The sequence below is a fragment of the Coregonus lavaretus genome (genome assembly GCF_964263955.1).
Source record: "Coregonus lavaretus genome assembly, chromosome: 15".
NCBI classification, from domain to species: domain Eukaryota; kingdom Metazoa; phylum Chordata; class Actinopteri; order Salmoniformes; family Salmonidae; genus Coregonus; species Coregonus lavaretus.
In genome coordinates, this window is record NC_140002.1 from 9,244,797 (window position 1) to 9,533,154 (window position 288,358).

A 288,358-nucleotide genomic window follows, 5' to 3' on the forward strand; every position below is an offset into this window, starting at 1 on the left:
CACATAATCATCACTTTTCAAGCTAAATAGTACCATTTGAGACAGAACAATGTGTCACTTAAAACGGTGGGCACTGAGTCATTGTAACCACAGAGGCCACAGACAGAAAAAAGTAATTTTATCTTTATCCCTGTCATTCAGTGGTCAAATCACAGTACACAAAATTGCTGGATTTACAGAGCTCCAGTGTAAACAACACAATATCAGCTAAGTATGGCAAGCCACGAAAATGAGAACAGCTCCGGCAGCAATAACACTGTACTTGGCTCCACAGCTATTTGCTCACACACACACGATCAAGCTGCAAGTGTCACACATTGAATGGGAAAGTACAGATGTTAAGGTCCTTGACCCTTTCACTGACATGTAAACATGACGCTGTCCTTTCAGAAGAAAACAAACGGTTTTTGAGTGAACAAAGCATTTGAAACTCCAGCTCAAGTGAAGTAGTACAACAGTATTCTACAGTACACTTCTCCATGCATTTATCTGGGATCTGTGACTCAGTAATAAACTTTCACAAGGCATACATCAAAAAGCCAAAACATCTCCGTTAGTTCAAAGTAAAGGAGCAAAATATAGAATATACTTAGATAACCTTTAGTATTAAAGTAGTCCAGGTGTAGAGATATTAGACCTGCAGGTCAGTCCTTCGGTCAGTTGGCAAGGTGTTCCTTTTTATTTCATAGCCTGCCGCTCCCTCCATCTTTCCTCAGAGGTTTTATTATCCAGCTAAGGTTTTTTTTCTCCCGCAGATACAAGAAATGCCTCTGGCAGTTTTTAACAATACCCATTTGTGCTTCAAACTCCAACCGGGCAGCTGAACATAGTCCCAACAGTTTGTATTTTTAGATGATAAACAGCAACTTTTTTACAATTCTGGAATTATTCCACACAGATGTGTGAATAATGCCTACATCTGCATGTTTGGAGGCAGTCCACTAGTCAAAACAGAATAGGGGTCAACAGCAGAACATTGTTCATTGAGAAAGTGGACTTTTCATTGTTATCTTTTTTCCACCAATTGTGGCTCTCAAGGTTATGATGTTATTTTGATGTTGTTTGTTTGATGACCTTGTTTCAAGGGGAATACAGTGTATACCATGTAATCCAAAGAACATGTACTGTGTGTCTGTAAAAAGTGTGGTACGTACAGTGTCCGTATTAGGACAGGACCAGGGTACAAACCAAAAAATATAGCACTGTACACCAGTCAGGCAGTGTTCCTCAGAGTGTCCAAAGGTGCTATCCTCGACCCATCCTGTCAGATCCATCCATACCTCCTTCTGCCATTACACATGGGTCTGCATGCGTTTCTGCAGTGGCCGCGTCAGGTCCGAGTTCTGCGAGGACGACTGCGAGTAGTGGGAGGAGGAGGAGGCGGCCGAGGCCTTGCTGTCCTTGTCGAACTGCACGTAGCCGTCCTGCTTGCTGTAGCTGCTCACGCTGCTGTCACACTGCGTGTCGATGAAGGAGCTGGAGTCGCTGAGCGAGCCCCGCTGGAACTCACGCTCGCACAGCTCGATGGAGCTACTGCCCATGCCCAGCACGAAGCGCTGGCTGTAGTCGTACAGGCGGTTGGGCCCGGCACCTAGCGTGCTGTAGATGTTGGTGAAGGACATGCCCGTGGGCACACGTTGCTTGCCCATGGTGGCTGAAGAAGAAGCCGAAGGGTTCCGGACCTCCGCGCCGCCGGTCTGGTTGGCTGCCATTGACATAGTCGGGGTGCCATGGTGGTCCTTGAAGGTATTGACACTGTAATAGCCGTTTGTTGGATCCTTGTGGAGGAGACGGGTCAAAGACACAAACAGAGGTGTTAATGTTAGGACAGGAGACATAAAATGGAAGGCATGTCAGTGCAGTGCAGTTACTATTTTGGTAGTTGTTATTGTGATCAAATCGATAACTCACTGAAAGATTGATGATTACAGTTTGAAAGAGCCACATCTCTTTCCTTATCTGAGTCATACAGGGGAAATGTCAAACAGCACCATCTAATTTCTTCCTTTTCTCTTTTGATGATCCAGTCATCTGCTCTCATTTGAACAGGAGAGAGTTATGTTTCTATTATAAATAGCCTACATGTACTTAATGATGAAATATAAATACTTTGAGGCACCATCTACAGTGCCTTCAGAAAGTATTCACACCCCTTGACTTTTTACACATTTTGTTATGTTACAAATTGTGTTTAAAATGTTTTTGTCATTTTTTTAATGATCTACACAAAATACTGTCAAAGTGGAAGATATTTTTATTTATTTATTTGATGATTTATGGAAAATTAAACAAATGTATCTTGATTAGATAAGTATTCAAACCCCTGAGTCAATACATGTTAGAATCCCTTTTGGCGGCGATTACAGCTGTGAGTCTTTTTGGGTAAGTCTCTAAGAGCTTTGCACACCTGGATTGTACAATACTTTCCCATTTAATACTTTTTTAAGGCACTGTACATTATTGGTGCCCCGTGTGCAGATGATTCCTGAACTGTTTCTTCAATGGAAAGCTAAATAAACAGGGAGTAGGGTCAAGTTGCCCTTAGACACTGATCTTGGGTCAGTTTTATGTTTCCCAGACTAATGGTAATGGTTCAAATTGGGGGAGGGGAAAGTGATCCTAGATCTGTACCTAGGGGAAACGTCACCCGGACTGCATAAACAGAGTATAAACTTGATTTCTATGCCAGGCATAATCAACAGATATGTATGCCCTAATCCTAGGTGGTCTCAAGCTATACACAAACCTATGGTTTCTCATGTATTCAAATACTTGCGTTATTGTGACCAAGGTCACATCTAAATCAACTGCTATTTATTAGAATGATGGGAAATCGAAGAAACAGGCTGATGTGTGTGAACATGTGAAAAATAGATGACAACACAAAGAAATCCTCTTATCAGCTAATTAAATGGCCTTAATGATTTCACATGTGGGAGCAGCATATGTCGAATAATTGCAAAGCCAGTTCATTTTCAGTCACAACCTACGTGTGTAAAGCGTTTTTTCACTCCCCTCTCTTTTTCCCTCTATGTTACTCCATTTCCTTTCTTGAAATGAACTGATTGTTAGATTCCAGGAGGAGGGAGAAAGACTTTGCCCGCCGACATTCAAAGGGATAAAATACTTAATTTGCTGTCAGAGCAAGCAGATATCTTTGTCCGCACTTCTGGCTGGGGGTATCGCAAAGAACTCTATTAGGGATGGCAAGATAGAAAGGGTAGGTCCTTCAAGCGGCGGAATCTCAAGGGTGGGAATTGAATTCGCAGAGGATGACATCAGGAAGAGGAAGCTCTATTAGAATATACTGTATATTAGCGGTTTACACATCTGACCTGAGAGATGGAGAAGATAACACATCTGACCTGAGAGATGGAGAAGGGGTCGCCTCACAGATAAGAGTCAGAGTCAAATATCAAAGGTGTCATGGAGTGGGCTGAAATTAAGCCTTTGAAAGTGAAAGTGTAAGTCTGGCTTCCTAGAAGTTCCAATATCCCAAATTATATTTGCATATAAGTGCTTAAAGGGATAGTTAATCTAAAATAAGGGATTGAGCGTGGCGCAGACAGACATGGAAGCTCTGGTTCTAGCTCCTAAGCAACTTTGCAGTATTTGTTTTATATATATTTTTTATTTCGTACAATATTAGCCCAGAACGTTTTTTGTGAACTTTTGGATATCAGATCGACGGTAACTAAGGTCTATTCAACGTTGGTCTGACCAATCAGAATCCATGCTTCAAGATTGTTTTGATCACACGGACTGGGATATGTTCCGGGTTGCCGCTGAGAATGACATTGACGTATACACGGACACGGTGACTGAGTTCATCAGGAAGTGTATAGGGGATGTTGTTCCCACTGTGACTATTAAAACCCACCCAAATCAAAAACCGTGGAAAGATAGCAGCATTCGTGCAAAACTAAAAGCGTGAACCACTGCATTTAACCACGGCAAGGTGACTGGGAATTGGTCGAATACAAACAGTGCAGTTATGCCCTCTGTAAGGCAATCAAACAGGCAAAATGTTAGTACAGAGAATTGCAATTCAACGGCTCAGACACGAGACGTATGTGGCAGGGACTCCAGACAATCACGGATTACAAAGGTACAACCAGCCACGTTGCGGACACTTACGTTTTGCCCCCGGACAAGTTAAACACCTTCTTCGCCCGCTTTGAGGATAATACAGTGCCACCGAAGCAGGCCGCTCCCGAGAACTGTGGTCTCTCGTTCTCCGTTGCCAACGTGAGTAAGACATTTAAGCGTGTTAACACTCGCAAGGCTGCCGGCCCAGATGGCATCCCTAGCTGCGTCCTCAGAGCATGCGCAGACCAGCTGGCTGGAGTGTTTACGGACATATTCAATCTCTCCCTATCCTAGTCTGCTGTACCCACTTGCTTCAAGATGTCCACCATTGGTCCTGTACCCAGGAAAGCAAAGGTAACTGAACTAAATGACTATCACCCTGTAGCACTCACTTTTTTCATCATGAAGTGCTTTGAGAGGCTAGTTAAGGACAATATCACCTCCACCTTACCTGATACCCTAGACCCACTTAAATTTGCATACCGCCCCAATAGATCCACAGATGATGTAATCGTCATCGCACTGCACACTGCCCTATCCCATCTGGAATGCAGGAATACCTATGTAAGAATGCTGGTCATTGACTACACCTCAGCCTTCAACACCATAGTCCCCTCCAAGCTCATCATTAAGCTCGGTGCCCTGGGACTGAACTCCGCCCAATGCAACTGGGTCCTGGACTTCCTGACGGGCCACCCCCAGGTGGTGAAGGTAGGAAACAACACCTCCACTACGCTGATCCTCAACACAGGGTCACACAAGGGTGCGTGCTCAGCCCCCTCCTGTACTCCCTGTTCACCCATGACTGCGTGGCCACACATGCCTCCAACTCAATCATCACGTTTGCAGACGACACAACAGAAGTAGGCCTGATTAACAGCAATGACGAGACAGCCTACAGGGAGGAGGTGAGGGCGCTGGCGGAGTGGTGCCAGGAAAACAACCTCTCCCTCAACATCAACAAAATGAAGGAAATGATCGTGGACTTCAGGAAACAGCAGAGGGAACATGCCTCCATCCACATCGACAGGGCCGCAGTGGAGAAGGTAAAAAACTTCAAGTTCCTCGGCGTACACATCACTGATAATCTGAAATGGTCCACCCACACAGACAGTGTGGTGAAGAAGGCACAACAGCGCCTCTTCAACCTCAGGAGGCTGAAGAAATTTGGCTTGGTCCCTAAGACCCTCACAAACTTTTACATATGCACCATTGAGAGCATCCTGTCGGGCTGTATCACCACCGGTAGGGCAACTGCCTACCCCGCAACCGCAGGGCTCTCCAGAGGGTGGTGCGGTCTGCCCAATGCATCACCGGGGGCACACTGCCTGCCCTCCAGGACACCTACACCACCCGATGTCACAGGAAGGCCAAAAAGATCATCAAGGAGATCAACCACCCGAGCTACGGCCTGTTAACCCCGCTATCATCCAGAAGGCGAGGTCAATACAGGTGCATCAAAGCTGGGACAGAGACACTGAAAAACAGCTTCTATCTCAAGGCCATCAGACTGTTAAATAGACATCACTAGCCGGCCTCCACCCAGTACACTGCCCTGAACTTAGTCACTGTCACTAGCCGGCTACCACCCGGTTACTCAACCCTGCACCTTAGAGGCTGCTGCCCTATGTATATAGACATGGCATCGATGGTCACTTTAAAAATGGAACACTGGTCACTTTAATAATGTTTAAATACTGTTTTACTTGTTTCATATGTATATACTGTATTCTAGTCAATGCCATCCTATTAAACTATTGCTGTATATATACTATTCTATCCTACGTGTTCTACAGATATACTAAATACTCTATCCACATAGTGTCCATAATGTCTACAATGTCTATACATCCCATCACATATACAGTACGAGTCAAAAGTTTGGTCACACCTACTCATTCAAAGGCTTTTCTTTCTTTCTTTTTAATTTTTTTCTACATTGTAGAATAATAGTGAAGACATCAAAACTATGAAATAACACATATGGAATCATGTAGTAACCAAAAAAGTGTTAAACAAATCAAAATATATTTTAGATTCTTCAAAGTAGCCACCCTTTGCCTTGATGACAGCTTTGCACAGGCTTCGCACTCTCTCAACCAGCTTCATGAGATAGTGACCTGGAATGCTTTTCCAACAGTCTTGAAGGAGTTCCCACATATGTTGAGCACTTATTGGCTCCTTTTCCTTCACTCTGCGGTCCAACTCATCCCGAACCATCTCAATTGGGTTGAGGTCGGGTGATTGTGGAGGCCAGGTCATCTGATGCAGCACTCCATCACTCCTTCTTGGTCAAATAGCCCTTACACAGCCTGATGCAGCACTCCATCACTCTCTTCCCAACTATTTTGCAATCTATATGGGACGGCTGTCAATCCTTTGATCCTTAAATGAAACTGATATACTTTTATATTTATCACAGTTTTCCTTAACCAATTATGTTCTTTAATGCAAGGCCGACAGACAAGTTCCTTACTTTCTCCCCCTTCCACTATCCTCTTCCATTTATGTGGTAAGGCTGCAATTATTTGGTTGTAATTTTGGGTAGAGCAGACATTTCCATATGTTTTTGTTAGCTGCATGTGCGACATAACTCCACCAGTCCTACCGATGATATCATTTACGAAGATTATACCTTTTTTAAACATTTTGTCAAAAAATAAAGGTTTTTTGTCAATTAGTATATTTGAATTTAACCACAATATTTGTTGCATTATTTGTTCTGTCATTTCTGGAGGATTAAATTGAAATTGCAACCAACTTTCTATGGCTTGTTTTAGAAATAGTGATATTTCTGAGATTATTTCCTTTTCAAATAACTGAAAATGAGTGGTTGTAATCTGAATAAAGGGAAAAAGGCCATTCTTGAACATTGGGTGAGACAATCTTACTAATTTGCTTGAGAACCAGTTTGGATTTAAGTATAACTTTTGTATGACTGAAGCTTTTAGTGATAGGTCTAATGCTTTAATATTTAATAATTTCTGTCCTCCGAATTCATATTCATTATATAAATAGGCCCGTTTAATTTTGTCTGGCTTGCCGTTCCAAATAAAATTGAATATTTTTTTCTCATATAAATAAAAAAACTGTTCGCTAGGCGTAAGCAAGATCATAAGCAAATAGGTAAACTGGGATAATACTAAAGAGTTAATCAGGGTGATTTTTCCACAAATTGACAGGTATTTACCTTTCCATGGTAGCAAGATCTTATCTATTTTTGCTAACTTTCTATTAAAATCTATTGAAGTGAGATCATTTATTTCCTTTGGGATATGTATTCCGAGTATATCCACATCACTATCAGACCATTTTATTGGTAAACTACATGGTAATGTAAAAATTGTATTTTTTAGTGATCCAATACTTAATATAGTACATTTGTCATAATTTGGTTGTAATCCAGAGAGGTTAGAAAATGTATCTAGATCCTCTATGAGGCTGTGGAGGGATTCTAGATGTGGATTTAAAAGAAAACATGAATCATCAGCGTACAATGACACATTTGTTTTTAAGCCCTGGCTTTCTAATCCTCTAATATTATTATTGGATCTGATTTTAATAGCTAACATCTCGATGGCCACAATAAATAGATATGCCGATAGTGGACAATCTTGTTTCACTCCTCTTGACAGTTTAAAACTTTCTGAGAAATAGCCATTATTTACTATTTTACACCTAGGGTTACTATACATGATTTTGACCGATTTTATAAGAGATTCTCCAAAATTGAGATGCTCCAGGCATTTATATATAAACCCCAGTCATACTTTATGAAATGCCTTTTCGAAGTCTGCTATGAATAGCAGGCCTGGTTTCCCAGATTTTCCATAGTGTTCTATTGTTTCCAATACTTGCCTTATATTATCTCCAATGTATCTTCCATGTAAAAAACCTGTCTGATTAGAATGAATAATATCAGACAATACCTTTTTAATTCTATGCGCTATACATTTTGCTAGAATTTTTGCTTCACAACACTGAAGTGTAAGGGGCCTCCAATTTTTTAAAAGGACTGGATCTTTATATTTTCCACTTGTATCCTGTTTCAGTAATAATGAGATCAGACCTTCTTCTTGATTGTCAGATAATCTACCATTTACATAGGAGTGGTTAAAACATGCTAATAACGGTCCTCTTAGTATATCAAAAAAGGTTTGGTATACCTCGACTGGTATGCCATCCAACCCTGGAGTTTTCCCGGACTTAAAGTCTTTAATTGCATCCAGAAGTTCCTCCTCTGTAATTTCACCTTCACATGAGTCTTTCTGTATGGCTGTTAATTTTACATTATCAATAGAAAAAAAATATCTACAATTAGCTTCAGTTAGAGGAGATGGAGGCGACTGAAAAGAAAACATATGCTTAAAGTACTTTGTTTCCTCCTTCAAAATATCATTTGGTGAATCATGGGGGACTCCGTCAATTGTAACCAGTTTCATTAAATTCTTTTTGGTAGCATTCCTATGTTGAAGATTAAAAAATAATTTTGTGCATTTTTCCCCATATTCCATCCAGTTTGCTTTATTTTTATAATATATTACACTTGATCTTTCTTGAATAAGTTTCTCCATTTCTTTTTGTTTTTCCTCTAATTTATTCTGAGCCTCTATGTTACAGTTTTTATTGCCATCTACAGTGGGGAAAAAAAGTATTTAGTCAGCCACCAATTGTGCAAGTTCTCCCACTTAAAAAGATGAGAGAGGCCTGTAATTTTCATCATAGGTACACGTCAACTATGACAGACAAATTGAGAGAAAAAAAATCCAGAAAATAACATTGTAGGATTTTTAATGAATTTATTTGCAAATTATGGTGGAAAATAAGTATTTGGTCACCTACAAACAAGCAAGATTTCTGGCTCTCACAGACCTGTAACTTCTTCTTTAAGAGGCTCCTCTGTCCTCCACTCGTTACCTGTATTAATGGCACCTGTTTGAACTTGTTATCAGTATAAAAGACACCTGTCCACAACCTCAAACAGTCACACTCCAAACTCCACTATGGCCAAGACCAAAGAGCTGTCAAAGGACACCAGAAACAAAATTGTAGACCTGCACCAGGCTGGGAAGACTGAATCTGCAAAAGGTAAGCAGCTTGGTTTGAAGAAATCAACTGTGGGAGCAATTATTAGGAAATGGAAGACCTACAAGACCACTGATAATCTCCCTCAATCTGGGGGCTCCACGCAAGATCTCACCCCGTGGGGTCAAAATGATCACAAGAACGGTGAGCAAAAATCCCAGAATCATATGGGGGGACCTAGTGAATGACCTGCAGAGAGCTGGGACCAAAGTAACAAAGCCTACCATCAGTAACACACTACGCCGCCAGGGACTCAAATCCTGCAGTGCCAGACGTGTCCCCCTGCTTAAGCCAGTACATGTCCAGGCCCGTCTGAAGTTTGCTAGAGTGCATTTGGATGATCCAGAAGAGGATTGGGAGAATGTCATATGGTCAGATGAAACCAAAATAGAACTTTTTGGTAAAAACTCAACTTGTCGTGTTTGGAGGACAAAGAATGCTGAGTTGCATCCAAAGAACACCATACCTACTGTGAAGCATGGGGGTGGAAACATCATGCTTTGGGGCTGTTTTTCTGCAAAGGGACCAGGACAACTGATCCGTGTAAAGGAAAGAATGAATGGGGCCATGTATCGTGAGATTTTGAGTGAAAACCTCCTTCCATCAGCAAGGGCATTGAAGATGAAATGTGGCTGGGTCTTTCAGCATGACAATGATCCCAAACACACCGCCCGGGCAACGAAGGAGTGGCTTCGTAAGAAGCATTTCAAGGTCCTGGAGTGGCCTAGCCAGTCTCCAGATCTCAACCCCATAGAAAATCTTTGGAGGGAGTTGAAAGTCTGTGTTGCCCAGCGACAGCCCCAAAACATCACTGCTCTAGAAGAGATCTGCATGGAGGAATGGGCCAAAATACCAGCAACAGTGTATGAAAACCTTGTGAGGACTTACAGAAAACGTTTGACCTGTGTCATTGCCAACAAAGGGTATATAACAAAGTATTGAGAAACTTTTGTTATTGACCAAATACTTATTTTCCACCATAATTTGCAAATAAATTCATTAAAAATCCTACAATGTGATTTTCTGGAAAAACATTTCTTATTTTGTCTGTCATAGTTGACGTGTACCTATGATGAAAATTTCAGGCCTCTCTCATCTTTTTAAGTGGGAGAACTTGCACAATTGGTGGCTGACTAAATACTTTTTTTCCCCACTGTATCTGTTCTGTTAGACTTTCTATTTCCTTTGTTAGTATAAACTCTTTTGACCTAAATTGCTTTTGTTTTCGAGATGAGTACTTTAAAGGCACATTTAAAGGTGTCCCATACAATAAGGGGATTTGCTGTACCTATGTTATGTTGGGAAAAAGTCAGTTATAAATTCCTTTGTCCTAATTAAAAATAAATTATCATCCAATAGGCTTTGATTAAATTTCCAATATCCTCGCCCACGTGGAAATTCAGTAAGAGTAATGTATATGCTAATTATATGATGGTCCGACCGCATTCTGTCCCCTATCAACACTTTTTTAAACTTTTGGTGCCAACGAGAATGAGATAAGAAATAAATAATCCATCTACCTTGCGTATCTATTTGGACAATTTTCACATTCGGATCGAAATTACTATTAATTAATATCATCACCCCTTTTGAATTTCTTTGCCCATGGGAGAAGTATATCCCCCCCCCCCCCCCCCATTCCTTTTTCCACGCAACTTCATCTGTCTGTTCAACCCAATTGAGATGGTTTGGGATGAGTCGGACTGCAGAGTGAAGGAAAAGCAGCAAACAAGTGCTCAGCATATGTTGGAACTCCTTCAAGACTGTTGGAAAAGCATTCCAGGTGAAGCTGGTTGAGAGAATGCCAAGAGTGTGCAAAGCTTTCATCAAGGCAAAGGGTGGCTACTTTGAAGAATCTCAAATATAAAACATATTTTGATTTGTTTAACACTTTTTTGGTTACTACATGATTCCATATGTGTTATTTCATCGTTTTGATGTCTTCAGTTATTCTACAATGTAGAAAATAGTAAAAATTAAGAAAAACCCTTGAATGAGTAGGTGTGTCCAAACTTTTGACTGGTACTGTATATTTAATGTAAATCTTCCCTCCAGGTGTCCAGAACTTGTGCATACCAATCAAATTAGATGGGTGCATCCCAATAATATGTAATTTCTCCTGAAGTGTGCACTTATTCACTACTTCCCACAAATCTGAAAGCATTGGATTGCTGGAGACATGGGCTAGTGAAAGTTTCCACCATGGTTTCTTTCAAATCAGTGAAAGAAAGTGAAGAAGTGCACACTTTGGGAGGAAGGAGAGATAATTGGGGGGACATAGCAAATAATTCCTCATGTTTGGATTGAAGAGAATGCCTCCACTTTAGACATGAACTCTTCCATAAATTCCATCAGGGAGTTTTAACTTCAATATAGCTGTACAACAGAAACTCTAACGTGGTTGCGGATGCATAATGGAATTTAGAGTGAGTTAAGAACCACTCTACCTGCTTTTGAAGAAAAAAAAACAACCTTGTCATTCCCTTTGAAATTCAATCACACGTCCATTCTTTAATCTGCATATTTCTACTTTCAGTCATATATAATGAAAATGAAGTGTTTTAGGCGGGAGAGTGGTCTATCTATAATAGGGAAAACAAAATATACACGACGACGGATTCGCAGGTACTCCCTTCTACTCTACCTTGACTGGTTCATGGGTATCTTAATAGTCAGCCTTGTTTCATGCAACTCCTACTGGTTATTTTCACAACACTCCAGTACTGTAGATCTAAAATAGATTCTTCTTACAATAGATGTGGATTGCGAAAATCCCTATTTATTGTTACTGAAATAAGATTCCTTACATATGAGCAGAAAAACAAAGAGCCATTATGTGTGGAAAAAAAGAAGAAGAAACAGAATAGTAGTCCTAACTGAATAGAATACATGTTCCTCCTAGAACTATAATACAGTGTACAGTTGAAGTCGGAAGTTTACATACACTTAGGTTGGAGTCATTAAAACTCATTTTTCAACCACTCCACACATTTCTTGTTAACAAACTATAGTTTTGGCAAGTCGGTTAGGACATCTACTTTGTGCATGACACAAGTAATTTTTCCAACAATTGTTTACAGACAGATTATTTCACTTATAATTCACTGTATCACAATTCCAGTGGGTCAGAAGTTGACTGTGCCTTTAAACAGCTTGGGAAATTCCAGAAAATGATGTCATGGCTTTAGAAGCTTCTGGTAGGCTAATTGACATCATTTGAGTCAATTGGAGGTGTACCTGTGGATGTATTTCAAGGCCTACCTTCAAACTCAGTGCCTCTTTGCTTGACATCATGGGAAAATCAAAAGAAATCAGCCAAGACCTCAGAAAAAAAATTGTAGACCTCCACAAGTCTGGTTCATCCTTGGGAGCAATTTCCAAACGCCTGAAGGTACCACATTCATCTGTACAAACAATAGTACGCAAGTATAAACACCATGGGACCACGCAGCTGTCTTACCGCTCAGGAAGGAGACGCATTCTGTCTCCTAGAGATGAACGTACATTGGTGCGAAAAGTGCAAATCAATCCCAGAACAACAGCAAAGGACCTTGTGAAGATGCTGGAGGAAACAGGTACAAAAGTATCTATATCCACAGTAAAACGAGTCCTATATCGACATAACCTGAAAGGCCGCTCAGCAAGGAAGAAGCCACTGCTCCAAAACCGCCATAAAATAGTCAGACTACGGTTTGCGACTGGACATGGGGACAAAGATCATACTTTTTGGAGAAATGTCCTCTGGTCTGATGAAACAAAAATAGAACTGTTTGGCCATAATGACCATTGTTATGTTTGGAGGAAAAGGGTGGTCGCTTGCAAGCCGAATAACACCATCCCAACCGTGAAGCACAGAGTTGGCAGCATCATGCTGTGGGGGTGCTTTGCTGCAGGAGGGACTGGTGCACTTCACAAAATAGATTGCATCATGAGGAAAGAAAATTATGTGGATATATGGAAGCAACATCTCAAGACATCAGTCAGGAAGTTAAAGCTTGTTCGCAAATGGGTCTTCCAAATGGACAATGACCCCAAGCATACTTCCAAAGATGTGGCAAAATGGCTTAAGGACAACAAAGTCAAGGTGTTGGAGTGGCCATCACAAAGCCCTGACCTCAATCCTATAGAAAATTTGTGGGCAGAACTGAAAAAGCATGTGCGAGCAAGGAGGCCTACAAAGCTGACTCAGTTACACCAGCTCTGTCAGGAGGAATGGGCCAAAATTCACCCAACTTATTGTGGGAAGCTTGTGGAAGGCTTCCCGAAACGTTTGACCCAAGTGAAACAATTTAAAGGAAATGCTACCAAATACTAATTGAGTGTATGTAAACTTCTGACCCACTGGGAATGTGATGAAAGAAATAAAAGCTAAAATAAATAATTCTCTCTACTATTATTCTGATATTTCACATTCTTAAAATAAAGTGGTGATCCTAACTGACCTAAGACAAATAATTTTTACTAGGATTAAATGTCAGGAATTGTGAAAAACTGAGTTTAAATGTATTTGGCTAAGGTGTATGTAAACATCCGACTTCAACTGTACATTTTAGGACATTCCTAATGCTGTATCACTGCCCCCTGTATGCCTGGCTCTGTGTCCACCTTAATGTGCTGGAAATCCTTCTCTTCCTCTTGTAGGACCTCCAGCTGCTTCAGCACAGACTCCTGCGCCTGGAACTCCCCGCGCTCAATCTGAGACACCAAGGGGGCAGACATGTCACTCAAAGGCTGTTTGATATTCACCTACTATCAGGGGTGTAGTGGAGGGTAAATGCATGCAAACACTGTTTTTATTTGGTTAATAGCATTTACGCGCCTATTTACACTAAATAAGCATGGTTGTCTGTTTTCAGGGTTAACCCACTTTTCTTTTTTAACGCTACATCCCTGAGTAAAATGTCATGTCTAAATTAGATCTGTGGGTTACTGTGTTTGCAGTACGTCTGTTAGATAGATAGATGTACTGTATAATGGAAAATGTTCTTCAATGAACTGTCGATTAGAACATTTTCAATTGATTCAGATGTACTATCGATGGACTCGAAAATGACATGCAGAGAGGAGAGATGAGTAGCGTTCAACTCACCATCATCTGCTTGATGGCTGTGTGCTCCTCTGTTTCCCGCACTGTGTTGTGATCTTTGTGAACAATCTCCACCCGGATGTCGTTTTTTGCCAAAACCACTCCTTTGAGATCTGTAGAGAGACAGGGAAACTGATTGGCGCCACTGACAGAAGTCCTCTGGCACCACATCATACCACATCCGAGCGGCGTTAAAAGTTATGGCCCCTTAGATCTCTTGATGGGAGCTTGGAGAGTCCCTTAGCTCCACAGCCAGCATCAGCATCATAACATGTTCTTTGGTGGACTGGAACTATTCTACACTCCCACAGCAGTCACAGCTCATTACAAAACTGGGTCCTGATTTATTTGAAGGGCATCTTATGAAGGCTTCATAAAGCATTCATATAGGCTTCATAAGCATTACATAAATGGGTCACAAATAATCTATAACCATATTTCATGCTCTATAAAATATTAATAAATATGAACAAATACATTGATGGGTATGTCACCCAGTTATGCCACATTATGAATCTTTATAGAGCATGATCTACAGTTAAAAATGAGCAACTCTTCAGTGCTAGGGCTATGTGTGCCACAGAATACACTTAACTCCTAACCATAGATGCTCATGTGTGTAAATATTAACTGCCTGCAGTTGACACGGGGTATGCCAGAAGCATTTATGAATGATTAGATTATAAAGGTGTCATGTGCTGCTTATTTATGTGTCATGGACATTATATAGGGCACTGTATACTTGAGTGTCACTGAAATTATTGATAACAATCATATATAATCATATCCTTATGTTGGCAGGCTCCTTATTCCTTAAACAGACAGCAGTGACTGCTGTCATTCATTGATATTATACACATGGATATTTCTGTAGCACTTATGCATGGCGCTAGTGAAATAAACTTTATCGACAGCCTCTGACATTGTAAGATCATATACAATCATATTCAAGGGTTACTTACTCTCTGTTTTAATTTTGCCTGCCAGGTCTCTCTGGCGAGAGGAGATGGAGACGGGTAAGGAGGACATGACGAGGTGAACTTCTTCTGTGGTAAACAACAACACCAACAACACCACCACCAACAACAACAACAACAACAACGACATGGTTAACAGCAGTCTACATCGACCGGATATATGGGCACTGTATCACTACACTCCACCAGTGGCGGTCAGTGCCGTTTAAGATGAGGGAGGACGATTTTTTTGTTTTTTATGAGCATTGCCTTATTTCTATTACAGCACATTGGATGACTGTCATTCACATTCCATTCACCCAGTTCAATGTAACAGCGATAGGTTTAGGCTACTATATGATACTCAAATGTTCCCTATACTCATCATGAGGTTGCTACAACATAAAATTTGAGGTGACAGTGACACATGGACAGACAGTGACACATTCAATACCGCCTTGCACACTCTTGCCTACATCTAGCTGATATAGTGTGTAATCATTAGTCCAACAGTTGCAAACGAGAGTTTCTATTGGACAAATTCAGGTATGTTCCAAGATGGCGTAGTAGTGCAGTTGTGTTTTTATCGTCTGTCTGTAAATAGCCTGTAAATACCCTATTTTTCGTACATATTTCCCTATCAGACTTTTCATCCTTCTACAAGATATACTTTCCTGCAACCCGCCTCACTCAATGTGGAACGGATTCTATTATTGACTTACCTTGACTTACCTTTATCTAGAATCTAGAATCTCCAGTTGAAACTAGCTAGCCAGCTAACTAGCTACTTGCTATTTGCTATTAGCCACAGCTAGCGGTGTTTCACCCAGGACATTGGATTTTTTTCTGCGGGATTAATTTTAATCACTGGACATTGATCACCGGATATTCGGCCAGTCTGCACAGCGCGTTATCGACCCAGAACATATCAGTTTTTCCGCCTGAATCACTGGATCTTTAACTCCGGATTTCATCGCTACCAGCTAGCTACCACCAGCCAGCTTCAACAAAACGGACGCTGTGGTCTGGCTAATCAAATCATCCTGAGCTAGGCCCATCGCCCATCTCCCGGCTATCTACCTCTCTGTCAACCGGACGGGACCACCTAGTGTTGACACGGAGCCCCGCCGATCCTACAGGACTGGTCTGCGGACGAAATCGTCTGATGTGGTTACGACGTTAACCACGACGATTCCATCCATCTGCTAGCCCTGGCCCGCTAACCGTGGCCTCTTACTAGTGCTTCACCACCGGACCTTATGATAACTCAGCTATACAGCTGATATCTGCTGGACTGTTCCTTTTTACGGTACTACATCCTGTTTATGTTTAGCCTCAGCCCAAACATGGTTAGTTTATTGTTGTTTCGGTTATTTCTAATTGTACTATATCACTGTAGACCCCCCAGCCTAGCTAAACCTGCATTAGATAGCTCCTTTGCACCTCCCCCTATACACGCGGAGACCGACTCAATTGATGACTCTAGCGATGCTATCTCTTTCATTGTTACCCAACGCTTAGGGTTACCTCCACTTTACTCATATCCTTCCATATCCTTGTCTGTACATAATGCCCTGAATCTTTTCTATAACACCCGGAAATCTGCCCCCTTTATTCTATGTACCCAACGCACTAGAAGACCAGTTCTTAAAGCCTTTAGCCGTATCCTTATTCTAGTCCTCCTCTGTTCCTCTGGTGATGTAGAGGCTAACCCAGGCCCTGCAGTCCTCAGTATCACTCCTACTCCCCAGGCGCTATCATTTGATGACTTCTGTAATCGCAAAAGTCTTGGTTTCTTGCACATAAATATCAGAAGTCTACTTCCTAAGTTTGAGTTATTCACTGCGTTAGCACACTCTGCCAACCCTGATGTTCTAGCAGTGTCTGAATCCTGGCTCAGGAAGGCCACCAAAAATTCTGAAATGTCCATCCCCAACTATAACATTTTCCGTCTAGATAGAACTGCCAAAGGTGGTGGAGTTGCAATCTACTGTAGAGATAGCCTGCAGAGCTCTATCATACTATCCAGGTCTGTGCCCAAACAGTTTGAGCTTCTACTTCTAAAAATCCACCTTTCCAGAAATAAGTCTCTCACTGTTGCCGCTTGCTACAGACCCCCCTCAGCCCCCAGCTGTGCCCTGGACACCATATGTGAATTGATTGCCCCCCATTTATCCTCAGAGTTTGTAATGCTTGGTGACCTAAATTGGGATATGCTTAATACCCCAGCCATCCTACAATCCAAGCTAGATGCCCTCAACCTCACGCAAATTATCAACGAACCTACCAGGTACAACCCTAAATCCGTAAACATGGGTACCCTCATAGATATCATCCTGACTAACATACCCTCTAAATACACCTCAGCTGTCTTCAACCAGGATCTCAGCGATCACTGCCTTATTGCCTGCGTCCGTAACGGGTCCGCGGTCAAACGACCACCCCTCATCACTGTCAAACGCTCCCTAAAACACTTTAGCGAGGAGGCCTTCCTAATTGACCTGGCCCAGGTATCCTGGATGGATATAGATCTCATTCCGTCAGTAGAGGATGCCTGGTTGTTCCTTAAAAGTAATTTCCTCTCAATCTTAAATAAACATGCCCCATTCAAAAAATACAGAACTAAGAACCGATATAGCCCCTGGTTCTCCTCAGACTTGACTGCCCTTGACCAGCACAAAAACATCCTGTGGCGTACAGCATTAGCATCAAATAGCCCCCGCGATATGCAACTTTTCAGGGAAGTTAGGAACCAATATACACAAGCAGTCAGGAAAGCAAAGGCTAACTTTTTCAAACAGAAATTTGCATCCTGTAGCACTAACTCCAAAAAGTTTTGGGACACTGTAAAGTCCATGGAGAATAAGAGCACTTCCTCCCAGCTGCCCACTGCACTGAGGCTAGGAAACACTATCACCACCGATAAATCTACAATAATCGAGAATTTCAACAAGCATTTTGCTACAGCTGGCCATGCTTTCCATCTGGCTACCACTAACCCGGCCACCAACTCTGCACCCTCTGCTGCAACTTGCCCATGCCCCCCCCGCTTCTCCTTCACACAAATTCAGACAGCTGATGTTTTGAAAGCGCTGCAAAATCTGGACCCCTACAAATCAGCTGGGCTAGACAATCTGGACCCTTTCTTTCTAAAACTAGCCGCCGAAATTGTCGCTACCCCTATTACTAGTCTGTTCAACCTCTCTTTCATAACGTCTGAGATCCCCAGAGATTGGAAAGCTGCCGCGGTCATCCCCCTCTTCAAAGGGGGTGACACTCTAGATCCAAATTGCTACAGACCTATATCCATCCTGCCCTGCCTTTCGAAAGTATTCGAAAGCCAAGTTAACAAACAGATAATTGACCATTTCGAATACCACCGTACCTTCTCCGCTATGCAATCCGGTTTCCGAGCTGGTCACGGGTGCACTTCAGCCACGCTCAAGGTCCTAAACGATATTATAACCGCAATTGATAATAGACAGTACTGTGCAGCCGTCTTCATCGACCTGGCCAAGGCTTTCGACTCTGTCAACCACCGCATTCTTATTGGCAGACTAAATAGCCTTGGTTTCTCAAATGACTGCCTCGCCTGGTTCACCAACTACTTCTCAGATAGAGTTCAGTGTGTCAAATCGGAGGGCCTGTTGTCTGGACCTATGGCAGTCTCTATGGGGGTGCCACAGGGTTCAATTCTTGGGCCGACACTTTTCTCCGTGTATATCAATGATGTCGCTCTTGCTGCTGGTGACTCTCAGATCCACCTCTACGCAGACGACACCATTTTGTATACATCTGGCCCTTCATTGGACACTGTGTTAACAAACCTCCAAACGAGCTTCAATGCCATACAACAATCCTTCAGTAGCCTCCAACTGCTCTTAAACACTAGTAAAACTAAATGCATGCTTTTCAATCGAACGCTGCTGGCACCCGCCCACCCGACTAGAATCACCACTCTCGACGGGTCTGACCTAGAGTATGTGGACAACTACAAATACCTAGGTGTCTGGTTAGACTGTAAACTCAACTTCCAGACTCACATAAAGAATCTCCAATCCAAAGTTAAATCTAGAATCGGCTTCCTATTTCGCAACAAAGCCTCCTTCACTCATGCTGCCAAACATGCCCTCGTAAAACTGACTATCCTACCGATCCTTGACTTCGGCGATGTCATTTACAAAATAGCCTCCAACACTCTACTCAGCAAATTGGATGTAGTCTATCACAGTGCCATCCGTTTTGTCTCCAAAGCCCCATACACTACCCACCACTGTGACCTGTACGCTCTTGTTGGCTGGTCCTCACTACATGTTCGTCGTCAAACCCACTGGCTCCAGGCCATCTATAAATCACTGCTAGGCAAATCCCCGCCTTATCTTAGCTCATTGGTCACCATAGCAGCACCCACCCGTAGTCTGCGCTCCAGCAGGTATATCTCACTGGTCATTCCCAAAGCCAACACCTCCTTTGGCCGCCATTCCTTCCAGTTCTCTGCTGCCAATGACTGGAACGAATTGCAAAAATCTCTGAAGCTGGAGACTCTTATCTCCCTCAATAACTTTAAGCATCAGTTGTCAGAGCACCTTACCGATCACTGCACCTGTACACAGCCCATCTGAAATTAGCCCACCCAACTACCTCATCCCTATATTGTTATTTATTTTGCTCATTTGCACCCCAGTATCTCTATTTGCACATAATCTCTTGCACATCTAGCATTCCAGTGTTAATACTATTGTAATTATTCTGCACTATAGCCTATTTATTGCCTTACCTCCATAACTTGCTACATTTGCACACACTGTATATATATTTTCTGTTGTATTTCTGACTTTATGTTTTTTACCCCATATGTAACTCTGTGTTGTTGTTTTATTGCACTACTATGCTTTATCTTGGCCAGGTCGCAGTTGTAAATGAGAACCTGTTCTCAACTGGCTTACCTGGTTAAATAAAGGTGAAATAAAAAATAAAAAAATATGTTTATCCCCGTTTTGTTCCGTTTAAGAAATGTTTTTCAACAGAATTGGCGGAATGAATACACCCATGATCATGCGTAAACACAGTTAACTTTCATAACAGACATGTTGTATTCCTTCTCGCATCTATGCGCTCTCCTCCTCTCACCTTTGCCCTTTGTCGCTTGTGGATTTCAAATACCTTTCCAAGCCAAACCATATCATAACTGTTACACACAGCCTACATCGTTGTCACCATATTAGATAAAGTAATGTAATAGTCAACATAGATAATAGAACTAACACGTTAGTAAACATGCTACAATCATGCAGTAAGCAGTTTAGCACTTACAATGGTGGGCCCCGGTGGCAATAAATTAGTGAAACCAAAAGCTTACCTTGACTTGGAAGAGTTCCAGTGTTGTGTTGGATAGTCATAGCCAGCTAGGTAACATAGCATCCCTCTGTTTGAGCAGGGTGTTTGAGTAGGCTAAACAAGCTAGCTGCATTTGCGGCAGGGAGCTTAGTGTTGTGCCAGTAACCGAAAGGTCGCTGGTTCTAATCCCCGAGCCGACTAGGTGAAAAATCTGTCGATGTGCCCTTGATCAATTGCTCCTGTAAGTCGCTCTGGATAAGAGCGTCTGCTAAATGACCTATTTATTATTTGCTAGCTAAGTAAGGGAAACTGAAAGTGAAAAGAAATGAAGAAATCTCTCTATTTCTCTCTTGATTCACCTTCATTTTGGAAGAAATTCATTTGTTTAAAACTGTTCACCTATTGTCTTTCTCTTTGAGTCAACTACTCACCACATTTGATGCACTGCAGTGATAGTTAGCTGTATCTTATGTTTTCAGTACTAGATTCATTCTCTGATCCTTTGATTGGGTGGACAACATGCCAGTTCATGCTGCAAGAGCTCTGATAGGTTGGAGGACGTCCTCTGGAAGTCATAATTACTATGGAAGTCTATAGAAGGGGGTGAGAACCATGAACCTCCTAGGTTTTGTATTGAAGTCAATGTACCCAGAGGATGAAGGAAGCTAGCTGTCCTCCGGCTACACCATTGTGCTACCCTACAGAGTGCTGTTGAGGCTACTAAAACCTTCATTGCAAAATAGTATGTTTTAATCAATTATTTGGTGACGTGATTATATTTAGTATAGTTCTTTCTAAAAAGGATAACTTTTTTAATGTTTTACAATTTATATGTTTCTGAAAATCACTGAGGAGGTTGGTCCTCCCCTTCCTCCTCTGAGGAGCCTCCACTGCACTCCACTGTGTAGGCTGTGTTTTATATCAGATAAGGATATTGCTTAAAAGGAGAAGTTTGCCTTTTTAAAACCACATCTCTATTTTTGATGTAAATGGCATGTAAATGGCATGTGGCCCCATGTAGCTCAGTTGGTAGAGCATGGTGTTTGCAATGCCACGGTTGTGGGTTCGATTCCCACGGGGGGCCAGTATGAAAATGTATGCACTCACTAACTGTAAGTTGCTCTGGTCCACACACTGTTTTTGTGATTTCACATGTTTTTTAGAAACTTACTCTAAACAGCAAATAACTTTCTCATCTCATTGTGTAGTATGGGGGCCATGAAAAAACATGAACAAAGGCTCCGAAAACACCCAAATACGTTTTTTTAGAAATGGCAAAGCTCTCAGTATAGTGATGCAGGTCTTTAGATGTTGTACACATGAATTGTGTTATTACGAACTTTATCCGCAATGTTATATTCCCTTTTGCATGACTCGAGCCATTTCCCCTATTCAGCTGTTCCATTCTCAGTGTAGCCTGCTGCTACATGCAAGTGCCAAAATAAAGAAAACACCAACATAAAGCATCTTAATAGGGTGTTGTGCCACCACGAGCCGCCAGAACAGCTTCAATGCACCTTGGCATAGATTCTACAAGTGTCTGGAACTTCCTGTGTGGAAGAACCCCATGCTTTCAATTCACTTTATATCCCTCATTTACTCAAGTGTTTCCTTTATTTTGGCAGTTATATGTAGAATGGACGGAGAGGTATCGCCCGAGCCGCTACAAAATGGAATATAATGTTGCGGATAAAGTTTGGAATGACACAATTTCATGTGTACAACATCTAAAGACCTGCATCTAAAGACTGAGAGCTTCCTTAAATGACGTATTTGGGTGTTTTAGGATCCATGTTTTTTCGGGGCCTGCATACTACTCATGAAGATGAGGAAGTGATTTTCTGTTTGGGGTAAGTTTCTCAAAAACGTGAAATCACAAAAAAGGTGTCTGGACCCTTCTATAACATGCCATTTACATCAAAAATAGAGATTTGGTTGTAAAAAAAATAATAAAAATCCTTTAAGGCACTAGCTTCCATCTAATGGGACATTTATACAATTGGGCGGCAGACAGTGTCAAACAAGAAGTATTATGTTAGAGTCTGGCTGCAGATAACTCTCAGCCTTTTCAGTCCTAAAATTGGCATTTTAGGCGATATACAGTATATATGATTTAAAGAGAGGAATATACAAGTACCATATTTTCAGGTTTAGATTTTTGTCCCGTCATCTCAAAGGATTTCACATAAGTTCTTACAGTGCTGAGTTGATATCCTAAAACCATTATGCTTAACATTCCAATGCGAAACCTTCTAAGCACTACAGAGCATTTTGATTTGCACAGATTGTACATGAAAAAACAACAACATTTGACTGTGAAACCAAGAGTGTCTATTGAACGCTTTGGCTGTCCCAGAAAGGATAGGTTTTAAAAAATGCACTTACTCCTCTGGAAGCGGGCACAGCAGAAGGCACCCAATGTGCCCATGAGGACAATGAGGGCGAGGAATGCCCCCACAGCCACTCCTATGATGACAGCCAATCGGAGGGACTCTGAGAAGACATGGAGGATAGACATTGGTACGGTGGCCATATTAGGAGTCCTGATGAGATTGAGGTTGTCCTAATATGGACATCGTACATAGGTGGTTCCATCATGCCATTGGATTACCAGTGTCACACAGCTGATGCAAGGAAAATAAATCAAGGGACATATTTCTCTTGAACCACAGTAGACCTACATCATGTGATATACACCAAGGCTAACACTTACTGTATGTTGAACTGTGAAAAGTCCTTGCTAATGCAAAAAGTGAACACGACTGGTGAATGGCAAATAGTGAAAACCTTTTACAGTACCATTTACAGCACTGACAATCTTGACACCCATTATCTACATTTATTTCAAATGACTGAGAGGTTAACAGCTGTATAAAAAATGGTGTTCTAAATGTTGTGAATAGGTTCGTAGGCTATAGGGGTTGATTCGTTAAACTGAGATGTCTCAAAGATGAGTGTATAACCCTGTGGCTAGTCGAGGTCTAGCTAATTAATTCAAAAGCATGGTTGACTTTAGTAAGATCTTCCACTGAAATTCATTGTTACAGAATTGTCATTTCAACGATCCCTTTGAAAACAGATAGTTTAACGCTTTGGAAGGGAGAGACCTAATTGATAAAAGGGGGAAATAAATGAAAAACATCATCTCATTTCAAATAAATATTTCAAAGAAATCATATGTTAAGCTGTAACCAATTGAGGCGTTGTAAATTAGATTACATATTGGAGTTCTGAATACATCTAAATGTCATTACAGGATTTCACAGATTGAAATTGTTGACATTTACCCAAGTAAAAGGCTTATCACGGAGCCATTGCCCTCATGCATGAAGTAATCACGGCAATATCCTTAATCTCTCCCAGGCATAGTTGCACTTCCACAAAACACAAACACTCTGCAACTCTCTTTCTATTACTTTCAATTACTCACTTTCTCTCAGACTCCAAATCTCTGTCTCATACACAGACTCTCTCACACCAACCCACCTACATGTACACACACAGACCTGTTGTATAAAAAACACAGCTGTCCACTGCATAAACATTCTGAGAGAACATACATCGGCCTTTATCTGCAATAGCGAATGTGCACAAAGATGGCCAAAAAAGTTATGACATAAAACATTTTTAACACTACCACAACAGCTGTTAAGATTTTTTTACCACATGTTACAATATAACCATAAAGCTGCACTATATACAGTACATGTCAAAAGTTTGGACACACCTACTCATTCAAGGGGTTATCTTTATTTATTTTTTACTATTTTCTACATTGTAGAAATATTGTGAAGACATCAAAACTATGAAATAACACATATGGAATCATGTAGTAACCAAAAAATAATAATACATTTTATATTTCAGATTCTTCAAAGTAGCTACCCTTTGCCTTGATGACAGCTTTGCACACTCTTAGCATTCTCTCAACCAGCTTCACCTGGAATGCTTTTCCAACAGTCTTGAAGGAGTTCCCACATTTGCTGAGCACTTGTTGGCTGCTTTTCATTCACTCTGCTGTCCAACTCATCCCAAACCATCTCAATTGGGTTGAGGTCGGGTGATTGTGGTGGCCAGGTCATCTGATGCAGCACTCCATCACTCTCCTTCAAGGTCAAATAGCCCTTACACAGCCTGGAGGTGTGTTGGGTCATTGTCCTGTTGAAAAACAAATGATAGTCCCACTGAGCGCAAACCAGATGGGATGGCGGGTATCTGCAGAATGATGTGGGAACCATGCTGGTTAAGTGTGCCTTGAATTCTAAATAAATCACAGACAGTGTCACCAGCAAAGCACCCCCACACCATCATACCTCCTCCTCCATGCTTCATGGTGGGAACCAAACATGCAGAGATCATCCGTTCACCTACTCTGCGTCTCACAAAGACACGGCGGTTGGAACCAAAAATCTCCAATTTGGACTCATCAGACCAAAGGACAGATTTCCACCGGTCTAATGTCCATTGCTTGTGTTTCTTGCCCCAAGCAAGTCTCTTCTTATTATTGGTGTCCTTTAGTAGTGGTTTCTTTGCAGCAATTTGACCATGAATTCGACCATTCCACCCATGAGTAAGGCCCTCAAAATTGTCAAAGACTCCAGCCACCCTAGTCATAGACTGTTCTCTCTGCTACCGCACGGCAAGCGGTACCGGAGTGCCAAGTCTAGGTCCAAAAGACTTCTCAACAGCTTCTACCCCCAAGCCATAAGACTCCTGAACAGCTAATCATGGCTACCCGGACTATTTGCACTGCCCCCCCACCCCATCCTTTTTACGCTGCTGCTACTCTGTTAATTATTTATGCATGGTCACTTTAACTCTACCCACATGTACATATTACCTCAACTACCTCAACTAGCCGGTGCCCCCGCACATTGACTCTGCAACGGTACCCCCCTGTATATATAGCCTCCCTACTGTTACTTTATTTTACTTCTGCTCTTTTTTTTCTCAACACTTTTTTTGTTGTTGTTTTATTTTTACTTTTTTTGTTAAAAATAAATGCACTGTTGGTTAAGGGCTATAAGTAAGCATTTCACTGTAATGTCTGCACCTGTTGTATTCGACGCATGTGACCAATAAAATTTGATTTGATTTGATTTGATGAAGGCCTGATTCACGTAGTCTCCTCTGAACAGTTGATTACTTGAACTCTGTGAAGCACTTATTTGGGCTGCAATTTCTGAGGCTGGTAACTCTAATGAACTTATCCTCTGCAGCAGAGGTAATTCTGGTCTTCCTTTCCTGTGTCGGTCCTCATGAGAGCCAGTTTCATCATAGCGCTTGATGGTTTTTACGACTGCACTTGAAGAAACTTTCAAAGTTCTTGAAATGTTCCGTATTGACTAACCTTCATGTCTTAAAGTAATGATGGACTGTTGTTTCTCTTTGCTTATTTGTGCTGTTCTTGCCATAATATGGACTTGTTCGGCCATGGTAACCCATTTCATGAAGGTCCCGGCGAATAGTTCTAGTGCTGACGTTGCTTCCATAGACCGTTTGGAAGTTGGTAGTGAGTGTTGCAACCGAGGACAGACTTTTTTTACGCGCTGACCGAGGCAGTTCTAGCAGGGGAGAAAATTGACGAACTGACTTGTTGGAAGGTGGCATCCTATGACGGTGCCACATTGAAAGTCACTGAGCTCTTCAGTACGGGCCATTCTACTGCCAATGTTTGTCTATGGAGATTGCATGGTTGTGTGCTCAATTTTCTTAGCATAATAAAATAATCCCCATAAAAATCTGAAGTTTCAGGTAGAGATATCTGTTTTGCATTGGATCCACAGCATCCGCCGATGTCGCACATCCGCATCTGAGTGAAAGGTACAGAGCTAGATCGGTGTTTGTCAGACCATGAGACATCCCGAAAATCGGTCTTCTCACAAAATCATCTGTAGCACCCGAATGGTTTGGCCTACAAACTATTATGGAAAGATGAGTCTCTCACGGACCGGATGGTGTTCTCGGTTTTGTTCTACGGCCCCCACAAGCGTCTTGGGACTTGGCTGAAGTTGGTACAGTCGATCTACCAACTGTCTGTAGCATCCGAATAGTTTGGGCTACACACTAATATGACCCCACTGTGGAAAGGTTGACTCTCACGAATACGTACATGTTAGTTGTTTTGCTCTAGGAGACCCACAGGCCTCACAAGACTTTTCTGTTGGTCCCCGGTACCAGTTGAAAAAAATGAATGGAAGTATATATGGAGACTGCCAAAAATAAGGGGTTAAAGACATACACCCCCCCCCCCCCCCCCCCTCCACTGTAATGGGTAAAAACAAAACAAAAAAATAGTTTCTTAACTATTACATTATGAAAAAGATTAATAACATTCCACCCATGAGGCCACTAGTGGGCGATTTGGTCATTTGACTGCAGGAAAGGGGTGAGGAATTGATTGAAGTGGTACAAAGGGAGTTGGTGTACCTTGTTCCTTCAGTCGAATTATCTCTGTGTCGGACCCAAAGCTGTTCCAGGCGGTGCAGTTATAGATGGTCTGGAAGTCAGCAGGGACGATGTTACTCATGGAGAGGGTGGAGATTACCCCCTCATCAGTGCTCACTGTCTCCACCGTGTATCGGCCAGACGTCCCCGACTCCAAGACTGTCTCCTTCCACGACCAGGCCTGTGGCAGACAAAACAGTGAGAATTATATGTTACAGTATGGACGGGGACACAAGCACACAGTAACACAGCCACATATGCTCGCCACATACACACACACCATACACACACACACACACACCAACACACCCACACCTGACAGAAACCAACCAACCTGCCAACACAACCTATTGGGGCATTAAAGATAAAAGGTATAATCCACCTTTGGCTTGGTTAAATGGCTGTCAATGTTCTATCTTCATACAAAGTCAGGCATTATGTCCTAAATGGCACCCTATTTCCTATATAGTGCTCTAAATTTGACCATAGGCCCTGGTCTAAAGTAGTGTAGTGCATAGGGAATAGGGTGCCATTAGGAACGCATCAAGGATCACACCAATCACTCATCTGATTGCTTCAATTTGGGCCACTAAGCCTTTGCTAGTTTGACAGGGTGACATCTGTAAGCCCTCCGTGTCCTGGAGAGACCCATGTAGAGAGCATATTTAGATTGAACTTCTTTCACTCACAACAGGAAACTGATTAGCAGAGTTGTGGAACTCTAGTCACATGACTTGGACTCGAGTCACACATTTTAAGACTTGAGACTCGACTTGATAAAAAATAAAATAACTTGAGACTTTACTTGGACTTGAAGCCTCAAGACTCGGGACTCAACATTAACTTGACACTGATGACTTGAAATGATCTGTCCAGGTTTTGTAACGTTGTTACTCCGCGGATTAGCCTACTCTCCACGCAGCCAGAGACAGTAGCCGCAGCATCGGCCTGCAACAGATTGGCTAGTGAAATGCACATTCGGCCCCTCTGATTGGACTACCAAACTGTCAATCAACACAGGTCGTGTGAGCTAGCGAACATATTACTGATTTGCTGTACAGCTAGGGGAGACCGGGGATGGGTGTATCACTTTTCACCTTTCCATCAGTTTCTCAGAGATCGTTTATGGAAGTGTATTCAAAACTTGATACAAACAACCTACAGTGAGGGAAAAAAGTATTTGATCCCCTGCTGATTTTGTACGTTTGCCCACTGACAAAGAAATGATCAGTCTATAATTTTAATGGTAGGTTTATTTGAACAGTGAGAGACAGAATAACAACAAAAAAATCCAGAAAAACGCATGTAAAAAATGTTATAAATTGATTTGCATTTTATTGAGGGAAATAAGTATTTGACCCCCTCTCAATCAGAAAGATTTCTGGCTCCCAGGTGTCTTTTATACAGGTAACGAGCTGAGATTAGGAGCACACTCTTAAAGGGAGTGCTCCTAATCTCAGTTTGTTACCTGTATAAAATAAACCTGTCCACAGAAGCAATAAATCAATCAGATTCCAAACTCTCCACCATGGCCAAGACCAAAGAGCTCTCCAAGGATGTCAGGGACAAGATTGTAGACCTACACAAGGCTGGAATGGGCTACAAGACCATCGCCAAGCAGCTTGGTGAGAAGGTGACAACAGTTGGTGCGATTATTCGCAAATGGAAGAAACACAAAATAACTGTCAATCTCCCTCGGCCTGGGGCTCAATGCAAGATCTCACCTTGTGGAGTTGTAATGATCATGAGAATAGTGAGGAATCAGCCCAGAACTACACGGGAGGATCTTGTCAATGATCTCAAGGCAGCTGGGACCATAGTCACCAAGAAAACAATTGGTAACACACTACGCCGTGAAGGACTGAAATCCTGCAGCGCCCGCAAGGTCCCCCTGCTCAAGAAAGCACATATACAGGCCTGTCTGAAGTTTGCCAATGAACATCTGAATGATTCAGAGGAGAACTGTGTGAAAGTGTTGTGGTCAGATGAGACCAAAATCGAGCTCTTTGGCATCAACTCAACTCGTCGTGTTTGGAGGAGGAGGAATGCTGCCTATGACCCCAAGAACACCATCCCCACCGTCAAACATGGAGGTGGAAACATTATGCTTTGGGGGTGTTTTTCTGCTAAGGGGACAGGACAACTTCACCGCATCAAAGGGACGATGGACGGGGCCATGTACTGTCAAATGTTGGGTGAGAACCTCCTTCCCTCAGCCAGGGCATTGACAATAGGTCGTGGATTGGTATTCCAGCATGACAATGACCCAAAACGCACGGCCAAGGCAACAAAGGAGTGGCTCAAGATGAAGCACATTAAGGTCCTGGAGTGGCCTAGCCAGTCTCCAGACCTTAATCCCATAGAAAATCTGTGGAGGGAGCTGAAGGTTTGAGTTCCCAAACGTCAGCCTCGAAACCTTAATGACTTGGAGAAGATCTGCAAAGAGGAGTGGGACAAAATCCCTCCTGAGATGTGTGCAAACCTGGTGGCCAACTACAAGAAACGTCTGACCTCTGTGATTGCCAACAAGGGTTTTGCCACCAAGTACTAAGTCATGTTTTGCAGAGGGGTCAAATACTTATTTCCCTCATTAAAATGCAAATCAATTTATAACATTTTTGACATGCGTTTTTCTGGATTTTTTTGTTGTTATTCTGTCTCTCACTGTTCAAATAAACCTACCATTAAAATTATAGACTGATCATGTCTTTGTCAGTGGGTAAACATACAAATCAGCAGGGGATCAAATACTTTTTTCCCTCACTGTACATCTGTCCTTTACAAATTGGTGTTGTTATTATATGTGTAAATCAAACTGCAAATACATGGTATTGTCTTAAATACAAGGAGTAAAGTGTTACAATTTACCCCATGGTCTGGGTTAGTTGTAACAGTGCTTAGGGTGAATTGTAACAGAATGAAAAAGTGCATAAATCATGACATGCAACTAATTATTGAACGCCTTTATTGAGACCATGAGAGCAACATTACCATGCAAAAATAATAATCAATATAAATAATAAAATGTTTTTTTTGACAGACTCATATTTTACCCTCCACTAAATGGTATTTCTCAACCAAACAACAACTAGGCTAAACTAAACACCTGAACGTTTGTGGTGTGTGTGTGAGTGTGTCTCTGTGTGTGACTGAATGTGGGACATGTTCACTTAATCAGAGTCACAGTTGTGACAGTGGTATGCTGTCCTGGGGTACAGGCTTGGTGGGCCCATAATTTGCATTCCCAGCACTGATCCCAGACCTCCTTGGACTTGATCTTCCTCGTTGGAGGAATCTGAATCTTCTGGTTCAATGTGCTTTGTTTTGGCTTTTTTCTTAGGCAGGACAGTTGTTTGTTGTTGTTCAATGTGGTTTGTCTTGGCTTGCTTCTTTCCAGCAGTATTTTTAGGCAGGGCAAAAACTAATTGCCTTCCAGTGTCTGCTTGATGGGTGTATTCATCAAAATCACAGTTTTTCTCCTCTTCCTACCCTTTGTTGTAATTTTCCTGGGCCCTGCTTTTGGGAAGGGGCGTACATCAACTGGGTTGAAATCAGAAGAGTAATCAGGTGTTTCCCAGCCACAGCCTGATACATGTGGGGAGGTGCCCTGTGAATTGGCTGGAGAGGTGGCCTGGAAGGCATTTGGAGAGGTGGCTTGGAAGGCAGTTGGAGAGGTGGCCTGGGAGACAGTTGGAGAGGTGGCCTGGAAGGCAGATGGAAAGTTGGCCTGGGAGGCAGCTGGAGAGGTGGCCTGGGAGGCATATGGAGAGTTGGCCTGGAAGGCAGCTGGAGGGATGGCTTGAGAGGCAGCTGGAGAGGTGGCCTGACAGGCAGCTGGAGAGGTGGTTTGGAAGGCAGCTGAAGAGGTGGCCTGGGCACAGTGGGCACAGTGGCCTGAGAGGTGACTGAAGAGGTGACCTGGGAGGTAGTTGGCAAGGCCAGTGTGTTAGCTGGAGCAGGACGATCATTGACAGGTGAGGGTGCAAAGTCACATTCCTGAAATATATCAGCATTGTATGGCCAAATGCCGGTGCACCTGAACCCAGCCTGTACATTGGTGGGTGTTGTGGCACCTGGAAATGCTGTTTTGACAAGGCCTGGAATGTCATATATGGTCATGGTCTTTCCGGGGTTCATCCTCATCCAGGAATCACTTGCAGAGTTCACAATTTTCTTCAGTGGACGGTACACACTCCTGTCCAGGGGCTGGAGCTTGTGTGAACAGTGTAGGGGGAAAGAAAGTGCCAGAGCGCCTACATAAATCAATGGTCCTGATAGACAGGTGTGAGCTGTGGTTGTCAAGGAGAAGGACCACCTTCCTTCCAGGCTGACCTTGGTATGTTTAGCCAAGTGTTCAAGGAAAATGAGGAAGTCATTCTCCTGCATCCCCGGATCCATTTCCACTTCCAACACATCCAATTGGTCCATCCCATTCAACGTGGTCGTGGTATCTTTTGTGTGGGAAAAGTTCCTATTGCATTTATAGCACAAGCCATTGACACTAGTGTACCCCTTTCTGCTGAGGTGATTGCTCCAACCTGTTTTGTGCCACGTTTCGCGACCACTCTATCAGGTGTTTGTACTGTGGTTATTCCTGTCTCGTCAACATTCCATATAGCATTGCCATCAAAGCTGTATTTAAAAATGTCACACCCTGATCTGTTTCACCTGTCTTGTGCTTGTCTCCACCCCCCACCAGGTGTCTCCCATTTTCCCAATTATCCTCTGTGTATTGATACCTGCGTTTTCTGTTTGTCTGTTGCCAGTTCGTCTTGTCTTACCAAGTCTTACCAGCATGTTTTCCAGTTTTCCAGTCGCTCTAGTTTCTGTTTTCTAGTCCTCCCGGTACTGACCTTTTTGACTGCCCTGACCCTACCTGCCGTTCTGTACATGCCTGATTCTGACCTGGTTTATGAACTTCTGCCTGCCCTGACCCTGAGCCTGTCTGCCGTCCTGTACCTGTCGGACTCTGAACCTCTGCCTGTCCTTGACCTGCCCTTTGCCTGGCCCCCGTGTTATAATAAATTATCTGAGAACTGAACCATTCGCCTCCTGTGCCTGCATCTGGGTCTTATCCTGAGTCGTGCTAAAAAAACTCTGCCACATTTGTTCTGTTGAAACTTGTGGCCCGTGACAGACTAGTTGCTTCAGCACTCCTAATGGAGAAAGTAGGGTACCGCTTTAGGTAAGATGAGAACCAGTCTGCTCCCGCCATAGAGGTCTCATCCCATGACTGAGGATGCTTGCAACCATATTGTACAGCAAGTTGGTAGGCACATTTCCTGACCTGTAACAATATAAAATACGTTCAATACTTTCCCCAATTAATACTTTACATTAATCATTTACATTAGTACTCACTCCCTTGACCTTAATTGACACCAACATTAACTGCTAACTTTGCCCTTACTTACTCCTCACTAATTCCTATCAAGTGCTTACCTCACGGGGAGACAATCCATAATATAAATCAGCTGCCCTCAAGAGATACTCTGACAACTTCTGCTCCTGCTCATCCATGAAGACCCTGTTTCCACTACGGTAGCCTACATGAGGAAGCTCTCTCGACCCCTTCTCCAGTAGCTTCTTTCTCTCTTTGCAGAATCTGTACAGCGTCACATGACATATGCCTTACAACTTTGCAACCGATCTGATTGACTTCCCCTGCTCTGCTACATCATTTGATGCTATTTTCAAAGTGTGGAGAGGTACTCCCCTGTCTGTCTTTCTTTCCCATGATCTAGGCATGCTGAAAGTAAAATAAAACATGTACCAAAAACATTCAGTTTTACTCTGGGTTAGTTGTAACATTTTCTCACAAGTTGTTTCAACTAACCCTGACCCTTGCAGACTCTAGCTAGCTTCCATTTTAGCTAAATGTTAAAACTTTAGTATTGCTAACTTGCATCAAATATCTCTACACAGACTGGTTATAAGCCTGATATAAGTATGGTGAACGTAACTACAAAGCAGATGATGCCATCACAAAAACACATTTGGTGAAAATAATTACTTTCTTACCTCAAAATCAGATTTCTGTCAATAGAATCTGCAGAGTATATCACAGAGACTTGCTTTTTCACATGAGGGTTCAGGATTAAACTGAGCATGTGCACAGTGAATTACATGATTCTACCTCGCTCCTGATTGGAGGAGTTGCAAGTGTTACAACTATCCCGTGTTACAATTATCCCCGGTCTCCCATTTAGGATCACGTGCAGCGCAAACATCAAATTGTATGGAGAGAGGATTGGCATAATACATGCAGATCCAAAAATGTGTTGGTGATCAAGAATATTAACTTTACTTTGCAAGCTCAACAGCAATGTGGCATCAAGCAACAATTACTAGCTTAGGCCTATTGGTCTTTTGGCATGTTAAAATGGCTTGAAATTGATAATTTACTTATGAAGCTTGCATTTGGAATTTGTTGATAAAATGAATTATTACTGTGCGCCATAGGTGCGTCTCTTCACTTGCGCTCTCCAAACTCCAGTGGAGAGTGCTTCGTTCTATTGTTGAAATGTTTGCTGTTTCTTTCACATGTTTAAATGCATATATGGTCAATCTATATACATCTAATCCTACAATAATTGCTAGCGTTTCATCATTCCATCCCCATACCATTTATTGCAACACTTAAGACATTTCTGTTTCATGTTTGATATACATTTTCATTTACCATTTCTTACCCTCTGAGTGGGCCCGATGTTTATTGTGAACATGGATGTTCGCAAGACTCATGAGGTAGAAGTTCTGTTTATTTACTTCAATGTATGGTTTATTTTGTTAATATTTCCAGGGTTATGTCGGAGTTCTGTGTGTCTGTGTCCTATGTCTCTGTCATTCTGGTTGTGCATAATAGGAGCGCACGCCTCAGTGCGCATAGAAATAGGCTACTTAGCCTGCACTCCACGCTTTGGAGTCAGTAGCCTACATTGAATAAGATACAATTATTATTCCATTTATGAATCGTGATGAAATATCATTAATAATCATTAACTCTGATTAAGACAAATTGCCTTTTACATTGTAGAACCAGTTTATTGGTTGTAATTGCCAATTGGGTGATTGTATGGTCCTGGGAGGGGTCAAGTGCTTATATGTAGCTGTTTGAGCTCCTGTTAGACAGATTCGATTTTGTTTTCTCAAGGGGAGGCTGTGCAGTCTTGCCCTCTACCTGTGTTCGTTCAGGACAGGCTAAGCCTAATACAGAAGCTATTTCTTTTGAGATATTGCCCGTGTATATTTGATAAATCTACTTGTATATTTTGATATGATATGGTGCTTTCACCATTGGATCACTAAGACCTGTAAATAAATCTACACTCTGAGCACGTCAACCTGCCTTGCCTTCTGCTGATTTCATGCCCTTCCCACTGCTACAAGTCCCTATTTTATAATTACGTAATCAAAATGTGTTGTAGACACAATAATGAAAAGGGCTGTCTGGTAGCCTCAATAAATTGATTTGAGGTTGAACAAGTCATTGCATGTATAGATTTTGTTTTACTTGATTTGAGACATGACTTGAAAAACTTGACTCGACATGACTTGTCTTTGAATGCACGACTTGGACTTGACTCGAGACTCGACCCATTCTACTTGGGACTCGACTTGAGACTCGGACCTTGTGACTGGAGACTTGCTTGTGACTCGAATAATAGTGACTTGGTCCCACCTCTGCTGATTAGTATAGGTCAGGAATGGGATGAATCCCTCCATTTCCACTGTGAAGTAAATATTAGTCTGTTTCAGGAAAAGGCTTGATATTCTGTTCTCTAAATGAGGATAATGACTTCTAATTTTCAATTCATTTGCCTTCACTTCCTTAATGTATTTCATTACTAGCCTACATGTCTATGAGCTCTTTCTCTACGGACTACGCCCTCTTTTTTACATTAGGATAGGATATTCATTAGGATATCATTTGCCCTTGATTGTTCTATGTTAAGTCCTTAGGGTTGTCCTCACCTGACCTACTTTCTTATTTCTTTAGGTCAAGCTCATTCATTTGGTTTGCACTGCATTATAGGGATATTTCACCCATTATTGTTTCCTTACCCTATACAGTCTACAAGGTAAGACAGAAATCCAAACTGTTAAATGGTAAGGAAGCCAATTTGTCATTTGGTACATCTACAGGTAGACTATCCGGACTATCCAAATAAAGTGTAACCAATCATTTAATATGCAAGGATTCCCTCATATAATTTTTTGATCTACTTTTGCCCCATTGGGATCCTTTGTTGCCACCCCACCTATCCTTGGCCATATTTAGGCATACCTCCACATTCTATTCATAACAAATGTCCACTGTCATTCACTGGTCAATGATTGACTTGAGGCGTGAACACGTCTTCATCATGTTAAAACCAATAAGGTCCCTCGTTGGTTGGAACATAGATGGCCCAAACTCAGTTTTAAAATACTTGTTTTTCAGAAGGAAGGAGGGATGTGTGACTCACAATGCGGTCGGGAGGAGGAGTGCTGCGGATGAAACACTTGATCTGCCCCTTCTCCCCGTAGAGGGCTTGCTGCGTCTGGGTGCTGGAGATAGTGGGAGGACCTACAGCACGGCCAAGGGAAAAGCAGTCAATCACTCCAATAAAACACCCACATACATCAACGGCCTATCAACGGGGGAAGGCGAAGGGCACAGGCATTATAATACTTTCTAGTTTACAGTATAATGGAGACTAGTAATTGTTCATGATGAGATTTTAATTCGTTTTTCTTAAGGTGAGATTCACGGCGCGGTGAAAATAAGGTTGTTTTTATTGCTTAAAGGCTAAGAAATAGAAGAAGAAAGGTAGAAGGTTTGGGTGTACAGCGGAGGACAGTGGAAGGGTTCGATAAAGGTCTAGAGAAAACAAAGTCATTCCAGTTCGCCGTCCTGTGCGTTAGTTCCATTTCAACTCCTCCGCCTGTGAAAGAAAACCTTTGAAATGTGTGACCTTTGACTGACACAGTGTGACGATGACAGCCTCCCAAGTCAAGGAGCTCTTACAAATTCCAGGACTGCTGACCATAAGAATAACAAACATTATCTTATTTCTTTCCATTCAACTGCAGCCACATTTCACTCAGAGAAACCCAGGGGCCTGAATTCTGTGTCACTGTTTACAGAAGCAAAACAGACATCAATGGAAAGGAAGAAGCGAGGAAAAAGAATACCCGACTTCAGTAGGCTACCGGTTAAGAGTGTTGGGCCACTAGCCGAAAGGTCGCTAGTTCGAATGCCAGAGTCGACTAGGTGAAAAATCTGTCTGTGCCCTTGAGCAAGGGACTTAACCCTAATCGCTCCTATAATTCGCTCCGAATAAGAGCGTCTGCTCAAACCTCTCCTCGGGGACACCCAGACGACTTATTTTGAGGTACCGCTAGTTTGTAATGCTTTTTGGCAGCTTAGTCCACATACTGTTTTGTTTGCTCACCAGGACATAAATTACAGCTACCATTCATTTTGTTAGACGTCTGCTGTGTTCTTGCAACTGCATTCCTGCATAATGTTGGACACTTTCAGACAACGGAACTGTCTCTTTCCCCTTAATTATGTACAGGAATAAAAAGCTGGGGGGGGGAGGGGGCTTTCCAGTGCAAAATGGGCTTCTCAATACAGCCAAACGTATTCACACAGGGCTCCTGTGGGGGAGCCCGAGAGATCTGACGAAGGACCGGGAAGCTCAAAGGAGTGCTATAATTAGATTCATTTATTTCCCATGACTTTATCTTGGAGCTGCTCTCCTGAGTCACCAGAGGAGGAAAACAGGGTGGATGTATTTATTGGCGGAGAGGAGATGTCACTTGTTTGTGCTTGGAGTGGGGAGTGAAACCAAGATTCACTAGCCTGGAATCCAAACACTTTCACTGTAAAATATGATTCTTAACCATAACCTGTCCAAATCAGCCTCTGCATAGAAACAATGGTGATGGGTGGGTTTAGCGTAAAAACCCTTGTGGCCAAATGCTTCACCTTTTCAGTTCTTCAAATAATGGACTTCCTGACACAAGCTTCAAGGAGAGAATAAGCCTCCTTCACAAGGAAGGATAAATTAATAAAAGCCAAACCTCACTCTCTCTTATTGGTTCACTACAGCAGAACTGTATTACACTGTATGGGCTCAAGGGTGAAAGCTTTCATCAAAACAGTCAGTCTATATGCCTCCAGAACCCTTTTTCATTGACTGGTTAAACCTGCAATGAGAGCAGACAATAAGAGAGCCCCTTTGGCAAGCGAGAGGGGGAAAAAAGTACAATTTCGAGTCAGCCATTTTGTGCTATGAATTTTATGATGATATCCCGGCTTCAGAAATTCTTCTACGGAGGAGTTATTCGATAGAGCTCGCCATCGATTGCCTGACCTTGTCTTCAGGCATATCAAACAACTGTCTTTGTTGACTATTTATTGATTAGTTAAAAAAGGTTGCAATAACTTCTCATTTAGCCTTGGCCAGCTGTTGCTGCACTGAGATAAGGCTGGGAGATCAGTCCATTTGCAATCGATGTAAAGACGTGTTTAATCACCTTTTTCATCTTTAATTACATTTATCCTGTGTTGTTTATTTCTGGTGCAACATGCTCATTCCTAGGTGAAGTCATTGTCAATGATATTGATTATATTAACGAACGCTAACAGACAATGACAGTTTTTTTCCTTTCAGATAACACACATATTTCCAATATGTCAAATATATGTATGTATGTATGTTTATGTTTCAAATATTTCCTCTGAAAGACAAGGAACAATTGAAAGTACACTAGTCTCAAGCCAACATGAAGGCTAAGCTTTGATGTCAGAAAGCCTGGAGACATCAAAACATATCTGTAATAGGAGTAGGGTTAGGTAATATTATGATAGTATCGGGTATCAACGATGATTGACAGCCATTGTGATATGACAGAAATCCTTTAATTGAAATAGTTAACAGTTCATTTTTACACACTAAGTTACAGTCCTAGCTGTAAATCCATGATTTTTTTCATCCTGTCAAAAGCAAACTATGTTATTATGACCCACTGATCTTGACACCACTAGCATAAATATGTCTCTGCTTTTACCATGTTATCCCTGAGTCCAGCTAGCCTGAAACATGCCCCTGAGCTTGGAACAACTTCCACATTCAACTTGGAAATGAATTTAGCATTCATCCACATGTGAAGTGTACTTACCATTCACAGTAAGCGACACTTCCTTCTCTCCAGCTCCAACTCGGGGGACCACCGCCCGGCATACATACTTCCCAGCATCCTCCTGCCTCACCGCCTTGAGCGTCAGGATGTTCTCGTTGCTAAGCACCTGTGGAGGGTCAAGGTCAAAGGTCAGGCTGGTGGTAAAACGCTCGCCTCTGAATTCAAGGCTGCAGCCGAGTCCTTCCGTCCAACCCTCGTATCAGCCAATCGAAAACCCAATAAGCACTCACCAAAAGGAGAGTGATGGCACACACTTAGTCGTCTGCAAGGCCACCTGAGCCACTGCTTTAATAAACGGTATGAAAGAGTACGTTAATCTCAGAATATCAACATGAACTGCATGGGTGGAATTGCCTATACCACAGACTGAAACCAGTGGACCATGTAAAATAGATTATTTTTAACCGATACCATTATGAAGGTAAAGTATGATGTGTTGAGTGTCTGGGCCCATTTCTAGTTTTTCTATAGTCTCTTGAAATGTCTGAATTTGATGACAAGTGCTTTTCAAGGTTAACTACAGAGAATAGCTGCTGCATTGGCACAGTATAAAAATGAACACCTGTAGAATAGAATACACCTTAGAATATAAGAGAATAGAAAATAAAATAAGACAATAGAATAGACTAGAACAGGATAGGCTAGAACATAATTGAATAGAATAAAAATGTATTAGAACTGAATATAATATAATAGAACAGAATATAATACGTTATTGCCCTGAAGAGGGAATGGGTCTTGTACAATAAGCACAATAGAAAAGGATGATGGTGATTACAATGCCTACCACTCCAGAGCCGCGTTTCATCCATACGATGGTGAGGGAGGGGTTTCCTGTCCAGGCACAGTTGAAGATAGCGTCTGATCCCTGGTCCACCTGTAGGGACTGTGGCTCAGCAGCCATTCTGGGCCCAACTGGAATCACAGGAACAGAAATGGTTAGACTTTATTTGGATAGTCATCTATAGATGATCTACAGATACTCAAGCTACGGCATCAACAAGCTAACAACTTCAACTCTGTTGATACGTTACAACTTGTGGGGTTAGGGTTACGGTTACGGTTAGGGTAAGGATTAAGGTTAGGGCAAGGGTTAGTGGATAGTTAGTTGAAATCTTGTTGACAGTTAGCTGAACAGCTACAAACCATCTATTTGGGACTATACATGTACTGGATGTGATTCCTACTGCCTGTAGCTAGCTAGTTATAGTTCCTGAGTGTGTTTTCTTGGGGATTACTCACAGTAGTATGTGTGTGTGTGTGTGTGTGTTACTTGCGGACTACTACTCACAGTAGACGTCCACGTTCCTGCTGATGTTGGTGCTGCCCAGGGCATTGGTGACCTCACAGGAGACAGGCTCAGTGAAGAAGGAATGGTCCACAATGACCTCATAGGTGTCACCTGACACCTCTCTGATGATGCTGCCCCCTTTGGCCCACCTGAATATAGGTCATGACAGAGTAGGTTAAAGTTAGACCTAGACCCTGATCTTGGGTCAGTTTTGCATTTCCCCCACTAATGGTTAATGTTAATAATGGGAGAAGGGAAGCTGATCCTATATCTGTACCTATATCTGTACCACTCTGGGGGAAACATCCACAGTCACAACAGGGAAGAGGGAAGACAATGTGGGCAATGTAATCCAACCAGTAGCGGCTTTGGAGGTGGATTTCAAAGACACAAGCTTAACCAGACTCCAAAGTATTGCAAAACATAGGAACATATTGCAATACATAGGAAATATGGTGCAATTTGGGACACAACCAGTGAAAATGTGTTGCATTCAAGCGCAATTTACTGCTGTGGTCTGCACTTCGCCGAGCATAGCGAAACAACAAAAGAAAAGGTGGCTTTTTTGTTGTTTCGGTGCATTGCTTTTTTCTTCTTCATTTGAGCATATTCACGTGCTGCTTGGGAGTCTGGTTGAGGAGGAGGCAGAGGGGAGGAGGAGGGGAGGCGGAGGAGGAGGAGGGGAGGCGGAGGGGAGGAGGGGAGGAGGAGGGGAGGAGGGAGGGAGGGGAGGAGGAGGGGAGAAGGGAGGGGAGGAGGGAGGGGAGGAGGGAAGGGAGGAGGAGGGGCGTTATGATATAAGTGCTCTCACTTCGTCTCTGTCTTTCGCCCGCTTTGATGCTGAAGTCATTATATTGAAGAAGAAATAAATTGCCTGGTTGAAGAACCTTGCCCGGCACAAGTATATCCCACTGCCAGTAACAGGCAGATCAAGCCCCTGAACAAACAAACTATTGTTTACATTGACAGAAGGGCAACAAGTTGAAGAGATAAATACAAAGGACCCAGTTTGGAATAAATGTGATTAATTATTATGTAGGCTAGGCTATACATTGGAACAAAACATAACTTGAGGATTCTGAGTGAAAAGAGCGATGAATCATGCATAATTAACTTGGACGAACATCTTTGAATATCAAATGTGTTGTTGTTTGTTGTGTGTAATGCTATGGTAGAAAAGATGGCCTGGTTATAGATGTCACAATTTAGAGAATAAGATTATGAACATGCAAAACTTCCTCAGTGAATACAGACAACACAGACATATCCTAGATTTCTTGTCAAAACCAAAGAAAAGCAATCACAAAAAGTACTGTTTTCATGTGTTGTGTTCATTGTTGTAACTCTATGATTGCGTCCCAAATGGCACCCTTTTCCATATATAGTGCACTCGTTTTGACCAGAGCCTTATGGTCCCTGGTCAAATGTTGTGAAGATGCTGGAGGAAACAGGTACAAAAGTATCTATATCCACAGTAAAATTAGTCCTATATCGACATAACCTGAATGGCCGCTCAGCAAGGAAGTAGCCACTGCTCCAAAACCGCCATAAAAAAGCCAGACTACGGTTTGTAACTGCACATGGGGACAAAGATCGTACTTTTTGGAGAAATGTCCTCAGGTCAGATTAAACAAAAATAGAACTGTTTGGCCATAATGACCATCGTTATGTTTGGAAGAAAAAGGGTGTTGCTTGCATGCCGAAGAACACCATCCCAACCGTGAAGCACGGGGGTGGCAGCATCAGGCTGTGGGGGTGCTTTGCTGCAGGAGGGACTGGTGCACTTCACAAAATAAATGGCATCATGAGGAAGGAAAATTATGTGGATATGTTGAAGCAACATCTCAAGACATCAGTCAGGAAGTCAAAGCTTGGTCGCAAATGGGTCTTCCAAATGAACAATGACCCCAAGCATACTTCCAAAGTTGTGGCAAAATGGCTTGAGGACAACAAAGTAAAAGTATTGGAGTGGCCATCACAAAGCTCTGACCTCACTCATAGAAAATGTGTGGGCAGAACTGAAAAAGCGTGTGCGAGCAAGGAGGCCTACAAACCTGACTCAGTTATACCAGCTCTGTCAGGAGGAATGGGCCAAAATTCACCCAACTTATTGTGGGAAGCTTGTGGAAGGCTACCCGAAACGTTTGACCCAAGTTAAACAATTGAAAGGCAATGCTACCAAATACTAATTGAGTGTATGTAAACTTCTGACCCACTGGGAATTAAATGAAAGAAATAAAAGCTGAAATAAATCATTCTCTCTACTATTATTCTGACATTTCACATTCTTAAAATAAAGTGATGATCCTAACTGACCTAAAACAGGGAATTTTTACTAGGATTAAATGTCAGGAATTGTGAAAAACTGAGTATAAATTTATTTGGCGAAGGTGTATGTAAACTTCCGACTTCAAATATATATATATATATATATATATATATATATATATATATATATATATATATATATATATATATATATATATATAGTGCTTAACTTTTGACCAGAGTTTCCCTATGGGCCCTGGTCAAAAGTAGTGCACTATACAGGGGATAGGGTGCCATTTGGGACAAGCCAGACCCCAGATGCCCTACGACAGTCTTCCATTTTGCCAAAGACATTTCATCACAAGGACACAGTGGACAGTGACAGCATTGAAGGAGATCAAGTAAACCAAATCTCCTGCAAATCAGAAAATATTTCACTCCCTTACTAAAACACAGCTTGATGATGGCGAGGACGAATTTTAAAAGGTTGATGCTGTCTGCTGTTAACGTCTCTTCAACATCCCTTCTCAATTCTGCTGTTAACGTCTCTTCAACATCCCTTCTCAATTCTGCTCTTAACGTCTCTTCAACATCCCTTCTCAATTCTGCTGTTAACGTCTCTTCAACATCCCTTCTCAATTCTGCTGTTAACGTCTCTTCAACATCCCTTCTCAATTCTGCTGTTAACGTCTCTTCAACATCCCTTCTCAATTCTGCTGTTAACGTCTCTTCAACATTCCTTCTCAATTCTGCTGTTAACGTCTCTTCAACATCCCTTCTCAAATCTACTGTTAATGTCTCTTCAACATCCCTTCTCAATTCTGCTCTTAACGTCTCTTCAACATTCCTTCTCAATTCTGCTGTTAACGTCTCTTCAACATCCCTTCTCAAATCTGCTGTTAACGTCTCCTCAACATCCCTTCTCAATTCAAATGTAACCTTTCTTTCTGCTCTCTTTCAAGCCTGTGAATGTCAGAACAGAACAGTGCTACATGTCTGATGCTTATCCTTTTCCCAGTCACTTCTGAATTATTCAAGAACAATAGTATATAAGCACAGCTTTTGAACATGTGACCCCACATAACTGTATGCACGAAGGAATCCATTTAGCTTTTTACAGTTATTGAAGCGCTGTTCATGTTGTCTATGATCTTCCGCTGTCAAATTCGAATGCAGGGTGGCAAGCACGCACATGCACAGACACACACAGAAACTAACTTCCCAGAGGACCAAAAAATGGAACAATCAAACAAGTTCATGTCCATACACACGGACAGAGTTTGTGTTCACAACACCCACATGTTCACAACAAATAGCCGTCAAGCCAAGCTAAATCTGTGCAATTGATTCTTTCTCATCAGACACCTCAGTAGTGACAACAGAGAAGAAAAAAAAAACAGCAGCAGCGACACCAACACCAGAACCCCCCGTGTGGATAAGAAGCGTACTTTATTTGCAAGCGAAACTCATTCGCCTCTCTCCCCATCGCTGCCCCTCTAGGCAGCTTTATGAGAAACAAACAGTTGCTAATAGAGTTAGTTGCCAGATCCTCCATCCCTCCCTCATTCACACACTCACTCATTCACTCACAAACAATGTCTCGGCAGCTTTATGAGAAACAAACAGTTGCTAATGGAGTTAGCTGCCAGACCTCCCTCTCTCTCAATCTCTCTCCCCTTCAGCTTGCTGTCTGCCTGGCAGAGGTAGGACTAGGATGCACAACAAGGCAGTTGAAATGAATTGTTTCACGGCAGCTACCTGTCCCCCTTCTGTCTGACAGATTGGCTCTGAAAGCATACCCCTGTGCTGTCACCACTCTATCGTTCAATCGGATGGTCTGTATTACATTTTCTCTTCCACCTCTAACAATTGAGCTTGAATGAAAGACCACCTGGGATGCGTCTCAAATGGCACCCTATTCCCTAGATAGAGCACTACTTTTGACTAGGGCCCATATGGCTCTAGTCAAACATAGTGCACTATGTAGGGGATAGGGTGCCATTTTGGACACAACCCTGATTACCATATATTATTACCATGACAACAGATTAGATAGTAATCTCCAAACCATTAGGTCTGGAGTCCAACCCATCTCTCCAAGCGTCCTCTCCATACCTAGTCTGAGTAAAAGGAAGAAGAGAAGGAGGTCTGGAGCTTCTGAGATAAGAGACACCTCCCTCTTCCTATCCCTCACTATTCCTTACATCCAGATTCCAGGCCCAACCTCACAGCATCGACAGCATCCTGCTCTGAGCTCTCAGGCCTCTGAGAAACTCTCCTCGTTTTACACGGAAAAGGGCAGCTCTCAGGTGATCAATAGCCACGCTTCGGCTAAGAGAGCATTAAGAAGGCAGTGAGAAACGAGCCTGTCCTTATGCAGCATTAAAGAAAGAGGAGGACTAGAGAGGGGTTGCGTCCCAAATGGCACCCTATTCCATTTGTAGCGCACTACTTTTGGTTTTTGACTTAAGGGGCTAGGATTTTCTTGACTCTGGTCACAATGTTTTCTGTATAAAGGGCTTGTTGAGTCACATGGATAGATTGCTCTTACTACATCCTATCTTCAAGGGGAAGTTCAGCATTGCAGTACATTTGCTCCTATCATTGAATTTTAACTAGCGGTGGCTAAAGTTAGCTGCCGTTTGTAGTGGCTGTTTAAAACAAACAGAACCATGGATTACAGTTTCTCCTGGTCTATAGACTACATTCAGTGTGAGGAACCATCTAACATTAAGTTGCAAAATACTGTGCAATTATCAACAATCATGTTATGGTATTCGGATTTGATCATTTTCAACTTAAAAAGGTGCCACAAAGAACCTAAGTGTGTGACACGCTGAAAAAAACACAACAATGGCAAATGTTCAATGACAAGCAGTATGGTACCAGGGTCGGGTCAATTCCATTTAAATTCAAATTTCAGTCAATTCAGCAATTAAACCAAATTCTAATTCCAATTACAAGTTGTACTAATTTACAGTGCCTTGCAAAAGCATTCAGAGACCTTGGATTTCTTCACATTCTATTGTGTCATTTTTTTGTCAATAATCTAGAAAAATTATAAAATGTTTTAAAGATGAATAAACATGTAATAACTAAAATAAAGTCATTGCATAAGTCTTCAGCTCCCTGAGTCAATGACATGCTAAAAAAAGCCTTTGCATCGATTATAGCTGAGTCTTCTTGGGTAAGTCTCTTAAAGAGACTTACCCAATATTTGCCCATTATTCTTTTCAAAATTCTTCAAGCTCTGTCAAGATTTTGAGGATCATGGCTAAACAGACATTTTCAAGTCTTGCCATAGATTTTCAAGAAGATTTAAGTAAAAATGGTAACTTGGCTACTGAGGAACATTCAATGTCTTCTTGGTAAGCAACTCCAGTGTAGATTTGGCCTTGTGTTGTAGGTTATTGTCCTGCTGAAAGGTGAATTCCTCTCCCAGTCTCTGGTGTAAAGCAGACTGAAGCAAGTTTTCCTCTAGGATTTTGCCTTTGCTTAGATCCATCCCATTTCTTTTTATCCTGAAAAACTCCCCAGTATTTGCCAATGTCAAGCATACCCAAACAATGATGCAGCCACCAACATGCTTGAAAATAAGGAGGCAGTTACTCAGTGCTGTGTTGTGTTGTGTGGGATTTGCCCCAAACATAAGGCTTTGTATTTGTGTCAAAAAGTGTATTCCTTTACTGTGTTTTTTGCAGTATTACTTTAGTGCCTTGTTGCATACAAGATGGATGTTTTCAGTATATTTGTATTCTTGTGGAGTCACTACAATATTGTTGATCCATCCTCAGTTTTCTCCTATCACAACCATTGAACTCTGTAGCTGTTTTAGAATCACCAATGACCTCAATGTCAGTTTCATTCCTGTCCTGCAGCTCAGTTAAGAAGGATGAATGTATCTTTGATGTGTCTGGGTGGTTTAATACATAATCCACAACATAATTATCAACTTGACCATGCTTAAAGCGATATTCAATGTCTGATTTGTTATTGTTACCCATTTACCAATCACTCCCCCTCTTTATGAGGCTTTCGAAAAGCTCTCTGGTCTTTGTAGTTGAATCTGTGCTTGAAATTCAATACTTGACTGAGGGACCTTATAGATGCTGTATGTATGGGGGACAGAGGAAGGGCTAGTCATTAAAAAATCATGTCAACCCCTGTTATTGTCACGACTTCTGCTGAGGCTGCCTCCCCTCCTTGTTCGGCAGACTTCGGCGTTCGTCGTCACCGGCTTACTAGCCACTGCCGCTCCATATATCATCATTCCATTTGTCTTGTCTTGTCAATTACACACACCTGGTTCATATCCCCTCATTAGTCTGTGTATAAGTGTTCCCTCTGCTCCCTTGTCCATGTGGGTGATTGTTTTATTTGAGTTGAGTGTAGCTCAGTGAAGCTACTCGTACCTTGTATTGCCGGGGTAGATTATTCCCCTGTGCCTGTATTTTGTTGGAGCTACCCGTACCTTGTATTGCCGGTGTAGATTGTTCCCTTGTGCCTGTATTTTGTTGTCGCTATCCAGCGCAACTGTGTACGACGGAATAAACTCTGTAAACCCTCCTGCGCCTGACTCCTTCTAATCACACTCATCACAGTTATTTCACACAGAGTGAGTCCATGTAACTTATTATGTGATTTGTTTAGCCAGATTTTACTCCTGAAATAATTTAAGACTTGCCTAAACAAAGGGGCTGAATACTTATGCAATGACTATATTTTATGTTTTTATTAATACAAATCTTTCACTTTGACTTTGCAGAGTATTTTGTGTAGATTGTTGACTGGAATTGAAATGGAATTGACCCCTACCCTGTACGGTAAACAACAAAGTGCACATATTCACAACCCCCACTAATGAGCCAGATCATCCCCGTCAACCTGTATTATTAGCCACAAAGCATTGTTGTCGAGGTGGCAAAATCGCTCCAGCCAGGTCTATTTCACATCAAAGGGATGTACCACTGTTGTTTTGCGTAAACACTTTTGTTCCATTTAATGTGCAACCGCCGCTAATGCCAAAGCATATGCAGGCCTTTGATATTTACAGAGGCTCGTAGCCCTCCTCTTGTTTCCAAGCTAAAATAGAGATGCTTCTTTAATCAAATTCAAACACCAGTTTGCAATTCACAGGAGGGGCGCCACACAGAATAATAAACAACTACTTTTTCTATTACTGTCAATTATATGGGGGATTGTCCCTTTCGCAATATCGGAACCAATAAGGGGTGGATGGTGGTTACTGGAATATTACTGTAGTTGCTAACTTGCTTATTGCAGTGCAATATGCTGGATGATGGCATGTCAAAGCTCTCTGTTGTTCATGACAGCTGGTAGTTATTGTATGCACTATAACAGTATACTGTCATGACAATTAATGTTCCAGGAGCAGGGATATCCCAAACCACTTAGAGATATAAGGCAAATAAATGGTAGCAATCATACAGTGATATTATCCCTAAACCTATAAGAAACATTGTGTGGACTCAAACACTTTCCCAGCAGCTAGATTTTTGCCTATAGTGTATTTTCTGGGCAGAGGCTAACCATCCTCAAATAGACTACTGAACCCAGTCTCCTCTCTCTCTCTCTCTCTCTCTCTCTCTCTCTCTCTCTCTCTCTCTCTCTCTCTCTCTGTCTCTCTCTCTCTCTCTCTCTCTCTCTCTCTTCTCTCTCTCTCTCTCTCTCTCTGCACCAGACATCTTCTCTGGCAGTGTTCCCTCACCTGGCTGACCTGCACCAGCATGTGCTCCTGGACCTCCTCACCCCCTGGCTAGAGGATGTGGGTACAAACCACAGGAAACCCTTGTGTGTTGTGGTTCACTTTGTGCCCCCTCTGTGCCAACCTAATGCAGTCAGTGCCTGCCCCTGCACTGGCAGAGGCAGATGGTAGTGATGTATGCCACGGTCTCAGGGACCCCTGCCCATCTATTATCAATGTGATGCCAGCTGCTGGCAGGGAGTTACGGTCTAAGGTGACCTCTGGGTACATTTGACACACTTTTTTACGCCGACTAACCACCTGCCCCACACCGGACTGCCTACGACAATGTGAAACATATGGCGATGTTTCCTGTGTCATACCCCAGTAGAGATGCAGAACTTGGAAAGAGAGACTACGGCACTCCTTATGCAGCCTGAGAGGAAAGTATACAGACTATTAATGTGGATATAGACCTACTGAACACATCATAAGCACATCAAATAGTAGAGATTTTGGGTCACCCAAATTAAAGACTTCAATCGGAGAAGAAAATAGGTGCAGATGTAATGCGTTTGCATGTGTGTGTGTGTGTGTGTGTTTGTGTGTTTGTGTGTGTGCAGGTGTACTATCTCACCTGTAGTGGATGACGGGTGGGTTAGCCTTGGCAGAGCAGTGGAACTTCACCAGGTTGCCCTCCAGTATGGGTTGGGGCTCCACAGATAGGTTGACAAGAGGCAGGTCTACATGGGTGAGAACAGAGAGTCAGTCTATAAACCAACACCAGAGTACCTGCATGTGGTTAGTTGAAATGGTCAAATGGTTTAGTGTCTGTAAAACCAGATTGTAGCGTAAGTGGAGCCAGACGTGTGTGTGTGTGTGTTTGTTGTTTGTGTGTGTGCATGTGACCGCAATCAAAGGGAGATGTGTGTGAGTGGAGCGTGTGAGTGCAAGCAGCAGGCTGTAAACAACTGTATAAACATTGTTGCTGTGGTTGGGGTTTGATGCTATCCTGACCCCCGTAAGACATTTTCACACGGCAGTGCTTAAACCGGTTAATTAAGGATTCACTCAGTAAAATTCCATTGGAGATAAAATAACAAAACAAAGCAAAGAACAAACATAGCGGAAAGAGCTTGTTAATTACTCTCCTCTGTAATGGCTGATATTTCCCATTAAGATAAATTCGAGCCTCGGTTCGCTTGCTAATTGCTACATTAGCAATTTAATCAACTTTTTATAGAATATCCGTGATTAAGGACAGCTCCGGATAAAAGTAACAAACACAGAAATTAAACAAATTAAACAAACAACAGTGTTGAGACGAATGCGCTGAATGTGCCTTCAGTGGGAGCGTTGTGAGCTACTGTATGTCTTTGCTTTTGTCGGGCTATTTTTAAAGCAAATCACAATTAGTGAAATAGTCAGCCGCTGAAACGTATGAAACGGAGTGGGACTCTGCGCAAATACGACTGTATCCCAATTACCCCTGACACTAGTCAAGGCCACGCCACAGATGGATAGCTGAGCCAGGAACCATCAAACGCTCTCTCAACCTGTAACTCTCAAAGTGCTTTAGACGTGTACAATGATGGGTCCCTTCTGTGCTGCTACTTCCAAAAACCCTCTCTGTGATTTTCTTCAAAAGCGCTGCAGATCTCTGATAGAAGCTACAGTAATGGAACTCCCCTCCACTTTGCCTTGTGTCGTCTTGATTGTGACTTATCAGGAAAAGGTTTTAAAAGTGCATCCTTGAGTATAAAAATGTACCTCCTGACCCTTTGGCCAAGGGGAGATTATGAAAATCTATTTGTGTAGCTTAATGTGTTTTTCATTAAACAAATGTATTATTGATAATAAATTTAATCAACTTTCATTTACAATAGTGATGGATTAAAGGGGATGTTCATTACTTCTCCGTAAGATTAAAGGGGGTGTTCGTTCCTCCCCTATAAAGGCCTTGTGGGAAGCTTTGCTCTAATATTACAGGTCAAAGATTAACAATTTACTCCCAGCTCTGTGGAAAAATAAATAATCCAGATAACCTTACGAAATATAAAGCAGCCACTGAAAAATGAACATCCTCAGGTTAAGTCTTAAACTCCTTGCTATATGTTGAAGAAACACTTTTATATTAGGAATATAAATCAGGCAGAGTTTTTTAAAAATCCAAACACCCTTTTATGAGCACATTGTGATAGCTACAGAAGTTCACTACCTTACAAAAAAAGATTGCAGTTTTGAAACTGCAGTAAAAGTGCAGTAACTGCAGTCGACTTTGGTATTTTGGACGCAGTAATTGCAAAATAAAATCAAATGTAACTACATTTATACTGCACTGTAACTGCAGTTACACTGCAAAATTACTGTAGTAAAAAAAAACAGTGTTATTTTGGATGCAATATTTGCAGTATACTGCCGTTATACTGCAATCTAACTGCAATCTTTTTTCGTATGGGTAGCATCAAAGGCATTTCCTTGTTCACCCATATATATTTCTGTCCGAGCGCAGTTGCGTCGATTGCATTTCCCATGACCACCGTGGGCAGGTCAGGCATGTTATTGGAGTGAGAGCTGTAGCCAAGCTGATAGAAGTACAGTGTAGGCTAACTAGGGGATCACAGGATGCCACTCTTTGATGAGGTTTACTTTAGACCTTCTTAAGGCACTTGGTGGTACTCTGGACTTTATTTCCCAGAGTACCACCACCGCCTGAGGGGGCAGGAGACACAGGAGGAGCCCTCAAGGTGTTCCCTGAGGGCCTAGGCTCTCAGCTGGGGCCAGTTCAGTTCAGCTGCCACAGTTTAATCGTGTGAGAGAAGATGGGGCATTCAGCTGCTGATCACTCCAGTCATATTACTACTCCTGACCTCCGCCAAGCTCTCACAGAAGCTTTATACAAGCATGTATCAAAATAGATCAAAATACAGTGGGGAGAACAAGTATTTGATACACTGCCGATTTTGCAGGTTTTCCTACTTACAAAGCATGTAGAGGTCTCTAATTTTTATCATAGGTACACTTCACCTGTGAGAGACGGAATCTAAAACAAAAATCCAGAAAATCACATTGTTTGATTTTTAAGTAATTAATTTGCATTTTATTGCATGACATAAGTATTTGATCACCTACCAACCAGTAAGAATTCCGGCTCTCACAGACCTGTTAGTTTTTCTTCAAGAAGCCCTCCTGTTCTCCACTCATTACCTGTACTAACTGCACCTGTTTGAACTCGTTACCTGTATAAAAGACACCTGTCCACACACTCAATCAAACAGACTCCAACCTCTCCACAATGGCCAAGACCAGAGAGCTGTGTAAGGACATCAGGGATAAAATTGTAGACCTGCACAAGGCTGGGATGGGCTACAGGACAATAGGCAAGCAGCTTGGTGAGAAGGCAACAACTGTTGGCGCAATTATTATAAAATGGAAGAAGTTCAAGATGACGGTCAATCACCCTCGGTCTGGGGCTCCATGCAAGATCTCACCTCATGGGGCATCAATGATCATGAGGAAGGTGAGGGATCAGCCCAGAACTACACGGCAGGACCTGGTCAATGACCTGAAGAGAGCTGGGACCACAGTCTCAAAGAAAACCATTAGTAACACACTACGCCGTCATGGATTAAAATCCTGCAGCTCACGCAAGGTTCCCCTACTCAAGCCAGCGCATGTCCAGGCCCATCTGAAGTTTGCCAATGACCATCTGGATGATCCAGAGGAGGAATGGGAGAAAGTCATGTGGTCTGATGAGACAAAAATATAGCTTTTTGGTCTAAACTCCACTCGTCATGTTTGGAGGAAGAAGAAGGATGAGTACAACCCCAAGAACACCATCCCAACCGTGAAGCATAGAGGTGGAAACATCATTCTTTGGGGATGCTTTTCTGCAAAGGGGACAGGACGACTGCACGTATTGAGGGGAGGATGGATGGGGCCATGTATCGCGAGATCTTGGCCAACAACCTCCTTCCCTCAATAAGAGCATTGAAGATGGGTCATGGCTGGGTCTTCAAGCATGACAACGACCCGAAACACACAGCCATGGCAACTAAGGAGTGGCTCCGTAAGAAGCATCTCAAGGTCCTGGAGTGGCCTAGCCAGTCTCCAGACTTTTTTTATTTTTTATTTTTTTTATTTCACCTTTATTTAACCAGGTAAGCCAGTTGGGAACAGGTTCTCATTTACAACTGCGACCTGGCCAAGATAAAGCAAAGCAGTGCAATAAAAACAACACAGAGTTACATATGGGGTAAAAAACATAAAGTCAAAAATACAACAGAAAATATATATACAGTGTGTGCAAATGTAGCAAGTTATGGAGGTAAGGCAATAAATAGGCTATAGTGCAAAATAATTACAATAGTATGAACACTGGAATGCTAGATGTGCAAGAGATTATGTGCAAATAGAGATACTGGGGTGCAAAAGAGCAAAATAAATAACAATATAGGGATGAGGTAGTTGGGTGGGCTAATTTCAGATGGGCTGTGATCGGTAAGGTGCTCTGACAACTGATGCTTAAAGTTATTGAGGGAGATAAGAGTCTCCAGCTTCAGAGATTTTTGCAATTCGTTCCAGTCATTGGCAGCAGAGAACTGGAAGGAATGGCGGCCAAAGGAGGTGTTGGCTTTGGGAATGACCAGTGAGATATACCTGCTGGAGCGCAGACTACGGGTGGGACCTGCTATGGTGACCAATGAGCTAAGATAAGGCGGGGATTTGCCTAGCAGTGATTTATAGATGGCCTGGAGACAGTGGGTTTGACGACGAACATGTAGTGAGGACCAGCCAACAAGAGTGTACAGGTCACAGTGGTGGGTAGTGTATGGGGCTTTGGAGACAAAACGGATGGCACTGTGATAGACTCCATCCAATTTGCTGAGTAGAGTGTTGGAGGCTATTTTGTAAATGACATCGCCGAAGTCAAGGATCGGTAGGATAGTCCGTTTTACGAGGGCATGTTTGGCAGCATGAGTGAAGGAGGCTTTGTTGCGAAATAGGAAGCCGATTCTAGATTTAACTTTGGATTGGAGATTCTTTATGTGAGTCTGGAAGTTGAGTTTACAGTCTAACCAGACACCTAGGTATTTGTAGTTGTCCACATACTCTAGGTCAGACCCGTCGAGAGTAGTGATTCTAGTCGGGTGGGCGGGTGCCAGCAGCGTTCGATTGAAAAGCATGCATTTAGTTTTACTAGTGTTTAAGAGCAGTTGGAGGCTACTGAAGGAGTGTTGTATGGCATTGAAGCTCGTTTGGAGGTTTGTTAACACAGTGTCCAATGAAGGGCCAGATGTATACAGAATGGTGTCGTCTGCGTAGAGGTGGATCTGAGAGTCACCAGCAGCAAGAGCGACATCATTGATATACACAGAGAAAAGTGTCGGCCCAAGAATTGAACCCTGTGGCACCCCCATAGAGACTGCCATAGGTCCAGACAACAGGCCCTCCGATTTGACACACTGAACTCTATCTGAGAAGTAGTTGGTGAACCAGGCGAGGCAGTCATTCGAGAAACCAAGGCTATTTAGTCTGCCAATAAGAATGCAGTGGTTGACAGAGTCGAAAGCCTTGGCCAGGTCGATGAAGACGGCTGCACAGTACTGTCTATTATCAATCGCGGTTATAATATCGTTTAGGACCTTGAGCGTGGCTGAAGTGCACCCATGACCAGCTCGGAAACCGGATTGCATAGCGGAGAAGGTACGGTGGTATTCGAAATGGTCGGTGATCTGTTTGTTAACCTGGCTTTCAAATACTTTCGAAAGGCAGGGCAGGATGGATATAGGTATGTAGCAGTTTGGATCTAGAGTGTCACCCCCTTTGAAGAGGGGGATGACCGCGGCAGCTTTCCAATCTCTGGGGATCTCAGACGTTATGAAAGAGAGGTTGAACAAACTAGTAATAGGGGTTGCGACAATTCGGCGGCTAGTTTTAGAAAGAAAGGGTCCAGATTGTCTAGCCCAGCTGATTTGTAGGGGTCCAGATTTTGCAGCGCTTTCAAAACATCAGCTGTCTGAATTTGTGTGAAGGAGAAGCGGGGGGGGCATGGGCAAGTTGCAGCAGAGGGTGCAGAGTTGGTGGCCGGGGTAGTGGTAGCCAGATGGAAAGCATGGCCAGCTATAGCAAAATGCTTGTTGAAATTCTCGATTATTGTAGATTTATCGGTGGTGATAGTGTTTCCTCAGTGCAGTGGGCAACTGGGAGGAAGTGCTCTTATTCTCCATGGACTTTACAGTGTCCCAAAACTTTTTGGAGTTAGTGCTACAGGATGCAAATTTCTGTTTGAAAAAGTTAGCCTTTGCTTTCCTGACTGCTTGTGTATATTGGTTCCTAACTTCCCTGAAAAGTTGCATATCGCGGGGGCTATTTGATGCTAATGCTGTACGCCACAGGATGTTTTTGTGCTGGCCAAGGGCAGTCAAGTCTGAGGAGAACCAGGGGCTATATCGGTTCTTAGTTCTGTATTTTTTGAATGGGGCATGTTTATTTAAGATTGAGAGGAAATTACTTTTAAGGAACAACCAGGCATCCTCTACTGACGGAATGAGATCTATATCCATCCAGGATACCTGGGCCAGGTCAATTAGGAAGGCCTGCTCGCTAAAGTGTTTTAGGGAGCGTTTGACAGTGATAAGGGGTGGTCGTTCGACCGCGGACCCGTTACGGACGCAGGCAATAAGGCAGTGATCGCTGAGATCCTGGTTGAAGACAGCTGAGGTGTATTTAGAGGGTATGTTAGTCAGGATGATATCTATGAGGGTACCCATGTTTACGGATTTAGGGTTGTACCTGGTAGGTTCGTTGATAATTTGCGTGAGGTTGAGGGCATCTAGTTTGGATTGTAGGATGGCTGGGGGATTAAGCATATCCCAATTTAGGTCACCAAGCAGTACGAACTCTGAGGATAAATGGGGGGCAATCAATTCACATATGGTGTCCAGGGCACAGCTGGGTGCTGAGGGGGGTCTGTAGCAAGCGGCAACAGTGAGAGACTTATTTCTGGAAAGGTGGATTTTTTGAAGTAGAAGCTCAAACTGTTTGGGCACAGACCTGGATAGTATGATAGAGCTCTGCAGGCTATCTCTACAGTAGATTGCAACTCCACCCCCTTTGGCAGTTCTATCTAGACGGAAAATGTTATAGTTGGGGATGGAAATTTCAGAATTTTTGGTGGCCTTCCTGAGCCAGGATTCAGACACTGCTAGAACATCAGGGTTGGCGGAGTGTGCTAACGCAGTGAATAACTCAAACTTAGGAAGTAGACTTCTGATATTTATGTGCAAGAAACCAAGACTTTTGCGATTACAGAAGTCAGCAAATGATAGCGCCTGGGGAGTAGGAGTGATACTGAGGGCTGCAGGGCCTGGGTTAGCCTCTACATCACCAGAGGAACAGAGGAGGACTAGAATAAGGATACGGCTAAAGGCTTTAAGAACTGGTCTTCTAGTGCGTTGGGTACATAGAATAAAGGGGGAAGATTTCCGGGTGTTATAGAAAAGATTCAGGGCATTATGTACAGACAAGGATATGGAAGGATATGAGTAAAGTGGAGGTAAACCTAAGCGTTGGGTAACAATGAAAGAGATAGCATCGCTGGAGGCATCAATTGAGTCGGTCTCCGCGTGTATAGGGGGTGGGACAAAGGAGCTATCTAAGGCAGGTTTAGCTGGGCTGGGGGGTCTACAGTGAAATAGTACAATTAGAAATAACCGAAACAACAATAAGCTAACCATGTTTGGGCTGAGGCTAAACATAAACAGGATGTAGTACCGTAAAAAGGAACAGTCCAGCAGACATCAGCTGTATAGCTGAGTTATCATAAGGTCCGGTGAACAGCAATAGGATAGTTCGGAGGCTGCTAAAGCACTAGCGAGTAAGAGGCCACGGCTAGCGTGTGCTAGCGGGCCGGGGCTAGCAGATGGAATCTTCGTGGTTAACGCGTAACCACATCAGACGATTTCGTCGGCAGACCAGTCGTGTAGGATCGGCGGGGCTCCGTGTCAACACTAGGTGGTCCCGTCCGGTTGACAGAGAGGTAGATAGCCGGGAGATGGGCCTAGCTCAGGATGATTAGCCAGACCACAGCGTCCATTCCGTTGTAGCTAGCTGGTAGCGATGAATCCGGAGTTAAAGGTCCAGTGATTCAGTGATTCCTGCGGAAAAACCGATATGTTCTGGGTCGACAACGCGCTGTGCAGACTGGCCGAATATCCTGTGATTAATGTCCAGTGACCAAATCAATCCCGCAGAAAAAAAATCCAATGCTCTGGGTGAAATACCGCCAGCTGTGGCTAATAGCAAGTAGCCAGAGCTGGCTAGCTAGTTTCAACTGGAGACTCCAGATAAAGGTAAGTCAATAATAGAATCCGTTCCACATTGAGTGAGGCGGGTTGCAGGAAAGTATATTTTGTAGAAGGATGAAAAGTCTGATAGGGAAATATGTACGAAAAATACAAAAAAACAGGGTATTTACAGGCTATTTACAGACACACGACAAAAACAGAACTGCACTACTACGCCATCTTGGATTGTTTACTACTTGAACCCAATAGAACATCTTTTGAGGGAGCTGAAAGTCCGTATTGCCCAGTGACAGCCCCGAAACCTGAAGGATCTGGAGAAGGTCTGTATGGAGGAGTGGGCCAAAATCCCTGCTGCAGTGTGTGCAAACCTGGTCAAGACCTACAGGAAACGTATGATCTCTGTAATTGCAAACAAAGGTTTTTGTACCAAATATTAAGTTCTGCTTTTCTGATGTATCAAATACTTATGTCATGCAATAAAATGCAAATTAATTACTTAAAAATCATACAATGTGATTTTCTGGATTTTTGTTTTAGATTCCGTCTCTCACAGTTGAAGTGTACCTATGATAAAAAGTACAGACCTCTACATGCTTTGTAAGTTGGAAAACCTGCAAAATCGGAGGTGTATCAAATAGTTGTTCTCCCCACTGTATGTGTTGCTGCCGAGTGGCATGGATAGAATCATTTGTGGAGATTAGAAAGAGTACTCCAGAGTTGACTTCGACCATGTATGAGCAGTGAGCAACCATCTTACAAATGGGTGGGAGTTGAAGTTGTAGACACAACACTGACTCATTAGCCGAGAAACGGCAGCAAATGGAGGTTCGCCAAAGAAACAGGCTGACAAGACATTAGAAATACGCTTCCACGACCGGGCTGATGGAAACATGAAATGCCAGTACAATTTTATAAATGCCGACAGACAATTAATTATGCGAGAAATCGAGGTGAAAATTCCTTTATGCGCAAATATTGATATTCTAACCATCATATCGAAGTAAACTTAGAGTCACGCGATGATATGTTGTGTGGTCCTCCCACTACGACTCAGGAAAGCATGCAGTTTATTAGGCTACAGATTAAATAAGTTTTGACAAACTTCACAGGCAGGTGAATGTGCAAGGTGATGAGCTTGATGCTCTTTTCCAATAAATATCGAGGGCCTTCTACTGGTGACATGATGATTGATGCTTGGGTGCCGTTTGACAAATACAAATAATATCGGTCTTATCCATAATAATCTCATAATGTAGGTAGCCTACCCGTACTGTATCTGCGAGCTGTTGGCTAGAGCGCATGTGCCAAGACCACATTTGCTATATTATGCAACAGTTTTTGTGACAAAACCATTAGTAGAGTTGAAAATGCGATGGAAACCCATTTAACTTGTATTTTTCATTCGGTACATGGGAATTTTACGGTGAAATAAATGTTTATGTGCACTACGTCATCTCACACAGCCTTTTATCTGCAAAAAATCTGTTTGACGGAAACACATCTCTGGTGGAAATATTTGCATATTGTTTATGCAGATTTTAGAATATTCACATGAAAATCTGTCTCAAATTGGATGGAAACCTAGCTATTGACAATGAAATGATGAATGTAATGCCAAAAATGGGCTCACAGTCACAGTCATACACCTTATCCCCATTAAGCTCACCTATCATGTTCCATGGGAGCCTTCGGTCAAAACAACCTGTGAAGTTGCTAATGGGGTCATTGTAATAGAGAGATAGATACCTCTTGGTGAACGTAAATGTATGGGGCTATTTTAGTGAATGCTAGCTGACTCCTGGGGGAGACCGAGTAGCTTCTTTCAGCTTGATGAAGCACTCTTCTTACTTTAGCTGGCAGAGTGAGTATGTCTTTGCTGTGAAGAGATAGCGCGTGTGCCTGTGTGTGTGTGTGTGTGTGTGTGTGGCTGTTTGAGAGATCGAGAGTGTGTGTGTGTGCCCTGTGTGTGTGACCCTCTGTGTTTGTGTGTGACCCTGTGTATGTGTATGTGCATGCCCATGTGCGCCCGTGTGTGTGTGTGTGTGTGTGTATGTGTGTGTGTGTGTGTGTGTGTCTTTGTCTGTGTCTTTGTGAGGTGCCCAGGGGCCTGGTGGACATAGCACATCTGCATCTGGCTATTAATTCCCTCTCCCCACCATTATTCCTGTACTGCTATTATCCACTATATGTAATTACTCCTGGAGGCCTGCGGCCTCGCGGCCCTCTTGTGCATTGATCCTTGCAGCTCAATGTGTTTCCACTGATGAGGAAGCAGAGCCAAGAAAATATTAAAGGACCTAAAACATTTTTTGGGGGGATACTTATTTATTTATTTATTTTTTCATTTTTGTGATGCACAGTATCACCCTTGGGTACAGAGTGCTTACTGTACTGTAGAAATGTACATGAAAGTACTTACATACATAAAGTATGTATTACATACAGTGAGGGAAAAAAGTATTTGATCCACTGCTGATTTTGTATGTTTGCCCACTGACAAAGAAATGATCAGTCTATAAATTTAATGGTAGGTTTATTTGAACAGTGAGAGACAGAATAACAACAAAAAAATCCAGAAAAACGCATGTTAAAAATGTTATAAATTGATTTGCATTTTAATGAGGGAAATACATATTTGACCACCTCTCAATCAGAAAGATTTCTGGCTCCCAGGTGTCTTTTATACAGGTAACGAGCTGAGATTAGGAGCACACTCTTTAAGGGAGCGCTCCTAATCTCAGCTTGTTACCTGTATAAAAGACACCTGTCCACAGAAGCAATCAATCAATCAGATTCCAAACTCTCCACCATGGCCAAGACCAAAGAGCTCTCCAAGGATGTCAGGGACAAGATTGTAGACCTACACAAGTCTGGAAGTTTGCCAATGAACATCTAAATGATTCTGAGGAGAACTGGGTGAAAGTGTTGTGGTCAGATAAGACCAAAATCGAGCTCTATGGCATCAACTCAACTCGCCGTGTTTGGAGGAGGAGGAATGCTGCCTATGACCCCAAGAACACCATCCCCACCGTCAAACATGGAGGTGGAAACATTATGCTTTGGGGGTGTTTTTCTGCTAAGGGGACAGGACAACTTCACCGCATCAAAGGGACGATGGACGGGCCATGTACCGTCAAATCTTGGGTGAGACCTCCTTCCCTCAGCCAAGGCATTGAAAAGGGGTCGTGGATGGGTATTCCAGCATGACAATGACCCAAAACACATGGCCAAGGCAACAAAGGAGTGGCTCAAGAAGAAGCACATTAAGGTTCTGGAGTGGCCTAGCCAGTCTCCAGAACTTAATCCCATAGAAAATCTGTGGAGGGAGCTGAAGGTTTGAGTTGCCAAACGTCAGCCTCGAAACCTTAATGACTTGCGGAAGATCTGCAAAGAGGAGTGGGACAAAATGCCTCCTGAGATGTGTGTAAACCTGGTGGCCAACTACAAGAAACGTCTGACCTCTGTGATTGCCAACAAGGGTTTTGCCACCAAGTAATAAGTCATGTTTTGCAGAGGGGTCAAATACTTATTTCCCTAATTAAAATGCAAATCAATTTATAACATCTTTGACATGCGTTTTTTCTGGATTTCTTTGCTGTTATTCTGTCTCTCACTGTTCAAATAAACCTACCATTAAAATTAGAGACTGATCATGTCTTTGTCAGTGGGCAAACGTACAAAATCAGCAGGGGATCAAATACTTTTTTCCCTCACTTTATGGGGAGTGTACCTGTGGTTTACAGTATCGTCTTGTGTGGGTAAAATGCACTTTACCGATACAGCAAAGTAACGCTACCGTGTCCATATTAGGACAGCCTTAGTCTCAGCAGGACTTGTTGTCCTAATATGGACACTGTATAGTACTGATAGCATTGTGCATGCAGGTATCAATAAGACTGTATTTGTAGTAGACAAATTATGTGATTAAAGGCCATGTTAAAGACCACTTTGATTGTGAAGGTTGTTGCTACAAGGATTTTCATTTCATGTTTGAATTCATTGTTATATTTGGGTGGGTGCCAGAACAAATAATGATGTTGGAATGATGAAAGCTCAAGGATATCTATGGTACAGCACATTAGCTGCCTGCCAATTAGACACATCACTCTGCTAATAAACAAAGCAAGGACATGATGTAATGTAATGAACCTATCTGTTTGTATCCCCACAGAGGATTTACGCCTCTACCACACCTACAGCGTCATTGTGTTTTGGTACACCAGAAGTACATTCATTTCAATGGAACACTGTATTTGCCTTGCAGCATTGCATTTCAGAGGCAGTTGCAGTGTGTTCTGTGTGGAGCATATGCAGGGGTGCAACTTTGGTTTTAGAAGTGGGGGGGGGGACATAACATTGCACAGGTCCTCCCTCAGAATGTATTGGGGCATCTAAAGCGCATTTTCTGCATTTCTACTAGGGCTGTCCCCAACTAAAAATAATCTTGGTCCAACAACAGTAGTCTTTTCTTTCGACCAATCGATTGGTCTACATTTTAAAACGTCTGTCACGACTTCTGCCGAGGCTGCCTCCCCTCCTTGTTCGGCAGGCTTCGGCGTTCATCGTCACCGCCTTACTAGCCACTGCCGCTCCATATATCATCATTCCATTTGTCTTGTCTTGTTAATTACACACACCTGGTTCATATCCCCTCATTTGTCTGTGTATAAGTGTTCCCTCTGCCCCCTTGTCCTTGTGGGTGATTGTTTTATGTGAAGATGAGTGTAGCTCGGTTGAGCTACCCGTACTTTGTATTGCCGGGGTTATTTCTCCCTGTGTGCCTGTATTGTGTTCCAGTGCGCCTGTATTACGCCCTGTGCTGTTGACGCTATCCAGCGTAACTGTGTACTACGTAATAAACTCTGTATTCAGTGATTTACCCTCCTGCGCCTGACTCCTTCAAATCACATTCTCACAACGTCTATTTTTCCATAGGCCTCTATAGACACACCCTATGTGTTTTAATACAATCAACTAGGCTATATGTACATAATGAAGACACACAAATGACTCAAGAAAAAAACCTGTTCCCCGACCCTCCTTCTCCCACTGCTGCTGGCCTTCACAGATTCTGCCATTACGCTCCTGAAGTTGCCGGTAATAGGCTACACCAGCGGTCGGTAACCTTTTCCATTTGGAGTGCCAATTTATCTTACCATTTCTCCCAATCTGTGTGCCAGATATGATTATCATATGCACATTTTCATGGAACAGTTTAATTTAATTTATAATAGTCTTTGTATCTCAAAATCATTGTCTGTGGTTAATCTATATTCTATCTAAATCTAAATGAAAAGTATACAAATCTAAAAGTAACTTTTGTTGCCATTGCCAACTATGTAATAATAAGCTACAGAAAGCCAACACAAAAACATTGCAGCCGGCATTTAGAAAATATCCTGATAAAAATAAATATCCAATAAATCACATTGGCTACACATGGCCTGTCTGCAACGATCTTGAAACATTTTATCAACTATCAACTGGGTCGCCCCAAAACTTGCGCTAGCAAGCTTTAAACATTGTATAAATATTCGGGGCCCTCAGAGTTTTCCAAGCCACTGAGCTCGGGACAGACACAGCTGTGCAAGGGATAAGAAGCAATCAGGTATTTTATGATTTTTCCACTAGATCAGAGCATTACATTTTTCCCTTTCATGCTGAGTGGTTATCGAAAGGGAGAGAGCTGGAAATATTGTTCAAATACTTTGAGGAACTATTGTCATTCTCAATTTATTCTAAAAACAGACTTTGTTTACTTGCTGTTTGAGGTGAATAAAAATGACTTTGAGAAGCTCACATGTCATTAGTGGTGGTGAGTTAAGACAATCAGAAATACTATCAGACATCCCCAAATGGGCACATTTATAGGCCTACATTTGCGCGCAGGCCAGGTAGACTAGTCCTACTTCTATATGCGTAATCAGGTGCGCATCCTTACTCAACATTGACAGGAGCGTTTCAAACCAAAGACGATTAATAAATTGACAAATCTCGTAAATGGAATGAAATATACAAAAACTTGTTTCTCACAATCAGAAAGGTAAATGATAGTAATAATAATATATTGAATGCAATAACTGAAATGACCATAACCAAACAAATGTTGCTGATTAGAAATGTGGGAATTAACGGTAAATGTAGGCTACTACTGGTGATGTAGGGTGGTCATGTCCCCCGCGTCCCCAGTGAAAGTTGCACCCCTGTGCATACGTTGGATTTATCGAGCGTATGCATCAAATTGTAGACGGCTTGACAGAAATGGTAGCAGAAGGTGAATGTTGAACTTTTGTTGCACACATATCTAGATAATGCTGTGTAACATTTTGCGCAATGACGCTGTAAGTGTGTTCGAGGCGTTAGCTGCTACTTACTGTTAGTTCCATGGTATTAACTACATAAACTATTTGGTAACAATGGATACTTTTCGGTACATAACTCAAATACTTCAACACAAGTGGTAACTTATTGGGTACCAAATTATACATAGTGACGCTTGTGTCAATAATTCTCAAAGAAGCAGAAGCGTAATTACAACGCAATTAGAATTGCTAACTAACTACCTGGTGAACAGTGAGCTGTAAAATAATTTTTTCCCACTGCTTATAAATAACCCTGTATGCTCATTTCTACTGTATAGAGCATCATCACAGATATCCAGCTGGTCAGGAACACATTCAAATGGACAGAGCTTAGAGAAATATGCTAATAGTCCATTAGAACACTCCTATGAGCAGCGAGAGAATGCCTGACGTGATTGGAGTCGCCGACTCGACGGACCCCGTGCTAATCCACCTCCCCAATGTTTGTCTGCCTTTTGCCCAATGCATTCTGGGGCATGTGTCTGTGTGTGTGCGTCTCACACCACCTGCCACCGCCACCCAAACCGACAGCTGCCTCTCATCAATATTAACTGGCTACTGTGACAGTATGGCGCCCCTGGTGGCAGTCTGCGGTTCCCCAAAGGACCTCCAGGAGCCTCATGGCCTCTCCACCTCACCATGCGCTGTCATCACTTATTCATCCAACACCTGTTCCCACCCCCTCACCCTGGCTAACAGGGGAGCCTGTGGCTTGTGGCTTATGGCTGGCATTCCACATTGCTAAATTGCTTCCTTGTGTTTTATTGGGGGAGTCCTGTCCTCAACTCTGCGCTGTTGCAGTTCATTACCAAGGACAAACAGCAACTATAGCTCCAGTGTTGCTGCTGCTGCCTTCTATTCTACATATGTATTTTATTTCAGGCTAACTCAAGGCTACCCAGACAGAAAGAGCTAGGGCAGAATCAAACATTTGCTTTCATACAGCAGTTGACTTGCCGTAAGGAGACGAAAAAACGGAGCCATTGTTTTGCATGACAAAACGATTAGGCCCCTCTCTGACAGTGCACACAACAACGGCTAATCGGTTAGGGCTCTCGTTTCTGCCTCTCCCCGTGCCCAGGCTTGGGGAGAGGATTCCTTTTGGATGACACACCAAAAATATAAAGAATGTACGAGGAAGAATGGAGCTGTCAAGAGTAATGGATCCTTGAATAGTATTTTCTGCTTTATTAGTCATACTTAATAGCTTTGAAGGAGCTGTGAGGGATGCGAAAGGCCTTTGTTTGAAATGCATAACTTATGGCAAATGGTTTTTGTGATCCAATAATATCATCTGACAATTGAATTTTGTACAGAGGGGGCCCATTTTTCACTATTCGGAAGGAATCTCTTATGATAGTATTTTGATTAGAGGCAGGGCGAGCGCCAGAAAGAAAAAAAGAGAAGCGCACACAGTGGCAACACACACAGGAAGAATAAAATGGCAAACACTAACATTTACTTTCATTGGCTAAGATCGTGACATCGTTCATCTTCATCAAATGCATTATCTCTTCCATTGTGCTTCCAGACCAATTTTCCTTTGAATGGGAAGTGCTGCATTTCATAGAATTCACATTTCAACAATGTTTGTGAAAACCCAGCCAAATAAGGTTAAGAAATATTGGAAATGTTGGGTTAGCACGTGCAATGTTAGGGGTAGAATTCTGCAGTAGAAATAGGATAAATAGAGCATTTAATTGTTCAGATAGATAGACCAATGGATGAGTTTTGAAACAAGAGCCTTTTCTCTCACTGATCAATAGAACATTATATCCAGATATCAACTGTTTGTTGTGAATGAATAGAATGTACCCTATACATACAAAAGTATGTGGACACCCCTTCAAATTAGTGGATTTGGCTATTTCAGCCACAACCGTTGCTGACAGGTGTATAAAATCGAGCACACCGGCATGCAATCTCCATAGACAAACATTGGCAGTAGAATGGCCTTACTGAAGAGCTCAGTGACTTTCAGCGTGGCACTGCAATAGGATGCCACCTTTCCAAGAAGTCAGTTCATCAAATTTCTGACCTGCTAGAGCTGCCCATGTCAACTGTAAGTGCTGTTATTGTGAAGTGGAAACGTCTAGGAGCAACAACGGCTCCGCCGTAAGTGGTAGGCCACACAAGCTCACAGAACGGGACCGCCGAGTGCTGAAGCGCGTAGCGCTTAAAATGTCTGTCCTCGGTTGCAACACTCACTACAGAGTTCCAAACTGCCTCTGGAAGCAAAGTCAGCACAGGAACTGTTTGTCGGAAGCTTCATGAAATGGGTTTCCATGGCCGAGCAGCGGCACACAATCCTAAGATCACCATGCGCAATGCCAAGTGTCGGCTGGTGTGGTGTAAAGCTCGCCCCCATTGGACTCTGGAGCAGTGGAAACGCGCTCTCTGGAGTGATTAATCCCGCTTCACCATCTGGCAGTCCGACGGACGAATCTGGGTTTTGTGGATGCCAGGAGAACGCTACCTGCCCCAATGCATAGTGCCAACTGTAAAGTTTGGTGGCGGAGGAATAATGGTCTGGGGCTGTTTTTCATGGTTCGGGCTAGCCCCTTAGTTCCAGTGAAGAGAAATCTTAATGCTACAGCATACAATGACATTCTAGATGATTCTGTGCTTCCAACTTTGTGGCAGCAGTTTGAGGAAGGTCCTTTCCTGTTTCAGCATGACAATGCACAAAGCGAGGTCCATACAGAAATAGTTTGTTGAGATCGGTGTGGAAGAACTTGACTGGCCAGCACAGAGCCCTGACCTCAACCCCATCGAACACCTTTGGGATGAATTGGAACGCTGACTGCGAGCCAGGCCTAATCGCCCAACATCAGTGCCCGACCTCACTAATGCTCTTGTGGCTGAATGGAAGCAAGTCCACAAAGCAATGTTCCAACATCTAGTGGAAATCCTTCCCAGAAGTGTGGAGGCTGTTATAGCAGCAAAGGGATGCCCATGATTTTGGAATGAGATGTTCGACGAGCAGTCGTCCACATGCTTTTGGTCATGTAGTGTAGGTTTTCACACAGTGCATCCCCCCCAAAAAAAATCACACCCTAGATCAGTCGGGACTATTCCTTCCAAACACCCTAGAATAGATCACTTCCATGGTGTGAGCTATGGGACGCTGTACTCACGTTGGATATCGATGGTAACGATGGCATCTTTCCCATTGGGCGCTGCCTTGTTTGAGGCCCGACATGTGATCCGTTGGCCTGTCTCGATGTTGGAGGCAGAGAGGTAGAGTGTGCTGACCGTGCTCTCCCTTCGCCCATCCCGCAACAGTGTCTGAGGAATCAATAAAAGACCAAAGATTATCACTAGCTATTACCGTTACAAGATGTCTTACTTTCATTACACTTGCCTTGTGTTCATTTAGCATTCTAATCCAGAGTGATTAGAGCAACTAAGGTAGATAAGACAACCACATATCACAGCCATTGCAAGTACAACCTTCTACAGTAGGTGGGGAGCAATAGGTTTACAGTACATCATGCAATATGCGTACTGTATGACCTATAGGAGTGTTCCATTTTTTCCCATAAATCTCATGTATATCTTGCCCTGAATTACATAGTAATATCATAGTAGTTACATATTTGTAATGACATAGTAATAGAGTTTAGTGGTATACATTATTGACTGATTTCATATGCAGGTTAGGTTTTTCGTCATGAATCTTGTTCTGGGGGCAGCTCTTTAGAGCGGTCACTAGCTGGCACAGCCACAAAGTCATAAGATCTGATTTTAAACCTGAACCCTAACCTTAACCCTAACCACACTGATAACCCTAATACCTAACCCTAACCTTAAATACATTTTTTGTTTTCATGAATTTGCACAATATAGCCAATTTTGACTTTGCAGCTGGCCTATTTAGCGGAAATCACTTAGTTCTGCCTCCAGGAAAAGACTCATCCCAATACACGTCAACCTGCATGTCATACTGGACAGATGGAACCAGTCGTCTCACTATCGTTTGCCTTCTCAATCTGCATGCCTTTATATGCCACATCAAGTCATGATCTGACTCAAAGTATGTGAATCCAAAACCCAGCCTCATCATTGGATAAAGATGAAACATATTGGTTCCCTGTCTCCAAAACATTCCTGATGCATTTAAATGGAGCTGTTACCAGATTGAGAAGAATCAAAAATACTTTACACCCTAACAATGTGACATGTAAATAATATGACATGATGGGTGGCAGGTAGCCTAGCGGTTAAGAGCATTGGGTCAGTAACTGAAAGGTTGCTGGTTCGAATCTCCGAACTGAAAGATGTGTCCTTGAGCATTTAACCTTAATTAATCCTGTAAGTCGCTCTGGATATGAGCATCTGCTAAATTACTAAAATTTAAATTATGTGATATACAGATGTTGATACTAAGTACTTACAAAGTAACTATACACTGCCCCTCCAAATCCTGATACAATAATAAACACGTCTAAGTGGCTTGCCTCTGTCTAATTTATGGGCTTATATTGAGTGAAGGGAGCGCTCTCCAGTGGGTTTGTTTGGGTTAGGCTCACCCCGGAACAAGCAAAATTACACTGTGAGATTGTCATGGGACCGCTCCTTTAAATGCGCCTCTCACTTTCTCAGTTTCCTACCCAGGGCTGACAAAGTGAACAAATTGACCAAGAACACATCCATAATGTAGAGTGATGGAATGCTTTCACTTTTTTCGTCATGTTGAATGCACAACATGAGTTCTCCATCTTGCCCAATGGATCAAATAAAAAATCTCAGCTGTCATTAAACTGACGGAGCGAGGCCTTTTTTAGGACAGCTGTGTGGAGGAATGGAAGGCAGGAGCAGAGAGGAAGATATGAAGAGGAGAGAGCACACCTCTTATCAAGGGCCAAAGGACACATTTGAAGTGCACAATCAATTTATTTATGCAAACTTAATTTCATATTATTATTATATTCTTTAGTGAGTACAACATATCTAGATTTATGTCTTGTACTTTAAGTATAATAATACAGTGGGGGAAAAAAGTATTTAGTCAGCCACCAATTGTGCAAGTTCTCCCACTTAAAAAGATGAGAGAGGCCTGTAATTTTCATCATAGGTACACGTCAACTATGACAGACAAATTGAGATTTTTTTTTCCAGAAAATCACATTGTAGGATTTTTAATGAATTTATTTGCAAATTATGGTGGAAAATAAGTATTTGGTCACCTACAAACAAGCAAGATTTCTGGCTCTCACAGACCTGTAACTTCTTCTTTAAGAGGCTCCTCTGTCCTCCACTCGTTACCTGTATTAATGGCACCTGTTTGAACTTGTTATCAGTATAAAAGACACCTGTCCACAACCTCAAACAGTCACACTCCAAACTCCACTATGGCCAAGACCAAAGAGCTGTCAAATGACACCAGAAACAAAATTGTAGACCTGCACCAGGCTGGGAAGACTGAATCTGCAATAGGTAAGCAGCTTGGTTTGAAGAAATCAACTGTGGGAGCAATTATTAGGAAATGGAAGACATACAAGACCACTGATAATCTCCCTCGATCTGGGGCTCCACGCAAGATCTCACCCCGTGGGGTCAAAATGATCACAAGAACGGTGAGCAAAAATCCCAGAACCACACGGGGGGACCTAGTGAATGACCTGCAGAGAGCTGGGACTAAAGTAACAAAGCCTACCATCAGTAACACACTACGCCGCCAGGGACTCAAATCCTGCAGTGCCAGACGTGTCCCCCTGCTTAAGCCAGTACATTTACATTTACATTACATTTTAGTCATTTAGCAGACGCTCTTAACCAGAGCGACTTACAGGAGCAATTAGGGTTAAGTGCCTTGCTCAAGGGCACATTAACGTCATTTAGCAGACGCTCTTAGCCAGAGCGACTCACAAATTGGTGCGTTCACCCTATAGCCAGTGGGATAACCACTTTACAATTTGGGGGGGGGGGGGGGGGGGGGGTTAGAAGGAATACTTTATCCTATCCCAGGTATTCCTTAAAGAGGTGGGGTTTCAAATGTCTCCGGAAGGTGGTGAGTGACTCCGCTGTCCTGGCATCGTGAGGGAGCTTGTTCCACCATTGGGGTGCCAGAGCAGCGAACAGTTTTGACTGGGCTGAGCGGGAGCTGTGCTTCCGCAGAGGAAGGGGAGCCAGCAGGCCAGAGGTGGATGAACGCAATGTCCTCGTTTGGGTGTAGGGACTGATCAGAGCCTGAAGGTACAGAGGTGCCGTTCCCCTCACTGCTCCATAGGCAAGCACCATGGTCTTGTAGCGGATGCGAGCTTCAACTGGAAGCCAGTGGAGTGTGCGGAGGAGGGGGGTGACGTGAGAGAACTTGGGAAGGTTGAACACCAGACGGGCTGCGGCATTCTGGATGAGTTGTAGGGGTTTAATGGCACAGGCAGGGAGCCCAGCCAACAGCGAGTTGCAGTAGTCCAGACGGGAGATGACAAGTGCCTGGACCAGGACCTGCGCCGCTTCCTGTGTAAGGCAGGGTCGCACTCTCCGAATGTTGTAGAGCATGAACCTGCAGGAGCGGGTCACCGCCTTGATGTTGGCGGAGAACGACAGGGTGTTGTCCAGGGTCACGCCTAGGCTCTTCGCACTCTGGGAGGAGGACACAGCGGAGTTGTCAACCGTGATGGCGAGATCATGGAACGGGCAGTCCTTCCCCGGGAGGAAGAGCAGCTCCGTCTTGCCAGGGTTCAGCTTGAGGTGGTGATCCGTCATCCATACTGATATGTCTGCCAGACATGCAGAGATGCGATTCGCCACCTGGTTATCAGAAGGGGGAAAGGAGAAGATTAATTGTGTATCGTCTGCGTAGCAATGATAGGAGAGACCATGTGAGGATATGACAGAGCCAAGTGACTTGGTGTATAGGGAGAAAAGGAGAGGGCCCAGAACCGATCCCTGGGGGACACCAGTGGTCAGAGCACGTGGTGCGGAGACAGCTTCCCGCCACGCCACTTGGTAGGAGCGACCGGTCAGGTAGGACGCAATCCAGGAGTGAGCCGCGCCGGAGATGCCCATCTCGGAGAGGGTGGAGAGGAGGATCTGATGGTTCACAGTATCAAAGGCAGCAGACAGGTCTAGAAGGACAAGAGCAGAGGAGAGAGAGTTAGCTTTAGCAGTGCGGAGAGTCTCCGTGACACAGAGAAGAGCAGTCTCAGTTGAATGACCAGTCCTGAAACCTGATTGGTTTGGATCAAGAAGGTCATTCTGAGAGAGATAGCAAGAGAGTTGGCTAAAGACGGCACGCTCAATAGTTTTGGAAAGAAAAGAAAGAAGGGATACTGGTCTGTAGTTGTTGACATCAGTGGGGTCGAGTGTTGGTTTTTTGAGGAGGGGAGCAACTCTCGCTCTCTTGAAGACGGAAGGGACATGGCCAGCGGTCAAGGATGAGTTGATCAGCGAGGTGAGGTAGGGGAGAAGGTCACCGGAGATGGTCTGGAGAAGGGAGGAGGGGATGGGGTCAAGCGGGCAGGTTGTTGGGCGGCCTGTAGTCACAAGTCGCAGGATTTTATCTGGAGAGAGAGGGGAGAAAGAAGTCAAAGCATAGGGTAGGGCAGTGTGAGCAGGACCAGCAGTGTTATTAGACTTAACAAACGAGGATCGGATGTCGTCAACCTTCTTTTCAAAGTGGTTGACGAAGTCATCCACAGAGAGAGAGGAGGGGGGGGGGGGGGGGGGGAGGATTCAGGAGGGAGGAAAATGTGGCAAAGAGCTTCCTAGGGTTAGAGGCAGATGCTTGGAATTTAGAGTGGTAGAAGGTGGCCTTAGCAGCAGAAACAGATGAAGAAAATGTAGAGAGGAGGGAGTGAAAAGATGCCAGGTCGGCAGGGAGTTTAGTTTTCTTCCATTTCCTCTCCGCTGCCCGGAGCTCTGTTCTGTGAGCTCGCAGTGAGTCATCAAGCCACGGAGCTGGGGGGGAGGACCGAGCCGGCCGGGAGGATAGGGGACACAGAGAGTCAAAGGATGCAGAAAGGGAGGAGAGGAGGGTTGAGGAGGCAGAATCAGGAGATTGGAGGGAGAAGGATTGAGCAGAGGGAAGAGATGATAGGATGGAAGAGGAGAGAGTAGTGGGAGAGAGAGAGCGAAGGTTGCGGCGGCGCATTACCATCTGTGTAGGGGCAGAGTGAGTAGTGTGGGAGGAGAGCGAGAGAGAAAAGGAAACAAAGTAGTGGTCGGAGACTTGGAGGGGAGTTGCAGTGAGATTAGTAGAGGAGCAGCATCTAGTGAAGATGAGGTCAAGCGTATTGCCTGCCTTGTGAGTAGGGGGGGACGGTGAGAGGGTGAGGTCAAAAGAGGAGAGGAGTGGAAAGAAGGAGGCAGAGAGAAATGAGTCAAACGTGGACATAGGGAGGTTGAAATCCCCCAAAACTGTGAGGGGTGAGCCATCCTCAGGAAAGGAACTTATCAAGGCGTCAAGCTCGTTGATGAACTCTCCAAGGGAACCTGGAGGGCGATAGATGACAAGGATATTAAGCTTAAATGGGCTAGTGACTGTGACAGCATGGAATTCAAATGAGGAGATAGACAGATGGGTTAGGGGAAAAATTGAGAATGTCCACTTGGGAGAGATGAGGATTCCTGTACCACCACCCCTCTGACCAGATGCTCTCGGGGTATGCGAGAACACATGGTCAGACGAGGAGAGAGCAGTAGGAGTAGCCGTGTTTTCAGTGGTGATCCATGTTTCCGTCAGCGCCAGGAAGTCGAGGGACTGGAGGTTGGCATAGGCTGGGATGAAGTCAGCTTTGTTGGCAGCAGAACGGCAGTTCCAGAGGCTGCCTGCGACCTGGAACTCCAGGTGAGGGGTGCGAGCAGGGACCACCAGGTTGGAGAGGCAGCAGCCGCGCGGTGTTGTGCGTTGTTTGTGTAGCCTGTGCAGAGAGGAGAGAACAGGGATAGGCAGAGGCATAGTTGACAGGCTGTAGCAAATGGCTACAAAAATGCAGAGGAGATCGGAATGAAATGAGCTAAGCATCTGGGAGAGGATACATGTCCAGGCCCATCTGAAGTTTGCTAGAGTGCATTTGGATGATCCAGAAGAGGATTGGGAGAATGTCATATGGTCAGATGAAACCAAAATATAACTTTTTGGTAAAAACTCAACTCGTCGTGTTTGGAGGACAAAGAATGCTGAGTTGCATCCAAAGAACACCATACCTACTGTGAAGCATGGGGGTGGAAACATCATGCTTTGGGGCTGTTTTTCTGCAAAGGGACCAGGACGACTGATCCGTGTAAAGGAAAGAATGAATGGGGCCATGTATCGTGAGATTTTGAGTGAAAACCTCCTTCCATCAGCAAGGGCATTGAAGATGAAACGTGGCTGGGTCTTTCAGCATGACAATGATCCCAAACACACTGCCCGAGCAAAGAAGGAGTGGCTTCGCGTAAGAAGCATTTCAATGTCCTGGAGTGGCCTAGCCAGTCTCCAGATCTCAACCCCATAGAAAATCTTTGGAGGGAGTTGAAAGTCTGTGTTGCCCAGCGACAGCCCCAAAACATCACTGCTCTAGATGAGATCTGCATGGAGGAATGGGCCAAAATACCAGCAACAGTGTGTGAAAACCTTGTGAAGACTTACAGAAAACGTTTGACCTGTGTCATTGCCAACAAAGGGTATATAACAAAGTATTGAGAAACTTTTGTTATTGACCAAATACTTATTTTCCACCATAATTTGCAAATAAATTCATAAAAAATCCTACAATGTGATTTTCCGGATTTTTTTTCCTCATTTTGTCTGTCATAGTTGACGTGTACCTATGATGAAAATTACAGGCCTCTCTCATCTTTTTAAGTGGGAGAATTTGCACAATTGGTGGCTGACTAAATACCTTTTTTCCCCACTGTACATACCTACATACATACAGCACAGTGAAGTGGAAAGGTTGCGTTGACATTTGCTGCAGTTCTGGTCAGAGCAACCCCCTGAATTCTATACATTGGTGTCAGAAGTGGGGTGACGCTACTGTGAGGCCATCAAAGGCAAGCCTGGGAATGAGGGACTTGAGATAAAGAAGCGTGGGGCGCTCTTTTTGTAGGAAGGGGATAGTGTAGCGACCTGAATCCAGTTTGAATTTCTTGGTGTAATGGCTAAGCTGTTCCGTTGGTAGTCGTTGGACCCAGGTTTGAGTCCCGGTCGGGGCTACCCATGAATTCGCTCCAATACATACAAATAGAGCTGTCCTTTTGAAAGAGTCAGTTCAGCACAGAGATCAATCAAAACTAGCCCAAACCATACCCAGTCTACAGTGAAATGATAAAACTGGGGCGGGGACAAAAATGCAACCCCTCCATACCTTAGAGTACATGGCGCCATTCAGGACCTGCCCGTTGCGGATCCAGATGATCGAGGCAGCAGGCTTGGAATTGTCGGCGTGGCATGTCAGGTTGAGGGGGTCGCCGGCCCTTAGGCTTACCACGGGGGCCCCCACAATCACAGGGTCTTCAGGGGGAACTATGGGGGACGATAAAGATGGATTTAGTTAAATTGCATTGCATTCTGTAAAATGTGTACTGTTGTAGAGCAGTTAAAGGCTTAGTAGTTCACCTAAATGACATATTGGTTTTCTTACCTTGTAAGCAGTTTGTGGACAACGTAAAACAGCAATCCATGATTTGTTTAGTTAACCTGGCCACTGTCTCTAAATGCTAACTTAGAATTTTTGGCCCAAAACCAATGCAAGTGTACATGGAAATCAATATGTTGTTTTGCAATTTCGATGAACTATCCCTTTAAGAGGCATTGCTATGCCATTGTATGCCAACTCAGGTTAACACTTCTGATGTTTCAGTCTGGTAAAAAAACCTAGAATAAAATAGACTTCATTTCTGAGCAGCATGTGGGCTGCATTATGTAAATACAACATAGTTGTGCTGATCAAAATATTGTAAGCCATATTTGTTTTTAACAAGTAGCCTACATCTCAAATACACATGAATTGGTAAGAATTTGTTTACACTTTGTGTTGCATGGAGGCTATACATCATCATCCTCACACTTGCTGCTGCTTTGTTTGGTCTATTCCCACTGGGCACACACTGGTTGAATCAATGTTGTTTCCTCAGAATTTCAATGAAATTATGTTGAACCAAAGTGTAACAGACATTGAATTGACGTCTGTGCCCAGTGGGTTCTGATGCTTCCCACAGGTGAGCGATTACGTATTGAGGCAAAAGAGGAAGCAGAAACCATAGAGTCTGCCTCCTTTCATGCAGGAGAAAAAGGGAACAAAAGAAAGAAAGGAAGGCAGAAGGAAAGAGGGTAGCTAGTTGGGAAGAGCTTGGCCGAATCCAAGCTGGTGAATGGCACTGATTACATTCTTGTTTGAAACCATCTCTGATCACCCTCAATTTTTATTCAAACTCCAGTGAATTATTGATTGAGCACTCAGCTCATTAGAGAGCAGATCTGGAGCAAGCCTAAATCAAAGGCAACATGCAGCTGGCACATCCTGAGTGCTTGGAAGAAAGAGAGTGAGGGAGAGAGGAAGAGAGGGAGAGCGAGAGAAAGAGAGATAGAGAGCGAGCGCAGCATACTGTATGTCAATGCTCTCTCCCTCACTCATTAACACGCTCAATATGCACTACCATGCACTTCACATGTAACATATTACCTGAAACAGATACAAAACAAGGCATATCATCATCACCACCACCTCAATTCCATACATTGTTCACCACCACCGCCACCTTCCACCACCTCTACTGCCTTCGCTGTGTTCACTTCATTAGTACATCCTAGTGGCGCAGTGGTCTAAGGCACTGCATCGCAGTGCTAGCTGTGCCACTAGAGATCCTGGTTTGAATCCAGGCTCTGTCGTAGCCGGCCACGACCGGGAGACCCATGGGGCGGTGCACAAGTTGTCCAGGGTAGGGGAGGGAATGGCTGGCAGGGATGTAGCTCAGTTGGTAGAGCATGGTGTTTGCAACGCCAGGGTTGTGGGTTCGATTCCCACGGGGGGCCAGTATAAAAAATTATGTATGCACGCACTAACTGTAAGTCGCTCTGGATAAGAGCGTCTGCAAAATGACTAAAATGTAATTAGCGTCATACATTTTTCTTCCCTCCCAGGGGTAATTCAGGCGAGAGGTATAGCTTGCTAGCTCACCACATGCAGACAAACGGTGGCAGCAGCAGGAGAGTTAAAGAGATAGAGAGTTTGATGAAGATGGAGTTTGAGGGAGCTAGCTGGCTTCATTAGGGCCTGGACTTGGCCCCTTTGCTCATTACTCATCCCTCACAGCTGGGGGAGGACTGATTAGAGCCCTGGCAAGCGCTTTCACCTTTGTAAGCCCAGTTACATTGTGACTCGTAGAGCTAGAGAACACTTCTGACTTCTGGGGGGCCAGAGGAGGCGGAGAAGGTAGAATGGAATTCTCCGAAGTGAAAAAGAGGTGTCTGCCTGTTGTGAGAGTGACTGTGCTGCAGCCAATACCACTTCCGTTCTTATCTTCTACAATACGGCAATTGAAAGGATGACAGTTCCACAGTGAGCAATACCGTTCCACAGTGGCAGAGTGCTTTATGAGCAATGTTGGTCTATCTTTTTTCCTCATATCTCCTCGCACATTGTCAACCTTGCTCGGTTCAGGTCAGTGTGTGAGGAGGAAAAATATTGTCATTTATCTGATAGTGTTACCGATCTAGAACTGATCAAGTTGTCCTCCAGTTTGAGGAACCGTGGAGCCATGAGAGTCTGAATGGTTGTTCGTCTAACCCTCCATAAATATAAGAGGGAATATCAGTGAACTTGTTTTCAGAGAGATTTAAAGAGAGAGGGGGAGAATGGGAGAGGAAAGAATGGAGAAGCCAATACGTGTTGAAAGGTCACAATAAGATATTATAAGGCGCATCAAAGAGTCATTCAACTTTACAGCCTTGAAGTAGTTCCAATGAAAGCTTAATCATCAAAAGAATGCTAAAGGCGACTTTCAAAGGGAAAATAATGAATACTGTTAAGTAACCTTGGGAGAATTTAAAAAGTGAAAGAGTAAATACCGAAAGGCTTCAACAACCTTCACCTTGACCAAAATCTGCATAATGCATTTTTTTCATCTTTTACAATCTGAAGATGAAGACATTACTTGAATTTCCAAAATGTTAAGAGTGAAACATCACTCACAGCTTGAACGGATACAGTGAGAATAAATGGTCACATTTTGGAATTTGAAGTCATTTCATGAAGGTGATGCAATGCTGGAGTTCCAGTCAAGAGTTATATATCTTTAAAAAGAAACAGTACTCTAAAATCAAGTCATGATGAGGAAATTTCCTCCCTGAGTTTCCACTGTAATTATACCATCTGCATCTTACTGGGGGACTAGATTTTTTATTGTTTGTTATTGACAAGGATCAGTTTTCAAACCACTGATAGTCCCCTTTGTTATACTATGAAGTTGGAAGAAAGATGTTCTTTATGCTTTTTTATTTCTTCCCTGTAGACTAATGAGAAAAGCGAGAAGGCAATAATGTCAGGTTGGCAAGCTGCATTTGGTTTGCTTTCAGTCTCTCTTGGGCTGTGTCCCAAATGGCACCATATTCCCTATATAGTGCACTACTTTTGACCAGGGCCCAAAAAGCTCTGTTCAAAAGTAGTGCACTATATAGGGAATAGGGTGCCATTTGAGAAGCAGCCTGGATGCTGTGAATAATTCAAGGAGCTCCTTTCTGCTCCAACTGGTGCAATACAGGAGGACCATTTTCAATATCTCTCGCTCTGTGATGCTAAATCAAGACACACTACAGCTGTCACTGGCACAACATATCACAAACAGGCACATTTACATTATTATCTGAGCACTAAACAAGCCGCTACTGGTAGCCATCTGTCCTCGTCTGCCTTCCTGCCTGCCTGTCTGCCTGCCTTCTTGTGCTGTCGGCTTCCTTTTCTCAGGCTAAGTCTTAAATGGCATCATATTCCCTATTAAAGTGCACTACTTTTGGGCATAGGGAATAGGGTGCCATTTGGGACACAGCCTCATACTTGAGATGAGCTGGCATTGGGAGACACCAACAACACACACTTTGGAGGTGTGAACCAGCTAAGCAACAGGCCTTGTGGTTGTGAACCAGCTAAGCAACAGGCCTTGGAGGTGTGAACCAGCTAAGCAACAGGCCTTGGGGTTGTGAACCAGCTAAGCAACAGGCCTTGGAGGTGTGAACCAGCTTAGCAACAGGCCTTGGAGGTGTGAATCAGCTAAGCACCAGGCCTTGGGGCCCATAAAGTTCCTATTAAATTTCTAATTCTATGTTGGGAACTCTGCATAAAATCCTGACCAGTGCAGTGAGTTCACCATCCCACCCTCCCAGATCTTGTGTTGTGTTAACAAGTCGTCCGTCATGTCATAGCTGATTTTTGCAACGGGTCGGCAAAGAAGCTAATACCGTGTGACTCATTACATGGGCCTAATTCACAACATCAGCAGTGATGTTTGGCCTTCAAAGCCAAGTTAGACCCTAGAGAGAAAGAGAGGTGGAGGGAGAGAGAGAGAGAGAGAGAGAGAGAGAGAGAGAGAGAGAGAGAGAGAGAGAGAGAGAGAGAGAGAGAGAGAGAGAGAGAGAGAGAGAGAGAGAGAGAGAGAGAGAGAGAGAGAGAGAGAGAGAGAGAGAGAGAGAGAGAGAGAGAATGAGTTAAGGAGAGAAGGAGAGGGAGAGAGAGGGGGGAGAAAGAGAGATGAGGGCCTCCGCAGAGGCTCAACCCATCATCATTACCGCCATGTTTGTGAATGTGGCATGGCCTAATGGTTCCAAATTGATGATTTAACGTGGCCAGTCAATAGATTTCTCATGAGCTGGCCGACACAGAGGTGGACTAATCACCCCTTTCTTTAATTACTGTCGCTGGGTGCTGGAAGTCTCCTCTCTCCCCGTTCTCTCTCTACCCTCCTCTCTCTCTTTCACTCTATCCACACTAGGGCTTGGTTCTTTGTCACTGAATTACATTCTCTTTCTCTCCGCTTGATTCACTGACCCCTTGGGAGGGACCAAAGTCATTCAGTTCTGTAGATGGGGAAAGGAGGGAAAAATAGAGCAATTTCATTTTAGAAAAAAAACTGAGGGGAAGGGCAGCTTGGGGAAAATGTGACCCATTTTCAAATGTACCTGGATCTTGTTCTGAGAACTTAAGATGCCCGTCTCGCAGGAATTGGCGGCCGGGGCGGATTAATCACCTTCATGGCGGGTTCACTGGCGGTGCCACGTTTGTGCCTTCACCATTGCCCTCTCACTTTTGGAACTTTAAGATGAATGACTTAATCAATCCTCTTCTTTACGTCAGCTGTTTGCATGCCCTCAGCACACATTTTTGGGGGCTCTCAGCGTATCCTTCTTGAAAGATATCTCCCTCTTCTAAAGTTTCTCCCTTCTCTTAAAGCTGGAATCCTTAATGTTGAAACTGCCATGTCCGTTTGCGATATTACAACAACAAAGAAGTTACTCGAAACAACGAACACAGTTTATTTTCCATCATTGAGAGAGCGATAGAATAGCAGCATATGTGCAGCATTTGTTTTTACCTTGATGCGGCAATTGAAAGGATGACAGTTCCACAGTGAGCAATACCGTTGCTCCCCCAGCACTCCCCACCTCCGCTTAGTCAACAAAACCAAAACAATAACAACGGCCGTGGGGCAGACAGTGGTGCTGTTTCCCTCTACTGTGGATCTTTAAGGCTTTCCCCCCCACTTCCTTCACTCGCTTAGACAGGGCCCACCCTGGGGCATTTGGTCCGAAATAGAATGACAATTACTTTGCAGAAAACAAATCAATTGAAATCTAATTGAACGAGTGAGTACCATGTCCCCACCGCCAACAAATGGCACTGCAGGAGATCGGCAGTACACTTCGGCAGTACATTTGTGTCTCTCTGCGTCATAGTAGGGTTACTTGCCAGAGTTTGCCTGTCACACCGTGCCTTAGTGAATGTTCCCTCCCCAGATAAGAGAGATGCCACTGAAGTTCATTAAACTGTGTTTAATTTATATGGGAATGTAATGGGTCCCAGAGCCCAAGATATGGAACAGTTATAAGGAACAATTTGTGTCACAGCTCTGGCTGGAGTCTCCTGAGGTGCACAGTGTAAACTGATGCACAGGCAGGAGGAGAAAGGAGGAGAATGAAGATTCAGTCTCTCATGAAGGTAAGGATTTGTTGTACCAAATATGAAGCATGGAGAAAAAGACAGAGAAAGACTTGTGGCCATGCCTCCCCTCCCTCCCATGTGAATCCATGACAGATGTAACGCAATTATCAAGTTATTACTGTTAAAGACATTTAAAGATGTCAACTGCCATTAGCCAAGTTTTAATTAGGAGGAAAAGTTAATCATCTGTTTTACTGGGTTTATCAGTAAAAACATTACAATGATATCATATGTTGACTACAAGTAAATAGGAGGGTTATTGACAGAATGAATTAGACTGACTAGATTCTCATGGTAGTTACAGCAGAGTCGTTCCATGTCATTTCAGCAAGCCATGACACCCACCATCTCAGATTGTTCTGAAATCGTTTATGTAGTTAGAAACAGGTAAGATTGCCATTCCTGAAACATAATTTTTTTGAAATGTAATTTGATCTCAGAGAAGTTAAGCTAAATGATTGCACCCCAATTGGCCATTTTAATTTATAGGATTCAGATAGTACTCAATACATATAGTACCCAACATCCGATTCGGACCAAACTTCTTCCAACAAATTAGTAAGACATGAGAAATCCCTCCAAAACTATCAAAAAACACCCACGGACCCCCCCATACCCCAAGCCAATCCAACCTCAACAACCAGTATCCGGTATCAGTTCTCTATGTTTGACAAGTGGTATGAAGCTGCGGCTTGGAGTATTGCATGTGAATCTGGTGATTCAGAGAAATTCATAATTTAAGTCGCTTGCATTATATAACATAAAGTAGTGTGAAAGTACCATGTTTTGACCTCTAGATGTCGATGTTCCTGCTATACTGCCACACTCTTTTATCGTTTTTGGCTGGTCTCTTGTGTTTAATAATATGCCATTTAGCAGACACTTTTATCCAAAGCGACTTACAGTCATGCGTGCATACATTTTTTGTGTATGGGTGGTCCCGGGGATCGAACCCACTACCTTGGCGTTACAAGCGCCGTGCTCTACCAGCTGAGCTACAGAGGATGTTTATTAAATAGATCACAACATTTCCCTTGCAACTTTGGGTAGAAAACCAATAGATATGGCTCATGATGAAAATAAATTATGTGGTCATACTCACAATTCAAGCCAGTCTTCCATGAAAGCAATTCAGTTAATCATTCTCTTCTTTTACGCTTAATCTGTGTCCAAGGAACAGCCCCCCCAAGTGTGGCTTATTCCCTTCAAAAAAGGTCTGGATTATTTACTGTTAGACCATTCTTGGTGAACAAGCAAACCATTAAGCTACAGCAGTTCTAATGGTTTCAATGTTATGGCCTCTAATGGTCTTCAATGGTAAAAGTCCCAGACACAAACTGTATAGTGTTTTACAAAGGTTATGGTATTGGGTTCTTTTAGAGTTGTTACATTTTAGTCCCTAGCCCATTTCTCCATCAAAGTTTTGGGTTTACATGAAAATACTTCATATGAGAATTGCAGCTCTCAGAGAGCTGCCACTTGTTGGACTATTCAAGGAGATATGGACTGAATCATTAGGTTGCTAAGATAATGATGAACTGAATTGCTTTCATGGAGGACTGGCTTGATTTGTGAGGATGACCACACAATTTATTTTCATAATGAGCCCAAACTATTGCTTTTCTACCGAAAGTTGCAAAGGAAATGTTGTGATCTATTTAATAAACACAAAAGACCAGCAAAATGGATAAAAGAGTGTGGGGGTATAGCAGGACATCTAGTGGTCAAAACCTGGTACTTTCACACTACTTTAGTGTGAATGTACCGGGGGTGTGGGGGAGGGGGTAATCTCCAGATTCACAGGGAATACATTACATAGTATGGAGAAGCAATACTACAAGCCACAGCTTAATACTACTTGTCAAATATAGAGAAGTGATACTGTATACTGGTTGTTGGGGTGGGATTGGCATTGGGTATGGGGGGTCCGTGAGTGGCTTTTGGCAATTGTTTTGGATTCCTTCATGTCTTACTCATTAGTAGGAAGAAGTTTGGTCCAAATCGGATGTTGGGTACTATATTTATTGAATATGATCTGAATCCTATAAATTAAAATGGCCAATTTGGGTGCAATTAATTTGCTTAATTTATCAAATTATATTTCAACAAAATAATGTTTCAGGAATGCTAATCATATCTGATTTTAACTACAGAAACAATTTCAGAAATCATCTTTCTTGTACTTTTTGAGGTGGAATGACACAGCAGGCACAATGTCAGTATCCTGACAAAGATTAAAAGATAAGGTTAAGATAAGGTTGGTCTCATGTGGAGTGATTTAAACATAGTCTTACAAAATACATAGTCTGTGGCTGCTTGAAAACACAATAATTCCATATTAAGGTGTTGTGCACAACTAAATAACATGTAACAGGTGAATCAGAGCCGGAACTGAGATACTGCGCAACAGCTTCTATCACCAGGCCATCAGACTGTTGAACAGCCATCAGTAGCCGGCTACCTGCCCGGTACTCAGCCCGGCACCTTGAGACTAATGCCCCATGTGTATAGAGTAATTGAACGCTGGTCACCTCATATTGTGTTTGTATACTGTTGTTTATTCATTTTGTATGTATATACTGTATTCTCCACATAGCTCCTCCTAATATATTTAATACTGTACACACCATTTTCTTTTCCAAATGATATACTGTCTATACAGACCACATATTTACATTCTGGATTCTCACAAATACTTGGATTTTTATTTCTTGATTTCTTGTTTAGACTTTTTACATTATTTGTGTATTTGTATTGTATTTGCGAGACATTCTACTGAACTGCTGGAGCTAGTAACATAAGCATTTCGCTGCACCTGTCATAACACCTGTAAATGTGTGTATGTGACCAAGAAACTTTGATTTGATTTGACAGCCAATGAATAAGGCCTTTCATATGAAGTGTGATCAGATCCATTCCCTACAAAGACTGGCTCCTCTATGATATTCAGCTGTCATACACTCCTTATTAAAGTGTAGTAGACAATGAATAAGGCCATTATAACACCATTCATTCCTTATTAAGGTGTTATTTCCTACTTATTAAAGTGTAATAGAAAATGAATAAGACTCTCCATGTGAGGTGTGACCAGATCCTTCCCCACATAGAGCCTGGCTCCTCTCTGAGTGCCGTGGGCTGAGTGGTGCACTGAGACAGACATGCCCCGGCTGGCACGTCATTAGGCAATGATGGACACCTCCCTAGAATCCCGCCATGCTCCGAAACACCCAACAGACATGGCCCAGTGGCCCACAATCCCTCAAACCACCACAGCTCAACAGAGAGGAGAAAAAGAGGAGGAAGCGAGAGGTGGGAGTGTTAACATTCTGCTTGGATGAGCTGCACTTTTCTCCCCACTGTCTAGTGTTCTCAATCCACCGTGACAGTACAAAAGGATGAAAAATGGCAAAGGAGGAGGCAAGCTGAAAATACAAATGATCTCCTAACGGCGTTTCCATTAATTTAATTTACATCTTCATTTATTTTGGTCCTGATGCTGTAATCACTCTAGGGCTCAAGACAAATTAGATGAGCTTTTTTCAGGCTTGTTTATAAGACAGCTCCCATTGGTATCATACCTATTTCAATCCGTTTGGAGAACAAAAGATTGCTCAAAATGAAATTGTCCCACATAGAGGCTGTTGTTAGGTGTTACCTTAATATAAGAAATCATCTTAGAATCATCCGTCTTTTGTATTGGATGAAAACTTCAAGAAAGTGAATAGAGGTGAATGTCAATGACCCCATGCCAATAACACTAACCTGAATGGCCTAATCAATACAAGCTCTAGCTCTCAAATCAATAGATGCTGTATCCCCAGACCACAGGAGGTTGGTGGTACCTTAACTGGGGAGGACAGGCTCGTGGTAATGGCTGGAGCAGAATAAGTGAAATGGTATCAAACACATCAGCAGCCTCCTGTGCCCCAGATGCTTATTGCTTGCAAATTATCCATCAAATACAGAACCAGATCAAGGCAATAAATAATAAACAGAGTGTCCAGTACCAAATAATACAAATACATTATTCAAAATAAACACAATACTTAATTAATTAATGTTTCGTAGCTCAACCAATTCGAGCTAAAATTAGTAATTTTTCTAGCATCAATATATGACTGTAGGCCATATATCAACAGGCTCTACATTGAAAAGTTCCACTTATAGATCATTCTTTAACACACAGAACAACCCAGTGCCCTACCCAATCTAGTGATCGTTTATCTAGCCTGGACCACTGCCGGCTTTGACATTAAATAAGAGGCAGATTGGTAGGATGGGAGGATGTTGAGATGAGGGATACAAATATCAGCTCGCTGTGTAAGAGAAGGCATCAATCACCATAGCAAGGATACTACAGTGACAAAAAAAAACAGCCACTGTGGGGTGGAAGAGTTCGCCAATGTGCAATGGCTCTATGGCTGCAGGCGAGAGGCAGCCTTGTAGATGAGGCGGTGTGTGCTGTTTCTCCTCAGTTTGATTGATATTTTATTGCCGGTACAGAAGGTGATTACCATCAGTAGGCATAAAGGCTAATCCATAACAAAAGTGACAGTAATAACCACTAAGCTGCTGAGGGGAGGGGAAATCATTTTTGCTCCAAAAAGCACTGGTTAATCAGCCCGGAGGTAGCCGGAGGTTCACGGGGACGTATAGAGTCTAGATGTGTGTGTAGACTTTTCAGGGAAGGGTTACCTCAATGTTTTATTTAGCTACTTTCACGGCACATCAAGGTTGATCTGAACTTGTAATTCACTTTCAGCCACAGGGGCAGGTTGTTTTCAAACATGGCGCATGTGAATTGAAGCTTACAGTTCGCTTCTGAGCCAGAGCTAAAGGTATTTTCGTAAGTCTTGCAAGAACACATTAGAAAAATGCTTGGGTATCACAGGGTTAAAAGCGATTGACCGAGTTAGCATGCAATGAAGTAAGGTCATTCAAGGACGGTAAGAAAGGTAATCTGTTAGCTGTGGTAGAGCTAATGTAGGCCACAGTTTGTCCAAAGCATTAAACCTTTTTGCAGAGTTATTCAACAGCCACTTTGGAAAAACTCAAAGATGTGCTCTGTTAAATTTATTCAACTGACAAATCACACACATCAATTAGAGTAAATAACTACACAAATATGATGGATAATTATAGCATTTCCAAATATTGCCCATGTGAGATTTTTCCGCATCCCTCAATATAATGTAGATAGCTGCAATGGTTTATAGGAATTGCAGTAAACAACACGTTAAAAGAAACTGAGCAGACACTTGCACTCCAGGTCATAATACAGAGGCTGTACAAAAACGTATTTCAATCATTATCTTGTGTTATCGAAAGGCCGGTTAAGATCTAGCAGCTGATATTAGGAGAGCCGACATGAGACAAAACTAGACCGTTTTAGAATTTTGTGTTGTAGAACAACTGACTAACAACTGGGCATTCAGATCAAAATTATGATCAGTTTCCATGGTGACACTTTATACTTTTCAATGACGTGTTGAAACTTTGTAACAAGTTGTACTTTTTGTAGCAAGTTGTTGTAGCAATCGAGTGACATGAAATACATGCAGCCACTGGCACACCAAAGACAGGTCATACATACTCTGCGACTTTACAGAGACATATCAGCAAGCTAGCAAGCAGCTTGGCAAACACAGAACGTCAGAGCACTGTTCTCTGGTTGGCCAAACTGACCAGTCTCATCTCAAGTCTTTTGCTAAGATTTGAATTGTTGAATCTTGGAAACTCTAGCAGCCGACACGAGATGTTCTAAAACTAGACTGTTCAGATTAAGCAAACTAATTATCTAAAACTCCATGAAACCATCTCGTCTCAGCTATTAGATATGGACCTAGCCTAACACATTTTGGAAAATGTTGTTCATTGGGCCTAACACATTTTGCAGGGCACATTTCACGTATCATGCTCAGAAAGCATCTTTGTCAACAGAAGACATCAACTGATTGAGGCAACTCTCCTGCCATGTTGTTGCTCTATTGGCAGTCATGCATGTCTGAGATTAATACCTGCGGTTATCTCCAAAGCCCATTTAAAGCAGCCCTGACCTCTGCTAGTGCCGTGCTATCCCCCTTTAGCCCGGTGAAAGCCGGCGGTGGCTCCCCTGCATGGCTGGGGGGGATTTCTAGGGATCTAATTAGCCTCAAGGGCCCCTTTGGATCTTGTACCTGCACTATCTCATGCCTTATTCAACAGAGCCGCCGCCCCAAGGCCACTTGGATTACCCTGCCACTCTCAGATGGGGTTCAAAGTTCAAATGTCCCAGGTGGAGGGCATTTTCATCCCAGCAAAATTGTGTGGAGTCGGTGTTAATGACAGGCCCTGGGTTTATCTGTAGTTCAGGCCCAGGCAGGATGCAGTGTGTTGGGATATTATTGTATGTCGGCAAATATAATGCTTTCCTTATGAGGGAGGAAAGTAAGGTCAGGCTATTACGGAAATGGCACTGCCTTGTCTAATGCAGCAGCTACAACTTGTGTAATGGATTACCTATGGGGTGCATGAACACTGAACAATTTTGCACTTTTGGGACGTTGTGTTGGGAGGGTATTGCAATGTATAAACATAAATATTTCAACTATGGAAGCTATGTTCAACGAACAGGGTCCAAAGAGGAATCCCAAAGTATGTCTAGCACCGATCCTCAACATCACACAAAGCAACAAATCTGCAGTCCCAAAAAAACAAAACAATCCCTGACATAAACAGATGCTTGTGAGGAGGAGCCAGTCGGTGTATTGGCAGGCATCCACTCTGGTTATGAGAGCACAACAAGGCCAGGCTGTCAGGCGTTGGAGTGAGGGCGGTGGTTTGCTGCCGCTGAGTCTCCAACCGTCTCCACCTAGGGGAAGTGACATGTGGGGATTGACCGTGACAGCATCCATACATTCATTACCTCACTCACCGGTCCCACTGGTGGCTTTTTTCCAAATCGATGCCGATTTGTCTGGGATTAAGTGTCAGGCTAATGGCTAGGCCCTGGGGAGGAGGATGATTTGTCCCCCACACACACAATAAAAATATGGTGCCCTTATCTATAATTCATAATTTTAATGGAGCCGAATCGCCAACATCTTAACTCTCCCCTCTCCCCGCATTTGACCGGCCGCTTCATCCTCCCCACTAAGTAACCAACTTTAAATTAGTGGGAAAAAATTCATCCACTAAGGGAGGGAATAATGAACTAATACCTCTGGAATATATCATGCTTTAAACAAGGGAGGATGAATCGATAATGCTAATTTCGGTGTTCCTTCCTTGCCTCTGCCCAAGGCCCCAAAGGGTTTGCATCGGAGGGTTCCATCGATCCCAGCCCAAATGATGGCTGATGGAAAACAGATTGGGGGGATTTGGCATCACCTAATTAAGCCTGATTTGAGGATGCATCCATGATTGATCTCTAGCCGATTCATATTCCGTTCCCTCCGCCTTTCAAATGATTACTGAGCTATTTCAATATTACAGTATTTTCTTCCCTCCATCCCTTCCTCTCGCTCACTTTAAGTGTGCATTCGAAATGGTACTCTATTCCCTATATAGTGCACATTTAACCAGGCACCATTAAGATTAAGATTAAGATCACTTTATTGGTCAATTGTACACCAAGTCCAACCGAAATTTGACTTCCACTTTTAACCCAACCCCTCCGAAAGACACACATACATGTTTTTGGAGAGGTGCGGGGGGCTGCCCCACTGGGCGCCGTTGCTGTAGGGGGTTAAGTGCCTTGCTCAAGGGTACAACGGCAGTTAATGGCATCTAGGATTTGATACCAGCATTTCTCCGGTTGCCAGCTCACTTCCCGCCATATTTTTCCCGTTGGATCCTGGATTCGAACTGGCTGCTGGCTCGCCTCTCTAACCGCTAGGCTACCTGTCGCCCTGGTCAAGGGGCTCTGGTCAAAAGTAGTGCACTATATAGGGAATAGGTGCCATTTGGGAAGTAGCCTAAGTCCTCTAAAATGTCAACTCCTCAGGTTCCTCAGATCTACTACTTTTCCTACCTGCCGTTTTGCAAGTTTAATGTGTTATGTGGCCTTGAACAGGAAGTTCTCTCAACACTCACTCACTCTGATACGCCTTCCCATTTACCTGGACCTTGCAGACATACACAATGATTTAGTGATCTTGAATGTAACCTAATAGTATTGTAGCTGATCCTTACCGAGCACAGTTAGTCGGGCGGGGCGTGTTCTGATAGCTGCCTGGATGGCCTGGCATTCGAAGAAGGCGTCATCCTGCATTTCGGTTCTCTGAATCAAGAGGTGGTATTCACCCTTGCTGTGGTCTCCCACGATGTCATAGCGTGGGTAGCCTGGAACACAAGAACACACATTGTTACTCCCGCACACACACACACACACACACACACACACACAAAGACCCCTTCATTATGTATGTCCACACGCTAGGTTTTCCAATTATACAGGGCTATGGATTGCAATGCCCTCTAGTTTAAAGAAACACAATTAAAGCAACAATTGTTTTTTCAGATGTGAGATTGTTATTCCTTTCATGAGAACACGCAGAATTATAATGGAGAACATAAACACGCGCACGCACACACGCACACACAAACACACACTATTGTTGCTTTCCACTCCTTATAAGATTATACATGTTTAGCGTGGTAAAAGATGCACGTACAGTAGCTAATTACTTTCTCTGCCCATATACAGTTAGCCTTGGAGGAGGAGAGAAGAACAGTGGACTTTCTTTTTTTTCCTTTCTCAAATAAAAAAATGTATCTGGCCTCCCGCACATAAATTGAGCAGCTGTCAGCAGTCGAGGGGATTCAATTCTCCCATTGCCAATTGTGTCGAGTCCAGTGCCTGCCGAAATAGCTACTATAACACAGTTGAAAAACAAATGAGCGAAATTTAATATCTAATAGACCATTTTATTAGGAAATAATATCACCCTAAACAGATCGGATATTGTTTTTAGAACACAAACATTTTGTATCAGATCCACTGAATTGAAAACAATATCAAAATTAAAAGTTCTAATCAAATTGTATTCGTCACATGCGCCGAATACAACAGGTGTAGACCTTACAGTGAAAGGCTTACATACAAGCCCTTAACCATTAATGCAGTTTTAAGAAAAATAAGTGTTAAGGAAAAATAGATAACAAAAAATAGAGCAGCAGTAAAATAACAGTAGCGAGGCTATATACAGGGGGTACCGGTACAGAGTCAACGTGCGGGGGCACAGGTTAGTAGAGGTATTTGAGCTAATATGTACATGTAGGTAGAGTTAAAGTGACTATGCATAGATAATAAACAGAGAATAGCAGCAGCGTAAAAGAGGGGGGGGAAATGCAAATAGTCCGGGTAGCCATTTGATTAGCTGTTCAGGAGTCTTATGGCTTGAGGGTAGAAGCTGTTAAGAAGCCTGTTGGACCTAAACTTGGCGCTCCGGTACCGCTTGCCATGTGGTAGCAGAGAGAACAGTCAATGACTAGGGTGGCTGGAGTCTTTGACAATTTTTAGGGCCTTCCTCTGACACCGAGTAGTATAGAGGTCCTGGATGGCAGGAAGCTTGGCCCCAGTGATGTACTGGGCCGTACACACTACCCTCTGTAGTGCCTTGCGGTCGGAGGCCGAGCAGTTGCCATACCAGGCAGTGATGCAACCAGTCAGGATGCTCTCGATGGTGCACCTGTAGAACTTTTTGAGGATCTGAGGACCCATGCCAAATCTTTTCAGTCTCCTGAGGGGGAATAGGCCTTGTGGTGCCTTCTTCACGACTTTCTTGGTGTGTTTGGACCATGATAGTTTGTTGGTGATGTGGACACCAATGAACTTGAAGCTCTCAACCTGCTCCACTACAGCCCTGTCGATGAGAATGGGGGCGTGCTCGGTCCTCTTTTTCCTGTAGTGCACAATCATCTCCTTTGTCTTGATCACGTTGAAGGAGAGGTTGTTATCCTGGCACCACACAGCCAGGTCTCTGACCTCCTCCCTATAGGCTTTCTCATCGTTGTCGGTGATCAGGCCTAACACTGTTGTGTCGTTGGCAAACTTAATGATGGTGTTGGAGTCGTGCCTGGCCATGCAGTCATGGGTGAACAGGGAGTACAGGAGGGGACTGAGCTCGCACCCCTGAGGGGCCCCCGTGTTGAGTATCAGCATGGCAGATGTGTTGTTACCTACCCTTACCACCTGGGGGCGGCCCGTCAGGAAGTCCAGGATCCAGTTGCAGAAGGAGGTGTTTAGTCCCAGGGTCCTTAGCTTAGTGATGAGCTATGAGGGCACTATGGTGTTGAACGCTGAGCTGTAGTCAATGAATAGCATTCTCACATAGGTGTTCCTTTTGTACAGGTGGGAAAGGGCAGTGTGGAGTGCAATAGAGATTGCATCATCTGTGGATCTGTTGGGGCGGTATGCAAATTGGAGTGGGTCTAGGGTATCTGGGATAATGGTGTTGATGTGAGCCATGACCAGCCTTTCAAAGCACTTCATGGCTACAGACATGAGTGTAATTTAGGCAGGTTACCTTAGTGTTCTTGGGCACAGGGACTATGGTGGTCTGCTTGAAACATGTTGGTATTACAGACTCAGTCAGGCACATGTTGAAAATATCAGTGAATAAACTTGCCAGTTGGTCAGCGCATGGTCGGAGTACACGTCCTGGTAATCCGTCTGGCCCTGCGGCCTTGTGAATGTTGACCTGTTTAAAGGTCTTACTCACATCGGCTACGGAGAGCGTGATCACACAGTCATCCGGAACAGCTGATGCTCTCATGCATGCTTCAGTGTTGCTTGCCTCGAAGCGAGCATAGAAGTAATTTAGCTCATCTGGTAGGCTTGTGTCACTGGGCAGCTCGCGTGCTTCCCTTTGTAGTCTGTAATACTTTGCAAGCCCTGCCACATCCGACGAGCGTCGGAGCCGGTGTAGTACGATTCAATCTTAGTCTTGTATTGACACTTTGCCTGTTTGATGGTTCGTCTGAGGGCATAGCGGGATATCTTATAAGCGTCCGGGTTAGAGTCCCGCTCCTTGAAAGTGGCAGCTCTACCCTTCAGCTCAGTGCGGATGTTGCCTGTAATCCATGGCTTCTGGTTGGGGTATGTACCTACGGTCGCTGTGGGTATGAGGTCATCGATGCACTTATTGATGAAGCCAGTGACTGATGTGGTGTACTCCTCAATGCCATTGGAAGAATCCCAGAACATATTCCAGTCTGTGCTAGCAAAACAGTCCTGTAGCTTAGCATCTGTGTCATCTGACCACTTCTTTATTGACCAGTGGTGAGCAGCGTTCAACCCAAATGGGCAAAGTAAATAGCATATGGCCTCTTTTAGCCTGTAATGAGTCTGTAGTCTATATTTATGATGTTGTGGGGATTCCTATTGTTATGTATGGCCGTGTTACATAACAAAAATAACACAATGTTAGAGGTGATACACTAACTGCAATTATTATTTATTTATATGGGAATTCTGTGTGTTGATACTCAGGTGATGGATTCAAACGATTGAACCGCAAACAGGAGTTTCCGTTTCGAAAGAACAAATCCACAAAACTGACAAGGCTCATTTGAGCTGTCAAAGGAGGGCTGATGGATGAAGAACAGAAACAACAGAGAGGTAAAACATCAGCAGGTATAGAAAGAAAATGTAGAAAGCTCTCTCAGAAAACACAACAAAAACAACACCTTTGAAAGTCAAGCTGCAAGATTTTATTTTCCAGGACTGATACATGGCTAGGTTTTGACTGAGGAGGGAAACAAATTCACGGTCTGGTGAATGAAGGGAAGGAGGGAGGAGTATACTGAGAGGCTTTAAGAGGTCAGGAGACTGAACTGGGCAGGTGGGGGGAGGGGGGGGGGGGGGAGCAGCGTTCAACCCGAATGGGCAAAGTAAATAACATTAATGGCCATTGATTTTCTCAAAAATACTGCTGTTTATTCTACTGCCAAGGGATCAATGACAAACCTAAATCATCATAGAAGCATTTTACTGAGCCATAGTGTAGGGGAGACTTAAGTACTGAGCCATAGTGTAGGGGAGTCTTAAGTGAGCTGACTAGGAGAGACTAACTCCCACACCACTGCTGATACAAACAGCATAATATGCCAGACGCCTACGTACAGGCCCTAGTAGGCTTACTGTATACACATAGACTTATGCATTCATGTACTATATGTCTTGCATTTGACCAGAGAATTAGTATATCATTGCCTATTTCATGGTTAATGGCATTAATGATTTTGTAGGTTAATGCTGGTTGGTCATTCTCAATACATTCACTAAGGGGACTTGAACATTGTGCCAACCTCTGTTAATAAGATGCATAACAACATTAAACCACATTTTGAAGAAGTTTTTCCTCATAGGAAATTGATTAAATGCAAGAAACGGTCATTTTACTTGACCCTCTCACGAAGCATGTGGGTTACACTTTACATTAAGGTACAAAACCTTTCTAAACCCTACCTCATCCCCTCATCCTATATATACAGTATATATATAATATATATACAGTACATGACCAAAAGTATGTGGACACCTGCTCTTCCAACATCTCATTCCAAAATCATTGGCATTAATATGGAGTTGGTCCCCCCTTTGCTGCTATAACAGCCTCCACTCTTCTGGGAAGGCTTTCCACTAGTTGTTGGAACATTGTTGCAGGGACTTGCTTCCATTCAGCCACAAGAGCATTAGTGAGGTTGGGCGATTAGGGGTGGCTCGCAGTCGGCGCTAGAATTCATCCCAAAGGTGTTCAATGGGGTTGAGGTCAGGGCTCTGTGTAGGCCAGTCAGGTTCTTCCACACCAATCTCAACAAACTATTTATGTATGGACTTCGCTTTGTGCACGGGGGCATTGTCATGCTGAAACAGGAAAGGGCCTTCCTCAAACTGGGGCAGGTAGCGTTCTCCTGGTATCCGCCAAACCAGATTCGTCCGTCGGACTGCCAGAAGGTGAGGCGTAATTCATCACTCCAGAGAACGCGTTTCCACTGCTCCAGAGTCCAATGGCGGCGAGCTTTACACCACTCCAGCCGATGCTTGGCATTGCGCATGGTGATCTTAGGCTTGTGTGCGGCTGCTCGGCCATGGAAACCCATTTCATGAAGCTCCCGACGAACAGTTCTTGTGCTGACTTTGCTTCCAGAGGCAGTTTGGAACTCTGTAGTGAGTGTTGCAACCGAGGACAGAAATGTTTATGCACTATGCGCTTCAGCACTCGGCGGTCTCGTTCTGTGAGCTTGTGTGGCCTACGGCTGAGCCATTGCTGCTCCTAGACGTTTCCACTTCACAATAACAGCACTTACAGTTGACCGGGGCAGCTCTAGCAGGGCATAAATTTGATGAACTGACTTGTTGGAAAGTTGGCATCCTATGACAGTGCCACGTTGAAAGTCACTGAGCTCTTCAGTAAGACCATTCTACTGCCAATGTTTGGCTATGGAGATTGCATGGTTGTGTGTTCGATTTTATACACCTGTCAGCAACGGGTGTGGCTGAAATACCCGAATCCACAAATTTGAAGGGGTGTCCACATACTTTTGTATATACAGTATAATGTATATATAGCTCATCCTAAATAACTACTGCTGTACATACCTTTTTCCTACTTATACATGTATATTGTCCACACTGTCTTTACACACCACGTATTTATAAACTGGACTCGTTCTAATATTTCTTAATCTCTTGTTTCTTCTTCTTTTTGTCCTTTTCTTTTTTCCTTGGGATTATTCGTGTATTAGTATTGTACTGTTAGACATTTACTGAACTGCTGGAGCTAGGAACAAAAGCATTTTGCTGCACCTGCTTTAACATCTTCTGATCTGTGTACGCGACAAATAACCTTTGATTTGATGTGACTTTGTAGTCATTTATATTTCTGTGAGGGGATTTGATTCTTCTATGAATACTAATATACTGTACATAAGATCCCTGAGGAAACCAATTTTTCCCCTCGTGGTGTTGGAGAGAGAGAGAGGAGACACAGAATAAATTCAATCCCGGAAAACCATTAAGACCTGAGATCAAGTGTCAGACAAAACGACCCCAAGCAAAGTGGGAATGAATAGCTGACGACAAAAGCATGTGAATTAAGGCAAACAATGTATAATAGCCCCAGGTATAACCTCTATAAAGGCGATGGATCCATTAAGATTAGTCAGTCTCGACTTAGATCAATGCCGGGGCTTTGAGAGGAGAGGGTTCGGGCGGACAATGATGTATTTCAGTATGGAGGAGAGCGGGCACCTAACTGACACATCAATGGGAGGAAACGGAAATGACCACTGTCTGACTGCGTCCCAAATGGCACCCTATTCCCTAAATAGTGAATTCGTTTTGACCAGAGCCCTATTGGCCCTGGTCAAACGTAGTGCACTATAAAGGAAATAGGGTGCTATTTAGGACACACCCTGAGTAGGGCCAGATCAAAGGGAACACAGGAGAGAAGGTGAAGGCCACATGCAAAGCAAGCACTCCCTTGCTCCAATTAAAAAAGTAGAAAAAGGAAGAGTCCAATTCACACGGGGAGAGCAAGCAAGAGGCTAGGGTGCTGTCGATGCCATTGACAGTCAAATCCCTCCCGCAGCTTTTTTCGAAAACTGTTTCATTGCTCTGCATTATCATTTAACAATCAAATTTTCCCTCATTGACTTTGGCCTTTGATTTACCACACCTCTTCATGGCCATAATCTGTCCTACTAATTATGTTTAGCTTTAAGTGCCATTATCCTTTAGTGTTCAAGCCATTCTTTTAGCTCCTGATGATAGTTATGATAGCCAATAGGACAATAGTGCGGTGTCAGTATGTAGCCTTGCTGCCTCCTTCTCATAGCTGTTGTGTTGACTAAGAGGTCTAATTTCCCTGTCGTCTCTAAAAGCAAACACTTTCCACAGTTCACACGGCTGGGAGAGAGCCTTTCCAGTTCACACTAGACCCCCCTATCATTGATCCGCCATAAAGAAGTGGCATTTATCCCCATGGCAGGCACACACACACAGACAGACAGCTGTTCTCTCTTTTCTCTCTCTCTCTCTCTCTCTCTCTCTCTCTCTCTCTCTCTCTCTCTCTCTCTCTCTAGCTCTCTCTTTCTCTTCTCTGAGCTGATAGTGATTTTTGGTTAAGCACCGGGAGGCCCCTGGGACCCGGTCATTACAGTGCACTTCAGTGACACAGGTGATGGGTCCCAGGATGCTACTAAAAGGACCTGAAGTGGGATTGTTTGGACATAATGGGAAAGGATTGTTCTCCCAGGCCCAATTATGGAAACGCCGTCCATGACGAAATAAAACAGGGGACTGAGGCAAAAGCAGACAATGTCTTCAGGGGAAGACAATGTAACAGATTGGCATGGCAAGATTTGTAGAAGAAGAAAACAAATCTGATGACATGGTACGCAAACTGTAGTCCATTGCCATATTGTAACCCCAGGTACATTTTCTGTACTCTCTAATGATGTTATTCAACATTTTATTCAAATTGTTTATCCAGTCAAGTGTGCCGTGTGCCACGTCTCCTCAAAGACATTGATTGGGTAAAATAGTTTGTAAGGTGGGTTATTGATGCTGATTTATCCAGTATTTGACTCTACCTATCCAAACAACACGCCATACAACACTGATTGTGGGAAATAATTTCCTCTGGCAGCCATCAGAGCGACGGTACAGTCTTCAAAACAGCCCGAGGAAAGATTGGGGCAGCAGACACTGACGCTTTGGAAATGAGCAAAACGCAATTTAACCATCTGGCGGAGCAGCAGATGCTGCCATAAATTGCTGCAACTTTCAAATTTTGATTTTCTTTAACCCAGATGCAGTTTGGAGTGCCGGTGTGTAGGGTTAGTTGAGCTTACTATATTCTGGGAGATTAAGAAACTGCTTTTCTGCCTGTAGTGTTAATTTTCAAATACCTCTCACTCGACAACTGCAGTGTCGTAAGATGGCTAATGCAGAGGAGTAGGAGAATTGTGGAAACAACAAAGAAAATAATTATGGTAGTAACGTGATGGTACTCAAGCAGTAATCGACACACATTGAAAATGGCATAACAGCCGAACCATTTGTTTTTGCTCGTTGCCTCTAAATGAATAAAATAGCATAAAATAACTTTGAGAATACATTTTGAGTGTGGATCCTACAGATGAAACTCGTGTAATATTGGCCATTTACCATATCACTTGCACTTATGACAATTTTACGTTTGTGATTGGGCCCAATCTCCAATGTCTGCAAAAATCATGTAAACCCCCTAATTTGTCTTTGCTTAATAATTCAGAAGAGGGTTCTGGTTAAGCCGCACCATGAAATACATTTGAAACACTTGTGAGAGTTTGGAAAAACAGCAATTACACAATCAGTGTTTGTGACTCCTGTGCCACGTGAAGTGGCTCTTTGAATTAATGATCAAACTCTAATTAAATACTCCATTGCTCCGTTGCATCGCTCTGACATTTGTCCTGATGTGACGAGTGACAGCTACCTTTTTGATGAAGAGAGCGCGCATGGATCTTTTTCAATAATTTTTTAGACTTACATTGCACTTTGCACATTATAAACCTTTAAAAACATGACAACAAAAGAGAGGTGAGAGGACAGTGTGATGTCACTTCCTGGCTTCTTATATTTCTTATTTTCTTATTTTTTATGTGCAAACGTACAATATCCATCACTAAATAGTGAACAAAAAGGTCAAATAAATGTTTTTATTTATTTGTATGTGCAGAGAGGAAGCGGAAGAGAGAGGCCCAACTCGGCGGAACATGTGTCTCCCTCCAGCAGGTGGTGTTATTTCGTTGTTTCACCCACCAAGCAAGGAGTTTTGGTATGGAGGTCAATGAGAGTGTCAAATTTGGTCAACAAAAAAATGAATGGCTTACAGGTTCATTTTTCATTAGGTTATAATAATCCATGCCTTCTGGGAATGTTATAAAGTCCAAAAGTTATGGGTGGAGTTAGAAATAGAGGCTGTCAGAAGTATTACAATGCAAATTAACTTCTAATCCGTCTGTCTGCATTTTTCAACACATATATAAATATGCAGTGAGATGGCTTGGACGATACTTTTCTCGTCAATCATTTTGAAAAAACAGATCAGAGGCAGTAGGGATGACCAGGGATGTTCTCTTGATAAGTGTGTGAATTAGTCAATTTTCCTGTCCTGCTAAGCATTGAAAATGTAACAAGTACTTTTGGGTGTCAGGGAACAAGAATGGAGTAAAAAGTACATCGTTTTCTTTAGGAAGTTATGTGACCAATAAAATTTGATTTGATTTGATTTGAATGTAGTGATGTAAAAGTAGTGAAAAATATAAATAGTAAAATAAAATACAGATACCCCAGAAAACTACTTAAGTAGTACTTTCAAGTGTTTTTACTTAAGTACCAGGATAGATAATAAACAGAGTAGCAGCAGCGTATGTGAAGAGTGTGAAAGAGTGTGAAAGTGTGTCTATGTGTGAGTGTGTGTGTGTGTGTGTGTGTGTGTGTGTGGCGTCAATATGCATGTGTGTGTGTGTGTGTGTGTGTGTGTGTGTGTGTATGTGTGTGTGTGTTGGAGTGTCAGTGTAGTATGTATGAGTGTGTGGGTAGAGTCCAGTGAGTGTGCATAGAGCCAGTGCAAGAGATATAGATATAAAGGGTTTCCGAAAGCTTCATGAATGCTACATTATCACCATTCTAAGTAAAGTTATACCAGAATAAGAAGAATTCCTACCTGAGAGGTCCCTGTTGACTCCCAGGGCCATGCCGTCTCGGAGCCAGAGCACCATGCCGTGGTACCCAGGGATGGAGCAGGGCAGGGTCACTGGCTGACCCGCCACCACCACCAGGTCTGTGGGCTGCTGGGTAAACACCGCACTGGCCCCTGAAACAGAGAAAAAGGGTATAATGTAAAAATAGTCAAACTTCTGATAAACAGCTTCCATATCATTTGATTTTGTACATTCACATTTAGTGATATATGCCATTAACCCATAAGAGTCTAAGTCCTGTCTACTAAGCTATATGGAATTGTTTTAAGAAGGTCATACCAAGGATCATTTTGCTATTTGATTTAGAATTTTGAAGTAAAAAGAAAAAATATATAAAAAATATTTGATGAAACATTTGGACTTACTGCTATTAGCCCATACAAATGCATTGAATAACCGATTCACTACATGGAATAACAGATAGTCCGCCCCAACAAAAATCTAAAGGAAGTTTGTTCTGAAGTGTCTATCTTATATCTGAGCGATATAAGAAAGATCAGGATTATTTTTGCCACTAAACAGTCTCCATATATACAATATATATATACAAAAGTATATGGAGACAGTAGAATGGGCTTACTGAAGAGCTCAGTGACTTTCAACGTGGCACCGTCATAGGATGACACCTTTCCAACAACTCTGTTCGTCAAATTTCTGCCCTGCTAGAGCTGCCCCGGTCAACTGTAAGTGCTGTTATTGTGAAGTGGAAACGTCTAGGAGCAACAACAGCTCAGCCGCAAAGTGGTAGGCCACACAAGCTCACAGAACGGAACCGCCGAGTGCTGAAGCGTGTAGTGCGTAAAAATCATCTGTCCTCATTTGCAAAACTCACTACTGAGTTCCAAACTGCCTCTGGAAGCAATGTCAGCACAATAACTGTTTGTCAGGAGCTTAACAAAATGGGGTTCCATACAAGCCTAAGATCACCATGCGCAATACCAAGCGTCGGCTGGTGTGGTGTGGTGTACTGTAAAGCTCGCCTCCATTGGACTCTGGAGCAGTGGAAACACATTCTTTGGAGTGATTAATCACGCTTCACCATCTGGCAGTCCAACGGACGAATCTGGGTTTGGCAGATGCCAGGAGAATGCTACCTGCCCCAATGCATAGTGCCAACTGTAAAGTTTGGTGAGTGAGGAATAATGATCTGGGGCTGTTTTCATGGTTCAGGCTAGGCCCCTTAGTTCTAGTGAGGGAAATCTTAACGCTACAGCATACAATGACATTCTAGACGATACTGTGTTTCCAACTTTGTGGCAACAGTTTGAGGAAGGCCCTTTCCTGATTCAGCGAGGTCCATACAGAAATAGTTTGTCGAGATCAGTGTGGAAGAACTTGTTTGGCCTGCACAGCCCTGACCTCAACCCCATCGAACACCTTTGGGATGAATTGGAATGCCGACTGCGAGCGAGGCCTAATTGCCCAACATCAGTGCCCGACCTCACTAATGCTCTTGTGGCTGAATGGAAGCAAGTCCCCGCAGCAATGTTCCAACATTTAGTGGAAAGCCTTCCCAGAAGAGTGGAGGCTGTTATAGCAGCAAAGGGGGACCAACTCCATATTAATGCCCATGATTTTGGAATGAGATGTTAGACGAGCAGGTGTCCACATACTTTTGGTCATGTTGTGTACTTCCGTTAATTGTTTTGACTGCTACCGGGGGACATTCAGACGAGTCTTGTGAGGCCGATAGGCTTCCTTTACACAGAGTGGTCATATTAGTCTGTAGCCAAATCATTTCGGACGCCACATACAGAAGTTAGCAGATTGGCTGTACCGACTTCAGACGAGTCCCAAGATGCTTGTGGGGGTCAAAACGGAGAACGTCGTCGTGTTCGTGACAGTCTCATCTTTCCATAGATGGGTCATAATATTTTTTCAGACGCTACAGACGATTTTGTGAGAAGACCAATTTTCGGAATGTCTCATGGTCTGACAAACACCGTTCTAGCTCTGTCACCATTTGTCAAGGACTGAGCGTAGATGTGGTGCAGAAATCAAGCGCAGGACAACAGAGGCTCTTCAACAGTCTTTAGTGAGGATCAAACAATACAAAAAGACTCACGGCAAAATCCCAGCCGGAGGGCAAGCGAAACAATTACGCACACAGGAAACAGTGCGTAACCCAAACTGCGCACACAGTGCGGACACTCTCTCCAAACAAAACAGAACGAGAGAGAACAAACTGACGCCTAGCTGACACGAAACAATTACACACAACACATGACAAAACCTAAGAGAACTTATAGGGCACATAATCAACACTAACAAAGAACAGGTGTACAAACAGACCAAACCAAACGAACATCGAAATATAGAACGGTGGCAGCTAGTACTCCGGAGACGACGACCGCCGAAGCCTGCCCGAACAAGAAGGAGAAGCAGCCTCGGCCGAAACCGTGACAGAAGATCCCACCAACACTGGACCAAGCAGCGTGTCCAGGAGCCAGCGCCAGAGGTATCGCTAAAGGACATCAACCTCGACTGGGCCTGGCCCACGGGGAGGAGAGACCCCCAGAAGATTTTTAGGGGGTGGCTCACGCCGTGGACGACTGGGCAGCAGGAGGCCGCGATAGAGCGGTCCAGCGGGTTTGCAGAGGAGGCCGCCAGGTTAAGGGGGCCACTGGTCACAGAGGAGAGGGAAAGTGTAGAGGCACGGCGAGAGGTACTGGGGTGTGTTACCAGTCCGGTCCGGCCCGTTCCTGATCCCTGCGTAGGGCCAGTGGTGTGTGTCCCCAGTACGGTCCGGCCTGTTCCTGTTCCTCGCATCGAGCCTGTGGTGCGCGTCGTCAGCCCGGCCCGGCCTGTTCCTGCTCCACGCACCAAGCCTATGGTGCGCATCGTGAGCCCGGCCCGGCCTGTTCCTGCTCCACGTACCAAGCCTATGGTGTGCATCGTCAGCCCGGTTCGGCCTGTTCCTGCTCCCCACACCAAGCCAGTGGTGTGCGTCGTCGGTCCGGCACAGCCCGTGCCTGTTCCACCGGTGCCTGGTCCTGCACCGGTCAGCTGCTCCACGCCGGAGCTAGAGCAATCCGCTCCACCGGTGTTCAGTCCAGCTCCGGCCAGCAGGGTCAGACCGGACCAGGGGTACTTTGGGGGGTTGGAGAGGGAGTGGGAATCATGCCCGGAGCCGGATCCGCCGCCAAGGCGGAGTGCCCACCCGGTCCCTCCCCTGTGGTGTTTGGTTGGCGCGGCCGGAGTCCGCGCCTTTGGGGGGGGGGTACTTTTCGTTCTAGCTTTATAGTTCTATGTTGGCCAGTGTGGTTCTCAATCAGAGGCAACGTGTATCAGCTGTTGCTTGTTGTCTCTGATTGGGAACCATACTTAAGCAGCCAGTTTTCCCACAGTGTTTGTGGGATCTTGTTCCTGTATAGGTTTGTGTTTTGCACCTTTGGACGTCACGTATCGATTTGTTGTTTTTGTTCGTTGTCACGATCGTCGAAGGAGGAGGACCAAGGCGCAGCGTGAACGGTGAACATATTTATTAAATAATGATAACAACACTAACAAAAACAACAAACGATAACGTGACGTCCTCGGTCTAACACAACCCACACTGGAACAAGATCCCACAACCACTGTGGGAAAACAGCCTTTCTAAATATGGTTCCCAATCAGAGACAACCAGCAACAGCTGACACTCGTTGCCTCTGATTGGGAACCACTCTGGCCAACATAGAAATACAATAGACTAGAACAGAAACACATGAAAACTCACACCCTGGCTCAACATACTAGAGTCCCCAGAGCCAGGGCGTGACAGTACCCCCCCCCAAAGGCGCGGACTCCGACCGCGCCAACCAAACACCACAGGGGAGGGACCGGGTGGGCACTCCGCCTTGGCGGCGGATCCGGCTCCGGGCATGATCCCCACTCCCTCTCTAACCCCCCAAAGTACCCCTGGTCCGGTCTGGCCCTGCTGGCCGGAGCTGGACTGAACACTGGTGGAGCGGATTGCTCTAGCTCCGGCGTGGAGCAGCTGACCGGTACCGGACCAGGCACCGGTGGAACAGGCACGGGCTGTGCCGGACTGACGACGCACACCACTGGCTTGGTGTGGGGAGCAGGAGCGGGCCGGACCGGGCTGACGAAGCGCACCACTGACTTGGTGCAGGGAGCAGGAACAGGCCGGGCCGGGTTGGCGACGCGCACCATAGGCTTGGTGCGGGGAGCAGGAACAGGCCAGACCGGGCTGACGAAGCGCACCATAGGCTTGGTGCGGGGAGCAGGAACAGGCCGGGCCGGGCTGGCGACGCGCACCATAGGCTTGGTGCGGGGAGCAGGAACGGGCCGGACCGGGCTGATGAAGCGCACCACTGACTTGGTGCGGGGAGCAGGAGCGGGCCGGGCCGGGCTGGCGACGCGCACCATAGGCTTGGTGCGGGGAGCAGGAACAGGCCGGGCCGGGCTGGCGACGCGCATCATAGGCTTGGTGCGGGGAGCAGGAACGGGCCGGACCGGGCTGACGAAGCGCACCACTGACTTGGTGCGGGGAGCAGGAACGGGCCGGACCGGGCTGACGAAGCGCACCACTGCCTTGGTGCGGGGAGCAGGAGCGGGCCGGGCCGGGCTGGTGACGCGCACCATAGGCTTGGTGCGGGGAGCAGGAACAGGCCGGGCCGGGCTGGCGACGCGCACCATAGGCTCGGTGCGGGGATCAGGAACAGGCCGGGCCGGGCTGACGACACGCACCACAGGCTCGATGCGAGGAACAGGAACAGGTCGGACCGTACTGGGGACACACACCACTGGCCCTACGCAGGGATCAGGAACGGGCCGGACCGGACTGGTAACACACCCCAGTACCTCTCGCCGTGCCTCTACACTTTCCCTCTCCTCTGTGACCAGTGGCCCCCTTAACCTGGCGGCCTCCTCTGCAAACCCGCTGGACCGCTCCATCGCGGCCTCCTGCTGCCCCGTCGTCCACGGCGTGAGCCCCCCCCTAAAACATTTCTGGGTGTCTCTCCTCCCCGTGGACCAAGCCTCCCTATCTCTCGCCAGACTCTTCCTCCACTGCTCCAAAGTCCAACCACTCTGCTCTTCATTTGGCTTGACCCAGTCGAGACTCTTCCTCCACTGCTCCCAAGTCCACCCTCTCTGCTCTTCACTAGGCTTGACCCAGTCGAGGTTGCCACGGAGATCCGCTAACGATTCCCCTGGCGATGGCTCCTGGACACGCTGCTTGGTCCAGTTTTGGTGGGATCTTCTGTCACGATCGTCGAAGGAGGAGGACCAAGGCGCAGCGTGAACGGTGAACATATTTATTAAATAATGATAACAACACGAACAAAAACAACAAACGATAACGTGACGTCCTCGGTCTAACACAACCCACACTGGAACAAGATCCCACAACCACTGTGGGAAAACAGCCTGTCTAAATATGGTTCCCAATCAGAGACAACCAGCAACAGCTGACACTCGTTGCCTCTGATTGGGAACCACTCTGGCCAACATAGAAATACAATAGACTACAACAGAAACACATGAAAACTCACACCCTGGCGAAACATACTAGAGTCCCCAGAGCCAGGGCGTGACATTCGTGTAATCATTATTTAATAAATATGTTCACCTTCCACGCTGCGCCTTGGTCCTCTGTATCCGACGATCGTGACACCATTCACCGCAGATGCGGAAGTATTACATAGGCGGATGCGATGGATTGAGACGTATTCAATGCAAAAAAACAGATATCTCTAGCTTAAACTGACAGATTTCTATGGGGATTGTTTTATTATGCTAATTAGATTTTCGCAGGGGCGCAGACATCGACCTCAGGGGGTTTAAGCAGATGCTCTTATCCAAAGCGACTTACAGTAGCGCATGCATACATTTTCATATGGGTGGCCCCAGCAGATATCAACTGAGCCACAGTAGCCTGGTGAGCAACAGCGCTGCTTCCAAGGGGGTACCATCAGGGTAGACGTTGGATTGATGAAGCATTTGTTAGATTTCAACAATGAATCCTAATGCTAATGTAGCCACAGTAGCCCCATGAAAATAAGCATACAGAAGCTATGGATGGAAGCAAGTCCGCGGACCATGCACCACTACAGGAAAGCAAAAGATAAAGTGCTAATGATGTAGCAATGAACTATTGACTTAACTGAGCTATGTTCACCAGAGAACTAGACAGAATACAAACAATGGTAATTACCAAACATTTCTGTTAAATGGGGCAAGGAGAGGGAGAGGGAATGTAGCTGTTAGTGGAGGTATAAACAAACAAGTCATTGAACGGGCTAACCAGAGATGAAGGACAGGAATGCAATGAAGAAAAACAGATCAAGCAGTTGAAAGTCCTGCTGAGACTGAGGCTGTCCTATTATGGACAATTGCACAGGTGACTATGCAGTGTGTTAGTTAGATAGCATCCATGGATGGTTGAATTAATGGGGATTGGCTCGCGTAGTGAGAAAACGCACAGGAGATGGTGCTGGCATTCGGCCACATCATCCCACATTCATAAATACTCCGACCCATTTTCACATGGTAATATTCACACTCAACTTTCATTGCCTTCATTTATGTTGATGTAAGGCTTAGAGTAACAATGACACCAGATATTAGGAGAGCATTTCTATTAACATCACAATTACCTTTTTAACCACAAATGCATTACAGCAACCATCAAATCAAAATGATCCCATGCAGCTGTTCAACTCGATCTGTCTTTGGTCTCATTCATTCCCATCTCAACCCTCATTGCAACAAATGACTGCAATGTCTTTTTATCGCTGGCAGCAGAGATGATTAGATATGTCCGGCTATAGATTATCCTACAGTACACAGTGGTTATCTACTGTAATGTACACAGTATATGTCAAGCACCGTGTCTGTCAGAGAGACACAGTTACACACCCGTGTGTGTGTGTGTGTGTGTGTGTGTGTGTGTGTGTGTGTGTGTGTACATGAGTGGAATCAACACTGAAGTACGGACTGGTACATTGCTGACAGCAGCTAACCTCATTTAGAGAACACCCTTGAAAGGGTGTGAATATATTCAGACAGGGTGCTCCGGAGGAGGGTTTGGTACAAGGTACATGCAGGACACAGCCGGCTTTTATACCGTTTTGTACGAGGGTAGCGCTGAAACCATTTATTTCCAGGAACTCGAATGTCTCACTGAAGAAAATAACACATATTCAAAGTGTTGCTGAATTGTGTTTCTACGATATGAACCTCTCCGGTACACTGTGTCCAAACATTTTAAACAGGACAATCCTGGGCTCTTTACTTCCTTTAATTTGACCCAAGAAAAGGGGAAAGCAGACGACAGAAAGCACATATTCTCTTCTGCTCTCTCTGGAGACGTACTCTGGAGACGTACTCTGGAGACGTACTTGGTCGATTTCCATATTTTAATTCAATAAGCTGCAGCTTTATGAGATGTGCCTATCATAAACATCATCCAACCATTGATTACATGAATCTCCACAGAGAACAGACACAGCAAACAGAAGAACTGCTGTGTTATATTAGCGTGGTAGAGAGGATTATACGTCCCAAATGGCACCCTATTTTCTATATACTGCACTACTTTTGACAAGGCCCATAGGGCTCTGTAGGGGAATAGGGTGCCAGTTGGGACGCAAACATAGTCTTGTCTTTGTCTACAGGCTTCCTTATTATGCCTCCATTTTGACAGTCACAGTTCATAAGATGTCTCCTTTGTATCTATAGTTTCTATGGCAACCTGTATTTCTATCTTATATATTATGTTATTAAGTGCACTTGCTGAACAGCTGTTGTAATATGTTCTTATTACTTGACGTAAAAACACACAAGTGAACAATATTTTAGTATTTTCTATACGATTATTTATCTACCAGTCATCCCATGGTCCAGATCCAGACAGTTGCAAGATGGATGGCATGTTGAATATCGATCAGGCTGATGAGTCATGATGCCTTTCTCCCCAGACAATCCAACATTTTCTCAGTCCATTAGTGGAATCAACATTGTGTTACATGAGGCATTGTTGGTGCTCTTAAGGGGCATATTTGTTTAGCTGATGCAGGAAAGGTAGCAGCCTTTCACATATTTAGACAGGACTTGATATCTTTGCAAAATCACTGCCAACATGATCTTCAGGTAAGCAAAGGGTGTCAGTGTCAGGTAGTAAAAAAGGACCTGAAAGTAAAAGATACTGGGAAGTTCCCTGGGTGAAACCACTATTGACTTGAGAAGGGGATCTATTTGTTTGTCTCTTGGGTTTCTACGCCATTCCGTTCCTCCTCTGTCCCCTCTCCTACTAATAAATTGCATTTCCTCTCATTATCTCTCCTTGCCTCCTTCTCAAAGTACATTGGAGAAGATCGTCTGAAGGATAAACCTAGGATCCTCTCCAATGCATTTTGAGGAAGAGGCGAGGGAAGAGGATGTGAGGAATCAAGGAATCAAGGAAATACATTTGAGATTCACTCTTTTGAGGTGCATTGAATGTTCAGTTGACCTGGGACTCATGAATATCTGATTCATAGACAGCATACTGTATGCGTTAGCAGTATTTCTACTCTGTGCTGTATGCATAAGGGAAATACACCTGCCTGCACAAACTGTTTGATAAACAGTCCAGTTGAATATTATCTTTGCACTGTTGGCGACATTAACAATATTCATGTTGACTTTCCTCATCAAATGTATTTCCCAGTACTCTCACCAATGTCAAAAAGCTGCCACCTCAGAATGCTGAAATATGACTTGGTTTGACACAGTTTAACAAACAAAACCGACAGTTTGAGACCTCAAAGATAACTTCAGAAAGAGTGCACTGCCCCAAGAGGGACTTAAGGGCAAAGTCTGTTCACATTTACATTGCATTTTCAACCAAATGGAGTCTCAGGACCTGTGGGGGTGCAATGTAATGCTTCAATCTAGCCCTGGACTCCTAGTGGTGCCTCACAACAGGGATTCTGCAGAGCATGGATAGCTCTAATGGGAGACTGAATTGAACAAATGAATCTCATCATCACATCGCCGGCTTCTCAGTGTGCGAGGACACACTCTCAGTCAAATCAAAACAAATAAATATATTTAGTCAAGGATACTTCTCGTAAATGTTCTGTTTGCCTAAAGCTTTTCCATTTCCCTTCGCATTCAGGATTCCAAATTACATGAGCTCCTCCAGCACAAAGGCAAAAATTGTGCCTGTGCACAAACATTCTGCATTAGTTGGGGACTGAAGTTCTCAGAAGTACAGAATGTTTTAGTTGTTACAAGACTTGAAGTTGGGAGATGTGCCAAAATATAAGAGTGAGTAATCACTTTGTTTGTGCCATGACTTACCCAAGACAACACTGAAGTCTACACACACAGAAATAACTCAAGAGTAACTTAAGCTGAATTCACAAAACAGTCATCTCTGTTGGGAACCTCAATACATTGCCGCCATGCCTAGTTGATGATAGTTCAATTTGTCTGCAAATCTCATCTTGAGTCAAGGCTACTGAAGAGAATCAGTTTTGACAGGGTCACAGAGCTTTGTGGTACAACAGGGTTGACATAAGGCAACAGGGTTAACGTAAGGTAACAGGGTTGAGAATAATGTACATACAGTATATGATAGGAAATATTTCACAAAATTGATGACATCAGTTCTCAAGATGATACAATATTTAAACCAGCATCTAACACAACCACACAGTTCCAAGAGGTGTTTGCCAATGCAATATGCACGGTATTACGGGGATCGATTTCTCTCGTTGGCCTGTGGATTTATTGAAACGCAATTAGGCTTATGAGCGGTGCCTCTTTCCCTTACCTGTTGAGAACACTGAGAAGAGGGACATTTTGGCAGCTTTATTTAATAGTCACAGAAGACTGTGAAAGGTTTTGCCGCGGTATGATGGAAATATGTGCCATAAACAGCGTCAGCGATTTAGTGCCAGAGTGCTGAGAACCATTCTGTCTCATTACCGTCGCTGCCCTGCAGTCCCTTCACACTGCTGTACGGAGAGGTGGCCACTTGTGTCCATAAACTAAAACAGGAGAGAGTGAAATATGGGGCTGTGTGCCCTGTCGACTTTGTGGGGACTACAGTGCATTGAGTGTATGCTAGGCTACAGCGCTAGAATGTCACAGTAGAAGATTGGAAAGTAATATTACATCAGCTTGGTACCTGTCAGTGCAATGTGAATTGTCAATAGCCATGACAAAAAGGATTACATTTAATTGTCTTCCAGGGTTCCCTTTGTATGTTTTTTGTCAGAAGGAGAAAATGAAAGTCTATCAGAGGAAGAAAAAACAAGAAAGAAAAAGAAAGAACAACTAGGCTTTTAATTAATCTTGTGTGTATAATGGAATAATTACAGAGGATTGTCATGGTCCACATACAGTCCACAGTACTGTGAAATGTTTTCTGAGGATTTGAACAAATGTGTTTCTAAAAATGCTAAACAAAATTGTCAAGATTGAAAAACCAGCCAGTCTTTCCTTCTAATTTTCGCTAAAAAAAAAAAGATAAAAGATGGAAATGTGCCGCAGTGTGACAAACACAAAAACATTATGTATTGCCTCCCATGAGTCCTCTGTGAAATTGTTACTTCTCAGGTTGGAGACAGACCTTGGAAGATAAGAGGTTTGGTTTTGGAGAAGAAAAAAAAGGTACAATTGGGCTTCCTTTCAATTCTCCAAGTTACCCAGCTCCCGCTTCAGAAAATAAAGTGTCTTCTCCAGCTTCAACGAGGGTAGAGGGTAAAAGAGGAGAAAATGGAGCTAGAAGAACTTTGATTCTAGGATTGATCCTCCACCCACTGCATGAACAAAAGGCGCTCAAACGCATTATCGCTGAAACGGAAAACACAAATCCGAACGCCGCCAATCAAATAAGAGTTTCACTTCCTCTAAACCCAAGATAAAAGCGCACAAAGATCATGCTTTTCTTCCTTTCTCTTACTATAACATGAGGCATGTGGGTGTTTTCAACATGACTCTGTTTACTTTAAACCAAACTGCAGTTGCTTCGCGTACACAGTATAGGCCTACAGTAACTGCAGCGGGGAGGGGGAACCTTCAATCCTAAATAAGAAAAAAGGTTTATAGTGCCTTTGTAGTATGGAAAGAAGAGAGTAGAGAAGTGCTTAAGGCCCATTTCCATTAGCCTTTAACAACACTGAGCTTTTAACAACGGAAAAGCCTAAAGTAATTGATAGATCGTATGCAGGGAGGTGTGTAGTGGGGGGATTGATTGTGAAAAGAGATGTGGGTAGAGAAGCTAATCTTGCCCCTGAGACGCAGCAAAAAGCCAAGCCATTGTATCAGCATAGAAGCCTGTGTGTCCGACTCTCTGTTCCTCTCTGTTATGATTTCTTATTATCTCTGCTGAACAACACTCCACAGCAATTACAAGGCACCTCTGCTTCAAGGAGATGAGTTACTTTGGGTAAGAACAAAGCCACGGACAACAACCTTGAGCACTCCCCGAGCACACATGGCAATAGGCAATATAAAGAGGGGGATTGCACGACGTGTTTCACAGTTACAGTCTACTGTAAACCAATCTGACATATGAATTTGTCTTTTTTTAAAGCTCCTTTATAAAATAGAAATGCAATAAACAATGTTAGTTGTGTTTGGCCACAGCTTTTGATGTGGAGAACAATAAGGCTGGAAAGAAATCCCAGGGTTGAGTTGAACTGTAACGATACACTGATTCTTGTCAATATAAACAATTCACTTATTCAGAGGCAAAATATAATAAAGGTGAAAAAAATTGTCTCTAAAAATGATTTAGGATTAGGTCATTACTGCGATGCAAGAAGCTGAAATAAGTTGCTAGTTCTTTGCACAGAATGATGGTGAAACTCAACTAATACCCATTATCTAGCCATGGTGATATAACACCATAGAAGATATCGATTGGTTTGATGAAATCATGAGCAAAATGAACCCAGTCAGCGCTATCTGTTACACTGATGGGTAATGACACTTTGGTTATGACCAAAAAGGGATGTTATCAAATTTAGTGCTCTTGGGTAGCCAGCTCTGGGAAAGAGAGAAAATCGTTCTTCTCATGTAGAGGTAGAGTCCATGTAGCTAAAGAGGCCATGTACCACGTAGAGATAGAGGCCATGTAGCGAAAGAGGCCATGTACCATGTAGAGAAAGAGGCCATGTAGAGGTAGAGGCCATGTAGAGGTACAGCCCATGCAGAGACAGAGGCCCTGTAGAGACAGAGACCATGTACCATGTAGATATAGAGGCATGTAGAGGTAGAGGCCATGTAGAGGTAGAGGCCATGTAGAGATAGAGCCATGTAGAGATAGAGGCCATGTAGAGATATAGAGGCCATGTAGAGACAGAGGCCATGTAGAGATAGAGACCATGTAGAGGTAGAGCCCATGTAGAGATAGAGGCCATGTAGAGACAGAGACAATGTACAGGTAGAGCCCATGTAGAGATAGAGGCCATGTAGAGATAGAGGCCATGTAGAGATAGAGGCCATGTAGAGACAGAGGCCATGTAGAGACAGAGGCCATGTACCATGTAGAGACAGAGACCATGTACCATGTAGAGACAGAGTCCATGTAGAGACAGAGATCATGTAGAGGTAGAGCCCATGTAGAGATAGAGGCCATGTAGAGATAGAGTCCATGTAGAGATAGAGGCCATGTAGAGATAGATACCATGTAGAGACAGAGGCCATGTAGAGATAGAGGCCATGTACCATGTAGAGATAGAGGCCATGTAGAGACAGAGACCATGTAGAGGTAGAGCCCATGTAGAGATAGAGGCCATGTAGAGACAGAGACCATGTAGAGACAGAGGCCATGTAGAGACAGAGACCATGTAGAGATAGAGGCCATGTAGAGATAGAGGCCATGTAGAGATAGAGGCCATGTAGAGACAGAGGCCATGTACCATGTAGAGACAGAGGCCAAGTAGAGACAGAGGCCATGTACCATGTAGAGACAGAGACCATGTAGAGACAGAGACCATGTAGAGGTAGAGCCCATGCAGGAATAGAGGCCATGTAGAGATAGAGTCCATGTAGAGATAGAGGCCATGTAGAGACAGAGGCCATGTACCATGTAGAGATAGAGTCATGTAGAGAGGCCATGTAGAGATAGAGGCATGTAGAGATAGAGCCAATGTAGAGATAGAGACATGTAGAGATAGAGTTCATGTAGCGAAAGAGGCCATGTACCATGTAGAGATAGAGCCCATGTAGCGAAAGAGGCCATGTACCATGTAGAGACAGAGGCCATGTAGAGATAGAGTCCATGTAGAGACAGAGGCCATGTAGAGACAGAGGCCATGGAGAGATAGAGGCCATGTAGAGACAGAGGCCATGTAGAGATAGAGGCCATGTAGAGACAGAGGCCATATAGAGATAGAGGCCATGTAGAGACAGAGGCAATGTAGAGATAGAGGCCATGTAGAGATAGAGGCCATGTAGAGACAGAGGCCATATAGAGATAGAGGCCATGTAGAGATAGAGGCCATGTAGAGATAGAGGCCATGTAGAGACAGAGGCCATGTAGAGACAGAGGCCATGTACCATGTAGAGATAGAGGCCATGTAGAGACAGAGTCCATGTAGAGATAGAGCCCATGTAGAGATAGAGGCCATGTAGAGACAGAGGCCATGTAGAGACAGAGGCCATGTAGAGACAGAGACCATGTAGAGATAGAGGCCATGTAGAGGTAGAGCCCATGCAGGAATAGAGGCCATGTAGAGATAGAGTCCATGTAGAGATAGAGGCCATGTAGAGACAGAGGCCATGTACCATGTAGAGATAGAGTCATGTAGAGAGGCCATGTAGAGATAGAGGCATGTAGAGATAGAGCCAATGTAGAGATAGAGACATGTAGAGATAGAGTTCATGTAGCGAAAGAGGCCATGTACCATGTAGAGATAGAGTCCATGTAGCGAAAGAGGCCATGTACCATGTAGAGACAGAGGCCATGTAGAGATAGAGTCCATGTAGAGACAGAGGCCATGTAGAGACAGAGGCCATGTAGAGATAGAGGCCATGTAGAGACAGAGGCCATGTAGAGATAGAGGCCATGTAGAGACAGAGGCCATATAGAGATAGAGGCCATGTAGAGACAGAGGCAATGTAGAGATAGAGAACATGTAGAGATAGAGGCCATGTAGAGACAGAGGCCATATAGAGATAGAGGCCATGTAGAGATAGAGGCCATGTAGAGATAGAGGCCATGTAGAGACAGAGGCCATGTAGAGACAGAGGCCATGTACCATGTAGAGATAGAGGCCATGTAGAGACAGAGTCCATGTAGAGATAGAGCCCATGTAGAGATAGAGGCCATGTAGAGACAGAGGCCATGTAGAGACAGAGGCCATGTAGAGACAGAGACCATGTAGAGATAGAGGCCATGTAGAGACAGAGGCCATGTAGAGACAGAGACAATGTAGAGATAGAGCCCATGTACCATTTAGAGATAGAGGCCATGTAGAGGTAGAGGCCATGTAGAGATAGAGGCCATGTAGAGACAGAGGCCATGTAGAGATAGAGGCCTTGTAGAGACAGAGGCCATGTACCATGTAGAGATAGAGGCCATGTAGAGACAGAGGCCATGTAGAGGTAGAGACCATGTAGAGATAGAGGCCATGTAGAGACAGAGGCCATGCAGAGACAGAGACCATGTAGAGATAGAGGCCATGTACCATGTAGAGATAGAGGCTATGTAGAGGTAGAGGCCATGTAGAGATAGATGCCATGTAGAGATAGAGGCCATGTAGAGACAGAGGCCATGTAGAGATAGAAGCCATGTAGAGACAGAGGCCATATAGAGATAGAGGCCATATAGAGACAGAGGCCATGTAGAGATAGAGGCCATGTAGAGACAGAGGCCATGTAGAGATAGAGGCCATGTAGAAATTGAGGCCGTGTAGAGACAGAGGCCATGTAGAGATAGAGGCCATGTAGAGACAGAGGCCATGTAGAGACAGAGGCCATGTACCATGTAGAGATAGAGGCCATGTAGAGACAGAGACCATGTAGAGGTAGAGCCCATGTAGAGATAGAGGCCATGTAGAGACAGAGACCATGTAGAGATAGAGGCCATGTAGAGACAGAGACCATATAGAGATAGAGGCCATGTAGAGATAGAGGCCATGTAGAGATAGAGGCCATGTAGAGACAGAGGCAATGTAGAGATAGAGTTCATGTAGCGAAAGAGGCCATGTACCATGTAGAGATAGAGTCCATGTAGCGAAAGAGGCCATGTACCATGTAGAGACAGAGACCATGTAGAGATAGAGGCCATGTAGAGACAGAGGCCATGTAGAGACAGAGACCATGTAGAGATAGAGGCCATGTACCATGTAGAGATAGAGGCCATGTAGAGGTAGAGGCCATGTAGAGTTAGATGCCATGTAGAGATAGAGGCCATGTAGAGACAGAGGCCATGTAGAGATAGAGGCCATGTAGAGACAGAGGCCATGTAGAGATAGAGGCCATGTAGAGACAGAGGCCATATAGAGATAGAGGCCATGTAGAGACAGAGGCCATGTAGAGATAAATGCCATGTAGCGAAAGAGCCCATGTAGAGACAGCATACAGCAACAGTCAGATATTAATGGGATAGTACTTCCACCAAACATGGATGTTGTGTTTTTTTAGCACTGGTGGCGTTCATATGTGTAAGTTGATATCACAACATCCGATCTTAATACGGCAATGAGTTGCACCCGCACTGTATCGAAGCACTGTGCCCTCAAAAGTCATGTTGTGACATTGGAAAGTGAAATAGGCATCTGTGCGTAAAACGGTGTCGAGTTTGAACACATAACAGTCGATGAAGGACAGCTATTTGTGGTGAGGGAGGATATATTACCAGAAAAAGACAAGGATGTGTTCCGGATATTACATTTTGTGGTCTATCGACAGTTGTACAGCTTATCTGTGTGGGTTAAAGACTGATGCCGGGCGGTAGCTAGACAGCATTGTGGTCATACTTCATGTAACTGGAAGCTTTCCACCTACTGGAAGGACATCCTTTGCACAGACCAGTCACATGAAAAAAGTGTGCAGATTAAAACATTTCTGTAAGATAGTGATTACATGGAATATTGAACGTTAGAAAAGTAGATAACAGAAAATGTGCAAGTAGGTTCCAGGTGTGTTGAAAGACATGTTTAACTGTGCTTCTTCTTTCGTTTGGTAATGCACAGAATGTCATGATTTTGTGTTGCCTTTGTGAGTGCAAGTGCTCTTCACTAGGCAGTTACAATATATTTTCTGACCATGAAGACAACCAAGTTAGCTTGATATTGCTTAACAATTACCTTAACTCTTTACACTCGTAGCCATATACAGGTTGAAAATGGCAGATTTTGGCACTGATAAGCTCCTAAATTGGAACGCAGCGGCTGTAAATTAACATGCTATAAATTACGTCAGATCTCCACTGTACTTTTGACTGACAGTCGTTCTGAAGTTGAACACTGCATGCGACAAGAAGTTGCCCCCATCCCTCCCACTAATTGGGCAAATGTAGCCTTTTTTTTGTGTGTCTGAGTGAGGGAAATGCTGTAAATTAAGAGGACTGTATTTTGAAAGATGACACATTGAGGATTATAATTAATACCACTTTGATGTCATACAAGCAAGCCAAACACCCCTGAACCAAATGTGCACTTCATATTTACATAATCATAAAACTCATGTCATAGGCCTATACAGTGTCAACGTTTATGATCACTATGTTTGATGTACAGTTAAAAGATGAAATGGCATCATACCCTTGATTGTTCTGAACAGAATGAGCCTATGTTCATCTATTGTGAAGAAAATTCACTGCGGGACATGCACTATGGATTTCACATGACTGGGCAGGGGTGCAGCCATGGGTGGGCCTTGGCCCACCCACTTGGCAGCCAGGCCCACCCACTGGAGAGCCAGGCCAAGCCAGTCAGAATAAGTCCCCCCCCCCCCCCCCTCGAGATCCCGCAGGTGAAGGAGCCGGATGTGGAGGTCCTGGGCTGGCGTGGTTATACATGCTCTGTGGCATTGTATTGTGTGACAAAACTGGCCTTTTATTGTCCCCAGCACAAGGTGCACCTGTGTAATGATCATGCTGTTTAATCAGCTTCTTGATATGCCACACCTGTCAGGTGGATGGATTATCTTGGCAAAGGCGAAATGACAACTAACAGGGATGTAAAGAAATTTGTGCACACCTTTTGAGAGAAATAAGCTTTTTGTGCTTTTTCTGGGATTTGTTATTTTAGCGCATGAAACATGGGACCAACACTTTACATGTTGCGTTTATATTTTTGTTCAGTGTACTTAGGAACTGTGCACACTTTGGAGAGGTGTGTGGCCACTTGGAGACACCAGTTAGTCCTCTCACTCAAACCCTTGTCATTATGTTAGAAATTGTCAAAGACTCCAGCCACCCTAGTCATAGACTGTTCTCTCTGCTACCGCACGGCAAGCGGTACCGGAGCGCCAAGTCTAGGTCCAAGAGGCTTCTAAACAGCTTCTACCCCCAAGCCATAATACTAATGAACATCTAATCAAATGGCTACCCAGACTATTTGCATTGCAAATACCTGTTGTATTCGGCGCATGTGACAAATAAAATGTGATTTGATATTATGTTGCACCTACCCCATATTATCCAGGAATATTCTGAATGTATCCAGAGTATTTTTAGATTTCTTTAAACAAATGCTGCGAAAAGTACAGTAAATGTAAAATGCACATGAAATCAACAGTGTAATGTTTGGATTCAGTCTTGTGTCAGGTGAACTGTTGTGTCCTCAAATAATAATTTTCCCATAATTGTTCCCTTTTTTTAATTGCTGCCATGCTTATGCATATACATTTCATATATCTTCTGTAAGAAACATTTCAATTTAGCCCTGTCTATATATGCCAATTCCCACAAGTGTAAAGGGTTAAGCTTCATCCTTGTACATTGTCAACATAAAAGCTGGAATACTAACTGTATCTGGTTTTGGAGGCAATAATCTTGACTCTTTTTTTTCCCGACACAACTTCACACGTTCAAGAGAGGTTGAGTGTTCCACAGCTGCAGCTGTGCATGTTTCATCTCAGCTGAGTGGCGTTAGGCACAATACTATCAACAATAAAGGCATTTGAAACTCACAGTTATTTTCTACGCCATTATCAAGGCTGGACCTATCCATTCAAATTCAAGGCAACCACTTGGCACTCTGCAATGACTTGTGGCTTTAAATCCATTTACTTGCTCCACCAACCATGAAGAGAATGCACACAAAAACACAAACACACAGGTGTGAGAAAAGAAAAGAAGGTTGGGGAATGGAATGCTGCAAAGCAAACATTCAAGACCCCCCTTACGTTATACGTTTACTTTCAACCGTTCCTCTCAACTTTAGCGAATCAAAGAAGCGCTTTCATTTTACTGTATTTCTCCATGTCAGGCCTTTAGCCTGAAAGTCACAGAACTGTGACTTAAAGATTGTAGTGACAAACACATACAGGCTGATGTAATCACATACTGTACATCAACATTTCCCCCCACCCCCTCCAAACTCGGTCTCACTTTTCTACAGTTTACATTTTAGTCATTTAGCAGATGCTCTTATCCAGAGCAACTTACAGTCAGCGCATTTAACTAACGCAGGTAAGACAACCACATATCACAGTCATTGTAAGTAAAACTACTTTTTCAAATCAAAATACTTTCTCTGTTACTTCATCTCATTTATCCCCCTGCTCCTCTCTTCCTCTTCTTGCCTCCTTGAAGTTAATCTTGCCCAATGCACTACCGACACAGACACGTACACTGAGTATACCAAACATTAGGAACAACTTCCTAATATTGAGTTGCACCCCACCCTTTTGCCCTAAGAACAGCCTCAATTCGTCAGGGGCATGGACACTACAAGGTGTCGAAAGCGCTCCACAGGGATGTTGGCCCATGTTGACTCCAATGCTTCCCACAGCTGTGTCAAGTTGGCTGGATGTCCTTTGGGTGGTGGACCATTCTTGATACACACGGGAAACTGTTGAGCGTGAAAAACACAGCAGCGTTGCAGTTTTTGACACACTCAAACCGGTGCGCCTGCCACCTACTACCATACCGCATTCAAAGGCACTTAAATATTTTGTCTTGCCCATTCACCCTCTGAATGGCACACATACACAACCCATGTCTCACTCTTCTCAAGGATTAAAAATCCTTCTTTAACCTGTCTACTCCCCTTCATCTACACTGATTGAAGTGGATTTAACAAGTGACATTAAAAAGGATCATAGCTTTCACCTGGATTCACTGGGTCAGTTTACGTCATTCTATTTGCATTATATAAACACTGGCATACTCAGTTTCCAACATGATCATAACCACACAACACCTTAATTAAGTTGCAGATGACACACACAAAAACATACACTCACAGGCCCCGGGCTTAGTTTAATTTGATTTGTTGAACACTTTTTTGGTTACTACATGATTCCATATGTGTTATTTCATAGTTTTGATGTCTTCACTATTATTCTACAATGTAGAAAATAGTAAAAATTAAGAAAAACCGTTGAATGAGTAGGTGTGTCCAAACGTTTGACTGGTACTGTATATATATATATATATATATATATATATATATATATACTTTTTTTCTTCTAAAAAAACATTTTTGCTTTGTCATTATGGGGTATTGTGTGTAGATTGATGAGGGGATTTTTTTTTTTTATCCATTTTGGAATAAGGCTGAAACGTAAAAAATATTCAGACCCCTTGACTTTTTTCTACATTTTGTTACGTTACAGTCTTATTCTAAAATGGATTAAATGAAATAAATTCCTCTGCAATCTACACATAATTCCCCATTATCACAAAGAGAAAAACAGGTTTTATACATTTTTGCAAATGTATAAAAAATAAAAAACTGAAATACATTATTTACATGAGCATTCAGACCCTTTGCTATGAGACTCGAAATTGAGCTCAGGTGCATCCTTTTTCCATTGATCATCCCTGAGATGTTTCTACAACTTGATTGGAGTCCACCTGTGGTATATTCAATTGATTGGACATGATTTGGAAAGGCACACACCTGTCTATATAAGGTCCCACAGTTGACAGTGCATGTCAGAGCAAAAACTATGATAAGCCATGAGGTCGAAGGAATTGTCCGTAGAGCTCCGAGATAGGATTGTGTCGAGGCACAGATCTGGAGAAGGGTACCAAAAAATGAAGGTCCCCAAGAACACAGTGGCCTCCGTCATTCTTAAATGAAAGAAGTTTGGAACTACCAAGACTCTTCCTAGAGTTGGCCGTCTGGCCAAACTGAGCAATCGGGGGAGAAGGGCCTTAGTCAGGGAGGTGACTAAGAACCCACTGGTCACTCTGACAGAGCTCTAGAGTTCCTCTGTGGAGATGGGAGAACATTCCAGAAGGACAACCATCTCTGCAGCACTCCACAAATTAGGCACCTAAAGGACTCTCAGACCATGAGAAACAAGATTATCTTGTCTAATGAAACCAAGATTGAACTCTTTGGCCTGAATGCCAAGCGTCACGTCTGGAGGAAACCTGGCACCATCCCTACGGTGAAGCATGGTGGTGGCAGCATCATGCTGTGGGATGTTTTTCAACGTCAGGAACTGGGATACTAGTCAGGATCGATGGAAAGATGAACGGAGCCAAGTACAGAGAGATCCTTGATGAAAACCTGCTCTAGAGCGCTCAGGACCTCAGACTGGGGCGAAGGTTCACATTCCAACAGGACAACGACCCTAAGCACAAAGCCAAGACAACGCAGGAGTGGCTTCGGGACAAGTCTCTGAATGTCCTTAAGTGGCCCAGACAGAGCCCGGACTTGAACCCGATCGAACATATCTGGAGAGACCTGAAAATAGCTGTGCAGCAACACTCCCCATCCATCCTGACAGAGCTTGAGAGGATCTGCAGAGAAGAATGGGGGAAACTCCACAAATACAGGTGTGCCAAGCTTGTAGCGTCATACCCAAGAAGACTCAATGCTGTAATAACTACCAAAGGTGCTTAAACAAAGTACTGAGTAAAGGGTCTGATTAATTATGAAAATGTGATATTTCCATTTAAAAAAAAGAAAAAAATAGCAAACATTTCTAAAAACTTGTTTTTCCTTTTTTCATTATGAGGTATTGTGTGTAGATTGATGAGGAAAACAGTAAATGTAATCAATTTTTGAATAAGGCTGTAATGTAACAAAATGTGGAAAAAGTCAATGGGTCTGAATACTTTCCGAAGGCACTGTATATTTTCTATGTAAAACAGTGTGGTATCAGAACTAGATACATAAGACCCATTTGCCCTGGTCAACACAACCCCATGAAAGAAAGCAGAAGGATTACAAAAGCAATGGAGGAAACAGCCTTGGGTTGAATAAACAGGAAACCATCATCTAGGCCCTTGAGACCATTGAGAACAGACCAGACCAGAGACCCCTGCTCCTATGCTCCATTCTCTGGCCATCTTATCAGGCAGGTGAAGATGACCTATAGGGACATTTCCCACGGGAAGAAAGAAAAGAAACGTACATCATCACCAGCCTCCCCCACTGCCGATGTTGGGGAAATCACCCATAGATTTTGGGACACGAGAATCACATCCCGGCATAGCCTCGCATAGCCTCCACACCCAGGCTTATGGACAATCTGGTGTGACTGCATTACTTCTGCCTGCCGGAGCCCAACTCACAACCATCATCCTGCATCCTTGCGGTCTCCTGTGTGTGTTCAAGTAATTCCATTTCCCTCAATGGCGGTTGTGGTGACATTGCGGCGGTGACAGGTTGCTCACCGGCGAAGGCTCTCCTTCTCGGCTAATGGAGCTAATGTGTGGTGGAAAGGTCAAGTCAGGGAGGATTAGGGCCTAGTCCGCTGCTGACATTTGTGACCTTATCAACACTAATGTCCCCACGCAGCACTATACCATCTCTCTCTCTCGCCATCTCTCCTGTCACTGCCCTAGTGGCTCTGACTAACACTGAGGCCGCAGTGACAGCGGAACTGACAGAGTGACAAAGGATGAGGGTTGGTTGGGAGACATTGAAGGAGGCTGGGATTAGGTCAGCAGGTCAAAGGGCAAGGGTCAGTGCCAAGGCTTACAGTGTGACGCGGGATGACCCCTGTGATGCAACGTTTCAGGCGTGAGTCAGAAATGCTGACATGAGCTCCCCTTCAAGGGCAGGGTTTGGATGGTTCTGCCTGTGTCTGCACTGATTGTGTAATTTATATCAGATGATTTGATGTGTTGTGTTATGTTATGATGTTCTGTTAACACATAACATAATACATCACATAGCACATAAAACATGAGTATTAGAATGTCAGCAGGTAAAAACAAATTCTCAAGCCTCTTCTGAGGTTATCTGCCAAATGTCTCACATGGTGTCATACAGCAACAACAGAGACTGAATAATTACCATGTTGTTCTGTGTTAAACGATGACACCTGGTTGTTGATAGTTGAGCTTGTCTTTTAAAGAGATACACATAGTAATGATCAGACGCAACAAATTGATGGTGTTGATCTTTGCTGTTTCAGATATCTGGAGTCCTACGCAATTGCAACTTATTTGATAATCAGGCAAGGCAGGATTTCTCACCGCTAATTGTCCCATTACGTCTCAGTGTATTAAAGTCTTATTACAAACCGCACAAAAAACACATACAAACACAACTAAATTCATCTGCATATTGCAGGGGGAGGCAGTTTAGGCTGAATGACTAAGTCTCTGGTTTATGCCAATGCCACTAAGAGCACTGAGGCAGGTTAAAGGTCCAATGCAGCTGTTTTTATCTCAATATAAAATAATTTCTGGGTAAGAATTAAGTACAATTAAGTACAATTAAAATGGTCAAAATAGAAACAAAAATAGATTATTTTTTCAGGGGGTAGATCAGCTTTAATATTGCAGATAGATTGTGGTTTCTAACAATGTAATTGTCTGCATCATTTCCAATCCCCATATATTATTTTCTTCTTCATTTTTAAATACATTTTCCTTCTTTATTATTTTACCCTAACCCTACCACCCCTCCCCTAATTGGAGTGGACAACAACTAATGGACAACAATGCTTACTTAGGCTTCTACTTCCAGCTGAAACATACTATTTACATTGTACACTAGTTAACTTCTTTTTTTTAACCCTTCAGCTACACTCAACCCCTCCCATCTATCTCTGAAAACCCTCCAGTTTTGATTTATACTTGCCATATATTTTGCAACTGTGTTGTGATGTTTCACAAAATTTCTGAACCTTTCTATTCTCATAGTTTCTACAGATTGTAAATTAAAGATGAACATTTTTACTAAGAGTATTATTATATTATTGATCGAATGACTATGGCTTTTCAAGTCACCCAGCAGTGATATTTGCAGAGCTGGCTTTGGGTAAATGTTGTGATTTTTCATCCATTCCTGAAACTGCAACCAAAAACAAGCTACATATGGGCAGTACCAAAACAAGTGATCTAAGGATCCTGTCTCACCGCAGCAAAATCTGCAGGGCCGGGATGGTGATAAAGCAACACTTGAGTGGTTTAAGGGGAAACATTTAAATGTATTGGAATGGCCTAGTCAAAGCCCAGACCTCAATCCAATTGAGAATCTGTGGTATGACTTAAAGATTGCTTTACACCACCGGAACCCATCCAACTTGAAGGAGCTGGAGCAGAATGGGCAAAAATCCCAGTGGCTAGATGTGCCAAGCTTATAGAGACATACCCCAAGAGACTTGCAGCTGTAATTGCTGCAAAAGGTGGCTCTACAAAGTATTGACTTTGGGGGGGGTGAATAGTTATGCACGCTCAAGTTTTCTGTTTTTTTGTCTTATTTCTTGTTTATTTCACCCCAAAAAATATTTTGCATCTTCAAAGTGTTAGGCATGTTGTGTAAATCAAATGATACAAACCCCAAAAAAATTTCATTCCAGGTTGTAAGGCAACAAAATAGGAAAAATGCCAAGGGGGGTGAATACTTTCGCAAGCCACTGTATATCAGTTCATAAACCATTTGCCATGGAATCTGCACATCGAAAATCTCTTCCCAACTATTTTGCAACCTGTATGGGCAGCTTCTCCCCCTTCCACTTTCCTCCTATATTTTTGTGGAAATGCTGCAATCAGTTGATTGTAATTTTGGATAGAGCAGACATTTTCATATATTTTGTTAGCTGCATGTATGACATAACTCCACCAGTCCTATTTATAATATAATTAACTTATACTGTTTAAAATATATACATATAAAAAATATATATTTTTAATCAATTAGTATAATTGAGTTTAACCATAATATGTATTCTTTCTATTTTGGTGGATTCAACTGAAATTGCAACCAGCTTTCTATGGCTTGTTTTAAAAATAACAATATTTTTGAGATTATTTCATTTTCAAATAACTGAAAGTGAGAGGTTGCAATCTGAATAGAGGGAAAGAGGCTATTTTTTAACATGGTGTGCCATTCTTATTAATCTGCTGGAGAATCACTTCAGATTTGAGTATAACTTTTGTGTGACTGAAGCCTTTAGTGAGATGTTCAATGCTTTAATATTTAATAATTTTAGCCCTCTGAATTCATATTCATTATATAAATAGGCCCGTTTAACTTTGTCAGGCTTGCTGTTCCGAATAAAGTGGAATATTTTTTGCTCATATAATTAAAAAAAAACAAGTTGTTCGGTGTAGGCAGGGCCATAAGTAAATAGTTCAACTGGGATATGACTGAAGAACTAATCAGGGTGATTTTTCCACAAATAGAATGTTGTTTACCTTTCCATGGCAGCGAGATCTTATCTATTTTTGCTAACTTTCTATAAAAACGTATTGTAGTGAGAACATTTCTTTCGGGATATGAATACTGAGTATGTCCACCTCATCATCAGAACATTTTATTGGTAAACTACATGGTAATGTAAAAGTTGTATTTTTTAGTGATCCAATACGTAATATGTAACACTTATCATAGTTTGGTTGCAATCCAGAGAGGTTAGAAAATGTATCTAGATCTTCTATGAGGCTGTGCAGGGATCCAAATTGTGAATGTAAAAGAAAACATGAGTCATCAGCATACAATGGCACCTTTGTTTTTAAGCCCTGGATTTCTAGCCCCTTGATATTATTGTTAGATCTGATTTTAATAGCTAACATTTCGATGGCCATAATAAGTAGATATGTCGATAGCAAACAACCCTGTTTTACTCCTCTTTTCAGTTCAATAGGATGATTAATATACGACATTACCTTTTTAATTCTATGCACTATGCATTTTGCTAGAATTTTGGCATCACAGCACTGAAGTGTAAGGGCCTCCAGTTATTTAGGTGGACTGGATGTTTATATTTACCACCTGGATCCTGTTTCAGTAATAGTGAAATCAGACCTTCTTGGTAAACCTTCTTGGTAAATCTGATAGTTTACCATTTTTATAGGAGTGGTTAAAACATGATAATAATGGACCTCTGAGTACAACTGTTATGCCATCCAGCCCTGGAGTTTTCCCGGACTTAAAGGCTTTAATTACATCAAGAAGTTCCTCCTCTGTAATTTGCGTTCACACCTGGCACAAATTATTGTCTAGTTCAGTTTTTCCTGCCGAGGGGTGCCCTATACCTGCACCCAGATGGGAGTAATTCAAAGTCTGGGTACAGGGGGTGTCTTGGGTCTAAAATGATTTTGTGAGCCTTGTGGAGGGCCCTGACCTTAAAGATCTCATCCAGGCCTGTCTGATTGACTCCAAGTACCTTGCTTGCTGTGTTGATAATCCTTCTCAGCATATTTCTCTGGCTGACAGTGGCATTGCCAAACCAACAAACAATACAAAAAGTTAAAATACTCTCACTGAAAGATTTGTAAAACAGAGTTCGTATAGTACAGTCAACATTAAAATATCCCAGCTTTTTGAGAAGGTACAGACTCTGTTGACTCTTTTTGTATATCAGGTCTGTACATTTACTCCACTGAAGCTTATTGTCCAAAAGGACACACAGATATTTGTATTCCTCTACAATCTCTATGTTCTGACCTCTGATAGATGTTGCAGAGGTAGGTGTTGTACGCTTCCTGAAGTCTGTTGTTGTGGAAATTCTTACACAGGGACACTCAAAGTCAATCTTTTAAATGAATAATTGTTTATTGTCAGCTAAATGGAGAGGTTCCAACAAACTTGATGCACTGTCAGGAGCTCTAACGGGGCAGCCCAGAAAGTAATATTTGCATGATTTAGCTTATTAATTATTCATAATCATTCATCATTAACATTTGCTTAATTCATGTGACCAACCAATACTGGGTCATGCATGTGACAGACCAATACCTCACGAGGCTTCTTCTCTCTAAGCTGAGACCTTGAAACTGAGATATCTTTCATTCTCAAAACAATGATCTGGGTGTACTGCCAAATTGCAGATACTGATAGTGAGGATTCGTTCAATCAGTCACTTGCATGAACACAGAAAACAGTTATTAGAAAAGCACAAACATTGAACACAGAAATGTAAATAGAAAAGCACCAACATAAAAATGTCCATCACACTATGCACATCTCTTTGGTCTTGTCACACCACTCTACAAAGTCATTTAGGACCGGGCCATGGTGTTCCTCGTCATCATGCAACAGACTGATCAAGGCCGTGTCATCTGCGAACTTAACAAGGTGTCTGTCAGGATGGGAACTAGTACAACTATTAGTGTACAATATGTACAGGAGAAGGACAAAACACATCCCTGAGGAGAGCCTGTGTTGGTGGTGCGTATGTCCGACATGTGGGGACCTACTTTGACCCGCTGTGACCTCTGGCTCAGGAAGTCCAACAGCCACAAAACCAGCCCCCCATCTAAGTCCCTTATGAGTGTGCTAGAATGTAAGGCTGGATTGTGTTGAAGGCAGAAGAAAAGTCATCAAACAGAACCCTGACATGGGATTTTGCACCCTCTAGATGCCTATAGACCATGTTGAGGAGAGTAAGAATAGCATCATCAACTCCTCTGCTGGGCTGATAGGCAAACTGAAACGGGTCGAAGAGCTTCTGGGTGGCGCTGAGAATATGACTTTTTGACACAATTTTCTCAAAGCATTTAATTACTAAGGATGTCAAGGTGACAGGGCGGTAGTCATTCAGCACAGAGGGATTAGATTCATTAGGAATGGGTACAACTATTGAGTTTTTCCTAAATACTGGCACGTGTTAATTGGTCGAGCGAGGATTGTTTGTAAAAACACCAGCCAATTGTTCAGCACAGTGCTTTAACACATTTATTTTGTCTGGGCCTGGGCTTTTGTGTGCGTTACATTCCCTGAACTACTTCAAAACATCAGCCTGTATAACAACAACCATCTCAAACATTTGTAATGATGCTTCCATTTGTTTTACCTCGGGCACAAAGTCGTCAGATTCAAATCTTGAGAAGAAAACATTCAGTTCATTAGCCATGTTCTGGCCCTCATGTCTCCCAAGGTCAGCATTGGTTTTTCCCCTGCCTATGTAGGGGGCACTAGCCATGGATTTAATCCCTTGCCAGGCCACCTTTGAATTTCCTGAGGAGAGGGTCCTCTCCACCCTTTGCTTGTATGCCTCCTTGTCCACCAGTATCTGTCTTTATATCTCACGTTGTACATCTCTTAAAGCCTGTCTATTACCCTCAGCATAAACTGCCTTCTTCCTATTAAGTAGTGATTTTAGATTTTTGGATACCCAAGGCTTATTGTTAGGGAAGATTTTACAGGTTTTACTAGGCACAACTGACTCAACACAGAAGTTTACATAGTCTGTGACTTTCATGTTCCTTAATATTCCATCCGTAAATACAAATAAAATTGCTAAATTACGAGCCTAGTTGGTTTAGCCACAGAAAAAGACAGGAAACTTCCCGCTAGCCATGATTGGCTGGGATAATGGATGAGCTGGACATGCCGTGAGATGAGTTTGAATTGGTCTGCCATGTAAGCATGCTTCTGTCTATAACATGAGCTGCTCAGTATGTGTTGATAGTCCTTTCTACCACAGCATTTTTGAAAATATAATGTTAGCCTTCGAGAAATACAAAAGTTTTGCTACTTTTCTCAACAACATTGATGCCCTGAATTTAGCAGGCGCTATTGACAAATCAGTTGGAAAAAGTGATGGGCTACTTTCTGCACACGCCACGGTCCGTGTGAACTGGAGTGACTTGACACAACGCTGGCCATACAAGATGTAGCTACAAACAAAACTGAGTTAAATGTTCCAGTCTGCCGTGAGGCATTCATCCATGTACAGTGTGGGAAAAAAGTATTTGATCCCCTGCTGATTTTGTATGTTTGCCCACTGACAAATACATGATCAGTCTATAATTTTAATGGTAGGTTTATTTGAACAGTGAGAGACAGAATAACAACAAAGAAATCCAGAAAAACGCATGTCAAAAATGTTATAAATTTATTTGCATTTTAATGAGGGAAATAAGTATTTGATCCCTCTGCAAAACATGACTTAGTACTTGGTGGCAAAACCCTTGTTGGCAATCGCAGAGGTCAGACGTTTCTTGTAGTTGGCCACCAGGTTTGCACACATCTCATTAGGGATTTTGTCCCACTTCTCTTTGCAGATCTTCTCCAAGTCATTAAGGTTTCGAGGCTGACGTTTGGCAACTCGAACCTTCAGCTCCCTCCACAGATTTTCTATGGGATTAAGGTCTGGAGACTGGCTAGGCCACTCCAGGACCTTAATGTGCTTCTTCTTGAGCCACTCCTTTGTTGCCTTGGCCGTGTGTTTTGGGTCATTGTCATGCTGGAATACCCATCCACGACCCATTTTCAATGCCCTGGCTGAGGGAAGGAGGTTCTCACCCAAGATTTGAGGGTACATGGCCCCGTCCATCGTCCCTTTGATGCGGTGAAGTTGTCCTGTCCCCTTAGCAGAAAAACATCCCCAAAGCATAATGTTTCCACCTCCATGTTTGACGGTGGGGATGGTGTTCTTGGGGTCATAGGCAGCATTCCTCCTCCTCCAAACACGGTGAGTTGAGTTGATGCCAAAGAGCTTGATTTTGGTCTCATCTGACCACAACACTTTCACCCTGTTCTCCTCTGAATCATTTAGGTGTTCATTGCCAAACTTCAGACGGCCCTGTATACATGCTTTCTTTGCAGGGGGACCTTGCGGGCGCTGCAGGATTTCAGTCCTTCACGGCGTAGTGTGTTACCAATTGTTTTCTTGGTGACTATGGTTCCAGCTGCCTTGAGATCATTGACAAGATCCTCCTGTGTAGGTCTGGGCTGATTCCTCACCGTTCTCATGATCATTGCAACTCCACGAGGTGAGATCTTGCATGGAGCCCCAGGCCGAGGGAGATTGACAGTTATTTTGTGTTTCTTCCATTTGCGAATAATCGCACCAACTGTTGTCACCTTCTCACCAAGCTGCTTGGCGATGGTCTTGTAGCCCATTCCAGCCTTGTGTAGGTCTACAATCTTGTCCCTGACATCCTTGGAGAGCTCTTTGGTCTTGGCCATGGTGGAGAGTTTGGAATCTGATTGATTGATTGCTTCTGTGGACAGGTGTCTTTTATACAGATAACAAGCTGAGATTAGGAGCACTCCCTTTAAGAGTGTGCTCCTAATCTCAGCTCGTTACCTGTATAAAAGACACATGGGAGCCAGAAATCTTTCTGATTGAGAGGGGGTCAAATACTTAGTTCCCTCATTAAAATGCAAATCAATTTATAACATTTTTGACATGCGTTTTTCTGGATTATTTTGTTGTTATTCTGTCTCTCACTGTTCAAATAAACCTACCATCAAAATTATAGACTGATCATTTCTTTGTCAGTGGGCAAACGTACAAAATCAGCAGGGGATCAAATACTTTTTTCCCTCACTGTATACAGGTAAGAGTCTAGCTAAATTTTCAGATATTATACGTTTCAAATTTTGTCAGAAAGTCCTTTTCATTGCAAGTTATAGCGTACAGTTTGCTAGCTAACGAACATTAGCTTGCTGGCTCGCTAGCTAACATTATGTGTATGTTCTGTGTAATAATATTATTCGAATCAGAAATCCATTTGTATTGCTAGTTATATAGCTAGCTAACATTGAACCTAGTTAGTTAGCTTTAGCTACCTGCAGATTCATACTACACCTATGACAATGTTTGCATTGGTAGTAGATGATTACATGACCCATCAAGTTAGCCAGGTGTGTCTGGGGGTGATTATGGCCATCTCTTGTATTTCATGAACATGTGTTCATGTCTAGACAATAGTGACCCATCCACTTAGCTAGATATGGCTGGGGGCTGGTTATAGCATTTCCTTCACATGACCCATCAATGTAGACAAATGTATCGGGTAAGGGTCATCTAATAATTCTAAAATATTTTTAAAATATTTTTATCTGGACACTTTTAGTTTTTGATATTGCTACTATGTAAGTGACCATTTCACTGTACCGTTTACACCTTCTGTATCCTGTCCATGTGACAAATATATTTAGATTTGATTTTATATAGTGTGTGTTTACCAGAGACGGTAATGTGAAGAACAACATGACCTGCACCAAAATCAGATTAGGATATAGGCCAAGGACTAGATACAGTCTATTTTTACCTGGAGTTTTTCCTTTTTGTAGGTTACTACTTTTAGTCTTGAAATTGTTTACTAAACTACTCACTCTGTTTAGCACATGGCCTCACATCCTTAAAGGCTTAAGAGGGTGTGAACGATGCTGAATCGGTGTAGACAAAGAAGAGCTCTCCAGTAAGTGTACCAAAACATCCAAGGATCATTTTCTCAAAACTGTGGTTACAAGTTTATCAACTTTCAAAGCAGAATCACTTTCCAATTGTTCCCCAATTGCAGTGTATGATATACCATTTTCTATCTCTGAGTCTCTACTTTTATCCAATTTAAAAAACACAATTTCAAATTTTGCTACATAAGACCGAATCAAGGCGGTCGGTCACATATGCTTAAAGTACTCTGCTTCTTCTTTCAAAATATCATTTGGTGAATCATGGATGACTCCATCATTTGCAAAAAGTTTCTGTGAGTTCTTTTTGGTAGCATTTCTATGTTGAAGGTAAAAAAATAATTTGGTGCATTTTTCCCTATATTCCATCCAGTTCGCTTTATTTTTATAATATATTAACTTTTTCTGTGCCTCTATGGTACCGTTTTTATTGCTATCTATCTGTACTGTTAGTTCCTCTATTTTCTTTGTTAATATGAACTATTTTGACCTAAATTATTTTTGTTTTAAAGATGAGTATTGAATTGCATGGCATTTAAAGACACATTTGAAAGTGTCCCATATAATTAGGGAATCTGCTGTACCTACAATGCCTTGCAAATGTATTCATCCCCCTTGGCATTTTTCCTATTTCGTTGCATTACAACCTGTAATTTAAATAGATTTTTATTTGGATTTCATGTAATGGACATACACAAAATAGTCCAAATTGGTGAAGTGAAATTAACTAAACTTTTAAATAAAAAAAATAAACTTTTTTCAAAAAATTCTAAAAAATAAATAACTGAAAAGTGGTGCATGCACATGTTGCTATGAAGCCCCTAAATAAGATCTGGGGCAAGTGGCACCATGAACACCAAAGAGCTCTACAAACAGGTCAGGGACAAAGTTGTGGAGAAGTACAGATCAGGGTTGGGTTATAAACAAATATCAGAAACTTTGAACATCCCATGAAGCATTTACATTTACATTTACATCATATAGCAGACGCTCTTATCCAGAGCGACTTACAAATTGGTGCATTCAACTTATGATAGCCAGTGGGACAACCACTTTTTTTTTTATGTAGGGGTGGGGGAGGGGGGGGGGGGGTAGAAGGATTACTGTATACTATTCCAGGTATTCCTTAAAGAGTTAGGGTTTCAAGTGTCTCCGGAAGGTGGTCAGTGACTCCGCTGTCCTGGCGTCGTGGGGGAGCTTGTTCCACCATTGGGGTGCCAGAGCAGCAAATAGCTTTGACTGGGCTGAGTGGGAACTGTGCTTCCGTAGAGGTAGGGGAGCTAGCAGGCCAGAGGTGGATGAACGTAGTGTCCTCGTTTGGGTGTAGGGTCTGATCAGAGCCTGAAGGTAAGGAGGTGGCGTTAAATCCATTATTAAAAATGGAAAGAATATGGCACCACAACAAACCTGCCAAGAAGGGCCGCCCACCAAAACTCATGGACCAGGCAAGGAGGGCATTAATCAGAGAAGCAACAAAGAGACCAAAGATAACCCTGAAGGAGCTGCAAAGCTCCACAGCGGAGATTGGAGTATATGTCCATAGGACCACTTTAAGCCATACACTCTACAGAGCTGGGCTTTACGGAAGAGTGGCTAGAAAAAATGAATTGCTTAAAGAAAAAAATAAGCAAACACGTTTGGTGTTCGCCAAATGGCATGTGGGAGACTCCCCAAACATATGGAAGAAGGTACTCTGGTCAGAAGAGACCAAAATTGAGCTTTTTGGCCATCAAGGAAAATGCTATGTCTGGCGCAAACCCAACACCTCTCATGGTGGTGGCAGCATCATGCTGTGGGGATGTTTTTCATTGGCAGGGACTGGGAAACTGGTCAGAATTGAAGGAATGATGGATGGCGCTAAATACAGGGAAATTCTTGAGGGAAACCTGTTTCAGTCTTCCAGAGATTTGAGACTGGGACGGGGGTTCACCTTCCAGCAGGACAATGACCCTAAGCATACTGCTAAAGCAACACTTGAGTGTTTTAAGGGGAAACATTTAAATGTCTTGGAATGGCCTAGTCAAAGCCAGACCTCAATCCAATTGAGAATCTGTGGTATGACTTAAAGATTGCTGTACACCAGCGGAACCCATCCAACTTGAAGGAGCTGGAGCAGTTTTGCCTTGAAGAATGGGCAAAAATCCCAGTGGCTAGATGTGCCAAGCTTATAGAGACATACCCCAAGAGATTTGCAGCTGTAATTGCTGCTAAAGGTGGCTCTACAAATTATTGACTTTGGGGGGTGGGGGTGGGGGGGGGTGAATAGTTATGCACACTCAAGTTTTCTGTTTTTTTTTTGTCTTATTTCTTGTTTGTTTCACCCCCAAAAATATTTTGCATCTTCAAAGTGGTAGGCATGTTGTGTAAATCAAATGATACAACCCCCCAAAAAATCCATTTTAATTCCAGGTTGTAAGGCAACAAAATAGGAAAAATGCCAAGGGGGGTGAATACTTTCGCAAGCCAATGTATGTTATGTAGGAAAAAGTCAGAATAAATTATTCTGTCTTAGTGAAAAACAAGTTGTTATCCAGTAGGCTTTGATTACATTTCCAATATCCTCGCCCATGTGGAAATTTTGTAAGAGTAATGTGTATGACAATTATTTCAACACTTTTGTTTACTTTTGGTGCCAGTGAGAATGACATAAGAAAGTAGTCAAGACTAGCTTGATTGAGCCTCCACCATGTACAGTATATCTCACTAGGTCAGGATATTGAAGCCTCCATATATCTACTAGTTCCAATATATTCATAATATTTGTGATTTCCTAAAGTGCATGAGAGTGATAGTTTGTAGTGTGATTGAGGTACATATAATAAAACAGTACTATATTCTCCCACCATAATAATAGAGGTGTGTATTGGTTGTAAACTCGATAAATTATTACATATATATTTTCAAAGAAGAACGGATCATCATTATTTGGACCGTATAGATTAATGAGCCAAATCTGTTTATGGTCCAGTAGCATATTTAAAAAGATTCACCTTCCTTGTGGATCTGTTTGGACAGTTTGCACATTCAGATCAAAATGATTGTTAATTAATATAATCACCCCTTTTGAGTTTCTTCATCTACAAATGTAGAATGAGTTTTCTGTAAACAATAGATATTATATTCTTTCTCTTTTAGCCAGGTAAATACTGATTGTCTTTTCTTATTATCTGTTAAGCCATTACAATTATAAGTAGCTATACTTATTTCACCACTTATCATAATGAGATACAAGTTCCAATTATCATAATATATGTTTGTAAACTTACCATTAAAAAGTACCATGATGATTGAGTGTCCATATAGCTGTACCATGATATTTGCACTGTTAAACATACTGTAGCTGCGACTGAGTAAGCCTCCAATTGTCCTCCAATACTCCCCTATCCCAACTTGAGTTGTCGTCCTAGGGCCTTTGAGAGATTGGGACCCAACCTTTGAAAAGAGCACAAAGTGCCAACTACAGAACAGAACCAGATTATTTACATTTTACATTTTAGTCATTTAGCAGACGCTCTTATCCAGAGCGACTTACAGTTAGTGAGTGCATACATTTTTCATACTGGCCCCCCGTGGGAATCGAACCCACAACCCTGGCGTTGCAAGCGCCACGCTTTACCAACTGAGCTACAGGAGGCCAATACTGTATATAACTACAGTACGGTTGTACTGTATATAGTTATAAAAAAATATATATACAGGGGTTTTTCTTTATTTTTACTATTTTCTACATTGTAGAATAATAGTGAAGACATCAAAACTATGAAATAACACATATGGAATCATGTAGTAACCAACAAACTGTTAAACAAATCAAAATAGATTTGAGATTGGAGATATTTCAAATAGCCACCCTTTCCCTTTATAACAGCTTTGCACACTCTTGGCATTTTCTCAACCAGCTTCACCTGGAATGCTTTTACAACAGTCTTGAATGAGTTCCCACATATGCTGAGCACTTGTTGGCTGCTTTTCCTTCACTCTGCCGTCCGACTCATCCCAAACCATCTCAATTGGGTAATCTGATGCAGCACTCCATCAGTGTCTTTCTTGGTACAATAGCCCTTACACAGCCTGGAGGTGTGTTGGGTCATTGTCCTGTTGAAAAACAAATGATAGTCCCACTAAGCCCAAACCAGATGGGATGGCGTATCGCTGCAGAATGCTGTGGTAGCCATGCTGGTTAAGTGTGCCTTGAATTCTAAATAAATCACAGCCAGTTTCACCAGCAAAGCACCCCCACAACATAACACCTCCTCCTCCTTGCTTTACGGTGTGAACTACACATGCGGAGATCATCCGTTCACCCACACCGCGTCTCACAAAGACACAACGGTTGGAACCAAAAATCTCAAATATGGACTCCAGACCAAAGGACAAATTTCCTCCTGTCTAATGTCCATTGCTCATATTTTGGGCCAAGTAGGTCTTTTCTTCTTATTGGTGTTCTTTAGTAGTGGTTTCTTTGCAGCAATTCGACCATGAAGGCCTGATTCACACAGTCCCCTCTGAATAGTTGATGTTGAGATGTGTCTGTGACTTGAGCTCTGTGAAGCATTTATTTGGGCTGCAATTTCTGGTGCTGGTAACTCTAATGAATGTATCCTATGTTCTTGAAATGTTCCGTATTGACTGACCTTCATGTCTTAAAGTAATGTTGGACTGTCGTTTCTCTTTGCTTATTTGAGCTGTTCTTGCCATAATATGGACTTGGTCTTTTACCAAATAGGGCTATCTTCTGCATACCACCCCTACCTTGTCACAACACAACTGATTGGCTCAAACGCATTAAGAAGAAAATAAATTCCACAAATTAACTTTTAAGAAGGCACACCTGTTAATTGAAATGCATTCAAGGTGACTACCTCATGAAGCTGGTTGAGAGAATTTCAAGAGTGTGCAAAGCTGTCATCAAGGCAAAGGGTGTCTATTTGAAGAATCTCAAATATACAATATATTTTGATTTGTTTAACACTTTTTTGGTTACTACATGATTCCATATGTGTTATTTCATAGTTTTGATGTCTTCACTATTATTCTACAATGTAAAAAATAGTAAAAATAAAGAAAAAACTTTGAATGAGTAGGTGTGTCCAAACTTTTGACTGGTAGTGTATATATTTGTTTTGTGCATATTTTAATTAATTCCCACAATTGACTAACATAATGTATAACAATGCAGGCAATAATGCATCCTCTTCAAAGGATTGTTAGCTATAACAAGGACTGGCAGTAGAAAATCAAAAATTTTGGCAAGCGATATTTATTCATTTTATATTACAGCTTGTGATTCCATCCTATACTGTACCTAACATCATTACCCTATAGCAACAGATGTGGGATTCATACACGCACACACCCCACATCACCCCTCCCACACAAACACCTCTATCCCAAACACACACACACACCCTCACACACACCACACACATACACACATATACATACAGGGGATTCGGAAGGTATTCAGACCCCTTCCCTTTTTCCACAATTTGTTACGTTACAGCCTTATTCTAAAATGGATTAAATAAAATAAATACTCATCAATCCACACACAATACACCATAATGACAAAACGAAAACGGGTTTTTAGAAATTTGTGCAATAAAAAATAAAATAATAAAATAAAATAAACGTATTTACATAAGTATTCATACCCTTTGCTATGAGACTCGAAATTGAGCTCGGGTGCATCGTATTTCCATTGATCATCCTTGAGATGTTTCTACAATTTGATTGGAGTCCACCTGTGTTAAATTCAATTGATTAGACATGATTTGGAAAAGCACACACCTTTCTATATAACGTCCCACAGTTGACGGTGAATGTCAGAGCAAAAACTAAGCCATGAGGTCGAAGGAATTGTCCGTAGAGCTCCGAGCAGGATTGTGTCAAGGCACAGATCTGGGGAAGGGTTGCAAAACATTTCTGCAGCATTGAAGGTCCCCAAGAACACAGCTGTCTCCTTCATTTTTAAATGGAAGAAGCTTGGAACCACCAAGACTCTTCCTAGAGCTGGCCACCCGGCCAAACTGAGCAATCGGGGGAGAAGGGCCTTGGTCAGGGAGGTGACCAAGAACTGGATGGTCACTCTGACAGAGCTCCAGAGCTCCTCTGTGGAGATGGGAGAACCTTCCAGAAGGACAACCATCTCTGCAGCACTCCACCAATCAGGCCTTTATGGTAGAGTGGCCAGAAGGAAGCCACTCCTCAGTAAAAGGCACATGACAGCCCACCTGGAGTTTGCCAAAAGGCACCTAAAGAACTCTCAGACCATGAGAAACAAGATTCTCTGGTCTGATGAAACCAAGATTGAACTCTTTGGCCTGAATGCCAAGCGTCACGTCTGGAGGAAACTTGGCTCCATCCCTACAGTGAAGCAAGGTGGTGGCAGCATCATGCTGTGGAGATGTGTTTCAGTGGCAGGGACTAGGAGACTAGTCAGGATCGAGGGAAAGATGAACGTAGCAAAGTACAGAGAGATCCTTGATGGAAACCTGCTCCAGAGTGCTCAGGACCTCAGACTGGGGCGAAGGTTCACCTTCCAACAGGACAACGACCCTAAGCACACAGCCAAGACAATGCAGGAGTGGCTTTGGGACAAGTCTCTGAATTTCCTTGAGTGGCCCAGCCAGAGCCTGGACTTGAACCCGATCAAACATGTCTGGAGACACCTGAAAATAGCTGTGCAGCTATTTAAAATGGATTAAATCGAGATTGTGTCACTGAACTACACACAATACACCATAATGTCAACGTGGAATTGTGTTTTTAGAAATGTTTACAAATTAATAAAAAATGAAAAGCTGAAATGTCTTGAGTCAGTAAGTATTCAACCCTTTTGTTATGGCAAGCCTAATTAAGTTCAGGAGTAAAAATGTGACCGACCGGCTCAAATCGGTCTTATGTAGCAACATTTGAAATTTTGTTTTTTACATTGGATAAAAGTAGAGACTCAGAGCTACAAACGGGTATATCATACACTACATTTTTGAGGAACAATGGGAAAGTAATTCTGCTTTGAAAGTTGATAAACTTGTAAACTCACTTTTGAGAAAATGGCCTTTGAATGTTTCGGTACCTACTGGAGAGCTGTCCTTTGTCTACACACATTCAGCATTGTTCACACCCTCTTAAGCCAGCCCCACCCATCTCTTTAAGGATTCACATGTGAGGTCGTGCTAAACAGTGGGTAGTGTAGTAAAGATTAAGACTAAAACTGGTAAAAGTAGTAGCACATAATAAGGAAAAATTCCAGGTAAACAATGTGTCCAGATAAAAATATTTTATAAATATTAGATGATGCTTACCCAGACATACTTGTCTAAATTGATAGGTCATGTGAAAGAAATGCTATAACCCCAGCCACATCTTGCTAAGTGGATGGGTCTCTACAGAAGGTGGAAACGGTACAGCCAAATGGTTACTTGCATAGTAGCAATATCAGAAATAGATAGTGTCAATATAAATAAAATAATATACAGTACGTACAAGAACAATATCAATAATGATATCAGTGATAGATAAGGTAGTTATATGCATACAATCAGGGGTAAAGTGGCTGAGCAGCAGGATAAAAAATAAATAATAGTAGCAGCAATGTTTGGCGTGTGTGTTAGGATTGTCATTTGAATAGAGGCACTGCAGAGAGTGCTGATGACTGGTCCGTCCGAACCACGCATCAACAAAGGAATCTATATTCGGAGAGCCTGTTTCTGTCCTGCCTCTTCTCAAAAGATAAGTTTGTCTAGCTGTGTCCAGTCCAGGTGGTGCTTGTACAGGCAGACCATCTATGGGAAGAAGGATGTCAGCGTTGCGCAGCAGCTGAAACCTGGTCCCGACGCTCCTTGGCGACAACAACACCAGGCTCCAGAGCATCAAAGCTGTAAAACAGGAAATAACAAAACAAAAATGTAAGACATTACAACCTTGAACAAAATCAATTGACCTCCCAAGTTTAGATAACAAGAATAACCTCGTACAATGCAATGGAAATGATATTCACCTGAAGTGCTGGTACTGCTTGATCTGAGCTTTCCACCAAAGTGTTTGTGTCCTGGGTGGTGTTCTGGTAATACTATTGCATTATTCTCTGCGTAGTTGTTGATGAAGTTAACCACTCACTGCAAGTCCTCATGCTTCAGGTGTAACCTGTGCTTGCTTGGGCCAGCTCTCTTTTTGATGGAGGCATTAGACCATTCTCCTTGTATGACTGGTGGAGGAGAGGCAGGCGTGTTCTACTGATGCTGAAAGACAAATTCCAGATACAAATATTTTAGCATTATTATACAATGGATAGCCATAATCACCGTTAGACAGACCTGGCTAACTTGATGGGTAGTCAGCTATCTAGCTAACAGTATGCTTTAACTTGGGGTCTTTTGTTTAGACATGTAGCTAGCTAGCTGGCTAGCTAAACAATGAACCACAATCCCAATCCATAGAGTACTAGCAATACAAACCGATTGTCATAGCTAGCTAAAGTTAACCAAATAGGTTCAATGTTAGCTAGTTAGCTAGCTAACATTAGGCTATAACTAGCCATGCGAAATGGCATAATATCTGAAACTGTAACTAGACTCTTACCTGTATACATGGATGAACGCTTCACGGCAGACTGAAACCCCTTTCATTAAATAAGACGTCCTGTGTCGTTTCCGTTTTGTTTGTACAGCTTGCTTGGCCCGTTGTGTCAAGTCACTCTGGTTCACACTGGCCGTGTGCAATGCCATAAGAATCATCAGCCTTCCACTGATTTCAAAACTCAGTCAAGTTCTTCCGTGACAACACTGTTGATCGCCGTTTCTTCCCAATCACTGTCATCAGAAGACTACAATGTATTCTTCAATGAAAATGTTTCTACCTAAATCAGGGATTTCCTCATTATCTGAGTCATTTTCAGAGTCAGAGAGAGTCAGCATGGCACGCTCGTCCTCCAGAAAGTAGTCCATAACTTTTTTCCACTGACCTTAGTCGATAGCGCCTGATAAATTCAGGGCAGCAATGTTACTGAGCGCAGTAGCAACATATTTGCAGTTCTCCATGGCTAACGTTATATCTTTTGAAAAAACTGCAGTAGAAAGGAGTATCTACGCATAACGAGCAGCTCATTTTATAGACACAAGATGCTACACCGCAGACCAATCTGAAACTCATCTCTCAGCATGTCCAGCCCACTCATTATCTCAGCAATCATGGCTAGTGGGAATGTTCCTGTCTATTTCATTGGCTAAATCGACTAGGCTCGTAATTTAACAACTTTATTCACATTTACAGATGGCATACACGTTTGTTATTAAGGCACATGAAGGTTGAAATGTTCCAGAAGGCATTTCTGCCAAAATAAATTAATTCAAAAAATTATTTAAAAAAATGTTCAAAAGGCTCTCCTGTGAAGTCGTGACTTGCGACATACGCCTAGTTTCCTGAAACGGGTCACAAATGTGCTTAACAAGTCACATAATAAGTTGCATGGACTCAACTTGTGTGCAATAATAGTGTTTAACATGATTTTTAAATGACTACCTCATCTCTGTACTCCACACATACAATGATCTGTAAGGTCCCCAAGTCGAGCAGTGAATTTCAAGCACAGATTCAACCATAAAGACCTTGGAGGTTTTCCTATGGTTTGCAAAGAAGGGCACCTATTGGTAGATGCGTTTTAAAAAAAAGACATTGAATATCCCTTTGAGCATGGTGCAGTTTTGATTTTACACTTTGGATGGTTTATCAATAAACCCAGTAATTAACAAGAGACAGGCGCCCTTCATAAATCAGTTAGTGGAGAGGAAGGAAACAGCTCAGGGAATTCACCATGAGGCCAATGGTGATTTTAAAAGAGTTACAGAGTTTAATGTCTGTGATAGGAGATAACTGAGGATGGATCAACAACATTGTAGTTAATCCACAATACTACCATAAATGACAGAGTGAAAAGAAGAAAGCTATTCCAAAACATGCATCCTGTTTGTAATAAGGCAATAAGTAATACTGGAGAAAAGAAAAATGTGTCCTGAATACAAAGCATTATGGTAGGGACAAATCCAACACAACACATCACTGAGTACCACTCTTCATATTTTCAAGAATGGTGGTAGCTGCATCATGTTATGGGTATGCTTGTCATCGACAAGGACTAGGGAGTTTTCTTTACGGAATAGAGCTAAGCACAGGCTAAATCCTAGATGCTGGGAGACAAATTAACCTTTCAGCAGGACAATAACCTAAAACACAAGGCAAATTACACTGGAGTAGCTTACCAAGATGACATTGAATGAGTGGCGTAGTTACAGTTCTGACTTAAATCAGCTTGAAAATCTATGGAAAGGCTTGAAAATTGCTGTCTAGCAATGATCAACAACCAACTTGACAGAGCTTGAAGAATTTTCAAAAGAATAATGGATAAATATTGTGCAATCCAGGTGTGCAAAGTTCTTAGAGACTTTCCCAGAAAGACTCACAGCTGTAATCGCTGGCAAAGGTGGCTCTAACATATTGACTCAAGGGGTTGAATACTTATCTATAAAATATATATTACTGTTTTATTTTCCATTATTTTATATTTTGACGTGACAGAGTATTTTGTGTAGATCGTTGACAAAAAATGACAATTCAATCCACTTTAATACCACTTTGCATTACAACAACATGTGGAAAAAGTAAAGTAGTGTGAATACTTTCTGAAAGCACTGTATATAAAACAGGAAAATCACGTTTTGAACGTCTCCTCTTGAAATGTAGGGAGGCACAGCAACTCTGGCGCCATTCACACTGACACACCTGACCAGCAATGACCAGGCTCTTCTGGAATTGAAACGTCAAGACCAGTAAACACTTCCTCTACCCCTCCCCCCTACTCTCTCTCATTCCCTTTCTCTATCTCTCTGTCTCTCTCTGTTTCTCTCTGACACACGCACGCACACGTACGCACACACACACAAGCTACACTTGCCCTCCTCCCCAGAACGGCCGGGCAGGTAAGACAAGCCATGTCATAACCACACACGTCAGTTCTCTGATAACCATGCATGTCAGCGCGCCTGCCCTTGCTTTAGTAAACAATCCTCAACAGTGTAGGAGGATGAACAGCAACATCCAGTGCCAACCTCTGGGCCCAGGTAGGGGGTAGGAGGAGGATCACTACTGCCGCGCAACTCACATCTAGATTGTTGTTGTTCCCTAGTTGTTTTATTCACAACCTCTGTTGTGACTTACATCATCTAATAGGGAAGTTTAAAGAGCAAGAGCTAATACAGCTATGTCTGGTCTTGGAGGGGGTTTTCATGCGCTTAAAATAAAAATGTTGCTACAGTATGTGAGAATCTTTGTCGAATAGTTCAGTCTCAGCGCTTATGTTGCACAAGGGGGAATGTGTGAAACTCACTCCTCATCCTGAAGTGTCCCCACTTGTGCCAGCGAACAGCTAGCTTTTCGCGTGGTGCCAACTGGTAAGACGCTTCAGGAGGATGGTCACATGCGCTAGCAAGGCAGAGGTCCCGAGTTCGTGCCAGGAATGGGCCAAATCAGGAGGAAGTGGTAGTCGTGACCTCCTTTACACCTACTCTAAAAGGTATGAACATAATACAGTGAAAGTATTTTATTTGTAAGCTTTAACCTGAACAGCTTTACGATTGAGAGTACTGTTGTTGACTATCTCATAGAATCTTCAAATCTCTTGAACTCTTTAACAACACTGTCTATGTCCTTGGAAACGATGCATTTGTTAGTAAAAAAAAGAACACATGCTACCAAAGCATTTAGCCTTTGTCAAGTGGAACATATCGATTTCTGGCATTGCATGGCATTGCAATAATGTTTCACTTTAAACTGAATTCACCCTCTGGCAATAGAGCTAAACTAACGAACAAATACAAATACAGATGCCCACAACTTTTGTATTGTACAGGTAACTCTACAGAGTTGTTGAGTGTCTGTCAAATACACTGCAGAGATAATTGGTTATTAAAATGTGTGTGTTCTCACAGCGGCAAATTTTCAGACATGGAGAAGGATTCAAAAAGACATTGATGTTCTTATTGAATTTACAGGTATTAGTATATTAATCATTATCGGCCTTCTCAGTCCCATTTTCACATCATGAAAAAAAGGACAGGCTATTTTCAGGATAGTGCAAAGTAACAATATAAATATTAAGAGAAGTTTGTAATTGTAGCTATGGCTCAATACCTTTTTGTGTACAAAAATGGCAATGTGAACACAATAACTTAAGCTTAACGTTATACAGCATATTACACTAAAAATGTACTTGGGGACATTCAATGATCCAGAATTTTTTACGTACCCTTCCCCAGATCTGTGCCTCGACACAATCCTGTCTCAGAGCTCTACGGACAATTCCTCGACCTCGTGGCTTGGTATTTGCTCTGACATGCACTGTCAACTGTGGGACATGATATAGACAGGTGTATGCCTTTCCAAATGATGTCCAATCAATTGAATTTACCACAAGTGGACTCCAATCAAGTTGTAGAAACATCTCAATGATGGTAAATGGAAACAGGATGCATCTGAGCTCAACTTCGAGTCTCATAGCAAAGGGTCAGAATAATTATGTAAATAAGGTATGTCTGTTTTTTATTTTAAATACATTTGCAAAAATTTCTAACAACCTGTTTTTGCTTTGTCATTATGGGGTATTGTGTGTAGAGTGCTAAGGATTTTTCTTTATTTAATCCATTTTAGAATCAGGCTGTAACGTAACAAAATGTGGAAAGAGTCAAGGGGTTTGAATACTTTCTGAAGGCACTGTATTTACAGCAATATACAAAATGTATATGTTGGGCAAGCTTTACAACAATGAGGTGTGGGTTTTCAGGGGCTTGATAGATTGATCCTAGAGCTCAACCACCCATATATCACTGCATCTACAGATTGCTTATTAAGGGAAATTCTAACTGTGAGTATCTATTAGAGAGAATTAGGGGGGAGAGAGAGGGTGGTGGAGAGAGAGCGAGTGAGAGAGCGAGAGAGAGAAAGATAGAGAGAGATTTGTGCATGTGGGTGTGAAAGAGATATAAAGAGGGAGAGCGAGAGAGACTGGGAAGATCTGGCTAAACCCTTAATTTAGGAACAGGCTTCGGATGCCATTAGGGACTGTGTAAATCAGCAATTAGACACCCAATTTGGGGTGATTAACTGGAGATCAACAGGCTGGCAGCCTTGTCACAATGCATTCTGTCTAGCCTCGGATGCCCTTCTCTCATCCCCCTTAGAGAAAGGACGGAACTAAGTAGGCCTTTGGATTTCTTAGAGATATTTGATATCTTTGGTTTGGTGAACTTCATTATCGAGGATACACATTTGCAAGATATCTAAGGGCGTTTGAAATAGGGTGAACTGGAGTATGCAGTGTCCTCTGCTAGAAGAAGCCCAATTAAAAATCATGGAGTCAACTTCATTCACAGGAACGATTAAACGAGAATATGTGCTTTGGCTTTGATGGTTTTGTAAGGATTATTGCACTTTGTTGGCCTATATCATCTATTACTTTGCAGTGTGTAAAACAAGCTACGGTAAGTTCAGTGAAGGACTACACAGCCACTATGACCTCCAGCTCAATTTCTACATGCCTTGCTATTTCCAGCTCAAATGTATACCCACTAATTACAACTACTGTAGCAAATGCTGCATCTGTGTAGGGAGATCACGTGCAGTGTTCTCAATGCCATTTACTCTGTTACTATGTCACTCACCACAGTTATGATCTTGGTGAAGTACAATTAAATGCATATTGCGTATACTAATAAAATATATATTTTTATTTATTTATGCTTATGTCCTGCTGTTAATGGTCAGAGGGCAGGGAAAGTTTATTCCATGTAAATAACATAATCCGAGGCACTACATATCACTGAGAACATCCAAACTTAATCTTGCTACAGTCTCCCACTCACCAAATGGCCCACTTTTTAGTCAAGCCAACATATCCAAACCATCCAGCAGGGTTCATAGTTGCTGCTGCACAACTTTCAGACCACTGACCAGTTACTTTATCACAAACTGAATAGAATACTGTTCATTTCTTTTGACAATGTCTCTGCTGGGTGAGAGTGCAGCGCTACAAGGCCAAGAAGCACTATGAGGGAAATGTATGATTTTGGAATACCTAGAAGAAATTGTCAAAAAGTATTAAACAAAAAGTAGTATACAGATTTCAAGTACATGTAATGTAACCGAAATACTGGCTGCAGCAGCCTCTCTCAAGCATCAGGGAGAGCAGACTAGAGACATATGCATGGCAACCATCTCAGCAGTCCGAGTTGGCGGATAAGACAGTTTACCAAGCCTTTCCTTTCTCCTCCCCTCTCCCTACCCTCTGGCTGTGGCTGCTCAGTACTCCATGACATGTCCCTTAGCGTAATCATGCATGGCACCCTGCATATGGGACCCACTATACTCCAGAACCAAACACCACAGGGCCTAATTTCCTCAGCTATGCATTCTCTTGACAAACAGTTTGAACAGCGTCTAAGTCGCTGCTACAGCAGGATGTTGAGAGAGATGAAAAGGGTTCACTGGTCACAACACCTGCCTAACCAAGAGCAGTGCAGTACTTTGCCAAAGTTTAGCACTAGAAAAATGCCTGACATGGCCACAGACATCCTGAGCTGGTCACCAGTACACTTATACTGTTGGTCCTCTCATTGACAAAGACCTCCAGGGTAGAACTCAGGAGACATTTGTGGACACAACATCCACTGGTCTCAGAATGGAAGACCTTGCAGCTTCTATGAAGGACAGAGAGCTATGGCATGCCATCATTCGGCACATTGCGGCGCCATAAGCAAGTCAACAGATCTGCCTCTATTTTCAAAAAACGTTTAATCAAATTTCTCGTGGACAGAGGCACACCATATAATTGGTATTGTAGCGTCTGTCAACAGATTGTGGGATGTGACGACTAACAAGGAACTTTGTTCTGGTGCGCAGATTTTTTGTCACTGATCATTTGGACAAATCACGATTTCGCAGGTGTTCAGATCTTTCGAGTTTCGGAAGGGGAGTGGAGTGGACAGTTAGACCATAGAATTGCCCGTAACTTGCAAAGAGTTTTTGCTCCTTGTTGTAGTATATTTTCTAACACGTCTGCTCCGAGATTAGAGAACATCAGGAAAGCTCCCAGAAACGTTAAACTATCTCTGACATCACCTGAACTTCAAGAACTTCAGTCACAAACTTCACACCTTACTTTCGTTGTAGAGAGTTTGGTTTTACTAAGAGTAAAAATATAAGCAGTGGAATTAATGAGATTTTCACACTGAAATCTGAGCTGATGGGTGTTTCATTAGTCATGGGTCATGTCTGGACATGCTATTGATACATAATTGTGTATAGATGAGGGCAAAGGAGAGAAAGAGAAATATATACAGATCTGGGGCCTCATTTATAAACCGTGCACAGGCCTATTGTACTGATTTATAACGGGAAACATGGGTATGTATTGCGTGCACCAAATGTATAAATATCAATATTTTCTTTTCTTGCGCAGACTTTTCAGAAACGGCACATTTAGTGTGAAATTTACGCAATATTTATAAATGAGGCCTCTGGTCCTTTAATTAGACCCAACATTCCATGGCAAAGGTACCATTTTGCCGTGGCGGAATTTGGATGAGGGATCCTGTGGCCGCGGTATATGGATGGGCGGTCATGCCTTGCAGAATAAATAATCAAGTCAAAGCACCACATGTAAATGGTTGTCTATGCTCTCAAACAAATTATGTATATCAGACCGTTGGATGGTTGTTTGAATATACAGAGCAGCCAAGTTACAGTATATAGAGTGTATATATAACAGTATCTACCATTAGGGGACTTCATCTTGGTGGTCAGTGAGAGTGTCATCTGTCACAGTGATGAAGTTCCTGTTTGTGAGATTCGAGGCAGAGCTGGCCTGGTAATAATTTATTAAGCTGTCATCTCTGCTGACTGTAGACTACACAAAAGTAGATTACATTAAGTATAGTAGATTGGTTCAGAGGGAAAGTTTTGCACAAACATTGTGAGCTGCCCGTCAGCTACTCCACAATGACAAAACAGTCTTGATTATATCTTATTCTTGATTTTTACTTTTATTGCTTCCATATTGTATTGTAGCCTTGCCTTGAGCGAGCCATGGGTATGACTAATATTATACTGTAGCCTTGCCTTGAGCGAGCCATGGGTATGACTAATATTATACTGTAGCCTTGCCTTGAGCGAGCCATGGGTATGACTAATATTATACTGTAGCCTTGCCTTGAGCGAGCCATGGGTATGACTAATATTATACTGTAGCTTTGCCTTGAGCGAGCCATGGGTATGACTAATAGTATACTGTAGCCTTGCCTTGAGCAAGCCATGGGTATGACTAATAGTATACTGTAGCCTTGCCTTGAGCAAGCCATGGGTATGACTAATATTATACTGTAGCCTTGCCTTGAGCGAGTGTCTATGGTATGGCTTATGTAAGAGGTGCTCCCTTCACGTGTAGAGTTACTGTACTTGAGCTGCTCTATACAGAATAGTCAAACTGTAACTTGCTTCAATTAAAAAATATAACAACTTACAAGGACAACAATCCAGGAACTCTTATGTGTAGTAACAATAGGATTTCAGTGTCTAAATCCTAATCACTCTTGACCTCAATAATTGACTACTACTATTTACTAATTAACTTCGTAATATTAGAGGGAATGCTTTGCAGTATTCATCAATAAGATTAGATAACCCAAATTGAGCCCAATAGCTCCAATAAACAATAAAAAATGTCTATCCTCTGTGATACAGTCCTAGGTTTACACTTCGATGACATCATCACCCTCAGTAATAGAGTGTCTACCTATAACATTTTAAACTTAACACATGAAAGAAAGTTCACCTTACGACAACCTAGCGAATTATGCATGTTCAGCAGAATTCACCTTTAAGAGGAAAGACCACTCTACTACCAACGTAGCAAATTATGATTTTTCGGCGGACTTTTCCTTTAAGATGATCATCAGCCACTACAGCTTTGCTCCTCCATAACAGTGCATTGATCCTGTGGTTCTACAAGTATTGAGCAACCCGGCCTCTGAAATTGGGTTTGAACTTGAACTTTGAGTCAGCATATTCGTACTGTCACATCTTTAATTATCAGCGTAATAGCCAGGCCAACCTTGGCATTTATGTGACGGATTCCACCCATAGGGGACAGGTTGATCTCCAGCGTTTGGCTGGCTAGCCTAAATGGGATGAGGCATAAGGGTAAGATAATACAGCAACATACAGCAGTGCTGGTCTAAGGCATACACCTAATGGGCTGAAAATAGCCCCTTTATAATAAGGTACCCTTAATAAAGGGTTTAACAATAAGGCATCCTTAAAGGGTTTATAAAGAGCTTATAATTACATAAACCCTTAAACTCTTTGTAAAGGGTACCTTATTGTAAAGTGTGGCCAATATGTGTAAGCGGCACAGGGCTAAAGTGTATTTATTGTCTAGATCCCTCAGATTCATCTTTGGACCTCGAAGCCAGTTCCAATGTATTTTTTAATTGTTCCTGTCCAATCAGGGACTGATTTAGACCTGAGACACCAGGTGCGTGCAATTAATTATCAGGTAGAACAGAAAACCAGCAGGCTCCAAGAGTTGAATACCCCTGGTCTAGATCAATATAGACTAGTTCTCTATGCACATACAGTAGCTCCAGGTGGCGAGAATATGGGAATATCTAAGCTGTCAACATGTAAATTGTCAACAAGCTAATGCTGCAAGTCATATTTTGCTTCATATGTCAGAGAATGTCCTTTAGCGCGTCATCTCTTAAGACGTCTAGGCCATAAGATTGATAAGATTGGGAATAGGGTGCCATTTGGGACGCAGGTCATGTTACTTCTAAGCTGTATCAAGATTTTTTTTCAATAAGGCATTTCACTTTCCCACAGATGTCTGAATTAATTCAGAGGGTGGATTACATTTCATTTTAGCTTTTATAAACAATACAAAACACACACTTACAAATGACAACATCATACAAACATCAACCACATCACACCTGCCCAGACCCACTAGCACACACCCCCATTTCCAACGCCCCATCACTTTCTGCCACATGGCCTGAAACTGCACCATTTTGTTTCTTTCCGTAGCCCACGCACTTTCAATATTACATTCTATTTTCAAAAGGTAAATCACTGTCAACATCTACGTATATCCAATTTCACTTGTATGTTCTGTTTACTCAAAAGTATTCCTTTATAAGCTCACACACACGCAAGCACGTGCGCGCGCACACACACACACACACACACGAACATACCACCACAAGAATACATGACTTGGCCCAAACCATTGTGCCAAGTCTCTTCAATGGATTTCCCATCCGGTCACAATATATTACTTTAAAGACACCAGTAGGACACTTTACCAGTGAAATTTCATATATCTGCTTTTATGATGAAGTTAAGGATCGACACAAACCTTCAAATCAGGAGAGATTTCCTGTAAAAACAGCAGCTCAATTTGGGGAGGGCTTTCGGATGCCTCTTGGGAAATTAGGTTTTATTTGTCGGGAAACACAAAGCCAGAGAGCAGTGACTGTTGATTGTGTTGTGATTTCATTTAATCTTCAAGGTCATCACTGTGAATTCACTTTTCAAATGAGTATGTGTGCTTGTTCCTTCTTGTGTAGATTCATTCACAATTCAACCCAATGCTTTGACACCCTATTCCCTTTATAGTACACTACTTTTGACCAGAGACGTATGGGGCCCTATTTGGGATGCACTCTGTATGTCAAACCAATGCCATGACTCACAATGTGGACAGCAGTCAAGCCAATGCCATGATGCCGTGTGACATCGTGATTCAGCGCGATGCACATTTAGTTACAAATGATTCATGCAGCCTTGTCTGCAGTGTACTGTATCAACGCTTTACGGATACCCCCTTTATAGTTCATATACGATATGTCTGGGCGGTGATGGCGAGTGGTCTTTTATTCACTGGAGGTGGTGTGTGTATGTTTGAGTGTGTATGTGTGTGTGCCTGTGTGTGTGTGTATGTGCAAATGACTGTTTGTTTGTGTGTGCGAGCAAGGTTGGGTAGGTTTAATCTGTTACAGTTACTAGTTACCTGTCCAAAATAGTATCAGTAATGTAACTTTTGTATTACCTAACTCAGTAACGTAATCTGATTACTTTTGGATGACTTTCCCCCTAAAAGGTATTAGAAGAAGACAAAAAGGATCCATCAAACACCTTTTTTCAATGCTGAATTGAATGTCATTGAAAAAACAGAAAGGCACCATGATGTATTTTTTTTCCGAAAGCATCCTTTCTGATTTTAAAAGTAATACAAGAGGTAATCATCTATTTTTTGCAAAAGTATCTGTAATCTGATTACAGTATTTTTGCTGGTAACATAACTGATTACAAGTACAATTTTTTTGTAATCAGATTACATGTAACTGATTACATGTAATCCAATGTATTTATTTATTTTCATTAATTTTTTCACTCCATATACAAACTTATACATACGAACAACAACTTACAGACGCACACAAACAATGACTACATCAAATCTGCCCAGACCTGCCACTTGGCCTTAAATTGCATCAATTTGTTTTTCTCGGTGACCCATGCTATTTCCATATTTCAATATTAATCATTTGTTTTTTCCATTTTGTTAATGATGGCGGACTGATTTATTTCCACGTTTTTAGTATACAATTTTTCAAGATGAGTGATGAGAATCGTCCTGCCCATTGGGTATCTCACTACACCCCCCCATATGCCATGTCTTGAAATATGCAGACGGATTAAAAGTATGTTTACATTGTAATACCACAGAGTTTCTAAACCCAGAGGCGCAAAATCGCGAGACTTCCGGGATCGCTTGCGAAACAGACCAACTAGACCAGGCCGGGGTTTGGGGTTTGAGAAGTCAAAAATTGAGAGAAGTGAAAAATTATTCCTTAGTTATTAATTTTCTCGAAATCTAAAGGCACAACCTAGATTCGAGCCAATGTCTTAAGTAGTTGAACATGTTAGTAGTTCAACCTCGTGAAAGTGACAAACTGACACGTTTTCATTTTAATCACAAACACATTTATATCGAAGGAGTGCCTTTGATTTGACGGCCTGCACATGCGCAGTTCGGTGTGAGACGACCGTTAGACACAATGACGTGTTTCTGCACATGAACTTAGCTAGCCAACATCGCCATGACATCGCCTACAAGTGTAATCAGGGATTTCTATTGGAGAAGCAGTTTCTGCCTATTTTCATACTGTACTGTCTTTGATAATACTTCTGACAGCCAACTTTCTAGCTCCACCCGCAACTTTCAGACTTTATAGCATTCCCAGAAAGCATGGGTTATTGAATCTTTATTCGTTTTACACTTAAGACATGACTCTGCCGTTGTGCTGTAGAATTTGTGAATTTTGTCTCTTGTATAATACATTATATGGGTCAATATCACCATAAGGTGCCTTTGAGACTTCCCCATTTCCCCCCCAAAAAGCTGAGATTTTCCATTGAACTTCATATTCATTGTATTAAGTATATGTTATGCTGTTAGAAATGCATATTGGTCAAGCTCCCACACTTTTTATAAATTAACTGCAAGCAGACAATTCACATGCAAACAGCAAAATATGTCCACCCTGTCATGGACAATTTCAAAGCAGAATAAATACATTGTAATTACATAGTGATTATAAAACGTACATTTTCAGAAAACTATTTAGTCACTTTCTCAACAATATATTTTAGTTTATGGGAAAAGTATTTGGATAATAATGAAATTATGGCAAACTATTTGTTTCTCTATAAAATCTGCGAGAGTTGCACTTTCTTTTCTAAATAAAATCTAACAAAAAAGATATCTGGTCAAACTTTCAAACAATACTATTTGGCCCTCATTTGTTTATAAAGGAATCACACAAAAGATTTTGCTAACTTGTGAAAATAATTTGTTTATTTTCATAGAACATGAAAATAACAGGGTGGACAGTGACATGACAGGGTGGACCCTGGGCATGACAGGGTGGACACGTTGTGAAATGTCATTGAATGGCCTCATAAATGCAAGGAACAATGCAAGAAAATGATGTAAAAAATGCCTTTTCCCATGTAGGGGGAAATTACAAGTTGAACAGACTGTTTTTGATCCACTCTACCTGCATGCAGCCACTGAATAAAGATGCCCAAAATGATTCATTAATGTGGCCTTCTAGCGTTAAACTCTGTACATCATTCTGCACAGTGAAAGTCAAACATTCAACTGTAGAACAAGAAGAAAAATATTTTTTAAGTGGAGAACAGTTGATTTGAAAAAACTGAATATTACAGAAAGATCACTTGGACGCATCTCCAAACAGTCTCTCCCTTTCTGCAGAGACATGGCTCAGTTCTGCAGTTGCTGTTCCACATACTTCCATGCAGACACTTCAATCTGTACAGAGCGCTTGTTCAGAGCCTGTGGTTCTGGTATTAGGCAAAGTACCTGCCAGTCATGGTACCAACAGATGTCGTCCCGAAGACTTGGCCATTTGAACTTGTTTATGCCATGGCGTTGCATACACTTAACTTTCACACTGTGCCCTTCTGCATCCATGATGATACCTGGGTATGCTTCATTGTCATAATTAACGACGCACCACTCTCCAATGTGCTTTACCTCAATCATTTCTGGTCTCCTAGGATTATCTGGTGTCTTTCCACATGCTGGGGACTTGTCAGATGAAACAGGAACATTAGCTAGAGTGACCTCTTGAAGGTTAAAGCAGGGGCAGTCCAAAACACCTTCCTCCCTTTTACACAGACATGAAATGTCTCTGTATTTCATTTGGCCGGGTGTCAGACTGATAGCTTGGTGGATTCTCATAGTGCCTTTTATGGCAGCTATTGCAGGTACATCAGGCTTTGATTCTGACTGTAGCAATTGCACTGGCCCTGTTTCTGGCTCTGGCTTGACTTTTTGCCTCTCTCCATTTCTTTCTTTTTGCCCTCTTCTCTCTCACTGAGCTCATTGACACCCTTCTTCTTTCCAGTCTCTCTGTCTTTTTTCCATTTGACCCTTTCTTTCTCAAGGTACTTTCTTCTTCTGTCTGGGTCAGCATCACGACGTTCCCGATATCTCCTTGCTATCTCAGCTCCTTTTGATCTCATTCCTTGAAAAAGACGATGCAAAATGTTCCCTTACACACTTTAATTGGCAGTCCCGGTAAACTAGGCTTGCATTATCAAACTAGGTTTGCTGATACCGATATCGCCAAAAAAATTGTCCATATTGTCCATTCTTACTATGTATAGCATGTACTGTTATAAAATGTGTGTAATAGCTGTTGTAATATGTGTAACATTATCAGTATGTGGCCTAAACTATGCACATGTCCTTCCTGTCATGAACCATGTCCACCCTGTCATGGAAGGCTTGCTGACAGGGTGGACAATGACAGGGTGGACATTTTTGGCTAATGTTAGCATTTAATGAGCACATGGTGGACCTTCACTTAGCAACATACTACAGTTAGCAAGCTGACTGTGTACTGTTTTACAAATATATTTCAAAGTTCTGATAGGTTTTTCTATCAATTGATATTTCACTATGACAGAGTGGACATGTTAAGCTTGACAACATCCAACTACACACATAATATGATGAAAATTATGAAACATAAGTGTAAATACTTACTCTGCAACTAGACACTGCTTCAGCCTTCATTGAAGAAAGACAAAATGCTCGTAGTGATGTCACTGAAAACATCAGTGGGTTTCTTAAAGGGGCAGTTACCCCATAATGACAGGGTGGACAGCAATTTCAGGGACACATGCAAAATGTTCAATATGATTATGAAAATACAATATACATGATCAAAATTACTTGTTTTATCAAATAACTTATTGTGGACAGTAAAACCATGTAAAAAAAAAAAATGGATTTAGTATCATTTAACCACTTATTACACACACTGTAGTTAGCAGAGCAGTGTGTGGGACATGCCAAAATCACGTACATCCAATGAAAAAAATTTTATAAAATGAAGGAAACACTTTTTTAGAGACATCATTCTACTGATATGTGTGCAAATGTTTGGCCACTTATAATAAGACCTCAGACTTTCATTATTCTGCTACATTTTCATGATGACTGAGTGAGTCTGATGAGGACACCAAAGGCACCTCATAGAGATATTGACTCATATACATTAGTTTATACTGGATTAACCGTACATTTTCGTTAACTGTAATTTCGTTCATTATGCTCCAACTTTCCCTCCATCTTGTGCCAATATCAGTTATTTTTAAGTCTTGGTTCCAATAGTTTATATTTTTTTCTAAGATATTGCCAGTTTGATATGCTCTCTGCAAGGTTTTGTATATCTTCCCTATCATATGAACATCATTTTCTGACTCAAATAAGATTCCCTCAAGGTTTCCCTGATGTCCAAAAGATTTCAAATCGAAATTTCGTGATATGTAACTTTTAAGTTGCATGTATTTGAAACGATCTATATTGGTCAGTCCAAAATTACTTCTGTCATGGAAATACATTTTCCATTTCTATGCCTTTAGTGTCCATGTGGACCTATTTATCAGTGAATTCTGAAAAGCTATCCAAGGATTGTTCCATAAGGTTGTGTTTTTAGGGAGTGATATTGGTTCTTAAAGAATCCATTTCATTTTTTTCCCATATTGTTATTATAGTGTTCTTAACTATGAAGTAGTTAATGTTCTTAGCTGTATCCTATGAAAATAGACACATAAAAATATTCTGGGGATCAGCATGCACATCTTCATTATGTACCCATTGTTCCTCTTTAGTGCATTTAACTTTATGTCTCAAGTCAAAGCCTTGGGTAGGGAGTTGATACAATTCCAAGTCTGGAAGGTTAAAACCACCCTCAGACTTAGCAAGATGTAAAACTTTGCTTTTTATTCTATGAATTTTATTTGCCCATATAAAGTATGTTACTCCTGTTTCTCCCCAAATGGTAGTTACAGTCTTGTCCCATCACTGCAACACCCCTATGGAATCGGGAGAGGCGAAGGTCGAGAGCCATGCATCCTCCGAAACACGACCCTGCCAAGCCACACTGCTTCTTGACACACTGCTCGCTTAACCTGGAAGCCAGCGACACCAATGTGTCAGAGGTAACACTGTCCAGCTGGCGACCGAAGTCAGCTTGCAGGCACCCAGCCCGCCACAAGGAGTCGCTAGAGCGCAATTGGACAAGGAAATCCCGGCCGGCCAAACCCTCCCGACGCTGGGCCAATTATACGCCGCCTCATGGGTCTCCCGGTCATGGCTGGCTGTGACACAGCCTGGGATTGAACCCGGGTCTGTAGTAACGCCTCAAGCACTGCGATGCAGTGCCTTAGACCGCTGTGCCACTCGGGAGGCCCAAGTATACTTTTTTAAAGAATGTCTTCGGTGGGGTAATTCGTATTACCGAAAATAAATACTAAAACTGTGGCAGACATTCTAGAGGTTTATTCTCCCTGTAAGATTTAAGGGAAGATTATTCCATTTAATTATTAATTGATCTGCTTTCATATGTGTTGTCTGTTGTCACTTATTAAGCATCTTAAGTTTTGAATATTTGTTGTGGTCCACTTAAAGGATTGCTGTAGATCGTGAGTTATTATTTTTGTATTTTTCCTATTGTTATTATTTCGTTTTTTTCCCACGTTAATTTTATATCCTGAGATTTGTGAGTGTTCTGAAAATATTTTTAGCAAGCATGTGAGCAAGTATTCAAGTGCCTGTGTGTTTGTTTGTGAGTGCAAGTGTCTGCATGTGTCTGTGTGTGTGTGTTTGTGTGTGTGCAAGCATGTGTACGTGTGTGTCTGTGTGTGTGTGTGTGTATGTGTGTGTGTGTGTGTGCTTGTGTGTGTGTGTGTGTGTGTGTGTGTGTGCGTGTGTGTGTGTGTGTGTGTGCGTGTGTGTGTGTGTGTGTGTGTGTGTGGGAGCTGGTGTCCTTTCAACACTGGAGCTGGCTGGTTACTGTGAGTGAGTGTGTGTGTCGAGACATGATGGATCCGTTTGGACAGAGGGGTGCCAGCACTGCCACATAGCATTAGGCTCAGTGGGGAGAGAGGTGCACACTGGGAGCCCACACAGGGGGCAGCGATCACAGATATTATCTTGTGTCTGACTCTCTCACTTGACTGACACAGACAGAGGTAGGTGTGTGTGTGCATGACAGAGGCTAAACACATAGCAACACATAGAAAACAAACAAATCGCAAGTATACAATCTTAGATAAATATGTATCTTGACTATGGCACTAGTTGACCCAAGGCCTACATTTAGATCAAGTTCTACAAAGTTCTACAAAGTTGACTGATGTGTTTTGATAAAGATGTATTTTTTTTCTGACCAAATAATGACAAACAACAAACCTTCTCAAAATATGTCTATAATACAATTATTTCAAGCACAATTGCATCCAATCTCACATGTTGCTACCACATGGAGTGCAAATCCCCTGGAGCTAACTAGAGGAAATGAGCTCATCATGTTAATTGCCCCGCTGCTTCACACTAACATCCATCTAAAGGTTTCCAATCATTGTTGATCTAATATTAGAAATAGATTTCAGGGAGTTCATTTCCTGTAGAGTTCAAATTCCTCACTACCACTTAAATATGAACAACTTGTTCGCAAATACCTGCATTTGTGCTGTATAGTTGACGTGAACTCGGTCTCTTACCGAACCCTCCTCGGCAAGCAATCGGAACTTTCTCAACGGACCTTGGGTGAAATTAGCCTTAAAGTGGACTGTGTGTGAAATTAGCTACTGTAAAATTAGCCTTAAAGAGGACTGTGGGAGAAATTAGCTACTGTAAAATTAGCCTTAAAAGAGGACCATGGGTGAAATTAGCTACTGTAAGATTAGCCTTAAAGAGGACCGTGGTTGAAATTAGCGACTGTAAAATTAGCCTTAAAGAGTACTGTGGGTGAAATGAGCTACTCTAAAATTAGCCTTAAAGAGGTCTTTAAAAATTCACCACACCAAATGAATAATGGAAAGCTTTAATAAGAATAGTGGGCATTTTATCCGTAAGAGACTGAATATGAGCGCACCGATATTAGTCCAGTCAATGGCCAGTAGCATAGCTGTATTTGCACAGCCCTGTAAAGCGGATATGGGAAGCCAAGCTGGGGCTAAGAAAAGACAGGAAAGCAATCTTCAGCCAGGCTTTCATCTCAGTAGGCTGCCCAGCAGTGGCCACAGGTAGCTGTAATAAGGAACAGGGTGAGAGTGGTGGGAAAAGCCCTCTCTCAATCCCATACAGTTTGAAGAGCCAACCCTGCACTATGTTTACTTCAGTGCTTTCCTATAGTCTATTCATATTCACTTTATACAGCAATGGGCACACTTCAGTTATCATCAGTTCATCTGTCATCACCTGGGTTTTCCCTGGGTGACTTTTTATTTTCAGCCTCCATCGCTTTCTCATTTCCTCCATCGCCAAGTCAAGTGCCGCACTAGAGGATGATTTGAATGGGTTTGAACTAAGAAGGGTTGTAGAATAGGAATCAACAATAAACTGAAGTTTGAGGAAAAGCGTTACATCTTTGTTTCTTGTATTCATTCACCAAGTCATGCTGAGTTTGTGGTTCTGGTTAGTTGCGGTTGATTTGATAAGGTGTAAAAATCTATCGATCAAACACAGCAGATATACTTTGATGTTATACCACTGCAGTGAAACAGAAACCCCATCCAAAGAAGTAGTAACAAATGTTTGTTTTTTGTGACGTTCCTAACGATTCCATATATACCTATTAAGGGGGCGGGGTGTTGATTGGTCCTCACTGTGTGAAGTGTTTTGTTGATGGCACTCATTACCATGTTTGCTGTGTTATCCCATAATGTAGCATGTTTAATGTAGCTAAACACAAGGACGGCATGGGAAATGGGGCATGCCTTCATGCAAATGTTGCCACAGGGCGAGTGTGACTGCTGAGAGCAATATTGTAACAGAACACTCAAAATATGTGTTGCTTTTTACTCGGTGGTGGAGTGTGGATAATTAGAATGATCCACTGGTAACGAGGAGAATGTATGTTTGTCTGGCAAGATACTATCATGAAGCCACATGAATGAGGACTGCATGGTTGGGTGGAAGTAGATATTTTTTTGTCCTGAGTAAAAAACATTTTCTCACAAACAGAATAAAAAAAAGTATACATTTTTATTTTCTAACTAGGAGCTCAATAAGTCACATTCGGAAGTGTAAACGTCTAAATATATCATGCTCGTAGACAGGGGTAGTCGAGTTGTTCCACTATTTCCCGAGCTCTAATGATTCTGAGCTAAGTGAGAGACACTGGACATGACTGAAGAGAAGATCAGAGAGGATGCCTCTTAAAATAGTTAACTTGGTTGTTGTGCTCTTTGTTCTGTTTATTGTTGTCTTACTCCCGCTGACTGATGCATTGGGACAGCCCACGTAGATGAAAGAGCTATAGCCATTCTGTTCTGCAGTCTCTCTCTGTGTCGGGGAGCTATAGCATCAATCTGCAGTAGTGAGGAGTTTGTCCCTGTGACAGGGAGGATGACAGGCCGTGCATGAGGAAAGGGAAGTATTGAAGCATCACCCAGAGGAGTGAGAGTCTTCAGGGTCCTATGGGGCAGCTGTCTTCAATAAGGACAACAGAGGTCAGTCGCAGGATAAGGATAAGGTTGGGCCTTTCCTTGTTTTGATTTTTTTTCTGACTTTCCATGATAAAGCTATACATTTGTTAGAGCAAACTAACATCTGATATCACTGCTTAATGCTGATACCAAAATAATGGCGCGTTGTAATTTGACTGCTCCCACAAGAGGTGTTGTTGAAGGAAGGAGGGGAGGCGCAGACAGCTGCTGTGAAAGTTGCAGTTTATTTTATTGAATTTGCAGAAGGCTTTTTGCTGCGAGGATATGCTGACCATAGGCAGGTTGCTGTTCCATTGAATTAACATTTTAATGGGGAACAACACAGAGGCCTGCCGCATGGCCCCGCTAATTGGGGAAGACACCTGGAGGGATGGGCCATCTTCCCACTGGGCTCCACTGTGCTGAGCTGCCAGTGCAGGGCCGGAGCTGAAGGCACTACCAAGCAGGAATGTCAATTTCCATTAGCCATCAGGTGTCATGCTAGACTGCACTGCATGCTTGGCCAACCCCCTTGCCACGCTCCGGGCCTCGTAACCCTAATTGACAGTCTCTGGGCCAATCTCCCGTGGTGGCCTGTAGAAGGTCCGGACCAGGCATAGTAGAAAGGGCTGTAGTGACGCTAGCATGTCAGCAAAAGTATGTGAGCAATTACAGTGTGTTCATTCCTTCCCACTTGATTGGATTCTTTATAGTTGGCTGTAGTAGCAAATTGGATCCACAATTGTGACTTCAGCTCAGCAAGGGCACAGGAAAATGTATCTGACTATAAGGTCACAGCTTTTGTGGGGGTAACTGAGTGCTCAAACATACTAGAAAAGAATAAGCGAACACCATTGATCTGGGCCACGTGAAAACAATGTTCCCGCACATTCTTGTAAAGAACCCCCAACTGTATATGAATTGGTTCTGTGAATTAATCCACATACCGTAGTAGTCAACATGCATTTCTCCTTAATGTAACCCAGAAGGTCTATCCTTTCTGCCGGTCTGACAGACGAGGAAATAAGGGAATAAGGTAAGTCTGTCTCTTCTTCGCCAGAGAGGGAAATCTAGAAATAAACCCCTTCTCGGCACTTCAAGTTGTCATATTTCTCGAGTTTAGCTGTGAGCTCTGTCTCCTGTGTTGACCTTGCTCGGGCAACACATTTCATAACCCCTTTCTATTTCACAGATTACATTGAACATATGCTAGAAAAAAGGGGTCTCCAAAAACAAAACAAAAAAACCAATATATATATATATATATATATATATATATATATATATATATATATATATATATATATATAGTTAACCCATTGGAATGTTTGATATTAATTTTACTATTTTGACACTGTACATGCTTAGAAATCTTTACTAGGCTCTGAACTTCTAAAATATGAGCACATGTCTGTGTCAGTGCCTTTGGGGAAAGTCATCTTGACAAACTGCAGGATGAATCTCAGTTTCTGTTTCTACTCTTACATTTTATCTTAATATCAGTGGAATAATACTGTAGACTGGGCACTTGAAAAGACAACTGCTGACAAAACTGTTAAGAGGGACTGGTTGGGACTCAGGTAGGAACAGGTTTCTTCAAATATTAAATTACTATTATTAATGCAAATGAGATCAACATTTCGGAGATTAGGGGCTAGTTTCCTGGACCCAGATTTAGTCATATTCCTGGACTAAAATGCATGCTCAAAGGAGTATCTTCAATGAACGTGCTTTTTAGTCCAGGATTAGGCTTCATCTTTGTCTGGGAAACCAGCCCCAACAAGTCTAATCTTTCAGTTGATCCAATGGAAGTGGAAATTGGTGGGTGTGCACTTTTAGAGAGGGATTGAACATCTTTAAGAGAAGGATTGAACATATTTTAGAGAGGGATTAAACATATTTTAGTGATGGATTGAACATCTTTAAGAGGGATTAAACATATTTTAGAGAGGGGTTGAACATAGTTTAGAGGGATTAAACATATTTTAGAGAGGGATTGAACATTGTGTACAGATACTCACCAAATAAAGTGTTTGAAAGTCCATGACATACAATAGACTGCAAAGTCCCAATACTGAATGAGTCTTTCAGACAAACAGCATCTTTGCCTCTTACGTTAGTTGTACTAAACTCATCGGGCATTTCTAAGCTTATATTCTTCAAGAATCAATAGGTATATATAATTAAATGAAATTACCTTTGAACAGCAGTAAACATAGCACATTGTACCTTCTTAGGAAAATGGTAGGCTAGCGAACAATGTACTTGGGCTAAATTGCATCTTTTGTAAATGTTACAGACTCCAGAGGAGGTTAATTTTGATAAAATCTCTTTGGGGGTGAGTAGTCTGTTGTTTGCAACCAGTGGAAACAAACAATGGATCTGTTGAAGTGGCTGTATATATATATATATATACACTTGTCCAAATGGTTCTGAGCGAGGTGATTATTGTAATCAGTGAGGAGAATCAGCTGGTAGGGGAATGGTATAATGGTCCTGGGTAAAATGCTATATCTGTTCCAATCTGTTGTTGTGATGTGTGTTTGCCTCCTACAAGGCATGAAGACTGTTATCACCGTGTTGATTGATCAACTGACTTCAGGCTCCACATCCCACATCCCTCAGTGCTGTGGCTCAAAGACGTCGGTTACCGCTAGACGTTGACGTTGGTGGAAAACTCATTGATTTAGACCTGGGAGGCCAGTGCGAGGCAACGAAGCTCTATTCCTGACTCCATAATGAGCCACATCATGACAGCGCGCTGTGAATAAGCCGATCCGCCAGTAAGTCTGCTGAGAGAGAAGACTGCTTGAACACTAAAGTGAAGAGCGCTGAGCTGATCAATCAAAAGCAGTGGAAAAAGTTTGAAAATGGTATCAGCGTTTCGCAGACAGTGATTTGAGTGATCAGCCATGGCAGAGACAACAGACAGGATGATAGGTAGTATGAATGAGTGAGGAAGATATGGGGAGGAGGTGCAGATGGGATTCATTCAGTCTTTTTATCTCACTCATTTAATTTATTTGTGTTTACTTGCAGGTTCCCTCAAATGAATCAAGCAGGAGAGGAACTACACAATTAGTTAATCAATTTGTTTTGGGGAATAAGACATTTGAAATGGAACCCATGAAATTCCTGTCTGCAAACCTGATAACAGAGTGGAACCAAAGCCATTAAGTATTCCAATAGTTCTGTGCTTTGAAAATATAATGTTGGGACATTTAACTGAAAGTGAATCAATACATCAAGTTTGAGATTATACAAAGCAAGTAACCGTATAATCAAACAAGACCCCTTATATTTTTCTGTTGAATAGAAAACACTTGACAATTCATGTTATTGATCTATTATTTTCTCGTCAGGGAGCCTTAGTGCTATTGTTAGATGTATTTTCATTGCAAATTATACAGGAGTTGGATGACACTATTGAAATATGAACATATGATAAAGTTAACACAATTTTTTTGAAGTCATCTGAAAACTCTTCCCAATATACATATATACATAATGTTACATGCACTTACTGTGACTTATTAAACATTTGAATCTACCAGCAATGAGTCTATGGCAGATATTTTACAAAATCGTCTCTTAGAAACCACTACCCGACAATAGAGATAAACATCTACAGCGTTTCCATTTTACCATATAGACAAGGCCCATTCACTAATGGGATGACGTCTTTAGTTCTAAAATGTCTAAAATGGTAACATCTTAAGCAGGTTCTAATATTCTTCTGCAAGCTCTGCAGGGATAGTAGAGTGCAGTATGCAACGGACAATAATGAGAGGCCTTGATGCCTTTTAACAACCAAGCTCTTCTCCAACATCCACTTCACAAATGGAGTCCTATTCTTCCTGTCGGTGTAATGGGCTCTGACTGGCCGATCTCACTTTTGCAGGATTTCTTCAAAAGATTGAGAGTAGTCGTGGCAGAATATGGAGCCCTCACACATGAATGTGTTTTTTTATGTATTCATCCTTCAAAACAAGCATTCAGGATGAACATATTTAGCTGAGGGCATGCCTGATGAGTACAAGGCCCGATGCAGAGCGGTCTCTTAAGAGGACTCATGTACCCAAAATGTACCTATTCCCTATATAGTGCACTACTGTTGTGGAAAATAACCACTATACTTTATTACAAATAAGGTCTTACAGAGTTTTTGTTGGAATAAAGATATGACTTTATTAGAGTTTCAACAAAGCCGATGCCAGTCTGCAGAATGGCACACCCTCTTACTCTCTCCCTCCATCTTATATAGTCCCCTCTTCAGTTTCCCGCTCTTTTATTGCTCCGCCCACTTCCTTTGTCTCTGAGGGCGGCTAAACTCGACATTTATTATGCACATAGTACTCCAACCAATCACTCACTCCCTTGTCTTGCACACACACTCATGTTTAGTTTAACCATGACAAGGCCCTAAATCCTTGAAACATACACAAACCCCACACACACAGTGAAATGACCCAATTCAATTCCTGGCCCAGTAACAAAGAAATCTAACTCTATGCTCTTGATTAACCCAGTTCTACCTCATAGTCCATTAAACTCTACAGTTCATTCATAATAATACACCACACTACATTTAGTGCACTACTACAGTTGAAGTCGGAAGTTTACGTACACCTTAGCCAAATACATTTAAACTCAGTTTTTCACAATTCCTGACATTTAATCCTAGTAAAAATTGCCTGTCTTAGGTCAGTTAGGATCACCACTTTATTTTAAGTATGTGAAATGTCAGAATAATAGTAGAGATTATTATTTATTAAGCTTTTATGTCTTTCATCACATTCCCAGTGGGTCAGAAGTTTACATACACTCAATTAGTATTTGGTAGCATTGCCTTTAAATTGTTTAACTTGGGTCAAATGTTTCTTCCACAAGCTTCCCACAATAAGTTGGGTGAATTTTGGCCCATTCCTCCTGACAGAGCTGGTGTAACTGAGTCAGGTTTGTTGGCCTCCTTGCTCGCACACACTTTTTCAGTTCTGCCCACACATTTTCTATAGGATTGAGGTCAGGGCTTTGTGATGGCCACTCCAATACCTTGACTTTGTTGTCCTTAAGCCATTTTGCCACAGCTTTGGAAGTATGCTTGTGGTCATTGTCCATTTGGAAGACCCATTTGCGACCAAGCTTTAACTTCCTGACTGATGTCTTGAGATGTTGCTTCAATATATCCACCTAATTTTCCTTCCTCATGATGCCATCTATTTTGTGAAGTGCACCAATCCCTCCTGCAGCAAAGTACCCCCACAGCATGATGCTGCCACCCCCGTGCTTCACGGTTGGGATGGTGTTCTTCGGCTTGCAAGCATACCCCTTTTTCCTCCAAACATAACGATGGTCATTATGGCCAAACAGTTCTATTTTTGTTTCATCAGACCAGAGGACATTTCTCCAAAAAGTATGATCTTCGTCCCCATGTGCAGTTGCAAACCGTAGTCTGGCTTTTTTATGGCGGTTTTGGAGCAGTGGCTTCTTCCTTGCTGAGCAGCCTTTCATGTTATGTCGATATAGGACTCCTTTTACTGTAGATACTTTTGTACCCGTTTCCTCCAGCATCTTCACAAGGTCCTTTGCTGTTGTTCTGGGATTTATTTGCACTATTCGCACCAAAGTACGTTCATCTCTAGGATACAGAACGCGTCTCCTTCCTGAGCGGTTTGACGGCTGCGTGGTCACATGGTGTTTATACTTGCGTACTATTGTTTGTACAGAAGAACGTGGTACCTTCAGGAGTTTGGAAATTGCTCCCAAGGATGAACCAGAGTTGTGGAGGTCTACAATTTTTTTTCTGAGGTCTTGGCTGATTTATTTTGATTTTCCCATGATGTCAAGCAAAGAGGCACTGAGTTTGAAGGTAGGCCTTGAAATACATCCACAGGTACACCTCCAATTGACTCAAATGATGTCAATTAGCCTATCAGAAGCTTCTAAAGCCATGACATCATTTTCTGGAATTTTCCAAGCTGTTTAAAGGCACAGTCAACTTAGTGTATGTAAACTTCTGACCAACTGGAATTGTGATACAGTGAATTATAAGTGAAATAATCTGTCTGTAAACAATAGTTGGAAAAAGTACTTTTGTTATGCACAAAGTAGATGTCCTAACCGAATTGCCAAAACTATACTTTGTTAACAAGAAATTTGTGGAGTGGTTGAAAAACAAGTTTTCATGACTCCAACCTAAGTGTATGTAAACTTCCGACTTCAACTGTATATACTCTACCCTACGGTCAAAAGTAGTGCCTTGTATAGGGAATAGGGTGCCAATTGGGACGCAACATACAGCTTCCATTTTGAGTCGTGGCTGCCTGACGCTGTACCTTTCCATAATCTCTTCACAGATCAACACAGTTCAAAGACATGTAGGTTTCAGCTGTCAAGGTACTGTCCAAAGTATACAGTATGTAAGTAGTATTGACAAATGGCAACCTGCATTTGCCTTTAGATTTTGACAGCTAACCATTAAAATGTACTGTAGATAGGAGATTTACATTAACAGGTTTTAAGAGCTCCAGGGCAAAGCAGTCACTAGTATCACAGCAGCACACACACACACACACACACACACACACACACACACACACACACACACACACACACACACACACACACACACACACACACACACACACACACACACACATACACACACAGACACACACACACACACACACCTGATAGACCTGATAGACATATCCCCAAATACGACACAGCCCTTGCTCTTAACATCCCAAGTGCTCAACTATCTCATTTGCACAGGGCTACCTGTCTCTTTTTGCGATGAGACTGGAACTCTCGGCGGTGCCGAGGTTGAGTGGAGTGTAGCTCCCCTCATTGTCCTACTGTGGAGGGTAGGTGGTGGAGGTGGTGGTGATAGGGGGGATGGGGTTGGGAGAGATAACACTAGGCCATCACTGCAATAACAAGCTCAGGTCCCCCTTAGCCTCCTTTCAGAGCCACTGGGGAGGAAGAGGTGACACACTGCCAGACCCTGACATCTGACAGCTTCATCAGCACCGCCACACACACCTGTCAGGGCCAAGCCATGGGGCGGCGCACAATTGGCCCAGTGTCGTCCAGGGTAGGGGAGGGAATGGCCGGCAGGGATGTAGCTCAGTTGGTAGAGCATGGCGTTTGCAATGCCAGGGTTGTGGGTTCGCTTCCCACGGGGGGCCAGTATGAAGAAAAAAAAAATATATATATAATGTATGCACTCACTAACTGTAAGTCGCTCTGGATAAGAGCGTCTGCTAAATGACTAAAATGTAAATGTAAGCCTGAGCCAACGCTGGCCCTCGTTCAACAGCGGCCAGGCTCTTACTGCAGAGCCCCACTCTCTACAAGGCCTCTTGTCAAATCAAATCACATTTTAATTGTCACATGCTTTGTAAATAAGAGGTGTAGACTAACAGTGAAATGCTTACTTACGGGCCCTTTTCAACAATGCAGAATACAAAAGGACAATGAGTGCACAAAACGTTAGGAACACCTGCTCTTTTCATCACATAGACTGACCAGGTGAATCCAGGTGAAAGCTATGATCCTTTATTGATGTCACTTGTTAAATCCACTTCAATCAGTGTAGATGAAGGGGATGAGATGGGTTAAAGAAGGATTTGTAAGCCTTGAGACAACTGAGACATGGATTGTGTATGTGTGCCATTCAGAGGTTGAATGAGTAAGATAAAATATTTAAGTGCCTTTGAACATGGTAGTAGGTCCCAAGTCCACAGGGTTTGAATGTGTCACACTCAACAGTTTCCCGTGTGTATCAAGAGTGGTCCACCACCCAAAGGACATTCAGCAAACAACTGTGGGAAGCATTGGAGTCAACATGGGCCAGCATCCCCGTGGAACGCTTTCGACACCTTGTAGAGCCATGTCCTGATGAATTGAAGCTGTTGCAAAAGGGGGTGCAATTCAATATTATGAAGGTGTTCCTAATGTTTTGTACACTCAGTGTACATGGGGTACCAGTACCGAGTCGATGTGCAGGAGTAAGAGGAAATTGAGGTAGATACTGTATGTACATATAGGTAGGGGTAAAGTGACTAGGCAACAGGATTGATAATAGACACTAGCAGCAGCGTATGTGATGAGTGTGGAAGTGTGTGTGTGGCGACAGTTTCCCTGTATGTACGTGTTATGTGTTGTGTTATGTGTTGAGTGTCAGTGTAAGCATGTGTGAGTGTGTGTGTACCGTCATGGTCAAAAGTTTTGAGAATGACACAAGTATTGGTCTTCACAAAGTTTACTGCTTCAGTGTTTTTAGATATTTTTGTCAGATGTTACTATGGTATCCTGAAGTATAATTACAAGCATTCCATAAGTGTCAAAGGCTTTTATTGACAATTACATTAAGTTTATGCAAAGAGTCAATATTTGCAGTGTTGACCCTTCTTTTTCAAGACCTCTGCAATCCGCCCTGGCATGCTGTCAATTAACTTCTGGGCCACATCCTGACTGATGGCAGCCTATTCTTGCATAATCAATGCTTGGAGTTTGTCAGAATTTGTGGGGTTTTGTTTGTCCACCCGCCTCTTGAGGATTGACCACAAGTTCTCAATGGGATTATGGTCTGGGGAGTTTCTTGGCCATGGACCCAAAATGTTGATGTTTTGTTCCCTGAGACACTTAGTTATCACTTTTGCCTTCTGGCAAGGTGCTCCATCATGCTGGAAAAGGCATTGTTCGTCACCAAACTGTTCTTGGATGGTTGGGAGAAGTTGCTCTCGGAGGATGTGTTGGTACCATTCTTTATTCATGGCTGTGTTCTTAGGCAAAATTGTGAGTGAGCCCACTCCCTTGGCTGAGAAGCAACCCCACACATGAATGGTCTCAGGATGCTTTACTGTTGGCATGACACAGGACTGATGGTAGTGCTCACCTTGTCTTCTCCGGACAAGCTTTTTTCCGGATGGCCCAAACCATCGGAAAGGGGATTCATCAGAGAAAATGACTTTACCCCAGTCCTCAGCAGTCCAATCCCTGTACCTTTTGCAGAATATCAGTCTGTCCTTGATGTTTTTCCTGGAGAGAAGTGGCTTCCTTGCTGCCCTTCTTGACACCAGGCCATCCTCCAAAAGTCTTCGCCTCACTGTGCGTGCAGATGCACTCACACCTGCCTGCTGCCATTCCTGAGCATGCTCTGCACTGGTGGTGCCCCAATCCCGCAGCTGAATCAACCTTAGGATACGGTCCTGGCGCTTGCTAGACTTTCTTGGGCGCCCTGAAGCCTTCTTCACAACAATTGAACCTCTATCCTTGAAGTTCTTGATGATCCGATAAATGGTTGATTTAGGTGCAATCTTACTAGCAGCAATATCCTTGCCTGTGAAGCACTTTTTGTGCAAAGCAATGATGACGGCACGTGTTTCCTTGCAGGTAACCATGGTTAACAGAGGAAGAACAATGATTTCAAGCACCATCCTCCTTTTAAAGCTTCCAGTCTGTTATTCTAACTCAATCAGCATGACAGAGTGATCTCCAGCCTTGTCCTTGTCAACACTCTCACCTGTGTTAACGAGAGAATCACTGACATGATGTCAGCTGGTCCTTTTGTGGCAGGGCTGAAATGTGGTGGAAATGTTTTTTGGGGATTATGTTCATTTTCATGGCGAAGAGGGACTTTGCAATTAATTGCAATTCATCTGATCACTCTTCATTACATTCTGGAGTATATGCAAATTGCCATCATAAAAACTGAGGCAGCAGACTTTGTGAAAATTAATATTTGTGTCATTCTCAAAACTTTTGACCACGACTGTAGAGTCCAGTGTGTGTGCATAGTCAAAAATAGTTAGTGTAAAAAGGGTCAATGCACATAGTCCGTGTGGTTATTTGGTTAACTATTTAGCACTGTTATGGTTTGGGGGTAGAAGCTGTTCAGTAGCCTTTTGGTCCCAGACTGTTACCATTTGCCGTGCGGAAGCAGAGAGAACAGTGTATGACTTTGGTGGCTAGAGTCTTTGACAATTTTTAGGGCCTTTCTCTGACACGGCCTGGTATAGAGATCCTGGATGGCACGGAGTTCGACCCCAGTGATGGGCCGTATGCACTACCCTCTGTAGCTTGTTGTGATCGGATGCCGAGCAGTTGCCATACCAAGAGGTGATGCAGCCAGTCAATATGCTCTCAATGGTGCTGCTATATAACTTTTTGAGGATCTGTTCTAGTCTCTTAATGATATACAGTGCATTCGGAAAGTATTCAGACCCCTTCACTTTTTCCACATTTTGTTACGTTACAGCCTTATTCTAAAATGGATTAAAAAAAAAAAAAAATCTTCATCAATCTACACACAATAACCCATAATGACAAAGCAAAAACAGGTTTATATAATTTTTTTCTAATGTATAAAAAATAATACAGTGAAATATCATATTTACATAAGTAGTCAGACCCTTTACTCAGTATTTTGTTGAAGCACCTTTGGCAGCAATTACAGCCTCGAGTCTTCTTGGGTATGACACTACAAGCTTGGCACACCTGTATTTGGGGAGTTTCTTCCATTCTTCCTGCAGATCCTCTCAAGCTCTGTCAGGTTGGATGGCGAGCGTCGCTGCACAGCTATTTTCAGGTCTCTCCAGACATCAGGTTCAAGTCCGGGCTCTGGCTGGGCCACTCAAGGACATTCAGAGACTTGTCCCGAAGCTACTCCTGCGTTGTCTTAGCTGTGTGCTTAGGGTCGTTGTCCTGTTGGAAGGTGAACCTTCGCCCCATTCTGAGGTCCTCAATGCTCTGGTGCAGGTTTTCATCAAGGACCTCTCTGTATTTTGCTCTGTTCATCTTTCTCTCTATCCTGACAAGTCTCCCAGTCCCTGCTGCTGAAAACCATCCCCACAGTATGATGCTGCCACCACCTTGCTTCATTGTAGGGATGGTGCCAAGTTTCCTCCAGACGTGACACTTGACATTCAGGCCAAAGAGTTCAATCTTGGTTTCTTATGGTCTGAGAGCCCTTTAGGTGCCTGTTGGCAAACATCAAGCAGGCTGTAATGTGCCTTTTACTGAGGAGAGGCATCCGTCTGGCCACTCTACCATAAAGGCCTGATTGGTGGAGTGCTGCAGAGATGGTTGTCCTTCTGGAAGGTTCTCCCATCTCCACAGAGGAACTCTGGAGCTCTGTCAAAGTGACAATTGGGTTCTTGGTCACCTCCCTGACGAAGGCCCTTCTCCCCCGATTGCTCAGTTTGGCCGGGCGGCAAGCTCTAGGAAGAGTCTTGGTGGTTCCAAACTTCTTCCATTTAAGAATGATGGAGGCCACTGTGTTCTTGGGGACCTTCAATGCTGCAGACATTTTTTGGTACCCTTCCCCAGATCTGTGCCTCGAGAAAATCCTCTCTCTGAGCTCTACGGACAATTCCTTTGACCTCATGGTTTTTGTGCTGACATGCACAGTCAACTGTGGGACCTTATATAGACAGGTGTGTGCCTTTCCAAATCATGTCCAATCAATTGACTTTACCACAGGTGGACTCCAATCAAGTTGTAGAAACATCTCAAGGATGATCAATGGAAACAGGATGCACCTGAGATCAATTTCGAGTCTCATAGCAAAAACCCAGTTTTTGCTTTGTCATTATGGGGTATTGTGTATAGATTGATGAGGAAAAACATTAATTTAATCCATTTTAGAATAAGGCTGTAATGTAACAAAATGTGGAAAAAGGGAAGGGGTCTGAATTCTTTCCGAATGCACTGTGAAGAGGGGTTCTATAGGTTCTATTAGTCCTCTCTACTGTTCCCTCCCTGGGTGGTATCAACAAAGTGAGTCCATAATACTAGTGTATCATTTTTCCTATGGGGTGTGAGGAAGTGTACTTGAACACATATGCAAATGAGTTTAATTTAGTTTTCATGTCTAAACATTGTTTGGTGGAGTATACTTAAAATATGAATTATTGGAGCACAGTACATAAATAAATTGCTGTGATTCGGAAAGTGGGTTTAATTGAAGCTGCAACAGGTGTGTGTTTGTGGGAGACGCAAATCAAGTCAGTATGGTGCTGTACTAGGCTGCACCCAGAGAAATTAAGTTAAATATAATTTCCCTCTCTCGCTCTCTGCAAAGCTATCTACATTATTTGTTGAGTGATATTGTTTCTTTACGTAATGACTCTCCAGGTTCATCTTGTTTGCATATCTAGTCACTTACTTTATCATGGAACTCATCACAAAATGTGTTTGTAATTTATATCACTGAACATATGGCGAGAATAGGATTCAAAAAGTAAAACACAATAGTTCTACATAACTTGTAAAGAATTAAATGGCTCTATGATTTTGATGTTGCTGCAGTTTGCTACTTCCAAGGGTAAAATGAAAGGTCTGTAACACTTTCTATGAATCAGCTGTGTGTTGTGCTGTTATGAATGCACAGCACCACTATGTAATGCATTACTAAGGTCGGGATTCAATCTGATCTCGTTTGTAGACAAGGCAGCTTTTAAAAGACATGTTAACGTGTTTGTGGAGATCACATTCATGGTAAACACTGCAGATGTCAGCTCAATTAGAAATTACCTTTAAAAGTCAAGCGCACTAGAATGTGGAATGCCTATGATTCTTGTGAATGCTCATAACACATTTAAGTGATAATGCCCGAGAAGCCGGTGTTTGGAGTATATATTGGCACGGGTGTTGTTAGACCCGAAGACGAAGTCTAACACCGGCTTCGAGGGCATTATCAACGGGTTACCAACATATTCCAATAATGATTTACATATTTTCATTAAAAACGTTATTTTGTTTAATTTATTCATACTATTTCATCCTTCCACAAGATATACTCCCGACACAAATCTAGTGTTGCTAGAGACGCGACCCAGTCATTCAGTCTTTTCCTTCTATATCTATGGACCAGTCGTTCTAAATGTTCCATGGCCATACTGGCTGGCAACGTTCTTATCCCTTGCTTGCTAGCTAGCCAACCATGGCTAATTTACAGTCACGTCAGAATAACAGCAAAGTAGCTACATTTGTTTAAGCTGTTGGGATGATGAGACAGTGGATTGCGCATTCAGATGGAACAGAGTAAATAAGCATTTTAAAGTCATAGATTTAGCCAGTGGCAATTTGTGGATTAGACACCGGCTGGAATGCGGTTTTAACCAATCAGCATTCAGGATTAGACCCACCCATTGTATAACTTTGGATACACTATGGGGTGATAGAAGTTATGATAAACGTGTTCATAATGCATTCTACAGAGACAGAGTGAAGACGTGATTTTTTTGGTCTTCATTCCCCAGGGACCATTGATCTGAAAGAACTACAGGTGAAACAAATATGGTAGAAACCTCACTTGTTGGAAATTGATTAACCTATACAACACTATGCATCAGTGCATGAAGGAGGAGAGACAACAAAGGAACCCTTGACCCCAGAAGTAACCAAATCAGGAAACAGTTAAGAGTCAGCTTTGCATTTATGTCATTTAGCAGACACTTACAGGAGCAATTAGGGTTAAGTGAATTGCTCAAGGGCACATCAACAGTTATTTTTACCTAGTTGGCACGAGGATTCACACCAACAACCTTTCGGTTACTGGCCAAACTCTCTTAACCACTAGGCTACCTTCCACCCTAATGACCCTAACTGCTTTTTTTACTCACTCTACATTAACTCAACATAAATTGACGGCCACCATGTCCGCTTGATTGCGTAACGATTTCTGTTCCACCAGGATCTTCATTTGAGTCTATCCATGCAAATCCTACTGGTACACCACCTACAGTGGGGAAAAAAAGTATTTAGTCAGCCACCAATTGTGCAAGTTCTCCCACTTAAAAAGATGAGAGACGCCTGTAATTTTCATCATAGGTACACGTCAACTATGACAGACAAAATGAGATTTTTTTTCTCCAGAAAATCACATTGTAGGATTTTTAATGAATTTATTTGCAAATTATGGTGGGAAATAAGTATTTGGTCACCTACAAACAAGCAAGATTTCTGGCTCTCACAGACCTGTAACTTCTTCTTTAAGAGGCTCCTCTGTCCTCCACTCGTTACCTGTATTAATGGCACCTGTTTGAACTTGTTATCAGTATAAAAGACACCTGTCCACAACCTCAAACCGTCACACTCCAAACTCCACTATGGCCAAGACCAAAGAGCTGTCAAAGGACACCAGAAACAAAATTGTAGACCTGCACCAGGCTGGGAAGACTGAATCTGCAATAGGTAAGCAGCTTGGTTTGAAGAAATCAACTGTGGGAGCAATTATTAGGAAATGGAAGACATACAAGACCACTGATAATCTCCCTCGATCTGGGGCTCTACGCAAGATCTCACCCCGTGGGGTCAAAATGATCACAAGAACGGTGAGCAAAAATCCCAGAACCACACGGGGGGACCTAGTGAATGACCTGCAGAGAGCTGGGACCAAAGTAACAAAGCCTACCATCAGTAACACACTACGCCGCCAGGGACTCAAATCCTGCAGTGCCAGACGTGTCACCCTGCTTAAGCCAGTACATGTCCAGGCCAGTCTGAAGTTTGCTAGAATGCATTTGGATGATCCAGAAGAGGATTGGGAGAATGTCATATGGTCAGATGAAACCAAAATATAACTTTTTGGTAAAAATTCAACTCGTCGTGTTTGGAGGACAAAGAATGCTGAGTTGCATCCAAAGAACACCATACCTACTGTGAAGCATGGGGGTGGAAACATCATGCTTTGGGGCTGTTTTTCTGCAAAGGGACCAGGACGACTGATCCGTGTAAAGGAAAGAATGAATGGGGCCATGTATCGTGAGATTTTGAGTGAAAACCTCCTTCCATCAGCAAGGGCATTGAAGATTAAACGTGGCTGGGTCTTTCAGCATGACAATGATCCCAAACACACCGCCCGGGCAACGAAGGAGTGGCTTCGTAAGAAGCATTTCAAGGTCCTGGAGTGGCCTAGCCAGTCTCCAGATCTCAACCCCATAGAAAATCTTTGGAGGGAGTTGAAAGTCCGTGTTGCCCAGCGACAGCCCCAAAACATCACTGCTCTAGAGGAGATCTGCATGGAGGAATGGGCCAAAATACCAGCAACAGTGTGTGAAAACCTTGTGAAGACTTACAGAAAACGTTTGACCTGTGTCATTGCCAACAAATGGTATATAACAACATATTGAGAAACTTTTGTTATTGACCAAATACTTATTTTCCACCATAATTTGCAAATAAATTCATAAAAAATCCTACAATGTGATTTTATGGAATTTTTTTGTCTGTCATAGTTGACATGTACCTATGATGAAAATTACAGGCCTCTCTCATCTTTTTAAGTGGGAGAACTTGCACAATTGGTGGCTGACTAAATACTTTTTTCCCCACTGTATGTCTGTTCCTGTCATAACTCCCATTCAGATTTGCTTCATGGACACTGCCTTTGATGATTCCTCCATCACTCTCCCCATTCTTCTTTTGCACAGCACATTATACACTGGTATTGAACCATCACTGATACAGGACAAAAAAGAAAAGAAAGTAACTGTGGTGAGTACTGAAGAACAGATAAAGCCTATCTTGAAAGACATGATAAACCAAAAAAGCCTTCAGAGTCCATTAGAGAATCGAAATCACAGGCGCTCAACAGGTTCACTAAGCACACAGAAATGCTCAGTCTTTCATCCACCACATTAGCTCATTAAGTTTACATAAAACACAGCCGATAGATTCCTACATTTACACAGAGATAAGGCCAAGCCTCCTCAATATATTACTGTGTTTTCTTCTCCTCCACTTACCCGCCGCCCAGTGCTGTGGGTTTTCTGGGCGTATGGCATTAAAGTGGTATTTCTATTACATTTGCCGGCAAAGTGGACTGATTTATTACCACCCATTTATTCCCCCTCAATTGAAACAATGCACAAAATAGATTGAGCTGACTTGTGTAATTCTCAATGGAAATATTCCACACAACAGTGGTTGTGGTTATTGGTACATTCATTATTCAAATTTGTCAGTTATGCTCAGAAACACGGCAAAGCTGTTGAATGAATCCTTAGGAGAATTGAAATATCAAGAGGGAAACAATTCACAGTGACCGACTATGAGGCTTGCTGCCACAGGACCGCAGCCTTTTAAGTAATTGGTGTGCTTGAACATCACCCACCCAAATTCTCTGACATCTGCAGGATTTGAAGGGTCGACTCCAGATACGAGGGGTCAGACTGGAATGGAAGACCTTTGTGGGTCACGGTTGCCAAAACACAAATTAACACAGCCAATGCCAGCTGGACACATTGATAGGAATAACATCCACTCGATTATGAATGTAAACCCTGAATAAATGTGCCAATGTCGCATTAATGTTTTGTTTTTGTCTGGTTGCACCTGTTCTTGCATTGTACACTGTGCTGCAACGGTAGCCAGCCAGCCAACCAGCCAGCGCGTACAGCACCTCAAACGTTTCCCAGCCTCCCACTTACTCTCCTCTCCCCACAAGGTGAGGTTTTGTAAAAACAGCAGGTAGCCCATATCTCAGAGCAGCTGTTATCAGCCTGTAGCAGGAAGCAGAAATGTGAACAATCCTCCACCCTCCACCCCAAGCCAGCCTATCGCCCTCCTCCTAGCCAAGCAGTCAAGTGCCCCTCACCTCAGAGACAGCTGAGGCCTGGCAACGTCGGCAAAACCTAGCAATATCGTCACAGCTGGCTCTGTGAATGGTCACAATTACTGCTATTAGCATGCTTAATGAACAGATTGCTGTCAGCCGGAGCAAAGTGACATTGCCCTCCTTTTTTAGTCCGTGAGACAGCAGCGGTGGTGGCCGCTCAACTGCTCTCGATTTGGGGTTCAACGGGAAGGTTCATTACTCATGCGGTGAGAAAAACGCTTCTCTTAATACCTCACCTCAAGCCTCAAAAGACATGCTGACAATAGGCCGACTTCACGCATTGCGTAGCGAGAACAGAGCCCCGATGTCAAGTTGTTAGACCGGGATATTTAATTAGGTATGAATGCGTGGCAGCATGACCAGACCGTTTGCTGACCGTTAATGCTGCCCATCTCTTCCTCCAGTGAGCTCTGCTGATTGGGTTGTTGTAGCGGCGTGCAGCCCCTACCCATCACATGGACATCACATTAGAGTCAAGGGCTAATTGTTTTTTAATGAACCCCAAATTACCCCTACACACCAAACCCCATCATAGAGAGACTTCATGTGTCTTTGTCAGGGAGAAAAGTACAATTAGTGGAGCTCATTGATTAGGCATGTGTTTAAGCCGAGTAACTCAAGGCAACTCACCTTGAGCAAAAAAAAAAAACGTAAGAAAAGCAATAACATCTTACAAACACCTGCTGAAACCAAGAACTTTGAAGTCAAGACAAACATCATTGAACGGGCCTTCCAGCAGTAAGTCAACCCACCTTCACCAAAAAGGAATATCAACATTCTCTTTCTTTTTGGTTTCGCTCAGCATGCTATTGTTCCTCACAGACTTGTTCAATAAGAATCAGTGCGCTTGTTTAATTGAAACCACCATTTGGAATTAGTATGCTGGATGAAAATGCGAGCCGGTACATATTTGAGGCCCTATCTGTCTGAGCCCAAGCAGGGTTGAAATTTTAACATGATTACCACGATGCCTCATTGGCATCGCCCGCTGCGTGCCCCTTTGCGCTCCCACCTCACCCTCCCTCCCACCCCCTCTCTGGCTCCCCTCCCGACCCCCGTTGCTAACGACTTGCATCTCTGGGAGCCGTCAGAATCCCCTGTGAAGAGAATGAAACAGATCTCCACTCCTCACTCCAGTTAATTACAACAGAGCTGCCATTTATGTAAATATTTGTATGCTGCCCACACAGCCAATTTGCACAGAGACAATGCAGCCGGGCGGCGCCGGGCCCCTCCAGGAGTCCCGAGTTAAGCCGCTCGATTGTTTATCAGGAGCTTGACTGTAAGAGGGAAAAAGAGGGAAGAGGTTGACGTCCTGGTTAACTTAGCTGTCCACTCTCGTTTGAGACTGGGCTCGTCTGAGCCTGTTTGACCAAATTTGATCTACAGTGGATTTCAAGAGCAAATGAGACAGGACTATGGACTTAATGACTAAATTAATAATATTCTCCAGATGGCTATTTTATAGGTGTAATATTTTCATAGATGATGGTTATGCATTAGCGAGACGGGAGATTTAATAACCTGGACGCCATGCAAGCTGGGATACATAATGCCTCGAAACCTGCGATAAAGTGTAAATACCACCAACACAATATCTTGACAACCCATGAGCAAACAGCAACATGAGGAATACTAAACTTTAGTTTGTATAGATTCAGAATGTCTTTGTGTACCGAAAAACACTCACATGTTCCGTATTAAAAGTATAATGGAGGCTTTGTGGGCTAAAAACAACACATTCCACATCAATTGTGCTACCTCCCACTGGGCACAGACGTCCGTTCAACATCTAGTTTGGATTTACATTGGTTCAGTTGTCAACTAATGTGAATTCAATATAAAAATAAATACATCCATGTCATTGGATTTAAGTTAAAAGTTGATTACTTTTTGCAAATCCAACCATTTTTCCATCACAAATATTTTTTGGGTTGAAATGACGTGGAAACAACGTTGATTCAACCAGTTTTTCGCCAGTGGGCTGAGTCAACAGATTCATGTGAAAAATATGGATAACTAATTTGAATGTACTGATGAGCACCATATCCCTGGAGGAATAATTGAAAGAGGCAGAAGATGAGTGTGCCAAGATTGCAGATGAGGGATGCAATAAATCAATAGCATCTGATGCCATAGCACACCGAGGGAACAATAGCTTTACATCTTGTTGCCCCCCCACCTTCCACACACACACACACACACGCACCCACCCACCCACACACAGGCACACACACACCCTCCAAATGCCCCAGCTGTGTTTGATGCAGGAGGGAGAGTAGCTAATGAGCCAAACAAATTGTTTGACAATTCCCATCTGTTCCCCCTCCATAGAAAACCAGTGCCAGCTCCATAGAAAGCCTGGGTCACTGTTGGCTAAGCTCCTTCGCTCCTTCACTCGAACCATGGCTCCGGTGGTTGCTAGGGATGACACAAGGTTCATGGCCTCATGGCTGCAACAAAAATGGAACAAATTCTGGGTAAAGCCACACTGTTATTTTTCAACCCTCTTTAAGCATCGGGGAACATTCTGGAAGTGAACATCGACATCTGATTCTTCTGTCAAAGTCGACAAAATTGCATGTCCATGGGTCCATACATGCATTCAGACAGTGAGTGACGCTAACTCACTAAACAAACAAGAAACAGTGCATTCAGGAGCCTATATGTGCAGTGGTTCTTTTTATAACCAACACTTTTTACATTAGTGGTCATGTAGCCTTCCCATTTGAGTGACAGTGATCTCTCCCACTCATTTCTATTTTAACGAGGAGAGAGAGAGAGAGAAGACGGAGAAGCAGCAACCCAATTGGAGCACAGCTGTCAGTCATGGCGGTCATTATTGTGACATAATTCCGATTCCTGGAGGAAGCTGCTTTGTATGTGTTTGTGTGTGAGTGTGTATTGTATTTGTGTGAGCGTACTGTACAGATGTAGGATCTTTATTTGAGCCAGTTTGCTACAGCAGGAAACTAATCCTGCAGCAACAGGAAATGTGAATTATTATGTGGATCATAATTAATGGACATTTCTGTAAGGGTTGATACATTTTTCATTAGGGCAAATTAACTCTGAAATTTCAAAGTGGAAATGACAAACTTTAGAAGCCTTTTTAAAACCTTAATACACTACAAGTAAAAATGTCCTACTGTGCAGGAACATTCTCAGCAACAAAAGAGTGATCAAATTAAGATCCTACATTTGTAAAGTGTGTGTACTGTATGTTTGTTGGTGGGTGAGTTATGTTCTGTGTCTGGGAGTGGTGGGGTAGGTGGGGGGTTACTCTATATAACCTCAAAGCCGTATAGGGGTAGGAGACTGGAATCCCAGGGTCACGGCCTGCCATATCCATCGCTCATTACAGCTGCAGCTAGCAGCTTCCGCGTGATAAGGTGGCAGAGAGCTGCTTTAAATGAATGACAGACGCAGGTCTGTCAGCTTCCTCTGGAAAGTCACCAACCACCGAGGAAGGGGTTTCAGTTTATTGGATTCCAGTTTGTTCAAATCTGGCATTGAGCTTTTCGTGTTCCTGTTGTTATGAATTGTATATAACAAACAATCCTACAAAGTCTAACCTTTGCAGACTATGGTGTCCAAATTTTGACTGTTCTGATATGGACACCGTAGCAACCTACAGCAGGTATTATTGAATAATCCAAAAGAGCAGCAGAGGAGGGCAGCTGGGGATAGACTAAGACTTCACTTCAGGGAACGTGTTGCCTTGGGAAGACTCATTGTCTTATTTTTTAACTGCTAAAACTCTACCACTGTGCTGGGACCAGGCTTGCTTCCTCACATCTCTCACTTTCAAAGTAAAATCTTATAGCAGCCGAAGAGAGACAGTAGCAATATATTCAGTGCCATAACCCGCTACCTCATTCTTATGTATATCAGAGCGCATGGCCCCACACCTGGGCTTTCGAGGAGACTGTATCTCTGCGATCATAGCATCTGCGGGATAATAAAGCGCAATTACTGGATCTGGGGGCGTTACCGCCCAACCACCCACACAAACCCTGACTCAAGTTCATCAAAAACATTTGTGGACCGTTGGAAGAAGAAACGTTGAAGAAGAATGTAGTGGTTCAGACAGAGAGCTAGAAAGAGACAGCATCAGACTGGGCCAGAGCAGGAAGAACGAGAGGGACGGAGCGAGAAGAAGATGGAGAGATGGGAGAAGTAAATTTGCTTGCCGGGCTGGTGTAACAGCACTCTTCCGTCTTTTTTTTCTGCCTTGGTAATCTGCATTCCAGAGAGACGCTCTTGTGAAGTGCATCTAATGCAAATGAGCGTGCGGGAAAGACACTGGGCCGCTGCGGCGCATTCTTCCCAAAACACAATCAAAAGGGAGCCTTTGCTTGTGCTCTCCATTCATTTAGCCTGCTTCACTGCTTTCTTAAATTAACAGCGTCTGCTTTTTCGCTACCCCCCCATCGTGACTCTTCCTAGCGGGGTGTGCCCTGGCAAACAGAGAGGTGTCAGACGCTGTCTGTGTCCCAAATAGCACCCTATTCCCTGTAGTGCACCACTTTTGACCAGAGCCCTATGGCTGGGCCCTATATGGCTCTAGTCAAAAGTAGTGCACTATACAGTAAAATGGTGCCATTTGGGACTCATTCCACTGAGTCCCACATCATCAGACCAGACAGAGCTACACAGCACAGGATGTTATCATTGCAATCGTCTTATTGTAACTTATGTAGCAAACATGTTCATGAGAGTAAATTATTTGAATGTAACCCCTGTGCACCTGGCAAAATGGCATATAGACGTATAACAAATGGGAGGACACGAGCAGTGCTGTAAGAAATGACTCAATAAGTCTTACTCAACGTAGAGTTATGTCTTGCATAACTTACAGTCGCTTACATAACATAATTGCATTGATTGTAATTGTGTAAAATTGGCTTTTAGCTTCCTCAAGCTGGGTCTAAGGCTTCATTCCAAATGGCACCCTATTCCCTCCATACTGCACTACTTTTAACTAGAGCCCTATGAGCCCTGGTCAAAAGTAGTGCACTATATAGGGAATACGGTGACATTTAGAACGTAGACTATAGTCAGCGACTACAGGCAAACTGAAGATCTCAATACTCCAGGGACGGGGGAGTTAAGGGGTTAAAATATGGCAATGTCTGTGAATAAACCATGTCTTATCTGGCCTCGCCTGTCAAACGGGAGGACTCAAGTGTCCTCAAGGTTGCACAGTCCAAACAGTACCGTGGCAATAAATCCTATCCAGCACCTTTACTCCAAAAGCCTAGTGGCTGTTGAGGATGAGCAGGTGGTTGTGTTGAACGCATTGCTATTACGTAGGCTTGATTTATGTCACTATTCCTACATAGTGGCGCTACGTGTATCGGCTTGGGCCATTGGAGCAGCGCCAGAGAGATTTTGATTTACGAGGACCGAGGGGGTCGGGGAGAAGGCTCCAGACTGCAGATAAGAGCAGCACCTTCATTGACATTAACCAGCGCACTAACCCAAGACCAGTTTCCTCTGGCTTCGCCCTGCCCAGGCATAGTTCACCATCTTTCGAGTCCTATGACCGTCACCCAAAGGCGTATATAAATACTGAACAAAAGTATAAGCGCAACATGCAACAGTTTCAACGATTTTACTGAGTTACAGTTCATATAAGGAAATCAGTCAATTGAAATAAATAAATTAGGCCCTACTCTATGGATTTCACATGACTGGGCAGGATCGCACAGCCACGGTTGGGTCTGGGAGGGCATAGGCCCACCCACTTGGGAGCAAGGCCCACCCACTGGGGAGCCAGGCCCAGCCAATCAGAATGAGTTTTTCCCCACAAAATAGCTTTATTACAGACAGAAATACTCTTCCATTTCATAAACTGTCTGGGTGGCTGGTCTCAGATGATCCCGCAGGTAAAGAAGCCGGATGTAGAGGTCCTGGGCTGGCGTGGTTACACGTGGTCTGCGGTTGTGAGGCCGGTTGGACGTACTGCCAAATTCTCAAAAAAGATATTGGAGGTGGCTTATGGTAGAGAAATTAATTCAATTCTCTGGCAACAGTTCTGGTGGACATTCCTGCAGTCAGCATGCCAATTGCACGCTTCCTCAAAACTTGAAGGAGCTTGTCCTACTGAGGGGCCTCTTGGACTGAGAGAAAAGGTGTGAGAGAAGCGAGAGAAGGAGGTGGAGACCAATGGGGAATTACGCTGATTACGTTTTTTGTTGAATTAAAAATAAATCATCAGAAATGGGATGCAACTCAAGGGGAAAATGGAATTCACAACAGTTCACAGCAGAGGCAGAATCCCCCCCCCCCCCCCGGTAAATAAAGAAGCCATTTCTAAAGAGTGCAGCACCAACAAAACAGTGTGTTAATGATGACTAATAGGCAGTGTCATTGCTACGGGCTCGGTTTCCAGTCTAGCTGAAGGTGCAGAATAGGGAAATTAGAAACACATTGCAATATTGTAGATTCATACTGAAATGCCAACACTTGTCAGTTAATTTTGGCTGAAAAGGCTCTGAACAGAGAAGGAACATGGGGGTATTTTGAACCACAGAGAATTGGTCTCCAATATTCTATTACTATTTTTAATATTGAATATTTTTTACTCTAACGTAAAGTCCAGGCGAACATATTAGCATTCAAGCTGAAATTGAAGCACAACTTCCTCCACAGTACAATATCCTGTTAAAATGGCCCATTTTGTAATTTCCAAGTAGTCCCTCCAAGCCCCAAGGTGATTTAAAGACCAGATTTGGTCCCAAAGAGTACAATTACAATCACTTATTTTCTGATGATTGTGGGTGATTGAGCCATCCCTAAACCCGCTCACTGATACAGACTTTACTTTGCATATAAACATGAAATTCCATGAAGGGATGTTGTCGTATGAGAACACCCTCTCGGTCTGCTCTTTTCATTTGTAAAGCAAGTGGGTCTAAAAAAGACAATGGCACAAATTGCAGCCATTCTTTCACCTGGAACAATATGTGCAAGTGAGAACATAATTACAGCACAACAATCAGACCCAAATGGAACATCACCAACCCAGTCTGGTGGTGAGGGGAAGGCTGCAGAAAGAAAACAAATGTTGTGTTGTTTTATGGAAAAGACATGCGCGGGTTGTGAGGCTGGCCTTACAAGTAGGTTGAACCGATAACCCCATTAAAGTGAATGAGGCCAAAGCGAAGGGCGTTCTCATGTTTGGTCATTTAATTCCATCAAAGGAACTGCCTATTCAGACCTGCGGGTAAAAAGAAAGTCAGATGTAATTTAGTCTTAAGGTCACGGAAGAGTAACTGTCCTCGACACTGACGATAACTAACACCTTACAGTCAGTCGTAAATGAACACTGAACACGATTCTAATTTTGGGTCTTATTAGAACAGACAGACATGATTCCAATGTATGTTTTCACACTTACAATTAGTTATGGAGGGGGGAAGTACAAATAGTTGGGGAATTAAAATCGCATTGGATCCCGGTGGTGGTAGAAAACAGTTCATGAAGTTACACATGCCAAGATGTTTTCTGCAATCTAAGGCTACAGGAGGAGCGGAAAGTTGAAATGATCAGTTAAAAGAGCATAACTGTGTCCTCTGTCTATACACATATCCATAGACCGCCTACGCACCCTTAGCACTCACATTCTGTGAAGTGCTAAGACGCATCAGCTTCGGTAAGACGAAGGAGGAGGGGAGCGGGGGAACATCGCCGGCGAGGTCTGCCAAGAAGCTCGCTTTTGATTTGCTTTTCATATGATGACCGTCAGCTTCCAAACCTTCCTGGAAACTGAAATCTGTTTTTTAACCATGATGCTCTGGGCCAACATTTACGGATGCCTCTGGGGAAAAAAGAGAAGAAGAAGAAAAAGAGTGAGAGAAAACAGAGCTTGACAGGAACCCACTTTTCATGTTGTAGGATTGCTTTCTGTGGGTTGCGAAAATAGGGACTTAAAAGGAACAAAGATGCGTTTTGAAACAGTGGCTCAACTCGTAGTCATTACACAGAGCCATCTTGTGTCATTCTCCATGTGTGATTGCCTGAAAGGCATTGATTTTTGTCTTGCCTCGTCTCTTTTCTCCTGCTATACTTACAATGTGTGTCCTTTTCCCCACACAGAAAAACTGGAAAGAAAATGGGTGCCAGCCAGAGAAAGGTGGTTGACAAGAAGAATTCTCTCTGAATCACAAACAAACAGCAACTAACGATTGACGCCAATGACAGCTCGTGTATAGATTGCTGCTACTGGGTAGAACGGTAGAATTACTCCAATCAGTCAGTGTTAGCTTTAAAAGTCTTCCATTGAAAGTACTGCCTAGCAACAATAGTGTCATTATCATCAGTCAACAGCAGTCTGAAAAACTGTCATAGTCAAACAACTTTTCAATCGGGTATGAGATGCTTACAGGAAGTGCACCAGACCTGGGTTCAAATACTATTAGAAATCTTTCAAATACTTTGAGCACTTGCTTTACCCAGCCAGGAGTGCCATATGGGTGCGGTTTGCAGTGGTGGGACTATTATATTGGTCCATTAAACCATGGCAAGCTCAATCAACCACAAAAAAAGTATCTGAAAATATTTCAAATAGTATTTGGGCTCAGGTCTTAAGTGCACATTCATTCTGATTGTGAATATGCATTCTGAAAATGCAGGGTATAATGCTGAGTTGTGGTGGTGGAGTGGTAGAACAGTGAAACTGTAGCTGTATATAGAACAGGTTCATTTATGTCACAATGAACCTGATTCAGATACAATACAAAGCATCCAGCCCTTCAGATTGCCATAAATATTCCAGTAACAAGGGTTAATGAGAGTGACTGTTTTGATAGAGATTTGAATAATGGAGTGGTATTAGTATAATTCATCGAGTGAAATGTATGAGTAGGATGAGTACGATTCTGATTTATACAGCAGAGCCCCATGCAAATCAGTTAACATGATTAACATCTTTTAACTCATATCTCCAGCCGTGAATTGTCTCTATATCATTCCATCTATATAATAGCTGCCTTTTGGCATTTTATCAAACAAATACAGTAGCAGGTCCCTTATGGATGACTTTATTAATAAGAGGAATTATGCTGCCTGTCGAATTATGTTGCAAAGTGAAGTCATACTACAGTGCATAAGGGATTTGGTTAGTTAGGTCCTAAGACTACATCTGAAGCTTTGCCAAATGTGGCGTACTTTAACCCTATGTGCCACCCTTTATAAAGCACAACATTTTCTTATGAATTTCGAATGCATCTAGGCTACAATCATGTTCTGTTCCAAGTGGGACCAAGATGCCTAATGCAGTCACCACATTGAGACACGCCATACTGTGCAACAGCACACTGAATCACGTGTTGAAGGAGTAGCACAAAGTCTCTGATACTGTCACTCTGGCAGTAGTACAGTAGCTAGCTAGGGACTTAGACTGGTGACAAGGTAGTTGATGGTTTAGGAACCTGGTCCAACTTACAGCTTTCTCTGCTGACCCAAATTTTGTCAGGAGCTATCCATCTTTTCATATAGGAAAATGTGCAGAAGACAGGAATCAACCTGTGAAGAGACACACAGGCAAAGGCACAGGAACAGGTGCACATACACATGATAAGACACGCACTCTACAAACACGTACACATGGATTTTGTATTGTAGATATGTGATAGTAGAGTAGCGGCCTGAGGGAACACACTTAATGTATTGTGTAAAGTGTTATGAAATGTAATGTCATTGAATATTTTAAATTGTATATAACTGCCTTAATGTTTAATGTTGCTGGACCCCAGGAAGCTAATGGGGATCCTTAATAAATACACATTTCAACACAAAGGAATGAGTGATTCACTCTGGCAACATGAAGCATCTGACCATACATACAGTGGGGCAGTCAGCGTATGCTCCTCTGTTTCTGGTGTTAACCCCCTCCCACACACACACACACACACACACACACACACACACACACACACACACACACACACACACACACACACAAGAGAGAATGAGAGAGACACAGAAGGACACACACATAGAGACCACACACACAAACTAGACACACACAAACAAACACACTAGACACACAGAAACACAAATACTACCGCCTTGAGCCTGTGGGCTTGCCTTACTTCGCGGAGGTGTGAGCAACATCCAAATCTATATTGATGACTGTAATCTCCCTCACCCATCGCCCTCAATAAAGTCTAGCAGCTTTGACATCCCACGGTTCAGCTATTATAGTGCAGCCATAAACCGCATGAACATCACAGGAAGAATCACATAGAAGGCTGTATAACCTTTTTTCTTTCTTTTTGCCAGAGGCAACTTTTAATACTTTACCTCCCTGCACATATATATGTGAGAGCCACATACAGCATGTGCCCTATGCTTTTCAAATCCAAATGTGTGAATCATACTGTAAATAAAATGATACTCTATTTACTTCCGCTTGAATAAATCCATATTGATTCTTCATGATCATCCTTTTATTTACCACAGTGTGATATAAGACTTACAATCATGGATGCATACATTTGTCTTATGCCTGGCCACAGCGAGAATCAAACCCACGATCCTGGCGTTACAAGCGTCATGCTTTTCCAACTGAGCCACACAGGACCATTTTCCTCTCCACCATATACTGTATCATATTGAAGCATCTGCTAAATGGCATATTTTATATACATTATAAAAAATATAAAATGCACTGTTGTGGTGGTTATGTACCATCACAAACTGCATACACGCAAAAAGGGAAACATAGTCAATGACTTTAGAAAGCAAGCTTTGTGTTGGACACATGACAATAGTTCTGGAAAGCATTAAAGGTGACAGGGTGGAGAGAGGGGTTGATAATCTTGATCAGTAGCCATGATTGGACTGCAAGCCCTTGTCACACAAGGACCGATGTGAGGACCAATAGTGTTGGTGACAAGGTCAAACTCGCACATCCTTCTGAGGCAGACGACGAGGGCATGAGCAGAGAGACAGGAGAGAGAGGGGGAATGACTGTCATGCAGGCAGCCTGAGCGAGCCTGGCAGGGGGGCGCGGGGAGATAGCAGATTCATCAAAAAGAGATATTGTATGAAGATGGGGACCTTATTTCTGCATTCCGGAAAAAGCCAATCACGAGGCAGTGAGCTGTGAGCCCCATCCATTTTGTGGAGACTGACGAGTTACAGGCAGTCAGGGAAAGAGCTACACTTAATAAATCAAACCTGACAACTCCTTCTGCACGGACCTTCGAGCAAAACTTTTTTCTACTTCCCCCCAATTCTCCTCTCTTTCGTCTGCTGCACCGACAGAATAACACCAGTAACTGCCCACTTGAGCACCAAGAGCTATTTAAACCATACCCCAAACAAGAACCTTTTTCACAAAAGGAAAGTACAGACACAGATTAAGATAGGTATTCTCTATGGTAGTGCTACAACATACAGCCACTCATGCACACACACACAAACATGCATGCACACAAACACAAACACACACACACACACGCATGCACACACAAACACACATGCATGCATGCATGCACACACACACAAACACACACACATGCGTGCACACACACACAGAATGTAGTGATAACAAGCACAAGCAGTGCATATAAAGGAGGTGAAAGCCAGTCATGATAATGTAGTGTTTGTCAAAGAAAGTGTTTGCTAATGCCCTGTTTGAAAATAAGTTTGAAAAGTAATTCATCATCATTCAGAAAGTAACATCATTCTGTGTATGCAATTACTCAAAATGTTGCTTGCAATTAGATTCCGTTTGCTGGATTGCTTGGTTTTTAATTAAAATATGCCCTACTTCCAGCAGAGACCTCCTTGTGCATGCCAAATCTGCATTTGCGTGAAAATAAGAAACAACAACATCGCAAATTTGTGATAATGGGAAAGTTGTTTCTTGAAAGCGAGTGTTTCCCTGCCTCACCAACTCCTATTGTGAATGCATGGTGTACATAATGCTTGTTCCGACAATTAAGGAGTGTTATTATTGCACAGGTTCATGCATTAAATGAGCACGGGCACCTCAGGGAGAAGCTATGAAATCAGCCAAGCAATTATCCACACAGACGTTTTACTAGAGAATATTAAAGCAATGTTAATCAAGTACTGAAAGTTTACAACTGATCCTCCCCAAACCCTCCCTTTATCTCTCTCTGCCCAAAGTAGAAAAAGGACTCCAAAACATCAAACACTTTGCATTATACATAACATGCCTTCTCTGAAAAAGGGTTTTGATTTCTGTTCAGACAAAAAAGTTCCTGAAAAGATCACAGGATCGTGGCTGTGAAGGCATTTCAACCAGACGTCTAACGCACGCGATGATGCATATTCTGCATATTCTCAAAGCAGGCATTGAGGCCCTCTTTAGTGACTACTTGTTACTTTGCTTTTAAACTGCGAAGAGGCTTAGGCTGCTCCCTCGGAGGGAGTGTGACAGTGGATGAGGTTGTGATGTGACCAGATTGCCAGTGTTGGCACGCCAGCTCTTAAGCAGAATGGATGGACTGGCCATAAGGCAATTCAGATGGGCTTATCTTAAGCCAAGTCGGCCTGTCTAAATTGTTGTAATTTTTTTGCACAAAATTATCATTATTTGGCTAATAATGGAGGTTACAAGAAAGAAAATGGGCGGTGTGGAGGCCTTCAGCGACAGAAAATGAGCCGGTGTGGAGGCCTTCAGGGAAAGAAAATGGACCGGTGTGGAGGCCTTCAGGGAAAGAAAATGAGCCGGTGTGGGGGCCTTCAGGGAAAGAAAATGGGCAGGTGTGGGGGCCTTCAGGGAAAGAAAATGGGCCGGTGTGGAGGCCTTCAGGGAAAGAAAATGGGCCGGTGTGGAGGCCTTCAGGGAAAGAAAATGGGCCGGTGTGGAGGCCTTCTGGGAAAGGAAATGGGCCGGTGTGGAGGCCTTCAGGGAAAGAAAATGGGCCAGTGTGGGGGCCTTCAAGGAAAGAAAATGGGCCGGTGTGGGGGCCTTCAGGGAAAGAAAATGGGCCGGTGTGGAGGCCTTCTGGGAAAGAAAATGGGCCGGTGTGGGGGCCTTCAGGGAAAGAAAATGGGCCGGTGTGGGGGCCTTCAGGGAAAGAAAATGGGCCGGTGTGGGGGCCTTCAGGGAAAGAAAATGGGCCGGTGTGGGGGCCTTCAGGGAAAGAAAATGGGCCGGTGTGGGGGCCTTCAGGGAAAGAAAATGGGCCGGTGTGGAGGCCTTCTGGGAAAGAAAATGGGCCGGTGTGGGGGCCTTCAGGGAAAGAAAATGGGCCGGTGTGGGGGCCTTCAGGGAAAGAAAATGGGCCGGTGTGGGGGCCTTCAGGGAAAAAAAATGGGCCGGTGTGGGGGCCTTCAGGGAAAGAAAATGGGCCGGTGTGGGGGCCTTCAGGGAAAGAAAATGGGCCGGTGTGGGGGCCTTCAGGGAAAGAAAATGGGCCGGTGTGGGGGCCTTCAGGGAAAGAAAATGGGCTGGTGTGGAGGCCTTCTGGGAAAGAAAATTGGCTGGTGTGGAGGCTTTCAGGGAAAGAAAATGGGCGGTGTGGAGGCCTTGTGTTCGGTGTGATGGAAATGCCTGGGCTGATTTCTGGTCCCAGTCCGTCCCTGATGGAGAGTGTGTGCAGACATGTGAGGGGAACTAACAGCCTATATGCCGAGTGCTCGTTCAGAGCTGCGTCTCTCCTACTGGCACCCCATCTCCTCTGATTACTGCACTTTCAGCTCTCGTCTTCTCTGTGGGGTCTCCAAAGGATTTTCAAGTGCTGTACTTTCAATAAGACCCGACATGTTTTGGGGACAGAAGAACAAGAAACAACCAAATATGCTGTGTTCTGTGTACCATTGTAACTTGTACGCATATTAATTGATTATGCGAACACAGTGTTAATTGCAGTGTAAAATGGTTAATTACATTCCGGTGTTACTTGTAATTTATGATAAACTTATCAGCAACTATACTGAACAAAAATATAAGTGCAACATGCAACAATTTCCATGATTGTACTGAGTTACAGTTCATATAAGGAAATCAGTCAATTGAAATAAATTAATTAGGCCCTAATCTATGGATTTCACATGACTGGGAATACAGATATGCATCTGATGGTCACAGATGCCTTAATAAAAAAGGTAGGGGCATGTATCAGAAAACCAGTCAGTATTTGGTGTGACCACCATTTGCCTCATGCAGCGCGACACATCTCCTTCGCATAGAGTTGATCAGCTGTTGATTGTGGCCTGTGGAATGTTGTCCTACTCCTCTTCAATGGCTATGCTAAGTTGCTGGATATTGGCGGAAACTGGAACACACTGTTTTACACGTCGATCCAGAGCATCCCATACATGCTCAATGGGTGACATGTCTGGCAAGTATGCAGGCCATGGAAGAACTGGGACATATGCAGCTTCCAGGAATTGTTTACAGATCCTTGCGACATTATCATGCTGAAACATGAGGTGATTGCGGCATATGAATGGCATGACAATGGGACTCAGGATCTCGTCACGGTATCTCTGTGCATTCATACTGTACCATAATCCCACCGCCACCATGGGGCACTATATTCACAACGTTGACATCAGCAAACCGCTCGCCCACACGACACCATACATGTAGTCTGCGGTTGTGAGGCCGTTTGGACATACTGGCAAATTCTCTAAAACAACATTGGAGGCGGCTTATGGTAGAGAAATGAACATTAAATTCTCTGGCAACAGCTCTGGTGGACATTCCTGCAGTCAGCATGCCAATTGCATGCTCCCTCAATACTTGAGTCATCTGTGGCATTGTGTTGTGTGACAAAGCTGCCCATTTTAGAGTGTAATTTTACTGTCCCCAGGACAAGGTGCACCTGTGTAATGATCATACTGTTTAATCAGCTTCTTGATATGCCACACCTGTCAGGTGGATGGATTATCTTGGCAAAGGAGAAATGCTCACTAACAGGGATGTAACCAAATGTGTGCACAAAATTCGAGAGAAATTAGCTTTTTGTGTGTATGGATCATTTCTGGGATATTTTATTTCAGCTCATGAAACATGGTAACAACACTTTACATATTGCGTTTCTTTTAAATTTTAAATTAGGTAAGCATGGTAAGCATGGTGCTTTTAAATGTGTGATAATGTTTAAATAGTGGTCCTCTGTAGCTCAGCTGGTAGAGCACGGCGCTTGTAATGCCAGGGTAGTGGGTTCGATCACCGGGACCACCCATACACAAAAATGTATGCACGCGTGACTGTAAATCGCTTTGGATAAAAGCGTCTGCTAAATGGCATATTATTATTATTATTATAAATGTGAAAAAAATAATTCAGACATGGGAAGATAGACAAGGCACTTGCAAGTCTCTTAATCAAGGATGCAACAGGGCAGAGACTTGCTTAATCTGTGCTTGCATGCAACACTCCTTTCATCCTCAAGCTAAGCAAACTAAGATCTGAATGTGCTTTGTGTTGTAATTTGGACTCCCTCTTTGATGCTCATATTAAAAATGTATAGCAGAGAGCAAACAATTTATTTATTATTATTTAATAAAGATTTTATTAACAGTTCGAAAAAAGTTGTTGTTTTCAGAGAAAAAACTTTCTAAAATCATTGCATGGAATACTTATTCAGGTCAAACTATCATGTGGTGACTATTAGCAGTCAAGTCTGAATGACGCATCGACAAGAATTACATGACACCTTTTACAACCATACAGATTTAGGATCTTAATTTGGTCACTCTTTTGATGCTGAGAATTTTCCTGTACATCAGGAAATGGAAACTTGTAGTGTATTCATGGTTTAAAAAGGCTTCCAAAGTTTGTAATTTCCACTTTAAAATGTCAGACTTGATTTGCCCTAACGAAAAATTTATCAACCCCTACAAAAAAATTATATTAATTATAATCCCATAATAATTCACATTTCCTGTTGCTGCAGGATTCTTTTCCTGCTGTAGCAAACTGGCTCAAATAAAGATCCTACTTCTGTATATGCCATTCATCCAAATTGACATACAATAGTTCTTGCATACATTTTGGTATTGGTGGCCCCAATAAGAATTGATCCCACAATCCTGGCATTACAAATGCCATGCTCTACCAACTGTGACACACAGGACCACAACCTCAGATTACAGTAAATTTCAATAACATTGCAAAAACTGGTTAGCAACAGTGTCTTATCAATTTTATGACGAAATACTGCTGACTTTGAATCCAGAATGATCACAACGGCAAAATTGTACCGACAAAATCCGTTCAGGGGCTCCATAACACTAGAAGCTGTCACGACTTCCTCCGAAGCTGCCTCCCCTCCTTGTTCGGGCAGGCTTCGGCGTTCGTCGTCACCGGCCTTCTAGCCACTGCCGCTCCATATCTCATCATTCCATTTGTCTTGTCTTGTCAATTACACACACCTGGTTCATTTCCCCCTCATTAGTACATGTATAAGTGTTCCCTCTGCCCCCTTGTCCTTGTGGGTGATTGTTTCATGTGAGATGAGTGTAGCTCGGTGGAGCTACCTATACTTTGTATTGCCGGGGTATATTTTCCCTGTGTGCCTGTATTTGTTCCAGTGCGCCTATCCAGCGTAACTGTGTACTACGGAATAAACTCTGTATTCTGTGATTTACCCTCCTGCGCCTGACTCCTTCAAATCACACTCTCACAGAAGCACTGTGGCAGTCATTTTTGACTGCATATTAAACCTAAAAGGGAAATATTGTGGAAATTTTTAAAGTCATGTCCCCCGCCGTCCTTGACTTTTCCTAACTAAGTCTATTCTACACATGTATGTTGTTAAAATGTCGATTTCACAAATAGAATGTGTGTTATAAGCAGTATTATTAAGAGGACGTCTCTTTTTTTGTTTTGCCAAAAAGTGACTTTTTCAAATCCTCCTGCAGTCATATGCAGTTAAGACGTTTCACTTTTCCAAATAATATCAGAAAGAGGTTTCAGAAAGAGATTTTCAAAACACTTTGTCAAATAACTCAAAATTGAAGAGATGAGCTCTATTTCAAAATATCACTTTTTCCAAGAATAAACACTGTTCCGTGTGCTCCACATGTGTGCATGTGGCAGCAGATAGCCTATAGTAACATAAACTAATGAAAATGCTAGTGTTCTTTGAAATGTATATATTTTTTATATTCTAAAAAATATTCTTCATAAACACAACCAAAGAAACAAAAATTCTGATAGCATATATGACATTTATTTATTAGACTGTTAAAATGTTTATAGTAAAAATTACTCAAACATTGGTTCAAAGTGGGATCCCTCAAGGCCCTGCTTTTGTAGTTTAAAAGAATGTCCTTAACAATAAATGCTTTAAAAATCAATGTTCCACCATTAATGTTTCCACCATTCAATATACTTTTTTGAGTCGTTTTTCAGTAAGTGAAACATTTTGATCCCAAACTGTGTTTTATGCTCTGTCACTGGTTGCCTTAGTGAGGGCTAATTGATAACCCTGCTGGGAAGAGAGTTCCTAAAAAAGGTAATGGCCCTTCCGGCCCTTATTGAAAAGTTAGGATCCCACCTTTAAAAGGCCTAAGTGGTTGTGATAAAGGAACTAAAGTGCTTTCAGAAAGTATTCACACCCCTGGACTTATTCCACATTTTGTTGTGTTACAGCCTGAATTCAAAAAGGATTGAATAGATTTTTTTCTCACCCATCTACACACAATACCCCATAATGAAAAAGTGAAAACATGTTTTTAGACATTTGTGCTAATGTATAAAAAATTAAATACAGAAATATCGAAATTACATAAGTATTCAAACCCCTTTGCTATGACACTCCAAATTGAGCACAGGTGCATCCAAGTTCCTTTGATCATCCTTGAGATGTCACGACAACTTGATTGGAGTCCACCTGTGGCCAATTCAATTGTTTGGACATGATTTAGAAAGAAACACACGTGTCTATAAAAGGTTCCACAGTTGACAGTGCATGTCAGAGCAGAAACTATACCATGAAGTCCAAGGAACTGCCAGTAGATCTCAGTGATAGAGTTGTGACGAAAAATTATTTAGTCAGCCACCAATTGTGCAAGTTCTCCCACTTAAAAAGATGAGAGAGGCCTGTAATTTTCATCATAGGTACACGTCAACTATGACAGACAAATTGAGAATTTTTTTCTCCAGAAAATCACATTGTAGGATTTTTAATGAATTTATTTGCAAATTATGGTGGAAAATAAGTATTTGGTCACCTACAAACAAGCAAGATTTCTGGCTCTCACAGACCTGTAACTTCTTCTTTAAGAGGCTCCTCTGTCCTCCACTCGTTACCTGTATTAATGACACCTGTTTGAACTTGTTATCAGTATAAAAGACACCTGTCCACAACCTCAAACAGTCATACTCCAAACTCCACTATGGCCAAGACCAAAGAGCTGTCAAAGGACACCAGAAACAAAATTGTAGACCTGCACCAGGCTGGGAAGACTGAATCTGCAATAGGTAAGCAGCTTGGTTTGAAGAAATCAACTGTGGGAGCAATTATTAGGAAATGGAAGACATACAAGACCACTGATAATCTCTGATAATCTGGGGCTCCACGCAAGATCTCACCCCATGGGGTCAAAATGATCACAAGAACGGTGAGCAAAAATCCCAGAACCACATGGGGGGACCTAGTGAATGACCTGCAGAGAGCTGGGACCAAAGTAACAAAGCCTACCATCAGTAACACACTACGCCGCCAGGGACTCAAATCCTGCAGTGCCAGACGTGTCACCCTGCTTAAGCCAGTACATGTCCAGGCCCGTCTGAAGTTTGCTAGAGTGCATTTGGATGATCCAGAAGAGGATTGGGAGAATGTCATATGGTCAGATGAAACCAAAATATAACTTTTTGGTAAAAACTCAACTCGTCGTGTTTGGAGGACAAAGAATGATGAGTTGCATCCAAAGAACACCATACCTACTGTGAAGCATGGGGGTGGAAACATCATGCTTTGGGGCTGTTTTTCTGCAAAGGGACCAGGACGACTGATCCGTGTAAAGGAAAGAATGAATGGGGCCATGTATCGTGAGATTTTGAGTGAAAACTTCCTTCCATCAGCAAGGGCATTGAAGATGAAACGTGGCTGGGTGTGTGAAAGATGAAACCAGCAACAGTGTGTGAAAACCTTGTGAAGACTTACAGAAAACGTTTGACCTGTGTCATTGCCAACAAAGGGTATATAACAAAGTATTGAGAAACTTTTGTTATTGACCAAATACTTATTTTCCACCATAATTTGCAAATAAATTCATTAAAAATCCTACAATGTGATTTTCTGGATTTTTTTTCCTCATTTTGTCTGTCATAGATGACGTGTACCTATGATGAAAATTACAGGCTTCTCTCATATTTTTAAGTGGGAGAACTTGCACAATTGGTGGCTGACTAAATACTTTTTTCCCCCACTGTATCTGGGAAAGGGTATAAAAGTTTAGAAGAGCACAGTGGTCTCCGTCATTGGGAAATTGAAAAAATATGGAACTACCCAGACTCTGCCTAGAGCTGGCCGTCTGACAAAACTGAGCAACCGGGCAAGAAGGGCCTTGGTCAGGGAGGCAACAGTCTCTAAAGTACTTCATCAATCTGGGCTTTATGGGAGAGTGGCCAGACGGAAGCCACTCCTGAGAAAAAGGCACATGACAGCACGCCTGGAGTTTGCAAAAAGGCACGTGTGTAATGTATACACAGGGAGTCAGGAAGCAGGTGCAGAAGGTGAGTTTAATAATAATATACATGAAGAAAATACAAAACAGGAGACGCGTACTGAACCTAACGAAAACCAATACTGCCTGATGACAGAGGCTACTGAGGGCTATATGAAAGGAGAGTAATCAGGGTGGTGATGAAGTCCAGGTGTGCTTAACGATGGGGAGCAGGTGTGCGCAATGATGGTTGCCAGGTGTTCGCAATGTGGGTTGCCAGGACCGATGGTTAGTAGACCGGCAACGTCGCGCGCCGGAGGGAGGGAGGGAGTAGGAGTAGGCGTGACAACATGAAAGACTCAGAGAACATAAGGCAAAATATTATGTTGTCTGATGGGACAAAAATGTACCTCTTTGGCCTGAATGCAAAGCACTATGTCTGGATAAAACCAGCACAGCTCATCACCCATCTAACACCATCCCTACCGTGAAGCATGGTGGTGGTAGCATCATGCTATGGGGACGCTTTTCAGCGGCAGGGACTGGGAGACTGGTAAGGGTAGAGGGAACAATGAAATGAGCCAAATACAGGCAAATCCTTAATGAAAACCTGCTTCAGAGTGCAAACAACCTTAGACTGGGGTGAAGATTTTATCTTCCAAGAGGACAATGACCCCAAGCATACAGCCAAAGCAACGCTGGAATGGCTTCAGAACAAGAATGTGAAATTCCATGAGTGGCCCAGCCAAAGCCCTGACTTGAATCCCATTCAAAATCTGTGGAAATACTTGAAGATTGCTGTTCACCGCCGTTCCCCATTTAACTTAACAGAGCTTTAGAAAATCTGCAAGGAAGAATGGGAGAAAATCCCCAAATCCAGATGTGCAAAGGTGATACAGACATACCCAAGACGACTCAAAGCTGTAATCACCACCAAAGGTGCTTCTACAAAGTATTGACTCAAAGGTGTGAATACTTATGTAAGTTAGATATATCTGTATTTCATTTTCAGTAAATTTGCAAAAATGTCTAAAACATGTTTTCACTGTCATTATGGGGTATTGTGTTTAGATGGGTGAGAAAAAAAAAATATTCAATCCATTTTGAATTCAGGCTGTAACACAGCAAAATGTGGTATGAATACTTTCTGAAGGCACTGTACAAATAAAATAAAATAAAAAGCCCACTTTTCATAAAAATTAATTGTTCCATCAACATGAGTCCACTGGAGCTTCCATTTGAATAGGCACAAGACATCAGGGTGAGGTTTAGTCATGTGAACAAACACACCTGACAGCATGTCTCCACTGACCTCCCATTTCCAACCACAATGTAGTGTTGCTATGGGTCCACTTTAAAGATGAACTCTTCAAATCAAGCATTCAGTTTTCAAAAATCCACCAATCATAAAACAAAATCCATCAACTTTAGATCCATCTAAGCTATACCCTTGGTAGAGACAAACTGGGGACCCTGCCCATGCCTCACCACTGTAAAGGGAGAGTGGATGGGCATTGAGTCACTAACCAGGCAAGAGGCATCTATCAATATACTTATCACTCCTTGTGCATTGAGGTTTTCGTCTGTCTCCCTCACCATTCCCACTCATTTATTTCCCTTGTTGAAACCACCACATCCCAATGGCCAATATTCATCCCCACAGGACATTTATCAGAGGCAACTCAATTACCAAACATTAGATGTAGCAAATTTGGATCTGGCCCCAAGAGCAGGAAATTGGTGCTCCGTTAATTATCTTCCAATGTTCTATCCTCCACCCGCAAAACATTCCTCCATACCTGTTGGAGGCAGAGAGAAATTGCGATGAGTTAATTAAAGGCAAAGCGAAGCTGCTCTTTATCATGTCTGCTTCCCCTGCCGCCACCTTCTCCCCGCTCTAGCTGACTGGCTGTTAATTAACCCACGGCATCGATTCACAATGTTTACTGTGTAAACACAGCGATGAGGAGGAATGACTCTCTCCAGTCCCGAGTTACCGCTTTGGGGACAGATACGGATGACGGCCTTTATAACACGTACATGGGGGACAAGGGACAGAGGTGTGGACTCTGGTGCAGTTTGGACGGATGACGGACGGATGGATGGAAAGACAGACAGAACGATTTCAATCTTTAAGATAAACACCAGGAAAACCCCCAATTAAATGGCATTGATGTCTCCATCTTGTATCGGTTTGTTTTGTTATGCATGGTCGTCCGTGCTTCTCAACAGTTAGTTCCAGGTTGTTTACTTTCTAATGATTTCTTGCTCAGGTCAGTCAAGTGATTCCATTACAAAACAGAGGCTGTGCAGACATTAAAACTCTCGTGGATATACCATCTACAGTATGGGCTAACTCTGGACCTCTATTGGAAAGGAAAATGATGTTGCACCGTAGTAGGCTGTTATAGTGTTCATCATCCAGATCCTGACACTGACATTATCAAAAAGGCTTTTTTGAATGGCCTTGTGATTTTTTTTGTACTGAATTAGCATTCATCTCCTGTTTCTCAGTCATGTAACAATGCAACCCTGAAAACTGTTCAATAATATTTTTTTAAATCATATGATTTACCATGGCAAATATGTGCTGTATCAAGAGGCATTCGTTTTAAAATATTTTCTTCATATACATTTTCAACCTCCAGCACTAGTATTCATCTTCAAGACAAATTGCATTTTTGAATAGAAGAGAGCCATAAAGAGCCAAAGTATTTAACAGAAAATCCTTTGAAATACCTTTTCAGTAACACTGAATAAATTGCTTTTTTGCTGTCATTGAACAAAAGCCTTCATTCTAAGTGTTAGTGTTTTTGTCAGCTTCATTCTAAACTGATGTGAATGAAGACGGGGGTGGGCAAGACAACTAACTTTAAAGGATAAATTATTTGTTACACATTCTCTATTCTTTAGGTTCTTGAAATGAATTATAAAGTGAGCGGAATAACACAATACAATACAACAATAGAACATTGTATTCCCATAATGAAAATAAGTATTATCAAACTGAATATGGAATATGTAGGCTATATGCACATGGTGATATGATTAGAACAAAGTACTGTAGAGTAGCATAATGCACTAACGCTTTGAACACACCGACTGTGTCATTGCGCAAAATAGTATGCAGCATCATCTAGATATGTGTGCAACAAAAGTTCAACATTCACCTTCTGCTACCATTTCTGTCAACCCGTTTTCGCATACAGTTTGACGCATACGTTCGAATAATCCAACGTATGCACCACACAGAATGCACTGCAACTGCCTCTGCAATGCAATGCTGCAAACTCTAGTTCACTATATAGAGTACAAGTAGTGCACTATATAAGGTACCATTTGGGACACAACCCATGCCATTATTCGGGAGAATCCTGTATTAAACTTGAACACAATGGCACAGTAGGCAACCGGCACATTGAAAGACAGTGTATCATATTAAACAAGTTTGTCGTACGAAGTTTGTCGTATGTTTTCCTTTTATCTCTCCTCTAAAATTAGACACCACTGAGTTCAACAAGCCTGATACCCATTACCCATGGTAGGACATGCAGCTAGGCTAGACCATCTAAGCTGCTGACCAGGGACAGACTGGGACCAGAAATCGGCCAAAGCATTCTTAACACACTACCCCATTTTATTTCCAGAAGCACACAATATTAGCCAAATAATTATCATTCTGCACAAAAACAACAATTTAGACATGGCCTACTGTTCTAAAAATGAACCAGCCCTTCTGGCATTTGCCCAAACTGCCCTATGGCCAGTCCATTTCTGCTGGTGACTCAATCCAGTCAGTGAAATGAAGTGTAAACAATTTTCCGGCCAGTCAAGGCATTGAGTATTTTAAGAATGCCAACTCCACTTTCATAACAAGCATGCCGCTGCCATAGCATGCATGCTCTGCCTGTCAAATTGAATACCAAAGGTTATTGTAGCATGGCTAATAAGCTAGACCAGTGTCATGGGCAGTGGTGGTCAGAAAACTATTCCGCCAAATCCCCTTCTGAAGTGGCTGCCAGCGCTGGAGCGGAGTCAGCAGACATGACCTAACTTCATTCTGAAACCACAAAGAGTTTTGGACTGTGGGGGCAGAGCGACCGGTTCAGTCGGTTATAGTGGGAGTGACATCAACTGCAAATCACACAAGTGCCATCCCCATCCACTCATCTGGAGTATCGATTAGGTCTGTCCCTGCTGGGGACTAGTCTTAGTTAACAAGGACCGTCGCTGCATCCCAATATTTCTCCTGATGTGAGCACTAGTTCACTACTTCCTATTAATCTAAAAGAATTGGATTGGTGGGCATGGGCTAGTGGGAGTTTAGAACCAATTGTTTGTACCAGTCATTTCCTTTTCAATAAGTGAAGGGAATTGAACAAGTGAACACTTTGGGAGGATGGAGAGATAATTTGGACATAGGCATAATAATATAACCTTCATAGCCTCCAGTCATTATTAACAAGTCACCAAAGCATTGTTTTCCCCATTCAATAGTTATATGACTTCAGTGCAACCCTGATAATTACCATGTCATCAGTGAGTGTGTACGTGCACGCTCTTGCTTTCCCTCATGTACCAATGCTCTCTTTGATACACGTTTTTAACATGAAAATGTTCCTTTCTGCAATATTCTCTTTGAAAACCTGGTTTTTGAGAGCAGATAGGGGATCAAAGAGAGGAGAATAGCAAGTGCATTGTAATTGGGCAGAAACTCAATGCTTCACTTTGTCACGTGTGACTAATAAGGATGACAAAGCATGGCTAATTCCCTGGTGAACGTACATGACACCAGAGCTAGGGGCTTGAATACAACAATTCGTCCTCAGGTTACAAAGGTTTTATAACTAGGTTATGTATATCACTGTTAGTTTGAATAAATCACTAATATATATAGAGGGTAGATCAGCTTTAATATTGCAGATAGATTGTAACTTCCATCAATGTAATTGTCTGCATCACTTCCAATCCTCCATATGTTTTTTCCGCAAATATACTGTATATATATATATATATACATACATACATACATACATACATACATACATACATACATACATACATACATACATACATATAAATACATTTACATACATATATATACACATATCCTTTAAAAAATATATATTTCCCTTTATTACTTTCCAACCCCACCACTCCTCCCCTAATTAGAGTAAACTAGTGAACAACAACGCTTAGGCCTCTACTTACAGCTTACAGTGAGGGGAAAAAGTATTTTATCCCCTGCTGATTTTGTACGTTTGCCCACTGACAAAGACATGATCAGTCTATAATTTTAATGGTAGGTTTATTTGAACAGTGAGAGACAGAATAACAACAAAAAAATCCAGAAAAACGCATGTCAAAAATGTTATAAATTGATTTGCATTTTAATGAGGGAAATAAGTTATATATTTTATATTTTGTTTGTTTTTACTCCTGAACTTCCTCTACCCTCAACCTCTCAGATCATTTTCATGATGTCCATCCGGTTTGCTTCTATGTGCCATATCTTTCTAACTGTGCTCTTTCCCTAAAGCTCTCAACCTATAACCTATATACTTAATATGGACACAGTATGCTTTAGATTATTTATCTTGTTGTTATTAGTTGTTGTTAGTTGTTATTAGTCCCATCCTTCAGCTCCATTCAACACCTCCCATCTATCTCTTAACACCATCCATATTGGATTTCTATTTGCCATATATGTTTCACAAAAGTTCTGAAGCCTTCTATTCTCATTGTTTCTACAGATTGTAAATTGAAAATTTTTTTTTTGCTAAAAGTATTATTATATTATTGATCGATTGACTATGACTTTTCAGATCACCCAGTAGTGCTATCTGCAGGGTTAGCTCCAGGTGAATATTGCAATCCTTCAGCTATTCCTTGACTTGTGACCAAAAACAAGCTACAAATGGACAGCACCAAAACAAATGATCTAATGATCTAATGTCTCTTTGCAGCAAAATCTGCAGAGCTGGGAAGATTGTATCCCCCATATGCAGTGCCTTGCAAAAGTATTCATCCCCCTTGGTGTTTTTCCTATTTGTTGCATTACAACCTGTAATTTAAATTGATTTTTATTTGGATTTCATGTAATGGACATACACAAAATAGTCCAAATTGGTGAATGGAAATGAAATTTCAAAAAATTATTTCTAAAAATTCTAAAAAATAAATAACGGTGCATATGTATTCATCCCCTTTGCTATGAAGCCCCTAAATAAGATCTGGTGTAACCAATTACCTTCAGAAGTCACATAATTAGTTAAATAAAGTCCACCTGTGTGCAATCTAAGTGTCAAATGATCTCAGTATATATACACCTGTTCTGAAAGGCCCCAGAGTCTGCAACACCACTAAGCAAGGGGCACCACCAAGCAAGAGGCACCATGAAGACCAAGGAGCTCTCCAAACCGGTCAGGGACAAAGTTGTGGAGAAGTACAGATAAGGGTTGGGTTATAAAAAAATATCCGAAACTTTGAACATCCCACGGAGCACCATTAAATCCATTATTAAAAAATTGAAAGAATATGGCACCACAACATTGGAGTACATAGGACCACTTTAAGCCGTACACTCCACAGAGCTGGGCTTTACGGAAGAGTGGCCAGAAAAAAGCCATTGCTTAAAGAAAATAATAAGTAAACACGTCTGGTGTTCGCCAAAAGGCATGTGGGAGACTCCCCAAACATATGGAAGAAGGTACTCTGGTCAGATGAGACTAAAATTGAGCTTTTTGGCCATCAAGGAAAACACTATGTCTGGCGCAAACCCAACACCTCTCATCACCCCAAGAACACCATCCCCACAGTGAAGCATGGTGGTGGCAGCATCATGCTGTGAGGATGTTTTTCATCGGCAGGGACTGAGAAACTGGTCAAAATTTAAGGAATGATGGATGGCGCTAAATACAGGGAAATTCTTGAGGGAAACTTGTTTCAGTCTTCCAGAGATTTGAGACTGGGACGGAGGTTCCCCTTCCAGCAGGACAATGACCCTAAGCATACTGCTAAAGCAGCAGTCGAGTGGTTTAAAGGGAAACATTTAAATGTAATGTAATGGCCTAGTCAATCCAATTGAGAATCTGTGGTATGACTTAAAGATTGCTGTACACCAGTGGAACCCATCCAACTTGAAGGAGCTGGAGCAGTTTTGCCTTGAGGAATGGGCAAAAATCCCAGTGGCTAGATGTGCCAAGCTTATAGAGACATACCCCAAGATACTTGCAGCTGTAATTGCTGCTAAAGGTGGCTCTACAAAGTATTGACTTTGGGGGGGGGGGGGGGTGAATAGTTATGCACGCTCAAGTTTTCTGTTTTTTTGTCTTATTTCTTGTTTGTTACACAATAAAAAATATTTTGCAGCATGTGGTGTAAATCAAATGATACAAACCCCTCAAAAATCCATTTTAATTCCAGGTTGTAAGGCAACAAAATAGGAAAAATGTCAAGGGGGGTGAATACTTTCGCAAGCCACTGTAAATAACATCCTATTGGTAGCAAGAATTTTGTGTAATAATTTAAATTGAGTTTTGAATCCGGCGTCGTTTTGCGTATCAGTTCATAAACAATTTGCCATGGAATCAGTACGTCAAAAATCTCTTCCCAACTATTTTGCAATCTAAATGGGACGGTTGTCAATCCTTTGGTCCTTAAATGAAACTGGTATACTTTTTTATTTATCACAATTTTCTTTAACCAATTATGGTCTTTAATGCAGGGCTGACAGAGAAGTTCCTTATTTTTTCCCCCTTCTACTTTCCTTTTCCATTTTTGCAGTAATGCTGACATTTTTGGTTGTAATTTTGGGTAGAGCAGACATTTCCATTTCACTAATATGTTAATAACTCTTGGTTGAAATGGTATGATTTGTTATTTTGGTGTTTGTTGAATAGTCACTATCAAGCACCAAAATGACTATTACAAAATTACAGAGTAATACGGTGTCCATCATAGGACAGTCTCAGTGTCAGCAGAAGTTTCCGTGGTATACATGTTTATGAAGGTATACATGTTCATGAAGTAACTTTTTCTTCAGTAGGTACATACTCTCTCAGTGGCGGAAACCACATGTTTGACTCCGTTTAATTTATTCCATTCCAGCCATTACAATGAGCCCATCCTCCTATAGGTCCTCCCACCAGTCACTGGACTCTATAGAGAGCAAAAGTGATGCCTTGTCAGGCTCCAATGACACCATCTTTCTAAATATCTGAGGCAGTGTAGCAGTGAGGAGCTGCTGGAGCCTGTCTGGGGGAGCGAGCTACCTGTCGGAACATTAGCCACTGATTTTTATTCATACGGCTGAGCGAAACAGAGGAAAGGCATCAAAGGAAGGAAAAGTGACAGTCTCACACTTGGAGACATCCTTACATCATATTATCTTTCATTTACATTTTAGTCATTTAGTAGCCGCTCTTATCCAGAATGACTAACAGGAGCAATTAGGGTTAGGTGCCTTGCTCAAGGGCACATGTTTCACCTAGTAGGTATCGAACCAGCAATGTTTTGGTTACTGGCCTAATGCTCTTAACCGCTATGCTAACTGCCACCCAGTCTGACCTTCATAACTGTTCCTCATCCACTTTCCATACTGATCCATACTTTCCATACTCTAATCATCGGGTCACAGCACCACAAAATAATCACTTTCCTAATTGGCAAAAAAAGCTTAGTCAAGGAATACATCTACCTCAAATGCCAGCAGCATACCACCCTGCATCCCACTGTTGGCTTGCCTTTGAAGCTAAGCAGGGTTGGTCCTGGTTGGTCCCTGGATGGGATACCAGATGCTGTTGGAAGTGGTGTTGGAGGGCCAGTAGGAGGCACTCTTTCCTCTGGTCTGAAAAAATATCCCAATGCCCCAGGGCAGTGATTGGGGACATTGCCCTGTGTAGGGCGCCGTCTTTCGGATGGAATGTTAAACGGGTGTCCTGACTCTCTGTGGTCACTAAAGATCCCATGGCACTTATCATAAGAGCAGAGGTGTTAACCCCGGTATCCTGGCTAAATTCCCAATCTGGCCCTCATACCATCATGGCCACCTATTCATCCCCAGCTTCCAATTGGCTCATTCATCCCCCTTCCTCTCCCCTGCAACTATTTCCCAGGTCATTGCTGTAAATGAGAATGTGTTCTTAGTGAACTTACCTTGCAAAAAAAAAAAAAAAAGGTTTTCCACACATTTTGAAGTATTATAGGGTTCTATTTAATCTGTATCTGTATCGTTACCGATTGCACGACATAAATGTAAAGGTCATTTCCGATTGAGACGATATATGCAGCATTTACCGTGAATGCAGTCTCCACCAACACAGGAACATCGTCTTTAAATTTAAATTGGGCTTTAGCGCTGAACTTCTGCGATATTGATTGAATAGAGCCCATTGTCCAAAATGCTTTAACCTCTATGGGATCGGTGTCCCGTACACGGGACGGTTGAGCTAACGTACGCTATTGTGATTAGCATGAGTGTTGTAAGTAACAGCAAACTTTCCAGGACATAGACATGTCTTATATGGGCAGAAAGCTTAAATTCTTGTTAACCTAACTGCACTGTCCAATTTACAGCAGCTATTACAGTGAAAAAATACCATCCTATTGTTTGAGGAGAGTGCACAACAACTAAAAACGTATCACGGCAACTGGTTTGATACATTCACCTCTGAAGGTAAATAATGTACATACATTCAGTAATCTTGCTTTGATTTGTCATCCTAAGGGTCCCAGAGATAAAATGTAGCATAGTTTTGTTTTATAAAATCAATTTCTATATTCAAATGTAGGTACTGGGTTCTACAGTTTGAACCCCTGCTGTCTCTGACTCCACACCCACCCCGCCCGGCTATCTAGATGCGTGAAAGTTAGTGTATGAGCTAATAATCCATCATGTATGACATTCCTGGGAGTGTGTAAACTTACATTTTGTATTACCATATCATTTTTGTATGTTCTCTATAGTTATGTACTTGAAAATGTATCAATTGACCAATTCTGCACATTTGGGAAGACTTGATACAAAATAGTCCAGTATTGCAATGCTTCACTGGATCAATGTGAAACTTTGCACACACACTGCCAAAATCTAAATTGCGCCTAAACTGCAATATTATATTGTGTCCTTTCTCTTGCATTTCAAAGATGATCAAAATAAATTTTAAAAACACGCATGTTTTTTTGTTGTATTATCTTTTACCAGATCTAATATGTTACATTCCCTACATTCATTTCACATTTCCACAAACTTCAAAGTGTTTCCTTTCAAATGGTATCAAGAATATGCATATCCTGGCTTCAGGTCCTGAGCTACAGGCAGTTAGATTTGGATATGTCATTTTAGGCGGAAATTGAAAAAAAGGGTCTGATCCTTAAGAGGTTAATTCTATTTGACACATACATACAGTACTAGTCAACATTTGGACACACCTACTCTTCAAGGGTTTTTCTTTATTTTTACTATTTTCTACATTGTAGAATAATAGTGAAGACATCAAAACTATGAAATAACACATATTTTACATTCTTCAAAGTAGCCACCCTTTGCCTTGATGACACCTTTGCACACTCTTGGCATTCTCTCAACCAGCTTCACCTGGAATGCTTTTCCAACAGTCTTGAAGGAGTTCCCACATATGCTGAGCACTTGTTGGCTGCTTTTCCTTCGCTCTGCGGTCCAACTCATCCCAAACCATCTCAATTGGGTTGAGGTTGGGTGTTTGTGGAGGCCAGGTCATCTGATGCAGCACTCCATCACTCTCCTTCTTGGTAAAATAGCCCTTACACAGCCTGCAAGTGTGATGGGTCATTGTCCTGTTGAAAAACAAATGATAGTCCCACTAAGCGCAAACCAAATGGGATGGCGTATCGCTACAGAATGTTGTGGTAGCCATGCTGGTTAAGTGTGCCTTGAATTCTAAATAAATCACGAACTGTGTCAACAGCAAAGCACCCCCACACCATCACACCTCCTCCTCCATGCTTCACGGTGGGAACCACACATGCGGAGATCATCCATTCACCTACTATGCGTCTCACAAAGTCACGGCGGTTGGAACCAAAAATCTCAAATTTGGACTCATCAGACCAAAGGACAGATTTCCACCGGTTTAATGTCCATTGCTCGTGTTTCTTTGCCCAAGCAAGTCTTGTCTTCTTATTGGTGTCCTTTAGTAGTGGTTTCTTTGCAGCAATTCGACCATGAAGGCCTGATTTGCGCAGTCTCCTCTGAACAGTTGATGTTGAGATGTGTCTGTTACATGAACTCTGTGAAGCATTTATTTGGGCTGCAATTTCTGAGGCTGGTAACTCTAATGAACTTATCCTCTGCAGCAGAGGTAACTCTGGGTCTTCCTTTCCTGTGGTGGTCCTCATGAGAGCCAGTTTCATCATAGCGCTTGATGGTTTTTGCGACTGCACTTGAAGAAATGTTCAAAGTTCTTGAAATGTTCCGTATTGACTGACCTTCATGTCTTAAAGTAATGATGGACTGTCATTTCTCTTTCTTATTTGAGCTGTTCTTGCCATAATATGGACTTGGTCTTTTATCAAATAGGGCTATCTTCTGTATACCCCCCCCCCCCCCCCCCCCCCCCCCCCCCATACCTTGTCACAACACAACTGATTGGCTCAAACGCATTAAGGAGGAAAGAAATTCCACAAATGTACTTTTAACAAGGCACACCTGTTAATTGAAATGCATTCCAGGTGACTACCTCATGAAGCTGGTTGAGAGAATGTCAAGAGTGTGAAAAGCGGTCATCAAGGCAAAGGGTGGCTATTTGAAGAAACTCAAATATAAAATATATTTTGATTTGTTTAATACAATTTTTGGTTACTACATGATTCCATATGTGTTATTTCATAGTTTTGACGTCTTCACTATAATTCTACAATGTAGAATTTAGTAAAAATAAACAAAAACGCTGGAATGAGTTGGTGTGTCCAAACTTTTGACTGGTACTGTACGTTACACCTTTTGTAACTAAATATTTACTAAAAATCTATTACAATTAGGATCACATTTGAGATCAAGTCAGACGCTTAGAGTATTGTGCATTTCTAATTCACTTCAATTATATTGGCATCAATGATGGATAAATATGAATTTATTTTGCCTTACGTTGCTAGAAATTCTTCCCAAGAAAATTACCCAGATCTCACATAATAAGAGAACAAAAATGAGGAGAAATCTGGGAGAAATCTTGGTTTCTGCAGAGACCTAATCTCATTGAAAGACGGACACTCACATATGCAACCTATATCCACGTAAAATAACCTAGAGAGAACCAGTGAACCAATGATACGTAGAGAGAAGCAACAAAACTATGCGAGACCCAGAAGTTTTACCTCCCCCTATAGTAGAGGGAATTAGATGCCTATGATAAGAGGTAATGAGGTTAGGAGCCATTTTGAAAGTCAGAAGTTATCGCACCAATATCGCTGCATAGGAATTAAATGATATGAGGCAGGTGGTGGATATAAGTATTGTTTAACAACCTTACTTTGACTCCTCAAAGTTGTGTGTGGCTTGAACCCATAAGAAGATGGGGACACACTTGGAGTAGTCTATTATTGAGTGGGTGGATATACAATGCAGATTAAAGCACAACAAAATCTATTAAAGCAATGCCAGTTTTGCTCTTGACCCACATGGCTTGTTTTCTAGGTCATTGTTGGAGAAATATAAAACGCTTTGGTGGCAACCGTCCATCATTTTCCTCCACCACTCACAGTAAAATATTTTCCAATGGAAAATATGTACATCAACGGTATTCTTGAAGCAAATTTGGGGTTTGCAAGTCAACAATGGTTAGAGGAGACCACTTGAACGTCCAGATACCACTTTCTGACACAGTGAAACTACTCCCCCATTCCTTAGGTAGTCTTAGCATTTTCCCCAGAAGTTTTATTTTACTCAGAAGTGGGTTTTTAGAAATTGCAAGGTGCATTTAGAATGTCCCAAATTCTTCACATCTGAGCAGACTGGTTCAATTCCCTAGGTCCTAAACCCAGGACTATGAGGCACTTTCTGAACACAATGAGTTAATGACCAAAATCTCAATATACTTAGAGCAGAGAAACTAACCACGATGCCTACATATTTGTCTTTTTTTCCTCTTTAGAGATAGATACAACTAGAAGATAAATACTATTATGGATTTTACACCTCTTACTATTACTTCTCACTGCTGACAGCAAGTGTATCAAACAAGGAGGGAAAGGCTTTGAAGTCCACAATAATCGCTGTGAGGGTAATTGAAACTACAAACTCTTGGAAAGCAATAGGGAGCAGAATGAGGAAGACCAAGAGAATGTCCAAAATATATTTTGTATGAATGGTGTCTATATTAGACAGGCTCAGTCTCAGCCCAGATTGTTTATGAGGCTGTCCTAATATGGACACCGTATAGAGTAATATAGCCTGGTTTCAGATCGGTTTGTGCCATCTAGATCTGGGACCAGGTTATAAATCTCAAATAAGGAATAGCATTCAAAATAATATTTGCTGAAAAATACTGCTCTAGTTATATATGGCTGTACATATGCTGTTGCTAATTTATTGCAAATGTATTTAGCAGCATTTCTATCCAATAATCATATTTTATCACACTATTGTGGCACCTATTAGGAGAGCACATTTTCCAACTGTAAACACCCCGTGATACTTTGGCCCACTCAACACTTCTCAAGCCCCACTCTTAACTGAGCCAAGTGAGGAAGACCTTACGGCTCTACTGACAAGAATCCTCTTCCTTAATATTCATACTGTACTTGTAAGTGTGCAGTGTGTGTGAGGGATTTAGTGTAGAAGTCAAAGGGTGACGAGTATACTGAGTCGACATCAGCCAGATGCCTTAAGCTATTCCAAATAAGATTCTAAGTATACGAAATAACATTGAAATGGGTTGGTGTATTATTCTGAGACAAGGATCGCTTTGATAAGCATCAAGTACAAACACAAAATATGTGGCGTGTTATAATGATGTATGTATATTGCTGTCTTCTGTTGCAAGGACATAATAGGCGTAACCCTATGTTTGTTATAGGGTAATAATAAATATGTAATAGCATTGCATTGGTGGGATACTGCAGATCACTTAGAACCCTTATGGCTGTGCCTGGATAATTCTTGATCATTTCCAAGGTTCATAAATGTTTCACCGCAACCAATGGACCCTCTCTGAATATAATTAAAGGGGATGATACTATCGTGCAGTGACCTTCTCTTAAAAGCTTTATATTTACAGTGTTTCACGGATAAGCATTACATCATCTACATGCATTTTAAATTGGCAAGAAAACTTTAAAGGACCCTGCTGTGCTTCCTCTACGCTACATATCCATCAGGTTCGATCAATCCATAATCAAAGCAAAATTGCAACACATTCGTAATACGACACCACAGTGGAACTAGATCAATAAATAATATATTTTGAATCCCCATGCAGACCTGAAGAATAATCTCCTAAATTAATCAGGACATGTCTCCTCAGAGTGTTCTCCATTTGAGACGGATGCATAATTAACAAGCCTTGCCTTTCATCTTCTCCATCACAAGGGAAGTGGCACTTCCAAATCGACTGTGGCTTTATCAAATACCCCCTGTCCCCAGCTCGTGGCCTGTGACGGCACTTAGCTCCCCGGCCTAGCTCCACAGCTCCCCCTGCTATTTCCATCAACAGGCAAGTCACTGTGAACAATCGGCATGCCAGTTGAAGTAGGATGTATAATACAACACCATTAAAGGCAAACGGTGTTAGTGGAAATGGTACAAAATTCCCAAAAGAAGTGAAACCCTTCTAAATTAATTGTAAAAATGCCCAGATGCGTCAGGTGCGCAATCAAATGAGTGCTATGAGGAACCATTAAAAAAATATGGTTCCATATACATCATTCTGGTAAAGTATTTCAATTTCAAATATAGAGCATGCCAATAGCAGTCATTACAGAATTGGTTGGATTCATCAAAAAAACTATTGTGGCTTAACGACTGTTCAAATTTGGCTGTCATTTCCCCCAGCTTTTCGCTCTCCAGGTCTAAACAATCTCTTGGACAGCCGGCCATGTTTGTCATCGTCTTTGGCTTGGGCAGGTTGACCCTGGCAACACTTCTCTTCATGCCCCACAAATGTCAGTGCCAGCTAGGCATCAGGTCCGTACTTCAGGCCAGAAGGTTATGGGTGGTTATTTGAGTGGCTACCAGAAGGCCAAACATGGAAAGCTTCCATCATTCATGTGCCAATGATCAACAAGAATAGCAGCATTCTTTTCTCATTTTGTCGCTGAGAAAGTGGTCTTTTAACAACGTCTACCATAGTTATCTAGCTATGTTGCATGGTGTGACACAGATCGTTCAACACATACAGTCTTTCTTATCATTTGGAAACGCACTACAAAACATTAAAGCAAAAAGGAGCATTTTGGTTGGGCATTGATGTATCTAGACATAATAACTTGTCATAATTTCCTATTAGATTCTATTCAAAGTGATATCATCCACTGATATCTGAATCCCCATCATGACGCAACTGCGAGAGAGCACCTCATCATCTGTCACTTTCAATAGCAGCTTACAATCCTATTTTTTTCCTCTCCTCTTTTTTCCTCACTCCATTATTTTAATTTCCCTCATGTCCCTTTCCCATGAAAAAAATATAAATAAAGTGGTTGACTAGCTACAGGAAAACCTTGCTGTCTGTGCGTAGGGGGTATTCGGTGGGTTTTCTATGGATTCATCTGGTCAGTGTGTGGAGCTGCAGAGGATAGAGGGATTGCAGCGGTGGTGGGTTGCATCGAGGATTAAGGGTGCTATATACTGAGTGTGGCAGATTGTGAGGATTTAAGGATTTTGGGGGAAGGATTGCAAGCTGTGCATGGGGATCTGGGTGGAGATTGAGACCAGATGGCTGTGAATTTGGCACAATTATTCTCCTTCGCATTGTCACTGATCTCCAACGCTCGCTTGGCTTTTTTGCCCGGGAAGCTGGGCTTGAGCTCATCCACAGATGGGATTCCAGAGTGAAGTCTCTAAATGGGAGATATTGAAGGGGGTCAGGGTAGTGTGTTAGTGTGTGTTCTCTAGTGTTCAACCTATATGTATAGCCTACTGTCTGAGAGTCTGGTATACAGTACATGCACACACACACAGGCTTGCACACACAAACACACACACACACATACACACACATGCACACGCATGCACACAAACACACACATACACACACACATTCAGCTGTTGGGGTAAAGTTAGAGCCATACCCCCCAAATCCAGACAAATGTGTCTGTCCCCTCATAAACTATATAGTCTAGAGAAGGGGTACTCAACTCTTACCCTACGAGGTCCGGAGCCTGCTTGTTTTCTGTTCTACCTGATAATTAATTGCACACACCTGGTGTCCCAGGTCTAAATCAGTCCCTGATGAAAAAATGGAACTGGCTTCGAGGTCCAGAGTTGAGTTTGAGGGGTCTAGAGCATGGTTCCTCAACTGATCTTATTTGGGTTTTTTGTCCAAATTGTTGGACATAAAAACTGTAATATCACCAGCAAATCAGCTCCAAGTGATTTTAATTTTGGAAATCTGTTCCAAAGTATTCCAACAAATAATAGAGAGATATATGTGATCGTATACAAATGTAAGCAAGGTTTGAAATGATTATGTTTCTGCCGAATATTATATATTTTGGGCTTCTTGCAGTCAATTTGCAGTCAACAAATTATTTGTAATTATGTTCTGGCCCCCTGACCATCCGCTCAAGAAAGAAATCGGCCCGTGGCTGAATCTAGTTAATGATCACTGGCCAAGAGACTGTTAAGCTTTACATTCTTAGTAGTGTACATGGCAGTAAGACTGCAGTAAAGTTCTATTTGCTACCCAATTCAATATATCGGATGGTAAGTTTATCTAACCAATCTTGTTGCAGTGCTATCCAATTAACTACTTCATTTACTTAATAAGCTCTCCAAATGGGAGGAAACCACTGGAGAAGCAGAATTTGTTTTAATTCCTCTTCAGCTGCCAGAGAAGTCTGTCTTTGTTTGTGCCCAATGCTACAAGTGAATCGTGATGAGTTTATTCTACTTCTTTTGTACACAGTAAAGAAAGGCTCTAGTAAATATTATGTTCATGTCAATAAAATTGGACATACTGCCAGATACGTTTTGCCATGCTGAGTGGAAAAATGTACTGACAATGAACTGATGAGAGCTCTAGCTTCAAATACTGTATACAGTGCTTCAAATGATTTCCTGCAGTACCTTATCTGAAGAACGTCAGTACAGGAAATTGCAATTGAAATGAGAAATGTAGTCAACTGCAAGCAATGAGATTAGAGCATTGTTAACCTCTATGGGATCGGTGTCCCGTATACGGGACGGTTGAGCTAACGTACACTATTGTGATTAGCATGACTGTTGTAAGTAACAGCAAACTTTCCAGGACATAGACATGTCTTATATGGGCAGAAAGCTTAAATTCTTGTTAATCTAACTGTTCTGTCCAATTTACAGTAGCTATTACAGTGATAAAATACCATGCTATTGTTTGAGGAGAGTGCACAACAACAAAAAACGTATCACGGCAACTGGTTTGATACATTCACCTCTGAAGGTAAATAATGTACTTACATTCAGTAATCTTGCTCTGATTTGTCATCCTAAGGGTCCCAGAGATAAAATGTAGCATAGTGTTGTTTGATAAAATCAATGTTTATATAACTGGGTTCTATAGTTTGAATCCCTGACTCCACACCCACCCCGCCCGGCCATCTAGATGTGTGAAAGAAAGTGTATTAGCTAATGATCCATCATGTATGACATTCCTGGGAGTGTGTAAACTTACATTTTGTATTACCATATCATTTTTGTATGTTCTCTATAGTTATGTACTTGAAAATGTATCAATTGACCAATTCTGCACATTTGGGAAGACTTGATACAAAAAAGTCCAGTATTGCAATGCTTCACTGGATCAATGTGAAACTTTGCACACACACTGCTAAATTGCGCCTAACTGCAAATTTGAAAAAAAGTGTCAGATCCTTAAGAGGTTAAAGCATGGTTTCCTATGTGCTCCCACCACCTCCTTTATGCATGAGGCCTGGTGCCTTAGAGATCCAATTAAATTATTCTAACTCCTAATTCTATGCCTGGTGCCTTAACCACTGAAGGAGGGCTTATAAGCTAAGCAACTTGGCTTTGATTTTTACAATGAATACACATCCAGTATACTTAAGGCTGAGAGCTGCTATTACCGCAGGGTTTGACTAAACGAAGCGGGCTACGGCTGAGTTATACTGAAACAGACGCTGAGTTAGACAGGGAAACAGAAGTTTTCCATTTCAGGACTATCATGACATTAGGAACATCTTCTTAATATTGAGTTATTAGGAAGATGTTCCTAAATTATTAGGAAGATGCCCCCCCCCCCTTTTTTTTTGCCCTCAGAAGAGCATCAATTCTTCGTTGCATGGACTCTACAAGGTGTCGAAAGCGTTCCACAGGGATGCTGGCCGATGTTGATTCCAATGCTTCCAACGGTTGTGTCAAGTTGGCTGGATGTCCTTTGGGTGGTGGACCATTCTTGATACACATGGGAAACTGTTGAGCGTGAAAAACCCAACAGCGTTGTAGTTCTTGACACAAACCGGTGCGCCTGGCACCTACTACCATACCCCGTTCAAAAGCACTTAAATATTTTGTCTTGCCCATTCACCCTCTGAATGGCACACATACACAATCCATGTCTCAGTTGTCTCAAGGCTTATCCTTCTTTAACCTGTCTCCTCCCCTTCATCTACACTGATTGAAGTAGATTTAACAAGTGACATCAATAAGCAATCACAGCCTTCACCTGGATTCACCTGGACAGTCAATGTCATGGAAAGAGCAGGTGTTCTTAATGTTTTGTACACTCAGTGTAGGCTTGAACAATGAACATTATTTTCAGAGGGCAAGATGTGGATTACAGCTCTAAAAAAGTTCATCATGCATAACCCATCACCTTGATTGATTCGTGGGCTTTGAAAGTCAGAGAAAGTTAAAGGGGCAATCTGGGACTGGTACAGCTATTTTTTGACATTTAAATGAATGATATAGCCACTGATTTATGAAGAATAGGACGTATAAATGCCTGGTGAGCTTAGTTCAAATGTCTTACCCCATCCAAACCCCAAATTTAAGCTATTTAACAAAAAAGTTCAGAATTTTACGTTTAATGGTAAGTGAAGTAAGTGCATCTGCAGTTGAGGTTTGATCTCATTTAACTGGCTGTTGGATTGTTCAAATACAGACTTCTCCCAGTTTAGATTATGAATGAATACCAATCTTGTCGATGTGGAAGAGGGAACAAAGGCGATGATGCGTACTGTACTGTAGTTGGCAAGACGTTTTTGCTCCATGCCATACCAAAGGAATTGACCTCATCAGTGAAGGATTCTATTCATCCCATAGTAATTACTTAGATGTTTTGGGCATTTTGACTGAGAATGTTCATTTTCCATAAATCGTTGTACAACACTGATTTTCACTGTTTTCATGGGAGCAAAGCATTAAATACACGGATTGAGAACAGAAGGTGTATGCTCTGGGGTGATTTAGTGGCCTAAGCTGCTACCTCTGGATGGCATGTATTGTGAACCGCATCGAGCATGGGTTGAATCCACTGCTCTAGCACCCTCTTTCTTCCCCTCTAACTCTATATCTATCCAATCCTTTAAAAAAAGAAGGTCCTAGGTTTGGATCTCTCCCCCAAAACTTATATGATTATGTTTTCACAATGAATGCCTAATCAGTAGAATAAATTACTGTAAGTTTGTCTACTGTATATGACCTGGTAGAAGAAGAAAAAAATATCCTAAAAATGTATGCTTGACTAATATGAGTTTATATGAGGGCTTATCAGGGCATAGATAAAAGTACCTGCATACAATATTAGCTCAAGACGATCAAAATCGTAATTACTTTTCTGTGAAGCTTTGTATTTCATTAGCAAACTATAAACTAAAGAGGAAAAACCTTGCAAACGTGATTAGTTTGTTTCCCCCATCCCCGTCCCCTCCCCCCCTCCCCCCTCCCCCCTCCTGTCTGCAACTCTTAAACTCCCATTTGTCAGTCCTCTTGTTGACAGTGCATTTTGTCAATAAGATCAAAATTCACCATCGCTCTTGGCCGGCAGTCCCAGCAGAGCTCCAGAGGTGACACAGATGTCGCTCCCCATTGTCTGATGTTGATGGGTTGAGCGGCGGCGCGGGACCTTTTCGGCTGGGAGACATTGGGCTGCAACACCTACCGCCGTTTGTCACTTCAAAACTCGGCCTCGGTGACAACATTGTCGCCGTGACAGTGAAAGTGTGTCTGGCCTGCCAATGAGTGGCACCTACACTGGTGACAGAGGCCATGCAGCATTGAGGATGGGAGGAGAGATGGGAGAGATGACAGGTCTGCGACAAGGCGCCAAGTGTCCTCCACTCCACAGCCATTTAGCAGCGGGAAGAAAAAACACGATGAGAGGACAATGGAGGTGTCTTCGACATGTTGTGGCGCTTCCTGACATCAAACAGGGCTGTCACTGACAGTGGGCTGCCAGGGAGCGGAGGAACAGCAGTGAAAGGTGCAACAGCAGGCGGCCTCTCACCTCAGTCAACACCACCACCACACAGCAAACACCTGCCACACAAAGCTCTTCTCTGTCCTGGCACTTTTTTTACTAGCACCGACTTTGCTGATAACTACTTTGTTGAGGGAAATGTACTTGCTATGATTGTGATATGTTGTCTCACCTAGCTATCTTAAGATGAATGCACCAATGTAAGTCACTCTGGATAAAAGAGTCTGCTAAATGACTAAAATGTAAACGTAAAATGAGAGGAGGGCGGGGCTCTGTCCATTCACCAACCTTTAACCTCCACAAGGCTCCACACTTTAACTGACATCATCTGCTTCAGCAAAAGTTTGACTTGAAACTAATTGTATTACTTAATAAATTGAGAGTTTGGCACTAAGGTTCTATCTGCAAAAAGATGATTCTGAGATAATTGTCTTTAAAGTTCTGGAACCTCATTAGTTTGAATGGTGTCAGCAATTTCTATCTAGTATTCTTTTGAACTTAACAACATGAATTGGGGTATTTCGAATACTTTATAGGTAGAGAACATTGAACAGAAAAAGGATATGTCAATAATTAAATTTTGACAAAAATTCAGATATAACCTTGTAGTCCCAAATTCTCAAAATGTAGAACTTTCCACCTGTACAGTGTCCATATTATGACAGCTTAGACAGAAGCTATAGAGGAGGTCAGAGACCTGGCAGTGTGGTGCCTGGACAACAACCTCTCCCTCAACGTGAGCAAGACAAAGGAGATGATCGTGGATTACAGGAAAAGGAGGGCCGAACACGGCCCCATTCACATCGACGGGGATGTAGTGGAGCGGGTCGAGAGTTTCAAGTTCCTTGGTGTCCACATCACCAACAAACTATCATGGTCCAAACACACCAAGACAGTCATGAAGAGGGCATGACAACACCTTTTCCCCCTCAGGAGACTGAAAAGATTTGGCATGGGTCCCCAGATCCTCTAAAAGTTATCCAGCTGCACCATCGAGAGCATCCTGACTGGTTGCATCACCGCCTGGTATTGCAACTGCTCGGCATCTGACCGTAAGGCACTACAGAGGGTAGTGTGTACGGCCCAGTACATCACTGGGGCCAAGCTTCCTGCCATCCAGGACCTATATACTAGGCGGTGTCAGAGGAAATTGTCAAAGGTTCCAGTCACCCAAGTCATAGACTGTTCTCTCTGCTACCGCACGGCAAGCGGTACCGGAGCGCCAAGTCTAGGTCCAAAAGGCTCCTTAACAGCTTCTACCCCCAAGCCAATTAATCAAATGGCCACCCAGACTATTTACATTGACCTGTACCCCTGCACATTGACTCGGTACCGGTACCCCCTGTATATAGCCTCGGTATTGTTATTTTATTGTGTTACCTTTTTTATTAGATTTTTTACTTTCGTTTTTTTAGTAAATACTTTATTTCTTGAACTGCATTGTTGGTTAAGGGCTTGTAAGTATGCATTTCACTGTAAGGTCTTCACCTGTTGTATTCGGTGCATGTGACAAATACATTTGATTTGATTTGATACACTCGAAATAAATGTAAGGGCTCAGTTTTATCGAACTTACATTGCAGTGTTGTATCATATAAAATCTTTATTTTCCCCTTGTCAGAATGGATTTTGGTCATATAAAAACCACTGGGAAGACTCCTCTCACAGGTGGATGTGTCTAGTTTTTAGAATATGACTTGTGTGTATGCAGGCAGTAGTTGTGAACACAAACACACTAAATAAGACTTGCTTATGGAAGGTTTGATCGAATTGACCCCAAGTATGAATAATGTAACTATGTGGTTCTGGATAGGACTGTACAGTCCAGACAGGCCTGTACACAGGCAGGATTAAGTAGCCACTCAAACAGTGGACTCAATGTAAATGTTTTTGTCTTCCATATCCTCCATCCACTAGGAATCTAGGACCTCGCTTCAGAGGGAAATATATTAGCTTCGGGCAATTTTTCTACAGTTCTGAGTTTTCAGCTAAATGACTTTTAATTCCGAGTGGCCTTTTTTCTGGCTTGAATCAATCCCTTTTGTCCCGCTGCTGTACTGAAAAGCCGCGAGCGGGGGCCGGCTGATGTAATCTGGAGTCCAGGTTCTATGGGGAGTTTGTCTCTGCTGGAGAGGAAGTGTGGGCGAGGGCTCTCGCACGTTTCAGCACTCGGCAAACAAAAGCACACGCACACACTCCCTCATACAAACTAGCACATACAAATCCACACACACATACACAGACACTCATACAAACAGACATACAAATGCACACAAATGCTAACACAGACACGCTCACACATACAGTACCTACACACACACCCAGACTGGTTCGGGCTCATGTAATTTGATGATAGACCCATCCTCCAGGCCCAGTGGGGAGAGTGAGCTGGAGGGCTGGAGTCTGCTGGGGCAGACAGGTTAAGCAAAGGGGAGAGTGCACTTGTACTGACAGCAAGATGTCAATGAAGTCCTCCCCCTTACCGCAGTTCAATCTGCAAAAAACACCACCCAGCAATATGTTACTGTATCCCATCAGGGGCCGATGGTAATAGAGGAAGCCGAGGTGGGCGGACTGCCATACTGCGCTGGTGCTGCTGCTTACTCCTCAGTTGGCTCCCATTTTGATTCCACTTGAACCACTTGTGCTTAAGACTTTCCACCCATTAACTGTCTGAGGCACCGGGAGACCTGAATGACATGTTACACTGGGACCTATTGTCTGTCAATGATTTCAAAGACCCCACAAGTCAAAACGGGTCTGTCGTGTCAAGGATTGTTTAGCATTACACAGCCTGACAAGCTATGTGCTCCCAGGGGGGAAGCGAGAGAAAATAAGAGGGGGAGGGGAGGGAGGGGGTGGGGTGGGTGAGAGGAGAAAAAAAAAGAGAAAACAGAATAAGATAATAAGATAAACAAAAAGAGAGAAAATGGTGACGCCAAGCTCGTTGCCCATCCAAGGCGTTTAAGACCCCACATGTGTGGTCGTTTCATCTCTTTGGGGTTTCTTCATGTCCCACTCACTCAAACAGAGTTTCAAAGAAGACACATTCACTGGTTCCATTTCCCAGGTTGCCTTGCTTGCATTTGAGTTCATCAGAGTGACAGACTTCCCTTGCCCCGAGAGACTTCCTGCCCCCGCCAGTGCTCCTTCAGTAACCCTTCTCTCCAAGTCGGCGCTCCAAATGACAAACTCGATGTGGCACCTTCACAGTGCAGCATTTTCATTGTTGGTTTCCCCGAAGTCCCACTACCACACTCAAACAAACCTGTCTCTCCTCTCCACCATGTCCTCCATAATGGGAGACACACTGAGAAACACATCAATGCCCACCTCTTGCTTCTCATATTGCTACTTGAAAGTCACTTAGGCCACCCTGTTGTTGTTGACAGGCAGAAAAAAGGACACTCAAAACATTAAGACGACAGAGGAGTTCTAAGGTGTCTTGTGTTAACTTCCCCCTGTTCCATTTGACAGGCTAACAAGAAGAAAACTTCACCGGGCACAAAGGAACACTTTGCCAGAGGCCTTACTCAACCCAAACTCAGCTCTCACTGGCAACATGAGGAGAGCCAGCAACCGGAGGGTTGCCAGGAAGTGAGCTGGCGGGAAGTGAGCTGGCAACCGTAGGGTTGCTGGTATCAAATCCTAGATGACATTGCCTGCTGTTGTGCAATTGAGCAAGCCCCTTTACATCCCCCCGGGTGCTCAGTGTGGCAGCCCCATGCACTTCTCCAAAAACCTGTACGTATGTGTGTCTTTTAAAGGGGATGGGTTAAAAGCGGAAGTCAAATTTTAATCTTGACCGCTGCTTCCTTCCCCCACATGAATAACAACTAACCCATTATACTACATTCTCATAGTCACTCTCCATAAAAGTTATTCTTGACACATGGTTTTGTGTATATATACTGAGGGGTGTTTATAATTGTGATCAATAATTGGGTTGCTCAAATGATCAGTCACTCGCTCACAGTAGTGATGAAAACTCAAAGGCGATTAAGTATTGCAAAGTGGCATTGCTGCTCCTTTGCTTTTCCTCTCTCTCTCTCTCTCTCTCTCTCTCTCTCTCTCTCTCTCTCTCTCTCTCTCTCTCTCTCGCTCTTTCTCCCTCTCTCCCTCTCTCCCTCTCTCCTTCTCCATCCAGTTCCCTCCCTGGTGGTGCTAACTTTCTTCTGATTTCCATTAGGCCTTTTTGTGCACAGCAGTCAGCCACTTCCATTTCATCACCAGCACTGTACTTTACAGCCAGCCAGAACCCCCTCCTCCCCACTCCCTCCACTTTCCGCTGTGCCCTCCCTGCCTGACTACCCAGTCCTGCTGCTTTGGGCTGGGACCATTAGTACCAGGTGGTGGAGGAACCCCACAGGCCCAGAAAGAGAGGTTCAAACCTGGCAGAGGCGGCCGGGGTCGTCCCTGGCTTGCTGGTCCATGACCGTTGAATGAATCTAAGATGAGACGCATAAGTCACAAACAGCAGGGGTGGATGCTAGTCCATGGGAGGGAGAGTACTGTAGCACGTTCAAAGTTGCCTCGAAGGGGAATGCATTGACCAGTTGCAGAGATTGAATGGGCAAGAAAAAGGAAAGTAGCGATGTGAATTATAATGGAGGAGACATGAAGCAGTCTGCCTACAAACGACACAATGGAGGACATACAGTATATCTGCCACATATCTTGGTTAATACCCCAAAAGCTCAAAAATTGACATCCACTTGTGGCGTTTTTTTATATCCTGCAAATTGTATAACCTGCTACGATATTGCTGAGGGGAACAAATGAGATGTCTAGGACAGCTGTGGGGAAGTGGAAAACATGCAGGATATTGATATGGTGAAGTCCTCTTGAATATGTATGCAGATGTTAAAATGTATTGGGAACACTGTTGAACTCCCACTGAGGTGACAATTCATCAGCCGAGTCGCACCGAGAGGCCGGAGGAAAGGACTAAAAGAGAGATAATTGAAAAAGGGATGAAAAAAGAGAGAAAGCGAAAGTACATTTCAGAGAATATGGAAATTGTCGACCTGGGATACAGAGTTTCTCACATTGTATTCAACTTTTACAAGGCTTTTGGTTCCTTCCCCACATGTATGCTGCACTGAGCAGCAGTGGTTCTCTGTCCTGTGCCTGCCAAGTGATTTTTAAATGACAGGCGTTAAATTATGTATTCAAATTTCAACAATCTTCAAGTTATAGAATTGGAATTTGATTGCAATTAGACTGTTTGAAAAAACATTTCATCTTTAGAATTGAATTGGAATTATATTTGTACATTTCCCAGTTAATGGAATTAATGCACTTAGTATAAAACATTTACTGCAGGATTTGTTTTAAATCATTTCAACTTCAATATATTTATAGTATAGCTAGGCTGTCCGAACAGTGACATAATCAGCCTGAAAGCCAGAGGGAATTGAATTTGAATTTTGGGAATTGTTGGGTATAATATTGAATTGGGAATGTAATTATTGGAATTTACCTAACATTGGAATTTAGATTAATTGAATTATTTCTGAATTCAAAGACTGATCTGGAATTTGAATTGAATTAAATTAAATATACAGGGAGAGGGAATTGAATCAGAATTTAATTAGTGGAATTAACCCCAACCCTGGTGCCTCTGTCCATCCTGTGGAAGTAGTGAGGTGACTAAGTATTGTGGCTGGGGAGCCATATCAACTAAATATCTTTAACATGTCTTTCTCATTATGAATGTGATTTGGAGAAGACTTGTTTTTTATACTTTCTTAATGGTCTATCAATTGAAAACCAATTTAGGATGTATTGTACCAAGTTACTCTGTGTTTTTCAGATAAACATAGTTTTGGAAAATATCCACCAGGGATGTTGTTCATTGTTTTCATGCAGCACAAGCATATACTTTGTCATTACACACTCATGGCAATTTGGAAACACTGTACACTCATTTTGTAATTAAAAAAACACAGACTTGTGGATGCCTACTGTATTTTTCATGATTGCGATTATATCTTTAAATGTGGCTTTTGTAGATAGATAGATAGATAGATAGATAGATAGATAGATAGATAGATAGATAGATAGATAGATAGATAGATAGATAGATAGATAGATAGATAGATAGATAGATAGATAGATAGATAGATAGATAGATAGATAGATAGATAGATAGATAGATAGATAGATAGATAGATAGATAGATAGATAGATAGATAGATAGATAGATAGATAGATAGATAGATAGATAGATAGATAGATAGATAGATAGGGCTTTTCTGGATGCCTGAGTTTCATCTTAATCTCTGAAGAAAAGGTATCATCCATCTGCTGCCCACTCTTATCCAGCCTGAACACTTGACTGCTCCCCAACTCTTCAGACTGACAAAGTGCTCTGCGTTTGAAATGGGAAAATAAAGAGGAGAGCGGTCTGGCCCTAGCTGCCATCGACTCACTCGGAGATCCCTGTTCATTTTCGGTTGAGCCACCTCACCTGTCCCTCTGAACCATCCGCAACCAAGCATCTCTCCTTTACTGACAGGCAGACAGACAGCATAATTTGAAAAGACAGACAGACTACCCCATCCCCTTAAAAGCCCCCTGCTCATCCACCCAGCCGCTACTCTCCGCTCCAATGTTTTCTCCCTGGGCAGCCTGGGAGAAATATTGAGTGTACACTCCCTGGCCCTCTCTGGCAGCTATCTGATCTGACATTAGGCCTTTTATAAGGTTACCTCCCACTCATCGCTTATTACCAGACTCTCTGCGGTGCCATTATCACTTTAGATAAGGCTACAATCAACTACACTCCACTCCAAAGGCCCCCCTGCCTGCTTCTCTATCTTCACTTCACCAACATTGACGGAAGGACTCTCGACCCGACCGGATCTTAATAACCGAGTTGTAGCTTTAGCCTCGTGCTTCGGGGTGGGTCGTTCATTTTCGAAAAAGAGGTCCCTGGGTTGCGAGCGAGAGCTTACTCTGAGTTGTTCCCGATGCTTTGCTTGGCAGACGAGTGTCGGTGAGCTGATGGTGCAGCGTTTAGCTCTGGACAGAAGCCAAGCAGGAGTGGCAAATGGATGAGTCCAGTGCGGCTGGGAGATTTGTGACGGATGTCATCTGTGAATTAAAGCCACGACTGTGGCAGATTCGCCAGGCGTGCATGCCAAAATTAGCTCCCTCGCTCAATGCTAATTCACACAGCTCATTATGAGTGTGCGCTTTATCCGTGAAACATAAATCAACCTTCCATTTTGCATCCAATGGATTTGGGAAGGCATGCATTCAGCCTTTTTCAAGATTATGAAACGGATTAGATATAAAGCTCAACTTGACAGAGCTCAACCAAAGCTCAACCATAAGCCAAGTCAACCTGGTATCAAACTATACATTGTATGAACAGTATGCTCATATTAACCTATCCCATTACATTACTCATTTATATTATCTATACAAGTCACTGTTGGCACCAATCAATCCTGAAACTTGGCGGAGAGCTGCCACAGCGTTTCTGAAGTCGTTGACTTTCTAGAATCAGACTCAAAAATACTTCAGGAACAAACTTCTCCTTTGGAAGGGTCATTAATAGAGGCCCTCTATTAGAAAGGCCTTATGCTGAAGACAGTCTTCCAGCTTCAGCAGAGGTTCAAGTGAGTGGAGTTCAAAGAAAGCACACCAAGAACAATTATTATAAGCTCCCATGGGGATTGCTTGTGCGCCCCATCAAAAACATGGCATCAAAACCCCACCCCACCACCCCACCCCTCCCCAAGCCCCCAGTTTACCATGCGAAATAACGAGGCCAGATTAATCAAGCGTGGCTCAGATGGGTTTCTGGTGCCTCACAGGCATTAGATCACAGACAAACACCAAGCACTAATGATAAGAAAAGCCCCTCCACTGAGACTCTTCAGGATAGGGAGACTGGTCACTTCTCTATCCAGTTAGCTAGCTAGCTAGCCATTGACGAACCAACAACAAAGCAGAAAACTAGTGTACAAAAGGATGATAGCTAACCTAGCGTTGCTATAGATGCTATATTCATGGTAGCGTAGCCACAATGCCTTTGTGAGGGATGCATGGTAATGGCAGGGAAACACACATCATTATCTGAAGGTGAGGCGCTTCATTCGGTCTCTCCCCCACCCCCCATCACCATCCCTCCACTTCTCAGAGTCCCTGTGTATGAGTTAAAAGGCTGATTTACATTTATATTGCAAAAACGAGGCGCATGGTTGTAATTGGTGTTGTGGAGCCTGCTGATCCAAACACACACACACACACATCTCACATCTCAACATCAGCTAGTGTGTGTCACGCAATCAGAGGGTCTCCCCACCTGCACAAGGCTGCAAAGAAGAGTGTGTGTGATAGGAGGATAAATACAGAGAAAGATAGAGAGAGTAGAGAGAGAGTAGAGAGTAGAGAGAGAGAGCAGAGAGTAGAGAATAGAGAGAAAGAGTAGAGAGTAGAGAGAGTAGAGAGAGAGTAGAGAGAGAGAGTAGAGAGTAGAGAGTAGAGAGAGTAGAGAGAGAGTAGAGAGAGAGAGAGTAGAGAGTAGAAAGAGAGTAGAGAAGGAGTAGAGAGAGAGGAGAGAGTAGAGAGTAGAGAGTAGAGAGAGAGAGTAGAGAGTAGCGAGAGAGAGAGTAGAGAGTAGAGATAGTAGAGAGATAGTAGAGAGAGTAGATAGAGAGTAGAGAGAGAGAGTAGAGAGAGAGAGTAGAGAGTAGAGAGTAGATAGAGAGGAGAGTAGAGAGTAGAGAGTAGAGAGTAGAGAGTAGAGAGTAGAGAGAGAGGAGAGAGTAGAGAGTAGAGAGTAGAGAGCGAGAGAGTGGAGAGAGAGTAGAGAGTAGAGAGAGAGTAGAGTGAGTGAGTAGAGAGTAGAGAGAGAGGAGAGTGTAGAGTAGAGAGTAGAGAGAGAGAGTAGAGAGAGAGAGAGTAGAGAGTAGAGAGAGAGTATAAAGAGAGTAGAGAGAGCGAGTAGAGAGTAGAGATAGTAGAGTGAGAGAGTAGAGAGTAGAGAGTAGAGAGAGAGTAGAGAGTGAGGAGAGAGTAGAGAGTAGAGAGTAGAGAGTAAAGAGAGAGAGTAGAGAGTAGAGAGAGAGTAGAGAGTGGAGAGTAGAGAGAGAGAGTAGAGAGAGAGAGTAGGGAGTGAGAGTAGAGAGAGAGTAGAGAGAGAGCGAGAGAGTAGAGAGTAGAGAGCGAGAGAGTAGAGAGAGAGAGTAGAGAGTAGAGAGAGAGAGAGTAGAGAGTAGAGAGTAGAGAGTAGAGAGTAGAGAGAGAATAGAGAGTAGAGAGTAGGGAGTGAGAGTAGAGAGAGAGAGTAGAGAGAGAGTAGAGAGAGAGAGACACAGAAAGACTTGGAGTCAAGGGGCTGTGCAAGAAAATTACAGCACAAATAGCACAAGAAAGAGGATTTCGACACAGACCATCTCAGATTGTTTAGAAATAATTTATGTTGTTAGAAACAGTTAAGATTAGCATTCCCGCAACATCATTTTGTTGAAATATAATTTGATCTCTGACAAATTAAGCTAATTGATTGCACCCAAATTGGCCATTTTAATTTATAGGATTAATATAATATTCAATAATTATTGTACCTAACATCTGACTTGGATCATAAAATGTTTTAACAATTAGTAAGACATGAGGAACATCCAGGGACCCCCAACACCCCATGCCAATCCCAGCCGAACAATGAGTAAGTTCTCTATGTCTGACAAGTAGTAGAAGTAGTATGGAACAAGTCATTTTTCCAACAATTGTTTACAGACAGATTATGTCACTTATAATTCACTGTATCACAATTCCATTGGTTCAGAAGTTTACATACACTAAGTTGATGGTGCCTTTAAACAGCTTGGAAAATTCCAGAAAATGATGTCATGGCTTTAGAAGCTTCTGATAGGCTAATTTACATCATTTGAGTCAATTGGAGGTGTACCTGGGGATCTATTTCCAAAAAATTGTAGACCTCCACAAGTCTGGTTCATCCTTGGGAGCAATTTCCAAATGCCTGAAGGTACCACGTTCATCTGTACAAACAATAGTACGCAAGTATAAACACCATGGGACCATGCAGCCGTCATACCGCTCAGGAAGGAGACGCATTCTGTCTCCTAGAGATGAACGTTCTTTGGTGCGAAAAGTGCAAATCAATCCCAGAACAACAGCAAAGGACCTTGTGAAGATGCTGGAGGAAACAGGTACAAAAGTATCTATATCCACAGGAAAACGAGTCCTATATCGACATAACCTGAAAGGCCGCTCAGCAAGGAAGAAGACACTGCTCCAAAACCGCCATAAAAAAGCCAGACTACGGTTTGCAAATGCACATGGGGACAAAGATCGTACTTTTTGGAGAAATGTCCTCTGGTCTGATGAAAGAAAAATAGAACTGTTTGCCCATAATGACCATCGTTATGTTTGGAGGAAAAAGGGGGTTGCTTGCAAGCCGAAGAACACCATCCCAACCATGAAGCACGGGGGTGGCAGCATCATGCTGTGGGGGTGCTTTGCAGCAGGAGGGACTGACGCACTTCACAAAATAGATGGCATCATGAGGAAGGAAAATTATGTGGATATATTGAAGTAACATCTCAAGACATCACAGGAAGTTAAAGCTTGGTCGCAAATGGGTCTTCCAAATGGACAATGACCCCAAGCATACTTCCAAAGTTGTGCCAAAATGGCTTAAGGACAACAAAGTCAAGGTATTGGAGTGGCCATCACAAAGCCCTGACCTCAATCCTATAGAAAGTTTGTGGGCAGAACTGAAAAAGTGTGTGCGAGCAAGGAGGCCTACAAACCTGACACAGTTACACCAGCTCTGTCAGGAGGAATGGGCCAAAATTCACCCAATTTATTGTGGGAAGCTTGTGGAAGGCTACCCAAAACGTTAAACCAAGTTAAACCATTTAAAGGCAATGCTACCAAATACTAATTGAGTGTAAGTAAACGTCTGAACCACTGGGAATGTGATTAAATAAATAAAAGCTTAAATAAATCATTCTCTCTACTATTATTCTGATATTTCACATTCTTAAAATAAAGTGGTGATCCTAACTGACCTAAGACAGGGAATTTTTACTAGGATTAAATGACAGGAATTGTGAAAAACTGAGTTTAAATGTATTTGGCTAAGGTGTTTGTAAACTTCCGACTTCAACTGTATTCTCAGTGAATTTGGTGATGTTTTTTTCCCCTGTTTAGAGAAATGTGTCATTGAAGTTGTTGGGTTTATGTTCCAGCCTACATCCTGATATTACCAGCTTCTGACCACTGATGATGCTGTTTCTTCTATTAGGTGATTATTTTTGGACCAGGTATGACATCAACCCATGCTTTGGTTTTGTTTACCTGGCCACTGTTTTAAATGCAAACAAATCAAATGTAAGGCACTCTTCTTGTCCAAATCATCTTAAAGTATCTAAAAATTGATTGTGTAACTCAATGATGTTACTTATAGATGATTTGATATGAAGTGTGAAAATGGTACCCTTGACTTGCATTGGATTTTTGCCACAAATGCTAAAAAGTTAGCATTTGAAACAGTGGCCAAGTAAACAAAACAGAAGCATGGGTTGCTTTTGACCACTTCCTTGGATTCCTCATGTCTTACTCATAGTTAGAAAAAAGTTTGCTCCAAATCGGATGTTAGGTACTATAATTATTGAATATTATATAAATCCTATAATTAAAAATGGCCAATTTGGGTGTAATCAATAAGCTTAATTTCTCAGCGATCAAAATATAATTCTACAAAATGATGTTTCCAGAATGCTTATCTTATCTGTTTCTACCTACAGACACAATTTCAGAATAATCTGAGATGGTGGGTGTCCAGTGTTGCCAACTTAGTGACTTTGTCGTTATATTTAGCGAGTTTTCAGACCCCTCTAGCGACACATTTTCAAAAAAGCGACTAGCGACAAATCTAGCGACTTTTTCTGGTGTTTTGGAGACTTTTGGAGACTCTGACGTGAAAGCACGTATCGTTCTTACTCTTCTCAACGAGCAGCAGGTGCTTTGTTACCCCCGTCCCAAAGCACTCACAGGCGGCCCAGTCCTCGCGCAGCAGTCCCTCCCAGCTGCAGTCAGAGCAGGAGATGTTCACCCCTCCACGTCCAGACTGCAAATGAATCGCGCATGCGGGAAGCTGCCACTGGCTGATCCCGCCCTGGCTTACATTCAGGGCGGGATGTAAATGTAGGGTGTTTTTTACTCACTTTTTGTCTCTCCCACAACGTTATTCCTCTCTCCTACAGGTCCATCACAATTACATGCACATGGCCAATTATGCAAATTATACGATGACGCCATTTAGAGACTTCTAGCGACTTTTAGGACAGCCAATAGCTACTTTCCTTACTGAGGAGTTGGCAACACTGTGGGTGTCATCGCTTGTTAAAATGACATAGAACGACCCTGCCTTCCTTATCAGATCAGCAGCTCAATTATTCAAAGTGTCTCCTGTCCTGCAACACAAAATACATCTTCCATTCTGTGGCCCCGTGCCGGACTGAACAGCTTTGTCAATACCTTCACTGGCTTGTTTACTCTGGCATTTTTCAAACGCTGCCAGGAAAAGGCAATGTAACAACAGAGTGCAATGCTGCCGTAGATCTGCGGCGACAGGCGCTTGAATCATAGAGGCAATAGTATAGGAAAAATTATGTTGACGTTTCCGCAAATTGCTTCGGCATTGGAGGAATGAGTATTGAAATGATTGCGCGAGTCAAAATCAAGACACAAAATCAAACTGGCTGTGTACCTGCACGGCGTGCAATCACATGTAATGCACAGATGTACTCTGAAGTAGACATAAGCACCCACACATTAACATACAATGCACATCCAAAGCAATCCTGCCACCTCTATACACCTCTCTGAGTGGGTTTTTGGCAGCTCCTATAGCCCTCTGAGAATACAACAGCACTTTTGCTTGATTTACAATAACCGCTAGAGATCGACAAACAGTGGTAAATGTGTGTGTAACTGTAACGAGAGCTCGAATAATTTAGAGAGAAGATAAACTAGAAAAATAAGCCAAATTGTAAGCATAACCTTCCTTTCTGCGCCGTTTCCCCTTCTGCCCTAACCATCGTTTTTGTGAAATGGATATCGATGGATTGACCAGCCCAGTCTAGGTGTAGATCCCTATTGATCGTTGGAGAGCGATTCCGGGTTCTATTCTCTCTCTGCGGACCTGGAGTTGATGAGTCAGTTATGGTGAGGCCATTCTGTGCCATGTGGGACGCAGCCTGTGTCGGGCAGCTCAAGAGGGGGAGAGGGAGTGGGGATCTCTGGTGATTGTTTCCTGTGTATTAGGCATCAGGTTGGAGTCCATTAATCAGTCAGCAATCAGAGAAAAAATGCATTTGGAGCAGTGCAGTGTGCTATTGGGAGCAGTGTGGAACTCTCTGCTCAGCGCTGTACTACACTTCCATTACGCTATTTTCATTCGCTGTTTACTTATTTATGCTCTGGTCCGTCGCTGTGTTCCCATATATGCATGTGATAAAGAACAGTATACAAGAGAGCGAGAGAGAGAGATGTAGTGCACGGGTGTTTCTCATGGTGCTATGGGGTCAATTCCATTTCAGTGCAGTCGATTCAGGGAACAAATAGAAATTCTCAATTCAAAAATGAAGAAGGGCCAGTAGTTTTCAATTCACTTCCTCAATCAACAGTTAAAAATGTTAATAGACATCAAATCCTGGTTTGTATGTATGTGTGTGGACTGATCAGGTCAGGTCAGCATTTTATTTGGCTGTCTCTATCTATGCATTGGTGTCACAGATTGAGAGTAATGTCAGGGTGCTGTCCAAGGTGCTGATAGGGTACTGTCCAAGGTACAACCTTTGTCCAAGGTGCTGAATGGGTAATGTCAAAGGTACAGTTGTTGTACAAGGTCCTGAAAGGGTCCTGTCCAAGGTACATATTCTGTCCAAGGTGCTGAAAGGGCACTGTCCGGGTTCAGGTGTTTTCCAAGGTGCTGAAAGGGTGCTGTCCAAGGTGCTGAAAGGGTACTGTCCAAGGTACAGGCTATTCACCAAGTGTCTCTATCTGGCTGTGTATCTCTCTGCGCATTGGTGTCATAGATTGACAGTAATGTGAGAGTGCTGCCCAAGGTTCTGTAAGCACATATTGCCTGCGTAACAAACCACAAACCTAAATTAAAAACAAAAAATCTATGTTTTAAGTGAGAATAGGCATTGGTCTGAGGCGGAAAAATAATGGAAATTCAGGAGCACCACATTGCCTATTCCACTCATGCTCTACCAAGGTTTTCCAGCACACAGCATTAACTTACTACAGTAGCTATGTTGGTATTGTACTTCAAACTATGTGTAGGCAGGTTGCATCTATAATATGTAAATCAAGGACAACAACAAAAAATTACTACAGAGCATACTGACAGGCGGCTTTGAATAGCATGACAATTCTTTGAAATATACATATTCCACATGGCACATTTCTGAAGTACCATGTACGTCATTAACTGCCATGTTGTCAATTCTGAAGGCAGTATCGGGCTGTGGCGCCATATCTTGCCAGTTGCCAAAACATCTAGAAGCAGTGTATTTTCTTTCATACGTTCGCTCAAGTATAGTGAGGCCATTGCAATCACTGCAGTCTCCATAGGTTAATGCAGACACTGCCACAGTAGAGTGGTGAGTGGGTCTTTGATCTGAAAGATCAAGCCGAGGTCACCACCACGTATCGGGGGCTGTCCTTGAAGATGAATGAAGCATAAACAAGCGCAATCACAAGCCATTGGAAAAGTCAATAAGACTTCCCTGTGTTGCTAGGATGAGGTGAAACTGTGGTCATCCAAAGCCATAGGCTGTAGCTAGAAGAGTGAGAGGGTGTTGCGTCATATTGCGCTCAACGGTGCCAGATTGTGACTCTTGAGGTCATCTCCTAGAATCCCCAGGGGATAAACCACCAGTCTATCTTGGATAATGATTGGCTCTGGCTCTCTGATGGTCAACTGCGCAACTCTACAGGTGAACATCTTCCCACGTGGCTTCCTTACTCAAACCGTTTAAGTCCCTCTGACTCATCATAGGAAAAAGGTATTGTCATTACTTTCCACTTGACAGTGTGCCATGTAAAATTGTAAATTTGCTGCTAGTTCGTAGTATAGTGAGAAAAGTTCCTAGAGGCGGCATATGCCAGACATGACATTGCTATTTAATTGCTCTTTCAGAGTTGCGTTCGAGGGCATCACCACCCCTCCCGTTCGAGAGTACAGGGGGACTGTGATCTCCGCGTGACTGTCAGCAGTGGTAATCGTCGAGTGGCAGAATCACAGGAGAGTTGAGTATGGAGAACGTTGGTGGGGGTGGAGAGGGGTTGAGAGAGAGGTGCTGCTCAGTGTTCACCACTGCCCCTACCGTAGAGGGAACAAGTGCCACTGCTAGAAGCTCCAAGATAGAAGGATTTATATGAAGATGTATAAGGAGAGGTGGAGGAGTGTAGAACGGCTGTATGATCAACACACTTAACCTCTAATACCAACAGTCACTTGTGTTCTATTAATAGGCTTCAAATAGATACGAGACGTCCTGTGAAAAGGAGCTATTACAGGTAAATGTATGACATTCTGTAATACTGATGCTATTGCATGTTTGAGGGGATAACCTTAGCCTTTCATAAGATAACATAATGTATAACTCTATATAACTCATTATGTTTAATCTGTCTCTCTCTGTCATTGCATGAATGCCCTTTAGTTTTTCCCACTGAACACGACCCTGGATTTGGTATTTTGGTATTTTATTAGGATCCCCATTAGCTGTTAAAAAAGCAGCAGCTACTCTTCCTGGGGTCCACACAAAACATGAAACATTACATAATACAAAACATAGACAAGAACAGAACTACATATTTGTTTCTATTAAGGAACACGTAGCCTACATATCAATAAACACAAACTATCTAGGTCAAATTGGGGTCCTTTGCCAACTGCTGCAACCAGTGTGTCACTAAGCAGTGCACAGGATCCAGCAGCTGTTAGTATGACTGTACAACTCCCTAATTTAGGAGAGCCATACCACCACCAAGGGACACAACCCTCTTATTGCCCTCTTCACTGTTTGAAGAGAGAACATCTCCAATAGAACCTTATATCTGTTTGTTCTCCAAGTTTGACACATTTGATTCCCAAGCTGTCTTTTAAAAAGGTGTGCTTATTATTGTACGTGTAATTATTTCCTTGTATTTTATTGCATTAATTTTCAATCATCCACTAATCTCACTCAAACCTCTCTCAGTTAGTAGTGTTAATTGTTTGAATGTTGATAGTGATTGCACACTGGGCACAAACTTGTTGAATGAACGTTATTTCAACGTTGATTGTGACATAGAATCTATGTGGAAAATACGTTGGATTTGGAAAAAAAACATACATGTAAAATGTTGTTTTGAGGGTACATTTTAACCACAGGATTATGTTATCATGGTAACCAATTTTCAACATAGGCAAAACTTGTTTAAAATACACTACCAGTGAAATGTTTTAGAACACCTACTCATTCAAGAGTTTTTCTTTATTTTTACTATTTTCTACATTGTAGAATAATAGTGAAGACATCAAAACTATGAAATAAGACATATGGAATCATGTAGTAACCATAAAAGTGTTAAACAAATCCAAATATATTTTATATTTGAGATTCTTCAAATAGCCACCCTTTGCCTTGATGACAGCTTTGGACACTATTGGCATTCTCTCAACCAGCTTCATGAGGTAGTCACCTGGAATGCATTTGAATTAACAGGTGTGCCTTCTTAAAAGTTAGTTTGTGGAATTTCGATCCTTCTTAATGCGTTTGAGCCAATCAGTTGTGTTGTGACAAGGTAGGGGGGGTATACAGAAGATAGCCCTATTTGGTAAAAGACCAAGTCCATATTATGGCAAGAACAGCTCAAATAAGCAAAGAGGAAGTCCATCATTACCTTAAGATATGAAGGTCAGTCAATACGGAAAATCTTCAAATAACCACCCTTTGCCTTGATGACAGCTTTGCACACTCTTGGCATTCTCTCAACCAGCTTCACCTGGAATGCTTTTCCAACAGTCTTGAAGGACTTCCCACATATGCTGAGCACTTGTTGGCTGCTTTTCCTTCACTCTGCGGTCCGACTCATCCAATTGGGTTGAGGTCAGGGGATTGTGGAGGCCAGGTCATCTGATGCAGCACTCCATCACTCTCCTTCTTGGTCAAATAGCCCTTACACAGCCTGGAGGTGTGTTGGGTAATTGTCCTGTTCAAAAACAAATGATAGTCCCACTAAGCCCAAATCAGATGGGATGGCGTATCGCTGTAGAATGCTTTGGTAGCCATGCTGGTTAAGTGACACAGACAGTGTCACCAGCAAAGCATCCCCACACCATAACAACTCCTCCTCCGTGCTTTAGGGTGGGAACCATACATGCAGAGATCATCCATTCACCAAACCACGTCTCACAAAGACACGACGGTTGGAACCAAAAATCTCCAATTTGGACTCATCAGACCAAAGGACACATTTCCACCTGTCTAATGTCCATTGCTCGTGTTTCTTGGCCCAAGCAAGTCTCTTCTTCTTATTGGTGTCCTTTAGTAGTGGTTTCTTTGCAGCAATTCGACCATGAAGGCCTGATTCACACAGTCTCTTCTGAACAGTTGATGTTGAGATGTTACTTGAACTCTGAATCATTTATTTGGGCTGCAATTTCTGAGGCTGGTAACTCTAATGAACTTATCCTCTGCAGCAGAGGTAACTCTGGGTCTTCCTTTCCTGTGGCGGTCGTCATGAGAGCCAGTTTCATCATAGCGCTTGATGGTTTTTGCGACTGCACTTGAAGAAACTTTCGAAGTTCTTGAAATGTTCCGTATTGACTGACCTTCATGTCTTAAAGTAATGATGGACTGTCATTTCTCTTTGCTTATTTGAGCTGTTTTTGCCATAATATGGACTTGGTCTTTTACCAAATAGGGCGATCTTCTGTGTACCCCCCCCTACCTTGTCACAACACAACTGATTGGCTCAAACGCATTAAGAAGGAACCAAATTCCACAAACTAACTTTTAAGACGGCACACCTGTTAATTGAAATGCATTCCAGGTGACTACCTCATGAAGTTGGTTGAGAGAATGCCAATAGTGTCCAAAGCTGTCATCAAGGCAAAGGGTGGCTATTTGAAGAATCTCAAATATAAAATATATTTGGAACACCTTTTTGGTTACTACATGATTTCATATGTGTTATTTCATAGTTTCGATATCTTCACTATTATTCTACAATGTAGAAAATAGTAAAAATAAAGAAAAACCCTTGAATGAGTAGATGTTCTAAAACTTTTGACCGGTAGTGTAATTTGTTGAATTTGTACCTTTGAAACCACGTCAAATCTTCAACGTTATATCCACTGTCTAAAAAACATCTACAATAGGCTGAGCAGCAGTTAAAGCTATCTTACAAACCAATGGAACAGTATTTAGTCAACCTTAAAATGAGTAACACATCCATGGCCACATTTTGAGGTTACTGTAACTATAAATGTATACTTGTGTAATCATATAAAGTGTGCATATTCAAGATGGCATGCAAAGGTCGCAGGTCTGTGGAGATCTTCACAATTGCTATAATAATCTGTGCAGAATCTTCAACAGCATTGATCAGTTGCACTATGTACTGTAATCTCAACCGCAATCCAGGTCAAGCACAGTGAGAACACATGAAGTTGTTGATACAAAATATCTGACATTTTATTGCCATTTGAACTGCTTTTAAAAGGTTGAAAGCGCAGTGATAACACATTCACATGACAACTAAACCAAAAATCAGACATAATAGTTGTGCTTTTAGATGGTTGAAAGCATAGTGATAACACATTGGATATTCAACAAACTTCTGGCTGTCTTTTTGAGTGGGTGAATAAAAGTTGACATCTCACTGATCAACGGCTCAACCAAATGTTACCCGTCTTCTGCCTTTCACAGGTGAAATTGATTGGAGCCTAATGAACATCCTTGAATCGATGTGCCTCAAATCAAAGCGCATTTTAATTGTCACGTTTCGTAAACAATAGGTGTAGACTAACAGCGAAATGCTTACTTTTTTTTTTTTTTTTTTTTTTTTTTTGGGGGGGGTAGATCAGCTAATATTGCAGATAGATTGTAACTTCCATCAATGTAATTGTCTGCATCACTTCCAATCCCCCATGTTGTATATATGTGTATATATACATATGCACATATATACATATACATATATATATATATACATACATACACATATACATATACATATACACACATATAGCCTCCCGAATGGCGCAGTGGTCTAAGGCACTGCATCGCAGTGCTAGCTGTGCCACTAGAGATCCTGGTTCGAATCCAGGCTCTGTCGTAGCCGGCCGCGACCGGGAGACCCATGGGGCGGCGCATAATTGGCCCTGCGTCGTCCAGGGTAGGGGAGGGAATGGCCAGCAGGGATGTAGCTCAGTCGGTAGAGCATGGCGTTTGCAACGCCAGGGTTGTGGGTTCAATTCCCACAGGGGGGCCAGTATGAATTTTTTTAAATAATGTATGCACTCACTAACTGTAAGTCGCTCTGGATAAGAGCGTCTGCTAAATGACTTAAACGTAAATACACACACACACGTACATACATACATACATGTCCTTTAAAAATATATATATATTCCCCTTTATTACTTTCCAACCCCGCCACCCTTTCCCCACTTGGAGTAAACTAATGAACAACAACGCCAAGGCCTCTACTTCCAGCCCATACCCACTATCTACATTTTATGGACACAGTCAATTTTACAATAATTACATTTTGTTTGTTCTTTCTCCTGAACTTCTTCTACTCTCAACCTCTCCGATCATTTTCATGATGTCCATCCGGTTAGCTTCTATATGCCATATCTTTCTAACTGTGCTCCTTCACAAAAGCTCCCAACCTACAACCCATACACCTATTATGGACACAGCGTGCCTACATTATTAGTTATCTTGTTATTGTTTGTTGTTAGTTGTTATTAGTCCCATCCTTCAATTCCATTCAACACCTCCCATCTATCTTTTAACACCATCCATATAGGATTTCTATTTGCCATATATATTTCAACTGTACTGTGATGTCTTACAAAAGTTCTGAACCTTTCTATTCTCATTGCTTCTACAGATTGTGAATTGAAAATAAACATTTTTGCTAATAGTATTATTATGTTATTGATCGATTGACTATGACTTTTCAGATCACCCAGTAGTGCTATCTGCAGGGTTAGCTCCAGGTAAATATTGCAATCCTTTAGCCATTCCTGGACCTGTGTCCAAAAACAAGCTACAAATGGACAGTACCAAAACAAATGATCTAATGATTCTGTCTCTTCGCAGCAAAATCTGCAGAGCTGGGAAGATTGTATCCCCCATATAAATAACATTCTATTGGTAGCAAGAATTTTATACAATAATTTAAATTGAAAGATTCTAAGTTTTGAATCCGGTGTCGTTTTGCGTAAACACTATGCCATGGGATCGGTACGTCAAAAATCTCTTCCCAACTATTTTGCAATCTATATGGGACGGCTGTCAATCCTTTGGTCCTTAAATGAAACTGATATACTTTTTTATTTATCACTGTTTTCCTTAACCAATTATGTTCTTTAATGCAAGGCCGACAGACAAGTTCCTTACTTTCTCCTCCTTCCACATTCCTCTTCCATTTTTGCGGTAAGGCTGCAATTATTTGGTTGTAATTTTGGGTAGAGCAGACATGTCTATATGTTTTTTGTTAGCTGCATGTGCGACATAACTCCACCAGTCCTACCGATGATATCATTTACAAAGATTATACCTATTTTAAACATTTTGTCAAAAAAAAGGTTTTGTGTCAATTATTATATTTGAGTTTAACCACATTGCATTATTTGTTCTGTCGTTTCTGGAGGATTAAATTGAAATTTCAACCAACTTTCTATGGCTTGTTTTAGAAATAGTGATATCTGGGAGATTATTTCCTTTTCAAATAACTGAAAATGAGTGGTTGTAATCTGAATAAAGGGAAAAAGGCCATTCTTGAACATTGGGTGAGACAATCTTACTAATTTGCTAGAGAACCATTTCGGATTTAAGTATAACTTTTGTATGACTGAAGCTTTTAGTGATAGGTCTAATGCTTTAACATTTAATAATTTCTGTCCTCCGAATTCATATTCATTATATAAATAGGCCCGTTTAATTTTGTCTGGTTTGCCGTTCCAAAATTCTCATATAATTTAAACAACAGTTCGCTAGGCGTAGGCAAGACCATAAGCAAATAGGTAAACTGGGATAATACTAAAGAGTTAATCAAGGTGATTTTTCCACAAATTGACAGGCACCCACCTTTCCATGGTAGCAAGATCTTATCTATTTTTGCTAACTTTCTATTATAATTTATTGAAGTGAGATCATTTATTTCCTTTGGGATATGTATTCCGAGTATATCCACATCACCATCAGACCATTTTATTGGTAAACTACATGGCAATGTAATTATTTTTAATTTTTTATTGATCCAATACGTAATATAGTACATTTGTCATAATTGGGTTGTAATCCAGAGAGGTTAGAAAATGGATCTAGATCCTCTATGAGGCTGTGGAGTGATTCTAGTTGTGGATTTAAAAGAAAACATGAATCATCAGCGTACAATGACACCTTTGTTTTTAAGCCCTGGATTTCTAATCCCCTGATATTATTGTTGGATCTGATTTTAATAGCTAACATCTCGATGGCCACAATAAATAGATATGCCGATAGTGGACAACCTTGTTTCACTCCTCTTGACAGTTTAAAACTTTCTGAGAAATAGCCATTATTTACTATTTTACACCTAGGGTTAGTATACATGATTTTGACCCATTTTATAAGAGATTCACCAAAATTGAAATGCTCCAGGCATTTACAGTGGGGAAAAAAAGTATTTAGTCAGCCACCAATTGTGCAAGTTCTCCCACTTAAAAAGATGAGAGAGGCCTGTAATTTTCATCATAGGTACACGTCAACTATGACAAACAAAATGAGAAAAGAAAATCCTGAAAATCACATTGAAGGATTTTTAATGAATTTATTAGCAAATTATGGTGGAAAATAAGTATTTGGTCACCTACAAACAAGCAAGATTTCTGGTTCTCACAGACCTGTAACTTCTTCTTTAAGAGGCTCCTCTGTCCACCACTCGTTACCTGTATTAATGGCACCTGTTTGAACTTGTTATCAGTATAAAAGACACCTGTCCACAACCTCAAACAGTCACACTCCAAACTCCACTATGGCCAAGACCAAAGAGCTGTCAAAGGACACCAGAAACAAAATTGTAGACCTGCACCAGGCTGGGAAGACTGAATCTGCAATAGGTAAGCAGCTTGGTTTGAAGAAATCAACTGTGGGAGCAATTATTAGGAAATGGAAGACATACAAGACCACTGATAATCTCCCTCGATCTGGGGCTCCACGCAAGATCTCACCCCGTGGGGTCAAAATGATTACAAGAACGGTGAGCAAAAATCCCAGAACCACCTAGTGAATGACCTGCAGAGAGCTGGGACCAAAGTAACAAAGCCTACCATACGCCGCCAGGGACTCAAATCCTGCAGTGCCAGACGTGTCCCCCTGCTTAAGCCAGTACATGTCCAGGCCCGTCTGAAGTTTGCTAAAGTGCATTTGGATGATCCAGAAGACGATTGGGAGAATGACATATGGTCAGATGAAACCTAAATAGAACTTTTTGGTAAAAACTCAACTCGTCGTGTTTGGAGGAGAAAGAATGCTGAGTTGCATCCAAAGAACACCATACCTACTGTGAAGCATGGGGGTGGAAACATCATGCTTTGGGGCTGTTTTTCTGCAAAGGGACCAGGACGACTGATCCATGTAAAGGAAATAATTAATGGGGCCATGTATCGTGAGATTTTGAGTGAAAACCTCCTTCCATCAGCAAGGGCATTGAAGATGAAACGTGGCTGGGTCTTTCAGCATGACAATGATCCCAAACACACCGCCCGGGCAACGAAGGAGTGGCTTCGTAAGAAGCATTTCAAGGTCCTGGAGTGGCCTAGCCAGTCTCCAGATCTCAACCCCATAGAAAATCTTTGGAGGGAGTTGAAAGTCCGTGTTGCCCAGCGACAGCCCCAAAACATCACTGCTCTAGAGGAGATCTGCATGGAGGAATGGGCCAAAATACCAGCAACAGTGTGTGAAAACCTTGTGAAGACTTACAGAAAACGTTTGACCTGTGTCATTGCCAACAAAGGGTATATAACAAAGTATTGAGAAACTTTTGTTATTGACCAAATACTTATTTTCCACCATAATTTGCAAATAAATTCATTAAAAATCCTTCAATGTGATTTTCAGGATATTTTTTCTCATTTTGTCTGTCATAGTTGACGTGTACCTATGATGAAAATTACAGGCCTCTCTCATCATTTTAAATGGGAGAACTTGCACAATTGGTGGCTGACTAAATACTTTTTTTCCCCACTGAATATATAAACCCCAGTCGTACTTTATCAAATGCCTTTTCGAAGTCTGCTATGAATAGCAGGCCTGGTTTCTCAGATTTTCCATAATGTTCTATTGTTTCCAATACTTGCCTTATATAATCTCCAATGTATCTTCCATGTAAAAAACCTGTCTGAACACTGAAGTGTAAGGGGCCTCCAATTTTTTTAATGGACTGGATCTTAATATTTTCCACTTGTATCCTGTTTCAGTACTAATGAGATCTTCTTCTTGAGTGTCATATAATCTACCATTTACATAGGAGTGTTTAAAACATGCTAATAACGGTTCTCTTAGTATATCAACAAAGGTTACTTATGGGCCCTTCCCAACAATGCAGAATAATAAAAAAATATATATATAATAATAATAATAATAATAATACAATAAAAAAGTAACAGGAGGAATAAATCCACAATGAGCAATGATAGCTTGGCTATATACAGGGAGTACCAGTACTGAGTCAATGTGCAGGGGTACGAGGTCATTGAGGTACAGTGGGGAAAAAAAAGTATTTAGTCAGCCACCAATTGTGCAAGTTCTCCCACTTAAAAAGATGAGAGAGGCCTGTAATTTTCATCATAGGTACACGTCAACTATGACAGACAAATTGAGAAAGAAAATCCAGAAAATCACATTGTAGGATTTTTTATGAATTTATTTGCAAATTATGGTGTAAAATAAGTATTTGGTCAATAACAAAAGTTTCTCAATACTTTGTTATATACCCTTTGTTGGCAATGACACAGGTCAAACGTTTTCTGTAAGTCTTCACAAGGTTTTCACACACTGTTGCTGGTATTTTGGCCCATTCCTCCATGCAGATCTCCTCTAGAGCAGTGATGTTTTGGGGCTGTCGCTGGGCAACACGGACTTTCAACTCCCTCCAAAGATTTTCTATGGGGTTGAGATCTGGAGACTGGCTAGGCCACTCCAGGACCTTGAAATGCTTCTTACGAAGCCACTCCTTCGTTGCCCGGGCGGTGTGTTTGGGATCATTGTCATGCTGAAAGACCCAGCCACGTTTCATCTTCAATGCCCTTGCTGATGGAAGGAGGTTTTCACTCAAAATCTCACGATACATGGCCCCATTCATTCTTTCCTTTACACGGATCAGTCGTCCTGGTCCCTTTGCAGAAAAACAGCCCCAAAGCATGATGTTTCCACCCCCATGCTTCACAGTAGGTATGGTGTTCTTTGGATGCAACTCAGCATTCTTTGTCCTCCAAACACGACGAGTTCAGTTTTTACCAAAAAGTTATATTTTGGTTTCATCTGACCATATGACATTCTCCCAATCCTCTTCTGGATCATCCAAATGCACTCTAGCAAACTTCAGACGGGCTTGGACATGTACTGGCTTAAGCAGGGGGACACGTCTGGCACTGCAGGATTTGAGTCCCTGGCGGCGTAGTGTGTTACTGATGGTAGGCTTTGTTACTTTGGTCCCAGCTCTCTGCAGGTCATTCACTAGGTCCCCCCGTGTGGTTCTGGGATTTTTGCTCACCGTTCTTGTGATCATTTTGACCCCACGGGGTGAGATCTTGCGTGGAGCCCCAGATCAAGGGAGATTATCAGTGGCTTGTATGTCTTCCATTTCCTAATAATTGCTCCCACAGTTGATTTCTTCAAACCAAGCTGCTTACCTATTGTAGATTCAGTCTTCCCAGCCTGGTGCAGGTCTACAATTTTGTTTCTGGTGTCCTTTGACAGCTCTTTGGAGTGTGACTGACAGCTCTTTGGAGTGTGACTGTTTGAGGTTGTGGACAGGTGTCTTTTATACTGATAACAAGTTCAAACAGGTGCCATTAATACAGGTAACGAGTGGAGGACAGAGGAGCCTCTTAAAGAAGAAGTTACAGGTCTGTGAGAGCCAGAAATCTTGCTTGTTTGTAGGTGACCAAATACTTATTTCCCACCATAATTTGCAAATAAATCCATAAAAAATCCTACAATGTGATTTTCTGGAATTTTTTTCCCTCAATTTGTCTGTCATAGTTGACGTGTACCTATGATGAAAATTACAGGCCTCTCTCATCTTTTTAAGTGGGAGAACTTGCACAATTGGTGGCTGACTAAATACTTTTTTCCCCCACTGTAGATATGTACATATAGGTAGGGGTAAAGTGACTAGGCAACAGGATAGATAATAAGCAGTAGCAGCAGCGTATGTGATGAGTGTGGAAGTGTGGAAGTGTGTATGTGTACGTGTTATGTGTGAGTGAGTGTGTGTGTGTGTGTGTGTGTGTGTGTGTGTGTGTGTGTGTGTGTGTGTGTGTGTGTGTGTGTGTGTGTGTGTGTGTGTGTGTGTGAGTGAGTGAGTGTGTGTGTGTGTGTGTGTGTGTGTGTGTGTGTGTGTGTGTGTGTGTGTGTATGTGTTGGAGTGTCAGTGTAAGTATGTGTGAGTGTGTGTGTAGAGTCCAGTGTGTGTGCATAGAGTCAAAAAGAGTTAGTGCAAAAAGGGTCAATGTAGATAGTCCGGGTAGCTATTCTGTTAACTATTGAGCAGTCTTATGGCTAGGGGGTCGAAGCTGTTCAGGAGCCTTTTGGTCCCAGACTTAGCGCTCCGGTACCGCTTGCCGTGTGGTAGCAGAGAGAACTGACCTGCGAGTCTGACCTGCGTGGCTGGAGTCTTTGACAGTTTTTAGGGCCTTCTTCTGACACCACCTGCTATAGAGGTCCAGGACGGCAGGGAGTTCGGCCCCAGTGATGTACTGGGCTGTACGCATTACCTTCTGTAGCGCCTTATGGTCAGATCCCGAGCAGTTTACATACCAAACGGTGATGCAACCAGTCAAGATGCTCTCAATGGTGCAGCTGTAAAACCTTTTGAGGATCTAAGGGCCCATGCCAAATCTTTTCAGCCTCTTGAGGGGGAAGAGGCGTTGTCGTGCCCTCTTCATGACTGTGTTGCTGTATTTGGACCATGATAGGTCCTTAGTGATGTGGACACCAAGGAACTTGAAGCTCTCGACCTGTTCCACTACAGCCCTGTCGATGTGAATGGGTGTGTGCTCGGCCCTCCATTTCCTGTAGTTCACGATCATCTCCTTTGTCTTGCACACGTTGAGGGAGAGGTTGTTGTACTGGCACCACACTGCCAGGTCTCTGACCTCCTCTCTATAGACTGTCTCATTGTCGTTAGTGATCATGCCCACCACCGTCATGTCATCTGCCAACTTGATGATGGTGTTGGAGTCGTATGCGGCAACGCAGTCGTGGGTGAACAGGGAGTACAGGTGGGGACTAAGCATGCACCCCTGAGGGGCCCTGGTGTTGAGGGTCAGCGTGACAGATGTTGCCTAAAAAATCTAAATCAAATCAAATTGTATTGGTGCTAGCGGAACAGTCCTGTAGCTTAGCATCCACTTCATCGAACCACTTCCGTATTGAGCGTGTCACTGATACTTCCTGTTTGAGTTTGTAAGCAGGAATCAGGAGGATAGAGTTATGGTGGGACAGCTTTGTATGCGTCTCTGTTTTCTTTTGCTAACTGTCTATTATAATTTATTGAAGTGAGATCATTTATTTCCTTTGGGATATGTATTCCGAGTATATCCACATCACCATCAGACCATTTTATTGGTAAACTACATGGCAATGTACTTTTTTTTATTTTTTATTGATCCAATACGTAATATAGTACATTTGTCATAATTTGGTTGTAATCCAGAGAGGTTAGACATTTGATCTAGATCCTCTATGAGGCTGTGGAGTGATTGATACTTGTGTCACTGATACTTCCTGTTTGAGTTTTTTTTTCCTCTGGTTGCACATGTGACATAATGGTAGAAATTAGGTAAAACGGATTTAAGTTTTCCTGCATTAAAGTCCATGACCACTAGGAGCGCCACTTCAGGATGAGCATTTTCTTGTTTGCTTATGGCCTTATACAGTTCGTTGAGTGCGGTCTTAGTGCCAGCATCGGTTTGTGGTGGTAAATAGACGGCTATGAATAATATAGATGAGAACTCTCTTGGTAGATAGTGTGGTCTACAGCTTATTATAAGGTACTCTACCGCAGGCGAGCAATACCTCGAGACTTCTTTAATATTAGACATTGCGCACCAGCTGTTATTGACAAATAGACACACACCCCCGCCACTCGTCTAACCAGACGTAGCTTCTCTGTCCTGCCGATGCATGGAAAATCCCGCCAGCTCTATATTATCCGTGTCGTATTTCAGCCACGACTCTGTGAAACATAAGATATTACAGTTTTTAATGTCCCGTTGGTAGGATATTCTTGATCGTAGATCATCCATTTTGTTTTTCAATTATTGCACGTTGGTCAATAGAACAGATGGTAGTGGAGGTTTACTCACTCGCCTACGAATTCTCAGAAGGCAGCACGACCTCCGCCCCCTTTTTCTCTGTATTTTCTTCACGCAAATGATGGGGATTTGGGCCCGTTCCCGAGAAAGCAGTATATCCTTTGCGTCGGACTCATTAAAGAAAATATCTTTGTCCAGTTCGAGGTGAGTAATCACTGTTCTGATGTCCAGAAGTTATTTTCGTCATAAGAGACGGTAGCAGCAACATTATGTACACAATAAATTACAAATTAAGTTACAATCAATGCGAAAAAACTAACAAAATAGCACAGTTGGTTAGAAGCCCGTAAAAAACGGCAGCCATCCCCTCCGCCGCCATTTTTCCAGATATATATATTGCTACTACCTATCAATTTTTTTTAAATATCAGATCTACATAAAGTGCCTAGGGGGTAAGGGTTAGGGATTAGGGGTGGGGGTCATTCTGGACTAGGCTATGGTCTCAGCTGCAACATGTTGAGTGTAACAGCCTGGGCCAAAACATTTAGGTACAGTGCTCACTCTGCCTTTCCTCTTTCCCTCTCAGTGTTTGAAGCAGAGACAAGCCAGCTCCGGCTCTGAACAACAACTCCCTCTCGAACTGCCAGAGTAGCGATGACTGCCAGCCTATGGCAGCGATAAGAAGATCGGAGGAAGACTGCCATCTCCAGAAGGGGTGTCAGATAGCAGGCTTCACCCCCCCCTCCCCCCTCCTCTCTGTTCGACAACCACTCTGATTCTGTTGACAATAAGGGATGCAAACTACACCGCTCGATCAGTGTATCACAAGAGAGAAGCGACGGCGAGGAATACCACTTGATCCCCCAGACGACTGAGAAAAGAGATACAGCAGTTGGCGGCGAGCGTTGGGGGTTGGTTCGAGCTCACCTGCGATCGTTTAACGATCCCTTTACGCGGGCTGTGATAACCAGCCTTACTGGTTAGAAGCCTTAAAATGGCAATGCAGGTTCCAGCAGAGACTGCCAGACTAATTGACAGTATATATGTTGGTTATTAGGGGCTCAAAGTTGTCCTAGCTCTGACGGCTTGCAGTTCTGGGAAGAGATGCTTGTAGAGGAGAAGAGATATTGACCCATAGGCAGGCCTCTTGTTAGGTGTCCGAGGTCTTTCGTTTTGAAGTGTTCAATAGGGGTTTCACTGAGCACATTCTCCAATTAAAGTGCAATATTAACTGTTACTTCATCGCACCTGTACTCTATAACACTTAGTCGGAGTGCAGAGAGAGAGCGAGGAGGAGGAAATTGCTGTGTTCTGCTGCAAAATCCCCCTGTCTGCACAACAGAGTGTGGTCAATAAACCATAGCTTAGAGAATGAAGCAGCCATTTGGGAACCATAGCAAATGCCCCCCACCTCTCCAACTTACAATTTACTGAGGGGAGAAGGGGGGAAAATCCTCTGTTAGCTTCCGACACTGGCGCACACACTCATATACTCATAAAACGAAGCAATAAAGCTGACACCCTCTTGAGGTTTGATGTGCAATCCCTGAAAGAGTGCTGCTGACAGCAGTATTAAAAGCTTTATTACCGGTGTCAGATCAAATCAGTGGTGTGCCGCACACTCTGTATGTCCAGGGCGAAAGGCGGAGTATTTGTTCAGTCATACACGACTGGTTCTGTACTCCCAACCTTAACATTAGGTCCAGCAATAACATTTGGGGAATTACCATTTAGACTAGCAGAGATATATGGCTGAGCAAGTGAAATAGGTGTTCAGCGGTGAAACAGAGGAATTGGACGAATCTTGGAGAGTATATCAGGAAAAGGGGAGGGGAAGACACTTCAGGGGAGGGGGAGTGAACCGAAATGGAGAGAGTTATTTTAAAATCCGCTGTTTCTAACACTCATTTACAGTGTCACAGGTCACAGCTTGGGAATTATTGTAAAGAAAACAACATGTGTATGTACAAACACACACACACACACATATACACCAACGCAGTCACACACACATTCTCACTAACACACACAATGTATTGCATGCACCTGTGTGACAGCATTGTATACGGGTGTGGAGTCGAGAATTCATTGTTTAAATATTTGAGAAACAACTAAATTGTTAAACATACGTCTTATTGTCACACAACTATCCATGAAACTTCAAGAGTTTTTGAGATAACTAATGTTACTTCATATTCAAAGGACATTCCTGTGTCTCTCAGAGTGCAACAGCCAACATCCAGTCTGTGTTCAAGGAAAATAAAGGCTTCATCATTTTGCTTTCTGCAAGTGTTTCTCTGACACGTTGATGAACAACCAGAGCATGTTTAGATCAATGTAATGGCAGACAAGCACAAATTCAACTCCTCAAGCATGATTTCAACTCAAGCACAAGCACACCTGTTCATTCAAACTAAGATGAAATCCTAGCAAGACGTGAGATGCAGCAATATATGAAGACGGGGACATTTCACAGTTTTACAATATCGATACAAAACCACTGACGTCACTATCAATCATTGAAGCGACTTATAGCTCTCTGACATTACACCAGTCCTACAGTAGAGAATTCAAGTATCACTCAGCGCTACTGTGAAGGAGCTACAGCAAACGCACATCAAACTGCAGCCAAACTTGCTGACAGTAAAGCAGACCCTCACAGACATAGTATCAATTACAGAGCTTCCCCAATCCATACGGATTAGTCATAGCCACAGAACGTAGAGGGGGAAAGAGTGAAAGATGGAGAGAGAGAAGAGGAGAGAAGAGAGAGAAAACACTTCCATACGGATCAGTCAGAGCCACAGAAGGGAAGGAGATAGAGACAAATAAAGAGAGAAAGACAGAGAAATATATAGAGAGAAAGAGATAGCACTTTTCACTTACCAAGTCCAGCCATCCCAGAGAACAGAACCACCAAAGGGATCATCATCATTGAAGAGACGTAACGGGGGGAGATGTCTGCTCCTGTGTGCCTGCCGTCCGTCTGTGAGATGCTGCTGACGCCGAGACAAAGTTAGCAGCTTGATTCAAAGAGTGTGTGGAGTTGCGTGTCTGTCTGAGTGTGAGAGGCTGGTGCTGTAGGTCCCTCCTTCAGCTGCTGCTCTCTCAGTCAAGGCGAGAGTGTGAGAGTGTGTGTGCGTCTTCTCTCCTGCCCCTTTTTTTCTATCTATCGTCTCCTATTTGCCAGTGAATCAAGTCTTCAGTCTTCTCCGCTGCCCGTGGCACAGGTTCATTCCAGCTTTATGCACAGTTTTTTTCTCTCTCTCTCTCTCTCTCTCTCTCTCTCTCTCTCTCTCTCTCTCTCTCTCTCTCTCTCTCTCTCTCTCTCTCTCTCTCTCTCTCTCTCTCTCTCTCTCTCTCTCTCTCTCTCTCTCTCTCTCTCTCTCTCTCTCTCTCTCTCTCTCTCTCTCTCTCTCTCTCTCTCTCTGTTGCTCGCTGGTAGAACAGGCACACACAGTCAGTGGAGAGAGTGCTTAAGATATTTTGCTCCTCCCTCTCTCTGCCTGCTTGCCTGCTTCCCAGCCTTCCTCCCCGCCAGTCAGTCAGTCTAGCTCAGCCCCATTGCTGCTTTTCCTGGAGAGAAAAACTCTGGGGATGAGCAGGCTAGGAAGAAATAATGTCACGAGTCATTGGTATAGTGGCTCTACTGTATAATATAAAAAGGACACTGAAAAATCACTCTATGAGATTTGGTCTTTGTTAAGCAATAACATTTACAATAACAGTATAATTGTTAAGACAAGTTAATATATTAAAGATGCAGTCAGGGATCTTAAGCACAACAAAATTGTAACATATCTCGACTGCTCCCAAGTCTTCACTATGGCTAATATATATTTTTAGGATAGGATATAAAAGGGGAAAATCCCATTTTCTTTATTGATTGTGTATGCCCTCGGAATATAGTTGTAGAAGTGAGTATGTCTACAGAAACACACTAGCTAGCTTCACAAAGCTCTAACCCCTGTAAGGTACAGTTGAACACAGTGTGTCTTCCTTAAGAGACTGATATGAATGTAGAGAGAGAGAGAGAGCAAGAGAGAGAGAGAAAGAGCGTCAGCAACATGCACTATGTGTGTTCACCTAAAAAGAAGTGCCTTTTAGTTGTGCCTGCATTTTAACAAGCTAGCTTTGAAACATCAAAGGAGAGGAGCCCTAAGCTATTCCCTGATCACTTGGGCTGTTTGTTTTCACACAAGCAGAGAGAGAAAACATCTAAACAAGTAGAATGCTGACATTTATTAGCGGTTTTACTGTGCAAAGATACATCATTTGGCATAGCGTTGCAGCGGTATCACGTCGTATTTTTTAAGGCCATTTCTGACCAAACTACGTGTAACGGCATATTCTTTTTCCACAGGACTTCACAAACAGCACAAAATAAAAACACAAAAACAAAATGCCCACTTATAGAAAACATTCCTTAATGTGATCACCATATGTTTTCCAAAATCCGTTAAATATTTCTGGTTTTTGTTTAACTTTATAATATACCATATCTAAAGGTATGTAACTAGATGGTTCAGTCCTCCAGTTTGTTATTGAGGGTGAATATGAGGCTTTCCAATTGATGGCTATACATTTTTTGCAGCAATTAGACCTATATTACAAAACTTTCTCTGATATTGATCATCAATATTTACATTTCCCAACAGACATAATCGTGGAGATAGATGGATATAAATTCCTAGACACAATGAAATGATAGCACATACATTATCCCAAAATGGTGTCAGTTTATCACAGGACCACAGCATGCTATATGCAATAGGGTTCCTTTGTGCTTTTTGCATCTCCAACAGAGATGTGACATTTCTGGGTGCATTACATGCATTCTGGCAGGAGTGTAGTAAATCTTATGAATTATGTTAAATTGCAGTAGTTTATGTCTTAGTTTGAAGGAGCAGGTATGAGCATTTTCACATATCTGTGACCAATGGTTCGTCTCAATTTCTTCCTTCAGATCTGTTCACCATTTTTTCCAATAGGTTCTGAACCATCAGGTAGAGTTTTAATCAACCCTTGATATAACTTGCCAATCAACTTCTTTGGCATAGCAGCTTCTTTCAGTATTCTTTCTATGCTTAATAAGATTTCTCAGTTGTAGGAATAAAAATAAATTGGCCTTGGATAATCCAAATCTTTATTGTAATTGATTGAATGACAGTAGAGATCCATCATAGTACACATGTTCAAAATTCACGAAGCCACTTTGGAGCCAGGGCCTTTTTATGCTAAAACATTATGAATTTGCTTGAAGCAGGTTTATACAACAAAACAAACACAATTGCAACACACAACGAGATTGTGTGAAATCACAAAATATGTTTTTCTCTATTCTCTTTTAATTCATTTTGTTTTTCATGAATAAGGTGTTGTCATTAAACACTGGAGGTAAGGTTGGGTTATTCCAAATAGGGGTGCCTGAAGATATTGGTTCTTTCCACCACATGCATTTATGTACATTTTCTTCGACGCCTTAGACCCGAAGTAGTGAGTATATTTTTGATCATAAGGTATTACATTTATGGCTTTGATACTCTTCCATGCACAAGGATAGTCTGTTGTCTATTGCTTAAGTGAACACAGTTGTGCAGCCAAGTAATAAAGGGAACGGGGGATACCTAGTCAGTTGTACAACTGAATGCATTCAACTGTTCAACTTCATATGAGGTAGTCCAAGACCTACAGCTTTATAGGGTAAGTGGAGATTGTATTTTCAACCAGCAACTATCAGGAAATAACACTGATCAAATTGCTCACACTTTTATAGTGATAGTTTCATCAGCTGTTGTACAATATAATACAAAACACAGGAAAAACTGAATTTTGCCTGCACTGGGCCTTTAAGGTTTTTCTCCATCAATACATATCCATTTATTTATTTTTATAAATATTTGTTGTTGTTGCATTTTTTGGATAGAGAAGAGACAGTGGGAAAGACAGATAGAGAGTGTGTCACACAGGCAGTGTGCCGGACTCAAACTCACACTGTCACTGGCAAACGTGTGCAGTAGGCTGCTGCACTGTCCCCTAGACCACCCAGCCCACATGCATATCAATGTTACATATTTACTCTAATACATGTTTATAATGCATTTGTATTCACCAAAATCACTGGACTATTTGTTGAACTTGCTCTTGTGCTAGTCTAAGCTGACTTAATAAATATCTCAAATGAATAAATCAATAAATGCAACATCTCTCATTCCATATCATTTGGGTTGTCTTAGCTATCTAAAATAGAGGTTGGCAGTTGAAAGCAAGAACCCAACATACTTTTCCATTAGCATGATAGTGGTTCAATATTAATTTAAGAACACATGTACAATGAATTCTAGAGACAAAGTTCATATCCTGTACAGTCATTTGAATTTAAATCTGTTGAACTGGCCCTAATGAGCTTTTCAAACGTGTGTTCTTGACTTCAATGTTAGCATGAGATTGAAACAAGTAATGCTGAGACTGTCCTAATATGGACACCAAAAAGGAGGTTTAGTAAAAAAAAGTATATATATATACTTCAGATCCCTTGACTTTTTCTACATTTTGTTACGTTACAGCCTTATTCTGATTAAATAGCCTTTTTTTCCTATCAATCTACACAGAATACCCCATAATGACAAAGAAAAAACAGTTTTCTTTAGACATTTTTGCAAATTTTGAAAAACATTAAAAAAGAAATATCAAATTTACATAAGTATTCAGACCCTTTACTCAGTACTTTGTTGAAGCACCTTCGGCAGCGATTACAGCCTAGACTCTTCTTGGGTATGACGCTACAAGCTTGGCACAACTGTATTTGGGGTGTTTCTCCCATTCTTCTCTGCAGATCCTCTCAAGCTCCGTCAGGTTGGATGGGGAGCGTCGCTGCACAGCTATTTTCAGTTCTCTCCAGAGACGTTAGATCGGGTTCAAGTCCGGGCTCTGGCTGGGCCACTCAAGGACATTCAGAGACTTGTCCCGAAGCCACTCCTGCATTGTCTTGGCTTTGTGCTTAGGGTCGTTGTCCTGTTGGAAGGTGGACCTTCGCCCCAGTCTGAGGTCCTGAACGCTCTGGAGCTGGTTTTCATCAAGGATCTCTCTGTACCTTGTTCTGTTCATCTTTCCCTCGATCCTGACAAGTCTCCCAGTCCCTGCCGCTGGAAAACATCCCCACAGCACAATGCTACCACCATCATGCTTCACCGTAGGGATGGTGCCAGGTTTCCTCCAGATGTGACGCGTGGCATTCAGGCCAAAGAGTTCAATATTGGTTTCATCAGACAAGAGAATCTTGTTTCTCATGGTCTGAGAGTCCTTTGGGTGCCTTTTGGCAAACTTCAAGTGGGCTGTCATGGGCCTTTTACTGAAGAGTGGCTTCCGTCTGGCCACTCTACCATAAAGGCCTGATTGGTGGAGTGCTGCAGAGATGGTTGTCCTTCTGGAAGGTTCTCCCATCTCCACAGAGGAACTCTGGAGCTCTGTCAGAGTGACCATCGGGTTCTTGGTCACCTCCCTGACCAAGGCCCTTCTCCCCCGATTGCGTAGTTTTGCCGGGCAGCCAGCTCAAGGAAGAGTTGGTGGTTCCAAACTTCTTCCATTTAAAAATGATGGAGGCCACTGTGTACTTGGGGACCTTCAATGCTGCAGAATGTTTTTGTGTACCCTTCCCCAGATCTGTGCCTTCGACACAATCCTGTCTTGGAGCTCTACGGACAGTTCATTCGACCTCATGACTTGGTTTTTGCTCTGACATGCACTGTCAACTGTGGGACCTTATATAGACAGGTGTGTGCCTTTCCAAATCATGTCCAATCAATTGAATTTACCACAGGTGCTCCAATCAAGTTGTAGAAACATCTCAAGGATGATCAATGGAAACTCGATTGTTACATTGTTTCACAGCGCCTCTCCTCTTTCTAAATATCTAATTTAACTGTACTGTATATGAATATGCATATATGAAAAGTGAGTAAATATTTTGTTGTTGTCTTTTGGTGCCTTGACAATATTTGACTTTTTATTTTAATGTTAATGTAATAATATCTTATGTTGTTCTTGTACGTAACTGTTCTGTACTTCTGTCATGTATTTTATGTTTTATGTGGACCCCAGGAAGAGTAGCTGCTGCATGTGCAACAGCTAATGGGGATCCTAATAAACTAAACCAAACATGTCTGATTACGTGCCGTGATATATATATTGTTGAGAAATTATTGTTAGTTTAACTTTAAGCCCACAGGTATAATGCATTAAGATGCACTTATAATGCATTGTAACTAAGACTTGTCATAAGCATGTATAATCCCCTTATAAAGGTTTATTATCATCTCATAATGATCCTGACTAAAGAAAACATGGAGTCAGTCGCACATATGAGACATAACATAATATAAGCCTTATAATTGCGGATCCTAAATGCTCATATGCCTACAACAAGTAACAAAACATTATATATGTTGGCTTTAATTGAAGTGTTACCCGCATAGTTAATGTTCTAATTAATTGTGCCCCGAAACGTTGCCGCCCTTGCCCCTGGAGAATGAATGATAAGGGTACAGTCAAACACTTTTAATGGAAATAAAAAAAGACAGCCTTGTGCTCTTCGGAAACCGGCTCCATAGGCAACTTCATCATTTCCAGCATAAATGATGGTGCTTTTCCTCTTGAGGTTTTCAATTTTAAGTAAATGTGAACTCCGGTGACCATTATTTAACCGCGCAGAGTTAGAATTTTGTATGGCGCCTTCGGCTACAGATGGCAGAGGGACAGATAAACACAATATGTGGGCAGACTTTTGTTATTCCTCTCTAGCTTCTGTCTTTAAGGACCTATTTCCATGGAGGGAAAAACTGGACACAACGTTTATTTCTCCTGTGATTCCAGGAGAGACGTGATCAAACGCTTACAGTTAAAGCAATTCAATAACTCCCCAGACTACTTCCACAACATCCATGGACATACCTGTGCTGCTATGCTTTTTATGCTAAAACATTATGAATTTAATTGAAGATGAATACAACAAAACAAACACAATAGCAACACACAACGAGATTCTGTGAAATCACAAATTATGTTTTTCTCTATTCTATTTTAATTTGTTTTTCATTAATATGTATTGATGTTGTCCCAAGTTTATGCATGGAACACTATCAAACATCTCTTTCCACTGTATATCTTGTATCTCCAGAGTCATACGCTGTGTTTTCTTTGAATCTCCGCAATCGATGAACGAGTCAACTCTGAAGGGAGATCCGTTCGACAAGAAGGAACGTTTTTCTTCGGGTCAAAGTTGTTGTCATGTTTACAGATCAACAAAATTATGCAAACAGCTTGTAGGCTTTTACCTCACCTGAATAAATGACACCATAATTTATTGCATGTTTTTTTTCAGGGAGCTTTATCTCAAGCTGCTAAGAGTATATAAGATGCATACAGAATTCAGGCAATGTAGCCTAGACCCTTCTTTATGCAATATCTGAAAGGAGAACAACATACAGTACCAGACAAAAGTTTGGACACACCTACTCATTCAAGGGTTTCTCTTTATTTTTACTATTTTCTACATTGTAAAATAATAGTGAAGACATCAAAACTATGAAATAACACATATGGAATCATGTAGTAGCCAAAAAAGTGTTAAACAAATCAAAATATATGTTATATTTTAGATTCTTCAAAGTAGCCACCCTTTGCCTTGATGACAGCTTTGCACACTCTTGGCATTCTCTCAACCAGCTTCACCTGGAATTCTTTTCCAACAGCCCAAAATAGCCCTTACACAGCCTGGAGGTGTGTTGGGTCATTGTCCTGTTGAAAAACAAATGATAGTCCCACTAAGCGAAAACCAGATGTGATGGCGTATCGCTGCAGAATGCTGTGGTAGCCATGCTGGTTAAGTGTGCCTTGAATTCTAAATAAATCACTGACAGTGTCACCAGCAAAGCACCCCCATACCATCACACCTCCTCCTCCATGCTTCACGGTGGGAACCACACAGATCATCCGTTCACCTACTCTGCGTCTCACAAAGACACGGCGGTTGGAACCAAAAATCTCACATTTGGGCTCATCAGACCAAAGGACAGATTTCCACCGGTCTAATGTCCATTGCTCGTGTTTCTTGGCCCAAGCAAGTCTCGTCTTCTTATTGGTGTCCTTTAGTAGTGGTTTCTTTGCAGCAATTCGACCATGAAGGCCTGATTCACGCAATCTCCTCTGAACAGTTGATGTTGAGATGTGTCTGTTACTTGAACTCTGTGAAGCATTTATTTGGCTTGAAATTTCTGAGGCTGGTAACTGTAATGAACGTATCCTCTGCAGCAGAGGTAACTCTGGGTCTTCTTTTCCTGTGGTGGTCCTCATGAGAGCCAGTTTCATCATAGCGCTTCATGGTTTTTGCGACTGCACTTCTTGACATTTTCCATATTGATTGACCTTCATGTCTGAAAGTAATGACGGACTGTAATTTCTCTTTGCTTATTTGAGCTGTTCTTGCCATGATATGGACTTGGTCTTTTATCAAGTAGGGCCATCTTCTGTATACCAACCCTACCTTGTCACAACACAACTGATTGGCTCAAACGCATTAAGAAGGAAAGAAATTCCACAAATTAACTTTTAACAAGGCACACCTGTTAATTGAAATGCATTCCAGGTGACTACCTCATAAAGCTGGTTGAGAGAATGCCAAGGGTGTGCAAAGCTGTCATCAAGGCAAAGGGTGGCTACTTTGAAGAATCTCAAATATAAAACATATTTTAATATGTTTAACACTTTTTTGGTTACTACATGATTCCATATGTGTTATTTCATAGTTTTGATGTCTTCACTATTATTCTACAATGTAGAAAATAGTTTAAAAAAAAAAAAACCTGGAATGAGTAGATGTGTCCAAATTTTTGACTGGTACTGTATATACATGTAGGTCCGAGTCGATGTCAGCATAAATCTAATTAGCATAATAAAACAAATCCCCATAAAAATCTGTCAATTTAAGCTAGAGATATATGTTTTTTTGCATGTGATGCGTCTCAATCCACCGCATAAACCGGTGTCGGATTTCCGCATCTGCGGTGAAAGGTGACAGAGCTTAGAACGGTGTTTGTCAGACCATGAGACATCCCGAAAATCGATCTTCTTACAAAATTGTCTGTAGCGATTTGGCCTACAAACTATCATGACCCCTCTTTAGAAAGATGAGACTCTCACGGTACAGCCGATCTGCCAACTTCTGTCTGTAGCATCCGAAAAGTTTGGCCTACACAGTAGGTGTGACTCTCACAAACATGTACATGTTGGTTGTTTTGCACTTGGATGCCCACAGGTCCACGGTACCAGTTGAAAAAAGTATGGAGACTGTTTAGGGCTTATAGCAGCCATATGAAATGTTTCATCAAATAATTATTTTATATTTTGGGGGATACTTTAATGGATCTTAAAATAAAAAAATCTAATAGCAAAATGATCCTTGGTATGACCTTCTTAAAACAATTCCATATAGCTTAGTAGAACCCCCTCCCCTGGCTTGAACAGGGCTTGGACTGTAATGGGTTAAACAGAATGTGACATTAAAAATGTTGTGTTTAGATGCAAGTAATTGTCTGTACAATTGTGATATGAAGTGTGCATGATTGAGCTCCAACTTATCTTAGTGGTAGCAGCTTTGTAAATCAAACATAATGCTATTGATGATTTAAAAGGGCAGTCTGGGATTCCAACAACAACAAAGCGTAGACCCCGCCACTTGTTAGGTAAATAGCTTCGGGATGGGGCTGGATAAATGTTACCACTCTCAATTACATTGTTTACAAACAATGGAGTAAAACAAGCTTACATTTTGGGTTGTGATGGAATAAAACAGTTGAACAAAGCTCATGAGGCACCTACACGTTACATTCTTCAAGAATCAATGGCTATATACCATTAATTTAAAAGTCCAAAAATGGATGTACCAATACCAGATTTCCCCTTTAAATGGCAAAAGGTAATGCTTCTTTCGATCAAATGTTTTTTTATATTATTCTAATGGACTAGTGAATGGAATTTTCAATGTGGCTTTGCTGGGCTAAGGGAATGAACATTATTTATAATTAGGGTTACATGGAGAATCGGACCTCTCTGAAATGAAAATGGATGGCAAAATATATTTGACCTAAACCCTCCCTGAACGTAATTTTTTTTAAATAAAAGTGACCCTCCCCTAAATCCCAAATAATAATTAAAACAAAGTAGAAAGCAGAGAACATGTCTACCGTTTACGCTCACTTCTTAGACAGACCAGAGCCTGCAGCTTTAGAAACAGTTCTTTATCCTGTAAGCATTACATGGTAGAGGAATTTTGATAGTGCACAGGGCTGTGGGCTAGAAGGTTGTGGGTTCACAGACCACTGTGGACAAGAGTAGGGGTGTAAATATCTAATTTATAGTAAAACCATTGCATTAAACTATAATCGTATTTGAAGAGCTGAGAAAAAAACTGCCTTTTATAAACATTTCATGCAATTCTATGTAATTTTACAAAATATTTTTTAATACCACACAAATTACCGAAATTACAGGCTAGGAATGGACAGAGAGATAGGCCTATGTGTTCATCTTATCATATTTCTCCAATGCCAAATCAGTGTGTCTTGTTTGCAACGAAACTGTCGCTGTTTGCAAATAATTCAATCTGAGACGTCATTAGGATGGTATTTTCCAAAGTTAGGCTTAACTTTTCAACCCAGACAGAGCAGGCCTACCGACACAGAAACGTTTAAGCTTTAACTACTGGCTACTCTTTGTCACGATCGTCGTTAAGAGAGGAGGACCAAGGCGCAGCGTGATGAACGAACATGTTTATTTATCATTAGCGATAAACACGGACAGTAAACAAAAAACAACAAACGACTCGTAACGTCCTAGGTAACATAGACCAACACGGAACAAGAACCCACAAACACAAAGGGAAAAACAGACAGTTTAAATATGGCTCCCAATCAGAGACAACCAGCCACAGCTGACACTCGTTGCCTCTGATTGGGAGTCACTCAGGCCAACATAGAAATAAACAAACTAGAAAGAACACACCCTGGCTCAACATATAGAGTCCCAGAGCCAGGGTGTTACAGTACCCCCCCCTAAAGGCGCGCGCGCCTCAACTAGAGCAAAACAGGGGAGGGCTGGGTGGGCATTCCTCCGTAGTGGAGCAGTTGACCGGTACCTTACCAGGCACCGGTGACCCAGGCACGGGTTGTGCTGGACTGACGACGCGCACCCCTGGCTTGGTGCGTGGAGCCGGAACGGGCCGGACCGGGCTGACGACTCGCACCCCTGGCTTGGTGTGTGGAGTAGGAACGGGCCGAACCGGGCTGACGACTCGCACCCCAAGGCTTGGTGCGTGGAGTAGGAACGGGCCGGACCGGGCTGACGATGCGCACCCCTGGCTTGGTGCGTGGAGTAGGAACGGGCCGGACCGGGCTGACGATGCGCACCCCTGGCTTGGTGCGTGGAGTAGGAACAGGCCGGACCGGGCTGGCGACGCACACCGTAGGCTTGGTGCGAGGAGCAGGGACAGGCCGGACCGGGCTGGCGACGCACACCGTAGGCTTGGTGCGAGGAGCAGGGACAGGCCGGACCGGGCTGGCGACGCACACCGTAGGCTTGGTGCGTGGAGCAGGGACAGGCCGGACCGGGCTGGCGACGCACACCGTAGGCTTGGTGCGAGGAGCAGGGACAGGCCGGACCGGGCTGGCGACGCACACCGTAGGCTTGGTGCGAGGAGCAGGGACAGGCCGGACCGGGCTGGCGACGCACACCGTAGGCTTGGTGCGTGGAGTAGGAATGGGCCGGACCGGGCTGACGATGCGCACCCCTGGCTTGGTGCGTGGAGTAGGAACAGGCCGGACCGGGCTGGCGACGCACACCGTAGGCTTGGTGCGAGGAGCAGGGACAGGCCGGACCAGGCTGACGACTCGCACCCCTGGCTTGGTGCGAGTGGCAGGAACAGGCCGGGCCGGGCTGGCGACACGCACCGTAGACTTGGTGCGAGTGGCAGGAACAGGCCGGACCGGGCTGGCGACGCACACCGTAGGCTTGGTGCTTGGAGCAGGGACAGGCCGGACCGGGCTGGCGACGCACACCGTAGGCTTGGTGCGAGGAGCAGGGACAGGCCGGACCGGGCTGGCGATGCACACCGTAGGCTTGGTGCGAGGAGCAGGGACAGGCCGGGCCGGGCTGTGGAGACGGATAGGAGACCTGGAGTAAAGAGCTGCCACAACCCGTCCTGGCTGAATGCCTACCCTCACACACTCTGTGTGAGGCATCGGCACAGGACGTACAGGGCTGTGTACCCGTACTGGCATAACAGCACGTGACACTGGCGCAGGATATCCGGGACCGAGGAGAGGCACTGGAGGCCACGAGCGCTGAGCCGGCACACTCCGTCCTGGCTGCATGCCCACCTTCGCACAACACGTGCGGGGTGCTCGCACAGGACGTACAGGACTATGCCGGACCACTCGTGGCACAGAACGCCGCTCCGCATACCGCGGAACCTGCCCAGTCCCATGCTGCCATGCCTGAGTACGGGAAGTTGGTTCCGCTCTCCATCCAGGCTCCGCCAACCTGCCTTCTGGCCCCCCAAACCCGGTGGCCTCCTCTCCAAATCGCCCTGTGGCAGCCTCCTGCTGCCCAGCCGCCCATGCCGTGTGCCCCCACCTAAAACATTTTTGGGGTTGCCTCTCGTCCGTCCGACGATGACACTGCTGACGCCGCTGCTCCTCTCTCGCCAGGGCCTTAATCCTAGCCCATGGCCCTTTGCCCCCGAGCATGTCCTCCCAGGACCACGATTTGCCCACCTGGGCCATCGCCAACCTCTCCATCTCCTTTCCCGGCGCTTCCTCCCATGTCCAGTCTGCCTGCTCCTGGACATGCTGCTTGGTCCTAGTATGGTGGGTTCTTCTGTCACGATCGTCGTTAAGAGAGGAGGACCAAGGCGCAGCGTGATGAACGAACATGTTTATTTATCATTAGCGATAAACACGGACAGTAAACAAAAAACAACAAACGACTCGTAACGTCCTAGGTAACATAGACCAACACGGAACAAGAACCCACAAACACAAAGGGAAAAACAGACAGTTTAAATATGGCTCCCAATCAGAGACAACCAGCCACAGCTGACACTCGTTGCCTCTGATTGGGAGTCACTCAGGCCAACATAGAAATAAACAAACTAGAAAGAACACACCCTGGCTCAACATATAGAGTCCCAGAGCCAGGGTGTTACACTCTTCTTCCGTGGCTTAACCTAACAAGAGAAGGTCACAAGTGTTTCCCTGAAAGCTGTCTGGGTTTAAGCATATTCTATTGTACAGAAAATGAATAGCTTCATCAATTGATTGTGACAGAATTAGATTACTTTCCAAGCCTCTGAATGTCATAGAAACTAAACAATGATAGTCCCATATGCATCGGAGTCAAGTCTTTCCCGGGTATGTTACAGCTTGTTTCTAGCATAAAGCATAGCAGATCACTTTGAAGATTTTCTTCAAAATCTTAAACTAATAAGGGGTAGGCCTGTGCTTTTTGCCATTTTCTTTAATAAAAGGTAGGCCAATGGCATACCCTCTCATACCCCCTCAATTCAAGTCTTGGTTTTAACTTAACAGCCCTTCACTGACACTGAGGTAGGCTTTTAAAAAGTGCATGGTGGTTGGAGGAATTGACCGACAAATCTATGGATAATAGCAGCCTACAGCCTAATTTCATCTGTCAAACAGAAAGCCTACCGCTGATTTCTTAAATAGGAAGAAATAGGCTCCAACACAAAGCCCAATAGGCTCCAACACAAAGCCCTCTTGTTGTTAGTAGAGTCTAATTAAAATGACGGTTGAAAGGAATTATGCCTACTGGAATTTGCCTACTTTCAGCACCATGAGCTGTCCATTTCTGATTGATTGTGCCGGGCACCACAAGTTTCAGCACCACAAGTTACTAGAATCTGGCTTATTGTGAGGTCAATAATGCTGATAAATAAATAACGGGCAAGAAACATATTGTTTTTATTAAGTCTATTATAGTAGTAGCAAGCTATCAAAGTTGATCTCCGGTCCTCCTTCTCATCTTCGCGCTCTCCTTCTCAAACTGAACCAAACATAGGCTATAGGCTAGTCCATGCGCAAGAGGCCTAATCCAAAATAATTTTCAGAAGAAGCCTTTGACTCTCCTCCTGAACTGCCTATGTAGGCCTGCACAGCCATTGGTTAGACAGCACACAAAAACATTTTTGATCAGCAAGAGCAGAGCAGGCCGGGGCTCAGGGTTGGAACATCCATTACAGTGTGTAAGGCAGCCTAGTTGTATTTACACCATCCCAGCAGCTATCTTAGAAATATAACTGTGCTTTGTGCTTCTCCGAGCATGCGCTTCATAGCCTATAGGCTATGGATCATTTGATTGAGACCACACTAAATAGCCTATAGGCACATTTGATATTGCGCGCCCTGCAGAGAATCAGAGATGAGGGGCAGCATCGGGAACATGTCGATATAAAGCCTACTAAGCAACTAATTCTAAAACACTGAGAAAAAAAATATAATTACGAATTACATGACCCTCTCCTGGACTAGATTTAAAAAATACTAAACCCTTCCCTTGACTGAAAAAGCATGACCCTCCCCCATTTTCCTCCAGGTAACCATTCTGTACATTTTGATCCATCCCTAATCTCTCTTCACAGTCCACAGTAAAATGAATTTGAGCACTGCTATTTCTCTAAACTAATTTCAGGGTGCCTATGATCTGCCAACCTTCCTACTGTGATCTTGATCTCACACCCTGTGTCTCTTCTTCCTCGTTTCTTTCCCAGACTCCTACACAAAATGTGTGTGTGTGTGTGTGCCACTTTGAAATAATGGGCGCATAGATACTGCAGACCAAACCGAAACAAAGTTTCTCAAGCCCACCGACAGAACACCATATTGGCACCAAACTTGTTAGCGCACCCATAGGAATACATTGAAACTTTTACACTGAAAACTTGTCTGCAACGATTGAAATGTGAAAATACAGCAAGTTCAGTGCCAGTACCAAATATTAAATGGGGTTAACTTTGAGAATAACTTTTTTTGTTGAAAACTCTGTTTAATCGGTTTTCCACACAATTCACACACAATCAGACAACACAATATATAGAGAACGTATTAATGAATCGTATCAACGTGTTGAGCTAGGAAAATAATAATAACAAGGTCAGAGTGTTAGAGGTTGCGGTGTCCATATTAGGACAGCCTCAAGTCCTCCTGAGACTGAGGCTGCCTTAATATGGACACTATAGTCTGTTTAGGATGTCCTAAAATGGACACCATAGATTTTCCACACCTTGAACGGTATTAAATGCTGGTCTACTAAATGCGCCTGTCTCCAACCTACATTGGGGACTTGTACCTATTTTACACTACTGCAAGTATAATAGATTCAGAACCTTGGCCACTCATTGTCCCTATCCCATCCCTAAACATAGGCGGAGGTAAATCTTCTTGGATCACTGTGAGAAATTATATTCACGGTAAGCCCAATTCAATGCCTGTCTGGCTGGTCGTTTTTATGGAGTAAAAAAAATAACAGCCCTCAAAAGCTCAATATTTCTCAGTTGATATGCTGAATCTCTCAATGTCGTCAGAAGCTTGCCTTAACCAAGTAAATAAAATATCACAAAGAGTTGATTAAACTATATTGAGAGGCTGGCAGCAGCCTTTTAAAAGCAGATAGTCCCTCAAGTGGAGCTGAGAAAACAAAGATAGAGAACTGGAGAGGAAGCTTCTGTTACACTTCACAGTATCAGTCTGGCATTCTTCTAGCAAACAAGTTTGGACATTCTAGAAAATAACTAGTCCAACCAGCATCCTATATACCAGGGGTCTCCAACAGAATCGATCGCGAGCTACCAGTACCTCGCAGCCCACCTATTAGTAGCTCGCCAAACAATTCTCACAAGTATCAGACACCGCAAGCTCCCGGCTACAATCTAATCAACGCAACATTGACATTATCCCACCCCTGGTTAGCCACTAAAGCCAAACCAAACACAATATCTGCCAATTAATTTCCAGCAATATTGCCCGTCTGTCTGTGTTGTGCGCACATTTGTCTATCACTCTGTGTGTAGCCAGTTGATGTGATAACCGTCTTGTGGGTTGACAGAAATGCTTCCCCAAAACCTTCTCAATTAAATGTTAACTGCAAAGTAGGCTTGCCTGGCAGAAGTATATCATTTGTATCTCTTATTTGTAAACTTTGCCATGAAATGAGCAGCAGCAGTACAGAACCATTGCTAGACCGGCACATTAGACAGCACATTCCTCAGTTGCTAGATGCACAATTAAAGGGTCAGATGTGCAATTAAAGGGGAACTACACTTAATCAAAATTTGTTAGTTTTCTTCCAAGACCTACACATTTTTTTCTTCTGAGAGTGGTTTATTAACCATTATAAACTGGGTGGTTTGAGCCCTGAATTCTGATTGGCTGACAGGCGTGGTATATCACACCGTATACCACATGTATGACAAAACACTTAATTTTACTGCTCTAATGATGTTGGTAAACAGTTTATAATAGCAATAAGGCACCTCTGGGGTTTGTGATATATGTCCAATATACCACGGCTAAGGGCTGTATCCAGGCACTCCGTGTTGCGTTGTGCATAAGAACAGCCCTTAGCCATGGTATATTGGCCATATACCACACCCCCTCAGGCCTTATTGCCTAATTATTTTACCAGGTATATTGACAGAAAACACAGAGCAGTGCTTTATCTTGTACGCTAAGGACACGGGGAAGAGTTGCAGGGGAGAGGGGAAGAATGTGCCTATTTGAAAGCTAGAAAAAAAATGTGTAGCTTTCAACATGTTACATTTTTTAAGAGTAGCTCTCATGCTAGAAAAGGTTGGAGACCCCTGCTCTAAACTGTGGCCGCTTAAAGGGGCTAACATGGAATCCATTCTAAAAGTTGGCAGAAATCTCTAATACTGTATATAGCTCTTATGTTCAGGTTGAGCATGAACATCCACATAGCTAGTTTGGATTAGCCTAGTCTTCTGATTGGTTGAAGTTGATCTAAATCACTGACAAATTGTTTTTGAATGATGCCCCTAATTACAGATGTAGCACAAACAGTTTAAATGGAGACACGACCAGGCTGAAGTTGTGAAGTGATACTGATCTGTCCATTTTGGATCCAGGCAAAAATGTATCCATACACTGTGGTGGGTAAACATCATTAGCAGATTCTTGGACTATGGTTCAGCTCCCATGATGAGTAATGGTAGGCTGAATTATAATTACATTTTAGTCATTTAGCAGACACTCTTATCCAGAGCGACTTACAGTTAGCGAGTGCATACATTATTTTATTTTTATTTTTATTATTATTATTTTATTGTATTTTTTTCATACTGGCCCCCCGTGGGAATCGAACCCACAGCCCTGGCGTTGCAAACGCCATGCTCTACCAAGTGAGCTACATCCCTGCCAGCCATTCCCTCCCCTACTCTGGACGACGCTGGGCCAATTGTACACTGACCCATGGGTCTCCCGGTCGCAGCCAGCTACGACAGAGCCTGGATTCAAACCAGGATCTCTAGTGGCACAGCCTTAGACCACTGCACCACTTGGGAGGATGTACAGAGTGTTGTTTTGTACATGCATCATTCAAGCCATTGTATTGCAATGCATTTACAGTCAGGGCCAAAATTATTGGCACCATTGATAAAGATGAGCAAAAGAAGACTGTACAAAGTAAATAATACAAATACTGAGCTATACTGTATGCAAAAAAAATGGGAAATTATATTATTTTATGCTAATACAATTGCTCAGAGAAATAGATTTTGTTTAACAAGTAATACAAAAATGCCTCAAAAAGATAGAGGTCAAACTTATTGGCACCCCTGTTTTCAATACCTTTCAATACCTCACCTTGCGAGGATAACGGCAATAAGCCTTTTTCTCAAATGTTTTACGAGATTGGAGAACCCATTGGGAGTGATCTTAGACCATTCCTCAATAAAGAATCTTTCCAGGTTTTTGATATTCTTAATCTGCGCTCATGGAATGCCCTCTTCAATTCAAACCGCAGGATTTCAATGGGTTTCAAGTCCGGCGATTGAGATGGCCATTGCAAAATTGTCAATTTTTTGGTCAATTAACCATTTCTTTGTGGATATTGATGTGTGCTTCGGGTTATTGTCTTGCTGGAAGATCCACTTGTGGCCAAGTTTCAGGCTCCTGACAGAGGCAACCAGGTTTTTGGCTAAAATGTCCTGGTACTGGGTTAAGTTCAATATACCGTTGACCTGGCCAAAGATCTCTATTTTCATGTCATCTGACCATAGAACTGTTCCCGTGTTTCCTGTGCTCTAGTTTTGCTTTTTCTAGTCTTCCCAGTTCTGACCTTTCTGCCTGTCCTGACCCTGATCCTGCCTGCAGTCCTGTACCTGCCTGACTCTGATTTGGATTACGACTCTTTGCTTGCCTTGACCTACTGATTGCCGGCCCCTTGTACTGTAATAAACTCTGAGACTCGTTCTATCCGCCTCCTGTGTATGCATCTGTGTCTTAGCCTGAGCCGTGATAATGTTATTGGGCTATTTAGCTTCCACTGGTCCTGGGGCCCTTGTTAAAGGTCCAATGCAGATATTTTTATCTCAATATCAAATCATTACTGGGTAACAATTAAGAACCTTACTGTGATTATTCTCCATTAAAAATGGTCAAAAATAAACAAAAATAGCTTCTTAGCAAAGAGCAATTTCTCACGCAACAATTTTGCTATGACTGTCTGGGAGTGGTCTGAGTGGGGAGGGGAAAACTGAAAACTAGCTGTTATTGGCAGAGAGGTTTGAAACTCTTTCTTATTGGTCTATAAACTAATTTACCGTCTGGTGTAGTCACCAGGCAGGCCAAAACATACAGTTGTGAAAATAACTGCTGTTCCCTGAAGGAGGGAACGAGGTATAACATACTGTACTATGGGGAATCACATTCACCTGAAGAAAACTAAAAACACGCCCAACAGGCCAATGAATGCAGAGCCCGTCCTCAGAAGCCCCTCCTTCCTGGCTATAACACTGAGGCTCGCATTCATTTCCTCAATTCAGTACCGCTCTTCAGCAAAGCCCAAACACCCTGATGGCACGTGCTCAAAATATGTTATACCTTCGTTCCCTCCTTCAGGGAACAGTAGTTTCCTTTTAGGCGCTCACTCGTTATAACATACTATGAGGACATACAATCATGCCCAAAGCCGGCTCAGAAGGTACCAAACTAGGAGGCCCATGGAAGCACAAGCACACAGGTTCCACTAGCTCCAAAAAGGGTTGAAGAAGCCACCTTTTCCCTAATACTTACCAGAGAAAACTGAACTGTCAGAGCCTCATGAGGCCGGAACTGTCAGAGCCTCATATAGGAACTAGAACCTGCTGCAACTTTACTATGCATACTGACACGTTGCCACTGCAGCCCAAGTCCATAGACCCCACGCTTCCAAGAACAATACTTACTTTGCGAGCCTGAAATGTCAGAACTCGTACAAGGAACCACAAGTCCAAAACAAAAGAACACCTGTCGTGACATGGTAAAGGGCACACGCGCAGTGCATAGCATCAAGCAGAGTAGATGAACCACGGCAGCCTGAGGATCAAACCCACAGGGAAACTGTGGTGACCCAGACAAAACGTTGCCTAACATCGACCACGGCGGCCCAAGTCCATAAACCATACCGGTTCCAAAAAGGCTCCCACAGACACCCAAGGATATGGAATGCCAGAACTCACACAAGGAACCGCAAGTCCAAAACAACATGGCACCTTCTGTGACTTAATAATGTGCATTCGCACGCCACCTCATCGATGAACCACGGCAGCCCAAGGCTAAAACCAATGTTCCCTCAAAACTGCACACATGCACAGGTGCGCCGCTCAACTTTCTAGAGTTTTCCCCTTTAGTTAATACTATCAGTGTTTCCCTTTACTGTGGGAATTGTTATCGAATCAACGCAATATTAGCCACTTTCAATGCAACATACAAAAGGAACTATGCAAGAGATTTTGTTGTAGGCAGAACGCATCAGAATAGGATATGCAAATAGACCATTGACATATATGGTGGATCTGTGCCATTCACTTTGAACTGGACTGTGTATACAGCATGAGCGGTCATGAGTAGATGCACTTGTTTTCAGATCAAAGCGAGAGCTGCATGTAGCCACCTGTGCACATATCCTTTGCTAGTTAGTGAGTTATTAGCCCAATTATAGATAATTTGTAGTGAGCAATGGGTAAGTGATTGCTTCCTACAAGAGTACAAAACTTGAACATTTCTAGACATCTTTGAAAAGCGAGTCCGGTAAAGAGCTTTTTTTTCTTCTTAAAGGGGCAATGTTGTATTTTGACACAGGCTTGAATAAGCTAAATAGCCAATAGGCAGAGGGTAGCATAATTTGTCTGATTCTCTGTAATAATGGTATGGGAATAATAATGCATTTTATTTTGTAGAGTGGTTTTTTGCATCAAACACCACAACAACATTTTCAGTCACCTCCTTGTCTGAAGGACAAGTGGATAAACAGGTTAATTTCAAGCCCTGCATGTTTTTTTTCAGAAGTCTGATGGAATGTAGGCCTACATTGAACACCACACATTGGCTGCTACTGTAAGCTGAATGATACAACAGCTATTTCCATGTTAAAATGTTATGGGATGGATGCATTTTCTCAATTTCTTTTCATGGTACGCCACTCTGGTAGGCCTACATTATGATCAAATAGCCACAGTAGCCTACTTGACCACTGTCTGAAACTGTAACTTGTTTACTGTAACAGTGTTCACAGTAAACGTGCACTGGAAGTTGCACAGAATTTTCACGAAGTTCAAGGGCAATTTGCTCAGTGCTGAAAACCCCCCGGATAAATGCGAAATCTTCGTGTTGCCTAACACCCGTACCGGACCCAGTCATGAGAACACTATGAGCAACACTGGGAGCAGTTACTTCCAAGAGATAAAGTCTCACAAAGGCATGTGGGGAACCTCAACTCACTGCAGCACAGATATCACCAACCGTCATGCCTCTGAAGAATGCCCAAGACGCAGCCACACACCTAGTGGAGTGAACATGCACACCGCTAGGCAACCCTTGTCCTTTGCTGTCACATTCCAGGGAGATAGACTCCACAATCCAATAAGAAAGACACTGCTTAGAAAAGCACCCTACTCTGAGCTGGATAAGGGAAACAGACAAAAAGCTGGTCACAAATGCGGATATCCTTGGTCCTATCCATATACATGCGTAAAGTGCACACCAGATACAGGCCATGCAACCTCCGTTGTTTACTGGATGCAATCAGAGGACGTGAGACAAGGAACAGCTCGAAAGCTATAGACCTTTAGGATATAGGCATAATCTTAGGAGCAAAAGGTGCATTAGGACGTAACACCACTCTGGAGTCGCCATGCGCAAACTCCAAACAGGAAGGGTGTACTGCGTGGAGATTTCCCCAACGCACTTGTCCGCCAAGGCCATGAGCAGGGCTGTCTTGTAGGAAAGGACCTCCAGGTCCACAGACTCCAATGATTCAAAAGGAGGGTCAGACACCGGGGTAGAGCCATCAATTCCTACATTGATATTTTGTTTTTTATTAGGATCCCCTTTAGCTGTTGCGAAAGCTGCAGCTACTCTTCCTGGGGTCCACACATGAAACATGACAATACAGAACATTAATAGACAAGAACAGCTCAAGTACAGAATTACATACATTTAAAAAGTGCACACATAGCCTACATAACAATACATACACACAAAATATCTATGTCAAATAGGGGAGAGGCGTTGTGCCGTGAGGTGTTGCTTCATCTGTTTTTTTAAACCAGGTTTGCTGTTCATTTGAGCAATATGAGATGAAAGGGAGTTACTGTAATAATGGCTCTATATAATACTGTACGCTTTCTTGAATTTGTTCTGAATTTGGGGACTATGAAAAGACCCATGGTGTCATGTCCGGTGGGGTAAGTGTGTGTGTCAGAGCTGTGTATAAGTTGACTATGGAAACAATTTGGAATTTTCAATACATTATTGTTTCTTATAAAAAGAAGAAGTGATGCAGTCAGTCTCTCCTCAACTCTTAACCAAGAGAGGCTGGCATGCAATCAATTAATCAAATGTATCAATCAAATGTATTTATAAAGCAGATGTCACAAAGTGCTATACAGAAACCCAATCTAAAACCCCAAACAGCAAGCAATGCAGACGTAGAAGCATGCATGCATAGTATTTATATTAGCCCTCTGATTACAATGAAGAGCAAGACGTGCCGCTCTGTTCTTGGCCAGCTGCAGCTTAACTAGGTCTTTCTTTGCAGCACTTGAGCACATGGCTGGACAATAATCAAGAGAAGACAAAACTAGAGCCTGCAGGACTTGCTTTGTGGAGTGTGGTGTCAAAAAAAGCAGAACATCTCTTTATTACGGACAGACCTCTCCCCATCTTTACAACCATTGAATCTATCTGTTTTGACCATGACAGTTTAGAATCTAAGGTAACACCAAGTAATTTAGTCTCCTCAACTTGTTCAACAGCCACACCATTCATTACCAGATTCAGCTGAGGTCTAGAGCTTAGGGAATGATTGGTACCAAATACAATGGTCTTAGTTTTAGAGATGTTCAAGTTTATTACTGGCCACCCCTTCCAAAACGGACTGCACCTCCTTGTTAAGGGTTTTGGTGACTTCATTAGCTGTGGTTGCTGACACGTATATAGTTGAATGATCAGCATACATGGACACACAGGCTTTGTTTAATGCCAGTGGGGCCTAGAGAAATGGCCTACATGAGAAGCCGAGATGGCTGCCATAAACTTTAAATGTAGAAAAAGAAAAGCCCTGCTCAAAAAACTCTTGCAAGAACATCAAAATATCCACCAAAGAGCTCTGAAAAGGATAAACGTATTTAATCTTACACAAACCCTCAAACGCATGCCGCTTTGTGTAAACAACCCCCTCGTAGAGGGCTCTCGTGCTGACTGTATAGTCTTAATCACATTCGAGGGTAAACGCCTAGCCATCAATTTCAGTCTTTCAGGGGCCAAACCTACAAATTCAATTTCTGCGGTCGTGGGTGCCAACCCGCCTGTGCTCCTGGGACAAAAGATCCCGACCACATGGAACTCTACACGGGTCCCTGCATAACATGCAGATGATCTCCGGAAACCAGGGTTGTCTGGGCCAACGGGGAGCCCCCAGAATCAACAACAGACTCTCCTGACGGACCCTCTCCAAGGTGGCCTGAATCAGGTCCACCGGAGGAAAAGCATAAAGCTGAGCCCAAGGCCACTGATGCGCTAAAGCATCCATTCCCAATGGAGCATCCAGATCCCTCATTGAGAAGAACAGGCAACAATGCGCGTTCTCACAATGCGTAAAGATCTACGTTCACCTTTGAGAACCGATCCCATATCTGGGCAACCACCAAGGGGAGAAGTCTCCAAGATATGTTGCCGTGAGCAACAGAAAATGCGCACTGCTCCCTATGTGCAGACGGCGGGCCAGGATCAGGAGAGAAAGACCGTGTCTCCCCCTGCCGGTTGATGTACACCACCTACGTCCAGTTGTGGGATCTTACCAACACATGATAGCCCTCCAATATCGGAAGAAAACGCCTCAGCGCCAAAAAAACAACCAATAGCTCCAGGTAATTGATATGCAGAGCCCTTAGCGCTGTCGACCAAACCCCCCTTTCCGAGTATCCCCATCTCAGTTCAAATCAAATCAAATCACATTTTATTTGTCACATACACGTGTTTAGCAGATGTTATAGCGGGTGTAGTGAAATGCTTGTGCTTCTAGCTCCGACAGTGCAGCAATATCTACCAATTTCAAAACATATACCCAACACACACAAAAAAGTAAGGAATGGGATTTAAGAATATATACATATATGGACAAGCAAAGACAGAGCGGCATGGACTAAGATACAGAAGAATATAATAGAATAGAATGCAGTATATACATATGAGATGAGTAGTGCAAGATATGTAAACATTATTAAAGTGACTAGTGTTCCGTTTCTTAAAGTGGCCAGTGATTTCAATAGGCAGCAGCAGACTCTAGTGTGCTAGTGATGGCTATTTAACAGTCTGATGGCCTTGAGATAGAAGCTGTTTTTCATTCTCTCTGTCCCAGCTTTGATGCACCTGTACTGACCTCGCCTTCTGGATGATATCGGGGTGAACAGGCAGTGTCTCGGGTAGTTGATGTCCTTGATGATCTTTTTGGCATTCCTGTGACATCGGGTGCTGTATGTGTCTTGGAGGGTGGGTAGTTTGCCCCCGGTAATGCGTTCGGCAGACCGCACCACCCTCTGAGAGCCATGCAGTTGTGGGCGGTGCAGTTGCCATACCAGGCGGTGATACAGCCCAACAGGATGCTCTCAATTGTGCATCTGTAAAAGTTTGTGAGGGTTTTAGGTGATAAGCCAAATTTATTCCGTCTCCTGAGGTTGAAGAGGCTCTGTTGCGCCTTCTTCACCACACTGTCTGCATGGGTGGACCACTTCAGTTTGTCGGTGATGTGTACGCCAAGGAACTTGAAACTTTCCACCTTCTCCACTGCGGTCTCGTCGATGTGGATAGGGGGGTGCACCCTCTGCTGTTTCCTGAAGTCCACGATAATCTCCTTTGTTTTGTTGATGTTGAGTGAGAGGTTATTTTCCTGGCATCACACTCCCAGAGCCCTCACATCCTCCCTGTAGGCAGTCTCGTCATTGTTGGTGCCTACTACTGTTGTGTCGTCTGCAAACTTGATGATTGAGTTGGAGGCGTGCTTGGCCATGCAGTCATGGGTGAACAGGGAGTACAGGAGGGGGCTGAGCACGCACCCTCGTCAGGAAGTCCAGGACACAGTTGCACAGGGCGGGGTTCAGACCCAGGGCCTCGAGCTTAATGATGAGCTTGGAGGGTACTATGGTGTTGAATGCTGAGCTATAGTCAATGAACAGCATTTTACATAGGTATTCCTCTTGTCCAGATTGGATAGGGCAGTGTGCAGTGTGATGGCAATTGCATCGTCTGTGGATCTATTGGGGCGGTAAGCAAATTGAAGTGGGTCTAGGGTGACAGGTAAGGTAGAGGTGATATGATCCTTGACTAATCTCTCAAAGCACTTCATGATGACAGAGGTGAGTGCTACAGGGCGATAGTCATTTAGTTCAGTTACCTTTGCTTTCTTGGGTACAGGAACAATGGTGGCCCTCTTGAGGCATGTGGGAACAGCAGACTGGGAAAGGGAGAGATTGAATATGTCCATGAACACACCAGCCAGCTGGTCTGCTCATGCTCTGAGGACGCGGCTAGGGACGTCTGGGCCGGCAGCCTTGCGGGGGTTAACATGCTTAAATGTCTTAATCACGTCGGCCACGGAGAAGGAGAGGCCACAGTCTTTGGTAGTGGGCCTCGTCAGTGGCACTGTGTTATCCTCAAAGAGGGCGAAGAAGGTGTTTAGCTTGTCCGGAAGCGAGACGTCGGTGTCGGCGACGTGGCTGGTTTTCTTTTTGTAGTCCGTGATTGTCTGTAGACCCTGCCACATACGTCTCGTGTCTGAGCCGTTGAATTGCGACTCCACTTTGTCTCTATACTGATGTTTTGCCAGTTTAATTGCCTTGCGGAGTGAGTAGCTACACTGTTTGTATTCTGCCATATTCCCAGTCACCTTGCCATGGTTGAATGCGGTGGTTCACGCTTTCAGATTTGCGCGAATGCTGCCGTCTATCCACGGTTTTTGGTTAGGGTAGGTTTTAATAGCCACAATGGGCACAACATCACCTATACACTTCCTGATAAACTCAGTCACTGTTTCAGTGTATATGTCTAAATTATTTTCGGAAGCTACCCGGAACATATCCCAGTCCGCGTGATCAAAACAATCTTGAAGTGTGGATTCCGATTGGTCAGACCAGCGTTGAATAGTCCTTAGCACGGGTACTTCCTGTTTGAGTTTCTGCCTATAGGAAGTGAGAAGCAAAATGGAGTTGTGGTCAGATTTGCCGAAAGGAGGGCGGGGAGGGCCTTATAACCATCCCGGAAGTTTGAATAGCAATGGTCAAGGATTTTAGCAGCGCGAGTACAACAGTCGATATGTTGATAGAACTTCGGCAGCCTAGTCCTCAAAGTTGCTTTATTAAAATCCCTGGCTACAATAAATGCAGCCTCAGGATATGTGGTTTCCAGTTTGCATAAGGTCCAGTGAAGTTCTTTGAGGGCCGTCGTGGTATCGGCTTGAGGGGGGATATACACGGCCGTGACTATAACCGAAGAACATTCTCTTGGGAGATAATACAGTCTGCATTTGATTGTGAGATATTCTAGGTTGGGTGAACAGAAGGACTCAAGTTCCTCTATGTTACTACAATTACACCACGAGTCATTAATCATGAAACACACGCCTCCGCCCTTCTGCTTCCCGGAGAGAAATGTATTCCTGTCTGCGCGATGAATTGAGAACCTGTCTGGCTGGACCGATTCCGACAGAATATCCCAGGAGAGCCATGTTTCCGTGAAACAGAGTATGTTAAAGGCCTTGATGTCTCTCTGGAAAGAAATCCTTGCCCGTAGTTCATCGACTTTGTTAACCAAAGATTGAACATTAGCGAGTAGAATACTTGGAAGCGGTGGGTGGTGTGCGCACCTCCTAAGTCGGACCAGCAGGCCACTCCGAGTGCCTCTCCTACACCGGCAATGTTTTGGGTCAGCCGCTGGAATCAGTTCAGTTGCCCTGGGGAGAGCAAACAAAGGATCTGCTTCGGAAAAGTCATATTCCTGGTCGTAATGCTGGTGAGTTACTGCCACTCTGATATCCAATAGTTTTTCCCGGCTGTATGTAATGATGCAAAACACTTTCTGAGCAAATAATGTAAAAGCTTATACATAAAAAAACAAAATACTGCAAAGTTTCCTAAGAGCTAGTCGCGAGGCCGCCATCTTTGTCTGCGCCAGGTTGGATGCGTCTGTCGTGATCTGGCCCGTGAGAACCCCCTGCCACAACATTCGCGGCTTTTTCCAAGGAGGTACGACGGGGATACAAGAAGCAACTGATGGCAATAGCGAGATGCGTCCAGACGGGTAGCTACGTGAACCAATTGCTGGGACGCACCGACTGTATTAGCCACCTTGTACACCTTGAAGTGCTTGTCCAAACCACGCAAGTCCAGGATAGGACTCAGCATTCCATTGCTTTTAGGAAGAAGGAAATACCGGCTGTACGAACCGCTCTGTACTTCCGACACGGGAACCACCTGAATAGCCCACTTCCAAAGAAGAGAGAAAATCTCCTCTCTCAAAACAGGCGCTCTCTCACACCTCGCATGCCCGCCACTGGGCGGAGTACGCTGCCAACCTCCCATACATTGTCATCTGCAGGGGCGGAGCACCACCTTGAGGACTGGGATAATGTGGTTATTTTGTCATGTCCTCTCACACCCGCCACTTCCGATAACCTTGTGTCCGACTGCGGGGAAGAGACTGATTTATGCTCACATATGTGTGATACCATATTTTCGATACCTTTGGACACCATAGGCCCTTGGGTAGAAGCACTGCACTCACTACTGAAAGTCACTCTGGATGATCAAAATGCACAATGTCACCATTGACAGCCAAAAAACTTGGCCCTGTTTGTCATTCTCAGTTGTTTATTACATTGATGCCCCGCATATGAAAAAGATTGTGGTCCAGATATCATACCCGAGTCTCCTAGTCATAAACCAGAGTTGGACGGGCGTTCACGTGTATTTTTCCAGCAGGAAGGTAATATTGCCCAAGATTACAACATTAACCATGCTCTATTCGAGAGCGAAGGAGTAAGATTAGCCTCTGTTAGCCTTCGAGACCAGGTGGCTAACTAGCTTCCCATAGCGGCATGCAAGCTAAACGTGCCCCCTCTAAAACAGTAACATATCCATGCAACTTGGCTGAATGTGAGTTATTCTAGGTAAAGAACTGGGAAAAAAAAGTCAAGCGACACTTTACTGCAGTCATCAGAGGTGGTAAAACGTTCCTAAATCTGGGCTACCTCCGTTGCGAAGGAGAGGAGAGCCATAACGCCGGGCTGCTGCTCTGCAGCCTAGCACAATATCTGTGGCAGAGACATGAAGCTGCCAGAGCAAGCTCATCCATCTTTTTCTATGAAAACCCCCCAGAACCAGTCAGAGACACCACATGTCCACATCCTTTCCAAAATGTAGTTCCCGAACACCTTCAGGGAAGCAGAGAACCCAGCCAGATAGCCCATTGCTTGGCTGGGATGTCCATCGGGGAATTAAACCCTATTTCCTCGCATGACAGGTGGGTAACAACTCCGACCACAAAACAGCCCCTCTCTCCCCGTCTCCGGCGGCCCTGAGGCCACCGTAACACTGTTTTTTTTTTCAAAGAGAGGGCCTTCTCCAGTAACCCCAATCTTCTTAAGAAGTTAGAGTACAAGAGAGTCTGAACTCAGCCTGTGACACCGGTCACACGAACTGGTGTGAGCCAAGGCAGTCTGAACGTGTTTCCACCCCGGGCAAACAGTTCAGCACTTGTAAGTATTTTTAATTTTCATTGTGAAACCACATGCCCTAGGATATGGTTTGGGGTTCAAATCCGTCTTGTTAGCCTTTTTGAACTTACTCTTACCACTGGACATACTACCCAAGCAAGGAAGCATAAGCTACATAAGCAGAGTAGAAAGTAGTTCACTTTTAGCAAACACAAAAGATCCCAAATTAGCAACATCTAGGGGGACAAGTACTCTCTCCCCACTAACAGACACCTAAGTTGGAGCTGAATCAAGTAGTCTTTGTGTGCTTGTAAATTGTGTTACACGTTCTCCTTCAGGCGAGATGAAGAGCGAAGAATTTAAGAAATAAGGTGAGCCCAGGTGTTATAGCCAGGATGGATTCATTGGCCCGTTGGGTGTGTTTTTAGTTTTCTTCAGGTGAATGTGATTGATTGTTGACTCCTCATAGTATGTTATACAGACTGACCGACTTAATAAAGGGAACTCCATCCCACCAAAACAGGTTGAAATTTCAGGCGGTCTTTTCAAACAGCTGTTATATTGAAAGGGCATTATCATCATTTTCACAATTTCACAGTATTATTCCAACCTTATAGTGTGGAAATATATATATATATATATAACACAGGGAAATAACCTGGTTGCCTCTGCCAGGGGGTTGAAACTTGTCCACAAGTGGATCTTCCAGCAAAACAATAACCCCAAGCACTCATCAAAATCCACAAAGAAATGGTTAATTGACCACAAAATCTATATTTTGCAATGGCCATCTCAGTCTCCGGACCTGTGGTTTAATTTGAAGAGGGCCATCCATAAGCGCAAACGAAGGATATCAAGGATCTGAAAATATTCTGTATGGAGGAATGGTGTAAGATCACTCCCAATGTGTTCTCCAATCTCATAAAACATTTTGTTTAAAGGCTCAGTGCCGTTATCCTTGCAAGGTGAGGTATTGAAAGGTATTGAAAACAGGGGTGCTAATAATGTTGACCCCTATCTTTAAGGTTTTGTTGTATTACTTATTAAACAAAATCTCTTTCTCTGAGCAATTTTATTAGTATAAAATATTATAATAAAAAGAATGTGCATATAATATAGCTCAGTATTTGTATTATTTATTTGATAGTGTTTTTTTGCTCGTATTTGTCAAGGGTGCCAATACATTTGGACGTGACTTGCCTTCCTTAAGAATTTCAGTCCTTGAAAATTGCCAGTAATCTAATATCCCCCTATTCTAATGGACTTTTCCAACAACAAAGTGTCTGAGCCGCTCTTTGATTGGATAATCTATGCCTATTCAGCAAAGTTCACAATAATTGGACGCCAATTCATTTTTCATAGACAAATTAGTTAATGAATTCATCAGCTTTTTACTCCCTTAACTTAAATGTATTTGCTTGGCACTCATGGCAACAGCAGTCTCTCCCTCTCGCACACACACTCACTCTCACGCTCTCTGACAACTCCAACAGCTTTATCAGTACAATCCTTATGATGTCTTTTCCATAAGCATAATTGTGCTTCATTTGAACATAATCAGTGGTCATCTCGCTCAGCTGAGTGTTCCAAAGTACCAAGATTTATTTTTCAAACAGATGCCAAAAGAAAAAGAGAGAGAGAGAGAAAACTAAATACAATTCTCCATTGAGTGACACTTCAATTAGCCTCTGTCCTCCCCAGCGCTAATAGTCAGATGGGCGAGAGATGCGGGGACAGGGCAGGTCATTAAAACATCTTTAAAACTCGCAAGGTTTACTCAAGGCCAGTGATTACGGATCTGCGCCCTTGACAGGTGGCCAGAGCATGTTCCCCATCTCCCCCTAGAAATAAAAGCAATCTCGGTGTAATTGCAAAGCCCAAGTGATTGCACACAATGAAAAAAAATTAACTGTGGCCTAGCTGTAGCCCGAGCTCTCCATTCCATGAGTTGGATAACGAGTGTAGCCTCACACATGGCTGGAGTCCCTGGCTGCATCCCAAATGGCACACTATTCCCTGGTCAGGGCCCTGGTCAAAAGTAGTGCTCAGCCCATCGCAGATCACAGGGTCTCTCTAGCGCTTTTGCTATGTGTCATAGTCATACCATGACAAGCCCCAACACTGTGGTTTAAAAAGGCCTAGGCGTATAAAGTGGCATTGTGGGCCCAATCACTTCAGGTTTAGCCCCATTTGTTCAGGTTTAGCCCTTTTAGCAACTGTGGGTAACTTTTAGCAACTGTGGTTAGCTGTTTCCAATGTTATTTCACGCTTAAGAGTACCTGTAATTGAGCCAGCTAGCTGCCACCTTCAGCTGTTTTTTCTAACCTCATTATCATTAACGTTAGGTGGTCGGTAGCTGCTGTACCTAATTTCGGCTACTGATTGCAGTCTGCCAGTTTGGCTTTATACATAGCTTGGGCTTTGTCGAGTAAGGCTTAAACTATGTATTTAGATTGTAGTTAGGTACTATAGGTAGGCATCGTGGGCTGTATATTATTAAGTAGTATAGGTAGGCATCGTGGGCTGTTGCGGGTAGCTGTTGTGTGTAATTATTGTAGGTTACTTTTGTATTCGGCGGTGCCGGATGTAGCACGAAGCTAGCTAGCTAACTCACCTCCTGGATTAGCTGGCGAGTAGCTATTAGCAACGGTAGCAACTAAAAACAATATCCTTTTAGCCAGCTACATTCGCTCACAGCGACGCCGTTTTTCAAACAAAGTCAACACAGTAGCCATTGCTAGCTAGCCAACACTACCAGCAGGCTGTGGTAGCTAAATACAATGTCTTTGTGCTAGCTACCCAACGTTTAATCATTGCTGCGTTATGAAAGGTAAGCTTGGCTTCTTATGTGGTGTTGAGTTAAGCTTAAACCATGTATTTAGATTGTAGGTAGGTATTGTAGTTTGGTATTATAGGTAGCTTACTCCGGTAGTTATTGTAGGTTATTATTGTAGGTAATTATTGTAGGTAAGGATTTTATTCGGCGGAGCCCAGGCGAAGCACGAGGCTAGCTTACCCACTACCTGGACCAACAAAGCTAGCTAGCTAGAGGGTAGCTACCGGTAACTTTTAGCAACTGTGGGTAACTTCTAGCAACTGTGGTTAGCTGTTTCCAATGTTATTTCATGCTTGAGAGTACCTGTGATTGAGCCAGCTAGCTGCTACCATTCAGCTGTTTTTCTAACCTCATCCGAGGCATTAACGTTAGGTGGTTGGTAGCTGCTGTACTTAATTACAGCTACTGATAACAGTCTGCTGTAGCTTACAACAATTCTAATTTCTAAAGTGGAAGTTGGGAGAGTTTTATTCGGGTGGTTCAGTGAAACAATTATAGTTTCTGAGGTGGAAGTTGGGAGAGTTATATATTTATTTATTTTTTGGTGAGGGAGGCCTGCTCTCTCCTTTCCCTGATGTTCAGTTCATTTCATCCCGATCTCCTCTGCATTATTGTAGCCATCTGTTGCAGCCTGTCAACTATGCCTCTGCCTATCCCTGTTCTCTCCTCTCCGCACAGGCTACACAAACGCCCCACACCGCGTGGCTGCTGCCTCTCTAACCTGGTGGTCCCTGCACGCACCCCACACCTGGAGTTCCAGGTCTCAGGCAGCCTCTGGAACTGCCGTTCTGCTGCCAACAAAGCTGACTTCATCCCAGCCTATGCTAATCTCCAGTCCCTCGACTTCCTGGCGCTGACGGAAACATGGATTACCACTGAAAACACTGCTACTCCTACTGCTCTCTCCTCATCTGACCATGTGTTCTCGCACACCCCGAGAGCATCTGGTCAGAGGGGTGGTGGCACAGGAATCCTCATCTCTCCCAAGTGGACATTCTCAATTTTTCCCCTAACCCATCTGTCTATCTCCTCATTTGAATTCCATGCTGTCACAGTCACTAGCCCATTTAAGCTTAATATCCTTGTCATCTATCGCCCTCCAGGTTCCCTTGGAGAGTTCATCAATGAGCTTGACGCCTTGATAAGTTCCTTTCCTGAGGATGGCTCACCCCTCACAGTTTTGGGGGATTTCAACCTCCCTATGTCCACATTTGACTCATTTCTCTCTGCCTCCTTCTTTCCACTTCTCTCCTCTTTTGACCTCACCCTCTCACCGTCCCCCCCTACTCACAAGGCAGGCAAAACGCTTGACCTCATCTTTACTAGATGCTGCTCTTCTACTAATCTCACTGCAACTCCCCTCCATGTCTCCGACCACTACTTTGTTTCCTTTTCTCTCTCGCTCTCCTCCCACACTACTCACTCTGCCCCTACACAGACGGTAATGCGCCGCCGCAACCTTCGCTCTCTCTCTCCCACTACTCTCTCCTCTTCCATCCTATCATCTCTTCCCTCTGCTCAATCCTTCTCCCTCCAATCTCCTGATTCTGCCTCCTCAACCCTCCTCTCCTCCCTTTCTGCATCCTTTGACTCTCTGTGTCCCCTATCCTCCCGGCCGGCTCGGTCCTCCCCTCCAGCTCCGTGGCTTGATGACTCATTGCGAGCTCACAGAACAGAGCTCCGGGCAGCGGAGCGGAAATGGAAGAAAACTAAACTCCCTGCCGACCTGGCATCTTTTCACTCCCTCCTCTCTACATTATTCTTCATCTGTTTCTGCTGCTAAGGCCACTTTCTACCACTCTAAATTCCAAGCATCTGCCTCTAACCCTAGGAAGCTCTTTGCCACATTTTCCTCCCTCCTGAATCCTCCCCCCCCCCGCCCCCCCCTCCTCTCTCTCTGTGGATGACTTCGTCAACCACTTTGAAAAGAAGGTTGACGACATTCGATCCTCGTTTGTTAAGTCTAATGACACTGCTGGTCCTACTCACACTGCCCTACCCTATGCTTTGACTTCTTTCTCCCCTCTCTCTCCAGATAAAATCCTGCGACTTGTGACTGCAGGCCGCCCAACAACCTGCCCGCTTGACCCCATCCCCTCCTCTCTTCTCCAGACCATCTCCGGTGACCTTCTCCCCTACCTCACCTCGCTGATCAACTCATCCTTGACCGCTGGCCATGTCCCTTCCGTCTTCAAGAGAGCGAGAGTTGCTCCCCTTCTCAAGAAACCAACACTCGATCCCACTGATGTCAACAACTACAGACCAGTATCCCTTCTTTCTTTTCTTTCCAAAACTATTGAGCGTGCCGTCTTTAGCCAACTCTCTTGCTATCTCTCTCAGAATGACCTTCTTGATCCAAACCAGTCAGGTTTCAGGACTGGTCATTCAACTGAGACTGCTCTTCTCTGTGTCACGGAGGCTCTCCGCACTGCTAAAGCTAACTCTCTCTCCTCTGCTCTTGTCCTTCTAGACCTGTCTGCTGCCTTTGATACTGTGAACCATCAGATCCTCCTCTCCACCCTCTCCGAGCTGGGCATCTCCGGCGCGGCTCACTCCTGGATTGCGTCCTACCTGACCGGTCGCTCCTACCAAGTGGCGTGGCGAGAAGCTGTCTCCGCACCACGTGCTCTCACCACTGGTGTCCCCCAGGGCTCAGTTCTAGGCCCTCTCCTTTTCTCCCTATACACCAAGTCACTTGGCTCTGTCATATCCTCACATGGCCTCTCCTATCATTGCTACGCTGACGATACACAACTAATCTTCTCCTTTCCCCCTTCTGATAACCAGGTGGCGAATCGCATCTCTGCATGTCTGGCAGACATATCAGTATGGATGACGGATCACCACCTCAAGCTGAACCCTGGCAAGACGGAGCTGCTCTTCCTCCCGGGGAAGGACTGCCCGTTCCATGATCTCGCCATCACGGTTGACAACTCCGCTGTGTCCTCCTCCCAGAGTGCGAAGAGCCTAGGCGTGACCCTGGACAACACCCTGTCGTTCTCCGCCAACATCAAGGCGGTGACCCGCTCCTGCAGGTTCATGCTCTACAACATTCGGAGAGTACGACCCTGCCTTACACAGGAAGCGGCACAGGTCCTAATCCAGGCACTTGTCATCTCCCGTCTGGACTACTGCAACTCGCTGTTGGCTGGCCTCCCTGCCTGTGCCATTAAACCCCTACAACTCATCCAGAATGCCGCAGCCCGTCTGGTGTTCAACCTTCCCAAGTTCTCTCACGTCACCCCCCTCCTCCGCACACTCCACTGGCTTCCAGTTGAAGCTCGCATCCGCTACAAGACCATGGTGCTTGCCTATGGAGCAGTGAGGGGAACGGCACCTCTGTACCTTCGGGCTCTGATCAGTCCCTACACCCAAACGAGGGCATTGCGTTCATCCACCTCTGGCCTGCTGGCTCCCCTTCCTCTGCGGAAGCATAGTTCCCGCTCAGCCCAGTCAAAACTGTTCGCTGCTCTGGCACCCCAATGGTGGAACAAGCTCCCTCACGACGCCAGGACAGCGGAGTCACTCACCACCTTCCGGAGGCATTTGAAACCCCACCTCTTTAAGGAATACCTGGGATAGGATAAAGTAATCCTTCTACCCCCCCCCCCCCCCAAAAATTGTAAAGTGGTTATCCCACTGGCTATAGGGTGAACGCACCAATTGGTGAGTCGCTCTGGATAAGAGCGTCTGCTAAATGACGTAAATGTGCCCTTGAGCAAGGCACTTAACCCTAATTGCTCCTGTAAGTCGCTCTGGATAAGAGCGTCTGCTAAATGACTAAAATGTAATGTAAATGTAAATGTTCTTCTCTTTTCATGTGCTGACTTCTCTCGCCCCTTTCAAAGCAACAGGAAGGCTGTCAATGCCTGCCAATGCACATCTACAGTGTTTAAGTTCCCTCCGTACAGGTGTACTAAGCTTCTGACTGTACCAATACTGAGTTGTGCCAGGAAAAAACAAATGGAACACTTGTATTGAGAAGGAAAGGCTTCCTTGCTGCTTTGCTTTAACAGCCCCTATCCACCATACAATCCGGATTTGAGAGGTTTTTCACATTTTACTCTGTTGCAAGTAGAGGAATAAAGAGCAACATTTCACAATATTTCTGAAATGTTGACTGAAAATGTAATGACCAAATTGAGATGATTCAGTAGGAATTAATACCACATATCAGGAACTGCCTGTTATTGTTCATTATTCAGTTTTGGAGACAAGGTTACAATATGCCATCACACCTTAGCTGATCTCATCACATCCAATGTGTGGTGACCTTATAATGATTAATTTCCATAGCAATGACCACTCCAGTACAGCAATAACCACTCCAGTACTCCTTTGAATGATTGATATACTTTCACACCATTGTTCTGCATGGACTAGAAACCTAAATGGCACAGTCTCACCTTTCTGTATTCTGGCTGGCAGACATAACGGGGTTGGCAGAGTGGTGCGCCGGAACATTACAAGCTGTAAAAGCCACAGTGAGACAAATGAGATCATACTTTTAGTGAACAATGTGTTGTTGTGTTTGGTAACAACCAGGGTTAGGGTAAATTCCATTTCAATTCAGTCAATTCAAGAAGTTTACTGAAATTCTTATTTCAATTCCAGTTTTTTTCAACCCTTGTCCATGAGAAGAATTGGAATGGAATGTGAATTTCCGATTGCTTCCTGAATTGACTAAATTTAAATGGAATTGAACCCTGGTAGCAATTCCATATATATCATGTTGTTACTGTTAATAATGGGGGGGTGTCAAAACCGAACTCTGATTGACATCAATGCATGATTCCCACAGGAGTTCAAGTTACTTGGGATTTAAAGTTACTTTACAACTTAATGTTAGAAGGTTCCTAAATCTGAAAGTAGTCTATGGGCCAGCAGGAACCACTTAACATTCAGTTGTTAAAATTCTGAACTTCCCCTTCAAGTAAGTGGTAGAGGGATGCAGAGGACACCAGTGACAACATATACAGTAAGTGTAGCCTACTGAGTTCGAAGAAATGTCAATGGTCCAAACTCCCGAGTTCTATTCATAGAGTATCTGAGTGTGATTTTCCAATTTTCCACCCTCTAAAAAATATTACCCCTGTGGCTCAGTTGGTAGAGTACGGCACTTGCAACGCCAGGGTTGTGGGCTTGATTCCAATGGGGGACCAGTATGAAAAAAATTGAAAATATATGCAATCACTACTGTAAGTAACTCTGGATAAGAGCTTCTCCTAAATGACTTAAATGTTAAATGAGGCACGACAAATACCCAGGCATTTGTTTATTATATATCATATTTTTTACTTGGTACTTTGGATGATTCAAGTTGTCTCAGGGCGAATTCTATTGTGTGCAAGCGCTGCTTTTCAAGGCTCCACAATTTGAACAAACACCTGATAAATAAAGGGAGGAGTATGGCTCCCTTGTGGGGATAGTAATAACATAATACAACATAGATGGAATTTGCTATTGTGTCCTTCAAACATTACTTTATTGAGTTGTCATCCAATGATGCTAAAATTGTCATTGGAAAATGAAACTGGCCTGACAGCTTTAGGACAGATTTAAAGGGGCAATGTGGGATTCAAACAACAACAAAGCAGCCACCCCAACACTTTTGTTTGGTAAACAGCTGAGGGATGGGGCTGGAGAAATTTAACCACTCAAATGTTTGTTTAAATTTATTGACAATGTAGGAGAGCTACTCTGCAGATTAGCGCTACAGGAAAATAACTAGCCTGCTGGTCATATTTGCACCTATAAGCAGGAACTGTAGCCTGTTCGCTTGCAAGCTAGCTCCCTCCCTTTTAGCATGCCATTGGTCGATAACTACTGTAGGACCTATTCTCCTAAAAGGGTTTATTATGATTCCGCTGATGTGAAAGCTACTGTACAGCCTTTTTCACTGAATCATTCCTAACAACTTTAAGGGGAAAAGAGAAGGCTCAAAGTAAAATGGCTGTCCTATTTCAGAAATTCTGGATCAACAGTTTTTTTAATAAACTGAAATGCTCAGGCAGTTTAATAAGAAGATTGTTTCCCCATTGAGACACATTCCTGAACTTTCAGAATGCTCTCATTGACTTAAGTAAATCAATTGGAAATTTTAAACGGGGAGAAATTAAAAAATAAGCACATTAATATCTGAACTCCACATTGAATGCTCACATTTTTGCATATGCACGTTCGATAAATGAGGCCCACTGCGTCTAGCTATGACAGGTACTTCCAGCCCTGTCTTGGAGCCTGAAGCATCAATACAAACGAAGACGCAAAACGGAAGCAGAAAAAGAGGGAGTGTGTGTGTGAGCCGAGAAAGCTTGAGGACAGCAGTAAATTAAATAGTCATCCCCTGACAGCTTTGATGGTTGGAAACCCCCCCCCCCCCCCCCCCCCACACACACACACACACAAGTTTCATCTAATGCCTTTTGTAATCAAAGCCACACACAAGCACAAATTACAGATTGCTGCTTTGAAACAATTGATGACAGACCGCTTCAAAGGCTTTTCTAACTTTTACCCATAAAACATTCATGTGATTGTTGCAGATTGTGTATTAATCAATGTAGAGCTGAACAGAATCACACTGTGTATTTAATCTTAGCCAATCAAGCAGAGTAGTGAAATCGCAAAATGCCAATCTCACTCTCTTTATTAGGACTTATATTAACATACAGACGGCCCATCATACATCTGGAACTACATCCATTTGATGGTTACATTGTCCATTTTTGGAGAGTTTCATTCTCACACATTCTATATTGCTTTCATCAAGAACCCCCAGACCAGACTCACTGTCTCATTAAGCCCAATTCATACCCTACGCAATATGTAATGCAATAACTACAAATAGCTACACAAAATGACCATCCTGCGTTGCAAACGTGTGCAGCCCAGCAATTTCTTACTTGACTTCTTGTATTGTGTACGTAAGGGAAAAAAGTATTTAGTCAGCCACCAATTGTGCAAGTTCTCCCACTTAAAAAGATGAGAGAGGCCTGTAATTTTCATCATAGGTACACGTCAAATATGACAGACAAAATGAGGAAAATTTTTTCAGAAAATCACATTGTAGGATTTGTTATGAATTTATTTGCAAGTTATGGTGGAAAATAAGTATTTGGTCAATAACAAAAGTTTCTCAATACTTTGTTATATACCCTTTGTTGGCAATGACACAGGTCAAACGTTTTCTGTAAGTCTTCACAAGGTTTTCACACACTGTTGCTGGTATTTTGGCCCATTCCTCCATGCAGATCTCCTCTAGAGCAGTGATGTTTTGGGGCTGTCGCTGGGCAACACGGACTTTCAACTCCCTCCAAAGATTTTCTATGGGGTTGAGATCTGGAGACTGGCTAGGCCACTCCAGGACCTTGAAATGCTTCTTACGAAGCCACTCCTTCGTTGCCCAGGCGGTGTGTTTGGGATCATTATCATGCTGAAAGACCCAGCCACGTTTCATCTTCAATGCCCTTGCTGATGGAAGGAGGTTTTCACTCAAAATCCCCATTCATTCTTTCCTTTACACGGATCAGTCGTCCTGGTCCCTTTGCAGAAAAACAGCCCCAAAGCATGATGTTTCCACCCCCATGCTTCACAGTAGGTATGGTGTTCTTTGGATACAACTCAGCATTATTTGTCCTCCAAACACGACGAGTTGAGTTTTTACCAAAAAGTTATATTTTGGTTTCATTTGACCATATGACATTCTCCCAATCCTCTTCTGGATCATCCAAATGCACTCTAGCAAACTTCAGACGGGCCTGGACATGTACTGGCTTAAGCAGGGGGACACGTCTGGCACTGCAGGATTTGAGTCCCTGGCAGCGTAGTGTGTTACTGATGGTAGGCTTTGTTACTTTGGTCCCAGCTCTCTGCAGGTCATTCACTAGGTCCCCCCGTGTGGTTCTGGGATTTTTGCTCACCGTTCTTGTGATCATTTTGACCCCACGGGGTGAGATCTTGCGTGGAGCCCCAGATCGAGGGAGATTATCAGTGGTCTTGTATGTCTTCCATTTCCTAATAATTGCTCCCACAGTTGATTTCTTCAAACCAAGCTGCTTACCTATTGCAGATTCAGTCTTCCCAGCCTGGTGCAGGTCTACACTTTTGTTTCTGGTGTCCTTTGACAGCTCTTTGGTCTTGGCCATAGTGGAGTTTGGAGTGTGACTGTTTGAGGTTGTGGACAGGTGTCTTTTATACTGATAACAAGTTCAAACAGGTGCCATTAATACAGGTAACGAGTGGAGGACAGAGGAGCCTCTTAAAGAAGAAGTTATAGGTCTGTGAGAGGCAGAAATCTTGCTTGTTTGTAGGTGACCAAATACTTATTTTCCACCATAATTTGCAAATAAATTCATTAAAAAACCTACAATGTGATTTTCTGGAAAGAAAATGCTCAATTTGTCTGTCATAGTTGACGTGTACCTATGATGAAAATTACAGGCCTCTCTCATCTTTTTAAGTGGGAGAACTTGCACAATTGGTGGCTGACTAAATACTTTTTTTCCCCACTGTAACTTCGGCTTTAAAGTGAACTGTAGCCTAGTTATCCTGTGGCTGTCTATGTAGGTCACGTTTGTGTTTAATGTCGTCTACATGATGGAGTTGAACTCTAAAAGATTCCTAGTTGTGTTCTCTCTGGGGCGAGATTTCATTGGTAACACTTTACATTAAGGTACCCTTCATAAAGGTGTTAAATTTGACACAACAGCGTGAATATCTTTGTGACATCATTGATAAAGATGACGCACGCATTTGTATGACCAATTGGATTGACTTTCAAGTAAGACAATAAATGTGTATATAATGTACAAAATGTTAATAGAGAGCAGGTGTATATACCTCCACGTGGAGACTCCACATGGTAGTTTAAAGCTGCAATATGTAACTTTTTGGGTGAGCCGACCAAATTCACATAGAAATGTGAGTCGTTTTAACAGCAGATTAATTGATTTGCAGTGGTGTAAAATACTTAAGTAAAAATACTTGAAAGTACTACTTAAGTCGTTTTTTGGGGTATCTATACTTTACTTTACTGTTTATATTTTTGACAACTTTTACTTTTACTTCACTACATTCCTGAAAAAAATTATGTACTTTTTACTCCATACATTTTCCCTGACACCCAAAAGTACTCATTACATTTCGAATGCTTAGCAGGACAGGAAAATGGTCCAATCCGCCACTTATCAAGAGAACATCCCTGGTCATCCCTACTGCCTCTGATCTGGCAGACTCACCAAACACAAATGCTTTGTTTGTAAATTATGTCCGAGTGTAGGCTATCTGTAAAAAAAAAATGAATTAAAAAAATTGTGCCGTCTGGTTTGCTTACTAAAAGGAATGTGAAAGGAGTTATATTTTACGTTTACTTTAGATATTTAAGTATATTTTAACAATTACATTTACTTTTGATACATAAGTATATTTAAAATCAAATACTTTCAGACTCTTACTCAAGTAGTATTTTGCTGGGTGACTTTCACTTTTACTCGAGTCATTTTCTATTAAGGTATTTTTACTTTTACTGAAGTATGACAATTAGGTACTTTTTCCACTGGTGTTGATTTGTAGATTGTGACTGAAAAAGGAAATGTAAAAAGGGCATATATTATTTTGTGTCCCTGGTTTTCATTCTTTTCTGTTGATTTGGTCGGTTGATACTCTTCCGTTTGATCTTCTCAAGGTTGTGTACCGTTGTGGACGCCTGCTATCCTTGCTTGTCAGTGTGCTTTTTCATACCTGTTTTCTTGGCGTGCATCAATTATCATGGAGGACTGTTGACATCTTCCACAAAATCCATTGCGTTGGTCCCTCTCTCAACCGACCCCCCCCCCCCTCCCCTCCCCTCCCCTCCCCCTCTCCCCCTCTCCATGTGTTACGCAGCAGACTGCCAGATTGCACCGGGCCAACTTTCCAGCTTCAGGGATACGGTGAGCCAGTCTTTATCTCTGGGAAACAGACGCAAACGATTGCATCCTTAGGGGCTTTATGGATAGATATGTGGGTGTTTGTTTGAAGTAAGGCTTTTATTTCCAGGTTTTTATTTACAAATTATTCAAATACAGCCCCCTCTGTCCACTGTTAACTTCTATCGGCTACATATACCATTACCAAAATCCTTCTGATTTTCTTTTTGGGATGGTAAATAACATTTTGATCTCCACGCAAACAAGTTCGTTACACGATTTCAGTAGGAAATGCTTCTATATCACATCATGGGTACCTGACAGCTGTCCTAACATGGACACCGTATGCACAGTGCCTTCAGAAAGTATTCACACCCCTTGACCTTTTCCACATTTTGTTGTGTTACAGCCGACACACTATACTCCATAATGTCAAAGTGGAATTATGTTTTTAGACATTTTTACACATTAATAAAAAATGAAAAGCTGAAGTGTCTTGAGTCAATAAGTATTCAACCCCTTTGTTATGGCAAGCCTAAATGTTCAGGAGTAAAAAATAGCTTATCAAGTCACATAATAAGTTGCATGGATTCACTCTGTGTGCAATAATAGTGTTTAACATGATTTTTTAATGACTACCTCATCTCTGTACCCCACACATACAATTATCTGTAAGGTCCCTCAGTCGAGCAGTGAATTTCAAACACAGATTGAACCACAAAGACCAGGGAGGTTTTCCGGTGCCTCGCAAAGAAGGGCACCTATTGGTAGAGGGGTAAAAATAAAATAAAAGCAGACTTTGAATATCCCTTTGAGCATGGTGAAGTTATTCATTACACTTTGGATGGTGTATCAATACACCTAGACACTACAAAAATACAGGCATCCTTCCTAACTCAGTTGCCAGAGAGGAAGGAAACCGCACAGAGATTTCACCGTGAGGCCAATGGTGACTTTAAAACAGTAACAGAGTTTAATGGCTGTGATAGGAGAAAAGTGAGGATGGATCAACAACATTGTAGTTACTTCACATCACTAACTTAATTAGCAGAGTGAAAAGCAGAAAGCCTGTACAGAATAATCATATTCCAAAACATGCATCCTGTTTGCAAAAAGCACCAATGTAATACTGCAAAAAAAGTGGCAAAGCAATTATCTTTTTGTCCTGAATACAAAAAGTGTTATGTTTGGGGCAAATCCAATACAACACATTACTGAGTATCACTCTCCATATTTTCAAGCATAGTGGTGGCTGCATCATGTTATGGGTATGCTTGTAATTGTTAAGGACTGGGGAGTTTTTCAGGATAAAAAAGAAACAGAATGGAGCTAAGCATAGGGTGGCGCACAATTGGCCCAGCGTCATCCGGGTTTGGCCGGGGTAGGCCGTCATTGTGAATAAGAATTTGTTCTTAACTGACTTGCCTAGTTAAATAAAGGTTAAATACATTTTTATTTAAAGCACAGGCAAGATCCTAGAGGAAAACCTGGTTCAGTCTACTTTCCACCAGACACTGGAAGATGAACTCACCTTTCAGCAGGACAATAACCTAAAACACAAGGACAAATCTACACTGGAGTTGCTTACCAAGAAGACAGTGAATGTTCCTGAGTGTCCGAGTTACAGTTTTGACTTGAATCTATTTGAAAACCTATAGCAAGACCTGAAAATGGTTGTCTAGCAATGATCAACAACCAATTTGACAGAGCTTGAAGATTTTAAAAACATGTTTTCACTTTGTGATTATGGGGTATTGTGTGTAGATGGGTGAGGGGAAAAAAATCGACTTAATCCATTTTGAATTCAGGCTGTAACAACAAAATGTGGAATAAGTCAAGGGGTATGAACACTATCTGAAGGCACTTTATCTCTTTCTGAATACAGTTTTGCAGTGGTGTCCTTGGGAACTTGGGAGTACAATTAATTATTAGAGTTTTTGCAGATGAGTTCTCAGAAACAGTCTCTATAGAGCTGTACAAGAACAGTGGGTCCACTGAGGTTAATGTGGAATATTGTAAGCTATTTTCCATGTGTCAATGTTGTGTTACCCAGATAAAATGAATTTCAAAACAGGATGAGTTTGATTGCAGACCAAATATCAAGGCCAAATATTTCAAGACAAATGGGGAGATAATGTATCTGGTTTAGAGTTGAAAAGCTACTGGTAGTTTATAAAAGTTACCGGCATCTTCAGTAATTTTGTTAATTAAGAGAAAATCTATGGTAATCTATCGCAACGTTAGTAATTTATACTTGAATAACTTAAAAAATATATATTCATATATAGCATTAATTTTTTATGTTTGTCCACATTGTCCATTGGTTTCTAGTAAATAGAACATATGGTTCAAGAGAAAATAGATTAATTAATGAACAAAGCATCTAATCAACAATGGCATTATTTTCAATTAACCCTGCAACTCTTCCAACTACATCCTTTTTCACAACGCCACCAGTTTGACACCAAAACATTGACAACAAATACATACTGACATAATAAAATAAATACAAATGTGAAAAAAAAAAAAAAAGGATATTTCATGCTGAAACCCTCATATTAAACGCCAATGGTATTCACTAAGTTGATGGTTTATATTTAGGATAATGTTTTACAACTTTGTCATTCAATTTTTTATTGGAAATTCATCTTATTTAATTATTTCATATACACTATATACACAAAAGTATGTGGCTACCCCTTCAAATTAGTGGATTCCACTATGTCAGCCAAACCCGTTGCTGACAGGTGTATAAAATCTCCATAGACAAACATTGGCAGTAGAATGGCCTTACTGAAGAGCTCAGCGACTTTCAACGTGGCACCGTCATAGGATGCCACCTTTCCAGTTTGTCAAATTTCTGCCCTGCTAGACCTGCCCCGGTCAACTGTAAGTGCTGTTATTGTGAAGTGGAAATGTCTAGGAGCAACAACGGCTCAGCCGTGAAGTGGTAGGCCACACATGTGCTGAAGTGCATAGCGTGTAAAAATCATCTGTCCTCGATTGCAACACTTACTACCAAGTTCCAAAATGCCTCTGGAAGCAATGTCAGCACAAGAACTGGTCGTCGGGATCTTCATGAAATGGGTTTCCATGACCGAGCAGCCGCACACAAGCCTAAAATCACCATGTGCAATGCCAAGCGTCGGCTGGAGTGGTGTAAAGCTTGCCGCCATTGTACTCTGGAGCAGTGGAAATGCGTTCTCTGGAGTGATGAATCACGCTTCACCATCTGGCAGTCCGACGTACGAATCTGGGTTTGGCGGATGCCAGGAGAACGCTACCTGCCCCAATGCATAGTGCGAACTGTAAAGTTTAGTGGAGGAGGAACAATGGTCTGAGGCTGTTTTTCATGGTTCGGGCTAGGCCCCTTAGTTCCAGTGAAGGGAAATCTTAACGCTACAGCATACAGTGACATTCTAGCCGATTCTGTGCTTCCAACTTTGTGGCAACAGTTTTGGGAAGGCTCTTTCCTGTTTCAGCATGACAATGCCCCCGTGCACAAAGCGATGTCCATACAGAAATGGTTTGTCGAGATCGGTGTGGAGGAACGTGACTTGCCTGCACAGAGCCCTGACCTCAACCCCATCAAACACCTTTGGGATGAATTGGAACGCCGATTGCGAGCCAGGCCTAATAGCCCAACATCAGTGTCCGACCTCACTAATGTTATTGTGGCTGAATGGAATCAAACCCCTGCAGCAATGTTCCAACATCTAGTGGAAAGCCTTCCCAGAAGAGTGGAGGCTGTTACAGCAGCAAAGGGGGGACCAACTCCATATTAATGCCCATGATTTTGGAATGAGATGTTCAACGAGCAGGTCTCTACATACTTTTGGTCATGTAGTTTATTTCATATACCTTGAAAGCTACCAAAATTCTGGTAGTTTAATGGTAAACTTAGAACATTTCCAGTAATATGCCCTCCCTTTGCAACACTACTCTGGTTACAATAATAGTATTGTTGTTACATTGAGCTGTCCTCTAGTGTTTTTCAACCTTTGGAAAATTTACTGGACCAATGATTTTGATGCAAACAAAGTTATGAATCATTAATGCCAAGGAATTACATTTTAAAACAGATAAACATGCAACAATTACTGACATTCATTCAAAAGGAACCAGGGTTAAAACGATAAATCACGTCAGAGCCCTGATACTTTCCTACACTTGCTTAAAAGGTCCAAGGCTGTCCTAAAACAGTATATACACTGTACAATACTTTGTACAATGTACCAGAGTCAGACCAATGACCAAGAAGAAACATTGGAACATCAACATTCCAATGGGGTAGGGTTAGGAAGTTGAGTTGAGCAACAATTCAGGAGGAAATTCCATATTCACATTTCCCACTAAAACAAAAATGAGTTTGGAATATTTACATACTTAAGGGATCCAAAAACTGCAGTGTCAACAGGGAGCTTCTTTATGCCTCCTCACTTGGAGAGAACCCCATGTGCATTAGTGAGGCTCCTGCATAAGCCTTGAGCATGGAACAGGCTTATTCGTACCCACTTCTTCATGGCTTAGTTACTGCATATAGATTTAATTGAATTTCATATTTGTTATAGAAACCCAATTCCAAACGGCGCAATCCTTTCTCTCCCCCTCTTCTAAATAACCAGGCATTTAATATCTGCTTCAGCTCCACAGTAATGTTCGAGGGCCTCTGCCGACCGAGGAGCTTAGAGAGAGAGCGAGTTCTCTTTCATTTGCTTGTAGTGGCGAGCTGAGTGGTTGTGGAGTCAGATTGCCGGTTTGTGCGGAGGAAAAAGAGTGGTCTGTATTTCTTCCCTGCATGAGCAGAGCGGAGCGCCGAGGGAAAAACATCAAATGGTGAAGTATTCCTTCAGGGGCCACGTTTGGAGTGAGTTGTGTGGAAATAGTAATTGGAGACTTCTGACTCAGTGAATTGACACTCATTGCCCCCACTTCAATCTGTCTCACCTCTCAAAGGTGACCTTTCAACCCTGGCCACCTCCCAAAAATACTCATTTCCAGATGTGCTGGCCCTGAAGATGGCTTTTTCCACATGGCTAATCACAGTGGGAAATCAGCAGCCAGGGCCATTTGGAAGGGGGAGAGTTCAAGGAAATGTGACTAAATATCACTCAGTGATTGAGATGGTCAAGGATTGGCTGTGCTACTGTGTCAGTGTGACAGCAGCCTACAAGTCCAAGTTAATATGGACACCGTAACGGTCTCTTATTAGTTCTTCGTCAAATCCTTTTCAGATGTACACTATCTACACATTGGCTCTGAAGAGAGATAGAAATATTGTATTAAAGAAACGCACTAAGAATAATTAAATCGTATGCATCAGTACCATGTGGATCCGTAAACGGGTTAAGAAAGTGTCCAGAGGATGATACTAATTATCTGTTTGACGAAGCAGATTGCCTCTGGTTAGTGCTATTGACTTGTTTGCTCTGTTGTATCGAGTGTTGATTGTCTGTGCAGAAAACATACACGTTCACAGAGTTAGGCGAGCATTTCCATTCAGCTAACACAACGTGTCATATTGTGTTTTGGTACCAATTTATCCTGAACAAAAATAAATGCAACATCAAAGATTTTACTGAGTTACAGTTCATATACTGTACGGAAATCAGTCAATTGAAATAAATAAATTATGCTCTAATCTATGGATTTCACATGACTGGGAATACAGATATGCATGTGTTCTTCACAGATACCTTAAAAACAAAACGGGCCTCACAAATGGCCTCAGGATTTCATCAATGTATCTCTGTGCATTCAAATTGCCATCCATTAAAATACAATTGTGTTTGTTGTCCGTAGCTTATGCCTGCCCATACCATAACCCCACCGCCACCATGTGGAACTCTGTTCACAACGTTGACATCAGAAAACCGCTCGCCCACACAACGCCATACACGTGGTCTTCGGTTGTGAGGCTGGTTGGACGTACTGTCAAATTCTCTAAAATTGTCTTATGGTAGACAAATTAACATTACATTCTCTGGCAACAGCTCTGGTGGACATTCCTGCAGTCAGCATGCCATTTGCATGCTCCCTCAAAACTTGAGACATCTGTGGCATTGTGTTGTGTGACAAAACTGCACATTTTA

General features: G+C 42.7%; 2 protein-coding genes across 2 annotated transcripts; both read right to left on the reverse strand.

Annotated features, from left to right (window-relative positions):
• Positions 1–1,292: 1,292 nt before the first annotated feature.
• kirrel3a (kirre like nephrin family adhesion molecule 3a) lies at positions 1,293–241,908 on the reverse strand (the record flags this gene model as incomplete). Its single annotated transcript, XM_084178063.1, has 16 exons — positions 1,293–1,778; positions 13,780–13,869; positions 14,264–14,373; positions 15,223–15,306; positions 22,939–23,046; positions 26,983–27,181; positions 35,469–35,569; positions 38,173–38,299; positions 38,981–39,108; positions 39,485–39,633; positions 48,094–48,199; positions 65,265–65,415; positions 72,423–72,580; positions 86,439–86,588; positions 95,966–96,115; positions 241,860–241,908. The coding sequence occupies 16 exons, from the start codon at positions 241,906–241,908 to the stop codon at positions 1,293–1,295; spliced, it is 2,346 nt and encodes a 781-aa protein (XP_084034189.1).
• LOC311142053 (uncharacterized protein) lies at positions 65,525–69,107 on the reverse strand (the record flags this gene model as incomplete). Its single annotated transcript, XM_084177603.1, has 3 exons — positions 69,071–69,107; positions 68,434–68,883; positions 65,525–65,533 (listed from the first exon to the last, which is right to left on the reverse strand). Exons 2-3 carry the CDS (start codon positions 68,836–68,838, stop codon positions 65,525–65,527), a joined length of 414 nt encoding a protein of 137 aa, XP_084033729.1. The 5' UTR covers positions 68,839–68,883; positions 69,071–69,107.
• Positions 241,909–288,358: the final 46,450 nt, after the last annotated feature.